This window comes from Zalophus californianus, chromosome 4, assembly GCF_009762305.2.
Source record: "Zalophus californianus isolate mZalCal1 chromosome 4, mZalCal1.pri.v2, whole genome shotgun sequence".
Taxonomy (NCBI): domain Eukaryota; kingdom Metazoa; phylum Chordata; class Mammalia; order Carnivora; family Otariidae; genus Zalophus; species Zalophus californianus.
Window position 1 is genome coordinate 183,322,900 of NC_045598.1, and position 288,358 is coordinate 183,611,257.

General features: G+C 47.5%; 1 protein-coding gene, 1 long non-coding RNA gene and 1 other non-coding gene across 8 annotated transcripts; 1 reads left to right on the forward strand and 2 right to left on the reverse strand.

Moving 5' to 3' along the window:
- Positions 1 to 26,599: 26,599 nt before the first annotated feature.
- Positions 26,600 to 223,427, reverse strand: ZFAT (zinc finger and AT-hook domain containing). Of its 5 annotated transcripts, none has more exons than XM_027611408.2 (16): positions 218,814 to 223,426; positions 191,411 to 191,587; positions 178,439 to 178,690; positions 154,008 to 154,196; positions 152,092 to 152,242; positions 145,654 to 147,104; positions 144,648 to 144,880; positions 123,027 to 123,114; positions 121,005 to 121,154; positions 119,076 to 119,249; positions 100,800 to 100,888; positions 70,982 to 71,120; positions 61,266 to 61,384; positions 51,438 to 51,564; positions 48,820 to 48,950; positions 26,600 to 27,534 (listed from the first exon to the last, which is right to left on the reverse strand). In XM_027611408.2, exons 1-16 carry the CDS (start codon positions 218,830 to 218,832, stop codon positions 27,295 to 27,297), a joined length of 3,729 nt encoding a protein of 1,242 aa, XP_027467209.1. In that variant the 5' UTR covers positions 218,833 to 223,426; the 3' UTR covers positions 26,600 to 27,294. The 5 variants fall into 5 exon arrangements, with proteins under 5 accessions (XP_027467209.1, XP_027467230.1, XP_027467241.1 ...); XM_027611419.2 differs by lacking the exon at positions 26,600 to 27,534 and adding an exon at positions 48,467 to 48,552 and having other exon boundaries at positions 218,814 to 223,427; XM_027611429.2 differs by lacking the exons at positions 191,411 to 191,587; positions 218,814 to 223,426 and adding an exon at positions 176,944 to 177,023 and having other exon boundaries at positions 178,439 to 178,673.
- LOC113932392 lies at positions 216,819 to 219,952 on the forward strand. Of its 2 annotated transcripts, XR_003523058.2 has the most exons (3): positions 216,819 to 217,689; positions 217,972 to 218,212; positions 218,317 to 219,952. It is a non-coding gene; the product is annotated as an uncharacterized LOC113932392 (long non-coding RNA). The 2 variants fall into 2 exon arrangements; XR_003523056.2 differs by lacking the exon at positions 216,819 to 217,689 and having other exon boundaries at positions 217,697 to 218,212.
- Positions 223,428 to 242,806: 19,379 nt separating the features above from the next.
- On the reverse strand, positions 242,807 to 242,940 carry LOC113917713. Its single transcript, XR_003518332.1, has one exon. It is a non-coding gene; the product is annotated as a small nucleolar RNA SNORA48 (small nucleolar RNA).
- Positions 242,941 to 288,358: the final 45,418 nt, after the last annotated feature.

Here is a 288,358-nt window from a genome sequence, read left to right on the forward strand (position 1 = left end):
ATTCTCATTTCAGGAGGCATTTAACTTGGCTAACTCAAACTTTGTCAACCCTCAGTAGCCAGCAATAAAATTTCTATCCATTGCTTTTCATTTCAGCTGGACTACTTGGAATTTACCTCCAAAATGCATAGTTGAAGACAGAAATTTAGGCAGAATCTATACATCAAATTAGGCTGTCCTCTCTTGTGTTCCTCTGTACAGATTTCTCTGCTCCCTTTAGAGATACAGTGGTTGTCCCAAACTCAGTTCTCCCAATCCCTCAACAAGTAAGACCTCAGGTATCTCTGTGAAATTTTGCCACACTAAAACTTGCTGCAGGTGCAAAACTATAAAAATGGGAAATCTAGTCAAGAGTGATTCTTTCTTCAGGTGTCAAATCCCCTTTCATTTCTGCCTGTTTTTGTCAGTCTCCAAGGCCTTCATATAATGTGTTTTTTTTTTTAATTTTATTTTTATTTCTCAACAGAGAGAGAGAGAGAACGCAAGCAGGGCGAGTGGGAGAAGCAGGCTTCCCGCCGAGCAGGGAGCCCAATGTGGGACTCGATCCCAGGACCCTGGGATCATGACCTGAGCCGAAGGCAGACGCTTAACAACTGAGCCACCCAGGCGCCCCATATAATGAGTTTTTTAAAGAAAACATTTTTCCACACTTTATAACTATTATCAGCAGGAGAGTTGGTTTGGTATAAATGAATCCACAATTACTGGAAGTGAGCTTTCAGCAACAGACACCTGTTACAATGAGTTAATAGAACCACACCTCTTCCTATCATGGCAGCTTAAATTCAAATAAGCTCCAAGTTTCAAAATTGGCAAAGGACCACTGGAGTCATCTAGTGTTTGCTTAAACCATGTGCTCAGTTGACGTTTGCTGAATTAAATTGAATGACAAATGTTGGAATCTCAGAGACTGACTTGTACAGCTGTAACATGGCTCTAATCAATGGCTCACTGACTGTTGTTAGGAAATGTCTGAAATAGTCATGGGAGCCAGCAGATCAAAGGACTTGGAAGAATGGAATGCTTTTACTTAGAACCAGGCTGGGAAATAACCTCCTGCCCAGAACAAGTTGCCACAATTCTAATGCCTTTAGAAAAGCTCTCAGTTCTAATGCCTTTGTGAAAGTTTGAGAAGTTCACAGACTTTAAGGGAAGGTTGGAAGAGGCAACAAGAGAACCCTGTAGTTTGGAGCCTCTGAAAACTAGAAGATATGGCCCCATGAGGAAAATCCCCCAGGGTGTATGGATATAAATATATGACCGCACAGTTTATCATCCGGAACAGGGCACTTGTGGGGTGAAGGGGGGACTCCAGTAATAATTATGCCAGAGCAGGGGGCCTGAAATGACACTACCAGGCAAACTGGTATGTATAAACCTTGGAAATTTTACTGCTGGCCCATGGGCATATGGGGACATGGTGTATCCTGATGCCCTACAAGCAACAGAAGCGTGGCCCATGCGGTCATTGCCCAGTCATCTTGTTCACCAAAGCACAGCTCTGTTCGATGGCCCTGAGGCAGGCTGGAACTTCAGCGCAGGGCAACTGGGGAAGGCGGGAGGCTGACACTGAATACGCTGGCCCCAGGAGCTGGATGGGTTTAAAACTGGCCCCTGAGGAGGAGCGCCTGGCTTGCTCAGTCAGAAGAGTATGTAGCTTTTTAACTTGGGGTCGTGAGTTCGAGCCCCATGTGGGGTGTAGAGGTTACTTAAAGAAGTAAAACTTTAAAAAAATGGCCGCTAATGATAGCCAGATAACCCATTTTCATGTCCAAGGAGCCTGGAAAATTTGGGCTTGAGTCACATAGAGGCTGGCATCCCAGGAAGACTGAGCATGGCCAGCAGCACCCCATGCTTTGGCGATTCTAGAATCCATGGCACTCTAACCCATTTCCTCCATTCATCCATTTGCTCAACAAACATTTATCGCACCGGGACACTGGGCTAGGGGCTGAGGATACAGTGGTAGTTTGAGGGCACCTCGGTTTATAGAGGCTTCAATGGCTAGCCAGGGGGTTAGTCCTCTCCTGAGATTGCGGAGGTTCAGTCTGGGGCTGAAGAGTGAGCAGAGAACCAGCAAACACACAGGAACTGCAGCAAAACCCAGCTTACAAAAAGCACGCACCCTGGGATGGAGCCGAGAGAGTAGAGCTGGTGTACCCATGGGCACCAGGCTCATTTCTGGCACACCCAAACCTGGGCTGAGGTGCCCCGAGGTCTCCCAGCCCCCACCCGCCACTGGGCCTGTGGAGGATAATCATCTGCCCGTCAGGTCAGGACTGACCAGGGGACGGAGGGCCTGAGCCTGCAGGCAGATGCCCAGCTGGGCTGGCGGAGCAGGGTCAGCGGCTACCTCTGCAAGGCTGGGGTCCTCAGGGGGCTGGGACATGTCTGTGGCTGAGGACGGGAAGAGAGGAGGGCGGAGACAGACCAATGGCAGCCACGCCTTCTCCATCCCACTCCCCTCAAGACAGAGCCAGCACTTTCTGGTTGAATCTGGCCTCAAGGATCCTCAATGACATGGTCGCAGCTGGTCTGATCCAGTCTCTGGAATCCGTGACTGACCTCCCTCATGTACAGAACCACGGGAAGGTCTTACCACAAAATGCTTTTATTCTAATGGCCAAAGGCAACTACTCAGTTCAGTGCATTTTGGCAAATATACGAAGGACCAAGGCACTGGGGATTCCAGGGAGGCAAGGGAGGCAAGGGGCGCCCTCACACACCTTCTCTGGGCCTATGTTTTCTTATAGTGGCCTGACAACCAGAAGAACCAGGCGGCACAATGGAGGGCATGCTTCATCCCCACTTGCTTGCTTGGCCAGCTCCTAGTGGGCTTCGGGTCTCCTCAGGGAGGCCCACCCTGACCTCTCGGGCTGACACAGGTGTTGCCCCTGCACTCCCATCTTCCCCGGAGCACTTGTCATATCTAATTTCATGTTTGTCTTCCTGATGAGGCCGTGAGCACCGCCAGGCCTGGCGCTGTGTCTGACCCATCCCTGGGCCCCACGCACAGTGAACAGTAGCACACAGTAGGTGCTCAATCAATGAAGGCTACACAAACAGTACCCCACGCTGGTGAGCAGAAGAGGGGGAAAGATGGCATTCTGATCACAGTGCTCCCAACCTTGGAAGGGGCAAGTGCATGCCTTATCATCCTCCGAGGTTGGCTGTCATCGTGGCATTTCCCAGACACACCCCCAGGACAACATGAAGAAGATAATTCCAAGTGGACAACTCCAAGGAGGCTTTCAAGAGCAGGCAGCACCTGATCTGGGCTTTAAAAGATGACTTGAATATTAGCAAGCAGACAGGTGGGGCTAGGCCACATGGCCCCGAGAGCCAAGACGGCATCTGAGAGGTAAGGAGAACTGGGGTAGGAGGCAGGGTCTAGGCCCAGAACGGAGCTCCCAGGATCCTTCCACCGGGTTCTGCCCCATTCGTCGTCCGGCTGGCCCAGCGCAAAAGCCAAGGCCACCATTTGGCTGGTAGGAGTGGATGCCGAGGCCCAGCTTGGATTTACAGTGACACACATTGATTTTGGCGCTTGGAGGGCGTCAGCTTACCCATAAATTAGATTTATCTGAAGGTGCTACAGAGATAAGTGGCTTTGCACATAAATACCTTTCCTTTTTTTACACTAAGAGTGCTAATGTGCTGAGGACCTTCTATGAGAGCGGTGTCAGGGAAGTCCTATAGGGTCCCTGGTCCAGCCCCGGGCAGGTGAGTGCAGGGGCCCAGGGAGGCCCGCAAGCTGCCCACAGGATCATTCCCCTCCCTGATCTGGACTTTACTGGAAAGAAGGCGGGCAGGGGGATGAACTGGAAGCTACTGGAACCGGCCCTAGGGAGGTATGGCTGGGCCTGCCCTGCCTCCACCTGTGTGGTGGCCATGGTTGGGTCAGTCCCCCTCTCTGGGCCTCAGGTTTCTCACTGCTAAACGAGGAGACTGTGTAGATGGTCTCCGAGGGCCTTGCACCCAGTGATGCCACATGATGCCACACAGATGTCAGGAAATGCCACGGGGTGCAGGAAGCTCTCTGGGTCCTGTAGGTTCCTGGGGTTCAGTCTGACCTCCTTCTCTCTGGGCAGCTGACTCCCAGCCAGTATACCCTACCTGGGGAGGGAGCTTCAGAGACCCGAGTTAGGATGCTCAGACCAATGCCGACTCTCATTTCATATTCTTCTCGAGTTTAGTTTCCACTTCACTGAGCTATTCTTAATATTCAAAAAGTTTTTCGTATTTTATGTATGTATCTTGATGAGTTTGGACACGCATACACCTGCAATACCATCACCACAGACAAGGTTATATCCATGGTCTCCAAAAGACTTCTTGTATTTCCGTGAGGTTTTATTGCTATTGTTCTATTTGTTCTGTTTTGCTTTTGTTTTTGTTTTGTGTTTTAAAGATTTTATTTATTTATTTATTTGAGAGAGTGAGCGTGCACACAAGCAGAGGGAGGGGCAGAGGCAGAGGGAGAAGCAGACTCCCCGCTGAGCAGAGAGCCCCACATGGGGTTCGATCCCAGGACTCTGGGATCATGACCTGAGCTGAAGGCAGATGCTTAAGTGACTGAGCCACCCAGGCGCCTTTGTTTTGCTTTTGTTTTGTGGTAAGGACACGTCACAAGAGATTGATATACCCCCTTAACAAATTTTTCAGCACACAACACCATGTTAACCATAGGTCCCACGTCGTGCAGCAGATCTCTAGAACTTACTCCTCCAGTCTAACTGGAACTTTACACCATTTGAACACTAACTGCCCCCAGGTGCTGGCAGCTACCATTGTTCCCTCAGCTTCCACAGGTTTGACTATTTCAGATACCTCCTGTAAGTGGAATCATGCTGTCTCCGTCTGTTCAAGCTGCTGTAACAAACTACCACAGACTGTGTAACTTCACAGGAACGCATTTCTCATAGTTCTGGAAGCTAGAAGTCCCAAATCAACAGATCCAAGATCCAAGATGGCTGCCTTCTCACCATGTCCTCACATGGTGGGAGGGGCCAGGGAGTCTTCTGGAGTCCTTCATAAGGATACAGATTCCTTGATGTGGGATGGGGCTCTATCCTCAAGAGCTAAGCACCTCCCAAAGGCCCCACCTCCAAATGCCATCACACTGGGGCCTAGGATTTCAAGATATAAATTTGGAGCAGGAGGGACACCAACACTCAGTCTATAGCACAGGAGGTCCCTGTCCTGTGACTGGTTTATTTCAATTAGCACAATGTCTTCCAGAGCCATCTATGTCACTGGAAATGGTAGGATTTCCTTCTTTTTTAAAGGTTAATAACATCCCATTATATATATACATATATCATATTTTTTTAATCCACATGTCTGTCAGTGGACATTGGGGTCGTTTCCAAATCTTGGCTCCTCTGAATCATGGCACAGTGAAGTGCCATGGGAGTATAGGTATTTCTTTTGGGTGATGACTTCAGTTTGAAATATATCATCCCCCTTAAAGTTTACATTCCCCTTCCAGGGCAGGTCTTTGTTTTTCCCCTTTCAGATGAGAATGAGATCCAGAACTATCAATGGCGTGTAACTTGGAGCGCTTACTACGTGCGAGGCACTTCCGGTCCAATCGCATCTGATCTTCACAGGAGCCCTGGGAGTTTGGCGAATTCTCTGCATTTTACAGATGAGGCAGGAAGCAGCAGAGTGGACGGTTGGTGCTACAGTGACAGGGATCTGTGTCGGCACAGGGCCTACCTGTTGGGCCTACGAATGAAGGCCACTGGAGTGCAGGCCTGTCTGGCTCCAGAACTCACGGTCCTCAGGGCTGGGCCAGGACCTGGAGCTGGAGCAGCATGGATGTGCACCTGAGTTCACGGTTACTGGGCTAAACTGGTCTCTTACCCTGCACCCTGGAAAATCTACCAAGGGAAAATCCCTACTGGAGAGGAAGATGAAGATAGAAGCTCATCCCTCTGGCCTTTCGAGGGTGTGAGGTCAAAGGACGGCTGGGAGATAGGGAGGTCAGACAGAGAGAGGCCAGAAAATGCAGTCCCCATTTTTCCCACCCACCTGGGGCCACAGATCATGAAGGGGGGATGTGAATGTCCAGAAAGGTATGGGTGACCCCCAGAACACTGAGACGACTGGCTGCCTCTCTGACCAAACCCAGGGGCACCCAACATGCCTCTAGAGGGAACTGGGGTGGGCTTGAACATAAGTCTAGAATATGCCAAGGCTCCTTTCCCCGCATTCCTGACTCTAGTCTGGGCCGTGTGTTTGCAATGGTGTTTCAGGAGCCAAGGGCCCTTGGGTGTGTTATGTAGTCTCTTCAGCTTCTACTTCATCAGCCTCAAAACAGAGAAGTGACTCTGAGTCCAGGACACTGGGGAGCATTCGAGATGTGGCATCTCTGAGATGTAAACTGAACTTAGCTCTGCAAGGTCCAGAAGACACCCCCCACTCAGCAGACGGAAACCTACAAGGAAGCAGGATTCCGAAACAAAGAGGTTGAGGGGAATGGAGGCCCACATGGAGGGACTTGCAGGTGCAAAGACCCAGGGGCCAGAAGGACGGACAACCTCAGCAACGGAACATCCTCCTCTCACGAGGGATCGGTACATGGAAGTCCAGAGGAAAGAGAGGTGTTTTGAGAAACTGAGCCTTCATATGGGGAACTCTTGGCTTCCAATCTTTCTTTGGCAGGAATGGCCCTGAAAGCTTGAGAATGTCCTGGAATGTTGCCTCCAGGACAGTCTACACCACTGCATGCACCTTCTTGTGTGTGGCCGTGCTGGAAAAAACTCTCCTCTCTCTCTCTTTTTTCCCTCCTTCCCTGACAATACATCAAGAGAGATTAAAGTTGGAAATTCACTTCCTGGCCCGGCGCCGGCGGCAGGGCCAGATGCCGTGTCCCAGGCTTTGGAACGCATCAGCCATGAGCAGCAGGACACCGAATTGCAGGCACATCAGACAGGGAGGGGCCGAAACCCTTCCTTCCAGCAGAGAGAATGGCTCAAAAAAAGAAGAGAATGAAAAAGGCTGGGGAGAGGGCCACCACTTACATCAGAGCTCCAAGAAGGCTGAGACCCCAGCGCACACTGTGCTCCTGGCCTCTTTGGAGAATAGGCAGGCGGGATGGCAGTCATCCCAGGGCCATTGCTACCCTCTGATCAAATGACACTTTCATCATCACAGCACAGAGCTGAGCAAGAGCCGAACGATGGCAAAATGATGCTCAGCTGTGTGTGTGTGTGTGTGTGTGTGTGTGTGTGTGTGTGTGTGTGTGTGTGTGACGGCAGGCCATCAGTAATTCATGTTGTAGCTAAATGACAAGGGAGCAGAGCATCCTCAGCTCCCTCCCCCAGCCCTCAGGACCTGCTCCCTGCTGCCGACCCCTCTGGGGGGCCGCCCGTCCCTCTCTCTGCCTGGGACCAGAAGCGCCAGCCTGCCGCGTCATGCAGCGCCTGACATGCCCGTGACAAATGCTGACATCCTCCATCAGCTTCCTTTCCACCCTCCCCAAATCAAATGGGCTACAATGTGGCCATTTATCCTTCCTGCCATTGTCCTCAGCCCTCAGGGGCTGCAAGCCAGCTGGACAAGTCCCCTGGGACATGGGCTTGAGTTCCCAGCAGCCCCCGCCCCCCTGTGGCTGCCCATCAGGTGCGAGCCAGGACCCGGACCCTGGAACTAGTTTTTGGAGATGTTCCAGATGCTTCTTAGAGGCACTGGGCAGGCCTGAAAGGGCGTGATGACAGTCGTATTTCACTCCCGCCCTCCTACCCCCTAACCCAACTTTGGTGCACTCTGTCCCTGCAACTGTCCCGTCGGAAGTTCCTTTTCCTTGGCTGGAAAGGATTTCAGGACATCGTGTGTCCCTGTCCTGTCTCATTCCGCGAAGTGGCCTGACACACTATCACAGTGGTGTCCACGCCATCCCCACGGAGAGGAGATGGAGATCGGACTAGGGCGCTCCCCGCCAGCTAGGGCATGGCTGCAGCCGCCAGGGAAGCCCCCTCCTGCCCCCACAGCCACCAAAGGGGGACCCGAACCTCAACACAGCCCACAGGGAATAAAATCCAGGGTGCGGGGCAGGGGTGGCAAGTGGGTGTTACTGAAGATGGCATGAGACATCGGGGTGACAGTGAACGTCACACGGCACACCACCTGACTGCATGCAATTATTTCGAAGCATCGCTGTCCTTTCCCCATTTGCCTCCCGATGGCTCATATTTTCATTCAGTAGCTATTTATGGAGCACCTACGATCCATCAGGCAGTGCATCAGGTGCTGGGGGTAGAACAGTGAGTGGAACCCGGCCCCTGGCCTCCTGAGCTTCCGTGCCTGTGTGTGTGTGTGTGTGTGTGTGTGTGTGTGTGTGTGTGTGTGTGTGTGTGTTGGGGGGTATATGACAATAGATGGTGTGGGTGTAGGGACAGGTACAGACGGCAGACACAGATCTAGATGTCGCCAACACTGCCTGATGCAGGAAAAGGTCAAAGCCGGGAATGTCGTGGAGGCTGTTGCCATTTGCTACAGGGTGGGCAGGGACACCCTGTAGCGAAGGCCTGAGAGAGGAAAGAGTAGGGCCTGTGGCTTTTGGGGCCAAGAATGCTCCAGAAGAAGGCTGGGCCAGTACGGTGCCCTGATGCAGGAGCACGCCACAGGAGGCTGGGAGGCTGGAGGAGGAGGGTGGCGGGAGATGAGGTCTGAGAGGTCATGGGCCAGGTGAGGCAGCACAGGGGCCGTGCTGCTCGGATGGGGAGGGAAGCACTGGGTGGTCTCGAGCAGGGGGCCCCCCGACCTGATGGTGTTGTCACATGCCCTTCTGGCTGCTGGGTGGAGAAGGACCGTAAGGGGAACAAGCAGGAAGAGGGAAGCTGGTCAGGGACTGGCAGAACATCTAGCCATAATGGTGCTTGGACCTGGCCGGTAGCTGCGAAGGTATGAAGGAGCCGGGCTCTGGAAGCTTCTACTGATGTGAGCAAAGGGTCTGCTGACGGGCTGAATGTGATGTGAATGAAGAACCCCTCCTCCCAGCAGAATCCACATGCCCCGGCTCGTCATCTGGAAGAACAGCACTGCCTGCCGACACACAGGACAAGCCCAGACATGGGCGCGTGTCGCTTCTGGTGTTCCTGAATATACTGTGCTGGCGGCCACGGCGTACAGGCACTGGGCCAGGCCCTCACATCCACCCTCAGCCAGTCCTCACACCTGGGCTGTGCGGAGGTCCCCAGCCCTGGTTCACAGATGGGGGCCTGGACAGCCTGCAGTGCCTCTGCCCCAGGGACTGCCCGGGAGCCGGGGGCAGGGGTGGGATTCGCATCACACCAACCGAGGCCAGAAAACTGCAGTTTTCCTCCTGGTCCCAGAACAGAAAGGCCACCCCGCCACTAGCTGCAAGCCTCCCTCAGCTCACCTGCTTCATGGACGCAAAGACACACCCTCTGCCCTTCAGTTCCCTCTACCCTCTGCCCTCAGCGGTAAGTCTCTGGAAAGGAGCAATTTCACGGGAAAGAGCTGCACACAGAACCATTTAGAGAACGTAACCCTGTCTTAGAAAATAAAATACGTTTATACTCACATAAATACATTGAAAATAAATCCACCAAAAGGCAAACAGTTCAATTCTTTAGAAGTTTGTATTTTCTTCTTTGCTCCTTCCTATGCTTTCCAGATTACCCACCATTTCTCGGAGGCACGATGGCACGAGCTTTACAAACGAGCTCTGGGGCTGAGCAGCCCAGATTCACTGCTGGCCCCACCAACTGCTCGGATCTGAGGCCTCATGTTCTCATCTATGAAATGGGGATTAAAATGATGCCGGCCTCCTCCCTTTGTGGGCGGTTATCAGGACCCAGGGGGGTCGTAGAGGTGAATTGCTTATCACATCCTGGCACATAGTTAGAGTTGAATGAGTGAGCCCATATTGCTTTTAAAATCACAGGGTGCAGAGCATTTTTAGAGGAAGATTTTAAAAATAATTAAAAAGCCAGGGTGGGGGCAGGAGAATTAAAACTTGTTCTAATCTTCAAAGCATGTGAGTCTGAGGCTTCTGGGTTGGGAACATTTCAAAGCTTCCTGGAATCTGTCTTCATTTGGTGCCCATGCACTGGGGAAAGATGATAAACAGGCCTGCAGCCAGAGTCAATTAACAAGCCATCGGATGCGGGGAGAGAGTCCTCAGGAAATAAGCAGCGTTCTCCCTTTCTCGGGTTGTGTGCATGATGGGGTAAGAGGGGTGTGTGTGTGGTGTGTGTCTTTGTGGTTTGTGGAATATAAGGTGTGTATCTGAGTGTTTATGTGTTTTCTCTGAGTGCTGTGTATGTGATGGTGGTGGGTGTGTGGTATATGTGGTATATGGTGTGTGTGGTGTGTGTGTGGCGGATGTGTGTATCTGTGGTGTGATGTGTGTGTGGTGTGTGTAGTGTGTATCTGTGGTGTGATGTGTATGTGTGGTGTGTGTGGTGTGTATCTGTGGTGTGATGTGTGTGTGTCTGGTGTATATAGTGTGTGTATATGTCTGTGGCATGGTGTGTGTGTGGTGGATGCGGTGTGTGACGTGTGTGTGGTGTGTGTGGTGTGTATCTGCGGTGTGATGTGTGTGTGTGGTGTGTGTGGTATGTGGTGTGTGTGTCTGTGGTATGGTGTGTGTGTGTGGTGGGTGCAGTGTGCATCTAGGTGTGATGTGTATCTGTGGTGTGTGTGCTATATGGTGTGTATGGTGTGCATGTGAAATGTGTGCTAAGCATGGGGGGTGCCCATGTATGGGGTGTATCTGTGTGTGGTGTATGTGTGTTTTGTGGGTTGCAGATGTGGGTCCCCGCGGCTGGCACAGCTAAAATGGCGGCACACAAACCTCTCTGGTTTCATCTTGGTCACTTAGCTGGTGCGTGGTGCCACATGTGAGCAGGGTGTGGGCGAGCCAGATGTGCAGAGGGCCCAGAGGTCAGGTCGCAGCCATGTGTCTACCAACGGACAGGCACGTCTAGAACGACTACCCTGGGGGCCCTTGGGACCACTGGGGAGACAAGAGCCGACCAGACGGCCCGCACTGACCAGGCCGGCCAGGGTCCTGCCCTTGTCCATGGGGTGGGCCCTGAACCACACTGTTCCCCATGGCCTCCACACCCCCGCCGCTCTGGGCCTCTGCTCTGTGTCAGAGAGGAGATGGAAGGAGGAGAGACTGGCAGTGTGAGAAGGACTCAGCCCACCCCTGCTGGCTCTGGGAAAGGCGAAGGGCTGTGGGAGGACCTGTGGCCGGCCCGTGGGAGCTGGGAACGTCCTGCAATGTACAGCGAGCACAGAAATGGGCGGGGCCCACAAGGACCTGAATTCTGCCAATAACCCAGTGAGCAGGAAATAGATTCTCCCCTCCAGGATCTAGAAGATTCCAGCATGGAGCCAGAACAGGGTCTCCAGAGGGAAGACAGCCTGCTGACACCTTCATCTTGCCCACAGAGACCTGGGTTGGACTTCCCATCTACAGAACCAGAAGACAATACATTCGTGTGGCGCAGGCCGCTGAGCTTGTAGCACTTTGTGATGGCTGCAATAAAAAGTTAACACAACTCCTTTGAGGATTCTGATCAGCTCAAGCACGTGCAACAACTGTCAAAGGGTAGAGAAGAGCCACCTGGAAGGGCTCCGGGGGACAAATTCCAGGGGTCCCATGAGGCCCTGCCTTGCGCACTGACTCAGGATGGAGCTGCCGACGGGGCTGTGAGCAGGAGGAAACAGAGACAGGCCCCCTGACTGCTTCAGCCCTAACTCAAGGGTGGCCCCGGGCAGACACACCTCCCTGGCCCGGTTCCTTGGGTGGGAGATTGCGGAGGCCCTTCCTGTCACCCACGGCGATTCCCCGAGTCAACCCCCGAACGAGCATCCACTCTTGGGACTGGGCCTGACTCCAGTGTTTCTTTGAGGAGAGAATACTGGGTCGGGTGCTTGCGGCTGCCTGGGTACCCTGCATCAGTACCTGGAAATCATCACTGGTCTGAGAACGGGTACAGAATGGACAGAACGAGCTGATTCAGTGCCGTCTCCCACTGACCCCCACAGGCGAGGTTCTGCCTATAGAGACCCAAGGCTCAGAGGGGAAAAACAGAGGGGCAACCCACTACCCATCAGTAGGGGAAATGGCGCCATAAACTCTAAGGAGATGTACCACGAAAGGCTATACACCAGCTTAAGAATGACACAGGTCCAAACGTGTGATGTCGAAAGTTCTCCAGTTTTCCAAGAAATGCGGATGGGAAAAAGCACACTGCAGAGCAATGCATGCAGAGTAACAACGTTCATATGTGAGAAAGAAGAAAGATGCAAATAAATGAATAAATAATAAAAATAAATACCATTCATTAAGCTCAAAAAAATTAAATTAAAAACAAAAAGAAGAAAGATGCAAATTTATGTATATATCTTGCATCCGTTCTTACATGCGACACATCTAGATATATAACGTCTGGGCGTAAGAATGCGTTGACAGGGGTCCGTTTTCCACAGAGCTGCCAACAGTCCTTTTAAAACATAAATGAAGTCATGCCATCCCTCATTCCCAGCAGGCCAGCTCCCCAGCTCACTGAGAACCGGACACAAAGCATGCTCCATGGCCGGCGAGGCTCTCTGTGCTCTCCCCAGCTACTCTCCAAACCCATACCTGCGGGCCTGTCCGCCTGGGGGTGTGCAGCCATGCGGCCTCCCGCTGCCCTGGCCTCAGAGCCACACCTGCTCTGCTCCCCCCAGCGCCGGTCCCCCCATCTCCTGCCCTTACTCCAGGCCGCATCCTGCAGAACCACCTCCCGGCAAGGGGCTCTGACCCCCACCGTGGCCACAATAACCCTTCTTCCCAGCGTGCTTCTCTGCCCTTACCAGACTTTATTTTCTAAAGAGCACTTGTCACCCCCTAATGTGTTTTAATCTCATTTGCATGCACGCCTACAGTCTCACTCCCACTACTAGAACGCACACTCTGAGTTTCGCACGATGCCATATTCCCAAGACTGAGAATAATGCCGGGCATGTGGTAGGTCGTCCATAAATATTAATTAAGCAGGTGAATGAATAATATACAGCAAACCACCTAGTAGTTGCCTCTTGGGAGGAGGCAAGGACTGTTCTAGAAGGTGGTCAAGGGGAACTCTAGCTTTACCTGTAAGGTCTAGATTCTCTACAGTGAGAATGCCCTTACAGATTGCTTGTGAAATTAAACATTAATGAACATTTGGGGAAAAGTCACAGAGACCCATCGTGTCCCCCTCTGGTAGCCCTGCCCTGTGGCTCCGCTGAAAGGCACATCCTCAGTCAGGGCTGAGGAAAGGCAGGGGCTGCTAGCAGGTCTTGGGAGATGAAGGGAAGGAAGGAGGGAGGCAAAGCCCACCCTACTGCTTCCTGATCCCTGGAGGGACACGGAGCCCCTCGGTCCCTGCTGATTTTCCTCCTTTCTTCCCTCCCAACGTGCCTTCCCTCATCTGACTTCTTTCTGGCCTCTTCAGGCACCTGTTGATTCCCTCCTTCCCTCTGCATCTCCTGGGCCATGCTCTCGCTGGCCTCCAGGCCATGGTAAATGCCGCGCCCTGCATCTGACTAAAGTGTGGACAACTTGAAGGATGGGGCTTCAGAATGCCCAGCAGCCCGAGAAAGCCCAACCTCGGTGTCCGCAGCAACACCTTTATCACTTGACATTGGCATTGCCCGCTGGTCTCCTGCTGTATCAGACGGGGAGACGCCCGGGGTGGGGGTGGATAGGGTCTCGTTCACCTCCGCACCTCCGGGACTCAGGGCGGAATGAGTAACACAGGGTCCATTAAAACAAAAGCGTGGATGGAATGTGCTAGACTCCACAAGAAAATGGTAAGTGGACTACTGCATCCACATCGTAGGGAAGCTGACAGAGTGTCTCACCCGCAGGAAGCAATCCCTGCACATCCAGAGGGGACATCGAGGTGCTCCGTGCTGAGCTTGGGCTGTCACAGACAGGGAAAAGGTGCCATGTGGGGCCAGAGTCAGGAAAGCCTTCCAGACAGACAGAGGTCCTGGGCGATGGGCAAAGATACAGGACCATGGGGGAACGCACTCCTGGTTTTAATGGAATCCCAGAACCTGGGTCCAAATGCACATTCTGCTCTGATGGGAGCTGGGGGTGGAGTGGGTCTGGGGAGGAAGGGACAGGGGACAGCAACAGAAAGCCTGTATTCAGGGAAGCCATTTCCCCAGCCTCTCCAAGAGGGGCAGCTGAAGCAAACTGAACCCCACTCTGGCTGAGGCAGAAAGCATTCATTGCTTTTACAAGCTCAAGAATGATTATCCAACCTAATTAGGATCGCCCCATCCCGGGGAACATCCATCCATTGTTGACACAGCAGTAGCAGGAAGGTGACTTGCAGTGAGGGGGGGACGGGGTGCGGTGCAGAATGGCTGCTGGGCAGAGTGCAAGCCCCCCACCAGAGGGTCTGCTAAAGGATCCTGGGGTCCCAGCCTCGGGGGCCCAAGTGGAGAGCGGGGAGCAGAGCAGCACTGTATTAATCCACAGCAAGCACCCTGGCCCCAGCATCACCCTCTGCTTTCAATCCCTCAATCCTCCTAATTCGCCAGCAATTTCATTAAAGGATCTGCCCCCTTATGATGATGTCTCATTTTCCTCAGAGCAGCTGATCTGACCAAGGTTGTTTCCCCATCAGGACAGAAAGGAGCCAACAGGATGATTCACACTCTCCACGCCCAGGCCCCTTACACAGAGCAAGAAATCAGGGCCCAGGGAGAAGAAGGGGTATCCTCAGGGTCACACAGGTATCGGTGGCAGGCTCAGATGGTGACACAGCCACCCCCTTCCATCTCCCATCAACTCCACGAAGGGCTATAATCTTCAACCAGTAACCCCAGTTCATTCCCCTTTAAAATGGTAGGAAATTTGTGAAAATTAAATTATGATTATAAAGGTGCTTGGTTGCTAGAACTCAAAACACAAATCCCTTTGCAGTTTCTGCAGACCCAGGCACCTAGGACAGGGGTCAGTAAACTATGGTCTCTGGCCCAGCACCTGTTTTTTTGTAAATAAAGTTTTACTGGAACACAACCATGCATATTGGTTTGCGAACTGTCTGTGGCTGCTTTCAGGTTATGACAGCAGAGCTGAATAGTTCCAACAGACCGTATGGCCCACAAGGCCTAAAATATCTGTCTGACTCTTTGCAAGAAACGTTTGCCAAGTCCCACAGAGCTGCAGAAGCCCATGATTCCATCAAGAATCCTCCAAGGGCCAGACAAACCAAAATACCATCCTAGAGCAAACAGAGTTAACAACGGCTATCAAATATTGAGTGTGCGCTCTGTGCCAAGGATACCAGACGACAAGTTTTAGAATTTTGCCATCCTTAATCCTTGCACTTAACCCTGCAGCTAGGTAATAATATCCCCACTTACAGAGGAGCTCGCTGAAGCTCAGGGGGGCTAAGGGACTTGCCCGAGACCACGGAGCCTCATTCCACGCCCCACCCCGATGTCAGGCCCATCCACACACAGCTGACACCTTCTTTCCCCAGGCGTGGGCCAGAGTGCCTGAGAGCTGGGTGTGACCTCAGAAGTCCTCCAGGCCCAACCCCCGGCCTTACTCTAGGGAAACTGAGGCCCAGACAACAAGAGAACTTGGACAGCATGTGACAAAGATGGGGAAGGGGTCCAAGGCCTCTGGCTCCCTACTCAAAGCTCCATCCATCCTACCAGGCTGAGCTCCGGTCACACACAGGACGGACTGAGAAGCACCAGACAGGTAACAGACCTACTCCATCTGCACAACGGCCATGGACACGAGTCTCATCATCCCCGTTTATCAGATAAAAGTAGCGGAGGCAGGGAACTAGAAGGCACGTGTCCCAGAGCCCACAGCTCGTAGAGCTGAGGCACCAACACAGGTGCCCGAGTCTGAGGTCTGTTGTCTCCCCCCTCCTCAGGCTGCAAGGTGAACCGGAGCCGTCCGAGAAGCAGAGAAGGGCCACTGATGTCTGCTCTCCAGGGCAGCCCACGAGTCCTCCACACCCACTGCCCACCCACCGGCACCCAGCCTGTGTCTGCGGCTGGGGTCGTCCAGGGGCCTCCTAGCTCCCCCTGCTGGCAAGTGACCACTACAGCGCCATTTCTCAGTTAACTGTAGTTAAAAACCTACTCTTTGGACCCATGCTGACTCGGCGGGCCCTGCACTTACAGGTGACAATGAGATTCCACAGGCTTCGGCACAACTGGGATGATGCACAGCACAAAGTGGTGCAGGAACGCTGCACAGGGCGGGGCTCTGGGGCCGGGCACGCATGGGCTCAAACCCCCGCCCGCCCAGCCGCCCCACCCCCTGCAACACTGTGTGTGCCTCCCAGAGCCATGAGCCACATCTGTGAAGTGGGTGGCCACAGGTTACCCGCGGGGATTAGGAGGTACCGCATGCAGGTCTGACGGGGCCAGCCCTCAGAAGACACTGGCTGTCCCTACCACCCTTCATCACAACACGCACAGCTCCCAGGACTCACAAGACTCGCCGTGAGGATCGACTTGACCCGCTCACCTCTTGTTTTGCTCATACAGGAGAACCAGAGGCATGTGGGGATCCCAGGAGGCTGCTGAGGAGGAGACCGTTACCCACCAAGGATCCCTGTGCCTTGGGCATGCTTGGGAACGGGGGTGTTCAGGGCTGTGCCCAGAGGTTCCTCACGAGGCCGACAAGGAGGAGCCGTGCGGTGCCCCGGCCAGCCCCGGCCAGCCCCGGCCAGCCTGGCCGGGCCCACCCTCGGCTCTCTGTCCCCCAGAAGTGTCTGCAAACATACCCAGACCACTCTCGGCCAGACGACCAGGGCTTTGGGAGCAACAACTTGTCATTGTCCCCAGAAATTCACATGCTTGGCCTCTGCTGAGTTGCACCTGTCACCCCCCCCCCACACACACACACCCCGTGGTCCTGCACAAAATCCTCACTGCCGGGAATCAGCCAAGCGCAGCCTACGTCCAGGCAGAGGGCCCTTCCCGATCCTTCTGAGCATCCTGCCTGAAAGGAAAACCAAACTCGGAGGAAAATGTTTCGGCACATGAGTCCACACTCATGGGCTTGATGTCAAAGACCCAGAGTCATCTCCAGTCCCCTCTGCGGGGGTCTCTGCGAGCCAACCCCAGCTGGGGCCTCCAGGCCGGTCTCTGCAAAGAGACCTGCGCACGAGACTCATTCCAGCTACTTTGTAACCAAGCAGGAGCCAAAGGCCTTCACTCATCTTTCAGGAATGACTCCTCCACAGACACACTTCCCACAACCCCACTTCCCCGCTCTCCTGGGTCCCTGTGGCTCACAGGGACGCCAGAGCCAAACACCCACACTTGCACCTCGCCTCCGTCTGGGCCCGTCCCACCCCCCTTCTCCCGGGGACAACACATGGCTCAGCCTAGCCTCTCTGGTCAAGTTCTTCCCCATTTCTTCACACACCCATCTCTCTGACGAGGCCTCCAGATGGCAAAGGCAAATCGGAGGGCCAGAGGCAGGGGACACCCACTGGTAAAGACAAACTTCTCTTCGGCAAAGAGGGAGGAGAAGTGGTCTAAGGGGGAGCAGCAAGGTGCTCCTCAATCCACAGAAGGCCCCACGGGAGGAGCCGCCGGGCAGGAGGCGCTGGACACACACAGCACAGGAACCCCCTCCCCCTGGGGAGGCCGGTCCCCTCAGCACGAGGGGCTCGGCCCTCTCATCCTTGACCTTCTACCGCACCTGGAGTCCGGGCCCCTTCCTGACAGCTCGGGATTCTGCCCAGTCTTGTGCCGAATTCTCCAGCCATCCCAAACCTTGGTCTCCCAAACACCCTGCAAGGGAGAAGCTCCGTCCTGCATGCTTTCTATCCGGCCCGTGGAAGGTTTTCCTAGCTGTTCAACAGACATCCCTGGACTACTACTTTTCTCACCTGCAGTCAGCGAGGGGGAGAGGTGGGAGAACGTTATATTGGCCTTGGCTGTGCGGGTGCAGCTCCCAGCCCTGCCCTGCTACACCTCACGGAGTCACACTGGCCAAGTCTAACCGCTCCGTCTTGAGCATTGCATCCTGAAAATGGAGGAGGTTAAATCTGATCAAAGGCTCTCTCAAATGGGGACTCGTGAGCCCCCCGCAACTGCACTGAGGCTGTGGGGGGGGAGTAGGTCTGTAGCTTTCATCAGAACCCCCGAAGTGCTCAGTGGCCCTACAAAGCGCCACTATGCTCAGGTGGTGTGCCCAGACTACTGGTTTCCAGCATTTGTACAATTGTAACTGTAACTGTAATTTGTAACGTAATTATATGGGTGACGTGTAATTACATATGCAACTGTCACTTGGCCCATTGTAAGCCTTTTAAAAAGGTATTGCCATCCCTTGAGATACTTTATTGCTGACATCTGATCTTTTTTGTTACCACAGAAGCTACCCGGAAGGAGGTGGGGCCCCCCGCAGCCTCTCTCTAGGACAGATGTTCACAGATATCTTCCGTTCCGGTAGACGTTTTGATCTTCAGTGTATGTGCCGCATACAAATAAAGGTGTCCTGAATCTTTTAATCTTATTGATGCATTTTTACAAATGTGTTTCCAAGGGATGGAGACTGATCTTGTTTTTTTTTTTTTAAATTGGCGGGGGGGGGGACGGCCGTGTCTTTCTGGAAGCTGGGTGCCCTCAAGTCCCTCCCTTGCTGACACCCGGCATTTGGTGGGAGGTCGGGTTTGTGCAAGTCTCACCTTTGTTCCTCCTGAGAGCAGAATAAACACGGCTGAACTGAACGGAACAGGGAGCGGTGAGTGTGCACACCGCGGCCTTTGCAACTTTCTGCCTTGAGTCTGGTGCCTTGTGTGCGTGGAAGGAACTGCAGCTGGACGTGATCACCCCCCCCCCAAACACACACACACACACACACATCTCTGGCACTGGACAGTTTGCATGGCGCTCAGCATAGAAACTCACCCTGTGCCCTGCGCTCAAACCACCCAATTTCAACCAGAGTTCCAGCACCACACTTCTTTAAGACAATTATTCTGGATTCATTGTCAAATGGTTCACGAATCTCCGTTCCTTTAAGGTCAGTTGTTGGAGCTTTATCAGTGCTTTGGTGGCGCCGTGCTGGCCTGATTCTTTGGGACCTTTGCGGCCTTCGGTCAGAGTGTGCGCATCTGGAGAAGACACCCTTCCAGGCTTCACGGCCTGGCCTCTCCTGCCTGGTGCCTGGAGCATGGGGCTGGGGTGCAGCTGGGGTGTGGGGCTGTGGCCTGGTCTGTGCTGAGGTCCCAGCCGCAGGCCTGTTACCAGGGGATGGGCAGCCATGGTTCCTGCAGGGTCCCTGGGCTGAGGAGACCCCGGTCGAGCAGGGCTGGAGCTGGTCCTGGTCAGGTCCACGGTTGGCGAGCCCGTTACCAGGGACACCGACTGGTGTGACTCCTCCCAGGTCCCTTGGCCGATGGCACTGATGGAAGAGCGCTGAAAAGGGGGGCTGGAGCTGAGTCCACAGGGCACGGCGCTGCGTTGTCTGCAGCTGGGGCCACACCACCGTCAGCGGGCCCACACAGAGCACTGACCTGCCCTTCCAAAGCAGGCCTTCCGGGTCTGGGACTCCACCCGGGTTCATAACCTCCTGCCTGGGTCCCAAGGCTCCCACAAAGGCACTCTGTCCACAGATGGCTACCAAGTCACTGTTGCTGTGCAGGGGGGAGGCTGAGGCCCTCTCACTCCACCATCTGCCGCCACCCCAGGAAATGGCTCGTGGGCCAGGATGGTGACATGTGCCTGTCCTCCAGCAGGGCGGTATGTGTCATTCTCATTTCGTACCCCCCCTACCCTGAGAGCTCACTACTAACCTCCCCGATGCAGAGATTTACCAAGGAAGGCCAGGCATGGGCACAAGGAAGAGATGAGGGAGCAAGCAGCTTTAGGTTTGCAAATATCCCAAGAAAAGATTAGTTTGCCACAAAGAAACATGACACTGCAGGACCTATTCCAAGGTCTTGGGTGGGGCCAGACCAGACTTCCAGCTCTGCGGTGTCCAGGCTAAGGGCTTCTTCCTTCCACTGGCCATCGGGGCTCCTGGCATGGGGGGCCCCGTGTCTGGATCACAGCGGAGAGAGGACTGAGCTGGCAGCAGTGTGGCAATGCCCACTGTCCCCTTGTTACTGAGGGCTGTCCCCCACCCAGGGCCCCCACGGTGGGAGGGGCTGGTTCTGCAGCAGTGTCTTCACACTGGCCCAGCCCCAGGCGTCTCTCCTGCCCACCTCTGACAAAAGGTCTGGATGGCGAGGTCCGTGGCAGCAAAGCATAGGCTGCTGTCAGGGGACCGAGTGAGCCGAGACGAGCCTTCCCCCGAAGTGCAGTGGGAACCTCTGGCCTCCTCAGGATGTACCCTCGGCAATGGAGCACGGCAGCTCCCCTGCCCCGTGCACTTGGAGGAGTTCCTTTCCTTCTCGGGGCCTCAGTTTGCTCATCTGTAAAATGAGGCTGCTTGACTGTCCCCCCTCCAGTCCCTTCAGCTTTGGAACCCTGGGCCTTGCATCCACGTGGCTCTCGCTGTCCCTCTTGAGCTCTGCAAACCAGGGAGTCTCCCCTGGACTCTCCGGGCCTCTTGGGGCCCCTCTGGCAAAAGTCCACCCTCCAGCTACCTGGCACCATGCATGCATATCAGTGCCACCAAAGCACTGATAAAGCTCCAACAACTGACCTTAAAGGGTTATAATGGAACACAGGTGAGGAGAGCCATTGTTAAGGGCAGCAGGAGTTGAGCCGGGCCGGACGCTTGTGTGTGCCAGGGAATGGGTGCACTCCGCCTCATGGAAGCCTCCCCACAGCTGGTTGAGGAGCATGCTACTACAATCTCCATGTCAGAGATGAAAGAACCAAGGGTCAACTTGGTTGGGGATGCCCCCACCGGTTCGCGGTGAACCCACGACTCCAACCCAGAATCCTGACCTCAGACACAGCTGAGGTTCAGTTGCTGCACACATATCCACACTTCCTCTTCACACGGTGCCAGCCAATAGGTTTACAGAGACCTGCCCCCAGACGCTACCATCACAGTCGACACACTGTGACCTGCAAGGGACAGAAACCAGGCGGCAACCTCGCTTCCCTCCAAGGCCTGCAGAACCTGTGCTTCAAGGCCAATCTCCATCCAGGTACCTGGGTAGGACGCATGTGACCTAAGCGCCCATCACAGGTGGCTTTACCACTGGCACCGACTGATGAGTTTCTCCTGATCCATCATGAGCCCCACGGGGGCGGCGCGGCTGCAGGGACATTGCTCTGTCACCCACAGGTCTGGTTCTGGGACAGTCCCAAGAGCCCTGCAGAAGAGCAGGGCCAGGGCCGAGCGCAGGGGGAGGCAGCAGACACCACGGGCGACTCTGGCCTGACACGCCCTTCTCCTGTCTACACAGACCTTCCTTCTCCCTTTTGTCTGCTTTGTGATAGTTAATACACCAAATCGTCACTGCCTTCTTAGCCTGTGGGAAGCGTAACAACTGTTAGCTACCACAAACCACCCAAGCCTTAAATTGCAGCAGGAACAGTGACAGTGATAGATTAGAATTTTTAAAATCAAACGCAAACGTGTCCCTGTCATGCTAAGAGAAGGGCCGAGCTGACTCGAAAATAATTTACTTAGAAAATTTTGTGATGCATGGTAAATTAAGTCCCCCTTCAGCATGCCTTTTTTTTTTTTCTTTCCTCCAGCAAAGTATTCGTCTACTTAATTGATTCCCAAAGACTTCCTGCTCTGACTTAAAACTATTACTGCGAGGGGAGATAGATGCGAGCCTGGGTCTCATCCAAGGACAAGATGGACAGTTCACTTCGAAATTTTACAAGGTGTGGGGGGGAGATGGATTCCTAATCAAACAGGCTTTTTTCTCCAGCCTTGAAACATGGAGCTGAAGAACAAGGGGAAAATCATCAGTGACAACAGCTAATGAATTTTAAATCCTTATTACAGGAAAAATTAATTTGCTAAATTGGCCCTGTAGATTCAGGTCACAGAATGAGTCACCATCTCCTCAAAAATGCGAGACTCAGAGCAGCTAAGGTGGCTCAGACTTGCTGCAGCCGGGCCACGCCCCCTCCCCAAGCACTGTCCCGAGGGGCCAGAGCCGTCTGTCCCTCCACCGCAGACACTCTGCTGAGCACATCACACACATCATCTCCATTCATCTCCCTACCTCTGGGGCTATTTTATACATTCCCAGAGGCACCCTCGTCCCCGTGACAAGGTGAGAACACCCATGCCTCCCGGGACTGTGCCAAGGATGGATGCAGACCTTGTCCCAGGAAGCTCTTGCCCCGCGACAATTCTCTATCCCCATTAGCGCAACTGGTGAGTAACATAACTTTCCAAAGTTACACAAGTTCTACGCAGCAGGGTTAGACCCAGGTGTGTCTTGCCTACGCTGACAGATGGAGGTGAGCCCATACCACAGAGGGAGACAGAGCCTGCCCGGATGCAGGTTGGCGTTAGGGCTACGGGCAGACAAGACTGGCTGCAGGGGCACTTGGGGGCTCTAGGGCCAGGGGTCTTCCACAGTCAGGCCAGCCCCGTGTGTCACAGGCCCCCCCTTGGCTGGTCCCTGTCTCAACTCCGTGTCTGACCTCAGGTGGCTCCTGGGGCTCCTGCTCACTCTTGATCTTGGCCCCCAGCGATACGGCTTCTGGGCTGTTGCTCTGTGGAGGGGACCTTGCTCTCTTGCCTCTAAATCTCCTCTTCCCTGTCCCCCAGAATTTTGACCTCGCCGCCCACACCGCGTCTTTGCTCTGCCTTTCTGGTATCAGGGCTTGAAGGTAAGGGGGAGGCAGCATGCCACTGGGAGTACAGAAAGTAGCTGAGGAAACAGGACACTCCCACTGGGTTCAAGTACCACACAGCACTTTCTGGCCTCAAATGTCACCCAAGGTGGGTTCCTTACCGAGCCTGTCTCCTCCGCTGTGAAAGGGAGAGAAGCCCTGGCACAGGGTTCTTCGGTTATGCGTGCTGGTCTTGCTTGAGCTCAAATTCTGGCTCTGCTACTTCCTGTGTGACCTTGAGCAAGTTTCTTTACCTCTCCGTGCTAATGTTCTCCATCAAGAAAACTCTTAATGTTAGCACCTTACTGGCCTCGCTGTGAAAATCGGTAAGAACATCCACACCCCCTGGCATGGAACAAGCAGTACAGAAGTACCAGGCGTCCCATCTTCTGAAGGCGGATGGCAAGACTGAGCGCAGAGATGCGTGGCAAGCTGCCTAGTGCGGTACCTGGCACGTGGTGGGTCCTTATCACACACAGTAAAGCAGGAAGGCAGGAGCTCACTGTCTCCCAGCCCAAGCTTTCACTGCTCTTGGCACAAAACACAATGTGGATCAAGAAGTATCCAAGTAAAACAGCCAGGGGAGAGTCATCGGAACCAACGAACGAATCGCTTGAGCACCCCACGTGGCTCAGAGAAGCAGACACCCCCAAGCTCAGCATTTGCTCCCTAGGAAAGGACTTTAGAGACCCAGCCCCCTGCCCTGCCCCACCAAACAGCCCCAGGGGTGTGTTACCCGCTCTCTGTGTTTGCCCTAATTCAGTGGGGGGTGGGGGGATGCAAAAATAAACCAAAGCCGCACAGCATTTGCCATGAGCAAAGGCTCCCCACGAACCGTGCAAGGGGCGCGCCAAGCACGGGATGATTTCATGACTCCTGTGGGGGAGACAGGCTGTAGATATAAAAGGATACCGTGAAGGCATTAAACAGCAGCACTCTTTCCTTCCTTCTCCCCACCCATCCTTTCCTCTTCCAGGCTGAGCGTGATCCCAGTTCCCACCATCAGGTGTCCCTGACCCCTGCCCTGGGGCCATCGCTCCCAGCCCCATGCCCCAGGTTCCCAAGGCTCCAGCTGCAACATGGACAAAAAGGCTGGAGGGCGAGTCCCCAAGTCAGACAGCCCACTTTTCACTCCTAGCCCCGCCCCTACTAGCTGACTTTGGGCAAGTTTCTTAACCTTCTGACCTCTGTCCTGATTGGTCAGGTGAGCATACACTAGGGCCCACCCAGAGATCCAGCATCAAGTGCAGGGCTAGGCTGGGCTGGTCTACACGGACCTCTGGTCTTTAGGACGTGCCATCTCCTGGGTGGGCCATGTTAGCTCAAGCCTTGGTCCTGCTGCCGCCACCCTGCCTGGCCCCGGGCTCATCAATGGTGGCAGCTGTGTCCTCCAGGCCCCCCCACTTGGCTGCAACCCCCACACCCGCTCTGCTCCTGCAGAGGTTTCCACATGGGCCACCAGCTCACTCCTCCACCCTCCGAACCAGTGGTGAGTTTCTGAGGCCCGGGACCCCGTGTCACTGGTGAGTTGTGTTCCCAGCTCACAGCCCAGTGCCTGGCCACTGGAGGCAGCCGATTGGCCTCTGCTGCCTCAGTGAATGAATGATGCACGCCAGGCACGGTGGCAGGCCCAGACAGCAGGGTTCAGCTGTCCTCAACTCAGCTCACGGGTGAGGACAAGAGATGGCTCTGTCCAGCTTCTGTTTATCATCTGCCACGGGGCTCTCCAGGACCCCACCATCAACAGCAGGAAGTAAATGTCTGCTCTGTTACTACTAGGTACAGTACATCGTGCTGGGCGCGTTGACACGTCATCACGGTAAATCCTTGAAACCGACCAGGCAAATGGGGCCAATAATTTACCCCATTTGGTAGAAGATGAAATGAGCCTCTTAAAGGTTAACCAACATCACAATGAGTCATAAATGTGGAATCTGAGTCAAACCAAAACCTGCCTCCCTGCCCAGGCACAAGGCCCTCACGACCTACATTTTGACACTAAAGCCACTTTTCCCTCAAAGTTATGTTGAGCAGCGCCCAAGGACTTCAGATGCCCAGCAGGAACCCAGCACACTCATGATGACCAGCCAGGGCAGGTATCTCTTCATGGGGGAGCTTCCCAACTAGAACAGGATTTTTTAATAATCAGAGTCACTAATGACACAAAGAAGTGGCCCATGCTGGACAGGCATCTCAGAAATAATTGGATCCAACTTTTGAGGCGATCAGCATGCAGGACTGGCCCAGCCCCTGACTCAGCCAGGTGGACAGCTGTGCGGGAGTGGAGAGCCCTGCTGAGTGTCTGGGTACCTGCTCCTTGGGATCCTGCGTCCCTATCAGTTCTGGTCAAAGGCCCCATGTCAGGTAGGGCAGGTTCCTCCCTCCAGCCTCACTCGGAGCCCTGAGCACATTCAGTCGAGTCTTTCCCTGCTGTATGTTCATGTCTCCTCTCTCCCTCTAGACTGTAGAAACTGCGGTCTGGTTCCCCCATGCCTAGGAATACAAATCATAATTGGTATTTACAGAGTATGGGCCAGGGCCTCTAATGCTTCCAAGGACTTTGCAAACTCAATCCTCTCCGTAATCTTAGCAGTTAGCAATTATTCTCATTTCAGAGATGAGTAAACTAAACTCAGCCAGGCATGGAAAAACATCAAGGTCACCCACATAAGAAGTGATGGATCTAAGCTTGAGCCCAGGTACTCTGCCTCTAATGTGGATGCTCAACCACCTCACCATAGCTCACCCCGATGCGTGGACATCGTCACCCTCTCTGAAGTACCACTCTGCCCTTCACACCCTGAGACTACTCAGGGCCACCAGCTCCCCATGGTTTACTGAATAAAAGCAATATGCAACTCTCATTCCTGGTTCGTCTAGGTTCCGGCTTCTGGTTGATCTTTCTGCCTTTCCCCTTGGAGCTACCCACCAGCCAAATGGGAGTGCCCAAGGCTCACTCTGCCTCCTCTATGCTATTCCACTCCATTACTCTTCTTTCCTTCTGTTACCCTTCCCTGTCCCTCCACCCCAGTCCTGCAAGTGCAAAACCCGTCTAGCTTATAAGGGCCTCATCACAGGTCTCCTCCACCCTGGAGCTTTCCCCAGCTCATCCCAAGTGGGGAGTGTCCGTCCTTCCTCTGAACTCCTTTCCTTGCCTAGGGCAAGAAGTCACTTTCATCCCTAACAGCAGCATCTTAACGCTTCCCCCAAGAGGTGCCTTCCAGCCCTGCTGCGGTGGGATGACTGGGCCCGAACAATGAGGGCCAAGTGCACGACTCCATCTGCTCTTCAACCAGAGCAATGCCACTTCCTGTCTGCACGTTTGCTCATACACACCTAAGACTTCATGTGAAGGGTTCTCAGAGGAAACAAACCTCAACCTCAGTGAATCGGATGGTGGGTGATGTCAAGAGCCCCAGGGCTGGGCAGGGCGCAGGAGGACTTGCCCTGATGCCCCTACCATGCTGTGCACAGGACAGAGGTTCAAAAAGGTATGGGATTTGCCATGGTGCCTGGACCGCCTCTCAAACAACAAAGCTTCTGTCAGCTGATTGGACCTCCCAAGGGCAAGGTAGAAAGCAGGGGCACACATGTCTCAGCTGCAACAAATCAAGTGTCAGGCCCCAGGAAATAAAAGGTAAGACCATTCACCTCCAACCACAGGCCACAAAGCAAATCCTAAAATGCTTTAGGGGGAGGAGGGGCATCATCATCTACATGTTAAGGCTTTGGATCTCGGATGGGGAGGCTCTGGGGGGGGCCAAACCCAAGATGTTGATTCAGAAAGGGGAAGAGTAAACCATCCAAGCTAACGGAGGAACCAGAGTACTCAGGCAGAGAATGTTTTTATTCTACCCACCACATCTCACAGAATGGGAGGTGAATAGTAAAAAGTGCATTTTTTTTTTTTTTAAAAAGCAAACGAATTCTAAGACATAAGCTAAGACCCCACCTGTCATGGGAGTGGGAGGGTCATCAATTGTGGTTACCGCACCCGGTAACAAGTGCCCTTGATTCGGGGGGGAGGAGTGGGGAGTAGAATCTTGTAGATAAAGCCAGGACCCCCTCCCGTCCACCCCCCAAGAGGTGATTCAAAACCATAAGGTCACTTTCTCTGTGCTGGCTGGCTCCCTTTCATCAGGCTGCAGAGCGGTCCCAGAGGAAGGTTCAGCACGTGGACGGGGTCAAGGAGTTGGGGGAGTGATTTGGGGCAGATGCTGATGGGGACTGGGTCCCTGTATGAATCTTGAAGCAAAGGGGCGATGCGGTATGGGCCATGTGGAAGGTGGATGCAAAATCTTTCTGGAAGCAGAGGATACAGAGTAAGGGGGGTATATGCGTTTGTGCTGGAGGTGGGGTCCTGTGTTGCTGGTGATGCCAATCGCCTTGCCCACCCAAGGTAGGACTAGGAGCCCCATGTGGCTGCCTGGGCAGGAATGGCAGAGGAGAGAGCCACGGAGAGCGCCATTCTGCAGAGAGCCTGGCGGGCCTGCCCCGTGGCGCCCACCTGACGTTGCGTGTCCTCTAGAGCTCCTGGGCCTGTGGCCCCATGGCCTGCTCCTCCATGGGCTGCATGGCCTCCTGCACGTAGACGATGAACTCCGAAGCCTCCCCGCCCTGAGTGTAGACAGTCACCGTCTCGATGCCCTCCACGTCGTCAGAGGACACCACCAGGTGGTGCTGCTCGGCCAGCTCTACGGAGGCCTGCTGGAGGGTCTCCTGGATCATGACTGTGTGGTTGGAGCTGGGCTCCTCGTCCGTTACCTGTGTGGGGGCAAGAGAAAGGTCACACAGGTCCTGCTTCTCAGTCCGGCTGTAACAACAGAATCACAACTACTGCATAGGGAGCATGTAGTACGTTCCAGGAGCTTGTCCCTAGGCACACAAATGCTCTAGGTTTGCTCTCATCCCTGGTTTACAGATGGAGAGAGTGAAGCTCAGAGCTGCAAAGCAACATGGCCACAGGCCCCAGGGGTGGCAAGTGGCAAAGCCCAAGTCGAAACCCAAAGTCCAAACTCTTCTCTTGACGCCAAGCTGCCTCCCGGAGAGGTGTGGGGGTTGCCAGGGTTGCCAGGGTTGCCAAGGGTGTGAGGGTCGGAAGGTAGCACAGGAGTGATTTACTGCAACCACGTGGAAGGTTAGGTGGGTGGCTCCTGGAAATTCACAGCTGGTCCATTTGGCGGTGAGAAAGGGGCTAGGTTTATCCTGGGTTTTCTGTCTTTCCACACACTGTGGGAGCTCAACTCCCTGTCTGAAGATCAGTCTCACTTTGGGAAAGAGTAGATGTCCCTGAAAGAATGATTTCCCCCAGCTGCCGTCGATCGACACCAAGGACTTAGCCATGGTGAGAGGTGGCCTGTTGGGGGGATCTGCCCCTGCCGTGCGGCTGGGCGGGACGGTCGGGGGAGGGGCATCTGTCCGTAGAGGGGACCTGACTTCTACAGGCAGGCTTTTCTCTGCAGCTCCAAGCAGGCAGATTCCAGACAAAGCCAATTTCAGCTGGTGCTGCTGCCCTGCACCCCTGACCCTGTGGGCTCTGGCCTGTTTTAAATAACTACCGTCTTTGATCTTCGTTAGAAAAATAATGGGTAAAGAACATGGGGAAGACTCTGAAAGAGTTGAGAGCCAGGAGCTGCAAAAGTAACGTAAGGGTTAAGAGTACAAGCCCAGGGAGGGGGTCTGGGATGGTTTGGGGAGGGAATGAGAGAGTTCTTAGGTGCGTGCAGCGATGTGAGAGAGGAGCCGAGGGACATGTGCTTTGTCCTGCACAGAGCAGGGCTCGAACCACAGTTCACCACTGTCTGCTGGGAGGCCAGACACCTACCCCGCAACCCTCAGTTTTCCCATTTGTAAAACAGGCACGAATGTGCACTCCGGAGGATGGCTGGGAAGGTAAAGGAGATTCTCTATGCAAAGTGAGTGCCTCATGACAGCACTGCCTTTTCCGTGCCTGTAGCATTCATTTAACAAGACTATCTTAATGCCCGCCAGCTGGAAGTTGCGGCACGTCCGTTACTTGTCAATCCAGCCACGCGGCCCAGCCTGTGTCATCATAAAAGGTCCCGGCAGACTAAGCTCCAGGCAGCAGGGGCCAGCGTGACCTGGCACCGCTCCTTCCCAGAGCCAGGCCGGACGCACATGCAAGCACTCAGATTTGCGGAGTGACGATCTGCTGGGTACCGGGTGCTGGAGCAGGTGCTGGGGCAGTGGCCCGCTGGAAAAGCCCCGTCCAGTGGGGCAGACACAGGAGCAGAGCGGCAGTGTTCCCATCCAGGGCTGGCGAGCCAGGGAAGGCCTCCGGAGGAGAAGTGGAGTGGGCTCCAGGCAGAGGGGACAGAAGGAGCAAGGCCCAGGACAGCCAGCAAAGGCCGGTATGCTCAGGTAGCCTCCGTGAGCTCCCGCCCACAACCCCTGACACTCTGATTCCTCTCCTCCCAGCTGGTGTCTGGCACGGGAAGGCCTCCTCCTCCCCGCCCATCTGTTGTCCCTAACAGCCATGACTTCACGCTCCCCAGGGGCATGGGGGGCCCAACTGGCTCGCAGGGGCCCCCCTCTGGCCCTGTGACTACCAGGGTGGGCTGTGTCAACAGGGGGATTGTATTTAATTGAGAGAGAAAAATGGAAAGGCACCTCTGGGGTGGACACCACGCAAAGCTATGGATTGGAAGGCACTTCTAATTTGGACTGAAAGAATTCACCAGAAGCCAGAGAGCTATCCTAAGTGGAAAGTATTAACACATTTAGCCTGATTTGTTTCTCCAGAATGAATCAGGACCTCTTTTTTTTTTTTTCTTCTTTTAGTGTTTGTTTCCATTTCATTTAAATGGGAAAATGTACTGTGAACCAAAACTTTGGAAGTAAATACCGATTTATTTCACACTGAAAGAGGGTGCCTGCCAGAAGGCCGGGGGTGGGGGGGAGGGACACAGACAACGAATGCGTTTCTCTTCTTGTCAGGAAATTCTGGACGAAGGAAAAGGTGCGGGCCGGGGTGATCTGTGCTGAGGCCCCAGGACCTCCCACGTGCAAAGCTAGCCTGCTGCACTTGAAGTAAATAGACACACATGCCCCTGGGCATGCGCGCTGATCGGCGGTCACTGCGGTCAGAGCCAAGGCTGAGCTAAGGAAGTAGTCACGACAGCAATTCCCACGGGCTGAAATTCCCGTCCCTCGGAACAACGCGAATACCGAGAGCCCCGTACTGACAAGGGCCGAGGGCAGGGCCACGGAGGAGGGCACCCTGCCTTTGGTGACCGGGGACTGCAGCCTCCTGTTTCCAGGACAGCTGAGTTCTCGGACACTGGCGGCGGGGAGGAGGGGGTCCAAGGTGACCCAGAGGGCTCTGGCCCACAAATGTGGGGAGGAAGACAGGCAGAAACCAAGACAGGCAGAAACCAAGACGAGGCCGCTGGACTTGAAGTAAGGGTAAACTGTGTGCTTCCTCTGTTGCATCAGAGCCCAGGGGCGGCTTTGAGGAGGGTGGTGGTATCTGCACGTGGCGGGAAAAAGCTTTGCAGGCAGAGGGCAGACAGTGAGCAAAGAGCAGGCATGTGGGCAGAGTTCTGTCTTCCCCCTTCCAGAAGGCCCTACGCCATCTCCCACTGCTGAGCCAGCCTCAGCTTTCCTGAGACACCCTCTCCCGACTTCCACAACCCTCCCCTGGGCTCTGTTCTGAGCCCTCTCGCAGATTCGAGGCTCCCCGTCCTCGACCTCTGCTCCGGACCCCTCTCTGCGTCGACACTCTGCTCCGGGCTGAGCCGGAGGCACCGAGCTGCAGGCCACAGGGCCATCTGCTCCTGGGGGCCCCCCCCCGGGGGCATCTGTCCAATGTGCCAAACTCAAAGGAGGGAGGGAGTGCTAGCCAGGAGCGGCGGGTGAAGTTCATGGTCAGGTCTGAAGAGCCCTGGTCACCAGCTGAGGGGCTGAGACTTCATTTTACAAAGGAAAACATGGACGGTTTTCAAAGAAGGGCCTGTCGAAACCCAAAGTCACTGGGTCCGTGGCACCCCGCCAATGGAAACTTGCCTAACGTGAGAGGTTAAAACTCACTGAGTGTTACACTTCTCTCACTACCCCTTTAAATATTTGTTTATTTGTCCGTATCACCTTTTCTAAGTACAAAATCTATTCAAAAATAATTCTCTTTCCTTTTTTCCCCCAATTTTCAGCTCCAGGGTTTTGTGCAACAGAATCACCATTCAATCCATCCACTGCTAATTATGAGAGCACAGTAAACCTCAGGGCTTAATTCAGCAGAGAGAGTAATGGAGACAAAGCTAAGTGCACCTTTTGCAGAAGTCCTGCAAGGAGTATCTTTCTCGGTGGGCACAAGCGTAACAAGGGCTGCGTGCCGCTGCTCAGTCACCTTACTTAGCCCCCAAAACAGAACAATGGCCAGCGTCCCCAAAGCCTGGCCGTCACCTGCTGTGGAGCAGCATTTACGTTTCCGTGAGCTTTCATGAGTGACTGACCCTGCCACCCCTCCAGCTGATACGGGGAAGAGAATGTTGCAGAAGGAGGGCTGATGGGGGTAGGGAGTGGGCATGCTCTACAGAAGGGGTTTGTGAGGCTCTGCAGAGGGAGCCCCTCCCCACCCTCACACACTCCACATTCCACATTCCTGCAAACCGTGGACCTTCCCCATCCCGGGGAGCCCAGCGTCCCCCCAGCCCCTTGCCGTTTACTGAACTCGTGCTGGCCAAACCTGCAGGGCGTCTCAGGCTGGGCATTTCTGAATGAAACCTTCGGTGGGCCAGTGACTCATCCAGGGTCAAAGAGCAGGAAAGCGTGGTCTGGGGGACCCCTCACCCACAGACCTTCCTCGGCTGGGGTGGTAGGACGGCGACGGGGGGGATCACACGCTGCAGGTCAACTGGGTTAATCATTACCTCACACAGTCCAGTCACTTTTACAGCCCCTGTGGAGCTCTCAGCCATTTCCTCCATTCAAAGTGGCCTCTCCGGTGGCTTCAACTAGTAGCTCAGGCTTAAAATTGTTCCCCACAGTAGAAATAATATGGCTTCACAATGTCATTATCCCCTGAGACGGGTACTCCACTTTCCCCAAATGCTGTATCTTACATATCTTCCAGCTAAATTATTAGCAGCAGAGATAGCTTAATAGAAAACCTTAACCCAGAGGACTGTACAAATTATTCACTGAATCAGGCTCTGAGTTCTGCAGCTCTGCCCACCTCAAGCACTCTTCTAGAATCTAGACCAGATGGCTGTCAGACCCAGGCACTCTGCTGGGCTCCATTTCTGCTGAGGAGTGGCTGCCTGCCGAGGCAAACGCTAACGGCGACTGGGTCGCATGGCACTCCAGGGGATGTTTCAGTTCAGAGCCAGGCGAGGGCCCTGGCCTTGTGCAGGTCCTGCTGCACCCGCGGGTCTGTGGCCCGGTGGAGGCGGCAGACGGGGCGCTCATCCTGGACACCGGGCGGGGCGGGCTCCTGAACACTGGGAGGCCAACTGCGGACACCTTCTCAGGTCCCTTCCACTGCAGGGATTCTCGGACTCCGTGGCGTGCTAAGAAGAGAGGGCTGCGCCTTCAATGGGCAGACTGACAGCATGGGACTCTGCCAGGAAGGAGCCTGCAATGCCAGGACCACCCCCTTCTTCTTGGTTCTCGGCCTGGCCTCCTGCATTCAACCCCGTGGGCACCACCTGTTTCCATGGCTTGACTCCCTCTTTAAAAAGAACACACCGACGGGTTCCTCTGCCTGAGTGTCCACATGCCTCAGACACACGCTCACAAGAAGGGCCTCGAGGGCAGAGACAGGAAGGACAGCTTCCTGCCCCAACACCCTGTCCTCAGGAACCCCAACGCTGGCCAGAAGTACACGGAGGGGGCTGTTTTGCCAAACAAGATGGCGCCCGGGAAAGCCAACCCCGGGACAACACTTCACTTCTGCGCACAACCTTCCACGAGTGGGCTCAAGCCCCACCACCCGTCCCCTCTGCTATACACCGCACCAACTACCCCCTCCCGGGGACATCGAAACAGCCCAGAGACATTCAAGGGCATCACAACATGACAAACAAAAGACCAATTACGGGAAGACAGAGCTGTGTCTCACGGCTGAATCCCACAGAGGTGGCGGTGAGCCAAGAGGGGAGGCTGTTGCTGGCGGGGTACTTCACACACCACATTCCCATGCGGCCCCTGGGTTACAATGAACCACTCGAGGGCGCCACGCCTCCCACCCAAGTCTTTCAAACAGCGCAGATAACCGCCTGGTGCCCGAGTCGGTCACAAGCTCGTGCCAGAGGGGCTCCGGTCCACAGGAGCTCCTCACAAGCTCCAGCACCTCAGTTTAACGAGAGTCCATGATGGGCGGGACTGCAAGAGGCCAGGTGTGGGAGACACGAAGACTCTAAAACAATAGCTGAGCTCCCACAAGGAGGCAAACTGGGGGTCTGCCACGTGTGTGTCTGCATTTGTACACAGGCAGGGTGTGTGTGATGTGAGTGTGGGCATGTGTGTGCATGTGTGCGAGGGGTGTGTACATATACACTTGTGCATATATGTGTGCGTGCATCCGTGGCCAGGTGTGTGTCTGTATACGTACATGAGTGTGAACAGATGTGTGTGGGTGTGCATATATCTGTGCATGTGCCTGTGTGCACGTGTATATGGGCAGGGTTGTGTGTGCATGTGTCTACGAGTGTGGGTTTGGGTGTGGAATGGCCATATATAGGTCCCTAAACTTGTGTCATGCTCCTTCTCTGTCCTTCCTGACACTTCCCATTACACTTCCTCAGTCTGCATCTTATGACACTACTTCCTTTCTTGTGTATCTGTCACTTCTCAGAATGACCTTAACAGGCGGGCCCTTCACAGTTTCCGGAGTCTTTCCAGAGCCCTTACCTCATTTAATTCTCATGCAGTGCTATGAAGAAGGCAGGGCAGGGACGACTGCAGCCCTATCTTTCGGTGAAGTGTTTCCCTCAGTACAGGAGACCCCACAGCTAGTAACAGATGATTCTGGAATGTGAAGCCAGGTAAGACCGTCCAAGGCCTACAGTCTTTCTAACTACCTCTGTCTACCATTTGGTGGCTTCTTGTGACCCTCAGTATGAAGCCCAGATCCCCAGGGTGGAGAGACAAGGCCCTTCCTGCCCTGACCCCTGCCTCTCCCCATTCCCCCACCCCACCCGCCCTGCCCATGCCCATCTTTGGTTCCTGAGCACACATGTGTCCTCTCCTGCCCTTGAACTTCTGCCCTTGCTGCTTCACTTGCCTGAAGACTCACCCCACCACCTTTCCCTGGAGAATCAGGTGTGTGCCCTATCATCTGGGGAGCCCCCAGGCACCCTGAGCTGACCCCCATCACATGAAGCCTGACCACACCTGACAGACAGGAAACAGTGAATCCCTGTTTCTTGGATGAATCACTGAGAAAATGAGTATAAAGTCTAAGAAATGTGCCACCCTTGCTCAAAAACCACCAAATACAGCAAAACTGAGATGGTGCCAGTCCCGGGAAAGAGTCACAGCAGGGACATGGGTGAGGCCCCTGAAGCCTGTGTCTCCAAGTGCACGACATCACCAAGGCCGTCGCTGCAGCCTCTATGCGCTAGGCCACGTTGCATGGCACTCAAGGGGATGTTTCAGTTCAGAGCCAGGCGAGGGCCCTTGCCTTGTGCGGGTCCTGCTGCACCCGCGGGTCTGTGGCCCGGTGGAGGCGGCAGATGGGGCGCTCAACCTGGACACCAGGCGGGGCGGGCTCCTGAACACTGGGAGGCCAACTGCGGACACCTTCTCAGGTCCCTTCCACTGCAGGGATTCTCGGACTCTGTGGCGTGCTAAGAAGAGAGGGCTGCACAGGAAAATCCAAATACAACCAAACGACGAGAATGATACAGAACACCGCAGTCGATTCTTTTATGTGAAACATTCCTCTGTGCATGTTTAAACTCCGAGGAAGAAGCCTCATTTTTCCCAGTAATTGAGGTTTCACTCACTGCTGAAATTGTAACCAGCAAGAGCTTCCTCTAGCCTTCCCAGAAGTGGGACCGGCAGACCCACCTCACAGGGTTAGCAGGCGAGGACGTCCACCCTAGGTTAGGTGTGGTGTTGTCTGTGTCAGAAACAAAGGGACGATGGTAAATACTGTCCCGAATTCATAGAAGGAAGTAGAGATATAAATGGATGTGGTGTGTAAGAAAGCACCGTAAATTTCCAACTCTAGAAATATGTATGTAGATACAGGACTAAAAGAAGGGTATTACGAGCAAGAAACTTGTGGCAACATCAAAAGATACTCACTGGCAGGGAGAAACCATTCCATGCATCAATGAAGATTTTAAAACCTTTCAAAAAGGACAAAATGCACAGCAAGGGAGGAAGGCCGTGATTCATCCTTCCTGGGGAGACAGCATAATGCCTCCCCTCCGCCCTATTTTTCTTTTGGTTATAAGTAGACAGTAGATGCTCTTTCTTTTCTGAAAACACTGATCCTAGAAACAGTCCAAAGCCCAGGTTGTAAAGACAGCTCGCGGCAGGCAGTCGCTGCATCCCCAAGTGCGTCCTGGCTCCCAGAGGCACTGCAGGGTCTGGGGGCCCACCCGCGGCAGCCCCATTCTGAGGCCCCAGGGCACAGGGAGCCCTCCTGCACAGACAGCCCTTGTCCACAGGTCGCGAGGGCCCGCCTGCAGGGGAGGGAAGGGCCCACTCCGTTCCCTGTGACGGGCGCCTGGAAACATTGGAAAGATGCCCCTACTGGCCCTGTGTCTATCACAGGACGAGGGCAAGGTCTGTGTGTTAGTCAATCCAACTGACCCCCCCAGACAGGGTTAGAGACAGATGTCAGGGCGGCAAAAATGGCTAGACATCCAATCTTTCTTGAATTTCTCAAAGGTCTAAGCACAGTTTGGTGTGGTCTCAACAATCAACTGAGACAAAAAGAATCCTTCTCTTGGAAAGTGGTAAATGGGGTGGACAACATGGTCTCTCTAAGCACATGGGAAAAGCGAGGGATGACGGGGCTGGTGCCTGAGGCAGGGCAGGTGGTCACGTGTGGTGCTCACAATGCCAGAAGGGGCCATCCCCTCCGGCGGTGGGTATCTGATGCCCTGACCCCACCACCCCAGGGTCCCTCTGTGTCCCCTTCCAGACCATGCCCACACAGCACCCGGCTTACAGCCAGCACTCAACACACACCTGAGCTGAATTATTCAGGAGATACTGTAAAGCTGAACTCAAACAGAACCAGAGCACATTCCCCATGACAGGGAAGGGGGAAGGCAGTAGCTTCTTATTGCCTACGAATATCTTTTGATATTTAGACAAGTTTACTGTCTAAATATGCTTCACTTCCTTGACCTTTAAGCACACATATATTGAACTTTTATTTAGTGCCAGGCACTGACGGGGGTGCTGTGCATCCCTGTCAGGCCCCTCACACAGGGGGACACGCTTCTCCTTACAAGCCTCACCCATCCACAGATGGCAACTCTCAGGGTCATTCTTCTCACCGAAATCCCTCTGCTGCACTTTGAGAGCACTTCCCTCAGCACGTCGCTCAGAACAGAAGCCCTCCACCCTCCCTGATTTTTCTCACCCTCACCCCAAGCAACCATCCTTGCAGGCCCTGGCCTTTCTCAATGCAGACCTGACAGGCTCGATAAGGATGTGGTGACATGACAAACCCCCGCCTTGCTCTGCCATCCCCAGGACCCCTCTCTGTGCTGGAAAGCACTTGGTTTCTTGCCTCAGCAGACGGACTCCCCCGATTCCACAATCTGTGGCCTCTAGCAGTTTCGCTGGCCTCTTACATAGTGACCTGAGCCTCCACAAGCCCAAGTAGACAAGGAAAGTGGGGCGGCGGCAGCCCGCTGTGCCCCTCCCGGGCACTCCACAGAGCCACAGCCCCCACCGAGGAAGACAGCGTTTCCACGTTCTGCTTAAGGAATGTTTACCACAACACATCATAAACCGTTCCAGTCCCTCGTCAGACTCATCTGGGTACGTTCATTAGTAGCAGAGGGGATCCAAGGGTGGAAACAGGACCTGTGCATCCGTCATCCTCTGAGCACTGAGGCAGCTTTGATATCCACACGCCCCTTTCTTCGACCTTTGTGCTTGTCTCTCTGAGTATGAAGGTGCGCCGGCCTCTACTCTCCCCGCAGCGTTGTCCTCCCTCTGCCTGCTCTCATGTCTGTGCCCCTTCTGGCTCAGAGCCCTCCCCAGCTCCCCTTTACTGGGGCAAGGGGCTGTTGGATGTCCTCAACCATTCCACACCAGCCCCGCCCTCCCCCCACCAGGGCCCCCTCTGGTGGAATGACTCAGAAGGTCTCAGCAGCAGGGGCGGAAAAGGGGTCAGACTGTTCCCAGCCACAACCATGTTAATCTACAAGAGGCAACGATCTGTTTACCTGCCTGGACCAAGTAACGAACACTCCTATGAAACCCTGGGACTCCCAATACCAAGCACAAGGCCTAAAGAGCTATGTTAGTACTTGTTCACCGGACAGAAACTTCCAGAAGCAGAAACAACTATGGCTGAATTCTACACGCACAGAAAGGGGATAAGGAGCTACGTCACTCCTAGGATGGGAGCTAAGGTTTACTGAACACTTCGTAAGACTTCATGCACATAATCACATGTAATCTGTACATTAGCCCCATGGAGTAGGTTCTAGTATTTTCCCATTTTACAGATAAGAAAACAGAAGTTCAAAGCGGAGAAGTGCTTTGTCCCAGATCACAGACCATTAAGTGACAGATGGGCGTTCACACCCACGCAGGCTGGCTCCCTTTTAGCCACGTGTTACCTTCCCAGCTTTGCCATGGGCTCGTTCCCCACCTACGGGACACGGCTGGGGGCTCATGAAGTGCGCGTGTCAGGAGACACCTGTGTGCTGCCCCTCCAGGGAGGCCTCAGTCTCAGAGGCCTGCACCTCCCGTGTCAGGGCACCTACAGCAGCTGCAGCCCACGACGCTGCTCAGCATAAGGCGTGTGGAAGGCACCCGAGCCCATCCGGCTCAGATGTCCGACATCAGATCCCCCGTTCACGATTCTGAGCACTCAGGAAGCCTCCAAACATGCCTCCAGGCCTCCACTCCGACCAGAGTAGGTAGTACACTGGGCCACACCTGGGCAGGGGCCAGAGCTCTCCTGTCCTCCAGCAGTGGAGAAACTGGGAGGTGGGGGGGGGGGGGTGCCCCACTCATTACTGTTCTTGGGGACTCTGTCACAGACCACATCCTCTGTGCCTGTACTCACGCCTTTGCCTTCTGCCATCAAATGGCGGTGCTCGGGTAGAGTGGGATTGTACTCCGACCAGAGTCCCGTACCGTGCGGTGTTGCTCGCCTGCCTGATACGAACTGCCCTTCACTTCTCATCTGCATTCAGTGACGGTGCTCATTTCCTATCACTGCCTAACCAATGACCACACAGGGAGTGGCTTAAGACACAAAGACACAAATCTTTCTGCTTCTAATCTCACGGAAGTCGGCCATCAAGTGAGGAAGTTCTGCTTTCAAGGGCTCAAGGGACTAGCTAAGGCCCACCTGGCTACTCATCCTAGCTCACGGTCAGTTGCACCATCTAACGACACAATCAGAGGAGTATGGCTCATCCTAGCCACAGGTTCCGGAGAATACCTGATGTGGACTTGAGAGGTCAGAAAGGGCTGAGGGTGTGGCTTTGCAGCTGACACTGAACAGTAGGAAGTGAGCCTGGCAGAGGCTGCTGATGAGCGTTCTGGGTAGAGGGTATGAAGGTGGGAAGAGAAGATTAGCAGACAGCCGGTGGGCAGGTGCATAATAATAAGCAAGGGGGTGGAGGGAGGGAGGAGGGCCAGGCCGCTATGGGGAGGCCACGGCGAAGGCCTAGTCCCAGTTTACCGGAGACTTCCAAAATTACTGGAGGTTTGTAAGTGAGGGATGCTGGAATCTGGCTGACACTCTGAACAGCTCCCTCTGTGTGCTATGTGGAAACTGGAACTTAGGGCAGCAGGAGTGGAGGGAAGGAGACCAGTGAAGAGAAGGTCTGTAAACCAGCGTGGGGAGAGCTTCTCAGATTCTGCCACGCACCCGAATCAAGGCGGACCAGGGACAGGGGCAACATGCGGTCTGACTTGCGAGGTCTGGGGTGGAGCCAGACCCTCTGTGTTTCTAACAAGCTCCCTGAAGCCAACACCCAGAGGTCCGGGGCCCACGCGTGGAGCAGCAGCTGCTTAGATGGAGGTGGCAGCCTTGGGACATGGGGACATGTGAGGCGTGTTGTGGGGGGAAGATGCCGCAGCAAGGGGAGGACGTGCTGATAATCACTTGTGGGGGTAACGCGGACCCCCAGGTTTCGGCCTGAGCACTGGAGTGCAGAGTGTGCACTCACAGGATGGGGAGGCTGACAGAGCTGGGGAGAGAGGGCTTTGAGGTCCCAAGTGCTTATTTTGGGGAACTCCACCGAGCAGGATGGAGGCCACTGTTCCAGTGGGAATGAAAAGCGGACCCAGCTGGCGGCAACACCGCCCTGGAACGCGCTCTAGGAAGGCCAGGACCACATCTCCTTCAGGTGGGGCCCCCAGCCCCGGCTGCCCCCGTATCAGGGCTCTCCAGCCCTGCCTTTGCCGCAAACCTGAGGCGGAGTGAGTGATCTCAGCTGGCCAGAGCAAGCGGCAGAGAGAGCAGGAGTCACGTAAAGCCCACCGGCCCGGCCCAGGCTGTGGATCAGGAACTGGGCACCGAGCAAACGGCAATCAACTCACCAGCACTGAAACTCAAACGAAGTGGGATTCTGCAAATAGCACCAACCAAGCTGTAGCTTCCTGGGGCCCAGTGGTAGGAAAATCAGGGCTTAGGGAAAGGAAGACAATAGAGAAGAAAAGTTCAACAGACTGACCTCTCCAGGCTAGCTAGAGACGCTCTATATGAACAAGAGGGCCGGAAGGAAACTGGGAAGTCTTTATCCACTATTTTTTCAGACAATTTCCCACATGGCCAGAGGTAGATCATGGCACTTATTTTTACTTTAAAATTTCACAAAGAAGTGGAATTTTCCATCACTATCAGGGGATAAAGGAGCTCAGCAAGTAATAAGAGATGGGGATGAGATTGCAATTTTTCCTATCATCCACCATAAATCAGAGCAGAAACTGAGGTCTCTGAAAGTTTTATTTCAAACAAAGAGTGAGGAAAGATTCAAATGGCTAATGGAACACTAAGGAAGGCTTACAAAGGACAAGAGTTGGCATTAAGTGACAAGGGAGAGTAACCCACTGCCAAGACCCTGAGTGGAATTGTTTGTCCCTGGATCTACACAGCGAAGGTCGCCATTCGGCAGCAGCAGAACAATGTTCCGTAAGGAATGTGAACTACAGAAGTATTAGAAGAGGCTACCTGGGTGCATAATTAGGAGCTTGATGTAAATAAAATTGGCAGGCCCCCAGGATGAAGTAAATCGTACCGCCAAGTTCTTTAGGCAAGAGACAAACCTCACTAACCAAAACGTGCTGTTGACAACTGGTTCTTATAGTAAGGGAGGTGATGAGGGGAAAAAAACACAAAGAAAGTAGTCAGTGTCACTTCATATTTCAATAAAGCTCAAAAGGACTGGGAATAAAAGATAAAAGATGTCTGGATTGGAGGCATCGATCAAGTGTCTAACAGAGTCTGGTGTTAGACCATCTGAGGGGTAGGAAGCAGAGTGGACACATATGCTCTTGGCCCCTGCAACCATGCAATGGACGTGACCACCTACAAACAACCCAGGACTCCCTCGCACCGGCCTTCCAAAGACATCGGAATCCCTCATGATCGTAATTCCCCTACAGAATGCGTAAGCACAGCATAGATGCGGCGTTCCCAACACACAATGAGGAATAACACAACTTACTCTCCGTTCTTTTAAAATTATATATACCTATTCCTGATCTTCTGGAAAGATACCTAACACGAACCACAACAATGGCAAAACCACCACGATGGGAAAGGAGAACCAACAAGACAACTGAAGACGCCAGGGTTTCACTGCGATGCCAAAGACGGAAACTCTATTATAACGTCTCACGCACTCCCGCAGACAATCTGAAGACAAACAGGTGCCAAAGGGGAAAGGAGAAGAGAGAGAAAGTGGGAGAGGCTCTCCTGTTATTCCTACCACATGGGCGGCGCTGAATTCAGGGAGAGGTCTGCTCACCGCAGGAGTTAAAAAGTGCCTCCCGTAGGAACAAGAAAAGTCCATTAACTCACCAGTTATTTGAACTTAAATGGACAACAAAACAGGAAGGGCTTCTCCTGGTCCCTTTTGTGGGAGAGGATAAGGGGAGAGATCTCAACTCAGTCCCACTTTGCGACAACGACAAGGCAGATGGCCCATATCTTCTGTGACCTTTCGAGGATTGCAAGAGTCTCCCGAGCCAATGCGATTCTGCAGTCAGGTCCCTTGCTGCGCAGTTCAATAATCAAATTAATAGAATGCAGTGACCGTTTTAAAAGAACATTGAAAACAGATTGTGAAGCCTCATATAAGTCACTTTCCAGATCCCCCTACCCCTAATCTTGCCACAAGTATTATGAAACGCTCAACATCTGCCCCCAGAGGAGGAGGCCAATTCTGGGCTCCCCTTCCAGCAGGGACATGGGGCGTGAGGCTTTTCCCTACCAGAGGCTGCACTGGAGAAGTGCCTTCCGCACAGCAGGTTCTCTCACCAGATGTCCTGGTGCACGTGGACGCACAAAAGGGCATCGGGAGACCAGATGACTCAGGGCCTTCGATTCAAAACAGGTCAGGCTGCACCTGCGCTTTCTTGCAAACAGGCGAGCGGTGTACGTGGCTGGCCGTAGCTACGGACTGCATTTCCTTGCAAAAATAATGAACTGCAAATGACAAGGAACAATTCTAGTGCTGGCTGGCAACCAACACATCTTACAGCAAGAACTGCTACCAAAACTGCCTTGCAGACGGAGCGCTGTGCACCGAGCCCATGGAGCGTCTGCATGTGCCTCTCCTCCCAACTGACACATCAGCTTCCCCTCCAGTGCCAACCACCACAGGGGACCTGCCCAGAGATGCCAAAGGGCATGGGGAAGCAGCTGGGAGAAGGGGGACTGCTTTGGGCAAATCTGGAATTTCTACTTTGGTTTGTTTGTTTCTTAAATCAGCGGTTATAGCATGTGGTCAGAACATTTGGGATTCTGACAAGATTATGGCAGCACAATTCTGCACCATGCCAAGCCAGGGGACTACGTAGGGCAAGTGGACAGGGGGCCTGCAAGGTCTGAGAACCATCTCCGATGCTCCTTTCAGCTGTTCCCTGCCCCCCTGCCACTGGGGCAGTGGCTGACAGCTTGGACACGTCCAGCACATCAACAGAAAATAATGAACAGAAAAGAGGCAACTCTAGGGTTGCAGAATACCAGGAATAAGGAGTGGGTGCACCCCCTACCACCCCAGCCCTGGAGCATGACTCCTGGGCTATAAGCAAGATGCTTGGTGCGGACAGAGATACCGTCCTGCCAACAGAGAACCGCTACCGGTGAAACAGCCATTGAACGGGAAGAGGTGCAGTAAGAACCATCTAGTTGCTCTTGACTTGGGGACTAAAGTGGAGTGTTGGTGCTCAGTACAGGACTCCTGGGGTCGGTGTGGTCCTGCCAGACTCTCTCAACCCTGGCCCCCTCAAGAACCTGCAGGATGGAGCTCACTCCAAAACCCTGAACTGAAATACCAACTGTGAGAGAAATACACATCTACCAAAATATGTATGCTTTCCAGAAGCAGCCAAATCTCCCTGAAATCTGTAAATCAAAGTCATGTCTATGACAACTGGTTATTTCAGTTACCCGGCATAAACAATGACCTTCCACTAACAAAGAAGCCATTGCTCTGAAATACACATGCACATGTGTGATGGTTAGTTTCATGCGTCAACATGACTGTGCCATGGGGTGCCCAGATACTGGGTCAAACATTATTGTGGGTGGTTTCTGTGAGGGTGTTTCTGGATGAAATTAACATTTAAATTAAAGGACTGAGTAAAACAGGCTGCACTTCCTAATGTGGGTGGGCCTCAACCAATCAGTCAAAGCCTGAATAGAACAAAAAGGCTGACTCTCCCTGAAGAAGGGATTTCCTCCTGCCTGCTTACCTTGGAGGTGGGACATTGGGTTGTTTTTTGTTTGTTTTCCCCCTGCCTTTGGACTCCAGTTACAATGTCAGCTCTTCCTGGGTTTTGAGTCTTCTGGCTTTCAGACTGGACCATCAGCTCTCCTGGTTCTCTGGCCTTCAGACTCAGAGGAACTACACTGTCAGCTCTTGGGTCTCCAACTTACAGATCACAGATCTCGGGACCTGTCAGCCTCCATAACTGGTGAGTCAATTCCTTATAATAAATCTCTGTATATGTGCATATGCACGCACGCGCGCACACACACACACCCCATTGGTTCTGTTTCTCTGGACGACACTAATACAACATGCTTTCTCATCAGGTCTCAGCAGAGTAGAAACGGTAACTGAGTCACAGAGAGGCGAGTGTGGCAGAGTGCATGCCACTGGACAGCCTCCCCTGGACTAACCCTATGACAGGTGGGCCCCTGTACACAGGAAATGCCCGAGCCAGTTCACACATGGCACATGGACTGAAAGGCTACTGATTTTCAAAAGCAAACGGATGAATGAATAATACACATCAACTCCACCTGCAGCTCAGGGATCTTCTCCCAGACAGATCCTCCCTCACTCCCAGAAGCTGATACCCCACAATGCAGCCAGCTCCCCCAACAGATGTTTAGGGGTCACCCTCCACAATAATAAAAAGAAGGGGGCAAGGTGACCCTGCTGGCCTGGTGGACCCAGGCTCCAGGGCTGTGCCCAGTGTCAACGACAGTCTCAGGGAAGACAAGCTGTTCTACTGGACATCCAATAGCAAGAACGCTCGGCACAGATTCTCTACTTGGGCTCTGTGACTAAATGGAAGAACCTGGAACTGTGATTTCTTAAAAATGCCAACCTGCCTTTAAGAGGGTAACATAGGTCAAGAAGCCCATAGCAAAAGGTCATCTGGCTCTTAGAAGTGACAGGAACCTGTGGACTGTCTGGACTCATCCTTTCTCCACTGGCCTTTGAGCAGTGGGAAGGGGCAGTGGAGGCAGAGACCAGGTGAAGGTGCCTTCTGGGCTGCGACACCCCTGTCACTGTTTGGTGGTTACAAAAGAGCCCCTCATTTAACTGACGTGGGGCCTCATGTGCCACCTCCCCCTGCCCCCAGTCACCCAGCACTGAGCACTAGCTCCTGCCCCCACCCAACTCCTAGCTACCCTCCAGGACTCCATTCAGGCACCACGGCGTCCATGAAGCCCTCCCTGCCCAACACGTGCCCCGATCCCAGACCCAGGTTCAAGTTGGGCAGCCCCCTGGTGCTCCCACGGCACCCCTGGGGCACTGGCCGACCTCCCCAAAGCCTACGTTACTCTCTGTTAGAGCTGCTTGTTTAAGGTCTTACCTGGTTCTGCTGGTTCTTTTTTCCCCTTTCCCCTCTAACACACCATGTTATTTATCATGTGCGTGTAGATTAGCTATCACCCTCACTTAGAGGAAGGTCAGCTCCTCAAGTATACCATTCATCTTTCTTGTTCACTGAGATACCCTGAGAGCCAAGAACAGCACCTGGCTGGTGAAGCAGCTCAGGGGGTATTTGTTGAATAACAGAGTAAATAATTTCCCTCGCCGGGCTACCTGCCTCTTGAGAGCAGGACCTGTCCTAACCCCAGAACCCAGTGTGACAAGCAGAATAATGGCCCCCACCCCAAAGACGTCCCTGGCCTAATCCCCAGATTTTGAGGACATTACCTTGCACGAGCAAGGGGACTCTGCAGATGTGACTAAGAAGCGTGAGATGGGGAGATTATCCCGGATCGTCCACGTGGGCATCGTGGAATTACGAGGACCCTTATGAGAGGGAGACCAGAGGGCCTGGCCAAGGGAAGGTGAAGCAGACACCAGAGCACTGGGGTGTGAGAAGAGCTCGCCCTGCCTTGCTGGCCCTGAAGGCGGAGGGAGGGGAATCCGGGTCAAGGGATGCCAGGGGCCTCTAGAAGCTGGAAAATTTGAGAAAGGAAACCTTTCCAGAAGGAATGCAGCTGTCGACACCTTGATTTTAGCTCCGTTTGAAATCGATTTTAGACTTCCGACCTCCAGAATTATTAGATAATAAATCTGTGTGGTTTTGAGCCAAGTCTGCGGGAATTTGTTGCAGTTGCCACAGAGGAGGAGCTAAGGCACCCAGGAGGGAGTACACAGGGAGTGAGGGGCGGTAAAAGTCTGCAAAGCGAATGCTGTGGACCAGTAAAGAAAATATTACTTTTCGTCTCGAAAATAAATTTTAATCCATAAGAACAGCAAAGAGGCATTTAAGCCATGAGCCAGGATGGGGGTGGTGGTTGTATTTATCTTTTCCTTTAAAATAATTAACTTTGACTCAGAGATGCTTATGGTTTTCCTGTGCTGGTAGGTCTTACACTTCATCTACTTACGGCAGTTTTCTTACTTAAAGATAAATTTCCTCTGCACAAAACCCTAAAACAAGATTTAACAAAAAGAAAAGAAAGAAACCAATTCATTTAATGAAAACTGCCTGGTCTTCACAAATGCACAATTAGTTGCATTCAAAGCTCTCGTGTGTTTCCATGGGCCCAGTTGGTGTGGGACCTAGAAGGACTTGTCTTTCCGAACACTTCAAAATGCTTAATCCCCATGAATCTGCCTCTAATGCTGACACTTGAGAAAAGTGACGTGACAGGAAATCATTGAGGACATGGTTCTGTGTCCAACTGAATATTTAAACGGCCTGAATTATGGGCTGAGTCTTTTCCATGTCTTGTTTAAAAATAAGAAGAAGGCAACATAAGAAACCATTTTTTTCTCAACTCTTTGCATCCAACACCCCAGCTTGCCCACAAGGCCTGCCATTAGTTTCATCCTGGAAACCGAAAACCCAAGAAGACTGGAAAATTAATCACTTCCAATTACCACTGATAAATTTTCATATAAAAAAAGATCCTTTTCAATTAACATTAATACATCAGGAAGAAATAAATTATGAACAGCGCATATAACTATTGTTTCACATGGGAAAGAAATCTTGAAATTTTTAAACTTCCAGAATCAATTCATACACCCCTAGAATTTATTTTTGGCCTTGTAGAAGTATGTATAAAACTGGAAAGTTTCAAAAGATCTCAAAATAGGCTATGCAGTAGTAATCTGAAAACCTTTTTTTCTGCAATATATACTATGTACTTTATGACAAGGTGTTCTTGCTTTTTTCTTTCCAGTACTGTCTTACAGGATAGAATTAGAGAATCCAAACAGGAAGCCCACAGCACACTCCATCCTACATAACATTTACTGAGCAACTAGTACATGTGCTATTCTGGGATGCAGCAGGACGAAATCCTCAGCACTAAGGTGCCCCCCACACAGTGAAGGAAGAGAAGCGTTCGATGCCAACAGATATGCTAGAGTTCACAAGGAAGTGGCTTAAGCATGCTCATTAAGCAGATATAATCCCTCTACTGAAAAATCCTAAACCAGAGTCTAATTAAAGAAAAAAAAATCAAAACTAATTTCTCTAATAAAAACAGTTGTCATGGGGCGCCTGGGTGGCTCCGTCGGTTAAGCATCTGCCTTCGGCTCAGGTCACGATCTCAAGGTCCTGAGATCTAGCCCTGCATCGGGCTCCCTGCTCGACGGGGAGTCTGCCTCTCCCTCTCCCTGCCCTCTCCTCTGCCTGCCGCTCCCCCATGCTTGTGCTCTCTCTCTCTAATAAATAAATCTTAAAACAAAAACAAACCAAAAAAAAACCCACTTTTCTTTAAATTTAAATGATGGGACAACCGAAATCAGAGGCATTCCTTCACACAATGCAACCCCTTCGCCAAAGGTGTGGGTATTTGCTGTCTACCTGCCCCCTGGTGCGTCCGTCCATCCCCTATCCATCAGGTACCAGCAGCCCTGGTGAGCCAGGTGCCGGGCCAGGCACACAGGATGATGACAAGGGCACATGCTCTTGGCCATCATTTCCAAATGCAGTTGCTCTGGACCGTGTTAGACACTGATGCTCCTCCTAGCCCTGTGTTTTCAATAAACCACAAGATTCTCTAAGGGGTCACACTGTTTCCTGCTACTGCAAGCACACTGTCCCTGTTTACACTGGTCAGACTGGATGCTTATCTGCCTCATCCTGTGTAGTGCTGTCAACCTAATGCCTTGAAGCACATCGAAGCTGTATCCTAAGCCGGCAACCTCATGTATCATTGCACTGTCTGTGAGGCTCAATAAATCATGTCCTTGAGCAGTGGCAAATCACAATTGCTGGCACCTTCCTGCAATTCTCAGAAGAATTTGGCAAGTATGAAATATGCAAAAATTCTCCTGACACCATCCTAACCAGACCAGACCCTTCCTGACGTGTCGGGTCCAGCTCAGGACTCGCCATGTCATGATGCAGAGGAGCCGTCTCAGAAGAGATTTAATGAGACAGTGTGAAGACCGCAGTCTAGTAAATACAAAGGAAAGCAGTGTACGAGTCTGTTCCCAACCAATGGGCAGCAGGCCACTGCAGACTGACACACCATGTCCCACTGTGGCACTGCTGTCCAGGTTCTTCTTGAGACAAACCACAGTAATGGAGCGTTGCTAGGACACGCGGTCCCAACATTCATCTAGACGTGCTGAGTCTTGTCTTCGGATCATGAAGTCCAGAGTTGAACCAGAATGTACTAATTCCCCAGAGAATTACTTAGCCTGGCTTTTAGGCTTTGCGTTGTGTTCTGGGCACACCTGGGGAGACAGTTGCAGAGACAGCTTGGGAAGCCTACTTCTGATTCATCAAAGGGACGCTGCCGGGGAGACAGCACTCAGGGGTCCCCATGTGAGAGCCACATTAAGAAATATCTCTCTTTGTTAATGCCAAAAAAACCTACTCCTTTCGTGAAGTTCACCATGCCACATTTCCCTGTTTACTGTTATAAAATTCGGTACCAAATGCACAGTCAATCCTGCATGCTTCTCTAAGACACACCTCTGCTCAAACATCAGCAATCTGCCCCCCAACAACCCGTTATAAAATATCCCCCAAGCACGCTCCGGGACCCATAGCCCTCTCCTTGCCTTACTGTCCTCCACTGCACCTGTTCACCATTTAACATCCTTTGTGCATCACCTGTTCATTTCTGTTTTACCTTTTTTCCCACTAGATAGTGACCACAGTGGTGGTTCTCTCCTGGAACCCCAGAAACACTGCCTGGCAGGAGTGGGCATTTACTAAGTACTTCCTGAATGACTGATTCCAAGAATGGGCAGCTGTAAAACTCTATGGTCTGCATTCCAGCTCTCTCCGTGAACTTGAACTTTGCCTGAGTCTGGCACGGTTACCATTGTTTTGCTTTTTTAAGTATTTGTGGAAGCCAGGCTAAAGCTTTTGTAAAATGAAGCAAGAGACAGTAGAGAGAGAGGTACAGACAGAGAAAAAGGATGATCTCATTACCAATCACACTGCATTTTAACAGCTGGTGAAGTCTCTGAGAATAGAAGGGGAGGAAATAAACCAAAGAGTTTATCAATTAAGTTGAGTAACCTTTATTCAAAAACTGATCATTTCCTTCCCATCGGCTCAGGCATCGACTGGGTGATGCTGCATATTTCACGAGGCCAGTCCACTGAGAAGCCCTCCCAGCTTCTCCGGCTGCTCCCACAGTTCCCACCCAAGGGCCGCTTTTCACGACAGAGGTGTCCAAGTGGGTCCACACCTGCTCATTTTCATACTGGGTTTCTTGGAAGGGATATGAATGAAAGATTTCCAGAATTTTAAAAAATGTATTGTACCTCTCCCCTAAAACATACCTCCGCCTATGGAGCTACTAAAGACACATTCCCATAATAATCGGAGGCAGAGGAAGAAAATGCATGAGCCTAAGCCAACCTCCTTCCCAATCCCACTTTAGGGAAATTCAGCCTTGACAACCTACAGGACAGGAGAGAGAGAACATGTGTGGCAGCGTGGAGAGAGGAAATTTAACAGGACAGGGAAGGCCCTTACCTGTTTCACAACAGTCACTGTCCCTGGAGCCATGGCAACCACGGAGGCCACAGCAGTGGCATCATGGGCCTCAGTGCCCAGCTCGATGATCTGCTGGAGGATGTTCACAGCCGTGGGGTCAAGACGGTCACCTTACAGGGAAGAAGCAAATGGGACACCAGTAAGCCCACCAGTGCTGGTGGGCACTGAGTGCAAAACCAGACCTTACTAGAGGCCACTGGGGAGCAGTACCCACTCCAGGGGAAGCACAGATTCTCTGCAATCGCTCAATTTCAACAGCAGAATAATTTGTATGGTGCTTTTTGGCTTGAAAGCACTTTCTATTAAAATATCTCAAAAGCCCAAATGATCCTGTGAGGAGATGACATTGTGATGATATTACCTCCATTTCAGAGACTGGTTACCTCTGCACAAAAAAGACAGGAGACTTACCTGGGGTCACTGGGTCAGTTACTGCACAAAACCAGAGCTCAGGCCCAGATGTTCTGAATCCAAGCTTGGTGACCCAAGACTGCCTCTCAGGACAGAACCCCTGAGAAGTACCAACTAACACACTAACCTGCAAAGTTAGTGTCCTGTGAGCATATGCCTGGTAGGTGGCCAATGAGAGTGTGCCCAATAAATTGCACAACTTACGGACAAAACATTGGAGGATGTCTCAATTATTAAAACCAGTGGGCTTTAAAATTCCAAACCAATTTAAGCGTGGGGTTCTATTTTAATCATCTCAAATGACTGGAGTCCATAGCATCAGGGCAGCTACTGAGTATACCCTGCTGGCTCTCACCATCTGCTTAACCAACTGTGACTCTCCCGAACATGGTGCTCTGACCCCGATCATTAATTCACTAAGAGAGAAACTACTGCATGATCTCTTTGTTAGCATAATATTACCAAGTCTCCGCCAATGTTTGCATCCTCCTGGACCAGCTTTCCGCGGGCCACATTCCAATGTGAGTCACTCAGGAAGAGCCAGAGAAGGGAAGCATGATGTGTTCTATGTAGCGGGTAGGATGTGGCATGAGACTAAGTACATGATGGTGTGAGTGACTTGCATATACTCAGAGTGTACCACCCTGGCATTGCCCTACAAAACACACACACACACACACACACACACTCTCCTCTCTCGCTCACTCTCTACGTAAGGGAGGTAGGTCAACTGTGCCTTGCAGCCAACCACCCTGAACATCCGAAGACTAAACAAAACATTGACCTTAAAAACTTACTGAGCTAAGTAAGGTTTAATTCCTCATACACTTACTCCCTCAGTGACCATTAATCAGGCCTGTCACCAGGAGCATGGCTCCCAGGGGGAATACAAAGATCTGCCTCCATCTAACACTCTCTCTCCTCCTCCTTCGGGACTCATGAGACAGATCTGTAAGCAAATTATTCCCGCACCAGGTTGGTCCCGTCTCAGGGGGCAATCAGGGGAACGCCACAGAAAAGTCAGGTGGGTCCCCAGCAGATGACATGTGATCTGAACACTGAAGGTACAGGTGCAGTGGCCAGAAAAAGTGTAGGGGAAGGAACAGATCGCGTCCCAGAGATCACACAAAGCAGTGCAGGTTTGGGGAAAAGGGAGCACCTGCTGAGTCTTCAGGGGACGGCAATCTCAGGGGTAGGGTGGAAAGGGATGATGTGCAGGGAGCCAGGACCCAGAGCTGGCGGACCTGGCTCGATGGGCTGCAAGGTCTGAGCCTTATCCCAAGAGCCAGGAAGAAACACGGGAGAGGCCTCAGAAAGAATGTGTGCGCGCTTGGTGGATGAAGGCATGGGGCTTAGCAGTCGCTGAAGCCACTGAACACGAAGGAAGCAAGCAGAGACTCAGCCAGGGCCTCAGCTCTGGGTGCCCCATTTAACAGCCTCAGCCGGGCCGCTCCCCTCCGCTGAACCTGCCGCTCCAACCAGCCACCACGGGGCAGCGCTGTCTCCCGAGTGCGCTCAAGCTCTGCAGCCCAATGAGCCCAGCCCTAAAATAATTCGCTCAAAGGACTGTTTTAGTCAGGTTGCTTATGACCTGGGCTTTAGGGCTTTAAGAACCCGGCAACACTGGCGATTTCCTACCTCCTGCCACTACCTGATACCTTCCTCTGAATGCAAATCAGGTTGTGGTCACACATTAACTTGGGCTCCATCCAAGTGCTGAAAAGGACTAAGAAAGCATAAGGCTGGAATCACAGCTGGGGTGACACAGTGGTCTGATTTTAAAATTGATCTAATATTTGAAAAGGATGACATGTGATGTAAAAATCCTGCTTTGGGGCTTTTCAGAAGACTGGGACGCGGGCAGTGCCGGGCTCGAGGCTCTGTAAGGCGGCCGTGGCAAGGCGAGCAGCCGTGCCCTCAGTCCGGCCCATGCCACCGCTGTCCGTGGAGCAGAAACAAGCCCCTCCCCCCACCCCCGGAAGAGAGGCCCACGGGGAAGCCAGGGATGGAGACAGACACCCAGACCACAGGATCAGCTCCAGCTCTGAGAGGAGCCCTTCCGGCAAAGCCCCTTCCACCCCTGTGGAAGCATTCACACATTCATTCATTCATTCAGCATGCCCACTAAAGAGCAGCTAGAAGGTTGCTGGAAAGTGTCCGAGGGGACAGAGCGTGTGCTCTCTCACCACTCTCCGAAGTGTATCTCAGGTCCTGGAGCGCAGCCACGGCTGCCTGCGTGCCCTGAACGTCCTCTTCAGTTTCTGTGATGTGCACGTACTGGGTGGAGGGCTCCTCGGGGGTCTCCGCCACTGGCTAAACAAAAACAGGATCATCTGAGTGATCTTCTGGAATACCACCTGTTACCCGCGAGTCCCAGGATAACGTATGGAGACAAAAACAAAGGCATACGCGCAAACCTCTGTGATACCTCATTTACCTGGTATCCCTGAGAAATCAGCTGCTCCAATAAAAACACACTTTCCTTTTTTCCATCACATGTCTTTTCCTGCTTTGTCGAAGATTATTTGACCACAGAGTTGAGGGTCCATATCTGGGTTCTCTGTTCTGTTCCATTGGTCTACATGTCTGTTTTTGTGCCAGTACCATGCTGTCTTGATGATCACAGCTTTGTAATACAGCTCGAAATCGGGCAATGTGATGCCCCCAGCTTTGTTTTTCTTTCTCAACATTTCCTTGGCGATTCGGGGTCTTTTCTGATTCCACACAAATTTTAGGATTGTTTGTTCCAGCATTTTGAAAAATGTCATTGGAATTTTGATCGGGATGGCATTGAAGGTACAGATTGCTTTGGGTAGCATAGACATTTTAACAATGTTTATTCTTCCGATCCATGAGCATGGAATGTTTTTCCATCTTTTTGTGTCTTCTTCAATTTCGTTCATGAGTGTTCTGTAGTCCCTAGAGTACAGATCCTTTACCTCTTTGGTTAGGTTTATTCTGAGGTATCTTATGGTTTTTCGTGCTATTGTAAATGGAATCGTTTCTCTAATTTCTCTTTCTACAGTTGCATTGTTAGTGTATAAGAAAGCAACTGATTTCTGTGCATTGATTTTGTATCCTGCCACATCACTGAATTGCTGTATGAGTTCTAGTAATTTGGGGGTGGAGTCTTTGGGTTTTCCACATAAAGTATCATGTCATCTGTGAAGAGAGAGCGTTTGACTTCTTCTTTGCCAATTTGAATACCTTTTATTTCTTTTTATTATCTGATTGCTGTTGCTAGGACTTCTAGTACTATGTTGACAATAGAGGCGAGAGTGGGCATCCTTGACATGTTCCTGATCTTAAGGGAAAGGCCCTCAGCTTTTCCCCACTGAGGATAATATTCGCTGTGGGTTTTTCATAGATGGGGATTTTATGAACTTGAGGAATGTTCCCTCTATCCCTATACTCTGAAGAGTTTTAATCAGGAAAGGATGCTGTATTTTGTCAAATACTTTTTCTGCATCCATTGAGAGGACCATATGGTTCTTCTCTCTCCTGTTATTAATGTGTTCTATCACACTGATTGATTTACGAATGTTGAACCACCCTTGCATCCCGGGGATAAATCCCACTTGGTCGTGGTGGATGAGCCTTTCAATAAACGGTGCTGAGAAAATTGGACAGCCACATGCAGAAGAATGAAACTCGACCATTCTCTAACACCATACACAAAGATAAACTCAAAGTGGATGAAAGACCTCAATGTGAGACAGGAATCCATCAAAATCCTAGAGGAGAACATAGGCAGTAACCTCTTTGACATCGACCACAGCAACTTCTTTCAAGATACATCTCCAAAAGCTACTAAAACAAAAGCAAAATGAGCTTTTGGGACTTCATCAAGATAAAAAGCTTCTGCACAGCAAAGGAAACAGTCAACAAAACAAAGAGGCAACCCACAGAATGGGAGAAGATATTTGCAAATGACACTACAGATAAAGGGCTGGTATCCAACATCTATAAAGAACTTCTCAAACTCAACACCCAAAAATCAAATAATCAAGTCAAAAAATGGGCAAAAGACATGAAAAGACACTTCTCTGAAGAAGACATACAAATGGCTAACAGACACATGAAAAAGTGTTCATCATCATCAGCCATCAGGGAAATGCAAATCAAAACCACACTGAGATACCACCTTACACCAGTTAGAATGGCAAAAATGGACAGGGAAAGAAACAACAAATGTTGGAGAGGTTGTGGAGAAAGGGGAACCCTCTTACACTGTTGGTGGGAAAGCAAGTTGGTACAGCCACTTTGGAAAACAGTGTGGAGGTGCCTCAAAAATTTAAAAAGAGAGCTACCCTATGACCCAGCAATTGCACTCCTGGGTATTTACCCCAAAGACACAGATGTAGTGAAAAGAAGGGCCATATGCACCCCAATGTTCATAGCAGCAATGGCCGCAATAGCCAAACTGTGGAAAGATCCGAGATGCCCTTCAACAGATGAATGGATAAAGAAGATGTGGTCCATATATACAATGAAATATTACTCAGCCATCAGAAAGGATGAATACCCAACTTTTATATCAACATGGATGGGACTGGAGAAGATATGCTAAGTGAAATAAGTGAAGCAGAGAAAGTCAATTATCATATGGTTTCACTTATTTATAAGTGGGAGAAGGAAGGGAAAAATGAAGGGGGGGAAATCAGAGGGAGAGATGAACCATGAGAGACTATGGAGTCTGAGAAACAAACAGAGGAGAGGGGGGAGGGGGGATGGGTTAGCCCGGTGATTGGTATTAAGAAGGGCACGTACTGCATGGAGCACTGGGTGTTATACGAAAACAATGGATCGTGGATCACCACATCAAAAACTAATGACGTATTGTACGGTGACTAACATAACATAGTAAAATTTTAAAAATTAAAAAAAACAAAAGCAAACAAAAAACCCACACTTTCCAAAATGGAAACTTCTCTTTGCAAACACCGAGACATTTTTAAAGCAGCTCTGGTAGAAAGCTTCCTGCCACACATTCTTGCCTTGGGGACCAGAGTGTGCTGTTCACAATTAGAGATCAGACACGCGCAGAGATTCTTGTGTGTGCTCTTCTGATGGCCGCTGTCTCCTCCCACCACTGCCTGGGCCGTCCTGACCTTCCCCGGCTCTGGGGCCTCGTGCCGTCAGGCCGCCAGAGAGAGGGCACGGCAGAGCTGCAGGTGGAAGGGAAGGGGACGGGCGACGGGGTCAAGTTTGCAGCACACGTCCTGGCACCAAGTAAGAGCCCAGTCCACCATGGCTATTCCAGCGATTCGTATTTTTATACGAAGGAGACAATAAACAACAGACCACGGGAAACATATCTGCAAAATCAGGTGTTGGGAGGGTAGGAGGGGCTGAAGCGACATTCATGGGTGCCGCAAACCTCAGGAGAGAAGAGGTGGGCCAGAACTCAGCATGTCACAGGAAATCGGCATGAATAATGCCCTCTTTCTGGAAGGGATGGGGAGGGCTGAGGAACCATAAGGCAGGAAACATGCACGTCACCAACAAAGAATAGGAAGGAGGACTTGACACAAAATTTACAGGTGCCTAAGTTACACTCTCTAAGTACTTATCGGTATTGGTCACAGTTCAAAATGCCAAGTTAATTCTTCTCTTACAGCCAAGGGGCCAAGTGCCTTTCAAGATTCCCAGCCTGACACATAGTAGACACCCAAGAAAAATGTGATGAATGCATAAATGAAAATCAACAACAACAACAACAACAAAAACCCTACTTCCTGTTAAGTACCATTAAGCTACAATTGCCCAACACTGACTGGGCCCAAGGAATGTCTTAGCCCATGAAAACCAGCTTCTTCCTTGCTTGGGGAACTCTGTGTAATGATCACACGTGGGAAGGATGGACTTTGCAAGGCATTCTGGGGAGCCAGACGACAGCCCAAACTGGTGGGTAGGCAGCTTGTCATCCCACAGGTAACCGACCCCTGAGCCCAGCTTCTCGGCTGCTCGAGTCTCTCATTTCTGGAGTCGAGTACACGGCTTCGTGTGAACTATTTTCACTGGGTTCAAAGCTCTCCTCCTTAACGTGTTGGGATCTGCAGGAAGCAAGGCCTTCAGAGCAGAGGGGCGCTACCACAAACACTTACAAAAGCACCAACTGACCGAGAAACATGAGGTATTAGGTCAAGAATTGGAATTCCAATGCCTGTTAATAGAGAGCAAATCCTTGCAGTATGAACTTGAAACATGAGGGACTATATGTTTTCCCTTAGACGAGGATGTGATGCTGATGATACCACCACCACCAATCATCATAGTTGCTGCCAAATACTGGGGGTCCTGGGGGCCTATCAGGAACTAGCTATGGACCTCAACAGTTTGATATCATGTCTCTTGGGTATTATTAGTCTCACTGTATGGATCAGAGGATGGAGAACACAGAGGTTAAATAATGGTTTCTAGTCAAACCATTTATACAGGATAGCACCAGGATTCAAAGTCTGTCAAGTTCCAATGCACATACTTCCTATATTTTCTTATAGAAAATTCCCAACACACACAACCACAAGGGGATGAACCCTCAGTGTACACATCACCCAACTTGAATAATTATCAATTCATGACCAGTCTTAGTTCCCCTCTGTCCCCACACACACTCCACGCCCTGCCCTTGGAATATTTTGAAGCAAATGCAGAAGTCATAGCATTTTATCTATAAATATTTTAGAAAGTATCTCTGAAAGATAAAACCCTTTCAAAACAAAAGCACAACACCACCGTCAAACATCGAACAGTAAGTCCTTAATGTGACCACACGCCAGGCCATGTCCTTGTGCCTCCAGTATCTTATTTCCCATAACTGACCCTTCAAATCAAATTTAAGTCACTGAATCCATGTATTAGAATGGACTGACATGTCTCATAAGACTTTTACTTATAGGTTCTGACTCCGACCCCCCAACCCCAAATTATAGTTCTGTTGGGGAAAGTGGGCTGTTTGTCTGCAGAGTTTCCAATAGTCTGAACTTTGCTGATGGCACCACTATGGAATCACTGAATGTCCACTGTGTTTCCTGCAAGTTGGTAGATGTAGAAGCTTAATCAGATACCGGTTCCCTTTTTGGCAAGAATGTTTCATGGGTTATATGGTGTACTTCTGACAGAAGACACGTGACGTCTGGGTGTCTTCATTATTTCTGTGATGTCAGCAGGTAAGGGATGACCACTGCAGGATCCGTGACACCATTAGGGGCTTGCAAACTGGCGATACTGTTGATCTTCATTTGTTAGCTGGAAAACGTCTATAAATAGAAGCTTCTCCTCACCGAACATTTGGTTATACTGAGGTATAGTTAGTTCAGAAAAGGTTAAAATAACTATTTGACTCTGGGTCTTTATTTACCAAAACAGAGTTGATGCCCTAATATCCTACAAAGGTGACTGAGTTTTCTCCCCAGTGTCAGTATAAACCCATGGACTGAAATACTCTTGATGTGTTTCACCGTACTTACTAAACACTAGCAACAGCCTCAGAGTTATGCTATCAGCCCCCCTCCCCCCCACCACCAACAGAATAACTGAAATCAGCACATGGTTTTGCAGTTCTATTTGCCCTTAGCTTATACCCCACTAGGAGGAGCAAACTCCCATCTTAAAGTCTGTGGAAACAGTCCCTCTGTGTAGCTAAGCCATCATTTTGATATACAGTTAGAATCATTTATTTCACTTTCCTCTCAATTTTTAGGGCTTGCATTTTTTTAAACTTCAATTTTTTTTTTTAGTATTATATGAAATACACCCATGGTTTCAGAGTCAAACCTGTACAACTGGATGTGCTGAGAGAAATCTGGCTTGTCTCTTTATCCGCTCCATCTTGGTGCGGCCTTACCACTCCACATAAAATGCCCCCCGTTTTTTATGACTATTTTATTTTGAAACATTTTTCGATTTACAGAAGAGTTGCAAAGATAAAACCGGGAGTTCCTACATACCCTTCACCCAACTTCCCCTCGGAACGGTAACATGTGACGCAACCGTGGTACGATTACCAAAGCCCAGAATTAACACTGGAACCATACTATTAACAACAGACTTTACCCAGATTTAACAGCTTACTCCCTAGTGTCCTTTTTCTGTTCCAGGACCCAGGGCTCAGTCACCAAGTTTCCATGGTGTCCTCCAACCATGGACAGCTCCTCAGGCTTTCCTGGTCTTTTGTGAGCATGACACTCTTGAGGAATCCTGGTCAGGTATCTGACCACACACATCGACACATCATTTGCATATGTCTGACGGTTTCTCATGAGTAGACGGAGGTTGAGGCTTTTTTGAAGAATACCACGAAGGAGCATGCCCTTGTCATCACGTCAGGTGGCACATGATGTCATTGTGACTTACTACTGGGGATGCTAACCTCTGGTCGCACAGTTAGCATGGGTCTGCCAGATGCCTCTACTGAATAGTTACTACTTTCCCTCTGTGATCTAGTGACTATCTGGGGGGAGAGATTTTGAGGCTATGCAAATGTTCTGTTTCTCCTTGCATTCTGTCTAATTTCAGCGCCCATTGATGGATTTGCCTGCAGCGATGATTACTACGGTGTCCTAATGTGAATTCTCTATTTCCCTCATTCCTCCCAAGCATATCCCTCAGAATTCTGTGCACAAGAACTGTTCCTTCCCCACCATTTGTTCATATTAGTATGGACTCAGTGATATTTATTTTATTCTTTAAGTTGTAGTACAACACTATTATTATTTTTTTAATTTTTTTAAAGATTTTATTTATTTATTTGAGAGAGAAAGAGCGCACAGGCAGCGGGGGGGGAGGGGGGCAGAGGGAGGAGAATCAGACTCCCTGCTGAACAGGGAGCCCTACTTAAGGCTCGAACCAGGACCCTGTGATCATGACTTGAGCCCAAGGCAGATGCTTAACCAACTGAGCCACCCAGGCGCCCTGATCATTGTTTAGTTATTTAAATTGTTCCGGCTCTGACCATTGGGAACTTTTTGGGTTGTCTCTTGTGTCCTTTCGACATGCCTCCATCTTTTGGGAGGTGGGGGGGGGGGGAGAAGCATGTTGTTACATTCTAGGACCACAAAACATCTAGGATCATCTTACATATTTGCTGCCACAGCTCTGGAATTAACCACTTTTCAAAGGACCCTGGTGGCTTTTATTGGAGACTCCTATTAGAAACCGAGATCTGGGGAGGTGTATTCACAGCCACTGAGTGTCACTGCTTCTGGGCTCTCAGCACAAAAGGCTAAGAAACAAATGTACATAGACTGTGTATAGGCACACATCTGGACTTAGCACGCAAGCAACCTATTCCTCTATCTAAACCTATAATACATAATAGGGCTGTGATAAATAGCGTGCTGCAGACACCTTTTCTCATTTTGTCAGCGTTACTTTAGGGTACTTTTCTAGTGGTGGGATTGTTTAGTTAATGGATAAAAAAGTGCACATGTAATTCTACTAGATGTTGCTAAATTCCCATTCATAGAGATAGTAACACTTTGCATTCCCACCCACAATGCATGCAAGTGCATTTTCCCCTCAGCCTCTCCAACAGAGAGGATGTCCAAATTCTGGATTCTAATAGGTAAGAAATTTCTCTCTCTCTCTGTTTCCATCAACACGTGCTATGTGTCAGGTTGATCATGTTTTCAGATATTCAAAGTCACCTGCATTTCTTTTTCTGTAAACCTTTCTTATCTCTTGCCCATTTTCCTACAGGGCTGTTGATCATTATTTTTACGAGACTTCTGTAACGTCAAGATACTCATCTTTTTTCTACTATATGACCACAAGTATTTTGTTGTCATTTATCTCTTGAGCTTTTTTATGAGTTCTTTTCCATAAGACTTTTTAAAATTTTTTCATGTAGTCAGTTGTTCTCAATCTTTCTCCTTAATGAATCTGGATTCTGAGTCATAGTTAGGCAAGCTCTCCATGCTCTGAATTTAGACATGAATTCATTCACTCCGGTTTTTCTTCTGGTATTCCTAAAATGTCACTGTTCTTACATTTAAATCTCTGATCTTTTCGCTCTTGCCTCTCTCTACATACACAAGCTATTCATTATTTTATGTTTATGTTTCAACCTGATGCTTATCATGCTAATACTTTTTCATTCCTTCTTTTGGATTTTCCAAAACTAGAATTCTGCCATCTTCAGATAGATACCTTATTTCTTCCCTTCCAATGCCTTTTTTTTTTTTTAAGATTTTATTTATTTATTGGACAGGGGGAGAAAGAGAGAGAGAGCACGTGCACAAGCAGGTGGAGAAGCAGAGGGAGAGGGAGAAGCAGGCTCCAACACCTAGCAGGGAGCCTGATGTGGTACTCGATCCCAGGGATCCAGGCCACGACCTGAGCTGAAGGCAGACGCTTAACCAACTGAGCCACCCAGTCGCCCTCTTCCTTTCCAATTCTTTTTTCTTTTACTTTGAAAGAGAGAGAGCATAAGCAGGGGAAGGGGGAGAAGTAGACTCCCCTCCTGAGCAGGGAGCCTCACACGGGGCTCGATCCCAGGACCCTGCAATCATGACCTGAGCTGAAGGTAGTCGCTTAACCAACTGCCTTCCCTTCCCTTCCAATTCTTAATGTCACTATTTACTCTGCCTTGTTGGACACATTGGCTGATACCTCCCAAGTGATGTTCAAGAGCAGAGCTCCTGGGGTACCCTCATCTTGTTCCTGATTCAAGGAGACACCCTCCAGTGTTCCCTCACCAAGTGAGATGCTAGCTAGAAAACTGCATGGATTTATTTTTCCATGTTACGGATATATTCACCCTGTTGTACTTTATTGACTGTTTTTAATCGGCAGACGCTTAAGTTTGTCAAGTGCCTTTTCTGAATGTGTGAAGATAATCATTTTTCTCCCTAGTTCTATTATGATGATGGATTATATTAAAATACTCCCTCCTATTGAACCATCCTTTCCTTGCATTCTGGAATCATGCTCACACTGTCGTGATGTATTATTTCTTTTTTATTTTAGAGAATTTTACTTTTTTATTTGAGAGGGAAAGAGAATGAGAGAGAGAGAGAGAGAGAGAGAGAGAGAGAGAGAGTATGAGAGTGGGAGGGTCAGAGAGAGAAGCAGACTCCCTGCTGAGCAGGGAGCCCGATGCGGGACTCGATCCCGGGACTAAGGATCATGACCTGAGCCGGAAGCAGTTGCTTAACCAACTGAGCCACTCAGGTGCCATGTATTATTTTTTTCATGTGTTCTTGGATTGTTTTCAAAGCCCTTACTCTTAATCACCGTATGCTGATGCTCCAGAAAATGCTTGGATAAGTGGTTCTCAGCTGGGGGTGATTTGGGCTCCCAGAGACATCGGTAATGTCACAACTGGGGATGCCACGGTATCAGGGGGGTGGGGGTAGAGGAGGTGGTGGGGTGGAGGTCAATGATGCTACTAAACATCCTAAAATGCACAGAATATCCCCTACAACAGGTTATCATATCAAAGATCATAATGTCAGGAGTGCTGAGTCTGGGAAACCCCACCTTACGTAAACTGCAATTAGTCCGTGGAGGTGACACTTGGTGCTTAGAAAGAGACAGCTACTGGCTTTGATCACACAGATGTGTCTCCAGCCAGGGGACTGGTTCTAACACCTGAGGGTAAAACAAAGATGGCAGGTGGGACACATGTTCAGCAGCAGGACAGTGGGGCCTAGAATCAGAAGATGGAGCCCTTCTCAGTTCTTTTGGTGAAGACTCACAGTATACTCCTTGCCTTGCATCCTTCCCTCAGAGGCAAGAGCTGATACTCTGGATTGGTGAATCACAGAAATGCAAAACACCAGTGAGAGACCAATACAGACATTCTCAATGCAACTCAGGGTAAGAATTCGCAGGCACAGCCCTGGTCTCACCCCTCCAACAGGAGACAGGCTTTGAAAAGATTTCCTAGTTTCCCGACCAGAAAACCCAATCTTCTGAGGAGCCACTGTCTGTGCCCAGCACCCGGGCCTGCTCGGTCTGTCATTTGCATCTGGAAATGTCAAGATCAATACCGTGCTTTAAAAAGTTACCTCCCACTTGGAATCTCCTTCGTTTTCCACCAACTTCAGGCCATGCTTGTTCTTCAGGTGTCTGTTGAACTCCCATTTGGTGCCGTAGACGAAGCTGCACACAGGACACTTCAAACCACCTGAAGGCACAGAGGAAAAAGGAGCGTTCACAGCACGGGAAAGTGCCACAGGGCCGCCTCCCATCCAAACACCCTCAAGTCCAGGGAACGTACGGTTCTGTCTGCAGCGCTTACCTCTAGTCCCAGCCTCCCTTCGCAATGAAGCAGAACAGTGACAGAAGAGGTGTTTTTCAGGACAGAGATTTTAAAGCTTAATGTTTTTCTTTTCATTTTTGAACAAGCGTTTGCAGAGAGTCTAATATATATAATATTTTAGGTGCCAGAGTGACAGAATTCCCGTGGCCATGTGAATATGTGGCCTAAAGGATTCTTTCACTTTTTTTCGTTTGAAAAAAGCAAATAACCGAAGGATAAGGCTGCTTTTCTCAATCATCTTTGTCCCCAAATACTAAGACCAAGAGCCAGATTCTCAGTCTCCTTCACATCAAAAGATGAGCCATTTCTGTAAATTCCCATTTGGATTTCCCAGTAAAGGACAAATTAAAAAGGTGGTCCCATCCTGAAATGTCATTATTTATCAAGCTGATTACATTTTACACATGTTCTGGGAGGTGTTTGGATATAAGAGCATGTAAAACTCTAGGGGGAAAAAAAAAAAAAAAACCTAAGAATCACACAAAAGATTATCTTTCTAAAATTCTACCAGGAGCAGCAACTAAATTAGTGACTGGGAAAAAACCACCTTAACAGGCTGTGAATTCAGAAGCAACTTCTAACCACTGGGGAAGGCGTCTGGGCAGCAGGCCTCCATATCCACACAGATGATTAGCAGGCCAGAGTCGGCTGCCACCATGAAGCCTCCACCCTGCGCTGGGTGGGAGCATGCGGGGGGCACAACTGGTCTCTCTACAACCACTGCTGTTCTATTCTCCACCCTGCACACAGATGGGGCTTCTGTGTGCAAACACAACTAGGGGCGTCTGGGTGGCTCAGTTGAGCCTCCAACTCTTGATTTCGGCTCAGGTCATGATCTCAGGGTCGTGGCACTGAGTCCCATGTCAGGCTCTGTGCTTGGCAGGAGTCTGCTTGAGATTCCCTGTCCCTCTGCCCCTCCCCCATCTCGCAAATAAATGAATAAATAAATAAAAACACAAGCTGAATCATCTCTCACAGGTGTAAAACCCTCCAATGGCTTTCCATCAGACCCAGAATAAAATCCCAGCTTCTTGCTGTGGCCGTGTGGCCTTACTGTCACCCTTGTGTGACCCTGGAGGGAGTAGAAGAATTCCGCCCTGATTATGAGGTTGTCCTGACCCAGGCACATTTCATGGGGATGCATAACACAATGTAAGCCTCTCCCAGATGCAAGTAGGATGTGAGTGACCTCCTCAATCAGTTCCGTGTCGGTGGGATCTGACAGTGCACGGCTCTGTAATCAGGGTTTCCTGTCTATCACCCAAGGGGCTGAGTGACTCCCCAAACAGTCATGAGCACAAAAGGAAGCCGACCCAGACGGCCAACAGTGCACCCCCTCGTACCATCAGCTCAAGGCTTTACCTCTCGCTATGCTGGGAGGCGCGGCAGAGCACAGCGGGTCCGACAGAGACAGGGGATGGAAGCAGCAGGAAGACCGGCCACACCAAATCATAAACTTCCAGAACATTCCACAGAGGAGGCAGCTCCAACAGATGCTTAGTTTCTGAAACTTACACACTCTGCACTCTTTTTTTAGGCCAAACCAAATGGGCTTGTTCTTTCCTGCCTAGATGATAATTAAACGTAGTTTTGAGCTTCCTTTGTTATCACTTATTAATCATCTAAAATGATGTATTTTCCTATGGTCATCTTTTAAAACTCTCCAAGGTGTGAGAACCTCTGCCTTTTCATTTGGTTCAACTGACATACCTCCTCCTATAAAGACTTAACAAGAGGCAGTGAACAAAAGCAACCTAAATGAAATTAAAGACTCCTTCTGCAGGACTTTTTAATGGAAACTAATTTAAGGAGAAAAACATCCTTACATTATGTTTAAATTAAAATTAATATAATGCCCCATATTAATTAAAACTTCAACCTCTGCCACATGGCCTTTAATTAAAGAACAACACATTGGAAATATGTAATCTAGACTAAATGCAGAACTATGCCACTTAATTGACATCAGAGCTGAGAGAAGTTAATTTCTAGTTCAATTCATTACACTCTTAGGCAATGCACAATAAAGGTCCTGGGAAGACTTGGTACATTCATTTGTGGCACTGATATAAAGTACACACCATAAAAACCACAAACCTCCAAATCACAATTTCCTCAGAAGGCATGACGAAGCAGGCAAAGGCACAGAACTTTTGGCGCAGTTTGAAAAATCGATCATGGCATCTTTTGCTCTTTTTGGAATGCAGTGTTCTGGAAGAGTTTTAGGCATTAAAATATCTTTGCTCCTTTGTGGTGGGTGACCTTACTGAAAATTCAGCTTCATTTCCAATAACATGACTCCTGGAGCGGCACAGAGCACTGGGTCTGGCAGTCAGATAACAGAATTTGGCACTTGCTCATGTGACCCAGAGGCCACTTCCTAAAACTCTAAGGGCTTTGTTTTCTCTAGGGGGAAATGTTAAAGCTCTTATCTTCAGAAAAAAAGGCACTCCAAGGGCACCTGGATGGCTCAGTTGGTTCAGCGTCTGCCTTGTCCTGGATTATGATCTCAGAGCCCCGCTCAGCGAGGAGCCTGCTTCTCCCTCTCTCTCTGCTACTCCCCCTGCTTGTGCTCTCGCTCTCTGAAATAAACAAATAAAATCTTAAAAAAAAAAAAAGGCACTCCAGTAGGCAGAATAATGGACACCCAAAGATATTCACATCAGGGAGAAAAGGGAACCCTTGTGCACCGTTGGTGGCAATGTAAATTGATGCAGCCACTGTGACAAACAGTATGAAGGTTCCTCAAAAAATTAAAAATACTACCATCATATGATACAGCCCTCCCACTGCCAGGTTTATCTCAGAAGGAAATGAAAACAGAATTTCAAAGCGACACCTGTACTCCCACGTTCACTGCAGTGTGATTCACAACAGCCAAGATATGGAAACAACCTCAGTGTTCACCAACAGATGAATGGATAAAGCAGTCAGGGTGTACACGTACGTACACGTACGTACACGTACACGTACACACACACACACACACACACACACACACACACACACACACACACACACACACACACACACACACACAGGAATATTAGTAAGTCATGAAAAGGAAAGAAATCCTGACATTTTTGACAACATGGACAGACCTAGAGGGCATTACGCTAAGTAGAGTAAGTCAGACAGAGAAGACAAAGACTGCATTGTATCACTTATATGGGAAATTAAAAAACAACAACAACAACAACAAAGTTGAACTCATAGAAACAGAGTAGAAAAGTGGTTGCCAGGAGCTGGGGGACAGGGGAAGTAGGGAGAGATTGGTAAAGAGTATACACTTGTACACTTGCAGTTATAAGATGAATAAGGTCTGACGGTCTAATGTGAAACACGGTGACGATCGTTGATAACTGAGGCTCATGAAGAGAGCAGAACTTAAAACGTTCTCAACAACAGTGAAAGGATTTTATTAGCTGACTAGAGGATGAGAATCCGAAATATCTTACTTACAGCTTTGTGAATGATACCCCAATAATGCTGGAAAAAAAAAAGGCAGTGGAGACCTGCCTGTAAATTGGACTGGGCTCTATTGAAAATGTAACCCCACATGAAACAGGTGTGGATCCTGGCCCCCAGGAGCTGACCATGTGAAATGGAATGTACATGGATAAACAACAAAGACAGTATGTGGGGTTTTTATTACGATGGAAAGTAAATAAACATAGAAAAATTAAAACAAAAGAAAAATATTCAGATCCTGATCCCTGCAACAGGGGAGTGTTACCTCGCATGGCAAGAAGAGACATGGAAGTTGTGATTCATCAAGGACCTTGAGATGGGGAGATTATTCTGGATTGTCCAGGCAGGACTAATATAATCACAAGGGTCCTTACAAAGAGGAGGCAGAAGATGGGTCACAGAGAAGCAATAGGAGGAAGGACTCACAGCCCCTGCTGGCCTTGAGGATGGGGGAAGGAAGGGGCTCCAGGCGAGGGCAGCCTCTGGAAGCTGGACAAGACAGGAGAACAGACTGCCTGTCCCCTGGAGACTCCAGAAGGAATACGGATTTGTTAGCAAACCTGACTTCAGCCTGTGAGACCTATCTTGGACATCTGACCTTCAGAACCGTAAGACAATGAATCTATGTGGTTTAAACCATCGCCAAGTCTCTGGTCATTTGTTATAGCTGCAGTAAGAGACTAATACAGGCACTCAACAGCAACCGGACCAAAGGAGCTCAATTATCAAAGGAAAGTGGATACAGAGCAATTTGATTATACAATATTAAGAAGTAAAATGTGGAATCAGCCTTTGTGAACATTCTCACTTCTTGTTGTCTCTTAATTCAGTGCCTGTCCTGGCACCCAGCCAGAGCTCGAGCTCAGAAGCAGGATTGTAATCTTAATCCTGTGCAAGCACTAGGTGGAGGGCCCTGGTCACATGGCATACTGTCAGAAAGTATCTGAAATTCTCTCAAACCCCAGCCCTGCTTCCCAGAAGACCTTCAAGAAAAACAGTGTAAGGGAAAACAGCAGAGGAAAAACGAAGTGCATTTTATTATTAGCCAGGCTGGTATCCCAAACCCCAGTGAGGACCACTAGGGAAACAAGAGTTTAAACAAGTCTCTGCCATTCCTCCTGGTCCCTTCACATGCTCCCCAAAATCGTGGCATCTGAGATCCTCTGGACAACCATAGGGAAGCGCTGAAAGAGAGGTCCCAGAGTTAGCCTTGGGTCAGACCAGCAACTAGACCTGGAGACAAAGAAATAAGAAAAAGTCAACAGCACCCCACGTGTCTGACCTTTCAACCCAGCATCATGTGACCACTAGCCAATGCGAACCGATCACTGTCCAGAACAGGACCATGCCACTTCCCCCTCTTCCTCCTCCTTAACAAGTGCACACTTGAGACAAACTTCAGGGGGCATCGGCCCAGCAGCAGTAAGAATCCAGACTCTGAATCCAGAGCTGGGTGTGGCTCTGCCACCTGCTCACTCTGTCTCCTGGGCTGATCATTTCCCCCTCGACTCTGTTTCCTCACTTTAAAACAGGAACAATGAGGGGCGCCTGGGTGGTGCAGTCGGCAAAGCGTCTGATTCTTGATTTCATCTCACGTCAGATCTCAGGGTCCTGAGATCAACCCTCACACTGGGGTCCTCTCTCAGTGGGGAGTCTGCTTGGGACTCTCTCTCCCCGTCGCCCTCTGACCCTCCCCCCATTTGCACACTCTCTCTCTAAAATAAATAAATAAATCAAAAAAAAAAAAACAGGAATGCTGATGCCAACCTCACAGGGCCTCTGTGAGAGCGGAAATTAACATATAACAACCAATAACACACATGATGACACTACAGCACTGGAAGCATCTGCCAGTAATATATGGAATCTGGGCCTTAATAAAAACAATTTTAAAATCCAAATGTCCCAGAATCAGACAACTGACTTTTGTGTTAGCTGATAGTTTCTGGCTGCTCTTACGCTATTTTCCCCAAACGTGGTGTGAAAAGCTAAGACATGGACAGACATCGAAGATGCGTACGTACACACAATTACGTTGTTCTCATATGGTAGTTCAAAGCAACGCAAACTTTTTTTTTTAATTTATTTATTTGAGGGAGAGGGCAAGAGAACACAAGCAGGGGGAGTGGAAGAGGGAGAAGCAGGCTCCCTGCTGAGTGCAGAGCCCAATGCGGGGCTCCATCCCAGGACCCAGGATCATGACCTGAGCGGAAAGCCGACTGAGCCACCCAGGTACCCCCAAAATAATGCAAAGATTTTAGCAGATGCTGCAAATGAAGCCTTCTCCCTGAGCCTGCTCCTCTCAGTGCTTCCTGTCCCAACCACTACCCCTGCCTCAATGACCCTCTAACAGCGGGGGCTGGGAGAAGGGTCAGCACCGAGGAGAAGCCTCGAATTCTCCTCCTGTGAGCAGCGCACCTGCTCTGTTACAGTCAGAAGATGGAGCCTTGGAGGAGCTTCCTAGCCTTCATCCCCAGCCCAGGCCACACCAGCGATAAATGCCACCATACCCGTGTCCAGTGCAATGCTGAACCAACTAGAGCCCAAGAGATACATGATGAAGAAAGAACGTGGGAATGAACAGGATTGTAAATTTGAGCCATTTATTAACTGCTACGTGTCGGGCACAGTCTGGGACCTTAGAGAATAGTATCTAATCCCTGTAGCTACTGCTGGGCAGGTATGAGACCCTCCTCTGCGAAGATGTGGAACGTCAATGTTCAGAGAAGTTAAGTCATCCCAGGGCCACAGTGGGATCAGACATCCCGGTTCCAAGTCCATCTGACCCCCCTCCCTGCGCTCATGCCAACAATCTGGAGTGACTTGCAGGACTTGCAGTGACTTGACGTCACTGGGAAACGAGCAGCCTGCTAAGTCCTAGCTCTATCCTGCTGTGAGCTCCAGGAGTGAGCTAATAATTTGTGAAGGTTAGCGCCAAAGTATCTTATGCCTCTCAACCTGTGATCTAGTGAACCAGCTCTTGAACTAGCTTAATCAGGCATATTTCAAGAGGAAAAATGGGCAGGCCCACTGCAGCAATACAACATGAAAATGTGTGTTTGTGTGGGAAAATGCCTCCAATCCATATTAATGAACAAGCGATGGGCTAAGAAAATGAGTAAGAGATTGTCTGACCTGCCTCTGAATGATCAGAAGTCCATCAAATAGAAGCAGGGAATAAAATATGTACCCAGCATTCGGGACAAGTCTAATTACCAGAAAACACCAGAGTTCTCAGAGAATTGGTGCCTCCTGAGGGGGCTCAGGGGACACATTGCTGGCATTGTCACCCCTGTGCCCTGAGGCCCAGAAGTGGGCTGGAGCTGGCTTCAACCAGCTCACAAGCTGGCTGTGCACACCTCTTCCCAGTTAGTGACATCACACTGGTAGCTTAAAATGGGCCACAGTAGAGATCCCTCCACCACAGAAATGGGCAAATGCTGTCAGTCAGGTTCCTGTCTCCCTGCCCCTGGGAGGTAAACATTTAGAGAATGCCACTGGTGGATGCCTGAGGAGCCACCATTCCAGAGGGCTTCTGAGGCCCACTGAAAATAACCCAGACTCCATGGCGAACACCATGCTACCTTCCCCCAAAAACCTACGAGGAACGGAAACATCTCGGCCTTTTAGGCCCCCTTCCCTACCTCCTGCACAGCACTGTGCACTGACATCCTTCCCAAATCCCTGAGCATTGTGGATAGGAGAACCTTTGTCCACAACCGATGGCTCTGCCTGTGTCCCAGCATGACATCACTTAATATGGCTGATGGACAAGGAGTCCCCATCATTTGGAGAAAAACTACATTTTGTTCAGGGTTTGTTATTATGTTATTCTAACACATATTCCTCTATATCAAAACAAGAAATTATAAAGTCCCATGAAGATATTTCCTGATGAGTAGAAGAGTAACACAAAACTGAGCGGGGGCAGAAATAACTTGAAACTAATCAAAAGAAAAGGAAGAATTCCAGTGGCTTCAGAGGACCCAGCATTCCAAACACAATAACTGCATCCATCCCACTTTGCCCTTCCATTCTCCTTCCTTCTCCCAGACAGGGAACAGTGTGAGCTTCGCGTCCTTGAGATTTCTAAGCTGCATTCATGCTCAACCAGCTACCTGATTTCAGAGACTAGCCTCCCACCACAACACAATGGTGCAACATCTCTTACAAGCTAAGAGACACGTAGCTGTTTCCTTCCTCGGTATGTCTCCTGAAGGGGGCACTGGAAATACACACACACACACACACACACGAAAGAAGACCAAAAACACCCCTGCGAAGATGAAAATTAAAACCCAGACCCTGTCAGGGAATGCCAACTGATGACCGTCTGAGGAAGCTAACTGAAAATGTAGGGCAGGCAACAGTCTGGCACTGCAAGGCAATGACGAAAGTCTGGAAGCAGAGAGCAGTGATAAGATCATCACTCAGAGCCCCACGCCTGTCCCAACAGCCACAGTAAGGGTCTGTCTGTCTCCTGCCAATCCACCCCGACAGTGTGAAGGAATGTTAAAAGGAATGTCTAGCCTGCTTCTCCAGCAATCTACGGTGACTCTAAGGCAATTCGTTTTCTCCTCTGTGATTCCTGGATGGGGGTCATCAAAAATGATGTAACGGCTCTAGAGATCTTAGATGTTTTCAGGAGGAGAAAAAAAAAAAGAATGAAAATGTACTGAGTGTCACTCAGGTGTTCTCTCCTTTGACCCTGTCCGCCATCACAAGAGGTGGCTGCTATCAGCTCCGTTTTTAGGTGAAGGCCCTGAGCCGGGGAGCCTGGGTTACTCGCCCGAAAGCGCAGCTAAGGGAGGAGGGCAGGGAGGTGAGCCAGGGCTCCCCCATGACACCAGCCCGGGCTCCAGCGCCAGCAAACAGTCCTTAAAATACAAGGCACACACGCCCCGTTACCCCAGATGAATGGCTCTAAAATTATCCTGAGTTTTTATGCTGTTATCTATTTCCATACATCAGCCCTGTCACCGAAAGTGCTGAAGGATTCAGTCAATTCATTTGTTTTATATTGAGATGCATTTCATGGCGATTCCAGCGAGCCTCGCCTCGCTCTGCACTGGGAAACTCAGAATGCCCGAAGCTGCTGCAGAGTTAGTGCCCCACACCCACGTTTACTGGGGGCAGATTTCTAAAACGGTCTGTGGTTTCAAAGAGTCACAGGACTCAGGAAGTAGTAAACGCTGCTGTACTGTATGTGGCTATCATTTTCTTAGTTGAATTAGTGAAGTGCGGGTATAAATACAACAGCACTTCTTTCTGCACATGAGCTAAACCTCCTCAAATGGGAATATGTGATCACTTACTGAAAAAGGCAACAAAAAAAAGTCTCTCATACTTTTCAAAAATAGTAGCAGTTTTCATCCATTCTCTTTTCTTTTCTTTTGAGAGCCAGAAGCGGGGGAGGGGCAGAGAGAGAATCCTAAGCAGGCTCCACCCTCAGTGCGGAGCCCGATGCAAGGCTCCATCTCAGGACCCCGAGATCATGACCTGAAATCAAGAGTCAGATGCCCAGCTAACTGAGCCATCCACCCAGGCACCCCTTATCCATTCTCTTTCATTTAAATGTTCTAAATGGTTTATCCTTTTCAGGATGAATAAGTAATCTGAGCACTCAATAAATATTTTTGGATCATCAAAAGAAGCTCACCTACAAATATGTTTACCATAGCATTATTTATAACTGCAATAAAGGAAAAATCTGGAAACCCTACAATGTCCAACAGGAGCATGGCTAAATAAATGAGGTCCTGACACTGCACAGAAGGCAATACTGAATGTTGTGGGGAGGGCAGTAAAAACTGGGTAAATTACGACTTTTCTTCATTTCAGACTTCCAGTAAGGCAATAAAGAATGCTGATCCACAGCCAGGGGGGTGGGGGAGGTAGAGCACAATGATGATGATGGAGAATGAACGAAACGCCCAGGGATCGGACTGAGCTATAAGATGCCCAGCTCCACCCAAGGGACACACTGCCTACCTTGCTGGATAAGCGCGTCGGCCGCCAACTCCCCGGTGCCCACGTTGGCGTACTCCTCATTGGGGTGCTTCCTGTTGTAGTGCCGCTTCAGAGAGCCGGATATGTTACAGGAGTAGTGGCAGTGGGCACAGCGGAAAGGCTGCAGGAACAAGGGGAACGGGTTAGGGAAGGGGAGCCCCAGGGACGATCGAGCTTCCAGGGAAGAAGAGGTGTAACTCGCCCCAATGTCTTTCTCCACTAGTCTCCCACCCCAGGGAGTCTGACATCCCAAAGCCTGTGATGAGCAGGCTGCCCCCTGGGGAAACATTCCGGGGGCGGGGGGGGGACATGCAACCTCAGGATGCTGAGTCCTGCCTCTGTGGGGACCATGCAAGGCGCCCCCAAAGCAGGCAGGGTCTCTGCTCAATTTAGATGCTTTCATTTCTTGTCTTACTTTGTCTGTTCCAGTTCTTGTTCAAGAAAAAAATAACAAAAAAAGCAATACAGTAATCTATCATTTTCCTTTTTGCTATTGTTCAAGTGAATGTCTTTCAAAGTAGCTTCCCTCACAATTAATTCCCCAATGTAATTGCTTCTTTAACTAAATCATTTCCTCCACCGCATTTACCTGCAAACACACGCATATACGTAAGTATCCGCCCACAGCTGTCCACCATTAGGGAAATCCATCTGGTCAATCTATTTCCAACCCCCTACCTGGGCAGGGCAAACACTTTCAAGATAAGGATGCAATGGGTCATGCAGCCCTGCTGCGACCCTGCATTGCTTTGCGGGGCTCAGAATGAGTGGTGGGGAGGAAAGGGGTGGCTGCTCGGGCCCCTTGGGGAACCCAGTGAGACCTGGCCATCGGATGAGTGACGGATGGACATCTGGATCACGGTCGTGTCCCACATCCTGACTCCCAATCAAGACAGCATCAGTAACCCTCTGAACCACGTGCTTTCCGACCGTCCAGCAGAGTGCTACATGAATCCCAAGTGTGCATTCGGGGCCCGTTTGGGAGCACGAGCAGCTCACTGGCCCACGGGGATGGGAGAGAAGGAGCAGTCCATGGCGGGGGATTTGAGTGGGACAATGAGAAATGCTGGCTTTCTCCAAGGTTCTGTCCTTGGGCCTGTTTGTTCTCCTGCTGTGGTTCCAATGATCATTTTGACAGCTTGATATATATCCAGTTGTGATCTCTCCCAAACCACAAATAGGAATTTTCAACCGTCTTCCAGGTATTTCTACAGGGATGCTCTGTAGGCCCCTCCAAATAAACATACACAATTTCAGACTCACTTTCTGCAAAATCAGCTCATCATCCAAAGGCAGAAACCTGATCATCATCCCATACTTTTCCTTTTACTATTCAACTAATTAATGAGTCTTGTCCAGGCTTTCTCAGAAGCCTCCTGAGAATTCACCCTGCTCCACCCCCGCACACAGAAAGGCGCCATCCTGGCCTATTAAGGAAATGCCATTACTCCCAGGGGGGCAATTCTGAGAAAGACACAAGGAAGTCAAAGCAGAGAGAAAGCCTGAAGCGTTCCCTAGGGACTCCACCGTCCACAAGGCCACTCTCTGGTCACGGGATGCTCTGCGCCACACAGCACGTGCTGCACTTGGCCCTGTGGCTCAGCCCACAAGGACTGATTAAACAAAAGGGACCTGGAACAAACGCAAAAATTAACCAGGCTCTCTCATCTGTCTACTGAGCAGAGAACAAGACGTCTAAAATGCCAGCATGTGATTATTTGCAAAGTTAAAATAGAAGCTATAACATTTTCAAGTGCTTTCATCTCCTAAATAGGCAAATATTATGAAATCATCTTTGGAACACTGGCATTTACACAGAAATCAAAAAGAACAATCGAAAACGCTCTAATACTACTGCTGATTGGTCAGTGCACCTAACAGGCAGGAAGGGGCAGCCACAGTGAGACCGGGTCCTACGGACCAAACTCCAGGCTCCGGAGACAATCCCACCCTTCTTGGGGCCACGCACATCAACTGCTTTGTCAGAGTTTCAACTCTTGTATTCCCAGGCCTTGCTCCTCAATAGAATTGCTAATGAGAAGAAAAACGGCCAAAACGTGAGCAGACAAAAAAAGGTACAGGTGAGCCCAGCTGTGACGGACTGACCACCAATTTCTACCCAAATCTTCAATTCTTAAAGCTGGAGACGACGCTTTCAAAGACTGACCAATCTTCGCTCCATGAGGACATTCTGTAGCCTCCGAGAGCCCATGACCATAGCCTTTGGTGGATGCGGGGAGGTCAGCAGCCCCCCAGATGCTCGCCAGCACCGAGGGTCGGAGCGACGCATTGCCCTGCCTCTTTCCCTCAGGGCCCTTCCGCGGCCTCAGGCCCACTGCAGCCTCTTGGTGAAATCCATCACCACTGAACTTCTGCGCGGGGTCTTCTCCCTGTAACTGTGGTCACTGAGCCGCATCTGGGCCCTTCAGACAAAACAAGGACCTGTGAGGAGGGGTTGCCTCGTTTCAGCAGGGAATTCTGCTGGGGCTGTCACAGGCCTGGGGACAGAGGTGGAAGAGAGTGCAGATGACAACTCTACACTGCTGGTCAGATGTAAAGTCTGACAGCACTATTAATACTGCAAGTCTTGAGATTTCATTTGTGAAGCATGTACTTACTGCCCACCTCCTGAGTCAGCAACTCTCTCACCCTGGGCATACAGCTCTCACCCTGGGCACACAGTGACGACAGAGAGGGAGAGGGAGAGATTTGTGATTTTCTGAACTGACACGAGTTTGGGGATGCAGATGTCAACTGCAGAGTGCGATGCTATCCGGGCAAACTAAATCAGAAAACTTGGTGTCTAAGTCAGACACTGGTAAATAGCAAATGATACTAGATCTTCAAAGGGAAGTTATTTATTGAGAGCTTTCAGGCCAGAATCTGCCCAAAAGTTAGGAGGAAGGTACAAGCACCTACAACAGTGGAGTTCGTGTGAAACAGAACATCTAAGTTTTTACTGTGGCCAAAAAGAAAGCCAATCACCCACAAGGCATGCCTGCTATTCAGTGTTACACTGAGGTTATTAAGAAATGCAATCAAACATAATACTTAGGACTGTTTTAGCTAACATACACTGAAAGCGACCACAGGCTAGGTCGCTCTCAGCGTTTTGCATGGAATAATTCCTATGAGTCTCACAAGCACCTACTACGGTAGGTATGATTACCCCACCGTAGGATAGATCCTAATCTTACACAGGAGGAAACTGTGGTGCAGAACGGTTAAGGAAGTCACCGGAAGTATCACAGTCTCCCAGCCTGACCAGTGGTCTGCACTGGATTTTGGGCCCCAGGCCCAGCCAGCAATAAAGAGATGATCTGATCTCCCATTTGCCGGTATTTCCTGAACAACTATCTGCCCTGGGAGCTCCATCAGGAGAGGCACGGTGTGGTATTCTTGGATTTCCCAAACATAAGGCTGCCCAGATCTAACCACCAGCTTCTAAAAACGAGAGGTGCCACAGCGGGCTGGGAGAAGGGTGGACAGTTTCTGGGCAGGGACCGCTGGGGGTGGAGAAGACACAGTAGATAGCCACCAGATCACAGTGGGACATGCCAGCAAGGTGGCTTCAGAAGACTTTTGTCTCCGCCGGGGTCTTCACACTTAGAATTACCACTCTGGAAGTTAATGGACGGTGGATTTGAAAGGAACAGACTGGAGGCAGGAACCAACTGTCTAGTTGTTGCAGGGGTGAAGACAAGAGAAGCAAATACATCTATAATACAGACCTATGGATTATAGATTATTTATCTTTATATAGACACATACGTATATTATGGATAAATAATACAGATATTTTTATAGGGCCTATAATGAGAGAGTGGAACAAAAAAGTAGAAAAGAAAGAGAGGCTTTAAGAGAGATGGGGGAGGTAAAACCAGCCAGACCCAGTGACTGAGGGGCAGTGTGGGCAGATGAAGGTGGGGCGCCCCCAGGATGACCCCCCAAGTCTCCAGTGAGGACGACACAGGAGGAAGGCATTGCTCCAGCTGTGGATAAGGAGAGAGGGGACAGTGTGAGTAGCGAACTCTGGACATCCAGAAGGGTGCTTCCAGAAAGAGAATGGAGAATGAGTCCTAACTCAGGAAAGTTCTGAGCTACAGATAGAGATCTGAGCACAGGCAGCTAACCGAGGCCCTAAGGTGGGACACCCACCAGGAAAGGATGTATAAAGTAAAGAGAGAAGCAGCATGAGAACAGCACCCTGGACTATGGGGGCCAGACAAGAGGATGAGCTCGTGAAAAAGGACAAGAAAGACTGACAGGAGGAATCAGGGGTGGGTGGAGTCACAGCATCTAGGGAATAATGTCCTTCATGGAGGGAGGGACGGCAGAGTCGAATGCACTAAGAAATCCCCTAGGGTAAGGCCTCACAAGGGTCTGTGGGACTGGGCTGTTAGGGAGTAGGCAATAGTGGCCATACTAAGAAGAATCCCAGTAACGTGCTAAGCACAATGGCCAGGTCAAGAAGAGAAGGCAAGGGGCAACAGCTGGGTTTTGGGTCATGTTTCAATGATGTTTCAAGAATTCTGCTCCAAGGTACACTGAAGATCATTAATTTGAGTTGAAAGAGAAAGTACAATTGAATTTACTGAGGCTGAAACTCAAAGTTCTCAGATTTACGTCACTTTTCACAATTGGAGGATTTACTGCTCTGGTTCTTCAAACAGGAAGGCTGCAAATAGAAGAGGACAGGCAGTCCTATCTCACTCGTGAGACTGGGCTCTGGGCCTCTAACTGCATGCAAGCAAGGCTCATCCAACTTCCCATCAGCATCAAAAGAAAGGTTTTGCAGCAGACGAGAAGCTGGTGATGAGGTGATGTCCAAGGTTGTGACACTGGTAACCAACTGCAAAGCACAGGATGGCTTTTTGGAGGCAGGGGAGGGTGCTCTGCTGGCTTCCATTCACAGTGAGCAGGAAGGCCTTCACCAGGCAAGACGGCGCTGTCACCTGGGGAACCAAGTACGGCATATGGGCATGCAGCGACAATGAAAAGCCCAGGGATCAAGATGTGAGCCTGGCCCTTGTGTTGGGCCCACCACTCTCTGGGGAGGATGGAAAAGGGTAATGGCCCGGAAGAAGGTTCTGGATGACTAGCAGGGTGAAACCTATGACCACAAGTCATGACTTCTTAACCTTAATTTAACAACCCAGTTGATGTAGAGACAGAGATAAAGACAACCTAAGGAAGAAGACAAACCACCAGTATAACTGGTATCTAAATGAATTTAGATTTGAAATTCAGGACAAATTATACAATTGTTACAACCTCTATTAAGTGGGCCAGCTGGTGCAGGAAAGTTTAGACCATGCTTGCTGGAAGCTGGGCTATCAGAATGTGGACAACTTTGCAGTGCAGAGATCTTCATGATGACACCATAGCATTTTACATTATGCACAGGTAGAAGCATGGCGTTGGAAGGCGTGAATGAACCAGGAGCTGGGAGTCGGGGATCCGGGTGTTGGGCACACCACTAACAGCTGGGACACCCCAACCTAATTCATCAAAACCCCTTGTTTTTGATTCCACATCTGTGAAATGGGAAAACAAACTTTCCCTGACTACCTGACAGGGTTTAAATGAGGTGCTGAGAAAGAGAGAGAGAGAGAGAGAGAGAGAGAGAAACAAATCTGCTTTGAGAAATAAAACACATCAGGCCTCATGACTGTTGACTTAATCAGTTTGTGCATTCACATTTGTTACTGTAATCCTCAGAAGCATCTCCTGCTGGGTGTCACCCCACTTCCCTCCTTCCCTCCTAGAGAAGCTTCCCTTTTTGTGCAGCCTGTCACCCTCCCAAGGAGCCTGGTCACAGAGGGATGCATCCGGTTGGCCTGAGGCTGGAGGCAGGTCCCCCACCACAAGCGTCTTGTAAATGTTGACTATTATTATCGCCGTGATCATTTTCAGAGTCAAAGGATATAGCATAAAATGATAGGAAAAAAATCAGAAAATTAACCATAAAAAGCAAACACTACCAACAAGAAAAAAAACAATCTCCCTAGGATTTACAAAGACTAATAAAATATGTTACACAGGCAAAAAGAAAAGCTGAAGAGACAGTTACATTTTTGCCTTCTGAGGCGGGAGTGCAAGGGGTGAGGGCACTGAAATCCCCCTGCTTCCCTCCTGGGGGCGGCACGACCAGGGACGCTGGGCCAAAAGCAGGCCAAAGGGAAGCTCCTCAAAAGTAGCAAACAGGCCATAAAACACAGCAGGGGCCAAACCACGGAAGGAAGAAGACAAGGTTTCAGAAAACTTCTGAGCATAAGGAGGGTCAGGGGGTAGCAGGGGCTCCTGACACGGGCCCTCGGCCAAGAGCGAAAACCACTGCAGTCCCCAAACACCGATCAAGACTGAGCGAGGACCAATGACAAACCAAAGCTTCTACTGGGACAGCTGGGTCCACCTCCTCACGGCACGAGGGGCACTGTCCACTAGCCACGTAGCCTCGGGCACAGACCTGAACTGCTGGCTTCCCGGTTTCCTCCTCAGAAATCGGGGCTGGTAAAAAACTGACGACACGCGATTACTGGGGAGGCCACGGAGGTCACACAGATGGTGAGCAAGTGTTCAAAAAGTCTGCTCTGTCCTCAGCACCATCATCATCACCACCACCACCACCACGTGGTAAAGCTACAGTATTAGAAATCACCACTCTGTAGGCTTTTCCCACCCAATATGCTCTCAGAAAAGAGCCCCAGAAAGCTAGGCTCACCCACCTGAATCCCCAGGCTCCCCGGGGTGCATGCATCCTTGACACTCTATGCAACATGTGGTCAGAGGTCACAGTCTGATGCTGTTGTTCCCATGAGGTCTCCCCTCTGCCTGCCCCGGAGCCCCTTATGGCTTTCGACTGGTTTGCTTTTTATGGCATTTATTATCTTCTAATAGAACATTCGATTTGCTTCTTGTGATTATGGTCTACTCCCTCCATGAGAATAAAGGCCAGGAGGGCGTAATTTCTTTTGTTGCTTTTCAGTTGTTTTGATCACTGTTAGTACAGCACCTAAAACAGCACCTGCAGGGAGGAAGCTCAGGACTACTTAAACTGAGCTGACCTGAGAACACTCCCTCCAGACCAGCGCTTTAAGGCAAAGCTGCCAGGTCCCGGATTCCTGCAGGCCTGGGAGAATTCGGAAGGAAAACTCAGAGAGTGAGCAGAGGGCATGACTAGGGTTACATATACGTCATTCACTTGTCTTCATATATTTCCATGTTTTCCAGCATTTCTAGAATAGAATGCATGTTTTAACTAATTAGAAACATGCAAATGTTAAGATTAAAAAAAAACAAAAAAAACTGGCCCCAGATCCTGAGCTTGACTTTTGCCCAAGAGCATCTCATGAGGAAGGAGAGTGCCTGCACAGGGGGCTCAGTGAGTGTCTGGGGCTCAAGGCCTGAGTCTGGAGACCTTGTCTCCTGCCAAATCCTGCAGCCACCGGGATGGCCAGATGGCCCACACTAGTCTCCCGGCCTCCTCGCTAACCCTTCTGTAGTCCCTTCCCGAGAAATATCATTTAAAGGTATACACCAGAGGGACCATGTCACATCTGTGCTCAAACTGCCCAACGGCTTTCTCCTGCACTTAAAACAGCCTATGCCACTTCCCTGCTGGGGCCTGTGACTTCTTTGACCATGGCCCTGTCCACGTACGGCCTGCATCACTAGGCTCCAACAGCACTGGGTCCCTCCTTGGTCTGCTCTGGGCAGAACACCCCACCAGCAGACCGTCTCAAGGCAGTACAGCCATAGATCAAACTCAAGTCCCTGGCGGGTCTCTTACCAGCACAAGTGTCTGCACCACTCCCCCCAGGGCCCTCCAGGCCACCTGAGAGCCTTGGGGGTAGGGGCAGACATGTGCAGAGCCACCGAGGACGTGGCACATGCTGTCCGGCTGCTCCTTCTTCTTAACAACACTTCCACCCTGCCCTCCTCTACTTGGCTAACCTCCAGGACAACTTTTGGGACCCAGGTGGGTCCCCCTATAGGTGTTTTATGGGCATCCATTTCTGCCCTCTATCATTGTCCTCCTTCTACCTGAGTGTCTTGGGGCAGGCTCTGTATCTTCTCAATAACCTTGAGAAAGAACCGACATCCTAATACTGCATGAACCAAAACAAGAGGGGATGTGGCTGTCTTAATGTGGGTCATACAACACGTGTGTGTGCAAACCAGACTTTCCTGAACAAGTGGGCTAATCCACTTGTATTCGGCACTGATCCACTCATTCTAAGCACAGCCTCAAATCCTAGATCCCCAAAGCATGAGTCATGGGATGACACAAAAGAATATACATCTCCTCCCAACTTAAAAACAACTCGTCCCCTTGCTCTGAAAGACAACACTGCTATGCTTTCACAGATTTCAGCCAAACTAATGAGGTCAACATTTTCTTTATTCCCAAGTTACCAAAAATGTCTATGCATTGTCCTGTAGGTCCTAAGAGGGGAAATGTTCACCAGACAAGCCCCTATTCCTTCTTCAGAAGTCTTAGCTCACAGGCTACTCCCCCTACCTTCTCCTCGGAAACCTTCCCTAAGTCCCAGGAACATGGGAGTTCTCCCTCTCCTCTGCGATGTCCCCCCGCTCAGCACCCGGTAAAATCCGTGGTGCTGCTCCTACTCCAATGTGACTGTTACCGGCACTTCCTCCTCCCCACAGGCTGCGGCCCTTTAAGAGCAGAACCCACACCAGACATGCTCATCTGCATGTCCTTGGAGCCAGTGCAGGGCCCGGCACAGTGGACACCCTACCACACTTGCGTAGCTAAATGAGAAAGAAAATCACCTTTCTCTTTGTTAGCGATTCATGTGAGGTTAGTCCAGCAAACCATCCCAACAACAGAAACTAAAAATCTGGGTAAGACTTTTTTTTCAGATGTTAAAGGACTTTTTTTTTTTTTTTAAAGATTTGTTTGAGGGAGAGAGAGAGAGAGAGTGCATGGGGAGAGGGGCAGAGGGAGAGATAATCTCAAGCAGACTCTGCGCTGAGAACAGAGCTCAACATGGGGCTCCATCTCAGGACCTTGAGATCACGACCATGAGATCACAACCGGAGCCAAAACCAAGAGTCAGATGCTTAAGCAACAATGCCACCCAGGCGCCCCTTAAACTTAAGAATCTTAAAAGGCATTATAAAGGGGGGTGCCTGGCTGGCTCAGTTGGAAGAGCATGTAACTCTTGATATCAGGGTTGTGAGTTCGAGTCCACGTTGGGTGTAGAGATTACATAAATAAAAACTTTTAAAAAAATAAATAAAAGAACTTATAAAGAGTGGGGAAAACCACAGTGCAAGTGATTGTATTCATAACATGTGACCAAAAAATACCCACACCCAAAATACAGCTGACCCTTTAATAATGTGGAAACAAGGTTCCAACCCCACACAGTTGAAAATCGACATACGACTTCTGACTTCCCAAAAGCTTAACCACTAGGTTAACTGTTGACTGGAAGGCTTACTGATAACATAAAGCTGAGTAACACATATTGTGTCTAAGTATTGTTCTTAGAATAAAGCAAGCTTGAGAAAAGAAAATGTTACTTAAAATCATAAGGAAAACACATTTGCAATACTGTATTTATTGAAAAAAAAATCTGCATGTAAGTAGACTATGCAGTTCAAATCCATGTTGTTCAAGAATCAACTATATATAGGGCGCCTGGGTGGCTCAGTTGGTTGAGCGACTGCCTTCGGCTCAGGTCATGATCCTGGAGTCCCGGGATCGAGTCCCGCATCGGGCTCCCTGCTCGGCGGGGAGTCTGCTTCTCCCTCTGACCCTCCCCCCATCTCATGTGCTTTCTCTCTCATTCTCTCTGTCTCTCAAATAAATAAATAAAATCTTTAAAAAAAAAAAAAAGAATCAACTATATATAAAGAATTTCTGAACACAAATAAGAACAAAACCACCCAACAGGAAAATGGAAAAGTATTTGGATGGTATATCAAAAAAAAAAAAAAAGAGAGAGAAAGAAAGGAATCCAAAGGACCAAAAAATATATGAAAAGGGCCTCTACCTCATTAACGATACGAAAACAAAACAAAACCACATACAGAAGGCAGTGCATGTGCACGGGGCTGGCGATTCTGAGTGCTCAAACCCGGGGTGTGGACCTGCTGCTGCTGGGGCAGCCTGGTGCGACCACTCTGGAACACAGCTGGGCATCGCCGCGTGCAGCTGAAGTGTGCGGGCCCCATGCCCCACAAGTCCTCTCTACGCGTGTTGACACCAGACACTCTCGAGGACAAACACACCCGGGCACACGTGGAGACGGCGCAGGGGAGCAGCGCTTGGGAGAGCAGCACCACACACAAGAGGCCAAGCGTCCACCTGCAGCGGAACAGTGGACAGTGCCAAGCTGGGGCCACACAGCAGGGGACCGCTCACACGGCGGAGCGCAACACCACAGAGGAGGGAGGGAGAGCTACAGGCAAGAACACTGAACGGTCTCGACAACATAATGTCCAGCGAAGAAGCCAAGTTCAAAACAAGATAAATTCCACATACAGATCCTTACACAGATACAGCATTAAGTTCAAAGGCACGCCATACTTCCTTACTTTGTTTACGGACGCATACACGGGTGGTAAAAGCACAGAGAAAATAGAAAGGTAACTGTCAGGAGAAGGCAGGCTAGTGGTCGCCTCTGGGAGACAGAAGGGGTGCACTCAGTGGAGGGCACTGACTACAGGCAACCGTCCCTTTCTGGCATGCACCATCCGTCACACCACACGTTCACGCGTGTGCGATACTCTGGATGTACGTTCCGTCTCACAGTAGGAAAAGTAAAAACAGAATGGATGATTAAATGGGTAACTCTGTGAAAAAAAAATAAACCCTCTTATGAAGAGGGTTTTCGATGATGACAGAAAACGTACGTAACGTGCCTAGAATGACACACAGCACCCAACAAGCGGGAGCCATGATTCATATTAATAATACTAAGGACGACACTCCCACCCTGACAGGGAAGGCGGTTTTCAGGTTTACCGTCTCTCATCTGTGAGAGAACAGTGACACTGGAACTGGGCCGCTGTTCTGACACATCCACCACGACCTAAACGTCCAGCGAGGAGACTGGTGGAATATCTTCTAGGAACCTGATGACAGGCCGGGAGGAAACACTAAGTGTAACTCTGGCACTGCCCACCTTAAATCAAGTGACACAGGGGAAGAGACAGTCTGGGATTATGCAAGAGCTTCCCTGGGGCTTTGGTGGCAGGACAACTAGGAGATCTACGGCAGCACTTACAAAGTGGAGAAAACTCGACAGGGCGATGGAGTTGCTTTCATTAATGACCGGAGTGGCCCTCGAGTCCCCACAATGCAAGCCAGCACGTCATCAGCCCGAGCAGTATGCAGCCGGGATCCCGGGACCCCAGCTACACCTAGGATGGATGAAGCATTCCATCCAATCAGGGCTTCTTCCAACGGAGGTCTTCCCTGGATTTTACTTCTGGAAAGCAACAGTCACACCCCCACCATTGGCTGTGGAGAGCTCTGTGGCCCAGAACCTTCCTCACAACCTTGAGTGGCAGGGCTTTCTGGAGCCAGAGCACCCTGGGCACGGTTCCTCGTTTTACTGCGAGGAGTCGTGACAACGTGAAAAAAGCAGCCTGCATGGAGATGCTCATCACACTGCTATCACTGTGTGTCTCCACACAGAAACTCGGGGCAAACTGCCTCATTCAAAGGAAAGGTGAGAGCGGTCCTTTTTGCCTGAACACTTGCATTTGAGGCTAACAATCTGGAGCAAGAGAAGAACCCAGGAGTGAGGAGGGGAACCAGAACCCACTGGGGATGAGGACCGGGATCCCTGGGTCTCCAGCACATGCCTCACAAGCACCTTGGGAGGACATACCACTTCTCCAAGATCGGGATGCAGAGGCCCTGGGAGGTTAAGTGGTTTGCTGCAGGACACAGACTCAGTCACCAGCAAAACCCAGGGTGCGAGCGAAGGTCCATCTGACCCCGAAGCGCATGCACCAGCCACTCTCCTGGGCGGAGGGCGCACTGCCCACAGGCCTGCTGCAGACAAGCCCCCCTGCAGGGCTGTCTCCCTGTCGATGAACTGGACAGACCATCTCTGCAACTCTTCTCTTCCATTTTCAGTTTTGCAAAAGGATTTGTTGCCAATCACAGGATCAACAAGATGGTGCTGTTTTCAGTCACACTCCCAGCACATACAAGCTCTGGTGGCACAAACCACTCACCTTTTCTTCCCCTGGCCTCCCCAAAATTCCTGCCTCAGGGACTGGGCTCTGGACAGCCTCCCATGTCAACAGCCCAGCTGCTGCTGCCTCCAAACCTCCGAGTTAACAACACCACTACTGAAGAGCCCTCGTGCCTGCATTTCCATAGATTTCCAGAGAACACACGAGAAAAAGATTAGCCACACTCCCTCTGACAGGAATCTCCAGAGAGATTTCTTGAACACAATACAAAAATGAAGCAAGGCTGTCTGCGCCCGACATTCGAAAACAATACACTTACAGATATTAAATCTGCTCTTTGCTAAAAGGACAACTCCTGACGGGCTGAAGGAGCCTGCACATCACGGGGGGCCTGACTCACAGCAGGGCATCTACAGCATCCTCTGCCCTGAGGACCATGCCTGGTTCCCCTGGGACTGAGCATCTCCCTTCTAAAGCAATGACATGTGTTTGGTCTCTCTTTAACCTCACTGCCCCTCGCTACTCGGAGAGAAGGAAAGCACTGTGGGCTCAAGGCCACCGAGTGAACTGAGGACAGAGCGAAGACCCAAGCTGGGCCGGCCCAGTAATGGAAGAGCTGTTGAACCCTGTGTCTTTGTGGCTACAACCCTTCGAAGGAGCTTGTAGTCCTGCCTTTACCTAGCTGTCTTTCATGATGCATCTGTTCCACTGAAGTTCTACAGAATTTACTCATTTACTCATCGGGTCACTCAACAAGTATTTATTAAGTGCTGCCTACACACTGGGAAGAGAACACAAACTAAAACACTGCGTCACAGCGCTTACATTACTGCATCACAAACAAGTCATATGTAACCCTGCCAGATCAAGCATCAGGGAGAAAAGCAAAGCACGTGAACCAAGCCCAGGAGGAGATGAGAGACTTGCCTCTGGGAGAAGAGCCGGGGCGGGGGGGGGCAGGAGGAGGTGTGAAGCCAGGCGCGGGGATGGCGTGCAGCACCATGTGTGCAACAGAGAGCAGTGGGGAGCGTGCGGAGGACAGGGAGCCTCGGGCCAGGCGGGGCAGCCACACGGAGCCACCTGAAGGATCTGAGCTGTAACTCTGAGGGTGCTCAGAAGCCACGGGAGGGACAGTTATTCACGGGGTTCACTGTACCATTTTTTTCTACTTTTGGATTATCTGATAACCAGTTTTTACCAAGTTGTTTCACAAAACCTAAGTGCTGGGAGGCACACTGGGGAAAGAAGAGGAGGGGGTTCTGTGGTCAAACACGTCTGAGGATCATGGCACGCTGTATCCCCTCCACATGACACCTACAGCATCCCAAGGAACTCATGTTACAAGGAGCACCCTCTGGAAAACTGCACTTATGCCGCCCTCCGCCCTCCACCCTGCAATGGGAATTGGTGTCCCCTCCCAGGCCAACCATGCGCTCCCCGAGCTCCGGCGCCATGGCCGACATCCTTCCTTCCCTGTCGGGTTGCCCGCTACAACCAACAGGAGTTCTGGGTACTACAAAACAAAACGTGCAAAAACAAAACTCGGGCCGGCTATTGCCTTCTACTCCCTACTCAGTGGTCAACGTGCTCATGAAAAACTTTCCACTCAGAGAAGTTTCATCACATGGACTCTCAGACCTGCCAAGTCCCCTTACCCACATGGTCAGCCAGCAAAGCCAGTGGCCCTTCTGGAACATTCTGGATGAGGACATGGGCTGGTAGACTGAAGTGCTGCCCACAGCCTGCTCAGAGAGTCATTTCCGCAGGGCCACGCGCAGGCCCCTCCCCCTGCAGCAAAAGAAACCCTGGGCAGGTCCCGTGCCAAAGACTGCACCTGCACCCCGAGACTGGGAAGTGAGCCACTCAGAAGGAAAAACATGCGTACTCAAAAAAAAAGGGACCAGGACTGTAAAGACTACAAGACACATGGCGAGGCTTATAAGGGAAATTCCTAAAGAGCATCTGCCTCTGGAATACTCACTCCGTCACCTCCTTCTCCAGCCCAAGCTCAGTAGTGAACACAAACCGCGTGTGGGGACTGCCCCCAGAGTGACATCCACACAAGAGCCTAATGACACATGGACAGTCTACAAGGGACAGGCCAGGGAGAAAAGAAACACTCAGGCAGAAGAGACACACACCAGAAACGAAAGGGATGCATCCTAAGGAGCACCAGGGGCAAGCAGGCTTCCACAGATGTATGTTGCTGATGGTCAACCTTTAAAGAGGTTTGTAGCAAAGATTTCAAAGCGATGCTATCGGTGTGAATGAGAATATCAACACCCCCCCTCCACCCGTCCCACCGGCGATACACAATCCAGGCCGACTAGGTACTCCACACTGTGGTCTGCAATCCGAACCTTCAGCCAAGGCCACCCTGCACCACCTGTGCAGGAGAGGAGTCTCGTGATTTGTTTCCAGCCCCATCTCTTCAGGATTTATAAGCCTGAGCGCACGAGGTTGGGACTTCGTTCCAGGCTCAGCCACGACAGGGACAAAACCAAGCCCGGGGTTAAGGAGCCAGAGAGAAGAAAGCCAGGTCTGCACATCAGTTGAGAAGCACAAAGCCGTCTCTGTTATAAAATAAGGCTGGAGATAAATTAAACAATTTAAAAGAATAAATGTTCTTAAAGATTTTATTTATTTGAGAAAGAGAGAGAGAGAGAGAGAGAGAGCACATGAGACAGGGGAGGGTCAGAGGGAGAAGCAGACTCCCTGCTGAGCAGGGAGCCCGATGCAGGACTCGATCCTGAGACTCCAGGATCATGACCTGAGCCGAAGGCAGTCGCTTAACCAACCGAGCCACCCAGGCGCCCCGAGAATAAATGTTTTTAAACCGTGGGGTACCACAAGTTCAAGAACGGCGCACGTGGAGGCAATTATCTCATCACAACAAATAACAGTAAATCAATCCACACTAATTGCTTTTCATGCCAGAGCTTGGAAGACTCTTCAGCGCTCTCCAATTATTGATTTGTTTGTAATCGCTTGTGCTGTCAAAATGCAGTATTTCCAAAGAATATACCGCTCACTATTAGACGGGATTTTAATTTAACATAGGACAATCCAATTTCCATTTTTTTCCAGAAGTACTTAAAAAATCTAAAATGCAAGGAAGCTGAAGACGAAATCACAGGTTTTTAGCAGACCCTTCAGCTCCAACAATTTAATGAATGGCTGATCACCTCCCACCCTTCCGTGGCCCTTCTTTCTCCTCAAACACACACACACACACACACACACACACACACACACACACACGAAGCAAAACACAAAAAAACAAAAAAAAGTGTAATCTCAGATTCTTCACTTTCATGCAAATTAAGAACTAAAAAGCAAACCAAACATCACCCACAGAAACCCTGTATTTCACTCCTTACCCTCTCTGCCCCGTGGTTCAATAATTTCCACTGAACTTGCGAAATGTTCCTCCTGCTAAGTTCATGCTCAGTCAGCTTAAGGATTTTGCTTGAGTTCTGACGGTGACACACGTTAACCACAGGCTTATATAACCAAAGCAGTGAGGGGGAAAAGGACAAGGGGGTAAAAATGTCCCTTGTTTGGGATGACAATGAGAAGGGCTAGAGTCCTGGATGGAGAGCAGCTTTGTCTACAAGAGACAAGGATCAAAATCCCAGCTCCGCCACTTATACTGATTGCATTACTCTTAAGTGTGTAACTTAGCTGGACGCAGGCCCCTGTTTCCACATCTGTGAAATGGGAATATTAATACCTACATTATAGAGGATTGTGAGGACAAAATAAAGTAACGTACATCAAATACTTGCTGTAATGCCCAACGCATGACTATTATAAAAGGGACCTGCCTTCTCTATTCTGGCTCGAGATATTTAACTAAACATTCAGCCTCCTGCTGGAAACTTCTGAGGGAAAGATGAAACCATCTCCTGGGTAACAGGGGAAGTTATAGTAGAAATAAAGCCATGATGCCCCACGCCGTGCCAGATGACTCAGCATTCTGAGCGACACTGAGAACTTCAGACTGAGGATGGATCTGGACTGTTTATAAATGTGTGGTTCTAAACATTCTGCCTGCTTGAGATCATTTCCCTACTTATACTCCCTTGCTCACAAAGTTTAGCCTGGAAACTGGGAGTCAATACTTACACAGCCACATCCTGGCTGACCTCATCCAAACACCACCTTTGGCCAAGTTAGCACCTAAGCCCCTTATGGACTCTGTGAGCCTAGCTGCCTGGTTTCTTCTGCACATATCACTTGTTTCTGCTTCACACGGACACACTAGGAACATCTTTGGGACCCATCGCATTATCGGGAATGCAACGAGGGAGGACACTAACTCCCTCTGATTTTTGGCTATCAGTCACCCAGAGAACTTTCCTGGTGCCATAGGTTTTCAAACCTATTAGGTTTTACATGATAGGATAATACTATATTAACCCAATTAAAACATGGCTTTTACAAAATGATGGAACTGGAATAATTAGCTGTTCCTCTGGGTTCTCACAGCATTTAGTACACAACTTTCTTGTAGCAGTACATATACTTGTTGCTGCTTTTTATGCACATAGGGCTCTTCCCAGACTCGTGAGCCTGACAGACAGATGCCTGGCTTTATCCTGACATCCCCTGCCCCTGGCAGAGTGCCTGGCACACAGTGGGTACACAGAAAAGGGGTATTAAAGGAATAAGTAAACATTTCAGGTTTTGCATCAAAAATTCAGATGCAATTTAGTACTCCTTATACCTACCCCTTCTCTTAAAATTCTGTATGTTAAATTGTGGTATGATACACTCCAGATGAAATACCTAGGAAAAGCTCATGAATGATAATGAAATCAACAACTGAAATCTTCCTTACTTCTCACTAGTTTTGTGAAAATACTTTAGTTATGCAAATTTTAATCTGACAATAAACAAGACATTCCTCAGGCTTCCTAATACAAATTTTTTAGGATTCAGCTGGTTTAGATACATATCAAATATAAATTAAATTTAATAGTGTCTTTTCAAGATGATGATCTGGCTGGGTCCTTCTTAAAAGAACATCCTCGTACACACCTAAAAGTTTTATGGCCACAAGAGAGAAGGCGAGTCCTCACCTTCAGAAAGCCAAGGCAGGGGAACGAGCATGACCATTTGTCAAACAACCTAGGCCTTGTTTCAGGAATGAAGACGTCTAAAGTAGAAGGAGGGTCAGCAGTAAGTCACACTGAATAGTTTCCAAAATGCACAGATTTTGAAAACTGATTTCAGACTTTTTTTTTTTTTTCAGACTTGGCAAATTCACAGACTAAATTTCTGACTTGCTTTAAAGAAGTCAGGAATCTCGTGGTGCACTTGGAGCCTCACACAGCAAAGACCCAAAGTGCAGGCTCCCTCCAGCACTGGGGCCGGTGACATGTCTCAGTGTAATGCAAACCTGGGTGAGAAGTAGCGCTGAGGGGAGAAGGACACAGGGAAGCGCGGGGCTGGCCCCCATGTTCAGGGTAGTCAGACTCTGTGATAGTGTGCACGGGTCCAGCAGCGCCGGGCAGCACCGTTCAGGAGAGACGAGCCCTCTGTCAGAAGAAGGCAAATGCATGAGAGACTCTACTCAGGAAAAGCACGTGGTAAAAGGTTCTGTGTTAAGTGATGTCTTTCTGTGTGGTCAAGCAGGGTGTACAGGAACATAACAAATCAGTGGAATTAGGTTACTATGACTCTGGGGGCAAACAGAACAGGCCACAGGCACCAAGAATCTTGAACAAAGGCATGACAGAGAAGATAATACCGTGCAGATATTACCCTGAGATGAAGAGAGAGGAAGAAACCGAAGGAGTCTGGGTGGAACGAACATCTGAGAACAATTATGTCGAGCCCTCCAGGAAGCACTTACTTACTGCTCCCAACCTGTAAGTGACGAGAGGTACTGCTTGATCACCGTGTTAGAGAGGTTAGGTGGCCCGCCCCAGGCCACACTAGTAGTAAGTGGCAAGACTGGATTCGAAGAGTCTGACCACAAAGCCATAACGCATGAAGTCAACATAGGAAGAGCTTGTGCCTCAAAGTAAGGGGCTTACACCAGAGCTGCATGCTGTTATTTCTTCCCGGCCCGACTCGTGAGTAATGCTGCGTGGAGAACACCCTCACCCGAGAGCTGGGGGAGCTCAGACTGACTTTGACTCCACTTAGATTACTCATGACAGCAGCTGTCTGCCACCTCAAGCCCCCTCCTCGCTCCTTACTTCCAGCCAAACTTCTGCCCGTCCAGAGCGGGTGGGCGAGGGAGTCAAGAGAACATTTACGGGCACCCACTTTGTGTAGGCATCGTGTTAGGCATTGTCAGAATCACATGGCGGGGCGTTTCCGCTTCCAGTGAGGGTGTAGAAAGTCACAAGGGACTGTTGCTCCCACACAAACATGACACATCTTTTTTAAAATCCACCAGGCTGCTAAGGACACAAAGAAACCGAAGTGAACGAAATTCTAGAAACGAGCAAACACTGCCCAGGAGAAAAGAGACCCGTGGCTGCACTCATCCCTGGCACTATGAGATGCGGAACTTCATCAGGTACAAGGGAGCAGGGCAAGGGGCTGGGGCAGGAGAGAAGATCCGCTCCAGCCCTCGGGGCCCTGGGTCTTCACTGCGCACAAGGTGGCAAGGACTCCTGGCCCAGAGCGAGCGAGGAAGAAGAAGAAATCCTCTGCCACAGAAACCTTCACCAAGTGCACAGGCTCTCCCGAGGCTGGACTGGGCAGAGAGGGGAGAGTGATTTCCCAAGAAGTGGAAAGCTGGAGAGAAACAGGATCGTGCCAACAACTTGAAAAGCAGGCAGCCAGCCTGCAAAGCTGATAGAGAGCCCACATGGTTTAGAAAGGCAGAAGCCACGCTGTGAAGCAGAAAGGGAATTCTGGAGTCTCACTGTGCTCAGATGCCCAGCCCTGCTGAAAGGAAAGTCCTGATCCTGTTCTCAAAACATCTGAAGACAGTGGAGAACCAACTCTGGAACTGCAACAGAGCCCAGATCCAGCTTGATTACAGATTAGATTCATTCATTCCTGGGCTGGTGGGAAGCCAAGGCCACCCCCAGGTTCAACAATTGGCTGGGAGGGCTCACAGGACTCAGGATACAGTCAAACTCACAGATATAATTCCTTATAGCATAAGAATGCAAAGCAAAACTCACAAAGGGAAGAGGCATGTGGGGTGAAGTCCAGGGGAAACCAGGCACAAGTCTCCAACAGCCCTCTCCCAGCAGAGGCCCACAGGGCAGCTTAATTCCCCAGCAAGAAGCTGTAACACATGTGAAATGGTACCAGCCTAGAAAGGTCACTGGAAGCTCAGTGCCAGGGTTTTACTGGAACTAATCACAAAGGCACTCTCTGCCTAGCACATATCAACATTCAAGTCTCCCAGAAGGAAGCAGATATTGGGCACATACCACACTGTCTGGACAGCTTAGGCACCGTCAACTCCTCTTATCAATGAGGGTTGTGGGAAGTCCTCTGATGTCCAAGGTCCCAGATGGCAGCCAAGGGCCAAGCTTGCAAGTACACCTTTGACAGGACACAGGCCTGCCTGTTAGCTATCTCTGGACAATCCCCCACCGGCCTGATACAGAAAGAGGCACTTACTTTCCCATGGCCAATTATTAGGTAGCTCAGTCTCTACTGTTCTTTCATACATAATATCTAGCATTCAGTTAAAAACTATGAGACATGCAAAGAAAGAAGAAAATGCGATCCTAAATCAGGAAAAAGTAAACAGAAACTGATGTACAGAAAGCTCAGATATTGAAATTATTAGATATAAACATTTAAATAGTGATGATAAATGTGTTAAAGGCTCTACTGAAAAACATGTGTAACCAGATGATAAATTTTAGCAGAATAAAAGCCATAAGAACCAAATGAAAATGCCAGAAAATAGGAAAAAAAAAAAAAACAGACATGAATAATTCACCTGAGTATCTAAATAGCAGATTTGATGTTAGGAGAAGGATAAGTAATCTTGAAAAAAGATCAGTAGAAGTCATATAAACTGAAACACAAAGAGAAAGAAGAATTAAAGAGAGAGAGAGAGATCATATGAATGCTGCGAGATACCAAACAGTTTAATATGACGTAGTATCATCTTGGAGGAAAAGGAGAAAACATATGGAAAAGAAGTAATATTCAAGAGATAGTGGCTGAGAAGAGACTGGTCCACAACTGACGAAAGGCATCAATCCACAAGACCCAAAAGCTCAGCAAACCCCAAGCATGGCAAACACGAGGAAGCCATACCTAAACTTAAGGATGTTAATATGATGAAAACCAAAGAAAGAGAGAAAAAGCTTAAAACCACACAGAGGAAAAAGGACCATTACACACAGGGAGAAATGGTAAGGATCAGAAATAACAAAGGACAAAACATAATAGAACAATATCGTTAGAGTGATGTCTTCCCAGAAATCCACAGTCATCAAAAGTAAAGTAAATTTACACAAAGTAAAGAATTTCCAAACAGACAAAAGCTGAGATAATTTAACCTCAGCAAACCAGCATATAACAAATGCGAGGAAGAAAATTTATTAGATGGAAGCCCAGGCCTACAAGGAAATAATAAAGAACACCAGAAAGCTTAAATACACAGGCGAATATAAAAAACATTTAAAAAATGTCATATATGTGTGTGTGTATATATATATACACATATGTAAATATTAAAAATGTCTTTTTTGTATATACAATACATGTAAATATGTTTTATAATTTAAAAAATTATATTTTGATATGTACTTAAATACTGACTGCATAAAGCAAAAAATAATAGAACAGTGTTGACTTCATAACAAATGGAAGCAATATATATGACTATAAGAGCACAAAGGGTAGAAGAGAAATAATATGAATTACAGCGTTTCATGGTTCTTAACACTGTTCATGAAAGAGTTTATCTGGAGCTAGCTAGAATGTGTTACAATACAGATGCATAATACAACGTGTACAGCAATCGCTAAAAAGAAAAAAAATTGAAAATAAATCAAGATGGTACTTTTCAAATGAGACATATCAAAATTACATTAAATGTAAATGGACTGGGCGCCTGGGTGGCTCAGTTGGTTAAGCAACTGCCTTCGGCTCAGGTCATGATCCTGGAGTCCCGGGATCGAGTCCCGCATTGGGCTCCCTGCTCAGCGGGGAGTCTGCTTCTCCCTCTGACTCTCCCCCCTCTCATGTGCTCTCTCTCTCTCATTCTCTCTCAAATAAATAAAATCTTTAAAAAAAATGTAAATGGCCTAAAAGCACTCCAATTGAAGGGCAGAACTGTCAGATGGGCTGTGTGCTCGCACGCGCGCACACACACACAAGCACAAACAAGATCCAGCTACATGCTATTTATAGGAACACACTTTATTTATTTTTTTTAAAGATTTATTTATTTGACAGAGAGAGACACAGCGAGAGAGGGAACACAAGCAGAGGGAGTGGGAGAGGGAGGAGCAGGCTTCCCACCTAACAGGGAGCCGATGTGGGACTCGATCCCAGGACCCTGGGACCATGACTTAAGCCAAAGGCAGATGCTTAATGACTGAGCCACCCAGGCACCCCTGGAACACACTTTAAATATAAAGACTCAGAACGTTTCCTTCAGAGTTCAAAACCTAGTGTGGTGGCTGGCAGATTATGGTCCATGGACCCCCTGCATCAGAACCACAGGAGAACGTAACCACAGGAGAATGGAGTCAAGGATGCCTGATGGCCTTTAGGCTCAAGGAAATCACGAAAGCATCTCCTGGGTTTGGGAACACATTATCTGCACATTTGTTAAGATCTCAAGGTGGCTCTGAAGTTGAGTTAAGAACTGATCTGGTGGGAAGAGTGGCCAGAGGCCAGAACTGCTCCCATTAACAAAAGAGCAAGCCTGAGATCCTCCCAGCACCTCCCACTTGGGGTGGCCAGCAAAGGGCTGATGGGCCAAGTCTGCTCCAAGCTATGAGGACATATTCCTTCTGGTCTCCTCCTTCAAATCAACCACTCCTTCTGAAAGTAGCTTTTGAAATAATGACATCATTGTTCCCATTTTCCAAATAAGGAGGCAGTGACCCAAAATGGCAAAGGATCAAAATCCCCAGATGTCACCTAGTTAGTAAGTAATGGCACCAAGATTTTGATCCTTATCTGCCCAAGTCCAAAACCAGAAATAACACCAACAAAAGCAAAATAACACCAACATCTAAAGACATATGTAGAAGAAATCCAGAGAGGGAGAAAAACCATATGAGACTTCTGACTCCGGGAAACAAACCAAGGGTTGCGGAAAGGGAGGTGGGTGGGGGGATGGGGTAATTGGGTGATGAGCATTAAGGAGGGCATACGATGTGATGAACACTGGGTGTTATATGCAACTAATGAATCGTTTAACATTATATCAAAAACTAATGATGTACTATATATTGGCTAACTGAACTTAAAAAAAGAAAGAAAGACATATGTAAAGAAAACATAATACCTAGAAAATATTTACAATGAGTGACTTGCAAACATAAATTTAGGCTCACTCAAAAGAAAATAAACCATGATCGGGCTGGTCGTTTTTTTGTTTTTTTTTTTCCTAGAGACTGGAGTCATTTTTAAAGATTGGGAAGGGCAAAAGAGTCAACATTTTTTGATCATCTACCACGTATCATACCCACTACTCATACAAACGGTATCGCTTTGAATATCTCCAACACCAGAGAAAGATATTATGATCAGCATTTTAAAGACAATAAAAATGTACAGAGAAGTTAAATTAAACAGACTACAAGTAGCACAGCCAGGATCTGAACCTGAGTCCACCTGGTTCTAAATTCTGTGTTTTTCTGCAAGATCTCAATGCTCTCAGAGATTGTCAAGTGCAAAACAGAATCCCAATGAACTTCAAAGAGCAATTTGTCACTGCTTTCCCGGGACTATGTCAGAGATGATGAACAAGTTTACATTCTGCTTTGACACAGGGTAGTTTCTAAAATATCATTTTTATTTATAGTTTTGCTTTTTACTTAAATTTACTAAACATGTAAAAACACTTAGTTCACCCAGTTCAAAACTTAACTGGGAAAGGTCTCACTCTAAGCCCTGGCTTCCTATCTACCCAGTCCCAACCCTCACTGCCCAACCATATGGTTTATTTATTTCGTGCATATGCTTCAAGAGGCTTTAAAGCAGACATAAATACAAATATATCTCTGCCCTTTCTTACCTCAAAGGCAGTGTACTTTCTTTTTCTAAATCTTGCTTTTTCCACTTCATTATAGATATCAAATACCCTTCCAAAGAAGTAAGTACTCTTTTTTTATAGCTGTACAGTGTTCTGGTGTTTGGATACCCCCTGGTTTATTTAAACCTTACTCTATCCACAAATATTTTCGTTGTTTCCAATGAATAACATTGCACAGTCCTTATTTCAGACATCAGCAAGTGCACCCGTAAGATCACATCTCACAAGAGGCAGGCTGAGGCAAACAGCATGTGCACCTGCAGGTGGGACAGGTTCTCCAACCTGCCCCCACCCAGGGCCTGGGAGCATTTACACTCCAAACGGCAAAGTATAAACAGCTCTCGCACAGCCTCACCAACAGACTGTGCTATCAAACTTGTGAATGTTTACTAATCAATAAGCAAAAAACGGTATTTCAATGTACCTTCCCCTTATTTTTTTTTTTTAATTATCAGGGAGGTGAGGCACCTTATCATATACTCAAGAGCTATTCCCTTCTCTGTGACCTGTTCTCTTTACCTACTTTTCAATTGGGATACCGGGAGCAGTTTATTTTTAATATGAGATAATCATTCATAAAAATAAGGCAAATGTTAAAAAACCAGTAGCATTAAGAATTCCAGCTGCTGAATCAGTATTTTCCTTCTTGACTTTGAAAACTACTACCTTAAAGTACCATTCTCTGGCTTTGGTATCTAACAAGTACACTGCGAGAAATCTAGACTAGTTTCCTAGAAGGAATGGGTGAATCAATCAGCATAGCAGACAAGCTAGGGAGGGAAGTCCAGTGACCCCAAATCAGCTAAAACAGTGGATCTGTGGAACCATTTCCCTCCTCCCCTCCACCTCCTCCATCTCTCTTGTCAGTACCTCCCACCCCAGTATCAATGACTCTCATGACAGGAAAGAAACTAGCACAACTCTGTTTTTCAGAAATCAGTAATTATCATCCAGTTTCACAAGCTGTATGAACCCAAGTGAAATGAGCATGTAACCCTCACACTTAGTATGAATGATACATACAGGGCTAGCAAAAACAAGCATCCTCTTTATAAGTATCCCTTTATATGAAAAGATAAAACTTTATTTAAAAATAAAGTCAGTCAAGACAAGAGATAAGCTGCAGACTGGGGAGAAAATATTTGCAAAGATGTATCAGATTAGGGACCGTTATCCAAAATACATAAATAACTCTTAAAACTCAACAATAAGTTGAGAAAATGAATAACCCAAGTAAAAAAAAAAAAAAAGAGCAAAAAGCCTGAACAGACACATCACTAAAGAAGATATACAGACGATGAGCAGGTACATGAAAGATGCTTCACAGCTTATGTCATCAGGGAAATACAAATTAAAGCAAGGATGAGTATCACCTCACCCCTATTAGAGTGACCCAAATCCAGAACACTGAAAACACCAAAGGCTGGTGAGGATGTGGAGCAATAGGAACTCTGATGCATTGCTAGTGGGGATGCAGAATGGTACAGACACTCTGGAAGACAGTGTGGCAGTTTCTTGCCGAACTAAACATACTCCATACGATCCGGCAATCACACTCCTTAAATAAAGGTCAGGAGTTGGGAACTTAGGTCAGGAGTTGGGAACTTAGGTCAGGACAAAAATCTGCACCCAGTGTTTAAGCAGCTTTATTCATAATTGCCAAAACTTTAGAAGAAACCAAGATGTCCTTCAGTAGGTGAATGGATAAATAAACTGTGGCACATCCAGGTAATGGAATATTATTCAGCACTAAAAAGAAATGCAAATGCACTATCAAGTCATGAAAAGACACGGAGGAGCCTTAAATGTGTATTACAAAGTGAAAGAAGCCAATCTGAAAAGGCTACATGCTGTATGATTCCAACTCTGGGACATTCTGGAAAAGGCGAAGATATGGAGACAGTAGGCGGATTAGTGGCTGCCAGGGGAGACGGGGGGTAGGGAGGGGTGAATGGGTGGAACACAGGACTTTCAAGGCAGTGAGACGGCTCTGCGTGATAACCGTAACAGTGGATACGTGTCATGATACATCTGTCAAAACCCACAGAAGGTAGAAAACCAACATGGAGCCCTACTGTGCTATGGCCTTGGATAGTACGACGTGTCAGTAGAGGCTGGACTGTGCCAAATGTACCGCTCTGGTGGGGATGCTGACCATGGGGAGGGTGTGAGTGGGAGGCAGGGCCAGACAGTATAGGGGAAGTGCCTGTACTTCCTTCTCAATTTCGCTGTGAATTGAAAACTACCTTCAAAATACTTTATTAATTTCAAAAAAAAAGGAGGTAAGACGTAAAATCCAACGAAGGCCCGTGGTTTAGTTAACAGCAGGATACCCAAGTCAATTTCCCAGTTTTGATAACACACTATGGTTAAAGAAGACACCGACCTTGAGGGAAGATGGGGAATAGGTACCTGGGAAATCTGCCGGACTCTATATCAGTTTAGAATTATTTTAAAATAAAAATGTTTTCAATGAAATAAAGCCACCATTTATTAACGTGTTAGGAGACCATCACTGAGTCACCCAGCCCCCTTAATTGAGAACAATCCTATCAACAGAGTTGTGGGGTCAAAGGAGCCCGATAGAGAGAAAACCATGTGAGGGGACTCCCGCCTGTGATCACATTGCCTCACTGAGTGGCGCGCCGGCGTTATTTATTCATGAGGAAGCAAAGAGCTGAACAGCCAGAGGGAGGGAACAAGCCCATTTGGTTTGGAGGCCCCTGGCTCCGCGGCAGCTCCTCTGTGCAAGAGTCTTCTCTGGCACTTGCTCAAGACTGACAGTGCTGGTCCCACCCGAGGGAATGCATTTTAATTACGGCTGCAAGAGGCGCATAGAGCACCTTCACTGCTTGTGAATTTTCCGGGGTTTGATGGGCTTCACCCCATGTTTTATAGTCCTTTCGATCTTAGGATGACTTGGAAATGCTTTTGGCATGAAGATGTTCCCAGAAAAAACTGGGAATGACCATAACTGTCCAATTATGAGGGGAATGGGTAATTAAACTACGATACTCATCCTAAAGCAGCCGTTAAAAGCAGTTTTACAGTAAGTATATGTTCATGAAATGGAAAAATGCCTGTGGAACGATGATTTAAAAATAAAAAAAAGGGCTATATTTATAATGCTCAAATCAGGCAGGCTCTCCAGCCCTGCCTTTGACTGGGAGGTTATTCTAACTCAACAGCAAAGTATTCTTGGCAAACCATCTGGCCACTCATTTAAGCTATGTTCTCTAATAGAGCTTTATCGGTGGTAAAACTGATGTCTGAATCTCCACCCAAAAATGCTCATTTACAGTATGACCTCAATTAGGTCTTAAAAAAAAATATCGTATCCAAAAATTCTGCAAAGAAAGGGAAGGAAAAGCACTTTCCAAATCTTATACAGTGAACACATATTAATTTTATTTTTTAAATAAATAAATAAAAACATGTAATTGTAAAAGGCAATACAAGAGTTTGCCCTTATTACAGTGTTTCCGGACACAAAGTATATACTGTAAATTATATATCTGCATCTAGGAAAGCCAACTGGTTTCCTCTTGCAAGCCAACTGCAATGGATTAGTAGTGTCTGCCTGATGGTTCTGAGGCTTCATGTAGGATTAGTAAAACGGAGAGGCTTGATTTCTTGGTAATATTTGCCACTGGTATGCAGAGGGAGCGTGGGAGCACGCATACCATGTATTTTCGGATTCTGATGAGAGTTTTCAACCACAGAGTAGATGTGAAAGGAAGAAAACAGAGGGGAATGCAGCGGGCAGAATAATGTCCCTGCAAAGATGTCCATGTCCTGGTATCTGGAAGCTCACACGGCAAAAAGAAGTTACAACTACAGGGGGAGTCGAAGTTGTTAACCATCTGACCTTAAGGTAAGGACATTCTCCTGGGCCATCCAAGTGGGCCCACAGGTGAAATCACAAGGGTCCTCCCAGGTGAAAGGCGGAAGGGAGGCAGAGGAGAGAGAGGTGGGGTGCTACGTTGCTGGCTCGGAAGACAGAGGGCTGGGGCCAAAAGCCAAGGAACGCAGGCAGCCTCCAGAAGCCAGAAACGACCAGGGGATGGATATTCTCCTAAAGCCTCCAGAAGGAATACAGCCCTGCCATCACCTTGCCTTTGGCTCCTTGAGACCCGCGCCAGAATTCTGAACTATTCAGTAATAACTTGTGCAGTTTCTAACTACAAGGTGGAGGTAGTAGAGCAGTAACAGAAAAGTGACAGACAGGGGCTCCTGGGTGGCTCAGTCGTTAAGCGTCTGCCTTCGGCTCAGGTCATGATCCCAGGGTCCTGGGATCAAGCCCCGCATCGGGCTCCCTGCTCGGCGAGAAGCCTGCTTCTCCCTCTCCCTGCTGCTTGTGTTCCCTCTCTCGTTGTGTCTCTCTCTGTCAAATAAATAAATAAAATCTTAAAAAAAAAAAAAAGAAGAAAAGTGACACAGAGAAAAGAGAACCATCATCACTGTCAAAACTTCGTTTTGCTTTGTCGGTCCCAGTCACTTGAGAAACCTTACTTACACTAACTCGTGCCATGAGAGCACCTGACCTGGAGGAGGTGAGAGGCCGGAGTCGGACTGAGTGGTTCCCAGCCCAGCCGCGGTACCGCTCCATCGGTAGGGCAGCCGCGGGAAGGCAGACGTGACCCCAGGGCCAGCTCTGCCCCGTAGCTCCCAAGGCCTCAGCAGCGAACGCAGCTATGTGACGGCAGGGTGGCACTTGAGCTCAAACCAACCCCAAATCCACTTCCTGTGCACACAAGCCAAAGATTCCACAAATCTGAGAGGGAGAACAGTGAGGATTGGGGGGCAGAGAGACTGTTGGGCTGTGTGTGGCTGCGGAAGGAAGACGTTTCCCGCTGAAAACCCAGGGATGAATGGGAAGTCTAGCTCCAGTTTGGGGACGGGGAGGACAATAAGGAACCTGCCAGTCCTCCTTTCTCATCTGTGAAGTGAGAGCTGCCTCAGCTCGCTGTTCCCTAGCACCCCACCTGCGCTAGTCTATGGAAGTCCAGGCTTCCCCAAAGAAACACACCTGTGGCTGTGCAACTCAAGACAAAGCTCTTCATTTTAAATCACGTACGAAACCTGCACGACACTCAAGAAGCTCCCCACAGACACACCGCCACTCCCACGAGGTGACACCCACCTGAGAAACACAGGTCCGCCGCAGCGACATTAAAGCCGAGACACAAGCAACAGGGGCGGCCCCCTCAGTTTTCCCCGTGAGCCCCTCTCTGCCCACAGGAGTAAGGAGGAGTACGGAGAAGACCCAGGCCTGGGACTCGGAGACAAAGTCCGTTCTGGGCCCTCCCCTTCCTGGATGTTTACAGCACACAAACCCTTAACCCTCTGAGCCACTTGGTTTCTTAACCAGCAGAGGTGAGATCCTGAGAAGTTCTCTCTCACTGGGCTGTTCTGAGCCTCAGGAGAGCTTGCCGATGGAGGAGTCCTCGAACCCTCCAAAGTGGTGGTAACACAGCTTGGTCAGTATTACAACAGTGACTGAAATCTGTAGATGTGGACACAGCAGACAAGCCTAATAGGGGACCGGGTACCTTCTCTGAGGTTCGCGTTCTTCATCGGTCAGAGAGGGATGATGGGCTCTACCGTGGGGGAGGGGAGAGCTGACGGGAGTGAAGCTCCTGGCACAGTACAGGCATGCAGTAGGTGCTCAATAAATGTAACCTGCAAGTGTGGCAGCCCACGGCCCCTCCCACCTTCTCCATTCTCCGGGATTCAGCGGTGGACATGACTTCAACAAACGTTTCTAGAGCACTGTGCTTTCCGTTTCCATGCATAGACGCAGCGGCAGCAGCAACTTTAAGGCTTGAGTTCCCAGCGCCGGGCAGAAGTTTTTGTCAAACAAATTCACTGGACCACAAGCCTTACTGTCGATAACTACAGCAGAAGCAGCGGCCAAGTGCATATTTAGCAACCACGTTCAGTAGATCTCAGTTACAGCTATGACGTGAATACGGACAGCCACCGCCTCCTGAGGCCTGACTATGTGCCGGGCACGGCAGTGGGCACCCCCTGGCCACCATCTCCAGTTCCCCGGCTGGGCATCGTCACACCTGTTGTACCAGGGGACTGACTTGAGGCCGTCAGGGTCTGAAAGCACACCCCCTTGTTCCTAGAGCTCACAGCCTCTCCTCTACAACCCTCCAGGTTTTTAGAGTAAGAACATGCCTTTTCTCTAGTTACGCAAGGTCCCTGGACCTGGCTTCCAAAGGATAGAGAAATCCCACCCTTCTGGCAGGAGAGCGCACGCCACGAAGTGAGCTACACCTCGGGCTCCATGCATCCTAGCTAAGGGGGCCCGGAAGTGAAGGGAACACCCCAAAATAATGACACCTTCATTTTGACAAACGATGCACTTCCAACGTGCCCCTGCCCGCTGAGTCCTCTCACCTTGAAGGAGGCATGCTGCTCCATGTGCCGCAGCAGCTGGGGCTTCTGAGCCGCCGTGTAGTCACACACCGTGCACTTAAACTGCTTCCCTGGAAGGAAGGGAGGATAAGGTGAGCATCATCAGGCTAACAGCTAACAGCTCCCACGGATGAATGCGGTGCCAGGCATAGAGCCAGGTGCGCGACGATCCCCTTGCCACGTGGGAGTCCAGAATCTCTGGGGGAACAGCCTATCCACGCCCAGATACCTGTTGACCACAGGTGGCAACAGAAGGGGTCTCGCCATGGAAGGAGAAGAACAGCCTGGGGAGGCTCCAGGAGCAACAACACTTGAGCGGGCACCTGAAGAAAGTCAGGGTGTGGCCAGCTGACTGGACGGAAGAGGAGCACAGAGGGGGAGCCCAGGGGTGGGGAGCATGAAAAGTAGGGACCCCAGGTACTCCAGAGACCGGAGCAGCTGGGGCTTCCTTCTGGGACCCAAAGCATGAGGTCTAGAGAGGGGCAGGCACTGGCCCTCGAGACGCTGCCAGAGCATGTCACCAAGAGCATCTTGCGGTCCCGAGAGCCAGGAGAAGGCAGAAGGCCACTCAGCGAGGCAGCAGGATCTGTGCTGGGAACGCCTAACCCTGGCAGGAGTGTGAAAGCCAGATGTTTCGGGGCTGCTAGAAGGGCACTGCACAGAAATGGAAAACACTGCTCTTTGAGAGGATGAATGCATCAGCAACATGCAAACATTCGTTAACGGGATGAACAGGCCCATCATTTATTTGTTAAAACAAATTAATGGACTTACAGGCGCGCTACAGTTTTTACCCCCCGGTGAGCACAAGTGAAACCACGACATGCAATAATACCAACGTGCAACCGAATAGAAATATGACCGGCTTCTGCTAGCGGTCAATTGGTCCCCAAGCAGTTTCCAAGGGTGCGGGCCTCTCAGGGAGCCAAGGGCACAGCCACTGCACATGGTACCACAGAAACACCGGCTCCTCCCAGGGGCCTGGCACATCTTTCCTTCACAGACAAGCTGGGTGAGAGAGTCGTCTCCCTCTTCAACCTACAGCCTCCCTTCCTATGAACTCTCAAAGCCAATGAAAACCGGCTGATGGCACCTGTCACTGGAAACCCGTTCTCACCAAGGGAAGCAGTGAACTCCATGAGGCCAAGCCGGTGGTGGATCTTAGTCTGCATTTTGCTGGACTCTGCTGCACGTGGCTCTGCTGATAGGCCAGTATCCTTAGCGTCCATGAGGCTTTCTCTCTCGTCCACACCTTTCATACACTGGCATTCCAACAATGCTCTGGCCCATGCTCCCATTCTTCTCCTTCTAAAAGCATCCTTGCATATAACCTTCCCCTGTGGACTTCCGTAAACCTTTAATGCCAAAATCTATACCTTCCCACCGTTACTTCTACATCCTCTACCCTTCCCTGATCTCAAGATCTGAGTATCCGACCATCTGCTGGGCTTCTGCCCAGCTGACCCAAATGTACTAATTGGGCCTTCCCATCTTCCCCATCAAATGGGTCCCACCTCCAGCCTTCCCAGTTCTTTGCCCACCCGATCATGAAGTCAGAGACTTGGCCGCCTTCCTCAGTATCTCCATGACCCCAACTGCACTCATCTCAGTTTTTCAGCACCTGATTTTACCTCCTAAATATTTCTCTATTTCTCTGTTTCAATACCTCCACAATGGTTTAAGTCCTCCTCATTTCTTTCCTGGACAAGAACAAAAGCCTGTAACCTGGCTTCCTTGCCTTCAGGTAACCCTCCCATCCATCTGCCATTCATCCATCCATCCATCCATCCCCCATCAACTAACCATTCATCTGCTCACCTGCCCACTCTGTCTCCCTTCCTGCCTCCTTCCCTCCGTCCATCATCCATCCATCCATGCGAATGCCCCATCCTCTATCCAGATGACCTGACACATAAACTCTCCCACAGATCTTTCTGCATACCCACCAAGGACTCCAACTGCAGAACAAAGTTGAAAAGTTCCAGAGCATGATACAGAGGCCTTGCAGAACCGAACTAACTCCCCACACCTGACCCTTCTCTGACTTCCAGTCTGCCTTTCACTCTGTACATTCGGCTCTGTAACACAGAAGTCTTTCAGTTCTGGCAGCATTCTGCTAAGCCTTTGCTAACATCTTCCATGCCTGGGGTGCACTGCCTCTCGGCATCTGGCCAGTCTTCACTATAACTCGCAACTCAAGTTGAACAACATCTCTGGCAACTGGGCTAAGAGTGAGCCCTCTGCGGCTCCCACAGACCCTTTCCACATGCTTCTGTCCATGCCTGACTCTGCAGCCTCGCCACTGCCTGCTCACAAGCCTGGGGCTGCCCTGGCTGCCCACAGGGACCACGTCTTATTCATCTCCACACCCCCAGCACCTGAGTGCATGGCTCACACCGAACGTATCCTGTGCATTTTACTGAACTGAACTGGGAAAGGAACAGAATGGAAATTATGCTTATCTTACATGAATAACACTTTCAACAGTAACAGCAAAAGGGAAATAATAGTATAAATATATTAATATAATTACACTATCATTCTAGATGAACAAACCCCAAATTCTAGATTCTACTAATTCTACAAGTCCAAAGCATGGAAAAACTTTTTTATGTGTAAGGCAGACACGTCATAATTAGAAACCAAGGAATACTTGTTCTTAAATATAGTATCATCTTTTTTCAAACACAGGGCCGCACATTTCTACATGTCTTGGAGATAACCTCAGCTCCCCACACTTCTCCACTGATTCCGACTGCATCCTCACTGTGCCAGGCAGCCTGAGCAAAATGGTGTTGGGTTCCCCACTGCCTTAGGAGGGGCAGGAAGGCTGACAGAGCCATTCACCAAGTTGATAAATATTTTTACTCATTACAAATACGCATCACTCAATGAGTAAAAGATGAAGAAGTGCTAAAAAGGTACTCTGAAATGGATAAACAGAATCACCTCAGTTGAGATCAAGAGTCAGCCTTTTATGGATTTACTCCCAGGGCTCTGCAAGAGACAAAAAAAGAACAGAGCTCCTAAAAGCACCACCCGCCCCCCCCCTCCCCCGCCCCGGCAAAAGCCTCAGAGTCCCGGCAATAAATATTACAAATGTTTCAGCAACCTGACAGCCCCATCAAACAGGCCTGGGAGAGCACTTGACATAATCTTTAGCTGCCTAATTAAAATAATGTAATGGAGAACCATGACTCATCATGAAAGAGCAATGCTTTGAGACTATCAGCTGATTTCTATCAAGACACTCCTGAGAACTGCAGGGAGAGTGGACAGAAAACATAGCATTTACCCGAGGCTAGAGTGCCCTCCAAGTTCTGGTCAATGCAACATCCAGTGTCTGTATCTGGATCACACCATAGCCCAGGAAAAGAAGGGAATGATTACAAAGAAAAAGGCGGTTTTGGTAAAAAGTGAATGCATTTTCCACACAACATATCTGGCTAGCTCTAGCTACCGAGCTACTGTCCAGGAGCAGCTGTGCTCCGACTTGATGTCCATGACCTCAGCCACGCACCCCCAAGCCTGGGGAGGCAGGCAGTGCTAACCCCTTACGGATGAGGAAGTAGGATCAAGAATCTGAGCAACTGGCGGGTTATGAAGTGGTCAGTGGCAGAGCCTGGATTTGGATCCCAAGTCCCTGTTCAGAGCCACATAACAATCCTTCAGCTAGTAAGGGTAGGACACCAATTCCCCAAAGGGAACAAAGAATTTATAACAGCAAGAGATGTATCCGTACCATAAAGGCCATCGCACAGGATGGTGGCCCATGAGAAAGGGGTGCCCAAGAAGGGCCACTGGCAGCGGAAGCGCATTCTTTCTGGCTCGGTCCAGCTCGTCCCGTGTGACCCTGGGCTCGCTCTTCTCTGCAACTTAGAGGCTTCATTAAAAGCATGTGGAGGTCACCCCTGTGTGCTCCACGGATGGACTCAGACAGTGGGTGGCAAGCACCTGAAAAGTAGCCCTGAAGAGATGAGGCTGAGGGCAGATGCAGGTGCCCCGGGAGGGGGCCCTTCCGCACCACGGTCACTCGGGACAGCTGTGGCGGTGCTCCCCCCAGTCCTATCTCTTGGACCTCCCTGGCGTTCTCTGGGACAATTCAGGGATGGGGCTAATTAAGCCAGCCTAAGATAATATACCTTAACCAGAAAAAATAAAAACAGAACAGGGGAAACTGATAAAGTACAAGTAATTATAGTTTCAAAGAGTCTACAAAAGGCCTTCCTCACCTTGCCCCCAAGCAACCTCTCTGGCTTCTCTCCACCGGAGCAAACTGTGACCCCTTGCAATGGCTGGCAAGACCCCCGAAGGTGGGCTCTCTGTTACTTCTCTAAGCTCAGGAACAACGCCCCTGCCCCCTGCACTCCACTCCGAGGACAGAGCACAATCCCCACCCCCAGACCTCTGTACCTACCATCACCAGGGCCTGGGACGCCCTTCCCAGATCCCCCCACCACCATCCCATTTATAACTATAGTCGCTTTTAGGGATTCATTTTCGGAACTCATCTTGTAACATTTTCGTGTTGAAACTGAATTGTCTCATATTCATATTTTCATTTTCCTATTTCAAGGTTCTCAATATGAAATATTTTCATACCTCAATTGTACTATGCCACATATTTTGATTTATCTTACATTTAGCTTCGTGACAGTGGGAGCTTTCGGGTTTTGTTCTGTTGTTCTTGCGTCGTCCCCTGTTGTATCCAAGAGGCTCATCGATTCATCTCTGGCTGGTCGGTCTGGCACCTCTGCTGGGTTGTGGGTACTTTGGGGACAGGGATGGTACATCTCTCATTCCATGTCCCTGTGTCTAACAGGGGGCGCATACTGGCTGCAGGGCAAGCGGCGAGTTACAGGAGAGCCCCAACAAGGTGACTGCCCAGCCACACTCCCTCTCTCCCCACAACAGCCGTCACAAGAGGAAATGGAACGAAAACAGGCCTCTGTGAGGAAGTGACAGTCAAGTGACTAAGATGGGAGGATGAGGAAGACCAAGCCACATGAAGAGGAAGAAGTAACCAAACGCACACACAAAGCCCTCAAGTCTCTGGAAGCTCCCATGGTACCATTATAAGAAAGGCTCCTTTTCTGCTCCAGCAACCTCAAATGAGCCTCTTGTCAAGTGCAACCGAAAGAGCCCCAACAAACAGCTGTTGAATCAATCAGTGAACACATGAGCAGAAGACACCAAGACCCCAGAAAGCAAACAGATAAAAACAGGACTTAAACAATTCACCGAGAGGATTAATTAATTTCATTCATCAAAAGAAGTCCACTGATAGCAAACACTTACATACAGCACTATGAACGAGCCAATGTTATAAATGCTTTATGCAGATTAACTCAGTCCATCCATTTAACCCTCGAATTTACCTGTTCAATTGTCAGTTATCAAATAACTGAGAACGACAGTAACATGTTAAGATCTGACACACATTAAACCAAGAAACTGACCATTTCTAATAATAGGAGGCACCAAACGTGAAAGAGCGAAGCTGGAACGCTTCCATATTTCTGGCTCAATTTTTTGAAAGCAGCAAGTTGGCCATGTAACCCATGATTAAAACCACCGAGGCAAAATAGCCATCCCGCTCCCGGAAATGTGTCCTAAGGAATTAACTCAAAGGAAGGAGAAATTCATATGCAAGAAAGGGCTCCTTGCGAGTTAGTTTTAATGAGGAGAAAGCAGAAAATAACAGACTGTCCAAAAATAAGGGACTGGTTATGCAGCTCATGGATCGCCCACCACCTTAGTGAGACACTACACAACCCCTAAATGTAATATTCATGGACTCTGCAGCAACAAACAATTACAATCATTAATTTTAAGGCTAGAAGAATGACATCTACGCTTTAACTACAACTATGTAATCAGTCCAGATGAAAATGAATAATGATTGAAAAGATTTTGTTTTTTTAAGTAGGCTCCATGCCCAGCATGGAGCCCAACACAGGGCTTGAACTCATGACCCTGAGTTCAAGACCTGAGCTGAGACTGAGAGTCAGACGCTTCATGGACTGAGCCACCCAGGCACCCCGAGAAAGAATTTTTAAAAGAATAATTTATGTTAGGTGACAGAATTGTGGGCACACTTCTAGAAAGGGATTAGATCTTTGTGACTCTTGTTTTAATGTTTTCTGTGCGACACAACAGCATTTTGGATAAATTAGCATCTGTCTCTGCAAGGCTGGGATGTTTCAGCCCACCTCCTATGAAATACAATTAACAAGACAGATCTTTAAACATGGAGCTATAAAATGGTATCAGTGGTTCCTGAACTTGACATTCGAGAGAGTTCACGGCCTTTTAAAGTGCTGCCCCAGCCTTGCCTAGCTGTACGCTGATTTGCAGTGCTCCCTTTGAGCAGGCATCTGTGCCCATCTTATTCACGAAGACAAGACAGTGGCCTAACTTGGTGAGTAATCGCAGAGGTGGTCATCTCTTATCTTTTGGGGCATGATTTACCTTTTGCCAACAGTCAGAAGTCATTCTGAGCCAAGTCCTGTCAGCGAGGGGGACAAAAGAGAGCGGAGCCCTACCACTTTCTGGAGAAACACTCTTGAGGAAAGACCTCCGAGCTGACTACAAAAACATTGCCACAGTGAAGAAGGGGAACTGCAGGGGCAGTCTTCCCAGCCACAAGCCACAGCATGTAGGATCTCCGTTACGTAGGATACTCTTATTTGACCCAGAGGCCCAGAAGGTCAGAATCATAACCACCTAGATGAACCTCACAAATAATGTTAAAGGGAAGAAGCCAGACCCAAAAGCGCATGTATTGTATGAATTGGTTTAAATGGAGTTCAAAGACAGGCAAGATCAAGTTACAGTGTTACAGGTCCAGGCAGCTGCAACCCTGAGGAGGAAAGGGGTGGCTGGTGGGGAGGGTGAGGCAGACTTCAAAGGGGCAGGCAGTGTCCTGTGTCTTATCCTGGGATGTAGTGACGTGGGTGAGCTGCCCTTGTGATAACCCAGTCGGCTGCATATTTCTGCGTGTATGATACTTTAATTTTAAAAAAAGTAAGGGGAAAAAAAAAAACCACCACGAGAACAAAACAGTCTACCTTCCCCAGAAGGGGCTCAGGAAGTGGTGCCGAATGAGTTCAAGAAAGAAAAGATGTGTCAGGCGGTTCAAAGAGAAAGTCTGAGAGTTGCAGCACAGCCTGTGGATTCCTTCGCTAATGCTGCAGGTGGTAAGGAAAAAGATACCATCAGCATTATCTGCCCCTGTGACTTTCAGTTCAGCATCCTTCTGAGAGCCAGGCTGGCTGCAGCTTTTCCACTGCAGACACTGCGGCTCATTCTGGAAGCACCACAATTTACCACCAGCTCCTAGTTCCCTCAAAAGGTGTGATCCCGTACAGCCCCCCTTCAAAGATGGGACAGTAGGGGGGAAAGGTCATCTCCACGACGTCTGTTCATCCCTCTGTCTTCCAGTTTTCCTTGGCAGGGGTCTGTTTCTCTGGTAACACGAGCTCTCCAGCCCACGCTCCACGGCTGACTGGCTGATGGACCAAAGCTGACCTCTGACCTGTGGAGCACTGGCTGGCCCTGGTGACAGGATGTTGCCTGAACACAAGTAGCACCAGACAGGAAAGGAGAGCCCTGGGTCTGGTGTCCAGCAATCCTGAGAAGTTCCCTTTACTCAGGTCTTACTCAGCCTGCCATGTTAGGATAGAGGAGGCAAGATTTGGAGGGAGGGAGGGAGCAGGAAGGACAGAACAGAAGTCCTTGTGACTCTGCCTTGAGCTGGATGAAGAGAGAGGTGCCCCCAACCCTGGGGGATGTGAGACTGCCCTTCCTGTTGAAGTTCTTTCTGCTCTGGAGGGAAGGATGAATGTGCAAGGAGGAGGGCGGGAGAGCCAATGAACGGCTGTCTTGCTGTGTACGCTGTGCCCCAGCAGGAGGCTATCCCAAGTAGAGGGGAGCAGTATTTACCCCACACATGCCGGCAGCTGTTGCGGGGGCTCCCTCCAGGATATACGTAGCCCCCAGCCTGGTGGCCAGCCCTTAGAAAACGCATGGTATCCTGGTGAGGACGTGCCCTGGTACTCTGTTGGTGGGAATGTAAAATGGTGCCACCACGATGCAAAACAATATGGAGGTTCCTCAAAAAATTAAAAATAGGTCTCCCATACCATCCACTATTTACTACCTAGCAATTCCACTACTGGGTATACCCAAAGAACGGATTTCAAAGAGCTATCTGCACTCCCAAGTTGATTACAGCCTTAGTCACAGTAGTCAAGACATGGAAACTAGCCAATGCTATCAGCGGATGAATGGACAATGAAGAAGTGGCATATATAAACCACGGAATATTATTATTCAGCCCCGAGAAAGGAGACTATCTTGCCATTTGCATCAACATGAATGGACCTTGAGGGCATTATGCTAAGTGAGGTAAGTCAGATAAAGAAAGCAAGTACTGTCTTCACTTCTCTGTGGAATCGAAAAATGTCAAACTTGACAAAAACAGAGTAAAACGGGGGTTACCAGGAGGTGGGGGGGGTAAAAACTGATGTTGCTGAAGGGCTCAAACTCACAAAGAGTAGTCAATAAGCCACAGTGAGCTAATGCACAGTAAAATGAATATAGACAATATTGTACTATAATGCAATGTGATAAATATTGTCACAATGGCAATATTTCATAATATAAATATGTAGCAAACCAATATACCGTACGCCTTAAATTTATTCAATGTTATATGTCAAATATATTCAATAAAATTAAAAAAACACTTAATCATAACCAAAATGTGATGTGATGGAGGTTAACTAACCTTACTGTGTTGATCATTTCACAATATATACACTCTACCAAATCACTATGTTGGACACCTTCAACTAATACAATGTTATGTCAATTACATCTCAATAAAACTAGAAAAACATACTTAAAAAAAAAAGAAAACGCACAGCACCTGTCAGCTTCCTTTGTGTCTCACTACACCCTCATCTGCTTGATGAGCTTCCCTGAGGAAGGTTCCAGCTGCTTACTTTAAATAGAGTTCTATATAAAACTAGGGAGAGGTGGAATGGTAGAAAAATCTCAAACCCTCCTGTGAAATAAAACCATGCCCTTTGTCTTCTGGCATCTGGAGTCCATCAGCACACAAAGGAAGACAGCGAGGGACCATTCCTTCTGACTCAAGGCACCTTGTTTGAAAACCTGTTAAATTAAATCACTTCTGCCAAATCAAATTTCCTATGTACCTCAAACTCGAAGAAGCACTAAAATACTTAAAGAAATTTGCATAAATCAGAACTATTACTAGTACTAATACCTAGAGGCATTAAGGTGAAAATATCTTATTATGACTGTTGATCCAGTCTTAACCGCAAAAGGTGATATTTTGCATAAGTAAATTTATCAGAACACTGACTTTACCTTTTCAACACTGATATTCTTTAAATATTAACTCTTGCACTGTGTCTTCCTAATGAGAGAATATCGGAGAGGAGAGAAATGGGACCTTTCCTAAATGACAGACGATGCAGATCCATCCTTACGCTATGTCCACAGTTGCTGAGAATATGAGAACACTGACCACAGAGGGAACAGGCACCTCTCACTTAATATGAACCCAAGTAATCTTCCCACAACCCCACTGTGGTAGGTAATGCCCTCCCCTGAGAGATATCCAAGTCCCAATCCCCAGAGCCTATTACCTTCCATGGCAAAAGGGATTTTGCAGATGTGACCAGGTTAAGGATCTTGAGATGGATTATCCTCTATCATCCAGGTGGGCTCAGTGAAATCATAAGAGTCCTTATGGAGACAGACAGGAGGGTCAGGGTCACGGAGGAGACATGATCATGGAAGCAGAGGCACAGCCAGGTCAGGAGGGCCTCGCTGCTGCCTTTGAACATGGAGGCAGGGGCTCATGAGCCAAAGGATACGGGCAGACTCTAGAAGCTAGAAAGGCTAGAAACAGATTCTCCCCTAGAGCCTCCAGGAGGAATGCAGTCGTGCTGACAACCTGCTTTTGGATCTCTGAGCTTTAGAGCTGTCACATCATAAATCTGTGTTGATTTAAGCCAGTAAACGTGTGGTCCTTTGTTACAGCGGCCATGGGAAACGAACGGGGAGGATGAAGCACGGGTTCAAGGTCACACAGGCAGGAAGTAGTTCCAACCTGGGGGTCTGCCCTGCTGCCTCTCCACATGGCCGGACACACCAGGGCGTGCTGCCGAAGGTAAGAAAACCTCCCCGAAGGAAGCGTAACACGTGTTGCAGCCGGTGGTTGGCGGAGCCCATCACCACAGCTCTCACATCTGCGGGGATGTGTACAATGGCAAATCAGGACAGAAATAGCTACGGCAGTAAAAATAAAGTTGAAGAAGCCTCTGTGCCTTAAGGGCTGAACTTCAGGCAACGGCAGACTTAAGAGACTGATGGTTCTCTGTAATGAGCACACCAGTTTTGATACAAGGAGGAATGCATCAGGCATGGGGAAGAAACAGACGGGGGCCAAAAGCCAGAGAAAAGAACAGAAAAGGGCGTGCACCCAACTGGATTGAGGTTACAGACGCTGGGCCAGGCATCTGCAACCTGCTGCTGAGACCCCTCTACCCTGGTGGGGTTTTAGGTCACCAACTTTCTTCAACAGTCAGATCTATACAGCAGTCTAAGCTAACTGTTCAGGAAGCTGTATGGTTCATTTTATCCCATGGGCTGTTATTTTTATGGTTTATAAAAACCTGAGAAGAAGAGTTTCAGGTGGACCCAGACAGGGTGCGCCCATGAAGTGACACGGACATCAGCCCGCCCTCTGCTGCCCATCACCCAGACACCTGCTGGTAAAGGTAAGCCATAGAAACCCACCGTGTCCATGCCCACCCCTGTCCCTTCACTTTGACCCCAGGGTGAGCTGGACAAAGGGTAAGAGGGTAAGGGTGCTGTGCAGAGACCAGGCTCACTGAAGCCTAGTACACGAACTTGGAAGGATCAACCAGCTGATTGCTTGGATACCATTTTCCATTGTTCAGCTTCCTGGTTCTAGAGTACATGTTTTTAGAAATAAAGGGGCTACTTTATCCTACAAGGACTCTGCTTATAGAGGAAGGAGGAGAAAAATAACTTCACACTTACATCTAGAATACTTCCATGTGTAGCCATGGGATCTCTTACTACAAACTGAAGGAGTGTGGGGAAAAATGGTACTTCCTCCACTCAGACCTAAGTTCCACACTCGACTCTCCACTTGTCTAATTATCATGCACACAAGAGTGCTTAAAGCTTGGAGAGAATTCCTCTTTTAAATTTTCCCAGAAAACTTCTTAACTCAAGTCTATGAGGGCAGGTTGGATGGGGCAGAGGGGAACCCAAAGGAATTAGCACCGAGCTTCGAAGAGCGTTTTATTTCATGACTAGGGGATTCTCATCGGATTACATAACAGAAAGGCACTGCACCATTTCACCTGCCCCATGTGCTGGGGGCGGCGGAATCCTGGGAAAGCCTCTACACCACACATGCGGAGGCCCTCTTTAAAATCGAAAAAGGGAAAATGTGCTACAGCATGACTTTTGCATGAAATTCTTTCATACTGCTGGCACACATGCAAAGGGTTTAATCAGGCCCTTTACAGGTCAATGTCTCTCTTTGTACATACTGACTGGCAAGCCTTTTTAACTGAAACCTCCACCCATCCTGACCTCTCCCTTCTGAGGCAAAGTAATGAGCCCCTCTGGGAAACAAACATGAATAAACAGGGACACATCACTTCAAGGAAGCCCATGAATGTGAAAAAAAATGGATTCGCAAGCAGGTAAAAGGGAGTGAGTACTCAGTTCCTTTTTACTTAATTGAGAGCAAGACGATTCATTTAAAAGTTCCTCTGCCGTATTTTAAAACATCCAATTCACAAGCATTTAATGTAATACAACTATGTGAGAGATGAGACGGGGAAAGTAATTGGCACTTTTTGAGTGCTTCTACATTCCAACTGCTGTCTGCAAGACACTTTACATTTTTTTCACTCATTCAACCAACGAACATTTATTGAGCACCTACTGTAAGCCAGGCATTGTTTTAGGTGCCAGGGATACAAGACAAAGCAAATGTAGTAGGTCAAGAGTCCCTGCTTGAGGAGTTTACAGTCAAGTGGAAAGTCATGAACAAGGAAATTAAAATGCACATTAGGGTCAGAGAAGGGCATGGACCCGGCAGATGTGAGCACACGAATGAGATGGATGCGTCTGGAAAGGGGACAGTCAGGGGAGAGCAGAGGGGAGGGTGGAGACAGAGGGGTGAGAGGGAGGCTCAGCCGGGCCGTCGCTCTGGCCGCTGTCTGGGAGCTGACGGGGGGGGCAAGGATTTGTCCAGCGGTGTGGACAAACGCCACCCCTCCAGGGTGCTGGGGAGGGAAAACTACGGGAGAACACACAGAAGGTGCTAACGGGCTTGGGCAGGGTGTGAACAGTCAAGAATGACCTGAGGTTTCTGACCCAAGCGACTGCCAAGGAGCGGCCACTGACAGACTCGGGTACAGGAGGGGTCAGCCAACTGTGGGCCCCCGGGCCAAATCCAGTCTGGTTCTGTAACAGCTGGGAGTTCAGAATGGTTTTTACATTTTTCAAGGTTTGTGAGAAGAAAACAAAACAAATTAAAAAAAAGACGATATGGCAGGAACCATATGTGGCACTCAAAATCTCAAATATTTACTATGTTTTTCCCCGAGTTTGGTGACCCTTGGCCTGCAGCAGGCGCAGGTCTGGGACAGATGAGCTGCTGAGTGTTGCCCAGGCTAAGTCTGAGGTGCCTTCTAGACGTGCAGGAGCAGATGCTGAGCGGGCAGTTGTACCCGCAGGGCTGGTGGAGCCTGGGGGAGAGGCCAGGGCTGGAGAAAGAAACTAGGAAGCCTTCCACATAACTAGTGTGTAAGCCTGGGGAGACTAGGGAGATGCCCCAGGGAACAAGCATAGAAGTGTGTGGACTTCCAAGAGCGGGAGGTCACAGTTAAGGCAGCCCCAGAAAAGGAGACCAAGAAGGAACAGCCAGAAGGGCAGGCGGAGCCCAGGTGAGCGGGGGGGGGGGGCACCTTCTGTCATTTGATCGTCCAGCCCATCGTCAGGCACAGGGCCATACTGATCCCCGTTTTACTGATAAGGAAACTGAGGTTCAGAAAAGTGACCTGACCAAGGCCACCCTATGAGGCAGTGGCAAGCAAGACTCAAAACTCAGGCCTCCGTAGCTCTGCCTACCCCACACAGCTTCTCTGTGGGACAAGCTGTTGAATCATTACCGATACAACGGATCCACTAAAACCCAAGTCGTTCCAGGCAGGTTTCAAAGCAATGTTTGCTTCTAAATAAAGAGCTAATTCTATGATTAGAGGCTGACAGCCTCAGCAAGGCAACCAAGTCCCCAGTACCAGCGTTTTTCCCTGAGGAACTCGAGGCACATGTGATGTCACATAGCTCTCAAGGGCATCCCTGGGGTGGGAGATGGTGTCCTCCCTTTGGTGGAGGGGAAGATATTTTTTTTGACTTGACCAAAGAGTCTCAAAGTTTATCCAAAGGAATAATAACTAAATGAGAAAACTAAGAGATGTCCATAAAAAATAAAAAAGGAATAACATATGTGTGCATAATCAAATTAGTTATAAAAATAACACCTAATAAAACAACGTACTAGAACAGATATTACTGAACAGACTAAAATCTCAGAACATGCCCAGCATCTTGAGAGACTGGCATTCCAAAATAAAATGAAAAGGACTGATTTCTCTATAAAGAAACTGAACTGAGTCAATTGAAAATTGTTTAAAAAAATAAAAAGATCCCTACCACATACCCCATACCAAAATAAATTTCAAGAATATTAATTTTAATAGATGTTATAAACTACAAAAGTAAAACTTGAAAAAAAATACAAAAGTTTCCCCTACCCTCCTACACTGTCGGTGGGAATGCAGGCTGATGCAGCCACTCTGGAAAACAGTATGGAGGTTCTTCTAAAAGTTGAAAATAGAAGTACCACACGATCCAGCAATTGCACTACTGGGTATTTACCCCAAAGATACAAATGTAGGGATCCGAAGGGGTACGTGCACCCCAATGTTTATAGCAGCAATGTCCACAATAGCCAAGCTGTGGAAAGAGCCAAGATGTCCATCGACAGATGAATGGATAAAGAAGAGGTGGTATGTATACACAATGGAATATTATGCAGCCATCAAAAGGAATGAGATCTTGCCATTTGCAATGTCGTGGATGGAACTGGAGGGTATTACGCTGAGCGAAATAAGTCAATCAGAGAAAGACATGTATCATATGACCTCACTGATATGAGGAATTCTTAATCTCAGGAAACAAACGGAGGGTTACTGGAGTGGTGGGGGGTGGGAGGGATTGAGTGATAGACATTGGAGAGGGTATGTGCTATGGTGAGCGCTGTGAAGTGTGCAAGACTGTTGAGTCACAGATCTATACCTCTGAAGCAAATAATACATTATATGGTTATAAAAAGAAGAAGATAGCAGAAGGGGAAGAATGAAGGGGGGGAAATCGGAAGGGGCGACGAACCATAAGAGACGATGGACTCTGAAAAACAAACTGAGGGTTCTAGAGGGGAGGGGGGAGGGGGATGGGTTAGCCTGGTGATGGGTATTAAAGAGGGCACGTACTGCATGGAGCACTGGGTGTTATGCACAAACAATGAATCATGGAACACTACATCAAGAACTAATGATGTGATGTATGGTGATTAACATAACATAATAAAAAGAAAAAAAGAAGTTTCCCTTAAGATGAGGGAGGTTCCTTTCAACACAGAGAAATCATGAAGAAAAAAAATAACAAAGGATAAGACTGATAAGTTTAAATATGCAAGGTTATTTAACTTCTGTATATAAAAAGATGTGGCAAATAAAATGAAAAAGCAAATATTAAGTTAGAGGGAAATATTTGCACAGTATGACAAACCACTGAGATACATACAAAAAGCTTTTAAGAATTATCAAAATAAAATATGACTGCTACCAAAAAAGTGGGTAGGAGATGCAACTAAGCTTTTTTTCCAAGCTTTTTAAAACTGAAAAGAAAAAGGAGGGCCGAGAGTTTGGTTACAGCTGCAAAGTAGATCATCCCTGGAGCTGGGACACCTAGCCTGTGATTGGTCACGCCACGTATCAAGCTGGCCTTTGAGAAAACATGAAACCATGGGAAATCCTTACCAGGAAGAGGGGGAAGAAGGGACCACCAGGTGAAGGGACCACCCTGCCCCTTAGCAAAGAGCATGGAGCTTAGACAGATCCAGGAGGTGGCAAGGTCTCTTGTCCTTACCCTGCCCCACCAAACTCAGGCCCACGTGGGGCAGAAAGGGGGCACAAAAGGCAGCAGGACCCCCATTCCGGTGCTCTTCTCACTGCACCTAACACGTGATGCCTTTCTTCCCAGACTGGTGAGTGTCTGGAAACAAGAGAAGACTTTACAAATACCTCAAACTCTCAAAAATGTCAGGAAAAAAAAAATTAAGAGAAACAATCCAAATTTCCTGTTTTGTTACAAAATATTTCATAATGCCTACAAGGCCTTTCCTCTTTGGGAAGGTTGTCTTACTGCTTTGAGGACACACCGTCGTTGCCCACCCAAGTTCCGTTCCCTGCTGAAGGGCTCAGGAAAGCAAGTGAAGTGACAGGTGGGAAGGGCTACGTGTGTCACTACAGACCCCGGCCCTCCCCTCCACATCCAACAGCGGTCGGTCCAGGGCCCCTGATTAGACATACACCCCATCTCCTCGAATCCTTTCAGGCCAGGACCCGGCCCCTGCCGGGCCCCAAGCGTGCCCTCCCAGACCCTGCCACCACAGCCCAGTGGACACCCCAGACCTCCTGAAGCTGACAACAGCTGCTTTTCATTAATGGTGCTGTATTATTTGGGATTTCAATGAATCATGTGCTTCCAAGTCAGGAAATATCAGTAAGGCTTATTGTTTGTGTAGGTACAGAATTCATGAATAATTACATGATTTAATGCTTTCATTACTCAGGGTAAGACTGCTTGATTGTCACTGCATTTTTAATTATTTTGCTTATGGATTTTCTTATTCTTATTCTTATTTCTTATAAGCACATTGCTTAGGTCTGAATAGTTACAGCTCTGGCCTTCGTTCAGCCTTAGGCAAGCCCTGGATCTTCAGTTCTAACGAAGCCTAGCTAAGCATGTGGCCTCTCCATAAGCCCCTCAAGCTCACCCAGATGCACACACAACAGGATGGATTCCCTAAGACATTCTTAAAATAAAGGTATGACCTAATGGCTATATCATCGTCTAAGTTCTAAAATCGAAAACAGCCTGTTGAAATCACTCGGATTTTTGTGGTAAACTCCAATTTTTGTATATAATTGTGCTAAAATAACAATATATTTATAAATATGGTTTATTAATCTCATTACATAGAATACTGACAAGACCTTGCCACAACTGGGGTTTTTAAAGGAAAATAAAAAATGCGAAAGGCCTTTTATGGTTTAGCTGCCTGTCCTTTTTTTTATTTAAATTCAATTAGCCACCATATAGTACATTAGTTTTTGATGTAGTGTTCAATGATACCCTAAGTTGTGTATAACACCCAGTGCTCGTTACATCACATGCCCTCCTTAATGCCCATCACCCAGTTAACCCATCCCCCCACCTCCATTTCCACAACCCTCAGTTTGTTTCCCACAGGCAAGAGTCTCTCATGGTTTGGTTCCCTCTCTGATTTCTTCCCATTCAGTTTTTCCTCCCTTCCCCTATGATCCTCTGCACTACTACATATATTCCACATACGCATGAAATCAAATGATAATTGACTTTCTCTGCTTGACTGATTTCACTTAGCATAATCCCCTCTAGTTCCATCCATTTCAATGCACATGGTGGGTGTTCATCCTTTCTGATGGCTGAGTAATAATATTCCATCGTATATATGTACCACATCTTCTTCATCCATTCGTCTTTTGAAGGGCATCTCGGCTCCTTCCACAGTTTGGCTACTGCAGACATTGCTGCTATGAACACTGGGGTGCAGGTGGCCCTTCTTTTCACTACATCTGTATCTTTGGGGTAAATACCCAGTAGTGCAATTCCCGGATCAGAGCTAGGTAGCTCTATTTTTAACTTCCTGAGCAACCTCCATACTGTTTCCCAGAGTGGCTACACCAGCTTGCATTCCCACCAACAGTGTAAGAGGGTTCCCCTTTCTCTGCATCCTCTCCAACATTTGTTCCTCCCTGTCTTATTACTTTTAGCCATTCTGACTAGTGTAAGGTGGTATCTCATGGTGGCTTTGATTTGTATTTCCCTGATGACTAGTGATGTGGAGCATTTTTTCATGTGTCTGTTGGCCATTTGTATGTATTCTTTGGAGAAGTGTCTATTCGTGTCTTCTGCCCATTTCTTGACTGGATTATTTGAGTGAAAAGTTCTTTACAGATCTTGGATACCTAGCTGCCTGTCTTCCTAAAACGATTCTGCTTTTCTTCCCTACATCCTGCCCCTCTCAGGGAGACTTTACTGGCCACTGTGAGCACTGCCTACCGCCTCCCCTGCCCTCACCGATTCACACCCTTCTCCGCAGGGCTGCTGAGCCCCCTTCTATCACAGCACCCACCTTCAGCACGGCCTGCAGGCTTCTCTTACTCCCCACCACTCCTTAGTGGCAGAAACTGCTCCTTACTGACCCTATACCCCAGGCATGGCTGGGACAATGGTAAGAACTCAACCAACGGTTCTTCAGAATGAATGAAATTAGAAATCCACTTAAGTGTACTTCATTAAGGTCAAATTTGCCCAAGTATTGTTTGTATTTTAAACTGAGCCCCTGAGGTGGCTTGGATGATAAGCATCCACTTGGAAACATCGGGTCAGGTGCGATCATGGCTGCCCCTCAAGGTCCTCAGGTTCAGGTGAGGATGGAGGGCTGAAGAGGACTGAAAACTTTCAGATCAAGGCCTCCTGAGGGTGTCTTATTCCCTGAAGCCACGTCCCCTCCACACCCACCCACCCATGCGCACACACACGTGCACGCACGCACACTACCCAGCACTGGGGGAGGTCAGGCAGGGCTCCAGTCCGGAACACGGGGCAAATGAGGAGGCAGGGGAGTTCTTTTTGCTCTCTTTCAGAATCGAAATTCTAAAAGACCCAGGTCTTTCTTGCCCACAGACACATCTGCCCTTTCTGCTGGTCTTGGGATGCCAGCCTCAAACCCCACTTTCAAGAGGGGAAAAAACTCACTATGCTATGGAGTCATTTACTTACCATCAGCAGTGTGAAGGAGCTTGTGACTTTTCAACGTCCCTTTCGATTTGAATTTCTTGCCACACATGTCACATAGGTGGGTTTTCTCAGTGCTATGACGATTCATATGAGCCTTGAGGTTACTCTTGCTGCGAGTTGCATACTCACACAAAGAACATTTGAAGGGTTTCACACCTACCAGAGGAGGGGGAAGGGGAATATATATATAAATAAATAAAATCACACAAACACACACCTATTTATATGGGTGTGCATATATGCGTGCATCCAAAGGATATATGTGCATATCCATGTCGAACAAAGCAGTGCCTACCCCCAGACTCGCCGCACACGGGCCTTGCATGCTCTCACCCATGCCGTTCCTCCCGACGGCCACGCCCTGTCCCCCTCATTCTGCCAGGGCCTCCCCCGTGCAGCTTTTTCTGGCTTGCCCAAGCCAATGCCCTCGGTGCCCTCTCAGCATCCTCACGTCCTGAACTCCCTGCTAGCCGTACTGCTGTAGTGCATTGGGAGTCATCCGTACCTGCCTCTCCCCACAGTCTGGGAACTCCTCGTGGGCACAGACCCCCAAGCAGTGTCTGCAGCACACAGTCATTATATTCAACTGAATGGAGATAAGCTGACCGAAATTAAAGTAAACAAGGACCTGTGCAGAAATCAATGGGATCATGCCCCCAGGATCAGATGGGAAAGCACTTTTTCATGAACTGAGCAAAGCCTTAGGACACGAGCTGTTGTTGGGCTAAACGTTTGGACTGTGGGGCATCCTGGCTGCTCCCCCTTCACTCGACAAACACCTCCTGAGGACCTACTCTGGAGCACACACTGAGGGGGCTCTGAAGCTGAGAAGCCACGGCCCCTGCAGCCGCCGTCTGGAGGGAGATGTAAAGCAATAAGGCCGTGACACCCAGTGCAACGCGCACAGGGAGAGGGATGATGTGCCCAACACTGAGCACGGGAGGACCTGGCACCCTGCACATCCAGCATTTCCAGCCCTTGTCTACAGGACTCAAGACTTTGCAGCTAAGGAAATCGAGGCTTCACCGAGGCTGCGGGGTGTGCCCAGGGCACAGAGGGCAGGTGCATGTGTCCGGGTAAACGAACAGTGCCTCCCAAACTTGGCTTTGAGCTCTGCTCCTTCTGCCCTTCTCTGGATCCCTACTCCACCATTTACTGAACTGTTCACCTCTCCCTTCCTGACGGTGCTTCCCCCAAGACCTGAGAACAGGTGTTTCTCTCCTCCCCCCTGAAAACACTCCATCCTTCGTATTCTCCAGGAACCCTCTGCCTGCAGCACTCCAGCTCCCTAACTCACAGGCAGGACCTCAGCAAATGTCCGGAAGGGCTCCCCCGGACGCTGGCTCTGAGCCTCATCCTCACAAGCGCTGCGTCCTTACAGCAGGAAGCCAAGTTGGTGGCCTGCTGTCTCCAACAACCTCCTGACCTCCAACTGCCCGACGTCCCAGAGCGTGTTCCCCGCACTTCCCTTCACAGGCAAGCACCCCTAAAGCACAGCTTATCTTCCTCCCTCTGCTCCATCTCCACGCAGCTCTCCCGCCTTCTGGATTCTTCCTCCACAATGCTGGACCACAGGCCTCTCTGCCGTCCTCTTCACCTTTGTTCACTTGTAACCCCAATACCTGCTGAGTGTCTACCACGCCAGCGCAGACGTCATGGGGATCTAGCTCACTGCGATTCCAGCAAAAGCTCTGAACAACCGCACACCTCTGTCACTGCAATGGCAACTGAACAGGGAGGGACTGAAATCACCGAGCTTAGCTGGCTCATGGATACGTTTCTCAGGAAGCCGAAGGACGTCTAACTGCCAGGCACACAACGAGATGGCTTCCTCCTAACGTACGTATGCCCACACGAAGCATGGAGGCACAAAACTAAAAGGGGGCTCTACCTTGAGAGAGGAATACTCACCTTCGTGAGCCCAAATATGACGCTGAAGGTCGGAGCCATTCTTCATGAAATAGAAATCACAGTACGGGCACTTCATGGCTCGCTTCCCAATCAGACCTTTCAGCTGAACCCTCCTCCCGAGAACCTCAGAAATGGTGCTCATGGACACCTCTAGAAGAAAAGCAGGGGGATCATCAGGCGCCAAAGAGGATCGGCTCCCGCGAGACGTACGTGAACCTCGTGACCGCGCCCCAGTGCCGTGGCCGGTCCCAGCGGTGCTCAGGTGACCGATCGAGATGTGCCCCCCCGCAGTCACGCAGTAGGACTTTTGCCTAAAAATTGAACCAGAGTCGAATCAAGGCTCAGATCTAAATATCCGTGAGCATAAAATGTGAGGGATGGAGAAACAAGACCAGGAAGCACCGTCAGACAAATGCAAGACACGAAATCACCTACAGGAAAAGTGGCCCAGTCCCTCCAAGAAACTGGTGTCACGGGAACAAAAGTGGGATGGGGTGAATCACAGAATATGAGGAACTCACGTCATGTAACGACTAGAAGCAAAATGCCTGGGTCTTGACTCAAAAGGGTCTTGTGTCGACTAAGGAAATTTTAAATGAGCTAATACTAGGCGGTAATAAAGAATCAGCATTAATTCTGTCTGTTTTAAGGGTGACCTAGTGTTTATGCTCCCAAAACACCATGATCAGCATCCCAAAGTTCTTTTATGGGGAAATTATGTATGTGCAGGACCTACTTTAAGATACTCTAGAACAAAGAGTCTGGAGGGTCAATACACAAAACAATGCACAGTCTGACAAAATGCACAGGAGTGTGGCAGCTGAGCTGCTGCAGATCCGTGGGGGCTCCTCATATTATCCTGTTTTGTATATATTTGAAGTTTAGACCAAAGACAAAGCACACCTCACATCTGTTCATGAGAAAGCGTGGCCAGTTTAAATGAGCACCCTCAGCTCACACTGGACACATGCTGACACGGCAGAACGAGGCCATCAGAGAATCCCATAACCCACGTGTTCCCACACAGATGGTCTTAAGGCTCCATCTGTGCCGAGATAAAACGTGAGTGTTGGTGAACTCTGTTATTTCTTTACTTTTCTCCAGTATCGTTTATAATCAGCGAGTCAGTGCCCTAGCACAGGAGCAGATACAAAATAAAGCAGATGCAAAAGGGACATGGACGCTGGGAAAGGTGCACCCGGCTTACACATTCCTCATTTATACCACGCACAGTGCTCTCGGGCCTGCCCAATGTGACACCGGGGACCTGAGGCTAGACCTTAACAATGGCAGCCCTTCCCCAAGGCTCTGGGCGGGGGGTAGAGGCAAACAGGAAAGTGCCAATGACCTGAACACAAGGGGTCAGTGCAGGAAGAGTGGGGTATGGGCGGGGTATGGGCGGGGTATGGGTGGGGTATGGGCGGGGCCCTCCCCCAGGCAGGGAGCCCCCAAATCCTCCCCAAGGATGGGACTCCAAGGAAGGACATAGAGAATACACCGGCAGTAGCAGCGTACAGGAAATGTGTCCCAGGTGGGGGAAACGGAGGTATGACAGGCATGAAGGCCCAGGTGGCTCATGCTTCACACCTCTGAGGGGCCAAAGAGACCCGTGTGGGGAGAACCGAGGAGACAGTCACTCCAACTCAGCAAGGCTCCTCGGCCTGGCAGCACACACCACTCACAGACCACCATGCTGGGCAACCAACTTTTCACGGGCCCCCGGGGAGTGGTGTCTAAGGACAGACCTGCCTGTGAGTGACCCACCCAAAGGTGTTCCAAGTGAACGTTAGAAGGGAGGAGGGGGATGGGAGTGTGTGGAGACACATCAGACCAGATGAAAGGATAAAATGAAGGCATGAACTCCCCAACGTTAAATAAAGGTAATCGTGCCCCTCAAGTTCACTCATCCTTTCATCCTCCTTTCTTCCCATTTTGTGCAGTTGACACATAATGCTGTGTTCTAACGTAAACACTTTTAAAGCCCTTTAAAATTAATCTCCTCTCCAAAATACATAACCTTACCAGGATGGTTGGTCTTGATATGCGACTTTATCAATCGGTCTTCGGAAAAAGACTTTTCACACACTGGACAAGAATAACTCCTTTTGTCCTGAACAGAAAGAGAGCATAATCAATGGGGTGTCTCATTTAAACCAGGGCTCCATGGAAAAGCCACCACCACCGCCACGGCCACCACCGCTACACCACAGTGCACCTCTGCAAACACGTGACATGCTACCTGCACCTGGCCCCACAGCCCGGAGAGCTCAGGAGTGCTGGGGAATGGTACCGGCTCCATTTCAGGAGGGAGGGACGGGGCTTACAGCTGACGGTCCGCTGGAGGTGGCCAGGCCAGCAGAGGGCAGGGCTCGGCCTCGAGGTCTACCACGCAGACCAGCGCTGCTCCACGGCCCAACGCGTATTATGTCCTCCAGTGCTCTCTGCGTGGTGTGTGGGGGTTTCATAAAAGTTATTTTACTGAGACTCACAACCACTTTCAATTGACAGGCATTATGATGCTCACATTACAGATTAAGAAACAAGGCCAAGGGTGATGAGCCCAAGTCTGAGAGGAAGAGTCAGCCTCTGAACCCGAGATGCCCACACCAGGCTGCTCCCACGACCCCCAAGGCCTGCGTCCCACTGAGGCCACAGGTAAGGGGTTCATTCCGCACTGCTCCTCGTTTCAATGATCCAGCTAACTGCCATGCTACATTCTCACCATGGCAGAGGCTCTTGTGAATGATCTAGCTATAGCTTTTGCTCATCTTTTCCTTCAGCTCACTGTAGCACTATTTCACATGCCAATTTTCCCCCCAAGGGTGGGTGTTATGGGTTAAACTGTGTCCCCTGCAAAATTCATATTGAAGTCCTAACCCCCAGGACTTTAGAATGAGACCTTATTTGGAAACAGGGTCATTGCAGATGCAATAGTTAAGATGAAGTCATGGGGCAAGGAGGCAAATCCAGTATGACTGGTGTCCTGGCTAAAAAAAAAAAAAAAAAAAAAAGGAAACTGGGATACAGATATGCACACAGGGGATGCCATGTGAAGAAGGAGGGAGAAATCCAGGTGACAAGTCTGCAAGCCAAGGAACAACAGAGATTGCTGGCAAAACACCAGGAGCTAGGAGAGAGGCGAAGAACAGACTCTCCCTCACAGCCCTCAGGAGGAAGTAACCGTGTAGACACCTTGATCTTGGAATCCTGGCCTCTGGAATTGAGACAATAAACATCACTGTTTATGCCACTCGGTGGGTCAGGGGCCCTGTGGGCTACTTCAGGGGGTGAGCAGACGAAGGGGAAGGGCTGCAGCGGGCCTCCACCTGAGCTACAGGTGCTTCAGACTGGAGGGGTGGGCAGAAAGCACAGAGCTCTGTGTGCGATTTGGTCCTGCCCGTCCTCAGCGTCCCCGACAGGGAAGACAACCAAATGAGGCAGCATTAGCAAGCTCACCAAGCACAGAAACACCCGCAAGCCCACAACGAGCTGCGGAGTGTGACCCGTGTTAACAAATTGCACGAGCCCACAAGCAACGCAGGCCCATGACTGCAAGGAAAGGTTTTGGGCCGTGAGTGTTCCAGAGGATGTTAACAGTCCCTGCTCACCTGGATATACAGGCGAACAAATTCCCACCATTTACTCAGCATCTACAAGGAGCTCAGTATCGCACTGAGTGCTCCCCATGTCATGGTAAATGAGTAAGTCACCCCAAAATGCAGTCTACTCACACCGTCACACCAATAAATAATGATAGCAACAACAGCAACCATTTAAGAACTTACTCATGCAGAGTGCTGCGCTCTACATACCACACCCTATGAGGCATTTGAGAAGCTGTCCAAGGTTCACACCACCCCCAGAGAGCAGAGGTGGGTGTCCAAACCAGACCTCTGTACTCCAGAGTTCCTGCTCCTATATAAAACAATGACTAGGAGTATGGACTCAGGGCTTTGAGTCCCTATGTTCAAATCCTGGTTTCACCACTTATTAGAGCTGGGGAACACTGGGCAAGTAACTTCACCTGTCAATACCCTGGTTTCTTCATATGTAAAATGGCAATAAAAACGGCCTCCTTGCTAGGAGGAAAAAGAAAATTAAAAACACATGAAGTGGACTTCCAATTTCCAGTCCAGCACATAAGAAGCTTGGAAGTCCATCCTAACAAGAAATGAAATGTTGGACAAACTGAAAAAATAACTCTTCTTAATCCATAAGAGACATGAGGCCACAGGGCAAACCACTGCCCCCCAAGCTGGAGAGAATGCAGAGAATCATAACTTCTTGGAGCACAAACTCACAGGCAGAAACCTCTCTATGAACCAGGACCAGAGCAGGGAAACTAGGACTGGAACTAACGAGCTGCCGGAAGCTCATTGTGGGTAACTTTTGTGAGTTTTGCCTCTAGGAGCTCAACCTTGTACTCACATGAGTATCAGAGAAAAACCCACACTTCCGCTTCCAGCAAGGAGAAGGGAAAAGGAACCATTTTGAAATATACCACAGTATTCTATTCCTCTTAACAAGGCCAGCCTCCAGGTAGGAATAAAGATGGCAGAGGAGTAGGGGACCCTATTTCAACTGGTCCCCGGAATTGAGCTGGATATCTACCAGACCACTCTGAGCACCCACAAAATCAGCCCTCAGATGTAAGAAGATCTGGATCTCTACCAACAGAATATCGCAGGCGGTTGGTTTCGAGGTACGAAGCAGGGAGCCGTGATTCTGCGGGCAGATATCAGAGGATAAACAGTAGCGGGAGGGAGCCTGGCCGTGGGGATCCTACCCCGCCGGTGAGCAACAGCCTCATGCGCTGGGGGCGGGGCACAGACTCGCAGACCGGTAGCAGCGGGGAAAGGATTTTAGGGCAGCCCCAGGGGCGGAAACCCTGAGCGGTGGGGTCGCACTGGCAAACTGGGAGCAGCTGGCAGTTTTAGAAGGACAAAGGGCAGAGACTTGCCCCGACCTGGAGGCAGGACTGGGGGCGCTGCAGAGGAGCACACAACCCAGGCTGCTGCAGTTTATAGCAGCACAGACAGAAATGGAGACAGTATGGCCTGGAGAGCTCACTGAAGAACAGACTGCAATCTCTCTGCTCTGAGACAGAGGGTTGGAAACGGTCTCCTCCGCTCTGACTCGCAGAAGACATGCGGAAAGCTGCCAGGGAAAGCCCCGAGAGAACAAAAGCCCCAAAAACACTGATTCCCACTGAGCCCATCCCCTGTCACAGGGGGGCAGGGCAACTCTGCCCAAACAGGGTTACCTGAGCAACAGCACAGCAGGCCCCTCCCCCAGAAGACAGGCTGGGAAAACAAGAGGCCAGCAACCCTAAGGTCCCTAGAAAACAGGTGCATCTTGCTTGGGTTGTGGTCAATAATTTGTACTCTATACATTCCCTCAACCACCCATCAACAGAATGACTAGGAGGAAGAACCCCCAAAATAGAAAAGACTCAGAGATTATGACTTATGCCACAGATTTACAAATGGATGATATATAACCAAGATGTCAGAGATGAATTTCAGGCTAGCAATTGTGAAGACAGTAGCTAGAATGGAGAAATCAATTAATGGCAACAAGGAGTCTCCAAGGGCAGAAATGAAAGCTGAATTGGCAGAACTTAAAAACGCTATCAATGAGATCCAATCCAATCTAGACAATCTAACAGCTAGGGTAATAACTGAGGCAGAAGAACGAATAAGCGACCTGGAAGACAATATAAGAGATAAAAAGGGAAAAGAGGAGGCCAGGGAAAAACAACTCAGAATCCATGAAAATAGAATCAGAGAAATAAGTGACACCACGAAGCAATCCAATGTCAGAATAATTGGAATCCCGGAGGGAGTGGAGTGAGAGAGAGGACTAGAAGATGTATTTGAGCAAATCGTAGCTGAGAAGTTCCCTAATCTGGGGAATGAAACAAACATTCGTGTCCTAGAGGCAGAGAGGACCCCTCCCAAGATCAAGGAAAACAGGCCAACACCCCGGCATGTAATCGAAAAACTCACAAATCTCAGAACCAAGGAAACCATCTTAAGGGCAGTTAGGGGGAAGAGATTCCTTACGTAGAGAGGGAGGAACATCAGAATCACATCAGACCTATCCACAGAGACCTGGCAAGCCAGAAAGGCCTGGCAAGACATATTCAGGGTACTAAACGAGAAGAACATGCAGTCGAGAATACTTTATCCAGCAAGGCTGTCATTTAGAATGGATGGAGAGATGCAGAGCTTCCAAAACCAGCAGAAACTGAAAGACTATGTGACCACTAAGCCGGGCCTGCAAGAAATATTAAGGGGGGTACTATAAAAGGAGAAACACCCCAAGAGTGATATACAACAGAAATTTACAGGGACAATCTATAAAAACAACGTCTTCACAGGCAACATGATGACAATTAATTCATATCTTTCAATAATCACTCTCAACGTGAATGGCCTAAATCCTCCCAAAACGGCACAGGGTTGCAGACTGGATAAAAAGACAGGACCCATCCATATGCCGCCTACAAGAGACTCATTTTGAACCTAAAGATACATCCAGACTGAAAGTGAAGGGATGGAGATCCATCTTCCATGCCAGCAGACCTCAAAAGAAAGCTGGGGTAGCAATTCTTATATTAGACAAATTAGATTGTAAACTAAAGTCTGTCGTTAGAGACACAAAAGGACACTGTATCATTCTTAAAGGGTCTATCAAACAGGAAGATCTAACAATTGTAAATATCTATGCCCCCAACATGAGAGCAGCCATCTACATAAGCCAACTGTTAACCAAAATAAAGAGTCATATTGATAACAATACGTTAATTGTAGGAGACCTCAATACTCCACTCTCAGCAATGGACAGATCATCTAAGCAGAAAATCAACAAGGAAACAAGAGCTTTGAATGATACACTGGACCAGATGAACCTCACAGATATTTACAGAACATTCCACCCTAAAACAACAGAATACTCATTCTTCTCGAGCGCACATGGAACTTTCTCCAGAATAGACCACATACTGGGTCACAAATCAGGTCTCAAACGATACCAAAAGACTGAGATTATTTCCTGCCTATTCTCAGACACAATGCTTTAAAACTGGAACTCAATCACAAGAAAAAATTTGGCAGAAATTCAAACACTTGGAAGTTAAAGATCACTCTGCTCAAGAATGTTTGGGTCAACCAGGAAATCAAAGAAGAACTTAAACAATTCATGGAAATCAGTGAGAATGAAAACACATCGGTCCAAAATCTATGGGATACTGCAAAGGTGGTCTTAAGAGGGAAATACATAGCCAACCAAGCCTCACTCAAAAAAATAGAAAAATCCCCAATTCACCAACTAACTCTACACCTTAAAGAACTAGAGAAAAAGCAACAAATGATGCCTAAGCCACACATTAGAAGAGAAATAATTAAAATTAGAGCAGAAATCAATGAATTAGAAACCAGAAACACAGTAGATCAGATCAACGAAACTAGAAGCTGGTTCTTTGAAAGAATTAATAAGATCGATAAACCACTGGCCAGACTTATCCAAAAGAAAAGAGAAAGGACCCAAATTAATTAAATTATGAAAGAAAGGGGAGAGATCATGACTAACACCAAGGAAATAGAAACAATTATTAGAAATTATTATCAACAACTATATGCCAATAAACTGAGCAATCTGGATGAAATGGATGCCCTCCTAGAAACCTATAAGCTGCCAAGACTGAAACAGGAAGAAACTGACAACCTGAATAGGCCAATGACCACTAACGAGATTGAAGCAGTGATCAAAAACGTCCCAAAAAACAAGAGCCCGGGGCCTGATGGATTCCCTGGGGAATTCTACCAAACATTCAAGGAAGAAATAATACCTATAATACTGAAGCTGTTTCAAAAAATATAAACAAAAGGAAAACTTCCAAACTCATTCTATGAGGCCAGCATTACCTTAATCCCCAAACCAGGCAAAGACCCCAACAAAAAGGAGAATTTCAGACCGATATCCCTGATGAATATGGATTCCAAAATCCTCAACAAAATCCTAGCTAATAGGATCCAACAATACATTAAAAGGATCATCCACCACGACCAAGTGGGACTGATTCCCGGGATGCAAGAGTGGTTCAACATTCGCAAACCAATCAATATGATAGAACACATTAATAAGAGGAGAGAGAAGAACCATATGGTCCTCTCAATGGATGCAGAAAAAGCATTGGACAAAATACAACATCCTTTCCTGATTAAAACTCTTCAGAGTATAGGGATAGAGGGAACATTCCTCAAGTTCATAAAATCCCCATCTATGAAAAACCCACAGCAAACATCATCCTCAATGGGGAAAAAGCTGAAAGCCTTTCCCTTAAGATCAGGAACACATCAAGATGCCCACTCTCGCCACTACTGTTCAACATAGTACTAGAAGTCCTAGCAACAGCAATCAGACAACAAAAAGAAATAAAAGGTATTCAAACTGGCAAAGAAGAAGTCAAATGCTCTCTCTTCACAGATGACATGATACTTTATGTGGAAAACCCAAAGACTCCACCCCCAAATTACTAGAACTCATACAGCAATTCAGTGATGTGGCAGGATACAAAATCAATGCACAGAAATCAGTTGCTTTCTTATACACTAACAACGCAACTGTAGAAAGAAAAATTAGGGAAACAATTCCATTTGCAATAGCACCAAAAACCGTAAGATACCTCGGAATAAACCTAACCAAAGAGGTAAAGGATCTGTATTCTAGGGACTACAGAACACTCGTGAACGAAATTGAAGAAGACACAAAAAGATGGAAAAACATTCCATGCTCATGGATCGGAAGAATAGACATTGTTAAAATGTCTATGCTACCCAGAGCAATCTATACCTTCAATGCCATCCCAATCAAAATTCCAATGACATTTTTCAAAATGCTGGAACAAACAATCCTAAAATTTGTATGGAATCAGAAAACACCCCAAATCGCCAAGGAAAATTTGAAAAAGAAAAACAAAGCTGGGGGCATCACTTCGCCCCATTTCGAGCTGTATTACAAAGCTGTGATCACCAAGACAGCATGGTACTGGCACAAAAACAGACATATAGACCAATGGAACAGAACAGAGAACCCAGATATGGACCCTCAACTCTATGGTCAAATAATCTTTGACAAAGCAGGAAAAAGCATGCAATGGAAAAAAGACAGTCTCTTCAATAAATGGTGCTGGGAAAATTGGACAAAATGAAACTCGACCATTTTCCAACACCATACACAAAGATAAACTCAAAATGGATGAAAGAGTTCAATGTGAGACAGGAATCCATCAAAATCCTAAAGGAGAACATAGGCAGTAACCTCTTTGACATTGGCTACAGCAACTTCTTTCAAGATACATCTCCAAAAGCTAGTGAAACAAAAGCAAAAATGAACTTTTGGGACTTCATCAAGATAAAAAGCTTCTGCACAGCAAAGGAAACAGTTAACAAAACAAAGAGGTAACCCACAGAATGGGAGAAGATATTTGCAAATGACACTACAGATAAAGGGCTGGTATCCAACATCTATAAAGAACTTCTCAAACTCAACACCCAAAAAACAAATAATCAAGTCAAAAAATGGGCAAAAGACATGAAAAGACACTTCTCTGAAGAAGACATACAAATGGCTAACAGACACATGAAAAAGTGTTTATCATCATTAGCCATCAGGGTAATGCAAATCAAAACCACACACTGAGATACCACCTTACACCAGTTAGAATGGCAAAAATGGACAGGGCAAGAAACAAATGTTAGAGAGGTTGTGGAGAAAGGGGAACCCTCTTACACAGTTGGTGGGAAAGCAAGTTGGTACAGCCACTTTGGAAAACAGTGTGGAGGTGCCTCAAAAATTTAAAAAGAGAGCTACCCTATGACCCAGCAATTGCACTCCTGGGTATTTACCCCAAAGACACAGATGTAGTGAAAAGAAGGGCCATATGCACCCCAATGTTCATAGCAGCAATGGCCGCAATAGCCAAACTGTGGAAAGAGCCGAGATGCCCTTCAACAGACGAATGGATAAAGAAGATGTGGTCCATATATACACTGGAATATTACTCAGCCATCAGAAAGGATGAATACCCAACTTTCACATCCACATGGATGGGACTGGAGGAGATGATGCTAAGTGAAATAAGTCAAGCAGAGAAAGTCAATTATCATATGGTTTCACTTATTTGTGGAACATAAGGAATAGCAGGGAGGACATTAGGAGAAAGAAGGGAAAAATGAAGGGGGGGGATCAGAGGGAGAGATGAACCATGAAAGACTATGGACTCTGAGAAACAAACAGGGTTTTAGAGGGGAGGGGGGAGGGGGGACTGGTTAGCCAGGTGATAGGTATTGAGGAGGGCACGTACTGCATGGAGCACTGGGTGTTATAAGAAAACAATGGATCGTGGATCACCGTATCAAAAACTAATGATGTGGGGTGCCTGGGTGGCTCAGATGGTTAAGCCTCTGCCTTCGGTTTGGGTCATGATCCCAGGGTCCTGGGATCGAGCCCCACATCGGGCTCCTGGCTCAGCGGGGAGCCTGCTTCTCCCTCAGCCTCTCTCCCTGCTCATGCTCTCTCTCTCTCTCTCTCTCTGCATCTCTGTGTCTCAAATGAATAATAAATAAAATCTTTAAAAAAAAAAAACTAATGATGTATTGTATGGTGACTAACATAACATAATAAAATTTAAATAAGTAAATGAAAATAAAATATAAACAAGGCCAGCCTCCAGGGGAAACCAATTAACCACTGCCTAACCTGCTGGGGTATTATCAGAGACAAAGCTACCTGGGGGAAGGGAAATGCCCACCTCCAGCCTCCTACTACATCCTTCCATGTGTGAGAAAGGATGTACCCAAACCCAGACCACTTTAGCCAGCCTTTCCCACCTAAGGGAGCTGGAAAAAAAAACAGGAAACACCGGAGAAGTTCATGTCCATGGTCAGAGGCTCACCGAGAGACTGAGATCTAATCCTAGGATTATAAAAGGATCCCCCTCCCCCAAACCTTACCAATACGTTAATAAAGGCCTATTACAGTTCCTTGTACCCAGTACATCCTGTCCAGCTATGAAGGAAGAAAAAAATTACAAGACACACTAAAAGGCAAGACACACAGTTTGAAGAGACAGAGCAAGCATCAGAACCAGACTCAGATTTGACAAGGATGCTGGGATTATCAGACTGAACATTTAAAACAACTCTGATGCACCATGTTCAGAGCTCTGCTGGATGAAGCAGATAGCAGGCAAGAGACATTGCCCACAATGAAAGCAGAGACATGAAAATTTTCAGAAAGAACCAACAAAGAAATGCTAGAGATCAAAACCACTGCAACAGAAGTGAAGAATGCCTGATGGGAGTAGTAAGAGACTGGCCACAGCTGAGGAAAGAATTTCTGAGCTTAGGGATATCTCCAAAGAAGACTCTAAAACTGAAAAGCAGGCAGGAAAGAAGACTGATGGAAACAGAAGAGACCATCCAAGGACTGTGGAACGACAGAAGGAACATGCATGTGGTGAGAATATGAGAAGAAGAAGAAAGAGATAAAGGAACTGAAGAAATATTTGAAACGATAATGATTGAGAATTTCCCTAATAGGGTATCAAATGCTGAAACAGATCCAAAAAGCTCAGAGAACACCAAATAGGAATAATACCAAATAAACTACACCTATCAGGTTCAAACTACAGTAAACCAAAGTTAAAGAAAAACGACTGAATGCAAGCAGGGTTGGCGGGGAGGACACCTCACTTCTAGAGGAGCAAAGATAAGGATTATACCCAACTTCTCAGAAACCACGCAAGCAGGAAGAGAACAGAGTGAAACATTACAGGGCTGAGAGCGAGCACCAAGCAGGAAGAGAACAGAGTGAAACATTACAGGGCTGAGAGCGAGCTCCAAGCAAGAAGAGAACAGACTGAAACATTACAGGGCTGAGAGCGAGCACCAAGCAGGAAGAGAACAGAGTGAAACATTACAGGGCTGAGAGCGAGCACCAAGCAGGAAGAGAACAGAGTGAAACATTACAGGGCTGAGAGCGAGCACCAAGCAGGAAGAGAACAGAGTGAAACATTACAGGGCTGAGAGCGAGCACCAAGCAGGAAGAGAACAGAGTGAAACATTACAGGGCTGAGAGCGAGCACCAAGCAGGAAGAGAACAGAGTGAAACATTACAGGGCTGAGAGCGAGCACCAAGCAGGAAGAGAACAGAGTGAAACATTACAGGGCTGAGAGCGAGCACCAAGCAGGAAGAGAACAGAGTGAAACATTACAGGGCTGAGAGCGAGCACCAAGCAGGAAGAGAACAGAGTGAAACATTACAGGGCTGAGAGCGAGCACCAAGCAGGAAGAGAACAGAGTGAAACATTACAGGGCTGAGAGCGAGCACCAAGCAGGAAGAGAACAGAGTGAAACATTACAGGGCTGAGAGCGAGCACCAAGCAAGAAGAGAACAGAGTGAAACATTACAGGGCTGAGAGAGAGCACCAACCCAGAATTCTGTGCCCTGCAAAAGTATCCTTCAAAATAAAGGAGAAATAAAGACTTTCTCAGACAAACAAAAATTGAAGGAATTTGTTACCACTAAGACCTGTCTTACAAGAAATACCAAAACAAGATAAAGTCAGAAACTTGATCTGCATAAAGAAAGAGCACTGGAAAAGGAAGAAGTGACGGTAAAATAAAAACTTTTATTTATCTTAATCTTAATTGCTCTAACAGAAAGTTTGTTCGAAATAATCACAGCAACAATGTATTCAATAATATATGCTATCTATATACATACGCTTATATAAAAGTGAAATAAATATCAACAATGACACAAGGGGTACAAGGAAGGAATAAGGATCATTTTATTACAAGGTACTTAAACTATCCATAAAGTGGAACGGTGCTATTTGAAAATCAACTTGGATTATATATAAATGTATACCACAAGTTCTATGGTAACCACCAGAAAAAGTTAAAAAAAAAAAAAAGTGTAAGTGATATACTGAGAAAGGAGAGAAAATGAAATCATATAAAGTGCTCAATTACAGCTACAAATGAGGGGCGCCTGGGTGGCTCAGTCAGTTAGGTGTCTGTCTTTGGCTCAGGTCAAGGTCTCAGGGTCCTGGGATCAAGCCCCTTGTTGGACTCCCTGCTCAGCGGGGAGTGTGCTTGTCCTTCTGACCCTCCCCTGCTCGTGCTGTCTCAGAAAAATAAAATCTTTAAAAAATAAATAAATAAAACTACAAAAGACACAAAAGAAAAAGATTGGAACACAAAGGAACAGAGAACAAGGGCAACAAATAGAAAATACCAACAAATATGATCAATATTAATTCAACTATATCAATAATCTGACTACCAGTGATCTAAATGTACCAATTAAGAGACAGAGATTGCCAGGCTGGATCAAGAAACAAGATTCAACTATACGTTGGCTGTAAGAAAACCCCTTTAAATTTAAAGACACATGCAGATTAAAAGGAAATTATACCAGGCTAACACTAATCAAAAGAGAGCGGAAGTAGCTTTATTAATTTCAGACAGAACAGACTTCAAGGATAATTATCATTTATAAAAAGGAACACAACATAATGTTGAAGAGGTCACTCTCCAAGAAGACATAATAATCCTTAACATGTATGCATCTAACAACAGAATCACAAAGCATGAGGTAAAAACTGGTAGAATGGCAAGGAGAAAAAGATGAATCCGCTACTTTAGTTGGAGATTTCAACGCCCCTCTATCAGAAATGGACAGATCCAGCAGGCAGAAAATCAGTGAGGACACAGCTGAATTCAACAACACCATCAATCAACCGGGTATAATTGACATCTGTAGACTACTTCATTCAACAACAGCGGAATACACATTCTTCTCAAGGTCACATAGAACATTTGCCAAAAGAGACCACGTTCTGGGCCATAAAACAGCCCTCAACAAATTGGAAAGAAGTGAAATCATACAGAGTCTGCTCACAGACCCCAATGGATTAAACTAGGAATCAATAACAGAAAGATAGCTGGACTATCTCAAAATATGTACCAATTAAACAATATATTTTTAAAAACACAAGTTGAAGAAATTTCAAGAAAATTTTTTTTAATTTTAAACTAAATAAAAATGAAAACACAAGTTATCAAAATCTATGAAAAGAAACAAAAGCTGTATTTAGAGGAAAATTTATATAACATTGAATGTATAATATGAGAAAAGAAGACAGACCTAAAATCAACCATCTAAGCTTCTGCCTTAGGAAGGCAGAAAAAGATAAGTAAATTAAATCCAGATTAAGCAGAAAAAAAAATTGAAATTAGAGCAGAAACCAAATAAATTAAAAACAGGAAATCACAAATACCATATGATTTCACTCATATGTGAAATTTCAGAAACAGATGAACATAGGGGAGGGGGGTAAAAAAGAGAGAAGGAGGCAAACCATAGGAGACAATTAACTATAGAGGACAAACTAAGGTTGCTAGAGGGAGGTGTGGGGGGGATGGGCTAGATGGGTGAAGGGTATTAAGGAAGGCACTTGTTGTGATGAGCACTGTGATGAGCATATGTAAGTGATGAATCACTAAATCCTACTCCTGAAACCAGTATTATACTATATGTTAACTAACTAGAATTTAAATAAAAACTTGAGAATACATACATACAGGAAATCAACAGAGAAAAATCAACAAAACCAAAACATAACGCTTTGAAAAGATCAATAAAATTAAGCCTCTAACCAGGCTAACTAGGCAAAAGAGACGCCACAAGTTACTAATATAAGAAATGAAAAGGGGGACTTACTACTGAAAAGGGGGACATACCACAGATCCCCCTGAACATTAAAAAGATAGTAAAGGAATATTATGAATAAGTCTATGGCCACAAATCTGACAACCTATATGAAACAGACAAATTCTTTAAAAGACACAATCTGCCAAAACTCACAAAGAAATAATCATAATGATCCTATCTCTATTAAAGAAATGGCATCAAAAATTAATACGGTTCCAAAACAAGGGGTGCCTGGGTGGCTCAGTCGGTTGAGCATGTGACTCTTGGTTTCAACTCAGGTCATGAACTCAGGGTCGTCAGATCAAGCCCTGCATCAGGCTCCACGCTTAGTGAGGAGTCTGCTTAAGATTCTCTCTCTCCCTCTCCCTCTGCCTCTCCCCTCGCTCATATGCACTCTCTCAAAATAAATAAATCTTTAAAAAAAAAATAATAATCTTTTAAAACAAAAAGTACCAAGCCCAGATGTGTTCACCAGTGAATTCTACCAAACATGTAATTATACCAATTCTCTACAATCTCTTTTAGAAAACAGAAGCAGAAGAATTAAACTTCCTAACTCATTCTACAAAGGCCAGCATCACCCTAATACCAAAAGCAGACAGACATTACAAGAAAAGTAAATTACAGGCCAATATCTCTCATGAACAGAGATGCAAAAATCCTCAGCAAAACATTAGCACATCGAACCCAACAATGTGTAAAAAGAACTATACACCACAACCAAATGGGATTTATCCCTGGTAGCCAAGGCTGATTCAACATTCTAAAATCAAATAATAAATCCATCACACCAGTAGGATAGGAAATAAAAATCACATGCTCACATCAATAGAAACATTAAGAATCTGGTAAAATCCAACATCCATTCATGATACACAATCTCAGTAAACTAGGAAGAGGTGAGAACTTCCCCAACTTGATAAAGATTATCTATAAAACACTTACAGCTAACACCATACTTAATGATAGAAACTAAAAGTTTTCCCACTAAGATTAGAAATAAATTAAGGACCTGTTTACTAAGTGAAAGAAGCCTACGTGAAAAGGCTCCAGACTATATGATTCCAACTCTATGACATTCTGGAAAAAGCAGAACCATGCAGACAGCGAAAGGATCCACAGTGGCCAGAATGTGGGGGAAAGAAAGGGATGAACAGCTGGATCGAGGAGGATTTTAGGGCAGTGAAACTCATCTGCACGATGCGATAATGATGGATGCATGTCATTATACATTTGTCCACACCCACAGAACGTACACCACCAAGAGTGACCCCGAATGTAAACTCTGGACTCTGGGTGTTACTCGTAAGTGTCCATTCATGGACTGTGACAAAGGTACCACTGTGGTGTGAGATGTCAGCTGTGCCTGTTTGGGGACAATGAAATCTCTGGACTTTCTGGTCAGTCTGCAGTGAACCTAAAACTGTTCTAAAAAATAAAATTTATTAAGAGACAGCACACATAAAGTGCTCAGAATGGAGCCTGGCCTCTAGTGAGCGCTCAATAAATTTGAGAGATGTCGCTGATGTGGCTGTGGCCTTAATGCAACTCGGCCTCGGCTAAAAGACCTTCTTGTGGAATCTCCAAGCGGGGATCTGAGTGAGCACCCTCCAAATCCCTTTGTGGATTAGTTGCTGCTGTTGCAGGACAGCTCGAGAGAGGGTGTTCCCTGGAGCACACTTCGGAGAACGGTACTTAGTATTCAAAAACAAAAGCAACACCTAACAAAAGTCCCTCTGGACCATCAGTCTGGCTGCATGTCCCACCAAACATCTGGGTTCCAAGCAATGCCTGCCAAGCTCAGGTGTCCAAGGGGTCCAGGCAGCTCCCGTGACACTGTCCTGAGCTTCGTGCCCAGCCAATGCCGCAGACTTCTACCCAGGCTGCGCTGTGGGTTCAGGCCTTCTTAGGTGTTCCCGTCACTGTCCTCCTCTGCCCTTGACCCTTCCAGGTCACCCCATCACTCCCTGAGTCTGCACACAGGCACTCGTGCTCACAGGCCATGTCTGAAAGATGCCCTGGGCCTGGCGGGCATCCTGGAGGAGGACGTCACCACCCCCGCCTGCCCCCAATGCCCTCATCAGCAGAGATGATGGAGGCGTTCAGCAGGGCTTTGAAAGAGTTTACAGTCCTCTCCCGAGTCCTTGCTATTTGTTGTTTTTTTTTTTTTTCTTTTAATCGCTGATAGTCTGAAAGCAATTTATCTTAGAGCTTATCTGGTCCCCTCATTTCTTGATGCCTTTGAAGACTGTCAGAAGGACACAGGCAGCAGGACACAGGCGGCAGGAGGAGGGGGACTCTTAGGACTCATTTATTTTTTTCCAAGCCTCAGTTCTGTACCAGAGATGAAAACCCAAACTGACACAGCAAACTTAAAACGAGCTTCTGTTAAAAGAGCTCCTGGCAGAGACAGAGCACAAGAGGCCTGCACAGTAATGACAGCCAAGGAGCCCAGCCCTTGGAGTTTGTTTGTGCCAGTGGAGATGGCCTTCAAAGCAACAAAGGACCCTTTGAAATAAGAAAGGCATCAGCAGGAGTCTGTAGCCACAGTGTGGGGTGTGGGGTGTGGGCATTGCCCCAGGGCTCAGGCTCAGGCCCCCCGCTTCACCCCTGGGTGGACTCCACCTTGGTCTATAGCTCTAGGGCAGGTGCCTTGGCCCCCAAAGCAACTGGGCAGTTCTCAGGCCTGAAACTAGCAGTGGGTGGAGAATATCAAGCCTGCCCCCGGCCCCCAAGTGTATTAACTACCAGGTAAGTACTACTCCTATAAAATATGTGATGTCAAGTTTAAAAAATGGTGGGAGATTCGACTCTGAACAATCTCTCAGGAATAAAAGCATGGTGATGGTGTCCACTGTCCTCCGTGGACTCACTCATTCATTCCTCAGACCTTCCAAAGGCCCCTGTTATGTGCCAGGCATTGCACTGAGGACAGAGTTATGAGACACTGGCCCTGCCTCCAGGGGCCCATCAGCTAGTGAGAGCCACCACCACACAGAGGCAGAAAAGGTGACACTGAAATCGTGACTGATTTGAACTAGAAAAAAAGCCTGGCCCCCTCCCCGCCCCCCCAAAAAAAGAAAGAATAAAAGAAAGAAAGAATAAACAAAAAAAACCCAAACATGTTCCATTTGCGATTTCGACTCAAGGATCCCGCTTTCCATTGAAAGCAGTTGTTTTGCCAAGTGAGCCCCTTCAATCCTAGACCCCCGCCTTGCTCACAGGAAGCTGCATTTTAGACGCAGGAAGCTCTGGGAGCCCGAGGTCTCCGGCACTGTGGATACGCGCCCAGACGGGGCCACACAGAAACAAACTGGTCTGTGACCACGGAGCAAAAAAAAAAGATGAATCCGTTGATTTCCAGAAAGATATTGGAGGTAGCTCCCTCTACTTTCTCTGTGCTTTGCTGGCAACACGTTACTCTACTTCCTCCAAGTATGAGTAAGATGTTTTAAATGTGTGTACCCTTGTGGCCAAAAACAGAGCAGACATTTTTCAAAGGCAGGGACCAAAAGCTAATCTGAAATGTGTGTTGAGAGACCATCCCGCCCTGGACAGACGGATACTCCTCCGCACCCCGCTACTACCACTCCCCCACCGCCCCCCGCCACTACTAAGAAGAAGGACGAGCTGACTCAGACAGGCCACTCCCCTGTGCACCTGGACCTGTGCTGAGTCCCTCACAAACACTATCTCACTAAATTCCCACAACAACCCGGAGGTGCTTCACAGACCAGGTAATCAGAGAAGTTAGGAAGTGAAGCCAGACCCATAGGTGGTCGAGTTAGCAGGTAACACCAAAACGTGCCCTCTCCCCAGGGCGGGCGTGTGACTGCTACACGTGCCCTCAGATCAGATGGTCTTCTTAGAAAGAGCACAAGCTAGAGATGAACGGAAAAGACTGACATATTGTGAGCATCCACCATATGCTCCATTTCCTACCATTTCAAATGTACCTATCAGGAGGGACCTAAGGGGCAGATTCCCAGGTCCCCCTCAAATTACAGTGGAGGCATGAGCCCAGCAACCTCTCACCCCCATGCGATTCTGATTCAGGAAGTCATGAATTACATCAGCTGGGTCAGTAACATAAGCTTATTTAGAGGGAACCACAGGACGTCACCCATTTGACATTGCCATCTGGGACACACAAGCACACTCACTGATATATAAACATATTGAAACATGGAAACGGGAGCACCTGGGTGGCCCAGTCAGTTAAGCATCTGACTCTTGGTTTTGGCTCAGGTCATGATCTCCGGGTCATGAGATCGAGCCCCATACTGGGCTCTGTCAGAGTGTGGAGTTTGCTTGAGAGTCTCTCTCGCCCCCCCCCAACCTCTGCCTCTCCTCCCACCAAGCCTGCGCGTGTGTTCTCTCTCTCTCTCTAAAATAAGTAAATCTTGAAACATGGAAACAAAGGTCTCAGAAAACAATACTTAACCTCGGGTAGAGGTGCCTAATGCTAGTAATTTCTATTTTATTCCATGGCATTTCATTTTTTAAGAGATACTTACTAGTTGTGACCCACTAAACTGTTTCACAACTAAACTGTTTCATGGACCATGACGTGTGGACCACAAAAACTGATCTGGGTGTTCCACACATTTTCTAATTTACATGCCATGACCTTGAGAGGCCAGAGATGGTACCTAATTTTCATGTTACAAATGAGAAAGCGGAGGCTCAGCAAATGCCCAAGATCACGGAGGTGGACATGGGGTCTGAACTACAGCCCACCAGAGCCCAAAGCCCCTGGCATTACACACATTCTTTGAGTCTCCCCTGCACAAACTCTGCATAGTGCTGTCAAAAGGGGGCTTGCTCCGGCAACATCATTAACTACCACTCGTGACTGGCTCTCCACATTTCCTTGATGCTAATACAGCCTTGACTATATGTCACACCACCTAGTTCTTCAGGAAAGGGAGGATGTGGTGGGAGAGACCACATTAAATGTACTCACGCCTTCTGATCACTTAGCGCATCATTAGCAAAGACATGGTTAAGAGTCACAGAAATAGGAAACTCAGCCAAATTATCCCAGGGTCCTACTGCAACTAGAATGGACCTGGATGGAGGCCCATTTGGGGTGGTGCAGGGGTTCAATTTAAAAATTTCCTTAGTTTTGTACTGCATGGGAATTGGGCTGGATCAAATGCCAAAGTCCAGCCAGACTTTTAACACACCTGACCCATCTCTCCGGGGCACACCCAAGCCCCAGGATGATGTGAGGTCACAACAGCACCACTCACCCAAGCCAGGTAGACCCTTCTCTGACCAGAGTCCTCTGTTCGGCACCTTTACATCATGAAGCTCATTCGCGTTATCTCATGGGACCCTCACCACGACTCTAAGAAAGCAGGGTATATACTCACTCTGCCATTATTTATAAATTGCATGATCCCCTTTATACAAAATCTCCAGCCAGGCCAACCCATGGAACTAGAAAGCAGATCAGCAGCTGTCTAGGGCTTGGAGAAGGGGAAAGTAAGCAATGCTAGCTAGCGGAAGATCTCCCCACCAGGTCAACATTTCCCTGGTAACTTCAGGCTACATTCCAGAAATAATTTACAGGCTCAAAAGACAAATGTTGTCTAAACTCCAAATATTAGAACCTGTTTTCATAAATGATGCTATCTAACTATGCTGGCAAATGAAGTCTGTGTGCTTCATGGAAACGTTTTCAATATCCTAGTATAAACACAAAAGGCTTCCCCTCAGTGTGTGCTGCCTACTCTGCTGGGAGCTCCCCCCTTGCCGCTCCCTTGGCCAAATCCTACTCATCAAGCTCCAGGCAGCCCTCCTTTACCTTTACCTTGACCACTCCGGGGTGGTGTGGGAGGGGAAGGGCACTTTGTGTTGGCCTCACTTGGCTTCCCTCATTGCTATAACTGTCCTCTTATTTATCGCCCCCCACTCCCCGAAACAGAGCATCCTGAAGGCAGACGGGGGTCGTACTCATGTCTGAAATCCCAATGCCTGGCTCGCAGAGGATGGCGCCTCTAGCCTGCGTCAGCGAGCTTCAGGTCACCAGGAGCCCATTCACCTTTAAAAGCGCCTCAAATGGAAGAACTGCAAACATCAGGGAGGGGAAGCACACTTTAACAACTTCTAAGAAAACGTGTTGATGAGAATCAGGATAACTCCCCGTGTTTACAAAATCAACAGAGTCATGCTCCCTTATTCCCGCTCTTCTCTCACGGGAATTCTCAGGGACATTCCATTATCGTAGCATGAGCTACAGCACAGAAAGCACCCACGCAGCCCCTGCTCTCATGGGACAAAGTCGACCTCCAGCACGTTCCCTCCAACGGTGTGCAAGTGTCCAAGAGACCTGCCAGAGGGGCGTGGCTGACATTCACGACCGTCTGCCCTAACCAAAGTGTGACCAGGGATGAGCTACCAAATGACTGTGCAGAAGGCTCCTGATCTGCCCTGCGGAGGAAATACTCCCACCTCTTGGAGGTGGCACGAGAATTATGAAAAGGGGGCCCGGACCACAGGATGAGAACCGACACCGTCACCCCCCCTTTCCCCTATACACCTTCTCACGTGTCAACACTGCAGACACAGCCTCTCTGAAGGAAGATTCACAACCACAGAAAGTTGAAAAGAGAAGCTTCTTGAAATGCTGGTTTATCAAGGGGCGCCTGGGTGGCTCAGTCGTTAAGCATCTGCCTTCAGCTCAAGTCATGGTCCCAGGGTCCTGGGATCAAGCCCCACACTGGGGTCCCTGCTCCACAGGAAGCCTGCTTCTCCCTCTCCCATTCCCCCTGCTTGTGTTCCTCCTCTCACTGTGTCTCTATCAAATAAATAAATAAAACCTTTAAAATAAATTAAATAAGTAAATAAATAAATAAATAAATGCTGGTTTATCAAGATAAATGAAAGCATACGAAATTGGGGCTTAAGATCTTAGGACGTGTCCCCAACAGGCCCTGCTGACCATGAGGACAGGGATGTGGCCAGGAGGCTGAGCACCAGCATCCAGAGGCAAGAAAATGCCTGGGCTGGACCTGAGTCCCTCTGACACACGTGACAGATGAGGAAAATGGGTGTGGGGAAAAACAGTCCCACACACTGAAGGGCTCTTACAACTTCCTCTTCTGTGTCAGCCTTCAGCCTCTGTTTCAAAGTCTCTCGATGCAGAGCAACCAGTCCCCAAATGATAAGTAGAATAAATATTAGTAATTATAATAGTCAGTGGCATATGTGCTTACTCAACGTCAGGCTTCCTTCTGAGACATTTACGTATATTCTCTCACCTCACCCTCCCGAGGATCGGTAACCTGAGGCACAGGGCAGTTACATGACTCATCTTGAAGTCAGATGCATGCCAACTGGGGGAGCCAGAGCTAAAACCCACAGTCTGGTCCCTGGTCTTAACTGCTACACCCCAAGGCTGCCCCCAGCACCCTGTCCCCATGTTGGCCGCCCTCCCTCTTGACCTCATATGCATTTCTAGCAAAGTTACCATAATGATTTCTGCCACCCCAGTTTCCCCCACCCTGAGACAGTACCGGAAGCACGACCAATCTAACAGCAATTCTATAAGGAAACAGGAAGAGCCTGCCTTCGTGCCCTACTCAGAAAGAGAAACAGGCGCTAAGAGGTCCCAGGTGAGAGACAGTAGTGAGCACACGGTTGACAACACAATCACTGAGCCAGGTTCTTGCCAGAACATTCCATCTTATCCTCCCAGGAACCCAGGAGAGCTATATACAGAAACAAACATACATTGTGTCTACAAGCATGCATCAAACATGTGTATGCAAATGTGTGTACACGTGTGTATAATACATATATACGTAAATACATAAGTGCATATATACGTAGACATACATGTGTGTATGTGTAGAAGATGGATATATACTTTTTAATACATATTACATACAGAAGGCTGCCAAGTCTCAGAAAGGACAAGCGATTTGCCCCAATAGCCACGATATGTACGTGTGCTGGAGTACACCCAATAGTACGAGTGCTGGAGACAGTATCGGCAGGGATCTAACCCCAAAGCACAGGCCCTGACCCACCCCACTGCACCTACAACACCCGACTTCACCCGGAGTGACAAAGTGCCACAGCGCGAATGATTTCCACACCAGAACACAGTGGAAGCACACCAAGTTTCCGAAGCCTCCTTCTGTGCTGGAGGAATGCCATTAAAGCAGAACCACACCTGGGACCGGGGCGGGGCGGGGAGGGGGGAACCTCCTTTATAACCTGCAGAAGGCTCAAATCATGCTCGGGTGTCAGCCCCTTGAGTGATGTGAGAATTTGCAAAAATAAACAGTCATTCATATGCTACATCATCTTCCACCAAAGAATTAAACCAAGTTTTACCATTATGAACATTAACAGCTCCTTGGATTAAATTATCTTTTTTTTTTTAAATAAAAATGCTTCACAATCTCTCGCAAAGAGTTAACAACCAACCCCACAAGAGGACGGCAGTGGTCATCACTGTTTAACGCGTTCTCCCCGTGAATCCAACACTGCCTACTGCTTCCCAGGCACTACTGAACTGAGCTCTTATTACTAGTACCTCTGTTATTAATAACTCTTTATAACGTCATTTAAGAAATCCTTGCTTTGTTTCTACTCCGCAGATCTTCGGTAGTTTTTCTCTGACGCTGAAAAATCTGCACAGAGAGGAAATTTGTTCAACCGAATCATTCTGCGACATCTGAGACTCTCCCTGCGAAAGGAATCCTGGGGTGAAGCGTTCTGGGAAGCAAGGAGCCTGCTCACATGCTAAGCCCCCAGGAAGCAGGACAGCACCACACGCACCAAGGCTAGAAAGCGGTGAGCACCTGGGGTGGACGGCACGGCCGCGGGCTTGCTACTTACCAGCTCCGTGTGAACTTTCAGATGCGCCTGCAGCTTATATTTATCTGGAGTGTTGTAGTCACAGCCATCGGTGGGGCACTTCAGCAAGATGTTACTGTGTTTCTGAACGACATGGCGCTTAAGGCAGTTTTTGGTGATGGAGGAATAATGGCACTGGGAGCAATGGTACAGGTGTTCCCGCGTGTGGGTGCGCACGTGCATGTCAAAGTGCACCTGGTACCAAAAAAGTTTGCCTAAAAAAACATCGTCACATGAGAACAAGGAAATTTCTTTTATACTGAATTTGATTTTCCCGTTATGACTTGTCTTTTTACTATTCTACTTAGCTCCCTCTCCAGCCTGTCCAGGTCACCCTTCACACCTTCCTCACTTCTGTCTGCAAATTACCATTCAGGCGGGAGGTTGTAGACCTTAAGGGTGCTGCTATGTCTGCATGATGTCAGAGGTGGGAGGAAGGAAACAGTGTTTGCTGAGGACCAAGGACAGCGCCAAAGATGGCTGTGCACATGCGTAAGCCAGAGTCTCTACTCTACTACCAGGGCCAGAGCCACGCCTCCTACGGCCAGGGCCTCCAGCTCTCCGGGAGACTCAGAGACCAGGCCTGCACTGTGAGCCAAAAGGGCTCTATTTGGGGCTCCCTACAGAGAGCTGCGCTGACAAGGCCACAACTTCAGCTACACTTCACACCTGTCGTGTGCCAGGAGAACAATTCTCCTTCGTTCCCGTTCTGGCAGAGGGCATGGGGTAAACCGCTGCATGCACCGGACCACGCCGGTGCGGCCAACTGTCCAGTGTCCCTGGCTGCCTCCACAAAGACTCCACATGCTAAAGGGCAGCACCTGTTGCTATCTACAGATGATGAAGGGTAGCTCATTTAGAAGCGGTTCTTTGCAAAGAGATATGAGCTCGAATCAAACACGAGGGGAACCCAAAGCAAGCTGGGGATGGGCGGGGCTGCCGGGAACAGAGCTCAACCGGCTACTTGCCCAGCTCTGCCTCTCCTTACCACAGTATTCACACTCCAGGTCCCCGTACACCTTCCGGATCCTCTCACACAAACCGGTGTTCATCCGTCTCTTCTGTAAACCATCCAGGATCTTCATGAACGCGCTGATGCCTGCCCGGTGCTCAGAGGCAGGCATGCAAGAGTCAGGCTGGGGCAGGGCCAGGTCCCCTCCACCCGCTATCAGAGCAGGGTCTGAGGCCTCACCTGGGTTTGACCTGAGACACTTACTAGGGTCTGGTCCCTCAGGTGGGGGGGCAGCCACTTCCTGCCCCACCCCCGGGGGGCTCTCGGCACCCTGCGTGTCCTGGTTTGCTTCTGTGCTTCTGGCCTCAGACAGCAGTGGTGTGACTTCTTGGCCCTGAGTCTGGGAGGAGGCTCTGTGTGGGGCATCCAAGGTCTCCTCAGGAGCAGCATGAGCCTCAGCAGAGGAGGTATCGTTCTTCAACAAAAACCCATCGGAAACCACCGAGTGCGAATGAAGGTCCGCAGAGTCCACAGCAGCTTCCAGCTCACAGGGTGGCAGGGAAGCGCTTTCGGCCTGGGGGGTGGCTAAGTGCACAGGTGAGGCAGGCTCTTCCACAGAGACCTCCAGCTCCTTCCGTCCCTCCTCAGGCTGAGCATCTCCGGAGCAGGCCGCCTCCTTGGGCGCATTCACCCCCTGGAACACAAACTCTTCTTCTGCCAGCTGCAGCTGGCCCCCCAAGGCTTCCTGCTGGATGTCTCCGCCAGGCTCCAGGAGGCAGAAGCTCTGGTTGATGGAGCTGGTGAAGACCCCAGTCTCCTGCACAGCCCCGTGCGCCTCGCGGATGTGGGCGCGCAGCCTGATGGAGCTGACGAACTTCTTGAGGCATATGGCACAGACGTACACGAAGGGGTGCTTCCTGACGTGCAGCTCCAGCGCCTGGTACTTGGTGGCCCCGTGGCCACAGAGCTCGCAGGCAAAGGGCCACTTATCCCCATGCACCAGCATGTGGCGGTCACGGTCCAGCTCGTTCTTGAACTTGCGCTCGCAGATGTGGCAATCGTAAAGCAGCTGCCGCTTGCCCTCCCTGGTCATGAGGCAGAGCTCCTCCAGGGCCTCCTTGACCTTCTTGTCCTGGGGGTCGTGCACATCTCGGATGTGCTTGATGAGGTTCTTGACGTCTGAGTACTTCTTCTTGCAGAAGCGGCAGTGCTGCTTGATCTTCTTGTGCACGCGCTCGATGTGCACCTTGAGGTGGCCCTTGCTCAGGCAGGTGAAAGAGCAGTAGTCGCAGGCGAACTTTTCGCCGGTGTGCTTCCGCAGGTGCACATTGAGGTTGGCCTTGATGGCACTGGCGTAGCTGCACTGGGGGCACTTGTAGGGCTTCTCATTGGTGTGGATCCTCAGGTGGGCCTGCAGCGAGTGCTTGAACTTGAAGACTTTGTTGCAGTACTCACAAGTGAAGATCTTGAGCTGGGTGGGCCCTAGCCTAGAAACAGACGACAGCACCATTACCGTGGGAGACGCTGCACCTCCCTAAGGACCTTGGATTCCTTCTTAGGAACCCAACACCAAAGGCTCACAGTCAACTAAATGGCCTGGCGCAGGACCGCGGGGCCAAGTATGGGTCCCTGCTCTTCAGGGGCTCCCAGTGTGGGGGACAGCAGACAGGTCAGCACCTGGTTGCATGCCAGGGTGGCCAGTGTGGACAGGAACACGTGCGGGGTCAAAGAGAAAGAGACATCCAACCTGCACTGGGCAGTTGGGCAACGCTGAAGAGATGTCTGAGTTGAGGCTTGCAGAACAAGATGAGGGAGGCAAGAGGAGAGAGGGAAGAGGGATGCGTCATTCACAACGTACACAATGACCAGCTGTGCCCCAAAGCTGACCTGGATGTGTTCTGGCTACATGACCAGTCATCACGGAATGAACTCCGACAGCTCCGTCAGACCAGATGCAATCTGCTTGGTCTGTTCCACAGCTGCAGCAATGCACACTTGCCCGCCCGTTCAAAGAGCTGTCGGGGGGAGCCCTCTGCCCTTTGCGGCCACTCATCAGTGAAAGTCCCGCCCAGGGCAAGTGAACTGGCCTATCTGACTGGGCACCTGGCCGTCATGAGCAGAGCTCCGTGCCTGCCCTTCTGGCGACAAAGGGTCTGCTGGAGAGCATAGGTGAGGGGGGCAAGTGCTCAGCTAGGAGGGCCTGCATGGGCCTGGCCAGCAGCAGTCAAGGACTGGGTCAAGGGCGGGCAGTGGAGGCAGTCAGGTGCCTAGGAACGGGAAGCTGCGTGTTGATGTGCATCATGCTATGTCCCCCGAAACTCCATCAGTAGCTGAGCTGATGCTCCAGGCCCCATCGCCCCCCTCCTCCACCACAGCTAGTTCAGCGCTCACACGGAGAAAAGGGGACTGCTGTTTAACTGCGGGCCGTTAACCTCATAAACCACTTATCAATGACTTTCATCTAAGAATACCTGCCAGTGTATTTCAGGCACTGTGTCAGATTTTGTGTATGTGATGGAGAATAAAAGCATGGTCTGCCTCATGGATCCTTTCTCTTTCAATATGGCAACGTGTATGAGATGGTTGTAACAGCTAATACTGAGTAGGTGGTACGCCAAGCCCTACTGGTACACCCATTGTAAGGATGACAAAACAGTCTCTGCCCCAGGTTATACAATGAGTAAGTGGTGAAGCCAGGACGGGACCCGAAGCGGACTGAGCATCTAGAGCCTGCACACTGCTCCTCTTCCTCTATAACCCCTGCAAACACCACGCCCACCACTCCCCTCCCCAGTGTGACCTCACGCACTGAGAAGGCCCCCTGTATGGGGCTTCCAGTGCCCTGGAACAGCCCTGCCTTGTTTCTGGAATCAGTGAATGATGGTCACCAAAGTACTGCAGCAAGCAGCAGGGACAGGAATCGGCAGATGAGCCAGACAAGCAGGTGAGGCTTCCTCTCCTCCACAGTTGCTCCCTCCTGGACGTATGTCCAGGTTGTCCATGAAGATCCTCAGAAACATTGATCATCACTTAGTGCTGTTAATCAGACACCATTAAGCTGTATCCACCATAACTGCAAAGTCTATATTTATGGAACTATCCATACAACTAGATTTGATCAACACAGGTTGCCTTGTCTTTAAATAAAAAAATATTTAAATCTATTGTAGTTCATAAACACCAGAGGGTACCATTCACATAATGTAATTAAAATATTCAAATCTGAAAGTCAGTATTACGCCTGCATGCTAAACCCAAGGCTAATTTCAGGAAACTAATTTGGATCTTTTTCATATGACAAAGAAACCCAGAAGGTGATATAGATTTTACACCGGAGAAAGAAACCCTGGATTCAGAATGTTAATTAAATAAACAAATCACAGTATTTTCTCCTCTAATGCAACATCTAAATGGTCTTAGGAGAATCTTTTGCTCTGATTTTTTTTGGTATCATTACACAAATACCTGATAAAAGCCCTCAGTGCTCTGTTTCCCGCCAAGGATAATGAATCTGATGAAGATGCTAGGCAGCCGACATCTGACTCTCAAGCGCAAGCCTTGCTCGCTACCACCGTGAACTGACGCACAGAGCTGCAACGTCCACATGACTGCGTTACATCAGCTCACTCCAGATGTTCCCCAGGCAGGGAGAGAGCCACTCTTGCCACTGCATTTTAGAAAGTGATCATGCAGAGCTTAAAAAGGTCAGACCCCTTGATGTGCTTATTCCACGTCTGGGAATCCACTGAGAGAAAGCATACAAAATGGGAACAAAGGTGTTCACCGCACAACTTCTCACAGCATTAAGAGTGGAAAGCTGCTGAAAGGTCCCAGCATAAGGAACTAGTTTGTTTGCACGTTTATTTTTTTCCTTCTTTCATTCAAAAAAGTACTCCAAGCCCTGGGGACACAATAGAGACAAAAATAAATATAACTCGTGCTCTCTTGGAGCCCACTTTCTGGAGGAAGGAATAGGCCAGACTAATAAACATAGAGATGAGCAGGTAAGGAGCACAGCCTCCCTGCGGTGACGGGAAAAGACAGGATGATGCTCTCTGAGCCCAGATCAGGGCAGATTGATCAGTCTAGGGGGCACACTGTCCTGAGCACTGGACATTTGAGCAGATAGCTAAGGATGAATAGGAGTTAAGCAAGCCAGGGACAGGGGAGGCATCCAGAATGAGGAAGAGGCACCTGCAAGGAGACAGCAAGGAAGTACAAGTGCCCAGAGGGCTAGAGCACCTGCTAGAGCCCAGAGACCATGGGCAGCCAATGGGGAGACAAGGCTGGAGAAGTGGCAGCCCCAGGAGGCCCCACAGGCCAAGTTCTCCTAACAGTGTGAGGCCTTGAAGAGTACAATCACACGGGCATTTTACCAGATCTCACTGGCTACAGTGTGAAGAGCTGAGCAGATTACAGAGGATCCTCATCACAATGTAACACGTCACTACAGAAGAATTTGTGAATAATCTGAGTAACGGAGGAAAATAAGCACAATGTGATTAGGTATTAAAAGCAAGAGACAAAATTGCATTATAAAATATAAACTCAATTTTATAAAATATATGGGCTGAAAAAAGGCTGGAAGGAGATACATTAAAAACATTAACAGTGACTATATTATGGTAGTGAGATTACAAATGACGCTTGTTCTTACAGTTTTCTGCACTTCCAAAATTTTCCACAGAATGAGTCTGTGTCCTATTTGTGTGAGACCCTACCTGATATGTTGATGTAACCTAGAAGTTTGTATCTATATTTTGCAAAGCAAAATCATCATGCAAAAAAAGTCTCTTTCTTATTCTGTAATTTGTACTATAAAATATTAACAGAATACATGACAATTGGAATACAGCCTAAATGTTCTGTTTAGATATTGTGTCCATTTGCCTGTTAACTAGATAACCAGTTAGCTGAACCCATCCCCAGCAGACCTTGAAATAGTGTACAGATAGTTGGCTAAGGTCTACAAATCAACTTGGGACCAGAATGATCTTCAAATTTAATTCCATGACAGTTTTGCCAAAGGAATGAGTATTTTTATAATTTCATCAATAAATTCAGCTGCTCATAGCTGCAAGCATACAGGATTGAGGCTACAAATTAATGAAGCATCCCACATGACATCATGTTCATATATTTTGTCATTTATTCTCACCACTAAAAGAAGTCACAGTATACTAGAGATAATCTTACGGCCAGTATAACGGAGGCTCAAAGGCAAACCCACTTGTGCCAAATACAATAGAGTAAAAGCTTCATCCTGACGACAGCCGTGCCGATCCTGTTCTCTCTCCTGCCCAGTGCCTGGCACATAACAGCCTTTTAATCTGTTGAGCTGAGCCCCAGTAGAAGAATCTAGAGCCAAGCCAGGTCTGTTTGGCACTAAAAGCTATACTCTCTTCAAGAACAGCTCATTTCCCCTCTACCAGAAACAGGTGAAACCCACTGGCAACTGACATTTTCATTGTCTTTCCTCTCAGCTGGGAAAATGTTTGCAGAGCTCAGATGATCAGTTTGCTAAGCCACCTGAACAGGTACCGATCACAGCTCAGAAGGAGACCCCGGAGAGGGTGTGGAAAACGTACCTACTCGTTCACTACAGGGCTGTCAACTGACCCGATGTGTTTGGAGGGCAGTTCTCAATGTCGATTACAGTTTTAAATTCTCATATCCTTCGAGACAGCAATTTCAACTCTAGCAATTTATGCCACAGGAAGTCGTGAAGAAGTATGGAAAGACGAAGGTAGCAGAACCTTGAGGGCAGCATTGTCCATCGAGCAAAAACTGACCACAGAAACTATACTGCACCCATTCAATAGCAAACACTTGTTAAAAAATATGTACTGAAAAAGATTTTCAACGTGTGGTAAGTTAAAAAAAATTGGTAACAGAGCATTTGCTATTTTGTATTAGAAAAAAAATAACAAAATTAAAGGGCTATATTTTAGTATATCATGAAAAAATTATGGTGGCATATGACCAAACTGTCAATAGTAGTTACCTCTAGAAGAACTATGGGTTACTTTAACCCTACATCATCTGGAGTGCTGGAACTTTCTACAAGATGCTTGTGTTACTTTTAAAAAGTGGGGGCGGGGAATTTTTTTTCTCATCATAATATGTGCAGTTTTAAAAATCAGCAAATTTACTAAGGCCTTGTTTATTCCTCTTTATATCAAGTTGAACATACATTTGCCTTAAGTAAAATGCTCCACCTTCATCCAGCCAATTGGTGCTCAGTTCCAAAAGCGTGTGGATCTGCCATGCATTTCATAGAAGCAATGCGGGCTCGGTCAACACACAAGGACCGTAACGGAGGGTCTGACTCCTAGGTTAAATCAAGAAACCAATGTTGTCCACAACTCAATCTGCAAACAGAGTCCTGATAAGGTAATGCGCTGGTCCTCTGGCCTGCTACGGCCATCACGGGAGTCCAGCCCTGGCTGGAGGCGCACGGGACAGACACCTTACCTGCTGGACTTCATGGGTTGCTCATATGGTGTCTGCTGAATGGCATACTCCTGGTACCCTCTCCGAGGCGCCAGGTCGGCCAGGGTGGCCTCTGGGTTGGCAGTGCCTGTCTCTGGGGGCCCGGCCTCCACCGGAACGATCCTCGTAGCACCTGAGATGGGTACAAGGCACCGCACATTAAAGAGGCACCACGAGAGGCTCTGACCCCACCCCACACAGGAGCACAGCCTTGCAAAGTGTGTGTCTTCACTGTACGGCACCCTTGCAAGGTATTGGTTTTCCTGCAGTTCACACACTTAACTTGTGTGTGTGTGTGTGTGTGTGTGTGTGTTTGCAGAGGGGAAAGGGCAAGTTTTCTAGGAATCTAGCAAAACATCCTTCTGGGCCTCCTGAGTGGCACATTTGTTGAGTGTCCGACTCTTGGTTTTGGCTCAGGTCATGATCTCAGAGTCATGAGATCAAGCCCCACGTCAGGCTCCCTGCTCAGTGCAGAATCTGCTTGAGATTAGCGCTCCCTCTCTCTCTGCCCCTCCTGCTCTCTCTCTAAAATAAATAAATAACATCCTTCTGAGGTAATTTTCACTTGATCTATTAAAAAAACAAGGAAGACAGGGACATCCATACACATATGTTCACCTCCCAGGTTTCCTGTAGGACCACTTGTGTCCCACTCTGAGTAAATGGAAAATTGCATCATGAGATTATGGAGTGGTGGCATCAGCTGTAAACAGGAATCCAATCTGCCAAGGGTCTAGTCGCACATACGACATGACCTTACCACCAGTGGGCCTGTTTCCACCCTAGCAAATGAAAGGTGTGGAGTGGAAAAACACAAAGGTCTCTTTGCTTATGCACTTCTAGGATGCGAAATGATCAAAGACTTGTATAGCAGTGAACATGAGCACACACACGTGCAAAGAAAAGGCTCCAATCTACCCCATTTCTAGAATAGCAGAGCAATCAATTACACGTTTACCCCCACTTATGGAAAGCTCAAAGAACTACCAGCAATTTTAAGGAAGTTACCATGGGAACCTCCAGAGATGCGGAGAACAGGAACAGGAGCCGCTCCCTCTCCGAGGTTTTGCTTCCCGGGCCGATACTGCTCTGAAGTAGGGGGCAGACAAAGCAACTTTCCAGAAAGTTCTAGCCATATGTTTTTACGTGCCTTATTTCCTACCGATCATCCTACTCTGTACTGAGGGATAAAGAGGCACTTATCTGGCATTTTCACTTTAAATAAGAAGCGACTATTACCATTGAAAAGAGGTGCTTCAAAGGCTGTAGCTACTCTTAAAATCCTACACAATTTTTAAATATTATTTGACAACTATCACCCCAAGTGGATAGGAAAATAACCATCATACTACTTTGGAACCTGCTATCATAAACTGCTTTTTGTCTAAAGTATCCCTTCCCAAAAGACCTTTTTTAAAAAAGGTAGTATAATATCTCCACTCTATTTTATGTGAAAAAAAAGGGAGACCGAAATTTACAGTATTATAAACTATGTGATGAGCCTACGAAAAATGGGCGGAGGGACCATGACAGCACGGGTTCTGGGGAGCAGGCGCATCCATCTGGTCTGAGCAGGTCTCTCCCACAGCGGCCCCAACACTGAGGGCAGTAAGGGGAGGGCACCCCCGGGCCAGGGGCTGGGCCAGGGAGGCAGAGGAAAGAAACGTGCTGATCGGGCCTCCGGCAGCAAGAGCAGGCCCCCAGCACCTCTCGTCTACATGCTATCCACGACAGTCCGGAAGGAACAGGCCCGCCACGGTGCCGTGGGAATGGGCAACCAGAGGGAGACCCCGTCAGTGAGCCAGCTGCCCAGGACCACAGGGTCCAAGCTGTCGGGCTGCCCAGTACAGACTCGCCAAAAGATGTGTGTTTTGCCCCTTCCTGCTTGCTGTGGTCACCTGGAATCGCTTCATGGGCCGTTAAAACCACACTGATGATGGGTTTCTTCACTCCAGAAATCTGCCCGGCCTCCTTTCCTGACGGGATCTTCTGGACTTTCTCTGTCCTCTGTGTCCGCGGCCTCCTTGGGGTCTTTTCTCGATCATCTTCCTTGTACTTCCTTTCCAGTTCAAGGTCAGATTCATCACCTAAAGAGCAAATAATACCTAGATTTATAAAATAACCTTTTAGATCAGTGACAGAACTGGAGAGTGCACATAACCTTTTAATGGGACAGTAAAAGAAATATTTATGTGTGATATATACACGCTGGTCCTCCCTGCTATGCGGGCCTCTCGCTCTCTTCAGGCACTGTCTTTGGTTCTCCGGGCTCTCATCTGATTCAGTAAATACTCCCCGCACCGCTGCCACGGGCCAGCATCCAGGCACCGGGGATCCAGTGTTGACAGAGCAGGCATAACTCTTCACTTTGTTCTCACAAAGCCTACCAGACTTCAGAGTTACTACAGAAGATATGGTCTCCAAGATTTACAGCCTAGGGAGAATCATTCAAGCTGCCACTACCAGCTACCTTCTGTGGTGGATATAAAGGCCCATAAGGAACAGACGCAGACCCTCTCCTCAAAAGCCCTGCAGTCTGGTGGGAGAGACGGGCAAGGACAGTCAGCTGTGCGCCAACTGAAATGAGGAGCGATGGAAGAATCCAAAACCATTAGCTCTGCATGCTCTGTAGCTACAGCTTCATGGAGACTCAGGGAGGTAGAAATAAAACCACTGGAGGGAGTAAAAGCTAGGTCCTAGAGGGCCTTGAGGCCCATGAGAGTCTGGGGCCCTCCGTCCCGGAGTGCAGTGCTCACGGAGACCAGGCTCATAGCGTGAGTGGGCGAAGCCACCAAGTGGGGCTCCGGCGACAGAGCACAGGCCCCAGAGCCAGTCAGGGCCACCCTGTCAGGGCCGAGGACAAAGTCACCAGATCTCTTGATTATTCAAAGGGAGACAGGAAATCCACTTTTCACATGAAATCTGGTTTTTCAAGGTTGACACTAATCTAAAAAATCTTAAAACAACGGGAGAGCCAAGCACAACATGTCTGAGGTTGCTCTTGACCCACAGCACCCCCTTGCCGCCGTGGAAGGCACGGCGAGCTGCTGGAGCATTTTATGTGGGAGAAGGGCTACCCTATATCCATGCTTCGAACCCGTGCCACCACTGGGGAGGATGAAGTGAATGGGTTCAAGAGACATTTCAACACACGAAAGAAGGGCTGTGTCAGCCACAGAAGGAGCAGCTAACTTCACACGGCTAGACTCGGCAGTAGCCTGAGGGCTAAGAAACACTCCAATACCAAAGTGAAGAATAAAAGTGCAAGCGATCTCTTGAATGCAGCCTGTTCCATATTCCGAAGGAAATACAGGGGAGGAAGGGGAAAGGGGCTTTCTGTCTTTTCTGTGGAATCACAACCACAAACCTGAAATAACTTGCCCAAAAATCACCTCTTCAGAACGTCATGACAAGCAGAGGGAACCATTCCACACAGCCTGTTAGCAGAGATGAACACAGGGTGGGGGCTTGGTTGCAGGACACGCACACGGGTGGTCGGACAGCGGGGGTTCAGAAAGCACTGGCAAGGGGCGGCGGGGCGGGGGGGTGGGGCACGTAGGTGAAGTTAGAACCGCACAGCAATAAGGCAGAAGCTAGAGAAGACTGGAGAAACCAAAGAGAGACTGCCTGGGGCAACTCGGTAAGTCTGTGCTTACCACCATTCAGGTCTGCCCGCAGCCAGACCTCAATGTACCAACATTTTCCTGGAGGAACAAGATAAAATGGAGAAGCACAAATTCTCGGGGAGGCCTGCTGGTGGGAGGAAGGCTCTCACAAGATGAGGCTAGGAAAACACGTGGCTAATGGGGCAGAGTGATCAAAATATCCACTAACGTTCCGTGTCCTACAGATGACATCTTTTGGTGCTTGTCCCCATAATCCAGGTGGTGCCTGGAACATGTGTAGACCTGGTGGAAACAGTCTTAGGGAATTTAATTGCCTGGAAAGGGTCCTTAGTCACATAATTCGTGTGAGCACAAAACACGTTAACGTTGAATTTCAGTAGAAAAATCAGCAGATGAGAGCATGAATCAGACGGACTGTGCATTACTACTCTCCAAGGCCAAAGGGGAAAGTCAAGGACTATCACACAGGTCCATCCTTTGAGGATCATTACAAGTCCTGCAGAGCTAAAGAACAGGGCAAAACAAGGGACCTGAAAAATTGCCGCCAGTGCTCATGTTCTGTGAGGTTGGATTTGCACCATGCCTAATGGGAATTTTTTCTATCACTCCGTAGTGGCTATATTAAACACATCTCAAAAAGTCTACAAATCGCCTGAGTCACAGTTCTTTATGGGGCCTACATATTGCATGATCCGCGTGCATGAGCAACTACAGTAGAATATACTGGATGCCATGAAGAGGCAGAAACAACATATCGAGAGATTTTTTTTGCTTTTAAAATGATGCTCCAGTTTATAAAAGAACTCACCTGGGGATACAATTCAATATGTGGGTGACACAGCAAGAAATAGGTATGTTCATATTAAAAAAAAAAGCCCCCAGAAACAAAAACCAGCACCCTCAGAATTTGAGCTTGCCATGAGCTGAACCTGGGTTAACAACATGAATCAACTAAAAAACGAGAAGCATCCACACAGTGGTAGCCTGCATCATCAGGAGGGATCTTGTGATCTTGACTCTGCTTTAGGCATCATATGTTAGGAAGGCGCTGCGGAGCAGGCCACATGAGGATGGCGGATGGGAGTAGAAAAACGTTTGGAAGAGCCTGAGTTGGGCCAGGGTGGAGAAGAGGAGATTGGGTAAGAATCTCACCTCTCTGCCAGCAGTGCTCGAGCTTTGGCCACCAGACCCACCGCCGGTGCCCGTGCCGCCTCAAGGGTGGCGCCCCTCCAGCTGCAGGGACAGAGAACGCTGCCCCAGCCCCAGCCCTACCCCTCCCCCAGCCCAGCAGCTGGGGCTACAGGACCTCAGCGCAGGCGAATGGGGTCCAGTTGAAGGCGGCCAGTGGGCTTCTGGGAGCAGTTTTCCTCCCTAAGAAGAAAGAAACGCCCCTCTTCTTCAACGGGACATTACCATGTCCACTGCTCAGAACTGAGACAAACACGCAGAAACTACAAGAGATCAAGCGAAAGACGAGTCAGTGCTTTGAGGGTCTTGAAGGCAAGTATGGACCCTGGGATCTTGATGGCAGCTGTGCCACTAAGCCCACCCGGGAACCACTGGTCCTCAGAGACCTTGTTACCCAAAGGAACGGCCATCCTCATGCTCAAACTCATCTGCAGTTGGCACCTCTGCTAAAAGTTATCTTGACTAACATGCTCTCCAAACCCTTCTCCATCCTGACCCAAGAGTAAATTGTTTCAAAATTCAAACATGCCCCGTCCCTGCCCCCTTTAAAGCTCTTCAATGGCTTCTCTCCCATTTCCATTAGGAGAAAGTACTAGATAAAGCCCTCTGGGATTTGCCATAAATCCTCTCTCCCAGGACCCCTGAACTGTCAAAGCCACATCTCCCACACACATGCCCACCAGTACTCATCAGCTCACCCCTTGGGACTAGAACAACACTGGATGACAAGCTGACCAAACACCCAGGATTGTTTAGTCTCTGGACCTTGCACACAACACCCTCACCCCACACACCCTGCCTGTCCAAAAGACAGAGGCACACAGATTTACACACGCACACTCATGCACCAACGTATCACCATATCAATGGTTGGACTTCCCACATTGCTTTGCAATTTTCTATTCAGACGCCTCACTGTGCTGTGATCTCCTGGAGGGTGGGTCCATGTCTTCGTGTTATTTTACAAGCCTAGCACAGGCCTGGAGCAGAGAAAGGGTCTGCCCTAGGTGACAAGACCTACTCTGCTGTGCTCAGAAAAGCCCAGCTGGAACCAACGGGTACAAGTCACAACAGGTTTCAGCCAGAGAAATTTCCAGCAGTCAGAGCTGTCCAAGGAGGAAAGGGTAGCTTTTAGTGATGCATTTCCAAGAAAGTTTCGGATCCCGTTTGTGATGCTATGGGAAAGACTGCACCACCAGGGAAGTCAGACGAGGCAACCTTTGCGTCTGTGAACTCTAGGCTGACTCACAGGGAGATGGAGCTTGCACTGGAGGAGCATGGCCCTGGAAAGAAGGGGGCAGGGAGAAAAGAGGACAGAGGAATGAGCAATAGGGGACAGTAAAAGAAAACTCTTGAGTAAGGCAGTGGGCAAGAGAACACTGTGCACCTCCCTCCCTTCTGGATGGGCATGAGAGTCCAGTTTGTGCTTTGTATGGGTTCTGAGCCCCCCACAGCAATGCCAGTGGGGCTCTGGTTGTGTCTCCCGGGCCCATGCCCGACTCTGGCAGCAGCTCCAGAAGATGGCTCACACTTACCTTGTCCTCCAGCATCCCACCTCAGCGCACACGGTGCCCTTCGGGGTTCCTGCTGAGCCCAGAAGTGAAGACAGCTCAATATGATGGGGGATAAGCCTCAACCAATGAAGGATGGGAGCCAGCACATGACCGCTCTGGGCTCCTGACTTGGGTGGACAATTCTGAAGACCATTCTGAAGCTTCAAGATCCTGGAAGAGCTGAACCTCTGCTGACTGCAGCAGTGAGCCCAATAACAAACCCTCGGCTCTCCTCCCTCCCTGTCTCACCTCCCCACTCCCTCACTCCTGCCTCCTGGGATTACCATCCCCATAAACTGTCCATAGCCACGGCTACCTCCAGGGGGAACAGATGCTAAGACACTCTCCACTGAAGACTGCCCCAAATACACATTCTTCCCTCAATTCTCCGTGGCCTCATGCAACGTGGAGCCACAGCCCACTCAGCTATGTTCCATTCTCAGAGCTTCCGAAGTCTCCATGCCAAGTTTTCCCACTGATTCAGGCACCACATGGCGAGCACTGACCTCAGCAGCCTTGGAAACGATTCTTGGAGATGGTGTGACATGGTCCCTTCAGCAATGGAGCACCATGCACAGAACCAAGTTCCCACGGGAAACCAGCATGTGCGTGCAGGGAGTAGCAAATCATTCCAGGTAAAACACCAAGCATGAGAGGCGCGAGCCAAGAGGGCGAAGAAAGACAGGCAGACAGGGCCCACCGTGACCCTCGATGCCACCAGACACTCTGGGCTACAAACGCAGGTGTCTATGCGGAGAAATCACGCATCGTCTATGGCACTCCTGCGAGCCAAGCTCCTTCCAGCCCCGGGCCCGGCTCACAGCTGGCACTACTACCGATTTTTCATGCCCAGACACAGCTCAAGCACAAAGTAGGTGTTCAACACTTGTCCTTGGAAAGAAGGGAGAATGGAGGGAAAGGGAGAAGAACTGCTGAACAAAAGCCTTGCTGGTCCTTTTGTGCTCCCTCCCATGTGGACACCTGGCCGGCTTTGCTTGTGCCTGGGTTTCCCTGCATCCTCACTGGACCCATGTCTGTACTCTTCAAAGATGTCTTTTCTCTACTGAAAGGCCTCGTGGGCTCAGCCCGGAGGTCCTGCTGGTGCATGCTTTCCCCAGGGCTGCTAATTCCACCAGCCCGCACGGCAGTCTTCCGGACGCTCTGTTGATATTCGCCAGCTTCCTCTGAGTTACTGACTTTTTAAACTTTACACCTCATCCCAGCTAATGCCTCCATTCCTCCTGGTTTCTTTTTCCTTCCAAAATCCAACAGCTCCACGATGGGTGCCGGTGTGTGTCCTGCACATGGCTGGTAGGGAGCCTCGCAGCAAAGGGCCCGCAAGAGGACACAGGACAGAGGCGGTGGGGGCATCCTGAGCCTCAAAATCAGGGGGCCCAAGGCTGGACTCCACTCGACCACTTCCAGTGGGACTTTGGAAAACTGCTTAACCTCCATAAAATCCCTCAGAAAAAAAAAACAAAATGACGACACAGGCCACCAAGGATGGCTTTGAGGACGAAATGACAGGGTTCACATGCCAGTCCCAACACACGTTAAACACCCTGCCCTGGAAACACCTGAGACACTGCATCGCGCCCTCCAGACTACTCTCATCCACCTGCCTTTACAGTCCACCCTGACGGCACGGTCTGAGTCTGCTCGCCTGCTGGAACAGATCGCCACAGACTGGGGGGCTTACCAACAACAGAAGTCTATTCCTCAGGGCTCTGGAGGCTGCAAGCCTGGGATCAAGGCAGACTGGGTGCCAGGTGAGAGCCAGCTTCCTGGTTCTTGGTGCCTTGTGTGTCCTCACGTGGAGGAAGGGGTGAGGGGGCTCCTGGGGCCTCTTTGATGAGGACATTAACCCCATTCATGAGGGCTCTGCCCTCAAGACCCAAGCATCTCCCAAACTCCCCACCTTCCGATATCATCATCTTTGGGGATTAGGATTTCAGCATAGGAATTTGGGCCGGGGGACACAAACATTCAGACCCCAGCAGGCTCATGTAGAAGAAATAAAGTCGGTAGCCAGAGGCAATCTTGGGGCACAAGCTTCCCCACCCCTGCCCCTCGGCATCTGTTGGTTCATCCTTCTACACCTCCCTCTCAGAGCAGATTCTGTCCAGAGCAAGAGCTCGGCTCTCTGTGGAGAGCAATGTGAAGGAGCCCCTCACCCGCACATTCTTGCAACGAACAAAGCCCTCCTCCTCTGTTGAGAGTACTTGAATCCCTCCCAGAATATCCTGATTTGGGTTTGGCTTTGTTTTTAAGATTTTTAACACCCCTGCCATGCAAACTGAACAAATACATAACATGACTTTCTCCGCTAGCATTAGCAACAGTTAAAATTTAAAATGTCTTGGGCAATGACACAGCAGCACACGAAGAACAGCAACAGCAAAAATGTCTGGGGGCCACCGTAGAGTCAGTGATCCTAAAGATCAAGGGGCAGATGGGTGGTAGGGAGTCACTTCAGACAGCTGCCAGTCACCAGGCTGTTACCACCCCACCAACTCAAAGGCAAGCTGTCTACATGGGCAACCAGTCTGGGAACACAGACCCCTCACTATTACCCACAGACGGCTTCACAGTGACCTGCTGAGAAACGGTCTGGCCTGGACACACGTGAGAACCCTCTGAGCTCTGATTTATTAAGTTGGCTTGAAAAAGTAAATTGTAGACAGTCTCAACCGTGACTGCCATGCGTAAATCCATTGCCAGGAGCCTTCCAGGAAGCACAAGGTGAAGGGCATTTTGCAGACAGCCACTCTCCGCCACTCTTCACCTCGGGCAAAGGTGACAACAGAAAGGAGGCACGGCATTAGGCACATCTGAGCATGTCCCTGCCTCTTCCCCAGGCTGCCTGCAGCTCGTCTCCCTCCATTCCAGTCTCCTCCCCCATGCTTCTGGATGTGACGTGGCCATGCTACAGCATGGGGGGGTCTGGTTTCCAGTCCATGGAGGTAATAATCAGCACTGACCTCCTAAGGAACCTACCCTGTGAAGTCCCAGCCCTCCGCCCACGTTTGCCACCCAAACTCTCCCAGGACTGTCCGTCCTTCAGGCACGCTCGCTCCAGACCCAACACTACTGGAACCCAAGGCCAATTAAACGACCAGGCTCTGCGGACACGTTCACTTTTATTTTCAGGACTCTACCTGATTGTGACTCAGAAGGGCCAAGGCAAATGTGGGTCTGACTTCAAAGCCTGTCTCTTCAGTTTGTCTGCCTGCTTGCCAGTTACCCTCTCCTCACTCTGGTTAAGTATTCATGTCAAGCACTGCTCTTCTAAAACAATTTCTATCTGTGATAACAAGTTTCAACAATAATTTTCTACCACTTAATAAAACATTCTCTTTGTAAACTGTCTCACTCTCCTCCTATTTCCAGATCTTCTCAGTGTCCATCCTTCTTAAACCAAACATCATTTCTGCACAAAAGAAATAAATATTTCCTTGGAATTATCAAAGGACTACAGGATGTATTTGTGCTTTACTAGTCACAGTTCATTCAACAGACCCTTTGGGAGTGCCAGGCACCGTCCTAGGCATTGAGGACACTGTGCGTACGAAATAGAGAAAGATCCCTGCCTCCTGGAATTTACACGCTAGCAGGGACATTCAGTTATCTTTAAACCATGATAAATAGGTAAATTACATAGTATGTTAGAAGGTAATCGGGCACTTAGCAGCTGGGCAGGTCCAAATGTTCAGTGTGGCGTCTAGCACTCTAGTTCTGATCTAACAAACACCATGCACACAACCATTTCCTACTGATGAGGACAGTCACTGTGATGTGGCTTATTTATTTACTTGTTGGCTTGGTCGTGTCTGTTCCCCCTGTGATGTGAGTGCACTGAAGCACGGCAGGATTTAGCCCATTTTGCAGGACGCCTAGTCACGCAATAGAGTGGAGAGCCGGCAGGGCCTCACACTTCACCAAGCAGGAAAGTCGGCCATTCGTTAAACAGAGAACGAGTGAAGGCCCCTTGGTTTCCTGGCCCTGTGCCAGGCTCTGGGGACCCAGAGAAGAGCCAGGCCCATCCCTGCCCCCAGAGAGCTCCGAAGCTCACCCACGAACCACCACCCCACCCCTTAGCATTCTACACATGCCACCCCACTTCGGTCCTCGGGTCCTTATGAAGCTGCTCTGTTCCGCAGCCCGTCATAAAAATCAGACTCAGTGAGGGAGAGAGGCGACAGAACCAAGAGACCCTCCCCCCAGCAGATGGCAGACCCAACATCACACCTGAGTCCATCTGTGTCAGAGCGAGGGCTTCCGGCTGCCCTCTCCTGCCTCTGGTGGGTGCAGGAAGAGAAGTTTACACCGAGTACATGGACAGGAACCAACTGAACAGCCGGGCTCCATGGCGGAGCCTCGTGTCGTCCTAAGTGGCCGAGAAGACAGATGGGCCTCACCAGTGGGCTGAGAAGTGATCTGCATGCCCATCCCTCTGCGCTGTCCTTGGGGAAAGGTGTTGGGTGACAGGTGCTCATGTACCTCGGCACCCAAACACTGCCCCTAAACAACCTCTTTCCTCCTAGTCCACCTCCCTCTGACGGGCGCCGGGCCCATCTGTGCAGAAGGCTGAGGGGCGACAGGCTGGTATTACTCAGTGTACCCTCAGTCGAGCCCCCGGAGGCAGCAAGAGGCCATTTGCTCCTAATCACATCCTGCGCCCCCCACCCACCTGCCACACTAAGCCCCTGGTGCAACAGATTGCCAGGCCAGCCCCCTGCACCCTGGGCTGAGCATTTAAAATCCCACCGTGGCTGGATGGTGGCATGCCCGGTGCTCTGCAGCCATGCTCCCTGCTAGGAAGAGGCAATTCTTGGAAAGTGAAGAAAACTAGAGTTTGGGTTCTGTTCACACAGGGAAAGACTGATATCTTCCCTGCACCAAGATGGACTAAGGCCTCTGGCAATACACAAGGCGAGCTAAAGGTAGCTGTTGGGTGACGGCAGGATGCTGACACCAGGCTGACGCCGATGGGTACTTTGGGATAATTTACTCACCCTTGTTTCAGAGAATACCCAGTTGACCCCCTGGGCCAACAGAGGGTGCCTGATGAGGAGTGGCCGGCAAGCCAGCATCTTTTAATGAATAGCATCGTGTGGAAAACAAAGCCACTGATGGGGGGGTGGGGGAAGGGAGTGCCCGGATCACCCCTCAAGGCTACTACATGCTCTTTTTAAGGGGAACCATCGTCCAAATATCCTGTTTTGTATATGGGTGTTAATTACACAATTAATTCTAAGGAAGTATTTTGTCTTCAAATTGTACAAGAAGTCTAAAATATCTCCACTGAGCTCTAGAAAAGGCTCTTGATCCAACAGAAAACAGGATGTAATTTCAGTGAGATGGACAGCTGATATCTGCCAGAGGTGCTTGAAAGCCAGCCTGGACCGGATGCCATCAAACCCCAGTGGGTCTCGAAGGCCCGCCCCCAGGGAGGCCCGCCCGCCAGGCCATAGGAAGGAAGGGCAGCATCAATCCCATCAGCAGCACTGGGGTTCCCACGGAAGCACCTGACAGCGGTCTCAGTCTGTCTGGCATTTTTCCTCTGGTCAACAATCACGAGAGACAGAGAACCTACGCTGCCATAATAATAGCACCTGCTCGGGCACCTGGGTGGCTCAGATGGTTAAGCGTCTGCCTTCAGCTCAGGTCATGATCCCAGGGTCCTGGGATCGAGTCCCACATCGGGCTCCCTGCTCCTCGGGAGCCTGCTTCTCCCTCTGCCTCTCTCTCTCTCTCTGTCTCTCATGAATAAATAAATAAAATCTTTAAAAAAAAAATAATAATAGCACCTGCTCTTCTGCGCGGTACTTTACAGTTGGCAAAGCACAGTCCTGAGCGTTAACTAGCACCTGCAACTCCACTATCATGTGTACCATGTGCCTCCCTTACCAATCTTTCCATGTTTCACTTTGTGCTCCCAGGCTCTAATAAATGTGCTCCCTCAGCGGAGGGGCCCTTGTCCACCCACTTCACACTATGTTGCATCACTGAACCCCAGCGTGACCCTCACTGCATTAGGACGGTGCTTCTCCAGTGTTTGTAGTCGCAGGATGCTTTTCAAGTGAGTTATTTAAGCAATTTCAATATAAACAATTGATAAAGGGCATGACTTCTCTGGTTAAAGCGGGAGGGGTCCCCTCGCCACCTCCCACACCACCCCCCCACCCATCCATCCTGAGCTGCAAGCACCTCTGAAGGACCCCAAAAACAACTTGAACACTAGTGGATGAGGCTGCACGAGGAGGGGCTGGGTCAAATACCACTCCAACTACAGTCGTTGCTCTGAGTGGCCACAGCAGAGGGCAGGGTGTGTGAGCTACAATCTGCCTTTCAGCAGGATCGGTGGGGAACTCTCTAAATGTAGGGTCTGCATGTGCAAAGCGCAAAGCGAGTCACTGCGAGGTTCGAGCAAGGGAAAGGTGGCACGGCAAAGCACGCACAGTCGTCCCTCAGGACCTGTGTGCGGCCATGGAGCTGATGCCCACCTCGGGTCTGGGGCTGGGCTTCCCGTTCCTCATGCTTCCGTCCACCGCGTGCCTCACCCAGCCCCCCGCCTGTGCACTCTGCTGACTCACTGCCATTCTGGGAACTACCACTTTTAATTTCTTGACATCTGTGAATATTGTTCTTCAAGCCCAGCACATTAACGTAATTCTTTGTATTTCATTTCCTTTCAAAGAGACGGTGTTTAAAAGAGCAATGGCACAGCACAAAGTGGAATGCGGACGTAATGCGGAAGCAGATGCTCACAGGCGCGTGTGCACGCCACAGTGCTGAGACCCCCCCCCCCCCCCCCCCCCCGCCAACACATCTACAACCGGGCCTGGTGCCCACATATGCAGGGAGGCGCTCTGACTACAAACCAGGGGCAGGCTCGCTTCCGGAGCAGAGACCAAACATTTGTTCCATTCTAAGGATAATGAGCGAAAATCCAGAGCCCTCAGTGTTCTAGCAAATTCCCTCAAGGACCCCCCCTCTCCCCGCATCCTTCCTCCAGCTGCCTGTGAGGCTCCCACAGGAGCTCCACTGCCCTCAGGCTTCCCCCTGGGTTTGGCCACTGGAGGCAGCAGCAGGAGATGGGGCGGGGGGCGCTCCATCCCCAGGCTCCTTCCCTGCTGCCTCATCTGAGTTGCTTCATCCCCTGCCACAGGCTGGCCCTTGGAGCTCTGGAGACCACTCTCCCCACTGCCCCTATACCCAGGGTGTTAACACCACCTCGCGACCCCATTGTCCACAGTGTCCCACAGGACCACAACCTTTAATAAAGCATCCCTCTCCTAAGCCCTCAAGGTGCCAATTCAAGCATGCCATCTGCTTCCTGCCCACACCCACGATCCTTTCAGTCCTCCTAGATGGCTCCTCTTTCCAAACCCCATCTCACCGGCAGGTAGCACGAGCCACACTCCCAAGCCCCAAGACCAGTGGCCTCTACCCCAGCTTCCTCTCCTGTCACCTCCCTGCCTGACTTACCATCGCTGCCTGTCCCCCTCCCCCTTACAGGCCGCCTCCCCAGCCCTCAGGATGCTCAGCAGCAGGGTCCTCGGGAACCTCCACCCACTGGATGCCCCATCCACTCGCGCCCTCATCTGCAGATGGCCCCAAGGCTAGCGCTCCGGTCCAGTCCTCTTGCCGGCTCCACAGCCTGATAGATAATATCCCTTTGCACACCCAGAGTCCACCAAACTCCACACACGACCAGAAGTACAAGTCCTCTCTTCCCCAAACCTGCTTCCCCCTTGGGTTCTCCAGATTGACAGGGCCCATCCTCCACCCTAGCACCCAAGCCAAAACCAAGACCACCTCCCACCCGCTCTCTCCGGCTTCCCACCCACTCCAAGCTCTGCCCAGGCCCTGGCAATCACACTTCCACCAGAGCTCTAGAATAGGTCCACTTCTCTTCACTCCCAAGGCCACTGCTGAATTCAGATACCGCAGACGCTCAACAGGACCACTGCCCCAGCCCCCCCGCACCATGTCCCACTGACCACATGTGGCTGGGGGGGTGCTCCTCTGAGCCTTGAGGAACGCTGATGCCTCGGCCAGGCCTGGCACTCCCCTCTCCATCCCCTCTCCCCCCACCTCACCTCCACCTCCACCCCTACTCCTCGGAAGAAGAGGCCCACGTGGCCTTCCAAGCTCAGCCCGAGCCCTCCCTGACCACCACCCTGCCCTCCCAGGCTGCTTCCACAGCAACTTCTCTGAGCTCCCTTCAGACCCTGTTGTGACCTATACAGGTGCTCCTCGCGCTTACCTCAAAGTGCTAGTATCATGTTCTGCCCACATCACGAAACTCTGAGCAACTTTGCTACACGAACCGGTTTACCTGCCATCACATCGCCAACAACAACCATGTGCCCGGTACACAGACAGCACCTACTCACTCAGCGCTTCTCATGAATCATGAATGACCCACAGCAGAGGTTCAAAAAGATACCCATTTTTCTCAGCCCCTAACCATATACACCACACACACACCCTTAACTCTGCTGAGCTTCTCTGACCTTACAAAGAAAACTTAAGCCCCTCTGATACAAGATCTCCTTGTTCCTTGCTCACCACCCGCCCCCGCCCCAGAGGGGTTCCTTTGGGAGGGACACTGTTCCATTTTCCAACTCCACACGTCTAGCAGTGGGATCCGTGTCTGCGTTTGTTATCTTTGAGTTCCCCACAGGACTTCACAGAGTCCCCTACAGAGAGTAACACTCAAACCAGGCAGGTTGACTTGGCAAAGGGCAGGTGAAGAGTTAAGTGTACATGCAATCATACCTTTGAAGAAATTAGCTCATATGCACTCATTCATAATTAACACTGCACTAATATTCTCAAGTACCTATTCTAAACTGCCCAAGAACTAATTAAATCTCACAACACCCTAGAGAGTAAAGTGTTATCAGCCACATTAATAAAAAGCTCAGAACAGTTGTCAAAAAAGACTGATAAGGGATTATATTCTGGGACTCCGGCCCCAATTCACTCCACACTGCTAAGACAGCAGTTTCTGGAACTTATTAGGCCACGATCACTCCATCGGACCTGCTGAATACGCATCTCTCCCACTTTTGCTCATACCCTCAGGCTTTCTCACAGATTCCCGGCTGTATGGCTCTGAAGGAAAGCCAGGCAAGCACCTGCTTCCAGCAGTGCCCCACGAGGGACAGCCATGAAAAGACACACAGGATGGGCACGAGGCCTTTGTCTTCCACGTGACCCCTGTTCTCGCTACACGACCACGCCTGCAGTCTTGAGTTGGGAAGGAAATGCCTCTCTCACCTCCTCTCCACACACACAAATGCCATCATCCTTACACATGGAGCTCAGACCCCCTCCTCAAGAAGCCCTCCAGGATGTACCCTACAGACACGCGGTCCTCTCCTGCCCCTCCGCACGGGTTTGGCCCTTCTGCCATCGTCCATTATCTATTCGCCTCCCTGTTCCCCTTTTCAGACACTCAGCTGCTCAAGGGAAGAGACTCATCTTACTCAACTCTGATCCCCAAAGTCTGGCTTGGCGCCCAACAACAGCATAAGCCCAGGAATCAGGAGGAAAAAAGAGAAGAGAATCTGCCTGCTGTGGGGAATCTCAGCCCTCGGCTTCAGCCGGCCTCCGTGGCAGCTCACAAGCACCAGGCACAGCAGTTAAGTCCGGCTTTAAAAGCTTTGGGCCGTGGGCCATGGGCCACCCATCCCAGTACTTCTTAGCAATCAGGGGTTTTCAAGGGAGAGAGAGTACTCCTTTTCAAATGGGGCCCCAAGGCATGGCAGCTCCCTGTCTTGGGAAAAAGCATTCATTAGAGTGAAAGCCCACGGTGCCACAGCCTCCATCACACCCTATCAAGGTCCTCCATGCCAGTACTCAGCAGGCAGCCCACTGAACTGCACACAGCAAGATGCTCTGGAAGAAGAGACTTCCCCAACACAGTCCCAGACAGCCCGCACGGCCCTCGCTGCCCTCCAAGATGCTGAACAAGGAAAGTCCTCATTCAGAAGTCCTGCCATACAGTCCTGCTGAGGTGGGATCTTGTCAGTCCCCACCCCCAAACCCCCCCCCCACCACCGCTACAGAAAAAGGCTCTGAGTGCCCCTGGTTACCCGAGAAACACAGCAAGTGAGGAGCAAGAGATCGGGGTGCACAGTGCCAGCTCTACTTCTGACTTCTGTGTCTCACACCAGGATACTTCATCCCCAACAGGACTGGAGGTTTTAATTCAGGGGACTCTGGGCCAGGGCAGGGGGGCGAGTAGGAGGCCCAGCATCCCAGAAGACAGCCAGGGCTTGAGCTCAGAAATCTAAGGGATTCGGGTAATGGCCAGCTGGCCTGGGAAAACTTCCTTCCCGTGGCAGAGCCTCTTTCACTTCATCTGTAGTGAGATGGCAGTCCCAGCCAGGCATCTGGCGGGAGGACCAGAAGAGACACTCTGAGCCCTGGCAGCAGCTGCTGCAGCTGGGCGCACACCAAGAGGACGCATCAGCCTCACCGTGGCATCCAGCTGGGGACAGTGAGCGCCATGGTCCTGCTGACCTGGGTCTAGGATTCCTCAGACCCATGGATGTTCTGGACGAGCCTGCCTCTGGAAATTCTGCGAGCGCATAAACAGACAACTACAAAACTTAGCAGCCTGATTCATACTCACCTCTAGCTCCTCACGGGCTCCCAGCTATCGGGCCCACACTTTCTTCCCTCCCTAAGGAACTCTGATCACATATCCTGTTATAATCTATCTGAACTTCAAGTATCAGAAGCCAGTGGAGTAATGAAGGTCACGCACAGGTATTTTCACTGGGCATACATTTACCAGCTGCCTCCATGGGTAGGCTGGCCCTGAAGAGAACAGGCTGGCTGGGCTGGCTCAGGGTGTGCAGGGGGCTCTCTAAGAAGAGAAAGCTGCCTGCACCAAAGGAGTCAGGAGACAAGTGGGCACAAGCATGCAGAGCAGTGGCCCAGATAGCAGTCCAGTCTCAGGGTAGGGGCAGGCAGGCCACAGGAGGATGCTCAATAGGAAAGCGACAGGTTACCTTTGCATTCGACACCGCTCTGTGAAGAGGGGGCCTAGGGGGCCAGTTGAGAAGCGGAGCGACCACTCCCAGGGCTGTGGCTAAAAGTGCCTGGGAGTGATGAGAAAGCTGGACGTGGGGCAGGGAGGAAGGTCAGTGAGGAGACCAGGCGCCCCAGAAGGACGCAGGGGGCAAAAAGCCAGCAGGGCTTGGTGACCATTCGTTTAGTCTGGGGTGAGATCAAAGTTGGAATTAAAGGTGACTCAGGTTTCTGTCTCCGATGACTGAGAAACACCAGCAAGTGAGAAGTAACTTTCATAGGCAACCATCTAATATGGGCGGGAAAAAAGGGGACGAAATCCAAAATGTAAAGAACAGAGTCCGGAAATGACCATGAGCAGCTCTGGATGGTCAGTCAGCAACATGTACAGGGACGTCAGCCATGTCATCTGCCCCATACCACAGAGAAATGCATGGGGAAGTTAGAAAAACTAACCTTCATTTGCCGCCTGTTAAGACTCTGTGTAGCCCTAGTTTCTGCTCTAGAGGATTCGTGCATTTACTGCACTTTCTGTGTGCCACCAGGCACTGTTCTAAACACTGGAAACAGAAAAGAGAAATGAGATACCCACACAAAGTGCCTTACACACTCTGTGCCAAATCCATAAAGGAGCAGAGTCTGGCTCTAGATTTTGCCAAAGAAAGGAGAGATATGAGTGATTCTGTGCCATGTGCAGGGCACCAGGCCCTGGGGATCCTGCCTGCTGAGCTATCAGCATATGGGGAGACAGAAACACAGACTGACGCTCTTAACAGGGGAAGACACGCATGGCATGGGGTGAGCAGCCTGCGCTGCTGGGAGGCAGAGGCCAAGAACAAGGACGCACACACCAAGCCAGCCTGCAAAAGGAATGAGGCCAGGAGCTGCAGGTGAGTGGGAATCTGCTGGCACCCGAGAGGGCCCCAGGGCTCAGGGGCTGTGGATGAGTGTGGCTATTCAGAGGACCGAAGGAAACAGGTCTTTCCAGGCAAAGGGAACAACGTACCAGAGAGAAAGAGCACAGAGTCCTGGGTCCTGCGGAAGTTTGTCATGGAGACGCAGGTGGGCAACAGAGGCGGTGGGGGGGGGGGGGAGCTGTCAGGTTTATACATAAACGACCTAGCAGGTTTGGGAGGAGCTCCGACTGTCTGTGAACAGGGGCAGGCGTGCCGGCCTGTTTCCGAGGGAGGGATGGGACCAGTCTGCACTCTGGAGAGATGGCTCCAATGGCAGGGAGAGCCAGAGTGCACACACCCAGGGCATGCGTAAAACAATCCACTGCTATCTGGGAAGAAAACAGAATTCCTCTTTGCCTTTCTGACCGCATCCTTGTGAATTTTATATTTTATGTACGTTTTACAATGCCTATAATAACATATTCTTACAGCAAATGTGTATTTGAGCCAAAATGCCTGAGCTCCCATCGCAGGCCCACCACTTCCTGTAACACTGGACAGGATGCTTGTCTCAGTTTCCTAATCTGCAAAATGGGGACAAAACCAGTAACTACCTCATGGGCTTTTTATGAAGAAGAAATAAATTAGTATTTGTAAGATACACAGAATAGTGGTAGGCCTACAATAAGGACGCTGTAAGATGGTTTTTAAATTTTAAAAATGCAACTTATTAGTAACTAAATGACTATGTATCAGGGACGTGTTTGCAAATCACTGGTATACAGAGAGCATGGGTCGGAGCAGAAGGGCAGACCAGAGCTGTCACAAGAAGAGATGACAGGGTCTGACCCATATGAAAGGGAGCTGGCGTGGAGAAAAAGTCAACTGGCCATGGTAAGTAACCAATATGACAGGTGAGGGATAGGACACATGGATGGTGGGGCTGGTCACCAAGTTGGAATGGCGGGGGCGTTTACAAGGAGCTAGACAATGAGCAAGCACCGAACATGCTGCATAGCTTATGCTGCCTATGGGTACGCAGTACCCAAACTGATCGCAAGCTCAGCAGAGGGTCTGGCCAAGGAGGACGTCTGCAGGTCACAGAGCACAGCTGGGGGTGGCTCCAAGGAAGTGGACAGGAGCCAGGCAGCCGTCACTAGTGGCCATCAGCAGACATCTCCAGTTCTCCCCCACCCTGGCACACGGCAGGGTTGCACTTTCTAGCCCCCTGAAGTCAGTGGGGCCGTGACATCAGCTCTGGCCAGTGGAATACATGGGTGGAAATGACGGGGTCACTTCGAGGCTGATGGGAAACCATCCAGGGCTGTCCTCCCTTCTTGCACACTGACCAGCCACCGTCATGGTGGTGGCTGCTCTGTCTGGGACCCCGAGTGAGCATAACCTCCGAGGACCTGCAGTGGGTGTGCAGTCCGAGGGAGAACTCGAGCCTGGTTGTGTTAGGGCCACCGCCATGAGGGAGAGGCTTGCTCTAAGGACGTGACCTGGCCTACACTGACTGACAGACTCAGGGACAGTGACGTGATGAGCAGAAGAACAGAAGCTCACAAAGAGGGGAGGGGCAGCTGGAGAGGGAGGAGGGAGTTAGGAGCGTGAGGAGGGAGTTAGGAGCGCGAGGTGTCTCAGGGAGGGGACATGAACGTGCCAGGACACGTGCCTACACTCCCCCGCAGGCTGGAGGCCGAGTATGCATGGGCACCACTGCGCTGCATGACCTCCAGGCTTCCACCCACTTGACTGGTCTGGTAAACAGTGAAACTGAGGTTTATAGACAGCAAAAGCAAACAGTCATCCCTCATTACACAGCTCTCCACGGAGAAAGGTGTCCTATTCAGAGACTGATACTGCCTTTCCTTCACACCTGCAAATTTTCAAACACACCTCACCCCAAACCGTTTTCAATCATAGCAGCTCTTACCAAATCAGCTGTTTTGCTAACACAAATACAGAAGGCACTTGAAATATTGTTGTAAAAAAAACTCCATGAAGATCATAGGTGCATCTTAGGTAAGATCTTAGAATAAATGCCTTGTCTTCTTTAGGACAGATTCAACAAGAATAAGAGCCAATTTTTGCAACTCTCCTTGCCAAAATTGACCCCAGAAACAAGCTTGGGAAGGTTCAGAAGTCACTTTTATAAAGTTGACATATTGGTTTCTATAGGCTACAAACTGTTTTTTCAGAAACACCAGCTGTTCCACATAATGGCACAAAAAAATCTCTTTTCCTGGTTTCTTTTACTATTCAAATGCAGAATAAAATAAATAAATGTTGAACACATATCAAAAGTATTATTTTAACTTGCCAGGGTTCAGCTAGGGAAAGGCTTATGTTGTTTCCTTTTAATTGTTTTAACAAGCTAGAGAGTCAAGGTCAATTGTTTGAAATGTCACTAAACTGCTCTTTACCGCCCATGTATTAAAACAATTATGCAAGAATTTTCCAAATTGTAATGTCGTGCTTGGCAAACTGGGAAGCGTGGAGCAATTGCAGAGACAGCGGCCACAAGGCAACTGGGCATAAGGTCATCTCTGCATATTTTAGAGGCTTCCATGGGGCCCAGAAAGGGAAAAACGCCCAGAGTTTCTACCTTTCCATTGCTGTTAAAGTCCTTTGAAGGTCATTCAAATCAATGGGCTATGCGGCCATTTCCTCTACAGCTTATTACTGGAGGCAGCTGATAATCCTATTAGCAAGGGCTGCTCCTGTCTGCCACTGCAGGAGACACCGCCTAACGAGCTACGGAGTAGAAAATAAACATCGGAACTACGCAAGGTGGGACCTTCGTTTCTTATAAGGTTAGCAAAAAAGCTGACAGAAGTACACGGGAACGCATAAAATCTACATCCATGAGGTGGAAATGACACTGGTCTGAAGGCACAGCGCAGCTGGCCACAGGGCGGGAGGCAGGTGTGGGGCTGCACGCACCCCAACCCTCAATCAGGTGAGACTCTGGATTATCCAGACTCTGGATAATCATCACCTCTGGACTTCAACTTCCTTGACTATAAAACTATGAAAGTGAGTCTGAAAAGGGGGCTTTCTGAGCAAATCTTAAAAGGTCACATACCATGTGGTTCAATGGATACAAGATTTTTGAAGTGACCAAATAGAACAGATCTCTGGTTGCCAGGGGTGGGGGGGGTGGTGATTCTGCAGCAGGAGCACGTGTCCCCCGCGTGATGTGACACGGAGCTGCACACATGCGTGTCACCATCCGTGTCGGTTCTGATGTCGTGCTGCACAGCTACATACGATGCACCCCTTGGGGGCAACAGGGGTGAGGGCCCCAGACTTCTCTACACAATCCTCTCGACTTCCTGTGAATCTGTAATTATTTTCAAAATATAAAGTTTTACTTTTTAAAGGGTTTTTCTTAAAACTTTGAGCCATACCCTTATTATTTTCTCTGTGGGCCCTAGGACTTGAAATAATTTATCTCCCAAATTGCATTTATTAAGATAATTCCTTTGCCCATGTTTACTGACAGAACTATCTTACTTTATGACTCTCACAAAACCATGATTTCCGGATGGATCAAAGGCATAGGTAATAAATGAAACCATACAAATCAGAGAGGAATAGATAGAAGCATGTATTTTATTATTTGGGGGCATAGCTAAGTGTTCTCAGCTATGATGAAAAGGGCAAGAAATCTAAAAGGAACGTTCGACAGGAGTGACAGGACAGATTCTTAAAACTCAGTGAAGTGCAAAAGGAAACAAAGTAAGGCTACAAATGAAATGAAAAGACAAATGATAAACTGTGGAAAATACTTTCTGCACATAACGATGACCCAAAGGTGTAGTAAGTAAAGAGCACAGGCTAACACCCCAAATTACACACAAAACACAAATCCCCAGTAATTCTGTAACCAGAGGGTCTACTCGTGACCACACAGATGCCAATTCAAATAATTAAAAGAAATCGTTGGCAGAAGGGCCTGGCAGAGCTGAGGACTGACAGAGCGCAAGATGAAGAGGACCAGAGCGGGTAGGAGCTGGTGTCGGGGAAGTAACCGACAGATGCTGTCTGCAGGGTAGCTTGGCAACGTGCGGGCGTGTCAAAATGTAATATATGCTCTTATTAGCCCAGCAATTACGTGACTAGGTATTTACCGAAGATAATAATAGCATGAGGGTAAATATAATAAAATTAAAATGCATGCTTAAGACCAGTCACCTGAGAGGTGGTTTGTGTTTTGTTTTTTTTTTTTTTTTAAATCAGGGACAAAAATTAAAAGCAATCGTGAATGTCAATCGACTGGACACTGATGAAGGAAAATGCACAGCCCATGCATATGGTGAAATGCAGGGTGGCCTTTAAAAATGACAATAATCTACATTTACTGATTGTTTGGGGTCAGGAAGCAGAGCACAGCTGAACTGTGGCAGGTTCAGAACCCAGCCCTGCTGCTTACAGGCTGTGTGATCTCAGCAAGCTCCTGAACCTCTCTGTGCCTCAGTTTCCTCTTCTGTAAAGTGGGAAAACACCAGTGCCTACTTCTTAGAGCTACATAGCTACATACAGCACTCAGTCACTACTGCTGTGACTTAAATGAGCTAACAGCTGTAAGATGGTGATATCCAGAAAGTGCTATGGAACAGCTTGTTAAATAAAAAATACTGACATGAAAACTTTATCGGCCACATTAGTGAGTGAAACAAGATCACAGAACATGATGCATGACCCCATTTCTAAAAAACGTACACGTACATAGAACCGAGCAGGATCTTTCTTCTTTCTTATACAGTGTAAGAGCCGATACACCTCGTCAGTGAGATTCTGGATTATTGTTACTTCTTAGTATTTTCTGTAACATCTCAGGTATTAAAAAAGAAAAAAATGTCAATATCCAATAGGCACTCTCAGACACTTTTGGAATCTGAATTGGCTTGAGCTTTCGGGGTGGGGGAAATTTGGTAATATGTAATATACTTTCTGACCCAGGGGTTATACTTCTGGGAGTTACTCCTACGAAAATAACAGTGAAAGTCTACAAATACACATATACGTGGGTATGTATACACATACACACACACACACACACACACACACACACACGTGCATACAGAAGCATTTATTAAAGCAATACTCACAGCAGCAAAAGACTGGAAATAACTTAAATTTCATCAATTGCAAACAGTAAGACACAGAAAAATGCCATAGAGCTCCATGGAAAGATCCTTTTGTTGAGGGTCTTGAATGCCCAGGAGCAGACTTTGTACTTTACTCTGAAGGGGAGACACTGAAAAACTTTGCTTCAGGAAGAAAACCCTGAGGGCAGTGCAGAACATCCATAGATCTGCGTGAACGTCTCAGGCTGCATCCAAGTTAGATCCAGGTCTGACCTCTGGAGGAAGAAGCAGAGGGAATGTTTTGCAAAGGAGATCCCTGATTTCCAACCGTAATGTAAAAAAGCCCAGGAGTCTCCCACAAGGAGTCTGATGGGATAAATCATGTGAAGGCACAAAAACAAAACAGATACGCAAGAAGACAGCACTGAATGAGCACAGAGATTCGGATTCTCAGGACTCAGGCAGGTACACATGGAGAGGCTCTGAAGGCTACAGCTGGTGCCTCTTATTAAAATGCAACCACCATGGGGAATGCAAACTGGTGCAGCCGCTCTGGAAAACAGCACAGAGGTTCCTCAAAAAGTTAAAAAATAGAACTACCCTATGATCCAGTAATCACACTGCTGGGTATTTACTCAAAAAATACAAAAACACTAATTCAAAGGGATACATGCAAGCCCTATGTTTACAGCAGCATTATTTACAATAGCCAAACTATGGAATCAACCCAATCGTCCATGGACAGAGGACCGGATAAAGAAGGTGTGGTCTATGTATACAATGGAATATTACTCAGCCATCAAAAAGAACAAACTCTTGCCATTTGCAATGACATGGATGGAGCTAGAGAGTAATCTCCTAAATGAAGTAAGTCTGAGAAAGACAAGCACCATATGATTTCACTCATATGTGGAACTTAAGACACAAAACAAAGGGGAAAAAAGAGAAAAAACAAACAGAAGCAGACCCTTAACTCTAGAGAACACAGTGATGGTGACCAGAGGGGAGGTGGGTGGGGGGTAGGGGAACTAGGTGATGGGGAGGAAGGAGGGCACTTGTGATGAGCACCGGGTGATGGATGGATTTGCTGAGTCACTATACTGCACATCTGAACCCGATATCACACCGTTAACTATACTGGGATTAAAGTAAAAAACTTAATAAACAAAATGCAACCACCATTAACTATCTGCGTGAGAAGAAGAGAGCAGGGGGTGTGCCTGGCGTAGGGGGCAACTCTGCACTCCAGGGCCAATGGCTGACACATCCACCAGAAATTAGCACTTCAGGGGCAGGGAGGTATGTCCTCGTCCTTCTTCCCTCAACCATCTCACTTTTAAAAGTACCTTAATTTGCCAAAAGGGCATCGGGCTCTGAGGCCACGGCACTCCCTACCTACGTGTCTCACACAGCAATGACTCACGCTCTGCCATGGGACAGCTGCCTTCTCGCTGACTTCTCTCGTCTGAATGCTCGTCCACGATGCGCATTCGCCCATGCAGCCTAGAAAGGGTTCACGGAGTCACCTTGAGAGCAGTTCTTCAAAGGAAAGAACAACATTTCATATTTTCTACAGTTTGCACAGATGTTGGCAATGAGCCTTGGCCACCAACCTAGATGTCTGGTAAGTATCAGGTGATGAGTTGCTCAATTATCCCCCCAGTCTGTGCGAGGATTTTGCACACCAATGGTCTTGCTTCACCGCTGGGAGGTATTTATAGTAAAGAACTTGACAATGGAGGTTCAAAGGCTAGGTCCCCTTGCTAACTGAAGGACGCTGGACTAATGACCTGACTTCCCAGGGTCTAACTTTCCTTATCTATAAAACCCGAAGGAGGACAACAGTACTGTTTCCGTAACACTGCGAGGAAAGTGACAGCTAACATTCATTTGTTGAGCGCTTTTCATATGCAGGTGCTGTTCTGAGCACTTTGTAAGTCCTGCCTTATTTAGTCCTCAAAGCAACCAGATGAGATAGTGCTGGGTTTTATTCCCATTTTACAGATGAGGAAACGGAGGCAGAAGGAAGCTGGTAAGGGCTGGAGCAGCTGCAATTCAAACCCAGGAAGCCATATCCCAAAGCCTGTGTTTTAACCAAATGGTCTCCCACGTGACGTCCTGAGCCCAGCACAAAGCACAGTAAGAACTTCAACCGTCGGGCCGTCTGAGCACTTCACAAGTGGCACAAGAACCAGACGACAGCAGAGCCCACAGCAGAGGCCCTCCCCTCTCCAGGACAGTGGTGCTACTTTATTACCCCGAGAAGGTCGCCCAGGAGACGCGCTCTGCCACGGTGACGTCACTCCCCGCTCACCTGTGCACCCCCTTCAGCCTCTTTTAGAAGTGGCTGCAGAGCTGAAGCCAAGCCAGAAACATATGTGGAAGAAGCACCAATATTCCATTTGCTTCCAGAATGCCCGCCACAACCTAGCCCTCGGCCTCCGCTGGCTCATCAAGGTCCCTCACGGGGGCGTTGAGCATCCTAATGTCCGCACTTGTGCTCACACAGCCCTGTCCGCCCACAGAGACGTCCTCCCTCCACTAATCCCAGGGCCACCCAAACCGCGACACCAGGTCCCCTCCTGACTCCCCATCGCCAAGGGCTTATTCCCTGCTCACATACTGTGCTGTCCAACCCTCCCGTCCCCCCCAGAACATAAGCTCATGTCTCACCCTCTCTGCAAACCCCAGAGCCCCATAGCGGCACCCCCGTGACTCACACTCCGTGGGCACCACCTACCACACGACACCTTCAATTCAGAGGTGACTTACGGTCAAAACGAGGAACTTTTCCAGAGAGGTGAGACTTGGTGTAACAACGCTCTCTTTCCACGTAGTTAACTGACCCAGCAAAGCCTGCCGTCGGTACTTACGTGTCTTCCTAGGAAACAGACGCGCTCGGCCCTCAGGCATCATACCTGCTTCCCCCTCCTCCTCGTCCAAATTCAGCACGATGATGCAGATGTGCTTCCTCAGCTGGCGTGGGTTGGAGAACTTTCGACAGCACTTGCTGCATTCCAAGCTGCTGGGAGCCAGGCCGCTGCCCTCAAGGGCCGGTGGGCTGTCCTCGCTCGGACCCACGGCACTTTCTACCAGCAGCTCCTCCTCGGTGCTGGGCTTCTTTGTGGAGCCCTTGGGCCTGCCTCTCTTCCTCTTCATGACCGAAAACTCTACCGAGGAAACAAGAGGGCACAAGGTAGTTACACGCAGCAACAGTGGCGGGCACGCACCCAACTTCCAAATGTGCGAGTGTGTTCAGTTTCACGTTTTATGAAAAACAGAAAGTCTGAAGCAGTTGCGGAAATTAACAGCTACAGGCAGTATCTTTAGTGCTCGTGTTGCTGCATCTACATGCTACCATGTTACCAATTTCCTAATATTCTGATTTAAAAATACCCGTATGATGAGAACCTTTGCACATCTTCTCTCATAAAATGGGGATGATTCTAAACTGTGACCGGCAGCCCCCCGGTTCACAAATCAGACTCCTAGTGAACCACTGACTCCACTTACACCCCGTTCTCAGAACGTGCTTAAGGACTGCTTCACAAAAGATTCGCAAAGGCTGCTTAGCTTTTCATGCTCTTAATGAGCTACACAACTACTCAGATTATTTCATGGCATCATAATTATTACAGCCAAATTGTTCTGATAAAACAGAGAAAAAATAATTACAATCTAAGTCTACCAATTACAGGACTAAAGACAGTAGCAGTATTTTTCGAGTTTCCTAGCGACCTAGTGAGTTCAACGGCATGCTCAGAGCTGCTCTAAAGCAAGTTTCCAATCATTTTTCAACTTGTATTTCTTCTTAATTAGCACTCATTTTAAAGCATTCATCTCCAGAATGAAGGTGGGAATTAAGATGGGTGAGCAGGGTCAGGGAGCATCGTGCTGTTGGGTGTGTGTGTGAAGGTGGAGTGGCGTGGTCTCAGACGATGGGACCTGACAGGTACCCCGAGACATCGCAAGCGGGAAGCCAGCACCACCTGGCTGATACCCCAGTGTGAGTGGCCTGTCTGCTGAGGTACAGCACTTCAGCAGTCCTCCAAATCTGAGCAGCAGAGGAGAAGAAGGGGTCTTGGGTTCCAGCACTATCCTGGGAAAATGGTCACGTACAGAAAGATGATGTCTTCGGGGCTCCTCCCTGCTCTAAGGCTACTGGTCCGCACAGAAAAGCATCACGCACGCTGCCCACTGCTACTCCCATGAGGACCCTTTCAGTAGATTGCTGTGCTCCCAAACCAGACAGGGAGACCAGAGGAGAGAGGAAGGCAGGAAGGTTCTGGAGCAGAGTCTGAAGGGAAAGAGTGGCATGACAATGTGCGGTCTGGACAAAGGAGCCTGCTTTGACGCGGGGTCCCCAAGAACTCAGGGAGATCATGCACCAGAATGGGGGAAGAGGTAGGGGGATTGCAGGGGCAGAGCTTCTGCAGAGGTGCAGGGCCAAGGGGGGTTGGTCAACAATGACCAAGAGAGCCAAACCGGAGCCCTCCTGGGCCAGGGCAGCCAGCACAGTGCACAGTGACTGCCTTCCCGCTCTGTCGAGGCGCGTGCTGGAGGTGGGGGGGTGGGGGAACAGGGGAGGGAAAAGTACTTAGCAACAGGAAGGCAGAAGAGACCAGATGAGACAAACAAGGGCACGAGACGCTTGGATCCCGCTGCCTGCACCGGATTTTACAGGGGAGAACAACAGCTGTGTAAACCCAAGAGCCAGCCGACAGCTATGGGAGGTTGGGGCGGGTGGCAAGGAGAGGAACGCACAGTGAGGACAAGCGGCTGACCTCACAGTCACTGAGACTTCTCTCCTGTTAGTCTGCATAACAGCATGTACTTGTGCAAATTACCGAAGCAGCAATGAGGAGCAGAGGAGCAGGATCAGTGGCGAGGCCCTCAGATACCTGACACACGTCACGTCAGCTAAGCTGCAGAAACAGGTTATGGAAGTCCGTGGCCCAGGCCCAACCTCCGAGAAGGCCTCTGCATCCTGCTGGGCAGATCAGCCTTCCTCCTCTGAAAGGCTCCAAGGATGCAGGTGTGGTGAAGGAGGAACCTTACCCAGAGCGGTCTGGCCTCTGCCCTCAGCTACTGGGGGTGACCTCTAGGGCCCCAGAAGGTCCTGCCTGATAGGAGTGCCTGTTTGCGCGGGGGCTGGGGCCACCGACAGTCTAACAACGTGATTTATGACGGGGCTCTCTGACAAGTCAGAGCAGTTCTGACCTCTGGAGGAACCAGAGAACAGAGGTATTCATCTGAACCCACGGGAGCGAGGGACTGAAGACCAGGCACGTGGGCAGTGTGTCATTGAGCTGGACACCGAAGGCTGAGGTGAGCATCCCTGATTGGGAATACTTGAGTCCTGTCACATAATATAGCAGGAAGAAGGCAAGAGCATCCAGAACTCCACGGGGGGAGAAAGATGACCAAAAGCTCCACGTCTAGAACCCTCCCAATCCCAGACTTGACCCATGCATCTCTCCCTGTGGCTGGTTCTGACCTCTCCACTTTTTGTATAAAATGGTAATCGTTAAGTATAGTGCTTTTCTGAGTTCTGTGAATCATTCTAGCAAATTACAGAACTGGAGGGAGTCCTTGGGGTCCTCCAAATTTGCAGCTAGCTGGTTCGAGTAAGGGTGGCCCCGGGGACTCCCAAGCTTGTGGGTGGGGTCAGCAGTCTTGTGGGCAACTGTGCCCCTAACCTGGGGTTCAGCACACACAGGACACCTAGCGTTCTCTCCTCGGAGACGTGCCAGAGGGTGTGAGACTCTGCCGCCGTGCGTCTCTCTCCCCGCAGACGGGGGACACCCTGCAGGCAGAGCCCTAGCCCCGACTCTCTGTTACACCCAGCACCTAACCTGGTATCCTGCACAGCGGGCACCAATAAATCTGGGTAGGTTAAACCAGCGAGCCGTGCACAATCTGGCTGTCAAGGAAGAAACACAAAATCAGCCCTGAAAGCTTTGGAAATCCTCTAATACGACGGTGACAAAACTAATCTTACATCTTGCTACATCCATAATGCAGATGCTCAAGACCAATTAGTTAGCGAAAAATGAAATATTCATAAATGAACTTGGAATAATTTAAAAGCGTGGAAAACGAGTTGCTGCCGTCAACTACAAACACAAACATTTCACAGAACTGCTGAGGACTCTGGAACTGGGCAAGGGAAATCTTGTAACCTCTCAATCAAAACCCTGGAATGGGCTTGCCTTCCATTCCCCTTCCTCCTCCGTGAATTCCCTGGTTCCGTCTGTCTGGGAACTCTGATTTGTCCTAAAGACATCTGCCGACTAAACCCCCTCTCCGTTCTTTGCCACCACCCAGATCCCTACACATGGCCCCCAGACCACAGCCTCCTGCTCTGGTCCTCCTTGTCTCACTACCTCGCTCTAGAACATTCCATCGTTCACAACACTCAGACCCGGCTGTCTAGGTCCTTCCTCACATGGCTCAACATGCACACGCACGCACAGCTGTGCTCTCTCTCAAGTGCTCAGCAATGTTCCAGACCTCCCTAAATTCGCACAAATAATCCCAGTCTTTTTATGTACCTGTACTGCTCCGCCCCCGTCTGTGCCCACCTCCTGCACCCCAGTCAGACCCCAGGCCCCATTCAAACCCTCAGGTCCTCCTCCACGAGGCGGACCCAGCTGGTCTTGCGTTGACAGTGTGAGGCACGCGTGCTGTGCACACCGATGACACAGCCTCAGGCTGTGTGCTTCCCTCTTTCCCCACCTGTTACACATCCTGAGGGTGAATTCCCAGAGCCCAAGGATGGCAAACAGAGCTGGAGATGCAGGAGACATTTAATAAGTAAATACACATGGTCTGATGGCAGAAAAAGCAGCCATTTCCTGCGTCCACAGTTTCCAAAAGGAAGAGAGAGGCGAGCCACCACGCAACCTATCAGCCCTGTCCCGATGCCATAGTTTGAGGACGACTTCCTCACAGTCAAGAGAATCGTCCTTGCAGATCCAAGGCCAAAACTGGCAAGGGACACAAAGAATCAGCCAAAGGTTTTTTAATTCAATCAAAAGACAACATGAGCACCATGAAAAAAATAGCTCCACGTGACTAAAACTCTAGTAACGTAAGCCCTTTATTTGTACATCCCTCAAGGATGCAAGGCCCTTTCCCAGTTCTTATCTCATTTTATCCCCATAAAAACCTTCACAGATGGATGCTGCAAATGTTAATTTCCTCAAAAGGAAAAGAAATAAGGGACTCGAAGGTTCAAAGGGCTTGGCATGTTTTCCAGAATCTACTGCTGAGCTCACAGAGCCAGGATCCGGGTTTCTCTCTCCCCTGCCCGGCTCTTCCCGCTGGGTCATGCGGCCCTCAGGTCGGCTCTGGACATGTGGAAAGAGCCAGCGCCGCAGTGCAGAGAACACCAGCGGCAAGACCAGAAGACCAGACGTCCCGAGTTAAATCCCCCCCAAGCTGCCGTCTCTCGTATGAAAAATAAACACAAAACTGTCTGTTTTATAGTCCCCTATAAATAAAAGCCATCCATTAAAATGCTGAGCATAGTACTTAGAAGGTGATCAATAAATGGCAACTGCTTATTATTATGGCCATCCTCATTAAAACTGTGACTTGGACAATTTCCCTGAAGCAACTATTACCTTCCCACTCGGCCGGCTGCCACACCATGTGATTCCTGACTGCACACCTGCTCTTGTTCCCTATAGCACTCTTCCCTTGATTTCTTCATCTTGAAGTTTCTCACACACCAAGAAAGCCAACACGGATTTAGGGGCATCCACATTTCATGATGCTGGAGACCAGGGATAAAGCCAGCATCCTCACTCTGCAGCTCAATCCAGTCACACCAACTCAAGAATTTAGGCAAATCCCAAAACTCTACCCCTGCTGGGCCTGACAGGCACTCTCCCTGACATTTACTTCCAACAAGCCCAGGAAGCCATGGGAAGACAATGAATTATTCATCAGAAACGAGGGAGAGTGAGCCTTTGAGGTTTATGGGGAATGCAGCAGCCCCTCCACAGGACAGACGGCAGCTGGCCCTGTAACACGGGGCATCAGGGAGGCCGAAGGCACCCACGCCTGCTCCCCGTGGAGGTACCAGTAACAAGGTGGAAATGTCCCGCAAACAACAGCAACAGTGAGGAAGTAGCGAGCACGTACAGTGCAAGCGCCCCGCGAAGCCCTTCATGGGCACTTCCCCATCGAAGCTCGGCCCGAAGCATCAGTATTACGCCCACTGTATGGAAGAAGACGCTGAGGTTGGAGAAGATTAATCAAGTGGCCCCAAGACAAAGAAAACATAAGTGGCAGAGCTAGGCTTTGAACCCACCATTTGCCTCGGAGCCGGTGAACTTCACATTTCTGTCCATTCAGTTAATTTCAGAGCACAGAAATAATACAATAATACGATTTGACCTCTCCTCTACACTCTGCAGGAAAATGACAACAGTGTCACCGAGCTACAAGCCTCAGTGTGATCGACTCTTGACCCAGGCAACAGATGGATGAAACAGAAGCAGGAGGCTACAAAGTACATGGTGTGCGTACCACATACTAAGGCATCATGTATCAACATGTATTTATCTCATCACCTTTTCCAAAAAAAAAAAGGCCGGCATCTTACGTCCCTTTGCAGATGACAAAATCCATTTGCCGATGTCACCAGCAGGGCCTCCACAGGTGTGGTGCAGGCGGAGCCCTTCTCGAGGCACTACGGACGGCAGGTGGGGGCCGATACCTGGGCCATGCTCCACGAGCCAGGCTGAGCACTGGGCACCAGCTGCATCCAACCTGACCATGTTTTCTGCTCGTTCGCCCAGAAAGAAAGCCTGTTACTAATTCACCAGCCCAGAATGGGGGCACCTCTTTGTAACCCGCACAAAAGCACCCTGTGTGTCAGCCCCAGCCGTGGCATTCATAGGACAGCTCCAGGCCTGGAATAGGAGTCTCCCTCAGTCCGGGATGGGTGCTCTTTAGCCCTACGCTGCTGCCGGAGCAGAATAGAGACCCAGGTTTCAGTGGTTTCTGGAACACTGAGTACAGCAATGCCTGGTACACTCAGAATGACCCTGGCCGTGGTAGATGTCCAGGAGAGACAACACAGAGATTTAAATTTAGACGCCAACTTCCACCCTCAGACTAGACTCTGTGACCCCCTCTTTAGCGGCCAATCCTTGACCCCAGAGAAGTGCTTTCTCTGCTGCCCTGCATCACTGCCTCTGCCTACTGGCCGCCCAGCAGCCAAGAGGTGGAGCCATCAGGAAGAATGCCCCATGTGCCCTGCGCTGTCAGCACCTAGCAGAGCGCCTGAGCATCTGACAGGTGCATGGTGACTGAATAAAGAAGTGGGGTGCGAGGGAAGGCAGAGATAAAAGGAGAAGAGTTCCTATGGAAGGTCTGAAAGGGAAAGAAGATAGAAGACCAAACAAGGCTCTCCACGGACCCCCGTGAATTACAGCTCCAGCAGGCCACCCATCCCAGCCGCCATCGGGATGAACGAATATGTGCATGCACCCTCACACACCACTCACACCCAAACACACACCCACGCACATTCTCAGACACAACCACACACTCACACACACATTTTTTTCTTGGACCACAGCCAGAGATCTGATGGGGAAGAGAGGAGAAAATGAAAGGTTCTTAGGCAGACTGCTTCCTACATGAGCAAAACAGATTAAAAGGCTATAAAATAAACCAAAGGATTTAGGAACCTGCATGTTATAAAGGGAGACCAAAATAATCAATCAGTTACTACTCAGTTAAAGGTTTAATTAAATCATTTCAAGTATCTCTCAACTTAAAATGAACTGTGAAGGTTAAACCTGAATAGAAATCATTAGAGAGAAACTAAGCTTCTGGAAGCCTCAAATTTTACGGACTCACACAGAGAGAAAAAGGAGGACTTGGAGTTCTTAATGAAAGACTTTTGAAGAAATGTTCTCGTATTAAGAGTCTGAGTTTAATTAAAGTCTTAAATATTTTTAAAAATTAAACTGTACAGGCAACTAATCTTCCAGTATACACACACACACAAAGAGAGGAAATGTGTTCAAGAAAAATTTAAGTCAAAAATAAATTAGTTAATAAAGGAAAATAATTTTTAAAGCAGCTTCGTAGTAAGAATCTGATTACACCCAGAGCAGTACAAGAGCAGGCAAATGCTGTCAGAGCAGCTGGGTGCAAATCCCACTGTCCCACCTACTAACTAGGTAACTGTGAGCAGGTGGTGGTAAGGCCTCCACAGTCTCTGAGCCACATATTCCTCAATTATAAAATCTGGGCAGCACCAAGGAAACGGAAGACACGGACAGCAGTATAAACCAGCAAAACCTAATACTTATCTATGAGCATGTACCACCACCAACAGCAGACTACAAATTCTTCTCAACTGCACGTGGAACATTCTCCGAGACAAACCACATGTTAGGCCATAAATCAAGTCTCAATAAACATGTTAAGGGCTCAAACACATACATACAAAGTATGTGGGCTGAAATTAGAAATAAACAACTTCTACAAGTGAGTAACAAAATAAAAAAAAAACCCAATTAAGAAATGGGCAGAAGACATGAACAGACATTTTCCCAAAGACGACATGCAGATGGCCAACAGACACATGAAAAGATGCTCAACATCACTCGTCATCAGGGAAATGCAAACCAAAACTACAGCGAGATACCACCTCATACCTGTCAGAATGGCTATTATTAAAAAGATAGGAAATAGCAAGCGTTGGCAAGGATGTGAAGAAAGGGGAACCCTCTTACACTGCTGGCAAGAATGCAAGCTGGTGCAGCCCCTCTGGAGAACAGTATGGAGGCTTCTCAAACAATTAAAACAATTAAAAATAGAACTACCCTACAATCCAGAAATTCTACTTCTAGGCATTGAAGAAAACAAAAACACTAATTTGAAAAAATATACGCACATCTTTGTTCATTGCAGCATTATTTACAATAGCCAAGATACAAAAGCAGCCTGTGTGTCCCCCGACAGATGAATGGGAAAAAAAGATGTGTTTTGTATGTGTGTGTACACACACACACACACACACACACACACACACACACACACACACACACTGGAATATTTCTGAACCATAAAAAATAATGAAATCTTGCCATTTGCGACAGCAGATAAACCTAGGGAGTATTATGCTAAGTAAAATAAGTGTGAAAGAGAAAGATAAATACCATATGATTTCACTTACATATGGAATCTAAAAAAAACAAAAACAAAACAGAAACCGACTCATTGTTACAAAGGACAAACTGGTGGTTGCCAGAGGGAGAGGGATGGGGGATGGGTGAAATACATGAAGGGGATTAAGAGGTATAAAGTTCCAGTTATAAAATAACTAAGTCATGGGGATGAAAAGTACAGCAATGAAGGGGCGCCTGGGTGGCTCAGTCGGTTAAGCATCTGCCTTCAGCTTGGGTCATGATCCCAGGATGGGATCAAGCCCCACATGGGGCTCCCTGCTCAGTGGGGAGTCTACTTCTCCCTCTCCCTCTGACCCTTCCCCTGCTCCTGCTCTTGCTCCTGCTCTAATGAATAAATTTTAAAAATCTTTAAAAAAAGAAAAAAGTACAGCATAGGAAAGATAATCGATAATATTGTAATAACTTCAGTGGCAGATGGTGACTAGGGCCACTGTGGTGATCATCTCATAATGTATAAGAATATCGAATCACTACTTTATATACCTTGACACTAATGTAATCATGTATGCCAATCAAAATTTAATTTTAGAAAAGAAATAACAGAAAGAAATTCGTGAAACTCAAAAATTCATGGAAATTAAATGGCGCTCCGAAATAACGAATAGGTCAAAGAGGATATCATCAGGGAAATTAGGAAATAATGTTGAGATGATCAAAAGGAAAACACGACATACAAACATTTGTGGGATTCAGTGAGAGCAGGTTCACAAAGCTGTAAATGCCTGTGTGAGACATAGAAAGATCTCCAATCAGTAGCCTATTCTTCCAACCCAAGAAACCAGAGAAAACAGAAGCAAACCAAATGCACAGCAAGCAGAAGGACAAAAAGTAAAAATTAAACAGAAAAACAAAAGATAAAAATCAAAAAACTGTCAAACTTTTAGCTAAACTCACCAAGAAAAAAGAGGTAAGAATCAAATAGCTAAAATCAAGAATGAAAGATGGAACATTACTGCTCATCTTACAAAAAAAATTTTTTTTTTAATTCTCAGGGATACTATGAACAAGTAATTATATGCCAACAAATCAGAGAACTTTGATGAAATGGAAAATTTCTACATACCACTGAAAGGAATTCAAGAAGCAACAGAAAATATTCATGTACCTGTTGCAAGCAAAGAAACTGAATCGGTAATCCAGAAACTTCCCACCCAAAGCCCAGAACTAAAGGGCTTCACCAGTGAATTCTATCTAACGTTTAAGAAGAAATAACACCAACACTTCAAAGATCTTCCAAAAAACAGAGGAGGAAGGGACACGTCCCAACTCATTCTGGGAGGCCATTATTACCCTGATTCTAAAACCAAAGACATCAGAGAAATGACCCTACATAAGATCTCTGAATACAAACTCAAATTTCTTCATCAATGTCCTAGGCAAACCAGCTCCAGCAGCACAAGAAAAAGGATTATGCAATATGACCAAGTGGAATGTATCCCAGGAACGTAAGTAAGAGTGGTTCAGGGTATGAAAATCCATCCACATAAATCACCGTATTCATGCAATGAGGGGGAGAAAGAACACACGGTCACCCCCACTGAGGATGGACCACGGCTGCAGGGGGGACGGGCCTGGTGGGCTGGCTGTTCAGGAGACGAAGAGAAGGGTGGGTCTCAAGGAAGAGGCGGCCCCGATGGCCTCCTGAGCTGGCAGCCCTACCTTTCACTAACATCAGTAACAAGGGCAAGGGTGGAAGTCAGCATACGCGTATCAGAAACCACTGATGCACAGGATTTCAGGAGGAGATCTACCTGTTCTCTTATCATTTGCTCATTATTTATAATGAAATGAAAAATTCAAATTATTTCATCTCATTCACATTTCATTTTAGTTGGAAGAAAAATCTTAATAAGCAAAGCTGAATAAAAACAAAATTAAAACTTTGTAACCACCTTTCTCAAAGTTCTCAACCCATTAATTCATGTGACTTCTATCTGCCATATGAATTTTACAAGAGATTATCCCCTCTTCTGAGTTTATAGATGCTCAACCCCAGAGGCAACAGTCAAAGTTTCTGACCAAAGCTCTTGTTCCATCTGTCCATGCAGCCACACTCTTTGGAAGGCCGATGTATCTTAACCACTCAGCTATGGAATGTGGACGTCATCGGGAGTCCTCCAGGGAGGTCTGGATGGATGAGCCTTACTCACCCCCCCAGACTGGGTGGCAGAGGGCGAGGTGGCTGAACTGTGAGGGCCCTGGCATTAGGCAGATTCTTTTTTTTTTCCAGCTTTACTAAGGCATGACTGACAAACCAAAATTCTATATAGTTTATACAATATACTTTTTTAAGGTATACAAGATGATTTAAATATACATGTACACTGTGAAATGCTCACCACAGTCAACAATAGCAACCATTTTTTTCTTTTGGTGAGAACACTTACGATCTACTCTGTCAGCAACTTCAAGTATATAATACAGTATTGTTAACTAGAAGCCCCACATTAGATCCCCAGAACTTATTCAGCTCAAAGTTTGTACCTCTTGACTACTATCTCCCCATTCCCCCGACTCCCTGGCAACCACCGTTCTACTCTTTGGTTCTATGAATTCAGTTATTTTAGATTCTACATATATGTGAGATCATACAATATTTGTCTTTCTGTGTCTAGCTTATTTCACTTAGGATAATGTCTTCCAGATTCGCCCATGTTGCAAATGGCAGGATTTCCTCCTTTGGCATGGTTGAATAATACTCCTGTGTGTGTGTGTGTGTGTGTGTGTGAGAGAGAGAGAGAGAGAGAGAGAGAGAGAGAGACTTTCTGTATCCATTCTGTATCCATTTATCGGCTGACACTTAGGTTATCTATTGTGAATAAAGTTGGAAAGAACATGGGGGTATGGATATCTCTCCACGATATTGATCTCATTTCCTTTGGATATATTTCCAGAAATGAGATTGCTGGATCATGATATTATTTGATAGATTATCAAAGATAATTCTATCTCTACTTTTTTGAGGAACCTCCATCCTGTTTTCCACAGTGGCTGTACCAGTTTACATTCCTGCCAACAGGAATTGGGAACAGGTCCCTTTTCTCTACATCCTCGCCAGCACTTATTATGTCGTCTTCCTAAGGACACAGCCATTCCCAACAGGTGCGAGGTGAGAGCTCACTGCAGTTTTGACTTGCATTTCCCTGATGGTTAGTGACACTGAGCATCTTGTCATGCACCTGTTGGTTATCTGTATGCCTTCTTTGGGAAAACGTCTGTTCAGGTCTTTTGCCCATTTTTAATCAGCCAACTGGTAGATTCTTAACACCCAATTGACCTCCCTCCCCCGCTCCTTTTCCCCAAAGCAAAGAGACTCAAATGTGCACTACTGGTTTGAGATGTGATTACGTGTCACTTCCCACCTCAGACTTGCTTTCTCAAAGCGGGGAGAGGACAGATCCATTCATGAGGCCCATGACAGGGCTGAAATGCCGTGGACCCACCACACCAGGCTGCTAGTGAGGAAGACACGAATACTCCTGCTTCTCCTCATTCGCCACCACTGGTTTCAAGTGCTGGGTTTTCTTGGTTTCATCTCACGCGACCAACAGTAACCAGTGGAACTTCTCAACAACTTAATCCTCTGTCAGGTGTATTTCTCTGGGCTCCCTGGGAATGGCCAGAGGGACTCATTAACCAAAACATTTTTTGCCTGGAGTCTCTCCTTGTTAACAATGTCAGACAGATGATCAATAAGCCAGCCTGGTTAGAAATGCCAGTCTGAATATTCCCAGGAAAGAGCAATCGGTTATCAGTGTGGCTAATGAATGCTGTGATGGAACACTATCCTTCTGCACAGGAGACTGGCTGTTGTCCCTCATCATACAAAAATAGTTTTCTGGGGGCTTTTTTAAACTGCTGTTTGCTCTACTACATATTTTCTTTGTCTGTGGGGACCTAATTACAGTGCCTCGATGGTTTCTCTAAGCCAGCTGCCTGCCGCATCAGATGCCATTCAGTGGGAGATGTCTGGACACTGCACACAAGATGGATCTCACTCCACACACTGGCTGCAAACACAAAGGATTCTGTGCGAATCAAAGCTTCGCCACTGAAATCCTTTTTCCAGGTTTACACGCTCGGTTCAGAAATGCTGTGTCTCAGGTTGTATATTCTTACACATTAATCACCTATGTTATAATAGCTTCCCTTTATTGTCTTCTGTGCGGGCGTCATCCGGCACCACAGGTATATCCCCTGGCTTCATCCCCAGCGCCCACCTGTGACAGGCATATTTATCTTAATTTGTCAGATAAGCTCAGGGAGGCTCAGAGAAGTCATGTCGTTTGCTTCAGGTAATGCAGCCCGCAGGTCCTAGGGCCGGGTTAAACCCGCACTCATCTGACAAGCTCATGCTTTCTGCACTGTGGGAGGCATCACCTTGTCTCATGCGCTCCTTCCTTCCTCCATTCGTTCATTCCTCCTTCTACAGCCAGGCGCTGGAGAAGCACCCACAGAGGCCAGGCTCGGTGAATTCAAAAACACACTCTTATTTGAGCAGACCTATATCATTGGACAAGTACTAACTGTGGGAAATGTGAATGTTCTCAGTTTCTGTGCCCACCAAACAGAAACCCAGCATCAAAGTACATGCGAGCAAATCACCACTACTGTCACCAATGGGCACATCCGTGGCCATGGCCCCCTCACCCGGTACCCCAGGCCCCTTACCATCTCCGCTTTTGCTTGGGTTGGTGGGCTCAGGAGTACTCAGAGGTCTGAGGGGAATGATGATTTCATCAACATTAACCCCTTCTTCTGTGTGCTTCTCAGAAACATGGGACAGCAGCTCCGACTGGCTAGGTGAGAAAAGGTTACAACATTTGCACATGAAGATGGCCGTGTTTTCTGTAAGAAAAAAAAAAAGCAAACGATGTTATTTCATCTTAACGAAAACAACAATTGCTTCCAATTGCCAAAGAAAAATACCGAAGGCTGCCCTTTTGAGCCATGGCCAGTCTCCGACACACTGTGTCCCTCTCGTGGACACCTCCAGGCCAGGCAGCTCCCTTTTAACTTCAGGTGGCCCCAGTTGCCAGAAAATTCTTTCTTCAGAACTTCAAAACCTCAGTCCTTCCAGATAGTGTCTATTTTGGGAAACCCCCACCCCAAACCGTTACCCAAATCTACCCAACAGCCCAGATTCCAGCACTGACATGGCAAGGTAAAATAAACAAGTAGGAAACTGCAAAACCAAAATCCAACCTTCAAATGCATGAACCTCAATGACAGCAATTAAGTGCTCTAGCTAGGCTCTCTCAAATTAGGTACAAGGGAAAATTGATCAAAACAGCATTTCTCAAGAGCCAAGACACCTTTCGCTGGCTGGCACAGGGACTAAAAACAAGAAGAATGGGAATCTGTTGATTTTTTTTAAGCCACTTAATTCCTATTTGAAAGCATTACCACCGTTCACAAGTATTTACTAATAGTCCATTATTTTCATCCCATTATACTAGGCAGGAAGATGTAATGGGAAAAGGCTCCTTTCTGAGTCTAAGATAATTGTAGGTACATAGAGGAATATTAAATTTAGGATCAAAAAACTAATTAAAAGCTAGATCTTTTTTTAACAGTGCAAAGAAGAACTGGTATGATGGAAAAGACAGTGGCTTTAAAGCCAGACGAACCCAGATTACATTCCCAACCCCGTCCCTAAATGCTGTAAAGTGGGGTGATCTTCGAGAAATAGTAATAACCTCTCAGTTGCTGGAATGCACTAGGAGAGGCAGCGAACCTGCCTACTCAGCAGTGGGAACGCTGTAAACCACAGCCCTGACTCTGTCCAGCTCTCCACCTACCATGTGCCCTCACCCACCTCACCTACGCCGCTGGACAGCTAAAAATCTACACCCACACTGCCTGCTTCCCCTCACCCTCATCAGCCTCACGGGGACTCCTGACGCTGCCTGGCAGTCATACAAGGTCTCCGGGCCACCTGCTCTCTGTGGAGGCTGGACAGATATATGGCAATCCTAGATGATCTCTAGGCCATCTGCTCTCCGTTGACGATGAACAAATGTTTCGTACCGCTCCACTCCCATCTCGCATCCTCACACTGGGCTGCTGACCTATGCCACATGAAGCCGCCAGAAGACAACTTCCATGAGCTTCCACCACCACGCCTGCCCACGCACCTCCATCCTCCCCCACCCACCCAGCCTTGCCCCTGTTGGTATGAGGGTTGACACCAGCAATGGCACAGAAAGTGCATGTGTTGGCGGGGGGGGAATCTATGGGAGCTGGCCACCCCACTGCAGGCCACACTTTTATCACCAACATTATTTAGTACCGGTGGCTCAGGGAGATGAAAAAAACAAAAAAGCAGGCCAACATTTAAATGTTGTTACTGCTTTAAAATTCTCTGAAGACAACGCACCCCTAGTGCCTGCACCTGGGAGGACCACACCCACAACCCGCCCTGGAAGGCCACTTGATACGTGTGGCCGGTGGGCACTGAACCCCAACCCCTCCCACACAGTGACAGTGTTCCAGAAACTTCTGCTTCTTTCTCCAGACCACCAATTCTTCCTCTCTGCCACCGCTACATGCTTATTTTTCCCAGCTTAAGACAAAAATCTTTCTTGCTCTCCACTGCCCTGCTCTCCCCCACCCCATTTTTCTCCTCCTCTTTGAAGCAAGACTCCCCTACCAGAAGAGGAGACCTGAAAGAAAGGCAGTGGGCCAACCTGACATGGCCACAGTGAGGACAGAACCCTGCAAGGCACCGAGGCTGCAGGAACAGATCTCCCTCTGGATCCAAAGGAAGGGTTCCTCCATGAACAAGCAGGTGGAGTAATGACCTAAGAGAATTCTTCCCTACCAAACAACACAGGAAATAGAAATTTAACGAAGCAGAACATTGCTTCATCAATGAAAATCTCTCATGAATACTGTCAATCGATATTTTATTTTTTTCCAAGAAATGCTTTATTCCTAAGGAACCCAAAAGCCTTCCCAAACAGGAAGAGACCACAGTAACACTTCTTTTCTTTATACGAGGCCATGTTGTTTTCAACGTGCTTCCTTTCCTGCTGACTCTACCACGATCCTACGATTTAGGCAAAAAAGGGTTTGCAAAGCCCCTTCTACAGGCAAGGACACTGAGCCTGAGAGAGGAGAGCAGCTTGCCGGAGTCATGGTGGGCAGGAAACAGAGAGCAGACTCTTTGCCACCTGCTTCTGACATGAGCTGAGTGTGGCCACACACCTTGAGTGGGAGTTCCTTCAAGTTAGGCTAAAATACTCACTGTGGGCCAATAGCGTCTGAAATGACAATCATCCCCGAGAGCATAATCCCAGCATCATCCATCAATTTCTTTCGTGCTCATTCCAGCCGAGTACTGAGCAGTGGCCATGGGTGGGCCCCTCGGAGGCCCCACGGCACAGGGACAGTTCCAGCATGCGGCCCGCCACGGAGGGTGACACAGACATGGCACACACCAACTGCATCATATGGTTTCTATGAAGCCACTTCCCAACAGACCTCTACGTGGTACTGATTTTGGTGACGCTCTCAGAAGAAAGGGAATCCTATGACATTTAGCAGAGCATAATTTTGGGGGGCCTCAGAGTATATTGTGAGTGGCTGAGTCGACAGGCACACCAGGCCCCATATGGAGACCAGATAAATAAAACGACTTCTGCATCTACGCAGGACAAAGTGTGGGAGGCTACTGTCAGTCTGCTACCTGACTATTCCACACCATGGGACAGCCAGGGTGGCACCTGGCCCTGGCCCACGTGCTTCCCAAGGCCTGCAGCGCGTCTGCTCTGTTAGAGAGGTGGAGACTAGACCCAGAGCTTCCAGGGGCAGCCGGGGAGATAAGGACGCGTGACCCAGGAGGACCACCACGTCACTGTGGGTGTGGGCAGAGACGAGCCTGCAGGACCCGGGCAGCTGAGAGGCTGGCCTCCCCTCGGCCCTGCGGCCAGGGAAGCACAGAGTCAGGGTGGAACGCAGCTTCACCGGACCCAGGCCCCGGTGCCACATGGCCCTTCCCAGGAACACAGCCCCGCAACCGCCAACAGGAGCACACAACTAGCCCCCTGAGCTGCACCAGTGGCTGGGCTCTGTTTTGCCACCAACCATGCAGTCTTGTATTACTTTTTTTTTTTTCAGATTTTATTTTTAAGTAATCTCTACACCCAATGGGGGGTTCGAACTTACAACCCTGAGACCAAGAGTCACAACGCTCTACCGACTGAGCCAGCCAGTCGCCCCGATGCAAGCTTGTATGGTTAAGAGCAGCTGGTTCTGGAAGCCCAGACAGAATACAAAGTGTTCCCTCTGGAACATAATCTGTGACTGTCCCCCCAGCCTCCGACCGGGAGGGAAACCGTGCACTCTTTGGAGATGCTCATAAAGCAGGGTATAAACAGCAAAATGCCAAAACATGCAAAGAAAGTGTCCAATCAGGCTGCATCCCCCAAAATATTAAGAATTGTTATTCCACCAAAATAACAACAAAGGAGCTCTTTTCATTTTTATAGGAGACTAATATGGAAAAATGTATCTTATACCCTGAAATATAATCATAATTATGTTGTCAGCTAATTTTGATAAAGATGCTATAATTTGGATGCATTTTTAGGTCCAATTACTGTGCACTCATCCTCAACAAAAGGATTCAAAGAGAAAACCACATGTTCAATACAAGGAAAATCACAGAAGTCTGGAGTTTGAGTGTTCCATTTCGATGAAATACTTGCCAGTTTTCAACCAGCTACTCTGTACTATTAAGAAATCTTAAAATAACTGCACAAACAAGTCCTCATTTCTGAACTCTGACTTGCAGACAGTCCTGGCCAGGAAGAGCCACATCCTGTCCGTGACCTCTGACTTGTACCTGTTTACCCCCGCCCTGCCTGGGGACCCAGGGATGAGCGAGCCTCTGACCCCACTGCCTGAAGGAGGTCATGAAGGGGCTCGTAGGTCTGGGGAGGTTGGTCAGGCCCCTTTGCCGCTGGGGAGGGTCACTGGGAGCGAACAGATCCCACCCCCTCCTCTGGCCACAGGCAATACACGTGTCAGCTTAAGGTGGCCTGCTCCTGAGGGACACCGCCCCCAAAATCTTCAGGTCCTTGAGTAAAGAGGCAAAGAGCGTCAACTCAGCCTTGAGTGGAGGCCACATACTCCAGCCAGCTCACAGGACGGCCCGGCCCTGCATATAATGAAGGGCGGCCTTTCCTTTCTGCTGTTCTAAGTTCACCTCCTCTGGGAGGCCAAGGTCGGATGGCCACAGCAAGATAGGATTCAGGCATTCCGGGTCTCCTGGTCCTATAGCAGAGCTTCTTATGATTGTCATTATCCATGACAGAAGTTACAGTATGAACACGTGCTCGTTGTAAAACACCTAAGTAATACAAAACCCCACAGAATAGAGACAGCTCCCTTATCATCCCCTTTAGAACAATGGCATCACTGAGCAGTTCGGTGTGTATCCTTCCAGACCTTTTGCCGTGCATCCCAGGGAGACAGGGAGACAGAGAAACCTCGTGCGCGCCCAACCTTTCTCTCCCCTCAGGGGCCCTAGTGCCCTGGCCCCTCCACGCCGCCTCCACCTCCCCTGGGATCCTGCTCCCAGCACTGAGCTCAGCATAAGAGCTGCCCTACAAGAGCCGAAGCCCATGGACCACACTGCGGCCCACCCCCCAACCCTGCTGTCCTTTGCGGAACCGGAAGCCAGGACTTCCACCCGACCCCAAGGTTAACGAAACACCCTTCCCCCTCCGCCTGGGCCGGTGTCAGGACTTTCTGCACCTCCTTACCACTGCGCACTGCAGGCTACGAGGGAGCAGGATGGAGGCGCCCCGCCTTCCCAGTCAGGGCTGGTATCACAGGGGTCCCGTGGGGAGCCTGCACCCCTACCCTGCCCAGCAGTACTGGGGCGCACCTTCTGCCGGGCGTCCGCAGAGGCCGAGAAGGGAGCCTGGACTTCTACCCTCCCTGGTGGTGACAAGGCCATTCCCCACTTCTCCACCAGGGCAGTGTCAGAGGAGTCTGCTAAAACAGAAGATTTAAGTAAGATCCAGACTCTCATTAACACCGAAGAGGCCCAGGATTCGATCAAAAACCATTCCTCATAATTTTTCAAGAATCAGGAAAATCTCAAGTTGAATGAAAAGAAACAGTCATGACACCCACACTAGATGATACAGATATCAGAATTATCTGACAAAGACCTTAAGGCAGCCATCACAAAAACAATTTAATGAGCAAGTATGAACAGGCTTGTAACAAATGCAAAAGCAGAATGTCTTCAGCAAAGTAAGGGAAAAATATAAGGAAAAAACAAATGGAAATTTGAGAACAGAAATACAAATACAATCACAAAAACTCAACGGATGGGCTCAAAACAGAATGGAAAAGACAGAGGAAAGAATCGGTGACCTTGAGGATGGAACGAACAAGAAAAAGCACACAATCTGAACAGCAGGGAAAACAGACTGGAAAAAAAAAAATGAACAGGGTCTCAGGGACATGTGGGACTATGACAAAAGATCTAACGTGTGTGTGGTCAGTGTCCCAGGACGGGAGAAAGACAGCGGAGCTGGAAAAGTATTCAAAGAAATAATGGCTGAAAACTTCCCAAATCTGGCAAAAGACACAATTCTCGAAGGTCAGCAAACCCCCAACAGGACGAACCCAAAGAGAACTGTGCCAAGGCCCGTTATCATCAAACGTCTGAAAACTAGACCCAAAAGCAAGCCGGGGACACAAGCTGCTGTGTGAGAAGCGATTCGAGTGCCATCGGATTTCCCATCAGATGCGATGGGGGCCACAAGGAAGTGGCATGTTGTTCAAGGGCAGTAAGGAAGCAACTGCCCCCCTAGATCTCTACATCCAGCACAAACAGCCTCCAGAAATAAAGGGGGGACCTAGACATTCCCAGAGCAAGGAAAACTAAAAAAAAACTTGTTGCCCAGCAGACTTAACCTCAAAGAACAGCTAAAGGAAGTTCTCTAAATAGAAAGGAAATGAAACAATGAGTCCTGGGACATCAAAAAGGGAAAAAGTACAAAGAAAAATGTAAAACTATGGGTAAATACATCAGATTTTCCCTTTCCTTTTAGTTTTCTAAATTATTTTTGACAGTTGAAGCAAAAAGAGTAAGTCTGTCTGATGTGGTTCTCAATGTCTGCGGAAGAAATGTTTACAACAATTGTGTCATGAATGGAGGCTAAAGAGGGTGGAAAGGGTAACATTTCTACTCCTCACTCAAACTGGCAAAACGTCCACAAACAGTTCTGCATCTTGACCACGGGGGCGGCTACACGCCTCCACACACACGATAAAAATGGACTAGAACTAGGCACGCACGTCCTACGTACCACATCGATCTCTTGCTTTGGATATTGCACAACAGTTACATGAGATGTAACCACTGGGTTGAGATGATGAAAAAGTTCTGGAGATGCATGGTGCTGATGGCTGCCCAACACAGTAAATGTGCTTAATGCCACTAAAAAATGGTCAAAATGGTAAATTTCATGATACGTGTGTTTTACAAAAACAAAAACAAAAACAAAAACCAAACAAATAAAAACAAATGTAACCACTGGAGTAAATCAGGTAAAGGGTACATGAGACCTCTCTGTACTTCCTGTGAGTTAATTCAAATACAAAATTAAAAAAAAAAAAAATCTGTGGCAAATAAAACATACCAATGGCTACCAGTGTGGATCCTCTGGAAAGGACACTGAATTTGAGAAGCAGCACGTATCCTATTTGGTGAATCCATGACCCCATCCAATCCCAAACACCCTACGAGGAATGCAGGAACAGAGGGCTCAGAAGGCTGGAGTGAGGCAGCTCCAGGGGTAGCTAGGGGTCGGTCCTGGTCCCCATGCCCACCACCACCGGGGGGCGGTGGGCTGATGAGGGCTCTGAAGGGCTGGCACCCCAAGTCTCTGTCAAGTGCCTCCCACACCACGTGCACTCAGTCACCTGCAGCCAGAGCCCCGCCCGGCCCAGCGCCATCCATCTTCCCCTAAGTGATGCTGCTGCTGGGGACACAGTAGGCACTCAATAAATGTTAGATGAATTGAGTGATTACAAAAACGCTGAAACATTTATCAATACCCACAAGAAGACAACATGCTACATTACTACACTATTGGATTACTCTGTTTAAAAGCTTGAGTTTAAAAAACTCTCCTCCTCCCTCTCCTTGATTAGTATAAATCACCCTCCCTGCTTTGTAACTATCTTTTACTTGGATTGATTAACGTTAAAGAAAGAGAGTCCAACAGCCAAAAGCTCAGATCCCATTAAATTAATCTATCTTATGAAAAGACTAGGGTGGCAAATTCTTTCAGAGTTAAATATTTTTGTTTTCTTGTTTTTCACTTGCCCTTAAGTTATTAAATTCATAAGAGCTGGCAGCTTCCCAACGGGAGTGGAAATATTTTAACAACATAAAGCCAGACTGTTGTCATAGCCAATGTAATGAAAAAAGTCTCATTGTGCAGCTCAGTACAACTTAAAATACCTTTTGCTTTCATCTTCAGGAAAAGAGGCTTGGGTTAGGCCAAAACATTACTTTCCATTTAGTTTATCGTTCCGAGCCTTCAACCAGCTGTGGATATGCTATATACATCATCACCATCATCACCACAATTACTGAGAACTTGCTGTAACCAAAGCACAGGGAATTCGAAGGCGAAGAAGTAGAAGAGCAGGAAGCTCCAAACAATTACACCCTCACCATGAGCGGGCACCACGCCAGGCTCATGCTGGGCGCACTGGATCTTCACAGCAATCTAAGAAACAGGTTTTATTACTGTATTTCCTCAAATCTAAGACATCTATTTTAAGAAGCACTGACATTTTACATACCATTCAAAAAGATAAAAATGCTGCCAAATAAACTAAGACACACTGGTTTCTCATCACAGAGATTGTAGGATACCTCCTGACTTCAGAGACGCTACAGCGTGAGCCTCTGAATCGGCGAGGCTGGGTAACACTTCCAGATTCCCACGAGGGCACAGCTGGGTCCCAGGGCTGGGGAGGGTGGGCGTGAACCGGGGAAGCCTGACCCCCAACGCCTGCTCTGTCCCGGAAGGCCCACTTCCCCTCCCGGCACCCCCAACGCACACTGCGGCTGGGGGCCCCACTTTCAGGCTTACTTCAATGACAGCACTTGAAACCCTGCTTTCCAGAAAAAGCAGACAGACGTTTCCTGAGGACCAGGCACTTGTCACGCTCCATCACATTTAATCCTGACAAGCAGGGCTGTGGCTAATGTATAAGATACCTCCTCGAGAAACGGGGAAATGCACCCCTTCCTCAAGACACTAGCTCCCCCTGTCAGAAACTGGTCACAATATCCTGATTTTCTTGGAATAAGATACTTTACTACCACTTGCAGAAAACTGTCACATCTATGAAGTGAATGAGTCCCCTTAGATGTGGTGCCCTGGTGCAGTGTGCAACCTGCACAGCTGTACAAAGTGGCCCTGCTATGTAAGTCAGCCACGAAAATATTATCATCCCATGTTACAGATGAGGATGCTATAACTGGTACAAGACGATCAAATTCGGGCCTACGTGGTTCCAAAGCTACCTGGTCAGCGCACAAGACACTCACAAATTGGGAAGAAACACAGGGTGTACATGCATGCGTGTGGTTGTGTGTGTATACAAGAACGTACCTACCACATGCCACAGGAGAGCACAGGGAAAACGCAGAAATCCCATGGCTGAGGCAACTGGGGAAGACTGCTCAGGAGAGGGAAGGGGACCTGGTCCAGGAGATGGTGGGACAGCTGGAGGCCAAAGGAAGCTTCCACAAAAAAGGAGCAGAGGTTGGCCAGCCAGGGGGGGCAGAACCCAACCCTTGAAATACCTTGAGAGTAAAGAGGGGAAGAACAAATTCAAGGCAGGGGGGCACACTGGCACGCCTCCGGGAGGTGGGCAGCCACCCCTCGTCCTCCGAAAACCCACCACAGAAGGCTGCCACACAAATCAAGTCTGCGGCTTCGATGGGTCCTGAGGGCTTCCAAGTTGGACCTCTGGAGAAAAGGTTTTCCATCTGGGTTACTGGGGCCTGCTGTGGGCCTGCAGGGGAAAGCCAGGGAGCCAGGGCTGAGGAAACGGAGTGCAGGCTCCAGACTCTTTTCCTCACCATCCAGCCCCAGCAACAACCCAGCAACAGGAACTGGCTCTGGGCGGGCAGATTATGAAGGCCAGGTCTTTTTACTTCACAGACTCAGAGTTCTTCAGATCTTCCACAGTCGTGATTACATGTGTAATCCAAGAAAGAAAGGAGATGTTAACCCCTCCCCCCAAACTGGTATTAGAAATAAAGGGAGAGTAAGTAACAAAATAAGATCTCCCCTTGGGGAAGGAAGACATTGACCCCAGGCAGCCTGTGCCAAACACCGGCTGGAAGAAGAAGGGAGGCAACAGCTGCCGACATTAAGCCGGAGACACGAATTCTGGACACAGGACAAAACGTTTCCCATGTCTGATGGTATTTTGGTGTTTCTCTCGGAGGTGATTAGACATTTGACTAGGGTGGACAAGGGTGGCTGGGGACATTATGCCTTACGCCTCTCTGCCATTCTCTAATGGAATGTTAGCTTGACAACTAAAAGAGCATAGTATTCAGGGGCGCCTGGGTGGCTCAGTTGGTTAAGTGTCCAACTCAGGTCCTGATCTCACCACCGTGGGATCCAGCCCCACATTGGGGTCTGTGCTCAGTGCTGAGTCTGCTTGAGAGTCTCTCTTTCCCTCTGACCCTCCCCAGGGCTCCCGTGTAAACTCTCTCTCTAAAATAAATAAATCAATAAAATCTTAAAAAAAAAAAAAGTACACAGTATTCAGATGACCAAAGAAAGAAGAACGGGGGGGGGGGGGGGGGGGAGGGAATTGGTTTAACCAGTAGAGCAAGACAGAGTTAGACTGGGAATCGATAAAGAAAAGGCATTCCTGACACAAGAGTTATGTCCAGCACAATGAAACGCCTGGGGGGTGGGGGTAGCCGAGGCTTGAAGTGCCAGATTCCAGAACTACAAATGGGTGGGCCAGGTGCACAGAGGGCCCGGGATCAGGGGAGGCCAGACAAGAAAAGGCACCGGAGCTCCCAGAGCTGGATGTTCTAGGAAATTCCCATGTGTCAGCCACGGGAAGGGGAGGCATCAAGACCTCATGGCCTGAAGTGGCAGCTGCAACCTCCCCTGCCCTCCCCAGCAGCAGAACAGTATGATACCACCTCCTTCGCTCACACAGACCTTTATGTCTGTGATGGCACTTGATCCTCCCCGTTGACAGAAGGAGCTAAGTGCCACCCCAACCACCACCACCACCACCATCGTCATCCCCAGTTTATGGAGGAGAAAGCTAGGGCTCAGAGAAGTTAGCCAGTTGCCAAGGAGCCAAGCCAGATAAATCACAAAGTCAAAACTTGACCAAGACCTTGCAATGGGCCACCCGCCTGGTGGCCAACACTGTGCTGGGACAGACGTGTTTACTTCCTGTGACAGGACATCAGGTCACTGCAAGGAACACAAGCCCGGGTCCCCAGCTCACAGCCCACATCACAGTTAGAGACCTTTCCAACGATTAATTACAACTAAGAAGAGGAGCTACACCAAAAGGGGGACTTCACTCTGTGTGTGTGTTATAATTTACTACTGTAATTCATTCCAGGGAGCAATAAGCTGGGAAATGAGAGCGCCAGACGTGGGTGCTACCCCCTCCCTGGGACCACACACGTAATAAGATGCCCACTGCACGGCCTGGCAACAGGTCTAGAACGAGGGAAAAGAGAACCACCACATACAGGGCAAAGAGATTTTTTTAGCAAAAAAACAAAAACAACAACAAAAAAAGGAAAACAAAAACATGGGTTGTTACCAACAGGCAGGAAATGAGCGGGCGCCACACACGTGCTGGCAGCACCCTCTGGTGGTCGATCAGGGCACTGCAGCCTCCGTTCCCATGGAAGAAACGGACCACAGTGAAAATGTGGCTAACATTTACTGATCCCTAATTCTGGCAGGCACCACAGTTTGACCGTCACCCACTTAACCTTCACATTAATCCAGTGGGGGAGGGACTGCTATCCCCACTTTATTTTTTTTTAATATTTTATTTATTTGAGAGGGAGAGAGAGCACAGGAGCGCAAGAGCAGGGGGCGGGAGAAGCAGACTCCCCGCTGAGCAGGGAGCCCGATGCTCCACCAAGTACAAAAGCGAAATGATTCCTCTCGTACTGTCTACCAGGATAGGGCTACCTACCCTTGGGCAGGGTGCTGGGTTCGAGGGCTTCTCAGGTATGGCGTGGCTCTGTTTGGATCCACAAGGAATTCTGTCTGTGAACGTTCGTGGAGCTGTTTCTCTATACACGCTCTTCTACATGTATGCTATACGTCAATTTAAAAAATGGAAACAGCAAATTTTAAAGGAAAAAAATGTAAGGAAAAAAAGTAGATTAATGACACATGAGGTGAGAGTGAGGGCAGCCATGAAGGCCAGACCTAGACGTGAACCCACCTCTGCCCAAGTAGCTGTGTCCCTGACTCCTGTGGGTGCTTGGTCTCATGTGCTTGTTTCCTCATCTGCTATACAAGCCCAGCTCAGGGACCAACACCTCAAAGGCACAGTCCAACAAACGGTGGGAAGGGCATCAACCTGGGCCAGGAGTCAGGGCCTGGGGACACCAACCCCTAACTGCCTCCCATCTCCAATATGGCAGATTCTGTGTAAGTGTCTGAATCTCTATCGGTCCAAAACAGAAGTGGCCTTCAAATGGTTCAATGTGAAACCTGGTCTTCAAGCCTCACCTAGAGGTTAATGTGTAGAGAGACAGAGCCTCCTGGGCCCAAGTAAGGGGGTGGAGACAGCCCCACCCAACACCCACCTCCACTATGGCCTGAGGCCCGACATGCACCTGCCCTCCTGCCCCTCCCATCTCCAAGGTGCCCTCCCAGCTCCAAGGATCGGTGGGCTGAAGCTCCAATAAGTGCACACCTGAATTTGTGGTATTATGCATCTCATAAAATGCTGATGAACATACCAGCTTCTCTAACTCACAAAGTTAACGTTTTTATTAAATGGGAGGGAGAAATCCCATGGGTGTTCCTTTGCTGAAACTGGATTAACAAAATAAAATGAGAAATGCTCAGGATCAGCTATAATTAACGCTGGGCCAACAGTTGCATTATAATTTTATGCGTACACATTTCTTCCATGTTGAAACTTGGCATAATTTTTTTAAGCTATTTTTAAGCACTCTCCGAGTGTGAGCCTCGGGAAACAGAGTATACTCGCATTTAACATAATCCTAAGTGAAGAGCTGGGCCCCTTTCTTGGGAAAGCACCACAAATTATGTGAACAGGAACCAGCCCCATCACCCACTTCTCTAGCTCTCCACCCCAGCAGATCTGTGCGAAGATCTGAGGATGTGGGGAGCCTCCTGTGCAAAGGACCGAGGTGGCTCCGAAACTCCCACAAAATGCCTCCAAGGTGACCGCGTCTCTGGGATCATTTCCACGTTAAACACAAAGTGAGCGAAATCTTGCACCGTTTTATAGGACATTTAAGGGAGACAGCAATGCCATGGCCGCCGGCACCAGGCCTCTGACTTCCCAGTGTTTGTTTTTTTTTGTTGTGCTGCTTGATTTTGATTCCTTTGTGTGTCTGACAAGCCTTTTATCTCACTTCTGAAGGGAAAGAAAGGGCTGCAGGTCCCAAACTCTGGGTTCAAACCCTGCCCACACCACAGCTTCAGAGTGACTGGGGCAACCTTTCCTTCCCAAACCTGCAGGTGCTCAGCGAGAAGAGGAGACCATCGAAGCTGCCTGCTGACAATATGGGGAGGGGGGAGGTGATCATGGGGTGAACAGTGGGAAAAGGACTTTGCAGACAGCTAAACATGGCGTAAATGCAGAATAGAACTGACTCTCTGAAATCCAGGGCAGTTGGGCTGGTTGGCTAAAGCTACCGACCATGTGCCTGGTTGCTTCCCTCCCACCACTGGTCCTATCTGCTAAAGAAGCCAGTACGGGCCTACATACATACACACACGCAGGCACACACACAGATGCACCTGTGTGCATAACACGTACATGCAGGTACACGTTAGATGCATGACACACACGTGCTATGCATGCATGTGTGCACAGACACGTGTTATACACACACATGCTTCCCTTAGGAAAAGAAAAGATGGAGGCGACTCAGAAGTTCTCTGAGGGATGGACATAAACCATCCAGCATGAATGAAGACAACGAGTAGAACCCAAGGCTCTGAGAAGAGAAAGCCACCACAAGGAAGGGGGGAAGAAGGTGGGCAAACAAGGGAAGGAAGGAGAGAGGCCAGGACTCACACTTCCGGAGTCTGAGACAGGCTGGCACTTGGCGGGGGACGGGGGGGTGGGGGCACCTGGGCAGCAGGAGCTGGGGATGCAGATCCCGTAAGAGGAGTGCAGACCCAGCAGTGGAGAGACAACTTGGGGGGGTCCCCCAGCCTCCTCCCTCTCCAGCAGGAGCTCAGATTCTACCCACAGTGTCTTCCCTGCTGCACCCCAAGCCCACAGGGGAAGGAAGAGCCAGAGCCCCAGGGATCGGGAGATGCCGCCGGGTCCCTGTAGCCATTGTTTAATGACCAGGACTGTTTTCTGATTAGACCTGTCCAGCCCTTGTTTCCTCACTCTACTTCCCAGGTTATTTTAAAGATGAACTGTTTCTTCTAGCATCGCCCGAAGTGCACTGCCTGACACCCGTTAGTGAAGATGCCACCTGCCCGGTCCCCATTTCATGTGCAGCCTACTCAGACCCCACCCCTGGTAACCTGGGCAAAAGGGCAAAAATAAAGCCCTTAGAAAGGCTGACTCTGGCTCACCCCTTCTCCTGCCTGGGCAAGGCTTCAATTCAATGCACGCGTGACGTATACTTGCCCAGATAAAGCAGGGGTGCGAGGGCCAGGAGGAGAGAAAAGCACAGAGCAGCATTTCCGGGGCTGTTCCTGCTCAAGGAGAAGCTCTGGAGGGACTGCCACTCAGCCACCAGCACTCAAGAGACCCCCTCCAAGCATCTGCTGTCCTACAGAAACAGGAGCACTGGCATGATTTCAAATTCTCTAACAGCCACATTAAAACAAAAAGAAACAAGTAAAATCAATTTTAACAACATGTCTTCTGTAATCCAGGTTATCCAAAATACTACCATTTCACTTATAATCCATTTGTAAAAGATTGATGAGAAATTTCATTTTTTTTTTCTTTTTGTATCAAGTCTTCAAAATCCGGTGTATGGTTTCCACTTACAGCATACCAAAGTTTGCACTAGACACAAATCCAGTATTCACTTTGTTTCCAAAACCCCAGGCAACTTTTCCACTGCAGATCAGAGAAACGTTGGCATGCGGACCCCACTCCCCCACATCCAGCAGGACTGGAGAGGGCCTCTACCACCCCAACGTCTTTGGGACCCACCAAGTTAGGAAAACCAACACAGGAATTAGGAAATTTAGACCATGTCGACAAGAGTCCCTGTCCACACTGTTATGAGAGAGGCAGAGGACAAAGTAATGTTTTAATTTATTACTGTCACGGGCTTAGAAGCCACCTGTCTGCTCCAGGCTCCTGAGGTCATAATCAAAAGAGACCAAATAAAATAAAAGCCTGGGCAGGAACGGAAGGCAGATATGGGAAACATGCAAATTCAACTTCAAATTGTAAATGTCCGCTCTACTTATTATGAAAGCCTGAGACAGGTCTCAGTGATAAAGTAGTCTGAACTTGAAAACTAATTCGAGGAGAAAGAACTACCCTGTAATATCCAGATGTGTCGAAGTTTTTCTCAAATTCCAGAACAGAGCTTTAAATTAAGCAGGAAGAGCCAGGGGGAAAGGAATTCTCCAAACCCCACCGGCCACCCACCCCAGCCTACCAGAATGATCTGGCCCACTCTTCCTAGTAACTAAGATGTGAAGTAAGTATTGGGTATATTCTCCAAATGCCTGGGGTATTAGGGAAAGAAGTAATTTTTAACCTATGTTCATCAGCTTCATAATACAACATTTAGTAACTGCCTAGTATGTGTCACACATTACGCTGGGCACATTTAGAAATGAGTAAGATACAGACCCTCCCACTTTGTTCATGAGAATAATTTAAAGTGACTGTGGTTTTATTTGTGGTCTAATTTCATACTCTTGCCTTGGAAAGGACAGAGAGGTGCCTAAATCCGGCCTCCTGGCCAGTGTCCAGATGGGACGGACAGCCCTATCAGACCCTTGCCTTCAGTGTCTGAACAGCTACCATTTATGTCTACCCAGCTGGGAACTTTAGAAGGTCAGGCAACTGCCCTTTCTCCCTGCCCTGGCTTCAGCTAGTGCAGCCTCAGGGTGACCCTGGCAAGGCCAGCCCCTCGGCCTTATCTGAACAGGCCATCCAGGGGCCCCAGGGGTCTTCTCCCTTGCAAGCCCGGCAGCCTAGTCCTTCAGCCACACCTAATGGGTCCCCAAGCTTGGCTACGGCCAGGCCAGTCCTGGCGCGCAGGGCGCGTATCTCCTAAACCACCTGCCGCAGGTCTATACACACACATGTCCCCTAGGGGGCGATAAAGGGCAAAGGAGAACTCCGGCCTCCAGGAGCTAGTTCAGATCCACAAGCTTGAAATTCTACAAAGTGGGTAGGGCTGGCAGGTGCCTGCAGTCTGGTTAGCAGACTTGTTTTAGATCGGGAACCTTTCTTCAAGTCTCAGCTCCAACCTCACTTTCTCAGACAGCCCTTTCTTAAACCCCCTTCAGTATAACTGAGGTCTTGGTTACTCTGTCTTGCCCTCCCTGTATTCACTTTAGCAGTAATTACCACCACATGTAATCGTGTATTTAATGGTGTGTTTGTTTAACCTCTGTCTCCCCTAATAGACTGTATGCTCTAAAAACATCAATTTCATTTCATTCACGATACAGTTAAAAGCTTAAAAAGATCAATGCTGCAGGCTAATAAAGATATTTACCTATAAACAGAGAAATGCTGCCGAATTCCTTTGTTGTGAGGACGAGAGCATTTCCAGAGTGTTCACTCTGAGGCCCTGAGGATGTTACCCAAGTCACTCCTCATTCTCACTTCCTGGCAAAACAAGTCAAGACCTCCTGCTGGGGAGACACCCGATGAGCTCTGGGAGCTCTGGGTGCGGGCCACCGGCCAGTCCCCCGCAGGGAGAAAGCTCTTCACTGCTCTGGTTCTCCAACTCTGCAAAATGGGACTAAACACAGCATTCGGAACAGTGGTTTGAAGAGAAAGCAGACCCAGACAAAGGGCCTGAAAGTGAGATGCTCCGTGAGAGAGAAGAGGGTCCAGATGTGCGCAGGGCACCCACCCCCCGCAAGGGGACGTCCTACTTCAACCGCACAGCTTCTAGGGGAGTTCTGCTCCTTCCTGGACACTTACACCCTGTGTACACAAACAGTGACACTCTGCGCTCCCTGCGTCCACGTCCCCACAAAAAAAGAAGCAAAAGTCAGTCCTTTCACTGAAATACAAAAAATACACTCAACCCAAACATTCAAGCACTTAAAGTAGAAAAATAGTAAATAAGCATTTATGGGGATAATCCCTAAAGTGAAATACAAAAAGAAACAAATGAACAGAACTGGACTTTAACTGAGCAACATAGGGGCTCCTGAGTGGCTCAGTCGGTTAAACGTCTGCCTTCGGCTCAGGTCATGATCTCAGGGTCCTGGGATCGAGCCCCAGGTCAGACTCTGCTCCGTGGGGAGTCTGCTTTTCCTTCTCACTCTCCCTCTGCCTACTGCCCCCCCCCCCCGCTTGTGCGCGCGCGCGCTCTCTCTCTCTCTCTCTCTCTCTGTATGAAATAAGTAAAATCTTTAAATAAAAAAAAGAAAAATGACCAACATAACTGCACTGAAATGGGAGGGAAGGGCAGGGGAGGGTAAACCAGGTCACTTTGGAAGCTGGTGTTTGCACCCCCCTCGGCCCCCGTTAAAAGAGACACAGAGATCTGATTAAATACTGAACTCGAGTTAGTGGGTCTCTTTCCCAGAGACACAGGTTAGCAATTTGGAAACTATTTTTAGTAGATCCTAGGACTGAGCAAATAAGTAACTTGCTGTGGGTACTGGGAGGCAGTCTCTCTGGGTCAGAGAAGGGAGTTACAGATACGGAAAGGGAAGGGTGGAGTAGATGCCGGTGCCTTTGGAATTGGAAAGATCTGCAGATATGGACGTGGGTCGGCCACATCTGAACTTTCTACGCGTCTGCGTGGTAGATGCGCACACGTGCCCATTTCCCCGCTGTGCTTAAGGAGAAACAGTGACACTCCAGCCATCATGGCTCACCTAGTCCCACATCTCCATCTCTCAATACCATGCTCCACTTGAACCCGTTCTCCTCTAGAAACAGCCGATTCCAGAGCTGGAGAGGGAATACCTTGTTGTACAGAGACCAGGGAAGTTGTCAGAGAACAAGGGGGCACGTCAAAGAGGCTTCGATTAGCCAAATATGGGGAAATTGGGACATCAAATTAAATAATATAAAGGATCCCAAACCAATGAATAAAGAATTCATGAGTCCAGTTTTATAAAAAACGGGACACTCTCACTCACACAGAAAAACAACTAATAAATGCACAAGAAATGATGGCATTCAAGACACATTATCTGGCAACCCTCAGTGCTAACGGGGTCTGGCAAGAGTCATCAGTGGAGGCTAAAACGAGGGGTGGAGAAAGTCTGAGCAATGAAGAGGAGCGGGCCAGGGACACGGTCCCAAAATATCTCACTGTGAGACAATTTCCAAGGAGAAAAACAGTAACTGTCCCTCGAGAGAAGCTGACCCCCTCCAACGTGCAGGGCCGTGGGTCGGCGCCACGTCTGTGGTGCTCGCACCCACACTGCAGGATCCAAATGGGATCAACGATGAAACTCCGCGCAAGGCCCAAGGGAGGGACGCTCTACAAAATAACGGGTCCATACTCTTCAAAACTCAGTGTCATGGAACACAAAGACACAGGAACCGCTCCCTGTTCAAAGGGTAAAGGGACACAATGACCGAACGCAGTGCTTGAGCCATGATTTCCGTCTGCTTTATATGAAATTGTTGGAACTGGTGAAACTGGATTTCAGCTAGTGAAATCTGAATAGCGCTACATCGACGTTCCTGTCTCACTTTGACCCTCGTAAGGTGATGATGTGGGAGAATGTCCTTGTTTAGAGCACACAAACACTGGAAATATTTAGGAGCAAGTCAAAGGGCATTATGTCTGCAACTCGGCTGCCAGGGCTTTGAAGAGAAGGGAGGGGGCAGGGGAAGGGCAGGGGACACGTCCTGGGATGTCCTCAGTCCAGCAACTCACCAATGACCCGGAACATGACCAGTCTTGACCCACAGGACCCTCATTGTCACACCCTGCCTCTCAGCGGCTCAGACCACACACGGGCACAGTTTAGGAACCACAGAGATAAGGCAGGCACCGGGCACCAGGGCTGGTCAGGAACATCCGCAGGGAATTGCCCCACTGATGGCAGCAGTGCAAGAAAAAGCAGAGAAAGAGGGAAAGATGGAGGGCAACCCCACTCCGGGCCAACAGCAATCTCTGGCAGGCAACACGTCAGGTTAAGAGCACAACTATGGACGCTTCTAGACTCTGCCAGAAAAGCAGGAAGATCCAGAGTAGGAGGGTGCGGTTCCACCCCCCAAAAGAGCGAGGCAGTGCAGTACCTCTCACGGTGCGTGGGACTGTAGGAGGGGGAGCTCTCGGCCAAGGTGATTTTCAGGTCCTGCCATTGCAGGGCCAAGGCAGCGGCCGGGCAGCAAGCAGAGGGCCCAGGGATGACGGGCACTGGCGGGTGGGGGCCAGCAGCACAGCCTGGGGGTCTCCAGAAGCGACTCGGAATCTCTCCCCAGCCACCTGGGGACCCTGTACTCAGCTCAGCCTGCTCTTGGTCAGTGAGCCCTCAGGGGCCCCCTGAAGGCACCCACTTGAGCAGCAGCTTCAGAGTCCACCTGTTAGAAAATAAACTCACAGACGTTTAGCTCCCATGTTACAGAAATGGAAACAGGCTCCAAGGAGCCCTGTCACATGGTGGGGCCGAAATTCCAAGCTAGGTCTCTGAGACTCCACAGTCTGTGCCATCCTCCAGTGCCTACATTTCCAGGGCACCCCCAGGGGCTGGGCAGGGGGACGGGGGCCCCAGATTCAGTCAGCGGACAGGCAGGGCCAGCGAAGGCTGTCCCGGCTCAGCTCTCAGGCCCGGCCCTGGATATAGAAGGCAGGAGGCTGTGGAGGGTCAGTGAGGGACTCTGGGCGCACGGAGGCTGCTCACCCTGCGGGGCTCCTTTGTGCCTCCCTCCCTGCCTTTACCCCTGCTCTGCCCTCTGCCCTCCCGCCACCCTGGTCAGGGCTCCGATGTCACCCTAAGGCTTTGAGGAGGCCCTCCCTCAACCCCAGGCAGCAGCAACCTTGACGCCGTCCCCCTCACTCTACTCTGTACAATCTGTAGCACTGCCTGCCCCCCACACACACTGCACAACTCCGTGAGTTGATGCACAAGCGTGTGGTCGTGGAACCATCCCCACAACTGACAACACACAACAGAATTCCCCCCCCCCCCCAAGCCTGCAGTCCATGCCCCTCCCTGATGGCTCCTGGAACTGAGGACTGTTTTCTGGTCCTGTCAGTCTGCCTTTTCTAGAGGTTCTGAAAACTGGAATCAGTCTTTTGTTTTCAATTGTATTACAATAAACAATTTACCAACTTAGCCATTTTTAAGTGTACAGTTCAGGGGCATTAAGCACATTCTCACTGCTGTGCAGCCACCCCTGCCATCCGTCTCCAGAACTTTTCCTCTTCCCCAACTGAGCCCCATTCCCATGAAAGAATCACTCCCCAGTCCGACCTCCTCCGAGCCCCCAGCAAACACCCTCTACAGCGTCTCCACCGAACTGGCTGCTCCTTCGTCCCTCACGTAAGTGCAATCACACTGTCGGCATCTACCTTCCTGTGCCTGCCTTATTTCACTTAGCACAAGGTGCTCAAAGTTCATCCAAGTCCCAGAACACGTCAGAACTTTTTAAGAAGGAATAACATCTGTGGTACAAAGGCACATTTTGTTCAGCCATTCATCTGTCAATGGACATCTTTATGCTACTGCAAATAATGCTGTATGAACACGGCATACGAATACCTCTGAGTCCTTGAGTTCAATTACTTTGGGTGTTACACAGAACCAGAACTGCTGGATCATATAAAAATTCTAGTTTTCATTTTCTGAGGAACCTCCATACAGTCTCCATAATGACTGCCACTTAGATTCCCGCCAACAGCGCACAAGGGTTCTAACTTCTCCACACGTTCGCAGTAGGTAGTCTTTTGTGCCTGGCTTCTTTCACTTAACATGGTTTGGTTTGGTTTTGGCGTTTTAGGATTTTATTATTAGGTAATCTCAATGCCCAGCGCGGGGCTCAAACCTACAACGCCCAAGATCAAGAGTCACACGCTCTACAGACTGAGCCAGCCAGGCGCCCCTCACTTAACATGTTTCTCAGAAGAATCCATGTTGTTGCCTCACTGGCAGTTCATTCAATTTTATTGATGAGCCATATTCCATTGTGTGGCTGTACCACAACATGTTTAGCAATTCATCCGTTGATGAGCATTTGGGGTGACTCCAATTTAGGGCTACCACAAATGGAGCTGTTATGAACACATGCATACAGGTCTTCACGTGGACACACGTTTCATTTATCTTGGGTAATTACGTAGGAGTGGGACTGCTGAGTTAGATGGTAAGTATGTGTTTGACATTGTAAGAAACCTCCCAGTGATTTCCAAAGCGGCTGCGCCATCCTGCCTCCCTCCCCAACCTCCACCTGTGAGTGCTCTAGGTGCTCCACACTCTTACCCGCCTTGGATGTCGTCAGTCTTTGTAGTTTCTGCCACTCTAGCAGCTGTGGAATACATCTTGTCGTGGCTTTAAGTTACAACTCCCCAGTGATAATGATGGTGAGCATCTTTTCCCATGCATCCTGCCCACTTGTATCAGCTCCTCTGCAAAACCTCTCTCAAACCTTTTGCTCATTCTTTAATTGATTTCATCTTCTCTGTGGCTGTGAGAACGGGACTCTCGGGGCCCCCGCAAGTCCCACTTCTGGGGGCACCATTCCTGGAGTACGGCGTGAGCAGTCAGTTGAAGGTTCAGGCCTCAGCCAGGGCCTCGCGCACGCAGCAGGACCAGATACGTGTCGGCAGTAGCAGGAAGACGCTGCTTTTATCTCTGGTGACCCAGATCTCCCCCAGCCGCCAGGCCTCAGCAGCAGACCCAGGCCTTTCCCTACAGCCTGGTCCAGGCCCAGGTTCTGGAACCAGGCAAGGTCCTAACTGAGGGCCCATAAGGAGCCTCTCTAAGGGCTCACAGGCCCAATGTGTGCTGGGCTGCTGCTGCCAACACTGAATGACCACGGAGCTCCCTGTCACCACACCTGACCTCTGCTTCTTTGTTTGCAAAGCAGAGATGATATGGCCACTTCACAGGGCTTTTGCGCAGAATAACAGATGTGAAGCACCTGACTGAGCAGGTCTGCAGACATGACAGTTATTATTAGTACCAGACCCTAGCTTACTCCCCCAGCAACTGCATGCTTTCGTAGAGGTCAGGCCTCTATTTCATGTTTTATTGTGTATTATTACAAAATCCCTCTGATTATGCATTTAATTCTCAAAGACACTACTGAAACGTACAAGATGGTCAGGGGAAGAAGGTGAGGCTTCAGAGACAGAAGGAAAAGACAGATGGTAGAAGAAAGGAAAGGAACCTGCCATGTACCAGGTGTGTTCCCAAGCCTCCTCTCCTGGCCCTTTACAACAGGAGCCCTATTTATACACAGGGCAACAGGGGCGCCATGACTCGCCAAGGTCCCACAGCCCTGAGACAGCAGGACCAGGGCTTCCACGGCTTTTTCCATTCTAGGGCCCCCAATCCCTGCACGACCTGAGCCCGGTTCCCCGCCTGTGGCCCAGGGGCAGGGATGTTGGGGCAGGGCTCACGCCGCTCAGGACAGATTCCTGGAGCCCCTAGAAGCTCCCAACCACAGGGTTCCCATCCCCACACCCCGCCCCCCTGTGTGGCTGCCCAGTGTTTCTAGACTTATTTGTTGGAAGAGACTTTCCTTTCTGCACTGAATTACCTTGGACCTTTTGTTGAAAACTATGTGTGGGTCCAACTCTGAGCTTCCTGGTCTATTCCACTGATCCCTACTTCACACCATACACAACCTAATTTGAGAGAGATGGTAGACCCCAACCTAAAAGCAAGAAGTACAAAGCTTTAAAAATAAATATATAAACACACTTAGGAGAATATCGTTGTGACCTTAAAGTAGGAGAACATTTCTTAGAAGAGGATACAAAAAACACTACCTATAAAAGCAAAAATAATGGTAAATCAGACTTTATTAAAATTATAAACTTCTGAACAAAAGATAAAATTAAGAAAACTAATAAGTGAGCAGAGACTGGGAAAAAATATTCACAACACATGACAAAGGACTCATATTCAGACTATATATACAGAACTCCTACAAGCCAACAATTACAAAGACAAGCAACCCAACGTTTAAAATAGGCAAAAAATTTAAATCCACATTTCTCCAAAGATGATATACAAATGGCTGATAAAGTCCAAGAAAAGGTACTCAGGATCGCTGGTCATCAAAGAAATGCAAATTAAATGAGATGCTCCCTGCATTCCCTCTAGACTAAATCAAAAGGAAAAACAGTGACAAGGCCAGATGTGGGTGAGCATGTGCAGCAAGTGGAATTCTCCTACGCGGCTGATAGAGGTGCAAAACACTACTATTCCAGGAAGCTATCTGGAAGTTTCTTAAAAAGTTGGGGTGCCTGTGGAGCTCAGTCACTTGAGCGTCTGGCTTTTGATTTCAGCTCAGGTCATGACTTCAGCGTGGTGAGATGGAGCCCCTCCTCAGGCTCAGAGTGAAGCCTGCTTAGGATTCTTTCTCCCTCTCCCTGGCCCTCCCCATCCCCCTCCCAGGCTTGTGCAAAAGTGCGCGTGCTCTCTCACGCTTAAAAAAAAGTTAAATACACTTCTGTCCTACAACCCAGCCATTCCACTACCCAAACGCAATGCAAATATAGGTCTACAAAAAACCCTGTACAAGAATGGTCATGGCATCTTTCTTCACAATAACCAAAACCTGCAAATAAGCTCAGGTGTTTTATCATATAAACATCCATACAATGGAATGCTATTAGAAAATAAAAGAAACACAACCCTGGATCTCAGAACCTCTATGCTGAGTGAAAGAAACCAGACACCAAAGAATTCTATGATGTTCTACGAAAAGCAGGTGTCTGTGGTGACATTACTCAGACCAGTGGTTGCTTGGGGTGAGAGGCAGGAATTGGGTGGGAGGCGGCAAGAAAGAACTTTCCGGAGTGAGGATAAAGTTCTACACTGCCAGGGTGTGGTAACACGGGTGGTAAAACTGTACATTCATGGTCTGTGCATTTCACTGTATCTATCATTACACCTCAAAGAAATTGTCTTCACGCAGCTGCCAGCTGCTGAGGCAAACTGGCAGGCCCTATTACCCTCTCGTTGTTCAAAGTTTTCATAAGAAAGTCCCAACAGCTTTCTGCTGTTCGAGAGACCATCCCCACAGACCTCTAGCATCCCCACCCCTGCCTCCGGCCCTAGCACTCACCCAGGTCACACAAAACACAGCTGTGGGTGGCTCACACCTGGGCCTCAGAACCACAGACCCCTCTGCAGTGTACCTCTGCTCACTCTGCAAGTTCCAGTTCAGGCACCTCCTCCTTCAGGAAGGCCCTCCTTGAGTCCCCTGGCCTGAATTCTTGGGGCTCACTCCCATCAGAGCACTGGGCACTTTCTCCTAAGGGAATGGGTTTTCCACTGCTAGGACAGTGCCATGGCCTTAGGAGGAAAGAGTGTGTCAGATTGGACCTTCCATTCCCAGCTCTTGGCACAAACATCTGGGTGAACCCAGGAATCAGCTTGGCAGTGGAAAAAAAAAAAAAAAGGAAAAGAAAAGGTCCTGAGGGGCAGAGAAGTGGTGGTGGCCCCTGAAGGAAAGATCTGGTGGCAAAAAGGCAGAGTATTGACACAGAGAAGGAAGCCAGGAAGGGCCCCACAAGGAGCCGTGGCAATGTCTTACAAGGCCCTCCAGGACGCCAGGAAGCCCAAGACCCCCAGTTCCAGAATGCTGCTCCCAAAGCCTCCTGCTCCCCGTTTCCAGGTGCCAAGGCTGAATGGGTCCTGGCAGCCCCCGAGGGCCCCAGCAAAGCCAGGGGCTGCTCTGAAGCCAGGTACCCCACCCTGCCCATCCTGTGTCAGCCCAGACCCAGTTTGGGGGCACAAAGGCACCAGCTTCCAGACTTCAATACATTGCAGTTCCATTTGTTACACGATTTAAAAGAACAAAGAAAAGTCTGTTACCAGATTTAAAATCCTTTTTATATTAATATGCCAAGCATAATCTTTTTATAAGCAAACTCAATTACCTATATATTTTCTGTTTCTTGACAAAAAAGAGAGGCAACTTCAAATCTGTAATAAATGTTTAATATGTCTATTTCTTTCACTCCCGGATTCTTTTTTCTTTAAAAAATTAAAGTCTACCGCACCTTTCCAACCACAAGTGTTTCCAAGTTGCAAGTTGATGACAACGCGCTAGGCTTTACGACGGAGAGATCAGGTCTGGGTCGGGAAGGGATAAATACCAGCGCCACCAGGCCCTGAGCAGGGAACAGGATTAGGTTTCCTTTTGCAGGCGGAGGGAAGGCACAGGGGTTCCAAGAGTTGCAAGATTTCCCTCAGGACAGGAATCTGGTGATTGGCAGATCTCTGGACCCAGAGCACGCGTTCTCTCCACCCTCCCAATTGTTCCAGCCCTTAAAGTTGACACCTGCCCTTGAGAAATTTCAAAGACAGTGAAATTTTAACAGAATAAACAGCTGAGAACAAAGAGAAAACTTCACTCCAGGCTCAGTCCCTTCTACAGAATTAAATCGGCCCAGCTTGATGGGGAGGTTTTCAGAGGCAGCATGCTTGAAACTATCTTTAAAAGGAAATGTAATGAAGGAGAGTCTTTTCAATATACCTAATTCTTGACTGCCCTTGCCCTAGGCAGAAATTTAATTCTACTTAAGGACAACTATCTTTAAGAAGTTGTTATGCAAATTATAAGGCAAGGGGAGAAAAGGAACAGAAACCATTTTCCCAGGTAAACGAGAAAGGCTGAGAAGGCTGAGAATTACCCGGTGGTAACTGATCTCTAATTTACTGCGATGACCATCGCAGTCAGCTAACCACCTAACACCCGGGCCCTACAGACCCTATGCAACTCCACCCTATCACGTATTACACTGCTTCCCCTAAATCAACCTAACAACCAAGCAAAACAGGCAACTCCTTTCAGAAATGAGCTGATCACGAGTTGACAATAATACATTTAAAAAACCTGATCTCGCGTTAATTCCAGCTGGAAATTGAAACTACAACAAATGCCCAGGTTTCTTTTCTAAAACTGTTAACCCCCAAAGAGGCGAGGTAGGCAGTTTGTTCTGTGTATCAGCAGTAGTGGAGTTACTTGGGAGGGGGAAGGCAGCAAATCAGGCAAGTCATTATCTTAAGAAAGCATGCGGGCGTAGTTCAGGGGTCCTGACCCACAGCTGTGGCTCTGGGTCCGCTCTGCCACGCACTCCACACACGCCAGGGTCGGACCCAACAGCGGGATGAGGGCTCCTGACCGCTGCCTGGCATGGAGAGAGGGGTGCCATGCACGGCTCTGGCCGGAGAGTGAGTGGCATCCCACGGCCAGCACACAAAAGCTCCGGGTGTCTTCTTCAGCCTTCCGCCGGGGACACTCACTGCAGCCGCTTCAACACGAAACGCTAGGCTCAGAAGATGAAGCTGAAAGAACAGCTGTGGAGGGTAAGCCCCTAGCCCCTAAGTCTGTCATTTCTGAAAGGTCACTGGGCTCTGCAAGGAACCCAGACTGGAAGAGGCAGGAGACCTGTTCACTCATTCTTCCACTCCCCAAGGGCATACTGAGCACTTACTGGGGGCCGAGCACTGATAGGGGGATGGAAGCAGAGCCAGGCAAGCCAAGTCTGGATTTCATCCCAAATTGGAGGAAGCTGGTTCTTAAAGCCTCTGCTCTGTCATTTTAAAACTGTATGAAGTTGACCTCTCTGAAGCTTTGTCCCTCATTAGTAAACGACACACAAATTGGCACTGGTGGGAGAACTGAGAAGCAAAACAGCCTGAGGCCAGTGCCAGCGAGTGGACGATGCTGTTAACCACAGGAGGAACGCCAAGCTCAAGGTTAAGGGTCTCGGACCAGGTGTTAGGTGGAAAGTCCAATACCTACTGCGGCAGTCAGCAGAGAAGCCGGTTCGGCGGCGAAACCAGAGACGGCTGCCTGGAGGAGGTGATCTGAGCTTAACTTTAAAGGGTAAGGAACCGGGCGGCAGGTAGAGGGTAAACGACAGGCCATCACAGCAGGTTACAGTCACCAGCAGCAACGGTATTCCCTGGCGTTTATGGCTCCCTCTACAGGACAAAAAGCTGTCCTCCAGCAGCTCAGTCGAACCCTGTCCCTACGTGAGTCTAAAGGAGCTACCCTTTTCACAGAAGAGGAAACTGAGGCCGGGCAAAAAGGCGGCCCCAGCCAGGGACCGCAGGTCAGAGCTGGCAGGCCGGGGATTCGAACCTCCCGCCGGCCAGGACGCCGGCGCTCCGTCGCAGGCGCGCGGCCGGCCCCATCCGTCGCCCTGGAGACAGCCCCGCGCGCGCGCAGTTTCCCCTCGCTCACTCGGGCTCTCATTCTCGTGACTTTTTTTTAAATAAAACCCCGAGGCGGCGGGATACCACCAACGACTGAACGTGCCGTCGAAGGACGCCGCTACGTCCGCTCTCCGCCCTGGGCCGCGGATCCCTCCGCCGCCCGGCGGCCCGCGCGCTTCTTCTCGACTCCAAACTCGAAACGGGTTCCCGCGCGCCGCGCCGCACCCCACCCCCACCTCATCCCCACCCCAACCCCCAGCCCGGCTCACCTGCCGCCCGCGTCTCCATGGCAACGCCCCCACCGCGGAGGAAAAAAAAGCCTCGGGCTCTTCCGGGCTCCCTCCCGCGCCGACCGCGAAGGCGAGGCGCCCCGCTGATGCTTCGCTTTTTATTTTTATTTTTTTAAGAAAAGAGCCGGCGAGGTTATGGCGAATCTGCGGCATTCAACATGGCGGATGGAGTCTTCGCCCTCCTCTTCACGGGGCGCTGACGCCGGCGTAGCGTACGTCAGCCTCGGATGACCCTCCCCCAGCGCCGAGCGCGTCTATGCTGGGCGGTCTAGTGCGCATGTTCCGGTCCGGCGGCCGCGCTTTGCGTCCCGCTCCGCGGGTTCCAGCGCTCCGCTTTTTGAGCCACTCCTGGGACGGTGCTAACGAGAGGCCTGGAATCCGGATCGCAGGATTGGGAGTCTTCCCATTTTTGCCGGGAGCCAGCAGATCTACCTGCCTGCGCGTCCTTGGACTCACCTGACGTGGAGCCACTGGGCTAGACGTGCAAGAATTCTGGGTTCGTGTCCCAGTTCTGCCCTTTACTAACTAATTTGGGGCAGCGATTTAACTTTACTTGGGCTCAGTTTACTAATTTGTCAGTCGGGGTGATTACAGCCTGCCTCCCTTTCGAGGGTTGCTGTGTTTCCCCGAAGCGGGATGCTCTCCGCTGGGGGCATCCGGCTCGATGTAGTCCGGTTCGTACAGCCAGAATTCAGCAGCCTGGAGCCATGTGGAGAAAGCGCCTTCCGTCCTGACTGTCCTGCAGAAAGTCTCAGATGCGTGTGAGCACGCCTCTAGAACGCTCGCTCATTTTCCTGAGTCTGGCGCACAGCCTTCTTTCTGCAGGCAGCCTGTCTGCTTTAGATGTCATGACCTTGTTTCCAGTTTTTGTTGTGAAGGGGATCCGCTCTGCCACTTCCTTTAGATCTCAGTTCTAGTGACCTCTCCAAGGGGGCCCTCCCGCACCACCGCATCCAAAGTAACCCTCCTAAGTACCTTTCTGTTTTCTGCACCGTTATCTGTTAGCGCCTGACCTGAATTTATCTCCATCTGTCTTGGTCACCCCTTTGGCCCCAGAAACTAGAAATGAGCCTGACAGTTACGTATTGAATAAATTAATGAGTTTTGTGTTGCTTGTATTTTTAAGGCTATCTTTTGTTTATAACAAATGATGTTTTTCATTTTTGGTAGTATAGTTTTCTTTTTAAACACAACTGCTTTACATTTTTAAGAATTAGTCAACTTTCAAGAAAAGGGTACATATGCAGAGACAAGGGGAAAAATGTAAAAGGGAACCTCGGGTGAGATATCTGGAAAACACTGATTTATTTTTATGGTTCCCCGGAAAAGCTTATCTTTGCCTGTTGCAAGTCTTTTTTTCTGGAACAACCTCCACTCTTGCTACTCAATTCGAGATAGTCTTTGGACAGCCCTGACACTCATGCCCGTGTGTTCCCTTGGCTCTGGCTCCTATTTACCTTGCCCCATTCCCCACTAAGTTGCATTTATGTGTTTACACAGCCCCCTGCCCACGAGCTGGCCCAGGAGCACAGAAACCACATAGGTCTTTCTCGTGCTGGTTTCCCAGGTCCTACTGCGCAGTAGTAGTACTAAATGAACCCATTCGTTCCCATCATCACCTGTGTTTCAGTAGTAAAATGCCCACAGACATTGAGCTTTAGGATGACATCAAATTTCTCAGGAAACTTGTGTCTTGCTCCTTAATCCTGTTCTTGGGGGATAAAGAGTCATTATAAGACCCCAAATTTGGGCAGTCCACTAGAGACATGTTCAGAGAAATCTCCTTAACCTCTTGTTTCATTTCATCGGCATGACAACTAGGAGGTTAAGTTGGACAGATACTATTATTGTTCTTTTCTAGATGAGAAAAGGAATGTTCAGAGAGGTGATGTGGCTTTTTGAGATGACACAGCCAGCCAGTGAAGACCCAGGTGTGGAACGGGTCTCTCCACGCCCAGTGTTCTTCGCATTTTACCACATCACCATCAGAGACTTGTCCAAACGACCCACCATGCCTCCCACAGAGCCAAGTCCAAGGTAATCATAGGGTTCCTGCCACACACCCACCACATTCTACATCACAAACAGATGGCTAGGTGGAGCCCATCACAGATTTCATTTGGAAATGAACTGCCCAAAAAGCTGCATTGATGAGCTTTTCCGTTTAGAACTATAAATATTTATAATAATCACTATTTTGCTGTGAATCGATTTCCATCAGGAAATTAGAGTTGTTCTGGTTGCTTACAATATTGGTTTTGTGCTGGGTTGCTTTCTTGCAGCAGCAATAAATGTTAGCTATTGATTAGCAGATGGATTGCTACTGGATGTTATAACCAAAGTGAATTTTGGAAATGAAGCAATTTAAAATTTGCCTCAGAATATTAACAAAGTCGAATTAAAAAAAAAAACAACTGTGGATTATGGGTGATGGTCCTGAGTTAATTATTTGGACAGCTACAATTTTCTATATTATTCCCATGGCATTTTCTTCCTCCTCTATACAAAGAAAATTCACTGAACACTTATCGTTACTGAAAACCGGCCTGGCCACAGGCATATGGAAACAGAGAGTCCCTTTCTATGGGACCAGATTTGCAAATGGAGAGACAAATACACCCCTGGCTCATCCATCACTCTGCTGAGTGCTTTGCATATTTTCAATCAGCAAACATCTTTATTCTTTTCATTTGCCAGTAATACCTCAAAATGCCTTCCAATTAATGAAGAAATACTGGTAAAATTAAATATAAATTGCTCAGAATTATATAATTAATGGCTTCCTACTTCCACAATGGTTCCCAGAGAAGATCAAGCTTCCCAGCTGGCCCTTTGGTGGCAATCAGCCCCTCGAGGCTAGCACATGAAAGAATTTATGTCGATAGGTTTACCAACATGAAATGGCTGCTAGTTATATAATAAATATCCTATGTAATTGAATATATTTGTGTCAATAATTTTTATAATTATATCTCATAGCTGCATGACAAATCGGCATTTACACGAAAAGAATATATACACGATTTTATAAGACACTTTCATGGAAGCAGGTTTTGATAAAGGATATACACAGGTGACCTCAAAATAATGGGCCTCGAGGCACACGGCAATGATAAAATCAGAGGTAGGGATAATCACAGGCTGAGTGAAGTGTTAAAAACCTACATAGGCACACCATAGAGAAAAATCCATTTAAAACTGTATAAAAGAAAAGGGGATAGTAATATTAGAACGATATGAGCAGTCTCACTGAACAAAATTAGGACCTCAGGAGCGACGTCTTTTCTGAATTCTGTTTTTTCCGTGGCCATTGAGGGCCATCACGTCTGCATGGACCCTGAGCCCCCAAATATCGATCTCAATAGTATTTTTCATTAGTGGTAGCCAGGGTTCCTTCAAAGTAGCTGAGTCTGTGTTTGGGAACGGGGAAATTGGAACGGCCTGAAACATCTTGCTAACGCCAGAAAAGCAGAAAACTGCAAAAGTGCTGGGCTATTGCTGGAAGGCAGCAGTTAGCTGAGAACAGGGGGTCCCTCCCCCCAGGCTGTGATAGCTTGTACATCACAAAGAATAGCTAGGTCTCTGGTTTTTGATCTCCGGGAACAAGGTGAGTCTACGAAAGGCAGGAGACTTTCACGATAAAAAAGGAAAAGTTGTTATGTGTAATTACAAAGCATACTGTAATTCAGAGAAAGGGTAAAAATGGAATATTTTAGTAAGTGAATTAGGTGTATATGGGGATCTGTTCCTACTTGACGTTCCTCTACATCTGCTTATGAAGTGGTCTATCTGTACAAGTTGAGAAGAGTAGGTAAGTTTATTACAAGTAAGTCAACATTTTCCAGAAAGAGTAGAAACTACCCAAACCAGGAAGGGCTGGTCCAGACCAGCGGTCTCATAAATAACCAGGTAAAAGAGGGTTCAGAAATGGTGTGGCAAGTTAATGGATTAGCCAAATGTCCTAGGAGGATTGCCAACAGATTCAGCGGCTACCCGGCCCTGCCAATTACAATGAAATGCTAATGATGCGTAATGAAGTTCGTCGTAAACAGACAGGACGTGAAGTATCTGAGACTTACTGTACATGGAGACTTACCGTACAAGAACTTGCTTGTAAGTCCTGTTGACATGGCAGTTGAACCCGATATGACAGAGGGTGCCCCAACCAGCGAATGCCTACTGCCAGTTGAGCCACCTTGAAGGATTCTGCGGTCCAGCTAAGAATCCAAGAGTCAATGACCCCGAAGCTGTGATTTCAATGTACCCGGGGAGGAGATAATCTCTCCCTTTTGGGTCTGATATTGCAATCCTGGAAAAGTACAAAAACAAGTTTTATAGCGAGAACAAAGAAATTGGTCAAATCAATAGTTACGATTTTTACAAATAGGATCTGGGTGCAGTAAAAACGTTTGGGGTTTTTGGGTGTTTGAAGCATTCAAGAGATGCTCTTACATGTATAGTTATATTGAAATGGGGTAATTTGACTAAGTGTGTAAATGGTGAAGGAAATATGATTTGTAAGGTTTTAAGTTTTTATCAGTGGTGTTTGAATAGTTTACAAAAAAGTTAATGGATTTGTAAGTATAATAAACATTCTTTAAACCAACTGCAAGCAGTAGTAACTGGGCCGTGTGAAAGAAGGGCCGTGTGTGGCCTTGGATCCCAGCAACAAGAAGGAAAAACAGCATTGCCAGAGCCCAGCAGAGTGCCAGGCTCATCACTGGGGCCCAGTAAACAGTTATGCAGTGAAGGGAGGGGGTGGGGGAGGGGGTGAACCCAGGAGGTGAGGAAAAGGAACAATGCATAATTACACACTGATTTAATGGTTGTTGCGTGGATGGCACTGTTAGATGTTTAGAATAGGAAAAAAAAAAAGGGATTTTGAAAAAGCACAGGCATCTGGGCATCTGTGACTAGAGAGCTGATTCATCCAAACATGTTTCAAAGAATAAGGCTGATATATCAGCTCAGATAAGGGGTGTGCTCTAAGATACACCACTGAGTGAAAAGCAGGGTTCAGGACAGTGCATGGTGCGTGCTACCGTTTGGGGAACACTTTTTATTGGCTATGCATGAACGCGATTATACATGCATTAGAGAGTCTCTACAAATACAGAAAAGGAACTGGAGGCGGCAGACAGCTTTGAGCACGTCTGCGCCTAGGGATCTGGGCTCACAGGGAGATAGAGTTTCCACTGAACGTTCTTCTGAAACAGCTGAACGTTTGTCCACGCGCCTAGAATGCCTTTCCAGAGAAGAGGAGGAGGGAAGGAGGGAGGGGACTGGAAGGCCCAGCTCGGAGTTCTATGAGGTCCTCGTTCTATGACGCAGAAGCTGTGGGACTTTAGACAAGTCGCTTATGTGCATTGTGCTTTCCTTCTCGGGGTAGCAAGGTGTTGATCCCATGTCGGGGGGAATTGTGAGAGACGAACGAGGCAGCAGTTCAGAAGCTCGGTGGGCACTGTGGTGGCTGTGCTGGGTCACGTTGCTTCAGTCCACCTGGGGACCAAAGACACGGCGACACAGGGCCAGGAGAGGACAGAAGAGCACACAGATAGAGTGTCAGGAGGTCTGCATTCTGGTCCGGGCATTGCCACCCACCCACTGTGGGACTTAAAGTCTGGATTTCAGTCCCCTCGTCTGTTAAATGACAGCGGTGGTGGAGCAGGGAGTAACGAGATGGCTTCTCAGGTCCACGTCAACAACAACGATGAAAGAGCATAATATTGTTTTGAATCTTCTCATAAATGATGCATGAAAACCCCCCGGAGAAGGTCGCGATACGCAACCAGCACTTAAATGTGCAGAAAGTGTGTACAAGGTTGCTACAGTGTGTGCAGGGTCTGGTCTCAGGGGCAGAGGAGAGGAGGAACTTGTAGAAAGGAACAGCAGGGGCTAAGCCGACAGGCCCTGGAGCCACACAATATGCCAGGTTTTAGTTGTTCTCGTAAAGGCCAGCAGAAAGGAAAGGTGTCTGTGGGAAGTCCTACAACAGTGGCCCCCAATAACCCATGCCTCCCTGACATCACATGCGTGGGTAACCCCCTCCCACACTGACTGTGGCATTGACTTTGTGACGTGCTTTGACCAAGGGGACACACACAGAGGCTTGACCAGCCCTTTCACACTGGGTATTTCCCTCCTGGGACGCTCCTCCAGAAGCCAGCCACCATGCTGTAGGGAAGCTCAAGCTAGAATGCCCAATGACAAGGCCCCATGGCAAGGGACTCCAGAGGATAAGAGACTCTCCTGGTCATTCAGGGTCCAGCCACTCCCCAGCCAATGCAGCCATGTGAGGGACATCGGCTACTCAATGGGGCACCGAAGAACCACCAGCCGGACCCACTCAACCCATGAAATGGAGAGAAATTGGAGGTTTTTGTTGGGCAGCAATAGGGAACAGGCACGAGATATCACCCAACTTTGCCTTGCAAGAAGATCGAACTTCAGTTTCAAGGGTTTGAGATCTCCTGCTTCAGTTTGGGGGAAGATAGCTTTAAAGCTTGCTCCCCGGAAGCAAAAGGGGAATGAGATCAACAGACCTCCGTGTGGGCTCTAAGCTGTTTCACTAAAAGGGACTTACTGAAGAAGAAAGGAGAAACTTGGCGAGGCCTTCAGGGTGGTTGGAATTTGGATCAAAGAAGGTCAGTAGGCAGCTCTGAAAGCGGCAGGAGCAGAAAGCACCAAGAAGGACAAGCCGGGGAGGGGCTGACCACAGAGGGGAGTCATGCCAGGAACGTTCGAGGTGGCAGGAAGCAGGCATTCCCGAAGAACCCCAGAGTCAAATATTCCATGCAGCTCTTAGTTCTGCTGGCCTGGGCAACTCTCAGACCACATCCATCACTTGAGGCTGTTAACCTTAAAAGTAAAACATTTTAACGGCAAAAATGGGTTTATTCCAGATGAGCAGACAACTGCAGCTCGGGATGAGCAAGTTAGGGCAAAAACACAGGCAAGGCCCACAAACAAAGGAGAGGAATGTTATTGTATGGGGAAGAAGGAGGAAGTTGGAAGGGGTTGTGTTGAAGGAAAGGCCACTGGAGAAAGACAGGAGGAGTTCAGGGCCGCTGAGGGGGTTCCCACGGCCACACTGCAGGCGTGGCCCAGCTCCTCTGGGGGACAACGCGCATCTTTTCCGTTAGGCCTGTAATTGACTCCCTCCTGTAATTGAGATTGAAGGCTGTGGCTCCCCTCTCCAGTGCCCCAAGTCCCCCTGCGTGGGCCTTCTCTTCATACCTTTCCCTAGGTCCAGAAAATATGATCACCAGGCAGAGCTGCTGTGGAGGTAAATCTCCTTGCAGCTGCCAAAACGGGGAAATGAAACCAAACAAATGATTGTCACCACATGGGCCCGATTTTCTTGAGTTTTCCATGCCCTTCATGTTCATCATCTCACAGCCTTCCCCACCATCCTATAGGGCAGTGAGACAACAGTGAACAGAGGGATGAAGGACTTTCCCAGTGTCACCTCGGGACCGGAGGCAGGGCCTCACGAAGAGCCCAGGCCTTTCTGTGTGGCCCTTCGACCACCCCCTTCCGCTTCTGAAGACTTGTCCAGGGAATAAGGGCCCTGTAGCATACGGTGCGGAGAGCCCTTCTTTCATGTGAGTCCCCAGGGAATGTACAGAGAGGCACGCAGGGCGGGACCAGCAGCCCTGGGGTGTGTGCTTAGCCAGAAGAGTGGTGTGAGCTGCGCTGGGGGAGAAAGCCTAATTAGGAAAAGGTCATGGCCCCAGCTGCCTGGCCCAGATCTTTGCTGTGAGATGCCACATTCCACTCGCTCTGCTGGCCTTTGCTTGGCCGCAGGGCATTCCACATGTCCCCGCGGTTTCCCTGAGCATCCACTGGGCCTGCTGCTGAGTCTCACGGCCCCACCAGAAGTGGCTGGCTGCTTTCTAATGATGGCGGACTCAAGGTCAATGCCAACATGGTGCCTGCCAGCCTTCTGCCTCACTTCAGTCACTGATGCTGGAGAGACAGGAGGCAGGAGGCTCCCGTTTTAATAAAATTCTCTAAAATTCTCATATGTACCTTTTCAGCCCAAACCCAAAGCTCACAGGCTGGTGGAAGGCCCCAGAGTGGAGGGATGGAAGTTCTAGTCCACTCAGTGTTTGCAGTACAAGTAACGGCTTCATGCCGAACCGGACACGCTTCGCCTCACCTAACATGTCACCATTTCTTAAAGATGCCGGGTCTTTTTCCAACTCTCAGCCATTGTACAGGTCTAGAATACTTTCCCCACGTTTCTCCACCTGTCAGACTCCTTTACATCCTTCAAAACCCTAACCAAATGCCCCCTGCTCTGTGAAGGCGTCCTTACTCCCCAGGCAGAGTCAGTGACTCAACCAGTCCTTTTCCCTGACTCCTATGTGCTGCGCCACACCTGTGAATGCACCTGTCTTCCCTGTTGAACAGGGAGCTGCAGGACCTGACTCACCTCTGTCCACCTGCCCCGCCCCCCCAGGAGATGATCTGAGCACACATGGCTAACTCAGTTGGTAGCAAACTGACAATTTAGCATAAGGGAATGAAAGAACTGTCAGGATGTTTGCTGAGTAACACTTGGGAGGAATTCATTAAGAAAAAAAGGTCAGATCATTCGTTCATTCCTAAAGCATTGACAGGGTGCCTACCAAGTACCAGAAGTGTTCTCTAGAGACCACAAATGTGGTCACAGCATCAGTTCCCCGGAATTTCATAACCCAATAGAGGGAATGATGCATTAGAAGAGAAGCGTAGTAGGTGTGTCGTGCAGAAGAGAGAAGGGCTTGGGACTAAAAGCAAGGAGGACACGGCCCAGCCTGAAGGCTCAGAGAAGACGCCTCCACTAGAAGGCATAACTCAAGGGGAGTGGGGGCGTTCGGTAGGGAGACTGCTCCAGACAGAAGGAACAGCCAGGGACAAGGTGCAGGAAGGAAGAAACAGCAAGCTGGACACAGGACGCCTGGTGGTGACGGGAGGCAAGAAGAGAAGGAAGCAGAGGTTACCCTATTACATTCAGAGGTAACTCTCCTTGGCCCCTATTATTCAGGTGGCTGTTTTGGGTTGTCCCTCCATAGCCCCAGGCAAAGGCGAAAGATGACTCATGCACAAGCTCTCACCGGGCCATCCCCCTTGTGAGGGGCGGCTTACATTGTTGAGACAGGTGCCGGGATCCTGAGATGGAGCCCAGCTGGCTGGCCCAAAAGGCAAACAGGAGAAGAGCATGATGTCACCTTGTCCCCTCTGGATGACTGACACAAGCTGAGAGCCGCCTCTCACCTTACAGATGAGGAAGATTCCGAGAAAAGGAATGGTAAGATGGCTCAGCAAGAGAAGCAGGAATCGGGGGCCTGGGGACACGGAGCTGCAAGGACACTCTCCCTGACCTTATGGCACTTACAACCCTTCATGGGCTCAATTGTGTCCCCCCAAAATTCATACATTGCAGCCCTAACCCCCAAGTATGTCAGGATGTGACTGTATTTGGAGACAGGACCTTTAGGAGCTAATTAAGTAAAATGAAGTTGTACGGGTGGGTCCTAATCCATTACGACTGGTGTCTTTGAAATGAGACCAAGACCCAGACATCCACAGAGGGGAGACCAGGTGAAGCGACAGGGAGGAGAGAGAAAGCACCATCTACAAGCTGGGGAGAGCAGCCCCAGAATGAAACCAACCGCGACAACACCTTGATCTTCGACTTCCACCTCCAGAACTGAGAAGAAATGAGTTCCTGTGGTTTCGGCCACTCAGTCTGTGCTACTTTGTCATGGCAGCCCCAGCAGACTCAGACACCACCCTCGAGAAGCCAGGCATGAAAACTGCTCAGTAGCTCCTGGAGTAACGGGGATTCTGGCCGAGCTAAATGGTGCTCTGCAAGCACCTTAACAGAGCAGGAGACCAGAATAAATGCCCAGACCTTACTCTCCTCCCACACACACACACACACACAAGGCTGTGTGTCCCCTTGGCTGACCCTCACGTGAAGTCTCCCCTTGATTGCCCCTTCACTGTACTGGGGGGAGGCCTGGGTCATGGGAGCCTCTGGGATGGTCACCTCCCTGACCTCACGCACAAGGAACAGCTCAACAAATGCATCTTTCAACCTGTAATAGCAGATAGACGACCAAAACTCCTCATTGGAGCACATTTATAGAGTTCCTGCGGTAACTGGCTCAGAGAGAGATGCAGACGGAAAACTGAGAACCTTGAAAGAAAAGCAGCCGTGAGCACCTCAAATATTGCCAATTGGTACAAAACAAAGTCTGACATAAGAGAGGTGGCCGGTTAGCTTTTCCAACATGTGGCATCAAGCCAGCCAAGAAGATGTGCCACGGGGTTGCTCACCAACTCATTTACAACCCGACTTTGTTCACTTCCAAGTCTTAGGAATCAGGGGGTCACATCTACTGGGCATCACATGATGAGTAGAATCTCATGTCACTTTCCATGAATAGGCTCAGGCTGCATCTTCGTAGGTGCTCCTGAGGGAGGACAAGGGATGCAACCTTTGGGCTGTGCTCTTGTTCACCATCTTTGACTACCCCCCTCCCCCACCCACTAGGAGAGACAGCAGCTGCTCTCCAGATTCCTGGGCATGCATCTTGCCAGGCAGGGGAGATGCGGTGAGCTCCAAGCCTAGTCGAGGCATAGCAGAAGGCAGGACAACAGAACGAGGGGTATGCAAGGTGCCATTTGTCAGTAGGTACAGCGTGCACACTGGCCAACCAGACAGAATGCCCCCACTGGCTGAGGTCCTGGGCCATCTTGGCGGGGGTGTGGGGAATACAGCACAGAGCTTCAGGGGACCGCTATCTCCTAAACCACTAAGTATGGAAATATATGGTGCTTTTAAGAACCACTGTGACCACCAGTGTGCAGGGCTGGAAGGGCAGCCCTGCTGGTAGGTTTAGCAACTTAGTCCCGGTTAGTCTGGAACCTCCCTGGTTTTTGCCTGGCACATCCCATGCCCCCTGAGTCCTGACCCTTGTGCTACTATGAATTACCTGGAAATCTTTGAAGGAAAGCTGTCTCTGCCAAGGGTTGGTGGTCATTCCTTCTGCTGCTGAGAGCGCCCTGCATGGAGGGGGTCAGAGGAGAGTCGGATCAGCAGGCACTCTGAGGGGGTTTGCCCCATGCCCCCCCATGCACATCATCCTCCCTTAGCTGGCTGAAGTCTGCACGGTTCCAGTACCCTCGGAGATTCTGGGGAACAGGGCCTGCCCCCCCTCTGCACTAGCACTGTCCTCAAACGCTGTTCCAAAGTAGCCCCCAGGTCCCTCCAGGTAGCACCATCCTCCCCTGCTTGCAAAAACTGTCACCTCTGTTCTGTGCTGCAGCTTAGCTACTTTTTTCTCACCCTTCGGGCCCCCTAGTTGGAAGCCTCCTTTTCAGAGACAGCTCCCCAGCCAGGCACAGGTGAGGCGAGGTGTCCTCCCTGAGTGTTTCCTGGGCACGCACTGCTATTGCGTGTTTAATGCCTCGCTCCCCGGGAACCGGAAGTTCCCTGAGGGCACAAGCTCAAGTGCCTGGCAAAGAGCGGATGTTCTAGAAATGCTGAAAGAAGGACAAGACTAGACAGGAGACAAGGAGCACAGTGCTAACAGGATGGAGCCCTTTCTGATACGATTCGGGGTTATGAATGGCTGTCATTTCAGCCTTTGCCTCAGTTCTCTGTGTAAACGTGAAGCTCTGCCTTCAGCTCTCCACCGTGAGCCTAGGCAGGTGGGGGAAGGAGCAGAGACTAAGGACTCGGTATCGCCCATATGGCTGTTGATTGTCCATTAATTCACTCCACACTCCTTCCCTTTGGGACCGGGGGTGTGCCAGGCACTGCGGGGACACAATGATGCATGAGACAGATGAGAGTCTTCTCTCTTGGTGTTTGGAGTGGTACCCGCTAAACAAGCAGGAGATCGTTTCAGTTAGGGAGTGACATAAAGAAAAGAAAATAAAGGGTAATGTTTTCAAAACCGTGTGTGTGTGTGTGTGTTTGGGGAGGGGGGAATGACTGGGCTGTTTGGGGTGAATGGTCAGGAAAGGTCTCCCCAAGGAGGTGACAGTTGACCTGAAACCTGAATGATGAGAAGAAACCAGCCTGGCAGATACCTGAGGGAAAAGGGATCCAGGCAGAGGGAATAGCCAGTGCAAAGGTCCTGAGGTCAGAAGAAAGCTGGTGTGTTTAAGCAGAAGAAAGAAAGGCAACAGGACAGGTTTTTTCTGAGGCAGGACCCTGCTGCTCCTCTGTTCCCTGCCCGCACCCCCCCCCCCCTCGCCGGCTTCCCCTTCCTCTGACCATCCCAAGACCCTTCCTCCCCGCTTCTCAGTGATGTCTTCCTTTGGGTCTCCTAAAGACTCTGAGATTTAAAACCAAATGAAAACATACTGCCAACAAAAATGCTTATGAAAGTGCCACTCACTTTAGAATTTATAAAAACACAAGTCAAGCCAGTCCCATGACTTCAAAATAAATGGGATTTTTTTGAGAAGTAGCACGACCAGAAACTGAAGCTATCTATCTATGTCAGGGGTCAGCAATCTTTCTGTAAAGAGCCAGATAGTTACTATTTTGGGCTTTGCAGGCCATGGGGTTTGTGCCACAGCCACCGCCCTCTGCAGGTCATGGGAGCAGCCATGGGAGTACCTAAAGGAACAAGCAAGACCACATTCCAGAAAAATTCTATTGGCAAAAACACGCAACAGGGGGATTCGGCTCCTGACCCCTGATCTACTTCATGATGATAAATACCATTAATCAAAACACATTGTTGTTTTAGCTCTAACTGTGGGCCAGGCAATCAGGATACTTTCTGGGTGCTTCTGTCTCGTGGTACGAAGCAGACATGCTGCACCAGGTACAGCAATGAGGAATGAACCCGGAGCACCTGACATGTACCACATCTGTGTCTACAACTAGGGGTACAATTCTATGAAATCTGATATTTCAGTATTAAAATGTTTTTTACTTACACGATATTTTCCCTGGGCCAAGCCTAAGCCAGTTTGGTCTTTCGCAACTTCCTGGTTCTCTTCAGTAGATCTGGGCAGCCTCCCAAACTGTAGGTAGGAAGGCAAAGGTCTGCCAGGTGGCATGTCCCGTGAACGCAAGTCTCAAATGAAACTGTGCAAAGCATTTGTGAGCACGGTGCAAACCTATAGAAGCAAGCAGACACAGAAGCAGGCATGCAAACTCTTCCTGAAATTCCGTGAGGTCCCCACTCCATGGTCCCTTAGACTCTCTGCAAGGGCCACGTGAAGCAGACACCAATAATGGAGCAACAAGGTTTAGCCAACACTCTCCGTGGACTGAAAGCGGAAACCACCCCCCGACCCCGGTCCTAAGGCAAAAGAGATTCTCATCCAGGGCAGTACCATGGAGAGGGTGTGGATGCTGGGCTCAGTGGGCTTCTATTCCCCATCCGTGCCCAGCAGGTACACCTGCACAGGACACCTACCCAGACCGAGGTCTAGAACCACTCTTACGAAGGAGCCAACGATCTAATTAAAGGTTTCTGTAGCTTATAGCAGCACTTCTGATATCTGCATTCCTAAGCAAGTCCTTCCAATGTTAAAGTTTGAGTCTAAAGATCTACCTGCACACACACCTATTACAGTGTTTATACTGAAATATTTTTAGGTAATTATACATATCACATACTTCTCTTTTATTGAATTTGTGACTCTTAAAAATTCATCCCATTTTTCCAGTTACTGATTTTTGGATTTTATTAAATTGGAGGTAAAATTAGATATATGACTTTTAGTTTCAATTTTGAAATTGTGGAATCCATGAATTTTTATGTGTGAATAGTCATATTTAAAAGTTTAAGATAATCCTTAAACATTCTTCATAGGAGAACTGTATTACAAGAAAAGAAAACATATCTCTGCCATGTAAGAGCTCCACTTCAGCTAATACCTTCGTAAGGAACGATGACCTAAAATTTACAGACAGTTGCAAACACAAATGCGGGAGATGAACTGACCTCAAGCAGTCTTTCTATCCCAACAAAATCAGGACATGAGCTTAACTAGAATGTAGGGCATATGAAAAATGAGGAACAGAAGGAAGTTTGCCATGTTTCAAAGCATGTTTGCATGAAAATGCAATGTACATTGAACAGTTTGGGGGGATCGGGTCCCAAACCAGTGAGCAGATGACTGATTTTTACCAAATGGAATGGTCAAGACAATAACCCCGATTTGTGGAACTGGATGTGTGTATAGCACTCTGGAACAGTTGCCAAAGGACAACTGACCCAGTTAGTCTTTGCTGCACACAAACAGCCCAACACTCCGTGACTTCAAGTAACAGCCATTTATTATGAGAGCCTGATGCCTGGGGGTGGCTGGGGGAGGGGGGCAGACTGGAGGGGACACTCTGCTCCTGCAAGCGCAGGGTGGGTGGGGACTCCACTCTGGGCTGAGCCTGGCTGGGACACTTTAGGCGAGGGAGCTCTGTTTCATGTGGCTTTCATCCACCCACAGGAACTGTGAGTTAGCCTAGGTATGTCCCTGTCATGCGGATGGCAGAAGCTGAAAAGGGCAAGTAGAAACATAAGTGCTTTTTCCAGTCTATCCTTCCATCTCATTGACCAAGGCAAGTCACAAGGCCAAATTCATCAGAGTCCACAGATAGGGGCACATACTCTGCTTTTTGGTGAGAGAAGATAAAGTCACAGAACAAAGGGTGAAGGAGTGGGACCGATGACGCAATCGACTGCTCATACCGTCATGAACCCAGAGTAAAGCACTAAGTGTGCCCCAAGAATTTGCTTTCTAAATCACTGACCAAGTCCATGCTTGGCTGAGAAGAAAAGAGAGAAGATTCTCCCACTCCAGGTTTGCTATAAAAAGGTGATATCCTTTCTACTCCGGGCTTCGATGTAAGATGGATCTGAGTTTGGGTTGGATTCTGCCATTTGTTGGCTGTGTGACCCTGGGCAAGTGGCACTTACTCCCTGGTGTGCCCCTTCCCCTGGTGACAGCATCCTGCTTCTTCTCAGGGAACTTCCTTCCCCTTGGAGTGGTTTTTTAAATATCACGATTATCAGGGGCGCCTGGGTGGCTCAGTCAGTTAAGCGTCTGCCTTGGGCTCAGGTCATGATCCTGGAGTCCCAGGATGGAGTCCCGCATCGGGTGCCTAGCTCAGCAGGGAGTCTGCTTCTCCCTCTGACCTTCCTCCCTCTTGTGCGCTCTCTCTCTCTAATAAATAAAATCTTCAAAAAATAAAAACAAACAAATAAATAAATAAATATCATGATTATCGACATTATAATGGGCATTCGTGAGCTCTGTGACCCCGGGGCACTCATTTCTGGGCCCCTCGGTATAAGTGAAGGAGAGTTAGAGTCGATAGCTCACCGTTCCAACACCAGGGTTAGCGGAGCTGCCGCACCTCCAAATCTGACCTGCAAGTGAAGGTCTTCCTTGCAAACATGAAGCCCTTTTACGAGGCTTAGAGTGGCCTCCTGATAAAGAGCACACCTCTGAGTCTAGACCGCCCGAGTCTGTGATCCTGGCCCCACTCTCACAAGCGGGGGGCCCGGGCAGGTTCTGAGACCTTCTGTGTCTCAGTTTCCCCATTTGCCAAGCAAGGGTGGTGTTCTCTGCTGCACAGGCTTCTCGTGAGGCTTAAATAAACACGCGATACTAGGTTTTCTTCTAAAATATTCAAAGCAGTGCTCCTATTAGTCTCTGGGAGACTTGACATCTCGCAAACCTAATTCGGATTTTTCTGTTCTCCACCCTGCCTTCACATCGTGACAGCGTTTGGGTCCGTTGAATTAGGCTGGTCTCTGCACAGTGGACATTTTAGAGAGACTGGCCATCCAGATCTGCTGACCTGAACTTTGGTCCTTATACTCTACTGACACTTAGGTCAGAGAGAAAGCAGAACGAGAAGTGTGGCCTGGGAGTTATTTGCTGCAAATGAAGTAAATCTTGAGAATGTCGAGGGGCAAACCTGCACTCCCCAGCCCCTCTCGGAGCGATGCCCTGGTCCCGTTCCCTCAGTGACTGGGCACAGACGGCATCACTCCTCCCTTCCCCCAGCCACCCTCCAGCCTCGGGTGATGTTCATCAGTGTCGACAGTTCCCACGACTCTTGTCTTTTTCAAATGCATTTGGCACAGTTACAACCTCCCGTGAACGCTACGGGGTCTCCCAGGCACACAATCCGCTTCCCCTTCCTGCTTCCTGCCAGAGCTGTTTGCAGCAGGGCAGACTCCCATCACTTTAGCCATCCTGAACTCCTTCTGCAGCACCTGGGAGATCCTTGGCACTCAGTAACTATTCACTGGAAGAAGCAGAAATTAAAGGACTAGGTGTTTCCATTCTCTACTGTGAACAAATAAATGTTTATGGGAACATTTGGATGACCAGAGCCCTGATTTGTGGTATGCGTGGGCATCTCTGCTGGAGTTCCCAAGATAACACTTAACACAGAATATTTGTTCGTCAATAATGTCAGTATTAGTCAATAAAGTCAATAATGACTTTAAAAGTCTTTTATTCTGCCCCCCCCCCCATTTTACAGAGGGGGAAACTGAAGCCCAGAGAAGCTAAGCCTGTCCATCAGGCAAGCAGGATGAAGGGGGCATGAAGATCCATATTTCCTAGCAACTATTTTTTTAGGATTTTATTTATTTATTTGAGAGAGAGAGATCACGAGCAGGGGGGAGAGGTAGAGGGAGAAGCAGACACCCCCTGAGCAGGGATCCCTATGCGGGGCTCGATCCCAGGACCCTGAGATCATGACCTGAGCTGAAGGCAGACCGACTGAGCCACCCAGGCGCCCCTTTCCTAGCAACTTTAAAGAAGCTGGAAATAGTTTTCCTTTTCTGAAGAGGAGTGCATTAAGTGAGGCACACGAGTGTTGCTTTTTAAACATCTGAAGGATGACTATATGAAGAAGAGCTCCTTAAGAGAACAAAAGTGCCCAAAGATGAAAGGGGTGCCCCTAGATGCAGTGAGTGCTGTGTCGCTGGAGGTGTCCAAGCGCAAACTGAGAAAGAACTTAGAGAGAGGAGAGAAGCATCAACACAGGGGCGGGAAAAATGGCTAAAATGATAAAGACAGGAGAAAAAAAACAGTGTTGAGAAGATAGGGAGCAACTGGAACTCTCGGACGCTGCCTGTGGAAGAGGTAATGGTACGGCCCCATTGGAAAACCAGTGGGCAGTTTCCAATAAGGTTGACCTTATATCTACCCTATGATCTAACAAATTCATTCCTAGAAATAGACTCCACAGAGAGGCACACACTTCACCAAAAGACATACATGAGATGTTCATAGCAGATTATTCATAATAACCCCTATTTCTTCTCTGGGTCCTGAGTGCATAGTATGTTCAGTTTTCAATAATTCATCAAGGCTCACGGTTGTGATATATGTGCTTTCCGAGTGTATATTAAAAAAGATTTTCAATTTAAAAAAAGGTTTGCAATAAAAAGTTTACACATAAACAGGAGGAAGGCAGCTGTTGGTTTGTGAGTCTCTGATTTAGAACTAGCCCCTGGTTACAAAGTTAGATAACAGAACTGGGGTGGAAACCCAGGTCCCCAGCTCGAGTGAGGAAAAGGAATTGATACTTAGTGATCGCTTTCTGTGTGCAAGACACACACAACATTCAATCCTCAGAATAATTCTCAGAGAAGGAATTACTGTGTTCATTTCTGCAGCTGAGAAAATGGGGGCCCACAGAGGGAATGAATTTAACTAGGATCAGACAGCTAGTCAGCAGTAACAAAAGTGTCATGTGGGCCCAGGCCTGTCTGATTCTGACCCCATGTTCTTAAGCTGCTCCACAGGCTTTAAATGCAAACATGGTTCTTCTTATACGAGCATTGCATGAGTGTAAAAATAAACGATAAGCCCCATGCTAAGAAATATTATCCTGTTATCACTGGCTTCGGCTGTCGGCAGCCAAGGCTGCTAAATCTTATTAGGGGATGGCCGTGCTGGCTGTTTCTGGGCGTGGGCACAGCCAGGAGGACACAGACCTGGCCTCTTAGGGCTTTTTCTCTGAAAAAGTGTGTGTCCTACATCAGCCCCTTTCTTACGGAAGGTCAGCCGCCTGTCACCCACCGGTAGCAACCCATAAATGTTGATAAGCGAGCGTCACGTGCCAGACGGTGTGACAGAGAGCTGGAGGACAGCGTGGCGGGCCCAGTGAGAGGGTGGGCTTAGGGCCAGAAGGGCACAAGATGGGGGCAGCTAACCCAGGAGGGTGACGGCTCGGAGTTGAAACTGAGCTGACTCTTGAGGAGCAAGGGGGCACTTGACCTCGAGGCAGGATATGCTGGCAGAGGGCATGGCGCGGGCCCGGGTGGGAAAGACCACGGCATGCTGGAGTGCGGGCACGCGGCCACTGCTGGACAGAGACCATTTGCAACTGCGAAAGAGGGAGCCCCGCAGCCGCTTAGTCTGAGGACTCTTGGGGGTGGAGGCGGGAAGGGAACCCTAACCCTCTTACTGGATCAGCATAGCCCGTGCTGCCTCCACTCGTGTCTGCTCTGTCCTCAGGTTTGTCCACAGCTCCCTGTCGGGGCGCGTGAGCCACACCTGCCATTTGTCCCCTGCTGGAGTGCGCTGGTAGTCCCATGGGTACGATGTCTGCTTGTCACCTGCCCCTCCTCCACGATTTATTAGGGTAGGCTGTCCAACTTGTGCTCTTCACACATCCACTTCATCCTCATCTTCCAGGGGCAGGGCTGGGAAGACTTTAGAGCAAGAGTTGTTTCCAGATCCATGGCTTGGGGGGATGGAGGGACATTGCAAAATTATACACAGCGTTTTGTCAGTATGGGCATGTCTCCTGGGGAAAGGCTCCCAAGCTTTCATCAGAGCAGGTAAGGTTAAGGCCCAGTCCCATGTTCCAGAAGGACCTTGAAGTCCCAGGAAGCCTTACAATCAGGCTGAGGAGTAGGGGTCAAGGCTCTGCTGACCTCAGACATCAGAACTGAGGTTCATTAGGAGGTGGGGGTGACAGTTAAGGGCAGGGCCACAGGACCCGTTCTTAAAATGGGAACATTGTAGGAAGGGAGAGAAAGGATGCAGGGTGAGAAGAATTTCAGATGACCACCTTCCAGCCAGCTACCGCTGGTGGCCTTGCTGCTCTATTCTTCCCACTGCTGACCAGTCCTTTCTTCGTGAGCTACAAACCAACCATTGTGATCACTGTCCATGTGCAAAAGTAGACACCTTCGCATAGCAGGTGGACCATTTTGGAGGACCATAAACACACGTTTCAGGGTACACCCTGCATCCTCTGTTTCTCTGATAACTCAGTTTCGACAGAGTCCACCTCTGCTGGACCAACTTGGCTGCGTGTGGGATTAAGTGATTATCTAGGAATGCTCCCTTTGCCCTGGAACCCTCCGCCTCAAGCCATTCTGCCCTCCCCGGCCGCCATCCTGAGGTTTTCATTAAGATTTCAGGGTTTGCTGTTAAAACTTTTTTTAAAAAATCTAATAACATAGGGACACACTCTTCAGACTTAAGCCTGGGCTCTGTGCTCAGTCACTGGGGAGAAGCAAAGGTAGAGAGATACCAAAAAGCTGCCAGAGGACCCCCTCCATAGACCCAGTGGGTTTGCAACCTGTAAATATCTATTAGATTCCTCTCACCTTTTCATCACCTCACCTTGCCCACATTGGTCAAAAGTATTAAGCTTCTACAGACTGGGAGTCAAGGTGTGGTAGATCCATGGGCCTGTGCATGCCGTCAAGTCGGGGTAGCAAGCCTGGGAGGAATGGAGAAGAACACTGCAGGCACCTGTCATCGGATGGGAAGAAACAAGATTTGGAATTGGGAGATCTGAGTCTGCCACTCGTTAGCTACGTCACCTCGAGCAGGTCACGGGCCCTCTCCGAGCCTTTGTTCCTTTCTTTCTTTCTTTTCTTTCTTCTTTCCTTTTAAAAGATTTTATTTATTTATCTGACAGAGAGAGACGCAGCGAGAGCAAGAACACAAGCAGGGGGAGTGGGAGAGGGAGAAGCAGGCTCCCCGCCGAGCAGGGAGCCCGATGCGGGGCTGGATCCCAGGAGCCTGGGACCATGACCTGAGCCCAAGGCAGACGCTTAACGCCTGAGCCAGCCAGGAGCCCCCTAGTCTTGGTTTCTAGATCTGTGAAATGAGGGAAAGAGCAATCCCATGCGGGGGGGGTGTTGTGAGGGTCAGAGTCATGCATCCTTCACTCCTGGGTGCCCAGAATACAGCCTACAGTGAAGTATGGAGATTGAGGGTACAGCTTCTCTCCTAAGAGGGCTCACAGTCTAGGAAATAAGCAATTATAAAACAGTTTGATGGGCAGAGAGCACAGGTAGATGCGGCCTAAGGGGGCTGCAGACTCCCTGCCCATGTGGCACGGCCCTGGCCTTGTCCCGCTGTGCCCACAGGGCTACCTACCCTCCCTCGCCTGGGGGCTTCCCCTGCCCCCTGGACCCCACTCTGCCTGGCAGGTGGGAGGATTCACCTCCCCAGTAGCCCTCAACCCAGGAAATGAATGACAGAGGTGTGTTCACACAGAGCTTCCTCGAGCCCCGGCTGGGGAACTCCCAGGGGTGCATCCTGCCTATTCCTCGGAATTCCCCTGCCAGACAAGGCCAGTTGCCCACGGAGTGACTTGCATAGGCTCCCCCCACACACACCCCATTGACTCCTTCTCTTCCTTATTTCACTTCTCCGCTCCCTAACCAACACTTCCCAGGATTATTCCCCAATAAACTCCTAGTGCTCAAATCCTGGTCTGGACACCCGCTTCTAGGCAAACCCGCTGTAAGATGGTAGGCACCCAGGCTCCCCAAGGGAGAGCCCAGAGACGGAGTCTCTGGGAAGAAGAGGTGCTGAACTGAGCTCTGAGCCCCTGAAGGCACACACGCCTGGCCAATCCTAAGTGCTGGGCGTGTGTGTGTGTGAGAAGTCAGGGTCAGTGTCATAATCATAAGGGGAAATGGACCACAGCATGGTCTTAAACCAGAGCCTGTCCAGGAGCAATTTGTTACTGGTCTAAAGACGGAAATGATGGTAAGCATTAGTCTACCACAGACCAGAAATCAAACCAAACCAGCAAACTTTTCCTTTAGATAGTCTGAAGTACACGTTTAGAATACCTCATTCGCTTCTTACTCACATCTTTTCTGTTTGCTGTGTCCCCAGTGTTTTCCAGGGCAGGTCAACCTAGAGAAAACACAAAGTGCAAGGGCCCGCTCACATGGCATCGGCCTCAGGCCTCCGGGACCGTGGGCTGCCCAGGCTTCTGGAAGCACCTCCGCCAGCCCCCAGCTTTGCTCCTGCACTGCCCCTCAGGAGGGCCTGGGGGGCCACCTCTGCCTGGCCGACTCATCCGCCTTGGCACAGCCGACCCACGAGCACCAGGAAGCCAATTAGTAGAATGGTGTCCAGAAGACTGAGCGCCAAATAACATCAGATGAAAGGGGCTGTGGTATTTTATCTATCAGCGCCAATGTGTCAGCAAAATGTTGAGCATATTTCTAGGAATAGGCTGGAACATCATTAAACTTGACGTGCAACCTCTCTCCATACCACCACTCCCTCCACCCTCTCTCCAACAGCCAACATAACCCGGGCCCTGACACGTAGTGGGTGCTCAAGAAAAGTTTTAAGTGTATGCATGAAAAATATATTAGGATTTACGTGTTGAACCCACCTACACTGGCTCTTTCCCATCAGAATTCAAATCCCAGTTTCCACCCCCCAAAAATCACAACCCCCCACTTGTCTTCCTCCTCCTCCCCATCTTGCTCCTGTACCTCATTGACAAAGTTCTTGAAAGAAGGACCCACTACCCTTACTTAGTATTGCCCTTATCCCTCAAATCGCCCGGCTCTGGCTCCCATCCCAATCTGCCTCCGGAGCTGCTCTGACCAGCGTTTACAACAGCCTTCTGGTCCTGAGCTCGCATCAACCCGTCTCAGGTCTGTATCGTACTCGCCTTCTCCACCCTGTTCCGTCCCTACTGACACTCCCTATCCCCTCCACTGTTCCTCTCCGCTCTCACGACGTCCCCTCAGTGGGCTTTGCCAGTCTCCCCTGTTCTGGCTGTTTCTTCAATGTAGGTTTTCCAGGATTCTTTCCCACGTCTTCTGTTCTCACTGTGCACACTCTTCCTGGGTGATGGAAACATTTGTCACAGATTTGATTACCATCTATATGCCGATGGCTCCAAAAGCCATATCCCAGTCTGGAATGCTGTTTTTAACTCTAGACCCAGAAGTTTCTAGGTCTAGACTAGTAGGCAGGGTATCTGGGTCTAGAGCTAAGAGCCTGCATCTCCTCCTTGACCTCAGCATGATGATGATGCTAACAGAATCCACTTGACTGGCTTCTACTAGGCAGGCACGTGAGGAAGCACGCCAGCCAAAATTTAGATAGCCTCTCCTCTCTGGGCAAAGAGGGACGTTGGGGTTTTAACTGCAATGTGACAGAAAATGAAGGCTATCAAGAGACCTTGGGAGGGATGGGCCGAAAGTGTTTCTTGCTCCTATATTAGTTTTCTGTGGCCGCAGAACATATGACCACGAAGTTGGTGACTTTGACCAACACAACTCTGTTATCTCGCACTTTTTGTGGATCAGAAGTCTGGGCGTGGGTTACCTGGGTCCTCTGCCAGGGTCTCACCAGGCTGTAATCAAGGTGCCAGGGGGGCGGGGCTCCCACCTGAGGCTCCAGGTGATTCTGGTCATTGGCAGAATTCTCTTCCTTGTGAGCTGGGGACTTAGAGTCTTTTTTAACTACACTGATGTCAAGATCCTCTCAATCCTGAACTTGTGTTGCTGAACTTCTTTATCTACTGGTTTTCATCGGGTTTCATTCCTCCTGCGGTACATGTTTACATCCTTTCACGAGTGAGTCGGCACTGTAATGTGTGAGCTCTTCTTCCAGTTCTGGGTCATCTGTAGAGTTGATAAGCACACTTTCTTCCTCTTCACCCAGATATTAATGAAGTGTTTAAGGGACAGGCTGAAGAATTGAGGTTTTTGAGGTTGACATGACAATTTCAGTAATCTGACTGTTTTTAAAAACTTACTCACTTAATTGAACTAGCACCTGTGCCTCGTGAAAACTGAGATATGGGATGTCTGTTGACATCCTCTTTATCCAGAACCTAGTCATTCTCTTAAAAATGGAAATGAGATTAATAAGAAATAATCTCTCCTTAGAAAAACCATGCTGATTCTTAGCCATTACTAAGGATCACAAACCGTCTGCTAAATTCATAGCCTAGTGTTTTTTGGGGATTGATGCTATTATAATTGTTCCTGGAATATACACCTTCTTCCCCTTCCTGAAAATCTTTAGAATGTTTGGGAACCTCGTTTAAGTATCCTTTCTGAAGTCTCCTTTATGTAAATAATTGACTTATATGAATATTCTTCCTAACAGATTTTCTAAAAAAAATTAACTTTTCCAAAACGGCAAATCAGCGAGGTCCTAACCAAGTTCCCAGCCACTATTATTTATAACTCACATGCCTCCAGAAGATAGCTAAATATACCAAGCTTGTGAAATACACTCTGGAACTGGAAACTGTGAAGAACAAAGGCAGGTAAATCGTGACCTTGGGGTCAGCAGTGATGGAAACGAGGCCACTTGTTTTTCTTTGTTCTTATTTTGAAGCAATCTTCTCCTCACTTTTTCCGAATCCCTGGGATATCAGGGTCCTACTTCCATTTTTATTCTGATAAATGCATCATTATAGTAAGATCTGAGTAGCCCAAAGGAGATGTAAATAAATTGGAAGCCTCTCTGGTCTCTGGTGCTGGGTGAAAGCCCTTTGGGATTTGGTCTTGATGAAGTCCAGAATTAATGAAATGTAAATTACAGGAATCAAAGCTTATTACTGATAATAAATGTGTATAGAATGTTTGGATAGTTAGATCTGTCCATTTCATTACAATATCAAATATTCATTGCATCTTAGAATTAGCTGGGGTTTAGGGTAGTGGGTTTTTTTTTTTTTTTTAAATCCATGTGTCCCGGGCATGAACCAGGCACAGGCACAGCCCAAAAGCTAAGCTGGAATAAACAAGGAGTTGCTTTGTCCCTGGCTGATATGAGGCAGGCACTACCACCAGATGCCACTCTACCCAGGTCAGGGACTTTGGGTAGTTTTTTTTTTTTTTAAGCGTTTTTTTTTTTTAATTTAAAATATAAGGCTTTTTAAAAAATAGAGAGCATTTTTAAATTTAAAATAGAAAGTCTTTTTTTTAAATAGAAAGCATTTTTAATTTAAAATATATTATGGAGACAAGTTTAACAAAAGGCTGTAAAGTGAACACCTACTCAATCATGCCCTGGGCCAAGAAACAGACTACTAACAGTCCCTCGGGAGCCTCCTCAATATTCTTTACGGGTAGCAATCCCTCCCTGCTCTCAAGAGTGACCACTTCACTTTTATAGCTTTTCTTTGTAGGTTTGTTGCCTGTGGATGCATCCCTACTTTTTACCTATTTCTAAACTGAAAATGGAGCGCCGCTATATTATTGTGACTTGCTATTTTTTGCTCAACACTGCAAGACTCATCACATTGTTGGATACATCTAAAATATTCCTTTCCTTGGTGCCTGTGCACTACACAGGGAACATTTAGTTTTCTTCTGGTTCTTCGTTATTATGAAAAGCACTGCTAAGGACATTCTCTTCTACTTAGTGCGCGTAATTATGCACATCTGGAGGGAACCTGGAATATTCCACTTTCCTAGATGATGCAATGTTGTTTTTCCAAAGCAGGTGTACTGACTCGCGTTCTTGTTATCAGGAGTGTAAGTTTCTGAAGTTTCTGAAGCTCCACATCATAGCCAGCACTTAGTACTGTTAGTCTTTTTCATTTTACCACTCACATTGGTGTTGATTCCATCTCATTGTGATTTTAATCTGTGTTCCCTTGATTAACAATTAGGTTGAGTTTACTGACCATTTGGGTATCTATCCCTCAGAGGTCCATGTTCACATCTTTGTGCATTTTTTCCCCTCTCAGGTTGTCTGCCCTTTCTCAATTACTTTTTTAGATTCCTTATATGTTCTGGGTACTAGCCCCCTTTTTAAAAAAATGCCACATATGTGAGGGAAAAATGAAACAAGACGAAACCAGAGAGGGAGACAAACCATAAGAGACTCTTAATCTCAGGAAACAAAGAGGGTTGCTGGAGTGGAGGGGGGTGGCTGGGTGATGGACATTGGGGAGGGTATGTGTTGTGGTGAGTGCAGTGTATTGTGTTAAGACTGATGGAAAAGAGACCTGTCCCCCTGAAACATATAACACATTATATGTTAATAATAAAAATAAATAAATTCTCCATCAGGCAAAAAAATGCCATTTTGTTATGAATATGTTCTCACACTCTGTGGTTTATATTTTAATTCTTTTTTATCTTTTGATGAACGGGACTTAAAATTTTTAGTATGACTCAATTTATCTCTTTTCCTTTATGCTTACTGTTTTTTCTTCCTTATTTAAGATATTTACTCCAAGGTTATTAAGACGTTTTCTTAGGGGCGCCTGGCTGGTTCAGTCGGTGGAGTGTGCAACTCTTGATTTCGGGGTTGTGAGTTCAAACCCCATGTTGGGTGTAGAGATGACTAAAAATAAAATCTTTAAAAAAATATATTTCTTTTCCCATGGTATCTTCTGAAAGCTCAGTATTTGGCATTTCATATTAGTTTTTTAAGCCACCTGAAGCTGATTTTACATACAGTGTGAGAAAGGGGTATAATCTCAGTTTTTTCCAATATGGAGATCTTACCATCGCCCTTCACCTTGAACACTGTTCTTTATCTGCTGCCGCCTCTGCCACAAGCAAGTCCATGCCTGTGGGGTCCATTTTTAAGTTCTCTCTCCTCTTTCACTGGTTGATTTTTTATCTTTGCATAAATGCCACACCATCTTGTTCACCAAAATACCGCAATATCTTGATATTTGATAAAAAAAAATCCTCTTATGTCTTTCTTTTTCTTCGAACACAGATTGTCAAATTCTACAAAATAAACATACTGAGATTTTGACTGGGATTGCACTGAACCTATAGCTCAGTTTGGGAGGAACTGACATTTTGAAACTAGTGATTTTTCCAATCCAAGAACATGGCATAGGGCCCTTCCAATGTTCTTCAGTATTCCTCAGGAAGCTTTAAAGCTTTACTTTTGGAATATCCATGCACATCTTTCATAGATCGATGCTTAAAGGAATTGATGCTTTTAAGATCATACTATAATTCATGTCTTTTAACATTCTATTTTTAACTGTTTTGTGCTAACAGAGAGAAATACAATTTTTATGTATTTTTTTGTTTCAGTAGTAGTTTAAAACTCTAGGATTTTTAAAAAAGATTTTATTTATTTATTTGACTGGGAGGAAGAGAGAGAGCACAATCAGGGGGAGCAGCAGGTAGAGGGAAAAGCAGGCTCCTCACTGAGCAGGGAGCCCGACGTGGGGCTCGATCCCAGGACCCTGAGATCATGACCTGAACTGAAGGCAGACGCTTAACCGACTGAGCCACCCAGGCGCCCCAAGACTCTAGGATTTTTTATGTATACGTAATAGCATCTGAGAAAAAGGACAATTTTTTTTTCTTCCAGTCTATGTGCCTTTTATGTCTTTGTCCTCCTTATTGCCCTGGCTAGGACCTTCGGTACAATGTTGACTATAAGTGCAGACTCCTCCTTCTTTCAAAGGTAACCTTTTTATGTTTTACCATTTAGCATAAGGTTTGCTGCCGATTTTGTGTTGATTTATTTTATCCAATGAAGCCTGGAAAACCTAAAATCCTTAGAAGAGGCCTGGGCATAGTTTGGAGCTCCTTTCTGGAAACAACAACTGGGGTAGTTAGTCCCATCAGCTCACTCGGACTCCTTCTAGAGTAAGCTGCACTCATTCAAAGCCTGTACTTATGCAGGTCTTCTAGCTGGGGCCCCTGCTTCCAGTTTGGTCCCCCCCACATGGCTGTGAGAACACACTCTAACATGTTAATCGGATCATGTCACTCCTTTCTAGAAACCTTCCAAATCCCAGGCTCATTGGTCGAATGTCAAACTCCTGAATCTGACCAAGAAGGCTCTTCATGCTCTGGTCCCTACCACCTCTGAAGTCTTTCCAACCAGTGACTTCCCGTCCAGGGCACCCTCCCGCTTGAGTCATCTTGAACCACTTAGAGTTTCCCAAGTGTCCCTGTTGACCTTTATTTCCTACAAAATTGGCATATTTATAGGGCTGTCATGAGAAGTCAATAAAATCGGATTTAGAACTAGAATGAAATCCAGATGACCTATTTATTATCTATTAATGTTATAAATGCTATGATTGATGGATCCTGAATGTATCAGTCGGGTTGGGCTGTTATAACAAAATACCATAGCTTGGGTGGCTTAAACACAGAATTGTTTTTCTCATAGTTCTAGAGGTTGGGAAGTCTAAGATCAAGGTCCTGGCCAATTCAGTTCCGGGTGAGGGCCTTCTTCCTGGCTCGCAAATGGCATCTTTTTGCTGTGTCCTCACAGGGCACGGAAAGAGAGAGGGAGAAAGAGAGAGAAGGAGGGAGGGAGGGAGGGAGAGAGGAAGGAAGGAAGGGAGGAGAAGGAGGGAGAAAGAAAGCTCTTTTCTTATAAGGACACTAATCCCATCATAAGGACCCAGCCCTCATGACCTCACCAAAACGTAATCACATCCCAATGGCCCACCTCCATCACACAGGGGGTAAGGGTTTCAGATAGGAATTTGGGGGGACACAATTCAGCCCACAGCACCGAGCAAAGTGGGTAATGATTTATTATGGCTATCCAGCCATTTGTCCAGCATTCTGCTGCCATTTAGCACCCATGAGAGCAGGCGTTTCATGTTCAAATCAAGATATCCTGCACATAAAACACTAATATCTACACTTCATTTGGGTGGAAGTGAGGGGGATGGACAGTTGGGGAGTGTTGAGAAATGATGGGAGAGATAGACAGTTCATGGAAGGGTCCTGTATTACAGAAATGTATGGGTTTTATCCTCTGAATGAGTAAGATCATGAGAAAACAGAATCAGTGAGACATTCACACGCAGTTGGTTATTAGCTTTAAGGGCTATAAAAATGCTCATCCTAATGATCCCATTTGGGGAATTTATCCCAAGAAAATAACCCAAGAGATAGAGAGAGGGATATATGCACAAAGATATTTATTCCATTATTTACAATAATAAAACCTGGGAGAAACCCATAGAGGAACACTTAAGTAGTTATTAAATAAATGCTTGTTGAATGAACCAACAAATACTTCCTGAATTTAAAGCAGCAATTAAAACAGTGAAGTCCAGGTTAATAGCATGGAAAAATCACTGAAGTAGGCAAAATAAACAAAATATAAAATTATAACTACACAACACTTCAACTCTATAAATACAGTGACAAAAGATGGACCCAACTAGAAGCAAAGGCAGAGAAAGACGACAACAGACCACTTGTTAGGTTCGTGCAATTATGTGCCACTGACATACCATATTTACAAAAGACACTGCCGTTTTACAAACAAAAAACAACCAGGAAAAGGTAATCTGGCTCGCTGCCCTCACAGCCTCACAAAGTAGCTTTTGTTTGCAGCCAGCCTGAAAAAAACACTTGGCTTTCAGGGACAGTGAATGGATGAAATATTTGGGGTCAATACGGTGGAAAGAAGTATTTGTTTTACAGGGAAGCATGGGGCAGTGGTAACTGGGGGGGAGGAGGGTGAAGGAGGAAGAGGGTTTGGTGTGTTCGATGAACTACACGCTTGGGGTCAAAGCATCCACCCTCTCCAAAGCAGGATGAGAAAGAGGGCCCTCATGTTAAGAAGCCAAAGGGAACCTGAACAGTACGATGCTGGCTGAGCAGACCTGTGCTTATGCTCACTGGAAACAAATAGTGGAAAGAAAGAGAACCAGGTACTTGGCAATAGTTATGCCATTACTGGATTTTGCCATTATAGTTCACCTGGTAATAGGTCTCCTCAAGGTGGAGTTGTCAGAGCTCAGAGCTAGATGAGGAGACAAGGGCTCAAGGGGGTGAGGTGACTCGGCCGAGGTATACCGGTGGTGTTCAGCACTGCAAGAGAAACTCGGGCTTCAGAGTCATGTGCACCGAGTCTCCACCTCCAGAACTACCACTTTCTAGCCATGTCTCAATCATGCATTTCCTCAAGCAACAATTCTGAGAGGGTGTGCCCCTGAGTGAGTCATCCAGTCTTGCCCAGCCCCCATCTTCTTACCTCACCTCTACAATGAGGCGAAGGCCTCTGAGGGGTCACGTGTGGGTTTTGCTGCTCAGTGTGTACTTCACCTTCCTCATAACCGTGCCCTCCTCGAGAACCAGCCGTCCCCAGCAATCAGTCCCCGCGCTCTGCGTAGGCCCTAGGTCCTCGAGCACACCAGGTTCTCCCGGATGTGGGCTCTGGGTCAGGGAGGTAGTGTGACCCATGAGGGGTGCAGAGGGGTGAGGTTTGGGTAAGAATGGAGGACGAAGTGAAGCAGATCCTCCCCCCCAACGGATCTGAAGCTGAGAAGGAACGGCGGGAGCTGCCGCCATCTTGGCCGGCACATTCACACCGAGAGCCAAGCCAGTGCAGTGGGAGGGCCAGCTGTGAGATGGGAAACGGAGAAACTGGGCCTTGGAGACACCCTGTAAGCCCCAAATCAAGTCGTTCTTGAAGCCAGCCCTTCCTGTTGATTGTTGAGCCAAGACATTCCTTGTGTTTGTGTTTTTGTTTGGCTTAAGTTAGAGTTCTATTTCGCTTAAGATAGTTTGACTTGGATCTTCTTTCACTTGCTACCCAGAGTGTCCTAACAGAACAGCCTCTCTTGTGGAGAGAATGTGGACACATTCTCAGGAGTCTGTGTCCCAGGACCACTTCCAGCACCGGCCACCGCAGATGGAGATCTGCACACAGACCCAGAGGTGGAGAGTTGCATGTCAAAAGTTGGCTGCGGCACGTGTTCAGGAGATTCCTGTAAGGAAGGAGGGGTGGCAGGAGCCGTGGAGGGAGAAGCTGCACCTGACACTGAGTAGCTGGTTTAAAGAATGTTGGATTCACTGTCCTCTCTTTCTCCCGCCCAGACATTCCATCTCTTCCTTCTTCCCTCTTTCCTTTCCTCACCAAGTTTCCTCCTTCCTTGAGGGCCCTATCCCTGCAAGTTCTCTTTGGCTTGAAGCACAGGGACAAGGAATTCTCCCGTCCTCCTTGTAAAACTCTGACACAAGCCTCAAGGAGATATGCTCTAGAACTCACCATCCCTGGGTTGTGCACTTCTTTGACGTCGGACCATACGAACAGGGACCCCTCACAATTTGTACAGTTTATCATGGGCTCTCACATCCAGGTTTTCATTTGGTTCAAGTTTAGCTGCATGCCATGTGACAGGGCAAGGTGTTCTTATCATTGTCCCCATTCCTCAAAGGAGGAATCAGTTCCCAGGTTCACAGAAGGGAAATAAGTTCAACAGAGTAAGTACAGGAAGCAGGACACAAACACAGGTCCCAGGGTGAAACCCACCGTCCTTCCACTTTCCAGCCATTTCCTTCTTTAAAGTAACATGTTCATGTGCGTGGATCCTGTGGTGCTCCTCAGGGCCTAGGCACCAGATGCTGGACACACTGGTGTTGACTTTGACAGCCATGTCCCTCACTGGGAACTGTTCTCAGGAGCACGGACTGCCCCACCCAAGGTTATATGCCATGGCCACTGGCCACCTGGCTTCCATTCGGAACAAGTGGAAGGCCACTTGAGCTTCTTGCAGCCCCAGAGCTCCCTGCAGAATCCTGCCATCTGCCAGGTTTAAGAGGGTCCTTCTAAGGGGTCAGTCACTGTGCAAGTTCACCGTGGGCCATAGAAGCCATAGATCCTTCAGTGGGTCTGAAGGTGCTTAAAGCCATCTACGGCAGGCAGGGGTGCGGTGGGGATGCCTTTGGGTTGGTGGAGGCCTCAGTCACAGCCGCATCGGAGGGAGGGCAGCTTCTCCCTCCACGGCTCCTGCCATCCCTCCTTCCTTACAGGAATCTCCTGAACACGTGCCGCAGCCAACTTTTGACATGCAACTCTCCATCTCTGGGTCTGTGTGCAGATCTCCATCTGCGGTGGCTGGTGCTGGAAGTGGTCCTGGGACACAGACTCTAAAACCTGATGTTCGAGTTGGAGCACTCGCTGGCTGGCTGGCGATAAGGACCCCTTTACGGGAGGTGGCGGGAGTCCTGCCAGCCCCTGGCATGTTGTGCTGGTGCGATTGTGCAAATGGCCACTGGCGGTGAACTGGGATGGGGTACCACGCTCCTGCCGGAACACACTTCTAGAGAAGCAGACGGAGAATGGGAATTGGAAAGACAGTGGGGTCAGTGGCCGTTGCAGAGCATCACTGATCTGACTAACAGAGACAATAGGCTCAGGATGAAACAAGACGTAGGGCCCTGTTCTGGGGGGTGACTTGTCCCAGACACGCCATGGCTACTGCCTGATTTTGCTGGTTTCCCTCTTGACTAGGACAGCAGTCCTGAGGTTCTGGAGCCAGCAGCCCCCCTGACAACTCCAGGCAGCCCTCGTGGCTTTGGGTTATGGTCCCCAGAAGCTCAACCAGATCTGTTTCTTCAGCTCTTCCAAAGCTTCTGCAACCAAATGCTGGGCAATTGCAACCTAAGTCTGTATGATTTCAAAGCCCGTGTTCTCTCCTCAACAGGAGGACCAAGGTCCCATTACCTAAAATGAGCTAAATCAAGGGAAGAACAAGCAGTTGGACGGAGCTGGAGGGAGAAATGAGTTCAGCGTAAGGCACAGGGACCCCGAGGAACCTAGTAGAACAGCCAATGGACTCACCCAGCAGAAATCTGAAGGGGAGGGGCTTGTTCTTACTACAGAGACTGGGGCCAGGAGTGTAGATTCTGAATTCTGCCCTGGAAGTGATGATTTCCTTGAGTAAAATGCATTCTTGTCACTCTCTATACCCTTACTATGCCTTATTATATTTTTACATCGTAAAAAAAATATTATATATTTACATTACTCATTCAATGAATGATTGATTGATTGATTGATTGACATGTTTATTTCTCTAGCAACTTGAATTAAGTTTACTAGTACATCAACTCCACAAGTGTAGGGATTTTGATATACTCACTGTTATATCCTTGGGCCTAGAACAGTGACTGGCACATAGAAGTTGCCTGTATAATTATCTGTTGAATGAGTGCATAAACGTATGAATGAATGATCTTTGCAACAGCCACGTGAGCCACATGAGGTATTACCCCCTTTTACGACCGAGGAAAGAGGAGCTTGGGAATGTCCAGCAGCTTTTCTTGGCTTTATAGCTAGTTAATGGCCCTAGAGGTTTCTAGGCTATCTTATTCTAGTAAACCACACCTGGTCTAAAAACTAGGAAAGAGCGCTCCTTGTCCCGGCTACAGGGAAAATTTCTGTGTGCTTAGGCAAATTAGGAAACTTGCATTTTCTAGGCCTTGCTTTTCTAATCATGTGAATAAATGCAGCAAAGGGTTTTCTTCAACGTCCAAGGTTCTTACTAGCTTCACCTTTACTTACATATAAAATAATTCACACTTATAAGTTAATCATAATTGTACATGTGCTTCCTGCCTCGGAACAAAGAATGCAGGCGAGTGTAACCGAGAGGGGGATGCACAGCTCAGTGGTCTCACTTGCCAGCAAAGTGCAGAGCAAGGTCCCAGGTGACTCCTGAATTTGCTAGGCAGCTGCTGTCGCTGTCCTTGCAGGTTCTCTCCTCTTGGGCAAAACACTTGGCTTCTCTAAATTTCCAATCTTTTTTCTGTGTGTGTGTGTGTGTGTGTGTGTGTGTGTGTGTGTGTGTGTGTGTGATTAAGTGCGATACTATACGTAAGACGGAGTTGAAATTGCTTGTTTCCCTGCAGTTGTTATAATGCATACTGTCAATGTACAAACGGGCCATGATGGTTTTTTTTTTTTTTTTTTGGCCATGATGGTTTTAAGCTTTGATGACTTCTATGTGTAGCTCCTATACTACAAATCTTGCTTAACTATAGAAATATCCTAAACACAGGATCCGTGTATTTTTTCCTGGAAAATTATTTAAACATACAACCTTGCACAGTTCATTAAAGGCAATAGGCAAGAAGAATACACCCTTGAAATACAGCTCATAAAATCAGCAGAGATTTTGCTGGCCAGGGATGAGAAAAGAGACCAAATGGCAAGTACCACGTTAGATGCTTACAGATATCCCATTCCACTTAGTGCTCAATAAATATTGTTGACACAGGGAACCCTTTCCCTCCATGGGCAGCCGTTCAAATATACTTGATGTGTACTTTTTAATTTGTATGTTCTTGAAAAAAAAAGTCTACTGTTTCGTATGCATTGAAGTGAATAGCATTGTGCTAGAAATCTCTTTCTGCTATTACTTCTTATCACCAAGCGTCATGCTTATAAGATCCATCCATGTTCCAGGCTAGACGCCTAGCTGCTGCTTCAAACACTGTGCTGGAGTATCCATCACCTTTTACTTCTCTGGTGATGCACCTGTCAGAGGGACCCGGGAACCCTCAGGCCCTGCTGGTGGGAAGGTAAGTTGATATGGCCCTTCTGGAAAACTGGTGTGGAGGTATATTTGGTCACATTCCAGTCCTACATCCTGTGATGTGGATACATATCATGGAGAAATCTGCTCATTGCAGTGTTGCTGGTGAAATCCCAGAGCTGGAGACGGCCAGTTGTGTGCCGGAAACTGGTATGTACAGTTTACGATGGCCAAGTGTTAAATTTCAGGAATGTGGTGAGGTGGTTTCCACATTCGGCCATTATTAAAATCAAATTATAGTATCTTAATATGTCCTATGTAAGGATATTTGTATCAAAAACAAAAGTAATACACAACAAATTATAGATATTAATATATTACATATAAAGATGTTTGTATTAAAAACACAAGTAATAGATACTTAAAGCTCAGCACTTCCTAATTATTTCACTGTGTTTTACTATTATGCAGGCCCCGGAGGTCACCAACATCTCTGACCCCTGCCTGGTGGGAATGCTCTATAATGGTGCGCTCCTTTTGCTCATTGCCCCCCCACTCTGTGACCACGGATGTGACATTGGCAGCTTGAAATAGGCCATGGTGGGAAGAATTGCACCGTGCACATCAGCAAACACTGCAAACCAGGGCTGTTGTTGGTTTGTGCTTTTTTTTTTTCCTCTGAGAGCCAGTTGTTAAACATTGACCCGTTCACTGGAGGCTGGTATTAACTTTCTTTTACAAATGAGGAATATGAAGCTCAGACAGGTTATAAAACTCACCCCAAATCATACAACGTTCAAGTAGCAGAAACTGGGTTCAAACCCAGGTCTGTCTCAGACCTTGTACTCGATGAAAATTAGAAGTGAGTTGGATCACACAGCCTATAACATTCTCCTTCCCCTACCAACACCAGTGCACTCATGCTTTTTGTTAAAAAAAAAAAAAAAATGTTGGCTGCCAGCACCTGGGTACAGTGTGAAACCGAGACAGGCACAGTTTTCAGAAACATCTGCTTACCGAATGAGCTTCATTAACCGCTCTTAAAAGCCACGTCCTGAAACACCGTGCGTCTGGGAACGAGATGAGCTATGATTTCGGGAGGCCACGCAGGCTGATCAGGGAACAGGATGGCTGAGATACGTCAGCTGCTCTTTGACTTCCCAACACCGGCTTACAGATAATGCTCTGTGGCCCACTGAAGGTCTTGACCTTGTCTCTGACCGTGTCACAAACCTTGGTGTGTATTTACTTCTCTGTCACTATGTATCTATGTTATTTCCTAAATATGTCTTGGACAGTGAGTTGAAATCCAGCCACATTTTCTTATCAAAAATCTATTTCCTCGCTCATTCAGTCATTCAGCTAATCACTGATGAACATTGATAAAACTCCTGTTATGTATGGGACACAGGAGAAACAAGGTTGCATAAAACAGGTCCCTGACTTCCAGAAGCCAAGAGGGCAGCAAGAGGAACATACATTTTAAACATGTATTCTGACTGAGGCCCACAGTAAAGGCAGGTGCAAAGGCCCTGGGGATGTCTTAGTCCATTTGGGCCACGTAACAAAATACCACCAACTGCTGATAAACCCTGAAAATTCACTTTTCCCAGTTCTGGAGGCTGCAAAGTCCAAGATCCCGGTGTCAGCATGGCCGGGCCCATGAAGGCGTGCTTCTGGGTTTTAGACTACTGACCTCTTGCTGTGACCTCGCGTGATAAAGGGGCAGCCCCAGGAATTCACGTTGCCCTACTGAAGCCCCAACTGCTTACCCAGAGTTTCTGCATTAGAATTGCTCTTGACCTGTTTTTCCCCAAGACCAATGAGCAGATATTTTCCTTAAAATACTATTCAGGTGGTCCGCCTATCCCAAACAAAATAACAATTTACTCAAAGCCATATTCTAATACTTTTGTAATTCTGCAATGTCACATTCCTTTCCTTCTTCTCTTCTTTCCTTTTAACTATCACTCACCAAGCTTTCACAAACCTTAGAACAGAGTTTCTCCTAGGGCACGCTATTAAAATAACATATTTAAGTGTTCTAAACAAGATTATAACTTCTAAGAGTGTTTACACTTATCCAATTTTATTCTAATTAAATAATTTATGTGAAGTGTCTGATACAGTGACTAGCAGAGAGGTTACCGTGAATAGTAATTTCTTCATTTGCTCTTATAACCATATAAAGTCATCTGGATGGGTGCTGTTCATCAGATTTGGCAGATGAACGAGCTGAAATACAAAGAGGTTGTCTTTTCTCAGCTGGTCCTTAAGGTCCACTCCAACATGAGGTCTCCCGGTTCATGTTCGTGCAAATTTACCAAAGCCTGCAATTCTCTGGGTGTATACAATCTCTCTTCCTAAGAAGGAGCTGGATTGTCCAGCTTGGGCTGAGCTTGGCCTGACTCTGTTGCTCTGGCCAGAGTAAGGGAGGCAGAGGCCAATCTTAGGACAAACATCATCTCATCCTCTCTCCATCCTCTGGGAGGGTGAGGGAGAGCACTGCTTCTCCAGCTGTTCAGAGGAATCTGTGTTCAAGCTTCTCAGGTTTGTCCATCCAAATATCCCTATCCCGTGTCTCAAGGTCTCCTGTTTCCTTATCTGGGCCCTGACACGACATGGGAGATTGAGCCATATTCCTTCTCCTCGGTAACTCTGCCGCTCTCACAACGAAGCCCCAAGACTGAATTTCAGCAGCCTCGGCTGGCTGTAGGAAGAAGGCCGGGTTCTCCATGCTGCGAACAAGGGCTCTGGCTTTCACAGCATTTCTTGAGGTTGATAGTGGGCTCACCGAGCTGGCCATTTTCTCTTCCTTTTACAAGACTTCTCCAGACCAGTAACCAAACTCAGCTAGTTCTATGTTCCTGGTAATTAACACGGAGCACATATTTTTCATGTCACCACTAGCGCATAAGCCAAAGCTTCATTGTCCACCTTCATCCTTCCTCTCCCCCTTGGTGAATACCTCAGTAACTGCAATGCTGTGGTATGCCGGGCTTAACACGACTCCACTTACCAACATTCAGGGGACCCCAATCACTGTCTGACTGATCCAATACCAGCATCCATCTGGAAAGTGTCTGCAGGGTACCAAGTGTCTCAGCTTGGGTCCCTCAGTAGCAGGGTTGAGAGAAGTACTGGCATGAAGAATTCATTTTGGGATATGATCCCAAGGAAAAAGAACAGGGATGGGGAAGAGTAAAACAGGGAAGGGGGTCGATCCAGTTCAAGGGCACTTTATTCAGCTGACCACTGATGAGAGGAATTGGGGTGTTGTTTTGCCGGGACTCTCTGAGGCAGCATGCAGAATCAGCCACGTGAGGGTGGATGTGGTGGATAGTTTTCTACTGGCGCTCATCCCTAGTAGGTAAGGGCTGCCCATAGGATTGTAATATGTTAAAATCTCTGTGATTGTATATTTATATATTTCTCCATGTAGATATATCAATTTTTGCTTCATGTGTTTTGAGGTCATATTATTGGTAAATACAAATCTAGAATTGGTATAGTCTGCTGGTGATTTGGACTCTGTGTCATTATAAAGTGACCTTCTTTATTCTTTGTAATGCCTTTTGCCTTAAATTCTATTTTAGGTGATAATACCTTGATATAACTTAATTCTGTTATTTTACTTTCAAACTATCGGTATTTGTGTATTTGTGTATTTTCAATGTATCTCTTGTAAATAGCTTACACTTCAATTAAAAAAATAAAATCCAGTTTCACAATCCCTGTTTTGTAACTGGAGCCTGATTACATTTACATTTGAGATTAATGATATATTTAGATTTAAATCCACTCTTATAAAGCATGTTTCCTCTAACAATGTAACTGTAGAAAGAGAAATTAGGCAATCAATTCCATTTACAATAGCACCAAAAACCTTAAGATACCTTGGAATAAACCTAACCAAAGAGGTAAAGGATCTATACTCTAGAAACTACAGAATACTTATGAAGGAAATTGAAGGTGTGAGACACAAAAAGATGGAAAAACATTCCATGCTCATGAATCGGAAGAATAAACATTGTTAAAATGTCTATGCTGCCCAGAGCAATCTATACTTTCAACGCCATCCCAATCAAAATACCAATGGCATTTTTCAAATTGCCAGAGCGAACAATCCCAAAATTTGTATGGAACCAGAAAAGACATCGAATCGCCAAGGAAATGTTGAAAAAGAGAAACAAAGCTGGGGGCGTCATGTTGCTTGATTTCAAGCTATATTACAAAGCTGTGATCACCAAGACAGCATGGTATTGGCACAAAACAGACACACAGATCAATGGAACAGAATAGAGAGCCCAGATATAGATCCTTAACTCGATGATCAACTAATCTTCGACAAAGCAGGAAAAAATATCCAATGGAAAAAAAGACAGTCTCTTCAATAAATTGTGCTGGGAAAATTGGACAGCTATATACAGAAGAATGAAACTTGACCATTCTCTTACACCATACACAAAGATAAACTCTAAATGGTTGAAAGACCTCAAGGTGAGACAGGAATGCATCAAAATCCTAGAGGAGAACATAGGCAGTAACCTTTTTGACATTGGCCACAGCAACTTCAAAACACGTCTCCAAAGGCAAGGGAAACAAAAGCAAAAATGAACTTTTGGGACTTCATCAAGATAAAAAGCTTCTGCACAGCAAAGGAAATAGTCAACAAAACAAAGAGGCAACCCACAGAATGGGAGAAGATACTTGCAAATGACTCTACAGATAGAGGGCTGGTGTCCAAGATCTTTAAAGAACTTCTCAAACTCAACACCCAGAAAACAAATAATCAAGTCAAAAAGTGGGCAGAAGATATGAAAAGACACTTCTTTGAAGAAGACATACAAATAGCTAACAGACACATGAAAAAATGTTCATCATCATTAGCCATCAGGGAAATTCAAATCAAAACCACATTGAGATACCACCTTACACCAGTCAGAATGGCAAAATGGACAGGGAAAGAAACAACAAATGTTGGAGAGGTTGTGGAGAAAGGGGAACCCTCTTACACTGTTGGTGGGAATGCAAGTTGGTACAGCCACTTTGGAAAACAGTATGGAAGTCCCTCAAGAAGTTAAAAATAGAGCTACCCTATGACCTAGGATTGCACTACTGGGTATTTACCCCAAAGACACAGGTGTAGTGAAAAGAAGGGCCATATGCACCCCAATGTTCGTAGCAGCAATGTCTGCAATAGCCAAACTGTGGAAAGAGCTGAGAGGCCCTTCAACAGATGAATGGGTAAAGAAGATGTGGTCCCTATAGACAATGGAATATTACTCAGCCATCAGAAAGGATGAATACCCAACTTTTACATCCACATGGATGGGACTGGAGGAGATGATGCTAAGTGAAATAAGTCAAGCAGAGAAAGTCAATTATCGTATGGTTTCACTTATTTGTGGAACATAAGGAATAGCACAGAAGACATTAGGAGAAGGAAGGGAAAAATGAAGGGGCGAAATCAGAGGGAGAGATGAACCATGAAAGTCTATGGACTCTGGGAATCAAACTGAGGGTGTTAGGAGGGGAGGGGGGTAGGGGGATGGTTTAGCCCGGTGATGGGTATTAAAGAGGGCACGTTCTGCATGGAGCACTGGGTGTTATATGAAAACAATGAATCATGGAACACTGCATCAAAAACTAATGAAGTACTGTAGGGTGATTAATATAATAAAAAATTTATTTAAAAAGATAAATAAATAAAGCGTGTTTTCCTCTTTATCTTACCTATGTTCCACCACCCTCTAGACTTTTGTTTTTTCGATTACTCCATTTGGGCTCTTTAGAAGTAATACAATCTTTATCCTTTTCGTGGTCGTGTGAAGTCAAACATGCATTGTTGACTTAACCAGAGTCTAATGTGAATTGATACCTTTACTCTCTTCTCAGTGCATAGACCTTAGGACACTTTTAACTTCATTTGCTTTCTTCCTGATTTATATTCCAGCGTTGTAGTATTTTAGCTCTCTCTAAATATTTTTATTTATTTTTTTTTTAAAGATTTTATTTATTTTTCAGAGAGAGAGAGAGAGCAGGCACAAGCAGGGGGCAGGGAGAGAGAGAAGCAGGCTCACTGCTGAGTAAGGAGCCTGATGTGGGACTGACTCCATCCCAGGACCCTGGGGTCATGACCTGAGCTGAAGGCAAGACGCTTAACCAACTGAGCCACCCAGGTGTCCCTCTCTCTAAATATTTTTAATTCCATGTGATATTTATCAGTTTCTCTGTTCTTCATTCATTCATCACTAACCTTCCATCAGTTTGGGGATTATCATTAGAATTTCCTGTGTGCAGGCTTACCTGTGATAAATTCTCTGATTTTACCATCAGAAAATGTCTTTATTTCTCCTTCACTCTTGAAAGGTATTTTTGTTAAGTGTTGAATGCTACTTTGGCAATTAATTTCCTTTAGTCCTTGTCCACTGTCTTTTGGCTTCTCTTACTGTTATTGAGATATCTATTTCTCACTTTGTTAAAGGTAAGTCCTCCCTTTGGTCTGCCTTTAAGATTTTTCTCATTGTTTTTTGTTTTCTACAGTTTCACTATGTTGTCGATTTCTTTTTGTTTCACCTGCTTGACATTTGTATGGTCTCTTGTATCTGTGGACTAATGTCTTTCACCACTTCCAGAAAATTCTCAACTATTACCTTATATGAAATGTAGTCCACCTGATTCTTCTCTCCTCTCCTTCTGGGACTCTGATTAAACCTGTAATAGGTCTTCTCATGGTATCTTTGAGACTCTCACTATCTTTTCTGTTTGCTCCCCACCTCCTCTTTCTTTGTCTTCACATTCATTCTGTAATTTCTTCTCATCTATCCTGTCATTCACTAACTCTCTTTACTCACTAACTGCCTAATCTGCTGTTAAATCAAATGATTTCCAGAATTCTATTTAGAACATAGTTCACTTGTTTTTCAGTGTTTGATAATACTAATATATGATAATGCTAATATATGTCCCTGTGGGTCCCTTTTGTTGTTTCTCACTCATGCTGTCTTGTTGCCTTAGGGCCTGGTTATTTGGGATTGTGTGCTGCATACTGTAATTGAAAATTTATTTTTAGAAATAATTTGATACATAAGACGATTTTCTAAAAGGATTTTATTTATTTATTTGATAGAGAGCACAAGCAGGGGGAGCATAGGGAGAGGGAGAAGCAGACTCCCCACGGAGCAGGGAGCCCAATGCAGGGCTCAATCCCAGGACCCCAGGATCATGACCTGAGCTGAAGGCAGATGCTTAACAGACTGAGCCACCCAGGCGCCCCCATAAGAGGATTTTTATTTGCTTCTTGTAGACATCACGGAGTGCTTACAAATTTCAAGATTTTCTATGCTCTTGGCCACTCATCAGACATGAAGCCTGGTTAAATAGATCGACGACTGGCCTATTTCTAGTTTCCTCTCATTCTTAGGATATAAACCTTTTGGGTCCCAGACCAAAGTGGGGAGTTTACAAGATGATACCCACCTTCGTAAGTCCTGAACATTGGCTCTGTACTTGTAGCCCCAGAACGCCAAGAATAGTAGCTGTGACTTTCAGCTCCCTCTTTAGCTTGGCAAATACCCTAAGACAAAAGCATTTATGAATATTGAGCTTATCGTTCTAAGTTTGCACCTTTTCCCAGATCATGGCTGGCAATTCCTTACTATCTTATTGGTTCTTTTTCAAAAATTTTTTTTTCTTTCTTTTTCTTTTTTTTTTTTTTTTTGCTGCAAAAAGGTGGTTTTATTAAAGCATAGAGACAGGACCTGTATGCAGAAAGAGCTGCTGTCCTGGCTTGCGAGGACCAACTCCTTTTTCAATTTAAAACATCATTTTGGTCCAGGTTTTTTGCTTGTCTTTTCTAGGAAGACTGGTCTAAATCAATGAGTCTTCCATTACTAAAAGGAGAAAAATCCCTCTATTACTGTTATTTCTTCCCAGAGCACTTAATGGTTAAAATTATTGAATAGGGGTGCCTGGGAGGCGCAGTCGGTTGAGTGTCCATCCAACTCTTGGTTTCAGCTCAGGTCATGACCTCCCAGCCGTGGGATCAAGCCCTGCATTGGGTTCCATTCTCAGCGAGGAGTCCGCTTGAGTTTCTCTCTCTCTCCCTCTGCCCTTCCCCACTGCTCTCTCTCTAAAATAAATAAGTCTTTAAAAATAAAATAAACTGAATAAAGAACTGTTCTCTATACCAAAAAAAGTATAATTACTACACATCAAAGTCTGCATGTTCAACATTGAGGGCAGCAACAGGAAGTGAAAGGATCAATGGCCTGGAAGAAAAGAGATGCTAGATTTTAGACTCACCTTGTTCTGCCATCTTTATCATTATAAGATAGCAAAAGCTATGACCTGAATAAAGCATTTGGTTAAAAAGCATTTTCCAATCAAAATAGCAATCTGAAGATCTTTAAACCTACCCCTCATAGTCTTGTTAACACTACCCCCTTCTCTGCTGTGGACAGATCACCGTTCTTGATCTTATATAAATGTGTTTCTAGCTCTTTCTCAGATCGCTACTCTGTAGCGAATACAAACACGAGTTCCTCTGGCCATGTATCATCTGACTTAATATGCTCAACAACATTGTGGGATTATAATACTCCTTATACAGATAAGGAAAGTCAGGCTTTAAGAAGCAGACTTCCCCTGGGATCTTTCAAATCCCAGTATTCTTCCCATTCTGTCACCTTACTTACTCACTTTGGGAAAATCATTTTAAGGCCAGCCCTCCTCCTTCAGTTTAATTTTCTTAAAGTAAAATGAGAAGATGAGACAACACAACCATTACAGCTCCCTCTTCTATTCTGACATCTTCTGGAAAAGTTTGCCCTGTTCGGCTGATGGACTTTTGTAGCAGTTATGTAAGAAGTCACAGGGAGAAAAGTGGGCTGGAAGCTCTCTTTTAGTGGGTGGAATTCTAAGCCTTCTCTCGCTGCTGTACTGAGGACCACCCTCATATCATTTGGAATAAATACTGATGTTCTAACCATTTGCATGTGTTCTTCTACACCCATTTGTGGAATGTTTTGACATTTTTCAACAGAGTGGTATCTGCATATCCAGATAATTACAGTGGGATATGGAGAGGCTTGTGAGTACCTAATAAATTTCATCCCTTGGAAGGATAAGCTTTTCTTAAGAAAAGAAGCAAGTGGAGCTCTGGAGAGTGAAATCTTCCCTAGCCCTAGAGAAAAACCACACGTGTTCTCACTTGAGGATATAAGGGAGAGTATCTGGAATCAGGAATTCTGGATTTAGTTAAAATTCCTCTGCTGTTAATTAGATATGTGCATTTGGGTAAGTCACAAATCTATTTAGAGTTTTAATTTTCTCTGTTGTAAAATGAGGATGAAAAGAGGTGTTGCAAACTCTTCGTAAACTCTGAAATTACTATTCAAATGTAAATTATCATCTTTTTATAACATCAATCTGGGCACTGAACAGAATAGTGAAGGGGGGGAGCCAGGGATAGAGGTTTGCTCATCTTCTCCAAAGGAGAAAGAATGAAAAAATAAGAGGGGAGGACATGAACACTTTAGGGGCACTTCCCTTTATGTCCTACCTTTACTTCCGATAACAAGGTTTCTTACTGCATGGTCATTGGAACACAATGAAAAAGTGGAAAAAAATAGAGACGTAAGTCAGATGGACCTGGTCCAACCCCTCTCTGAGCCACATGCAGCGTGGGTGGGACACCGGGCTAACCTTGCCAAGACTGTATCTTTATTTATAAAGTGGGGGTGGCTTTTTAGGTTAATTGAAAAGATTTCCTGAGACACCACGTGAAAAAGTGCCCGACAGGGTTTTGCACATGGTAGATGCTCAATAAATGCAAATATCATCCTCTCTTTTATCCAGGAGAATTGTTGCATTTATGAATTTAATTTTGCTAACCATTTATTGAGAGTTCACTGAGACCCATCAATGGAGTTACATACGGAAAAGAAGAACTTAAGTAGAAAACCTCCATAGAACTTCTTGCTCTGCAATAATTACCTGAGAGAAGTAATGTGCCAACAAGGCTATGAGGAAAGGAAGCTTAGATATTATCTAAAAGTGATTTTGAAAACTGTGCTATGCAATAGAATTATATTAAGTAACATAGCTACCAATTCATTCCATTCCATGTTTTATTGACTCTCATCATCTTGCAGCACTTAAATGTAAAATACTCTTCCTTTCAAAGATATGGTTTGCTGTTTAAAAAAAAAAAAAGCAAACAAAACAAAGTATCACTGGCCTTCTTCCTGGCAGCTTTTAAATTACCCCCATTTAACCCCAGAACAAGTCCGAGAGCGGTTCCTTTAGCTGAAATTTCCGCTTAAATGTTTCTATAGCTTCCCAGTTGATTTGTCATTTGCAAGCCTTTAAAAAATTAATTATTAAAACCATTTCCATTAGTGTTTTGTTTGGCCTTTGTGCAACCATTTTTCTTTTGCTGTTTAACAAGTGAAAACCCACCCGCATTAGCTATAAATACACAGCACCAGACACGGAAGCAGGCGCATGACTCATGCTGGACTGTTCCCTAGGGTTAACCTAGTGATGGCTGCATTCTGGGAAGTGGTGTCAGGTCCACTCTTAAACCTACAGGCAAATTCCAAACCAGGCAGCCATGTGAAGAGAATTCTCTTGTCAGTTCCTCTACTTTCCTTTTTGGTTCAAGGTTTTGGTTCAAAGTATTCATTAACTTGGTCTATTGGTAAATTCTTTCTTCTCTATCCACCCAGTAGGTATTATTTTTATTATCAATCACATGCCTAACACTGAAGGCAGAATATCAAATGTGTTACTGCTCTCAAAAAGAACACAACTGCAGTGTGGGAGAATTGGACACATAAATTATTATGTTGTAATAACTTTTATGACAGAGGAGTAAAATGAAGGATCTGGAAGCACAGACAAGGGTCTTAGGGAAGATTTCTAGGGAAAGATCTTATGAAAGATAATTAAATGCCATTGAAATAAAGGGTCAGGAGGATGGGGGGACTTCCCCAACAGAAGAACAGCTTATGCAAAGGCCCAAGGTTACAGAATAGGATCCTCTGGAGAAGTAAACGTGGTTACGAACGGCTGATCTGGAGAGATTGTTGAGGCTAGTGGCCAAAGATGAGAGTAAAGAAGGTGGGCTTCCATCATGGCCTTCAAACTGTGCCCTTCACATGCTATCAGGGGCAACTGGGCAAACAGCTTAGCAGGTGGGCTCACGTGTGCCTTATATGTTGGGCTTTGGTGAAAGAGTTCTTTTTTAAAAATATTTTATGTATCTTATTTGAGAGAGAGACAGAGAAAGCACCAGCAGGGGCAGGGGCACAAGGAGAGGGAGAGAGACAAGCAGACTCCCCACTGAGTGACAAGCCTAGATCATGACCTGAGCTGAAGTCAGACGCTTAACTGACTGAGCCGCACAGGTGACCCAAAAGAGTTCCTTTTATTTTTTTATTTCATTTAAAAAAAAAAGATTTTATTTATTTATTTGACAGAGAGAGAGTGAGAGAGAAAGCACGAACAAGGGGAGTGGCAGAGAGAGGGAAAACCAGGCTCCCCACTGAGCAGAGAGAGCCCAATACTAGGCTCGATCCAAGGACCCTCGGGTCACGACCTGAGCCAAAGGCAGATGCTTAACTGACTGAGCCCCCCAGGCGCCCCTGAGTTTAGGCCATGAAAAAACCTGTGTACTGTTTAACAATACAGACTATAAGAAACCACATCTGAGTAAACTTGCTGGTGGGTAATGGGTTAAAATGCTGCACAACACTGCTGTACAGGTAAACACAGGGACACACTGAGGTACAGGAATGTACGTATGTATTTAAATATTTTATTCATTTATTTGTTAGAGAGAGCACAAGCAGGGGGAGCGGCAGGCAGAGGGAGGGGAGAAGCAGACTCCCCGCTAAGCAGGGAGCCCAAAGCAGGACTCGACCCCAGGACCCTGGGATCAGGACCCGAGCCGAAGGCAGATGCTTAACGACTGAGCCACCCAGGCATCCCTAGGAATGTATTTATTTGGTAGCTCACATACCCTCCTGACTCTGGTGACCAGCAGGGAATGGGCAGGTAGGGGGAAATTTATAATTTTATCTTGTTATGAAAAATATGAAAATTAAACACACTATAGTACCTTATATATAAATAAGGTTTCCCTTGGCTCTGTTACCACTTTTATTTGTAAAGTCTAGCTACAAGGACATGGTTTAGTTCTCTTTAAAAGTCATTGCCAGTAGAAATGAAAAATATATGTAAATATCTATTCTGTAAGTATTTTAGAGCTAGGGGAAAAAAGCTTTTAAAACCATATTCGAGCACGTTATGATAAACTCCCTATTATAATCTTTGCAGTAGTATTGATGTCAATATGCTGCTTGAAACTTATCTACACTAATCTTTTTCAAAGTTATTTTCATATCAATGATTTTATATCCACAACCCAAAAGGTTTGGTGGTCACTGAGGCTCAATATATTCTTGAAAATGCATGTATCAGTGAATGGTGTTCAGGGACAAGGTCTTCTTAATTCGACCCCAGTGTCTCAAAACCCCAACCTCTGTCTACCCTACCTCAATGCCTACTTTAAAAATCAGGTGCCAGGGATGCCTGGGTGGCTCAGTCGTTAAGCATCTGCCTTCGGCTCAGGTCGTGATCCCAGAGTCCTGGGATCGAGTCCCGCATGGGGCTCCCTGCTCCGTGGGGAGTCTGCTTCTCCCTCTCCCACTGCCCCTGCTTGTGTTCCCTCTCTTGCTGTCTTTCTCTCTCTGTGTCAATTAAATAAATAAATAAAATCTTAAAAAAAAAATCAGGTGCCATCCACCTGAAAATGTCCAAATAGTTCTCTGACATGGTGTGTTTATAGAATTGTAAATGTGACATCATAGCCTTTATCCTGACCTTGGGGTTGGGTCTCGTTCTTGAGTTCTGGAAAAGAGTCGAATCTTCCATCATTTCCAGGTTTCGTCTTCCATCCTCCATGCTGTGTCAATAAGTCCTCCATTCCCCCACCCCTATTTCTTGTTCTGGGACCAAATGCCTGCCAGAGGCAGCACGGCCGGAGTGTGTTCTCATCTCCAAGACACACATCATTGGGCTCAACAAGGTAGGGACCCCAAGAAATGGTAACCAGCTATCACTTCCCCTGGCTGACAGTGTTCATTTTTCTTCACCCACCAAATTCTAGCTGTCCTTCAAGAAGGTGTCCTTCAAGAAGCTGGCCTCCTTCAAGAAGCCTCCCCTACCTACTGCACCACACTAGTGTCTCCTTCCACTACCTGCTATCAACAATTTACCAGGCTATTTAACACTCAGCTCCTAGCTTTCTTGTATTGCTAGTTGTTTTGTGTGGCGTGGGCATTCAAGCCAGAAATGATGGGTTCAAATGCTAGTTCTGAGCCTACTGGATTTTAAGTTATTTAACTTCTCTGAGCTTCAGTTTCCATATGAAAAATAGGGGTAATACTTGTCAGGCAAATGTGAGGACACTTAATATAACTGCTTAGCTTCCCTCCACCTAACACATAGTAGGTGCTCGATAAATGTTGAACTGAAAAAAAGGGCAGGAACTAGGTCTTATTCTTCTCCCATCTCTCATATAACCTAGTTTGGGCTACAGAGAAAAAGCTGGATGAATGTTACTTTTCCTTATTTAGCTGACACAGCTCACCTCTGGTCTCAGAAAACCAAAGAGGGTATGTGTTTTTTCCTTCACAATGATAATTAGCCGAGTGTTATCACAAGGTGATAGTAATACTTTTTATAAGACTCATTTACACAGCATTTAAACGTTTATAAAGGGTCTCTCTCTCTCTCTTTTTATGTTTATTATCTCATTTGATTCTCCCAATAACTCCCAGAGTGTATGTAGGAAAGGTGTCATTAAATTTTATATATCAGAAATCTGAGTTCTGTGTGTTTAACGTTAGTGGTACCACTTTTACCCTAATTTACAATTTATAAAGCATTTCATTTATATTTATTTATTTATGAGAGCGAGAAAGAGCACAAACAGGGCGAGTAGCAGACAGAGGGAGAAGCAGGCTCCCCACTGAGCAGGGAGCCCCCATGGGGCTCACTCCCAGGACCCTGGGATCATGACCTGAGCCAAAGGCAGTCACCCCACCCAGCCACCCAGGTGCCCGCTACAAAGCATTTTAATAAAAATCACTTTCTTATTTGATTACTAAAATCTAAAAGTACTTAAATTTTAATACCCCTAAAATCTTTTAGATACCAATGGGACACTAACCTTGGCATGATCTCTATGCTACAAAGAGCACAGATTTTTTTTTTAAAAACAAAATACAAATTAAGTATATGGCCTGCACTATAAGGCTACAGTAGATTTAGTGGCCCCCAGCCTACAGGAAATTAACCCTGAGAAGGCAATGTTCTACTATTTGTAAAAGAGCTAGTTGTTTGAATTCTCAGGAAGTTTCTCTTTCTTCCTTACTTGGCTAATCTCTCAATGTTCTTCAGTTTATAGATTCACAAAATTGAAAGAGAACCTGAGAGGTCTCTAGAATGTCTAGCATACCCCTATGTATTTAAAGAGTCACCTTTCAAGTTTCCACAGTTGAGAACAACTAGCCCTGCCAGCGCTAACACACTTCCTAGGGAACTGCCTCTTTAAGGAAACAAAAGTTGAGCGTGACCTTGGGCAATTCACCTATCAAGGCCAGTTTCTTAACTTAGGCCTTGAGGAATTTGTTTGAAGCAGCTGAAGTCTTTAGCACAATCGTTCTATAATTCTAAGCTAAACTGACTTAGGGAAATAAATTTAAAAAATAGTAAAACAAAACATTTTCACTTGTTTTATGAGGTCTGAGTCCCCCCCAACCCCCGAACCTCTTTTTAAGAATGAAAATACCTTCCATTCATTTTTCTCCCCCAGAGCTTGCCACTGCCTGAAGTTTGTGGATATCCCCGCTATGGGATTTGTATGGTTTTCATATACATTTACTTGTAACAGTAGCCTCAGTTACATAAATACCATGATATTGTATTATTTTTTTGTTCTTTTTTCACTTAAAACAATTGGAGATTTTTTTTATATTGCTATTCACCCATTTTAACTGTACGATTTCAATGTATGAAAATAACATAGATTATTTATTTGCTACATTTGCGCATGTGTTGGCAAAAGTTTTCTGTCACGGGCCAGATAGGCTTCATGGAACACATTATGGTTTCTGTTGCATATTCTTTCTTTTTTAGAAAAATAATCCTTTAAACCTGTTGTGTTGGGGTCCCCAAGACCACCATCTAGTCCAATGACTCATAGAACTCAGAAAAGTGTTTATGCTGACAGTTATAATTTAGAATAGCAAAAAGAGGGTTTAAAGCCAGCATATAAAAGGCCCATAAGAAAGAGGCCAGGAGATCAGGGGCAAGCTTCTAGCTGTCCTAAGAGAAGTTGCATGGACAGAATTTAGTTCTTCCATATACGATGTGGGACAACATGGATGGCATATTGCCAACCAGGGAAACTCACTCGAGACTTCATGTCCAGGGTTTTTACTGGGAGTCAGTTTCACAGGCATATAGCCCTCACATGGCTGACCTTACTCAGTTTCCCGCTCCTCCAGAGATCAAACTGATACTGCATGGTACAGTGTCCCCACCATAAATCCCATAAACCCTTGTTAGCATAAACTATCTGGCGTGGCTCAAGATCTCGAGTAAACACAGGCACTCACTCATATGATGAGGGATATTCCAAAAGCTTAGAGGTTATTTCCCAGGAGCTGGTCAAGGGCCAGACTTATCTATGGAATGTGCATGATTTGAATAGGCCAGACCTGCTAAGTCAAAACTTCATTGCACATGTGTCAACACCATTCTTCGTTCACGGGCCATGGACTGGATTTGACTGGAGACTCTAGGCTAAGGATGTGTAAGTTACTTTCTTTTTTCCTCAATTCAAACACTGCTGTGGGAAACCACCTCATACATGCTTTATGGTATACACACACGATATATTATGGGAACAATGACATAGGTACCTTACCTTCCTTCAGAAATAAAAGTGAACTGGGGCGCCTGGGTGGCTCAGTCGTTAAGTGTCTGCCTTCGGCTCAGGTCATGATCCCAGGGTCCTGGGATTGAGCCCCGCATCGGGCTCCCTGCTCCACGGGAAGCCTGCTTCTCCCTCACCCGCTCCCCCTGCTTGTGTTCCCTCTCTCGCTATGTCTCTCTGTCAAATAAATAAATAAAATCTTAAAAAAAAGAAAGAAAGAAAAGTAAACTTGGAAATATGTAAAACACATGACTCTCTTTAAAATAAAATCAATCTATACTGTTAATCACTAGGTGTTAAAAAGTATTCATTTAGATGCAGAACTATAAAATCTCAGCCTTTCTTAGTAAGAAAACTGAATTTACAATCTAGTTAACTAAATATAAAATCTGTGTCAGATACTATATTAAAGCAAACTTCTCAAGAAATATTAAATTTGAGTATCATATGTTGAGTATCAATATTAAATATCAAGTACCATAAGCAGCAAATTGCTGTTGTGTTTTGCTAATACATATACAGAGAAAGGAATTTTATCAAATTGCTTTATTTCACATTTTCTCGTAATCTGAACTGTAACCTTCATGTGAATGAATGTCATGGTTATGAAATGTTTTAGATAATTGTGGGAAGTCAAAACAAGACCAACGTAGGAGACTATGGTAGTTCACAAACTGTACTTACTGTTGATGTCTTCAAATGTAGATGAATTTAAAACAAAATACTGGACTTTGTTCTATCTAGAGCCAATACTTTGTCTTACGATAAAAACATGTATGCGATTTTCCAGTTTGGGGAAAAAGCAATTCAATCTTCTATCTCCCAGCTACAAATGTCTATAATAAGCTTCCAGCGTTCAACAATTTTTAAACCTAAGTATGATGCAGAACTTTTTGTAAAAAGACTTATATGTGGCTGTTGTTATAAGCAATGTGTGATTTCATCTTTACTAAAGTGATAAAAAGTATAAGTTGAAAAAAAAGTGTAAGCTGTTTTCTCAAGATCTGTGCCAATCTTTGGTATTATGTGACGGGTATGAAATGGCAACTAATTGCGCTGATTTGCATCTCCTTGACTACTTAAGAGACCGAAAACATATTTTTGTGTTAACTGACTCTTTGGCCCTCTTTCGTATAGTTTTTCCCCCCATTAACACTTTATGTAATCCAAACACTTCCTTTGTTGCTCACTGGTAGACACACAGTGCAAGTCCCCAGCAACTCTATGGCTTTTTTCATATTTAGTGTCTTTGGTCATACTTAACTAGCTAAATTTACTTATTTATTTATTTATTTATTTATTTATTTAAAAGATTTTATTTATTTATTTGAGAGAGAGAGAGAATGAGAGATAGAGAGCACGAGAGGGAAGAGGGTCAGAGGGAGAAGCAGACTCCTTGCCGAGCAGGGAGCCCGATGTGGGACTCGATCCCGGGACTCCAGGATCATGACCTGAGCCGAAGGCAGTCGCTTAACCAACTGAGCCACCCAGGCGCCCTTAACTAGCTAAATTTAATAGTCAGATGCATTGATCTTTCCCTTTATGGTTCCCTTTTTAGTGTCACATTCAACCTCTTCCTTACACTGGGTCATACTTTCCTATATGTCCTTCTAAAACATTTTTAGGTGGTTTCTGATCCGCCAAGTTTGTTTTTGCACGTGGTGTGAGAAAGAAATGTAATTTGGTTTTTCCCACGTGGACATGCAATTGACCTCATATTTATTGAGAAGTCCTTTGTGTCCCCATTTTCTGACATCTGGAATACTCAATACCTGGCTTCTGGACTTTTATTCTGTACCACAGATCTCTGCAACTGTGCTTGGGCCCCTGGGGCTCTTCTACCACGACAGCTCCCTAAGTTCTGCTGTCTTTCTTGTACGACAGGTGCTCCTCCCTCTTGTTCTTCCTTTTGAAAAACTGTCTTGGCTCTTTGTCTTCCCATATTAATTTGTTAGGCTTATTGAGTTCTATGAAATATTTTGTTGAAAATTTCACTGGAACTTCAGGGAATTTAAAGAGAGCTGATGCTTTTAATATATTGCCTTTTCCCATCCTCATCAGGGGATATTGCTGCATTTATTCCAGTCTGCTTTAGTAAAATTCTTGCACATCTTTTACTGGGTGTATGGTTAGGTACCTTATAGTTTTTAATGTGAATGAGACTCTCTCTTAAATATTACTTTCAAGTAGACTTTTGAGTAGAAAGGGGCACCACTGATTGTTGCATATTTGGTTTTATATCCAAATACCCTTAAATCTCATATTAGTCATAATACTTCATCATTTCCCTCGGACTTTCAAAAAAAACCCCAATGATCTTGCCCACTAATAATAACTGTTTCTTACTTCCCAATGCTTAGTCTATTTCTCGTCTTATTGCACTGGCCAACATCCCAGTGCACTGTGGAACAGGTCTGCAACAGCCCTCCTTGTCCTATTGCTGACTTTAAAGGAACATCTCTAAAATTGTATCATTACACTGTGATGTTAACCATGGGTCTTTAGTACGTTTTCACTGATCACACTGGGGAAGTTTCTGTCTATTCGTAATCTATCAAGGGGATGTTTTATTCAGTTTTTAAAATCATGAATGAGTGTTGCATTTTGTTGATTTTTTTTATCCCTGCATTCATTGAGATGATAACATGTCTTTTCCTTTTCATCTATTAATAATGTGGCATATTACACGAAGAGATTTTCCAGTGTTAAACCAATCTCTCATTTTGTCAATAAACTTTACTTTGTCATAATGAATTAATTTAATTGGTGAATTTGAAATGTTAACATTTAGGCTAAATCAGCCATGTTCATAAAAGAGACTGGCCTATATCCTTTTTTCCCCTCACATATCCCATTTAACTTTAGTATCAAAGTGGTGTTTTCCCACTTTTTTTATTCTTTAGAACAGTATTTACAAAGATTGTTTCATGACGGTTTAATAGGCCACAATATAAACCATCTAGATCTGCTGGATCACTTGGAAATTTCAAAAAACAGACTCAGATTTATTCAATGACATTTTATATATACATACACACTGATCTACATTTAAAAATATCTAAAATTTTAAATTTGTCCATATAAATTCACAATGGCTTTCTCATTAAAAAAGACCTTACCTATACCCTTACTAATATTTTTTTCCTGATATCATGTTGTTTTTATTGAAAAAAATAGGATAGTGATAACCTCTATCACCACAGATTAGCTTAAATTTTCTTCCCTTTATGCTTCTATGTCCTTTAAATTGTTGCCTGCCTCAAATCATATATTCTCCTATGGTTCATTATTTCTCTTTCATATTTAGACTATTTTCCATATGGAATTTTTTTTCTGTCTGATGTAAACAGAGGTCTCTTTTTTCCATATGGAGATCAGACCCTAGATTATTTATTGAAAAGACCATCCCTTTGTCCATTGCAATGGTGTCCCGTGGTCATAAATCAGATGACTTATATATGTGGATTCGTGCTTAAACTTTTTATTGTTACATTGGTCTGTTTGTCTATCCTTATGCCAACCAACGTAACAGTCTTAATTATAACTACAGTTTTGGTTAAAGTTGTGCAGTTTTATTGTGGTTCAGGGTTACCTTGGATAGCCTTGGTCCTTTGCATTTCTGTCAGCTTGTTAACTTCTTCCCATACTGCTGGGACTGTGATAGTATCACACTGAAGTTAGGTAACAATTTACAAAATTGCCTTCCAAGCCATCAAAATGTGTATCTATACATTTATTTAGATCCTTTAAGAGTTCTCAGTATGATTTTTCAAAAATTTATTTCTAGGTATTTGATATTTCATGCTAGTGTACATGGTATCATCTTAACAATTTCAATGTTTCTGACACTTAGAAATGCAATTGATTTTTGTATATTGATTGTACCCAGCGACCTTGATAAATTCCTTAATTTAAATATTTTAGAGTCCTTTGAATTTCCTATGCATACATCCAGTTCTCTACAGTGTTTTCTCCTTTCAATCTTTCTGTTAGGCCTTCTTTCTTTTTTAAAAGATTTTATTTGAGAGAACCAGCAAGCACTTGAGAGAGCATGAGCAGGGGGAGGGGCAGACAGAGAAGCAGACTCCCCAGTGAGCAGGGAGCCCAACACGGGGCTTGATACCAAGAAGGGCTGGATCCCAGGACCCTGAGATCATGACCTGAGCCGAAGGCAGATGCTTAACCCAGGTGCCCGTTAGGCCTTATTTCACTGGCTAGCATCTCAAATTTAAACAGTGGTGGTTTTTCTTACTAGACTTAAAAAAAACGAACTTTTTGCTTTGTTGACTTTATCTTATGTTATTTCATTGACTTTGTCTATTATTTCCATGTTCTTTTTCTAGCTTCTTGAGATTAGGAGTTTAAGTCATTCATTTTCAGCTTTACTTTTCTTCTAATATACATATTTAAGGCTATAAATTTCCCTGCACACACTGCTTTAGCTGTAACTCACAAGTGTTGGTATCTTTATTATGATTCACCTCAAAATATTTTGAAATTTGATTTATTCTTTGACAAAAGGACTGTTTGGAAATCTATTACATAATTTCCAAGCAGTTGGGGGTCTCTTTAGTCATCTTTTAGTTACTGGTTTCTAGCTTAATTCCACTTAAATCCACAGGATGTTGGATGAAGGCTTTTGATCTTTAGAAATTTGGTGAGGTTTTATGACTCAGCATAAGGTCAAGTTTGGTCAATGATTCACATTTACTTGAAGGAAATGTGAATTATGTCTTTTTTGAGCAAGTGCTCAGTAGATATAAACTAACTGCAGTTTAGTGATTATATCATCCAGATCATCCACATTCTTTTTTTTTTTTTTTTTGGTCTGAGCACTCTATTAGCTATCACAGAAACTGTAAAAGTTTCCAACTACAGTTAGGGATTTATTTCTCTCCTGTCGTTGTATATTTTAAATTTGTTTTAGGCACATATACACATAGGATTATTTGGTTGGTTGGTAAATTAATTCATCATTATAGAATGTCCTTCTTTATCTCTAGTGCTGCCTCTTGCCTTACATCGTTTTGCTTGATAAAACTATAGTCATAGTATTCTCATTTGGTTATTTAATTTATCTTTCCCTGTGTATTTACCTCCAACTTTTCTGTGACCTTATAATGGTGTCTTTTGTAAGAAGTATGTAGGAGGGTAATCTTGATTCAGCTGATAGCTTTTCAACTTTAACTCCAGTAATCAATCACTTAAGGTGTTGGGGGTTTATGTTTTGCAATTTTAAAAATTTGACCCACCTGTTTCATGTTTCCTTTTCTATTTCTGCCTTTAGTATTTTCCCCTCTATGACACTGTTACACACTCTACTATTGTGTTTAACTCCGAGACTATACCATGCATCCTTGACTTTAATGACAGTATTAATTTTACCACTTACCCAATGCTAGAACCTGAGAGAACTCCATGTACCCTTCTTGTGCCTTATTATATGATGCATTTTAATTCCACAGGTATTTTAAACCCCACACTTTTACAGTTAATAATTATGTTTGGAAACATATTTACTATTTCCACTGCTCTTCATTTATTCCTGCATTTCTGGATTTCATCTGGGGTCATTTTGCTTCTACCTAAAAAATACCCTTTAACATTTCAGTGCCTGCCTACTGGTGACAAATTCTTATTTTTCCCTGAGAAGTCTTTATTTTGCCATCACATTTGAAGTGTATCTTGCCCATGACCCTTCTTTCTTGTTATCTGGAATGTGAGCCATCTTTTGATGAGAACAGAAGCCACATGCTAAAGACGGTGGGTCACAAAGAACAGAAAAAGCCTGTGGCCCCACTGATTTTGTGGTGTTACTGAACACTTGGACAGCCTACCTTGACAGCCTACTCGACCGTTTAAGCACAACTGTTATTTGGTTCTCTTACCAGAAGGCAGGTGTCATTCCTGATACAATGCCTTTGATCAATTCTGGAAACTTCTTAGCCATGTATCTCTTTCAATATAGCTGTTACGGTACCTGCAACTTATACTGAAATAGTCCAGCATATGTGGCACATGTGTGTTACTTACGTAAAGTCATCACTTGGGTCTTGCTAACATTTTGATCAAGACAGTATAGCTCAGGATGGTCAGCTCATACCCTCATCAGAGAATTCATATTCAAGAGGAAACTTTTCTTGGTACTGTTGTCTGTGTCTTGAAGAACACATAAGGCTTTGCTGATTTACACACTAAATGTTGACATTTTTATTGATGAAACTTGTGGTCTGTTAACTAGAATGAAGCACTTCAAAAACTGGTTCTGATGTTGAAATTAAAGGTTTTCAAGATTATATGGATTGGCTTGTTGTACACACCACCCTTGCAAGTAGAGATCAAAGAACCCAGCTTGGCCTGCAGCCCTTAGCCTTTGGGATAATGTCCTAATCCCCTAAAAGATCCTCTGTCCAGCCATGAACACAGTTTTGTTAAGGGTAACAGGATTCTGCTTCCTGAAGGAATTTTTTTTAAAGATTTTATTTATGTTTATTTGAGACAGAGAGAGCACAAGCAGTGGGAGGAGCAAAGGGAGAGGAAAAAGTGGGTTCCCTGCTGAGCATGGAGCCCGATGTGGGGCTCGATCCCAGGACCCTGGGATCATGACCTGAGCCGAAGGCAGACGCTTAACCAACTGAGCCACCCAGCGCCCCTGAAGGAATTTTTTAGGCAAGGTTGTAGTCAGAGCATCTCAAAGGGCCAAATGGGCTACAAGAACTGTTTTCTTGCTTAGTACCTGTACTTGTGACAGAAGTTGGTGTGAAACTCTTTTCATTACAATCTGGCTGTTGAGTGATTTGATGGGAGGAGTGGGGGTGGGGTTTTTTGGGGGGGGGCGTTCAGTGCATAACATCGATCTACCAAGAGTTGTACACAATTACATTAGCTAGGGTCAGTTCATAATTGCCTCACCCCACCCCCATTCTATTTTTGACCTTCTTAAACTCCTGAACTCCGTATGTACAACTGGATCTTCCATTATCCAATTAATTCCAATTAATCTTTAATTTTTTTCCATCTCTTTTGTGCTGTATTCTAGCTTATTCCTTCTGTTGTTTCAAAAACTGTCTTCAAGTGTGTCTGATATATATACATTAGTAAATTTTTTCTGGTTGATATTAGAATAGAGAACGCAAGAGGGGAGAAACTTCTGTCTTGTTCACTGCTTTGCTACCAACACCTTATTTTGCTGACACATTAAAGAGATGCTCACAGTAATTTTTAAGCTAAGCATGGATAACATGAGAGCAAGACTGATGGATATTTTAGCTCTTCCTCCTGGAACTCTTCCTCCCCCTTCACCTCGTCTTAGGCTCTGTTGCTCCCTGGGCTGCTAGGTGGAGTTATGCTTCCCCCTTCCTGAGGCTGCAGCACCTGGGGTCTTGACTCTGTGCAGAGGTCTCAGTCCCAGCCTCCCTGAGTTTTGTCAGGTCATGTCTCTTTTGCTGTCCAAGTACCACAGTCCACTGGTGAGGCTAATAGCCAAGATGATAACCCTCCCGGTCTGAGTAGCTTTTAGCTCCCAAGTTTACTACTCTGGCTGTTTTCTCTTCATTTCTGGCAGTTGAGATTTCCTTTCTTTTCTGTTGCAGTCAGCTATGTGTATTTGTTACGTTTTACTTGACATCTCTGAGTTTGGAGCTATTGAATGGTGGTGGGGGGAAGACTGATGTTTAGTTCAGTCTGCCATGACACCAAGATTCCTGGAAACTACTCTGCGTGAGAGGGGAAAAACATAAAACACCAACTTGTTTAAGGCTACTGCTTTGGAGTTTTCTGTTCACTGTAGTCAAATTAAGCCACTAACTGATACACACTGAAAAGCAGAGCAAATGAAGAAAACACAAACTGAGAGTTGGAAGAAAATATTTAGTACAAATATGTACACGTATGAAAGTAGAAAGAATGGAGAGAGAAGAAATTGCAAGTGGGGGACTTTGTGGGGTTCCTTTGAAACACAGTAACTGGGAAATAATTTGGATAAAACTCTCATAGGCAGTGAAGGTTCATATTCCATAACCACTGGACTGAAAGATACCCACTAATCAACCAATTTTATTTGTATTAGTAGTATTGAGACTAATTCTCCCTACACTTCCAGCTTTTATAAAGGAAATGAAATCAATAAAGACCTATATGGCTCTAATGTTTTCAGTGTGTGTCTCAAGTTATCAATGATTAACTGTGGCAAGTACGATGAAGCAGACACCTGCCTTCTTGTGTTGAGAAAATATTAACCTTTAATTATGGGACTCAATTCTTGGCTATACCTTTACCATTTGATCTTTGTTTGCTCTTCCCTACATCAGCATGATGTCAGTAAAACGTCACCATTTAACATTTTAGTTCTGTTTTTCAAATCTATCCAAGGGTACAATTTAAACAATATTTCTCAAGAAAACAATCATATTTTTGATATAATAGGTAGTTTTTTCTCAAATTTAAAGGGTATAGTATCAATTGAAACTAACTCCAAGACAGAAAATCTCTGTTGGCTCTAGTTCTGCTCTACCATTCCAAGGAGACTGGGCTCAGGGTCTACCTTTCATCTCCCTGCTCCTACAGAAAGTTTCCCCACCAAACCTCCCCCTTCCCCAAGCCTCCATCCCCCCACTAAGTCCCAGAACTATTTGACTGTCTTCCATTAAGCAAGCACAGTGCTAGTACTATGTAAGTATTTTCTCATGTTCACCATCCTAACAACTTCAGAAGAGTTGTACTCTGGTCTACCCTGAGCACTATCTCCAACCCCTCCTATCCTGTAGTCTTTTCCTACTGTTACAACATGTAATATGAAGTAGACATGTCCACTTTGTAGAGAGAAAATAATGTGACCACTTTCAGATGGCAAAAAATAGCAGTGCTGTAACATGAACCCAGGGCTGATTCAAGATCAATACTCTTTTCTACTGCCATTATGATGCCCATATACAATTTCTGATCATAGTACTTTAATTCATCTTTAGCGGACAGTCTTCTCCACCCAGTTATTTTCTTATTTTATTTTCTTATTATAAGGAAAACACTGTGAGGAAGTAAAAAATCCTTTGGAATGCAAGGGCAATTAAAAGTTAAAAAAAAATCTGTTAAAAATAAGGGGGGGGGGGAGGGTTGAGACCACGAACGGGATTTTTTGACATTTCTACTTGTCACTTTTGCTCCAGATTATCGTCCATTAAGTGGGGAAGGGATTCTATTTAAAAACAAGAATAAAATTTTATTCTTTCAACAAAATTTATCATGTCAGACACTGAACTTATACAGATGGATAAACCTATCTATGTCCTCAAGGGGCTCATAATCTAAAAGAAGAAGACACGTACATAAATTAGAAATAAATTTAGTGCCACAAACACTATTAAATTAGAATTGAGTACAAGACACATTTATGGCACCAAGACAAGACTGATTTTACCTAAGAGGTCCAAGATCTAGATCCTGTTAAGACTTGACACCTGGACTGAGTTTTGAAGAAAGATATTTCCTGAGTGCTTAAGATGTGCACATAGTGTGCTAAATGGTTTATCTGGGTTATCTAATTCAATCCTCATTACAATTTCGGAGATAGGTAACTCCAGTTTACAGGTGAGTCCAGGTGGTTTAACCTGGAACTCACTCTGCTACATTTTGTGCTCTACTGATAGAAACACAAAGTAAAACAGATCAATGGATGCAGTCACATTGGTAAAGGGACTTATAAGACTATAATGTTCTCATTTACATACCAGGAATATGAAGTTGGAATGCTTCAGGAATTAGCCAAAGGTCACATAGTGTACAGATATATTCTTCATTCTCTCAAGGGGCTGGCTGGTGTATGATCACTTATTCCTGAAAATTTCTTCTATTCCTGCTTTCCCTTTAGCTCCTTCAAACACTCCATGGCACTGAGAGCTGTCTCAAATCACTTGCCAGGGGGTGAAGTCCTTAAATGAGTACAGCACAAGCACACGACTGTATTTAAAATGAGATATTTACTATAAATATCAGTGTTTCCTAAGCAATGATCTGAAAAGACTGAGAAACAAGTAAAACAGGTTTACCAACTTTTATGAACACTGCTTCTTACACACTCAACTTACTCTACATAGAAATAAATAAAAAGCACGGATTCAAATCCCAGGATATGCAACACGACTTTAGAAAAGGCTTGTGCTCTGGTCAATCCAGAGCATGGACCATCTCCAACTCTTACCATTAACATATCTGTGTATGGCACAGCCACACTGAGTTTGCCTAGCACTATGATTAGTCTTTTTTCTAATGCTGGTGCCTTTGTAAGTCTTCTACCTGCCTTGTTTGAGATGCCTGAGATTATGTCCAATCATTTTTTATATATAACCGAACAGTACAAAATATTTATCTTGTTCAGTTTGAAGCAAAAAATCTGACTGCTTGTGTGAAAATAGTTTGAATGACTTCCTTTGGTTAATAAAGACCATCATTTTCATTGTACATGCAGTTTTAATAAAAACATACTTTGTGTGAAAGGTTCAAGGTGGATGACTATTTAGGACCCGCTAAGATTCTAATGTAGGTAACAGTGCTCAAGGCTAAGTGTGCAAATATAATCTCGTCTTCTGGTTTAGGTTTAACATACAAATAGAGAGAATGGTTATGAAATTTTCTTGGTATCACTGCGTTTATTTCTCATCTTAAAGTGAAGGCACATTATAAATCCTATTAATTCCAGAACCATAACAACATGAAAATTGACAGGAACCAAAAAAATATCAGCAAACTTATCAATAAGTACAGAAATGAACATTTATTTGACAGCACAACATACATTGGTTCTGAAAGGGTATGAAAGTCAGAATCATACGTTAATCACACACTTCTAAACAATTAACAGATGTTCCCTTCTAGACTGCCTCCATATTTGAGGGCAGACCTGGTCCATGTACTTATTGTCTTCATCTCCACAAATGACTCAGAACCACATCCTGAATATGAGCCACTGCACCACATCTTGCACTCAGGAATGTCCATCACTTTTTCTGCTCTGTGATTACAAGCAACCTAACTTTTCTGAGTCTCCATTTTCTCAACTGTAAAATGCACTATTAACAGTTACCCTGAAGGGCTGCTGCAAGGCTGAGATGAGAGCATATATGAAAGTATCTAGATGAGCATCAGTACAATTGGTGTTTCACATACACTGTGGTATTTATGAATACTCAGTAATAATGAAAGACATATTTGAATTCAGTGACAAATTCAGAACACCCAGGTTTGTTTGTGCAAAAACAAAGAATCGATAGACTTTCTTTTTACTATGTTTTGTAATTTAAAAAATTAGTCTGAAAAAATGTCTAAAAGAGATCTTTAAGTAACTATAAAATTTGAAATGATGAGAAAGTATGTGGTCTGTTTCTCCAAGTTTTTTTCTTCTTTCTCAGTATATAAAATACCAGTGTCATAGAATCAATGGGATTTCTTAGCTTTGATGAAATCTAATTTTAAAAGATTAAGAAGTAATATATTTAGGATAATTTATGTATAATACTGAAGGTGGAAAGGGCCTTCCTAAAGACAGACAACAAAACCCAGAAGCCACAAAATATTACACAACACTTTTAAATGAAGTTAAAAAAAAAAAACATGACGGATAAGGAGGAAATATTTGCAACACATAGAACATAGAAAGAAAAAAATGTCCAAAGTATATAGAGTGTCTAGAAAGCACTAAGAATAAATTAGCAAATCAACAGAAATATGGACAAAGGGTGTAAATATGCGATCCAAAGACAGACAGAAAGAAGGGGGGGGGAGGAAAGGAGAGAGAAAGAGGGAAGCCAATAAAGATATGAAAATATGTTAACTTCCCCTTTAGACAAAGGAATGCAAATAGGAGGTACTGCGCTCCAACTCTGATCAGCAAAACTGATTGATGGCCCTCTAGCAAGGATGTGAGAAGACAGGCATTCTCTTGTACTGCTAATGAAAAGTATGAACTGGCACAGACTCTTTGAGATTAATTTAGCAGGATCTCTAAGTATTTTAAATAGACATCTTCCTTGACACAGCAATTATACCTTTACAAGTTGTCCTGTACAAACAGTTACACTAGGCATCAAAATATTGGCATTTTGCAGAACTGTCTATCATAGTGAAATATTAGAGCAACCTATGGGTGGGTCTACCAATGGGGAAGTAAACATGTTATGGCACATTTATATATGGAACTAAAAATTAGTGATGCAAAGATATGAAAAGTTCTCTAAAAGGCATGAAAAAGTACACACTATATATAGTATGATTCCATGATGTTAGAAATCCCACCCATGCCAGTAGGATGTATGTGTGTGAAAACACGAAAGGAATTTGGAAGGATGCGCACTGCTCATAATTTAGAGTGTAACAGAAAAGATGATGTGCCATGTAAGACAGCAAAGGGGTACCTGCACATTTTACTCTAAATATTCCAGAATCAATGGCCAAACATTTAGAAAGTTATCTGAAAACAAAAAATTTGACAATACCCAGTCCCCAAACTCTAATTTTCATTCATACTGATAACTTCACTTAAAAGTGATGCCATATTCTGGTGACTATGGAATCTTTCTGTGCTACTGACTACATGCTGACAATACTTTTAAGCAAATGACTGTTAAATATAAACTGAGTACCCAAAACAAAAAATTTCGTATGTAAGCTACAGACTAAGGGAAACTTAGAAGGTCCAAATGAAGGCAAATGTATACCTTTAGGGGGGACCTTTTATACTTTTTCAAAAAAACCCTAGAAGATTCCCCTACCCTGCCCCCTGGGGAATTTGGACTCTTAAATTGTGCATGGAGAACAAGCAGCAAAAGGAACTTTCTCAGACTGCTTTTAAAAAACAAAACCAACAGCTCAAACCCTGTCTTTAAATATTTTTATGCAGTAGGACAAATACTGAACATAGCTTAATAGTCTTTAAAGAATCACTTTGAAATAAGCAAGGAAAAGGTCAGAACTTTTAAGCCAGTTATAATTACGTCTGGTTATAGTCCCAAGACAGTTAAGTAGTTGAACAGGTTCTACAGCTAAGATTGGATTCATGGAACACTTTTACTTAGCCTCATAGGAATAACATGTATTAAATTTAAAAATACCCTTGGGACTGGTTCTTTTCCATAAAATTAAAGGAAGTTAAGGCTGATATAAAAAAGTAATCCTAATTTATACACATATAAAAATCCTAAATGTGAAACTGCTGCTGGTTTCATAATACACTGGCAGTTTTATGAAGAATTAAAAGTTATTAAAAAAAACCCTACGTGTCATTTTAATCCAGAATTTGATACTAGCAAACTTTAGCTTAAAAAAATATCTCAATATGCTTTAACAATAAAGAAATTATATAGTTGCTTATTATAATTTTGCAGAAGACTTTGCACTGAATAACACTCTGACCTTTATCAAAAAGTAGAATCACTGTTTAAAAAAACAGAAATAGGGCGCCTGGGTGGCTCAGATGGTTAAGTGTCTGCCTTCGGCTCAGGTCATGATCGAGGGTCCTGGGATCGAGTCCCGCGTTGGGCTCCCTGCTCCTTGGGAGCCTGCTTCTCCCTCTGCCTCTCTTTCTCTCTTTCATGAATAAATAAAATCTTTAAAAAAATAAAAAAAAAATAAATAAATAAATAATAAAAAACAGAAATAAACCGAACTAAAGGAAAGCTCTCATGTATCACAGATTCTACATTTTAACTGACTTTTTTTGATTACTGAAGTCAATAGGAGACATTGGTTTGGAACCCTACATTTCTACTATAGGGAATCAATGAGATAAGAAAAGGTATAATGGAAGAAAAGTTGAATAATTTATGCCAAAGCTTAGCAAATAATTATGTGATGTATCAAATCTTCACACTTGACAGAAAATAGTTCAAGTTTAAATACTTATTTATTTACTTACTTACTTACAGAACGAGCATGTGCTCAAGCAAGCAAACCGGAGGGGCAGAGGGAGAAGGAGAAAGAATCTTAAGCAGGCTCCACGCCCAGAAAGGGCTCGATCCCACAACCCTGAGATGATGACCTGAGCCAAGATCAAGAATCAGACGCTTAACCAACTGAGCCACTCAGGTGCTCTGAAAATAGCTCAATTTCAGATCATATCCATCCAAATTTATCAAAGACATCCAACTTTATATTATATTCTCTACCAATCAATTAATAAATGGCAACTGGTAAATAAGGGGAGAAATGGGGACATTTTAACATTTATTCAGATTTTGTAACATGTAATACTTATAAGTACATGTTCATCAGAAAAAAAATTATTTTACATTTCCAATAAATATATGTTGCTTAAAGAAATCAAAGCATGTGTTTTCCTGTAAGGGTGGCGGACAGCTCAGAATAACTTGGAACGTTTCACTGTATTAATTGAAACAAGATAAATACTCAAATCTTAGCTATCTTGAACGTAGAGCTTCTTCTAGTGACAGAGTGGGGCACAGCTGACAGCCCCTATGAGCAAAGGCCCTGTTGTACCCTCAGGAAGATATGTGATATACACATATAGACACATGACCATTAAACAAAAGAAAAAAACCAGTGAATTAAAAAACAGCCTAAACCACAAGATACACTAAATATTTTTTTTAAAATCTGAGAATATAAATGAAAAAGTCTATTATTTTATTCACTGAGGTTCAAAGGTGAATTGATGGGGAACTCCCAAACACACCTACTTTGAAAATTACATTTTATAAAATTACCTTTAGATTAGATAATGCTTCCATAATGCATTGCAAGGTTCTTCTTGAAGTATTATAAAATAATTTAAGCATTTGACAAGTTTCAGCACTCACTGAAATATGTTTTGCATCCAAGTACATAATAGAACAGGTCTCAGTAACAGATAATGAAAAATTACCCTATTTTATTGAACAAATAAAATATAATTAGACAAACAGCACTCACCTTTTCAAGAACAAGTCTCCATGCTTTAATGTCACATTTTTACTTAATTGTGAATTTCTCATAACAGGCAGACATCTTCCACAGGAGAAGCATCAAAGGTGAATTCTAATTCAGGATTCAGGCATAGACAAGGGTTTACAGATGCTGGCCAAACTGCTAGAATAACGTGTACTTCTTAAGCAATTTTGGTTTTGTGGTTGTTGTTTATTTTGTTTTTTTAACTCACCAAAAAATGAAGTTACTGGAAGTGAAAAACAGTGCTACAGAAAATTTTAAGTAGAGTATTTTCAATAGAAGCATGAAACGTGAAAGGATCATTTAAGCCAACCAAAACATAGTTAGAACTAATTATTAGGTATTAGCTTATCTTTAAATTATTTGAAATGTACAGCACAATTATACTCTGGGAAAAAATAACAGATAACAAACATGTTTTTAAAATAATAATAGCTACCATTTATCAAGAGCTTAGTTAAGTATTATTTTACTGATATTAACTCATTCAGCCTCGTAACAATCCCATTAGGCAGGTACTGTCTTAGTTAAGCATACAGAGGCAACTGAGGCACAGGGAGAGTCTTAACTCCCCCACAGTAACACAGTTGGTCAGTGGCAGTCCCAGAATAGGAGTGCAACAAGCTGGCCTTCAAAACTCTTGCCACTAAATCAGTGTTGTCAAAGACGCAAACCCATTTCTATTAAACCAGAAAGGTGGTGTCATCTTTACTGCTAAAATAAAAACGAGTTATGTCTAATTAGACATAACAGCAATTACTGATTGAACACCTAAAATGTACTACATACTATGATCAGGCATTGTAACTAGTATTAATAACAGCCAACATCTTAGCAATTACTGAGCGCTTAATGTGACAGGCACTGTCCTAACGAGCCACTTTACATCCGTCATCTAGATCAATCCTTACAACAGTCCTGTGGAGTGCATGCCATACCTATTTTGCAGATGAGAAAAGCACTGAGGTGTGAAACAGTGCCCTTCCCTCCTCCAAATCACATAGCAAATTCACTGGTAGAGCCCAGATGGCTACAGATAGATGTCTGACGTCAAAGCCCATGTTTCTTAAAGCACACCGCAATGCCTACAGATCTGACCCCAACTACCATGTGAGGACATTTTTTTTTTTTGTCCTAATACCTAGAGTCTTATCTCATGTTCGAGATATAATAACATAAAATAAAAGGCTAGGACAGTAATTTAAATTTAAATAATTACATTAAAAAAATCAAGCCTCTGTGTACTATTACTGCCAAATCCTATATCGTTGTTAATGGTTGATATTCCAAGTCAGCTGAAGTAAACATCCACCTCCCAGCCAATCCATGTCTTACAGCTGAGTGTAGGATGTTTACATGAACTGCAACTTGGTTTTAAAGCAGGACTTACAAAACCCTTTATTGTGTTTATACTGGTCTTTTACCTGAACAGTCAAATTTATATTAAAGTACGTATGATGACTTACTTTTTTAAGAAGATAATTTTGTAGAATCTGTTGAAAAAAGAATTGGTACAGTGATCCACAGAAATGAGGCAAGAATCGGGAGGTATTTTGAGATCAAGTTTAGAATCCAAAGGAAAAGGCAGAAGTGATATTCTTTTCACTGAAATAATTTATGGCAATATATGCAGACATCCTGTAAATGTTCCAGATCTAAATGTGGCTGATTTTACAGCCTCTCATCTTCCTATACCCCTCTCTTCAAAACAAGTGAACTTGCATTTATAGGAACCCATTTAGTGGCCAGTATGATGCCTTAATCACCCATTCTTCCTCATTAAGAAGATTCCCATTTGGGGTAAAAGACAAAAATGAATAAAACAACTCTGAGGAGCTCAAAGCTTAGCTGTAGTCTTTCTTGTCCTCATTTTTCATTTCTCTTCCCCTCCCCTGTGCCTCTCTGCATCTCCCCCACATTCATAATTCAGACAATTTCACTGCAGGAACATCTTTCCCACATTCTCAGCTCTCTTTCTACCTTGCACCATGCTAAGTGTTGTTAAGTTGCCCCACAGAAATCCCTTTTCCTCTCCCTGCATTCCTCTGATTAAACTAATATTACCACAAGTGCCTCTACTAAGCATTAGAAGTGGCCTTATCAATACACTTGCATCAAAGAAGAGGAAATCCTCAAATTTGGAAGTAAAATTAAATATAAGAACAACTGCTGGCAAACTAAAAATCTTTGGAATTTTACAGGCATCCGAGGACCTTCCAGAACCTCCTAAGTCTCCACCTGGCCTGGCCTCTTGTGACCTTTGTGCTACTTTTCATGGAGTATCAGGTCTCAAGGTTCCACACACACACACACAGACACACATACACACCCTTTATTTTTTCTAAGAGTACTGTTTTTGTTTCAACTACTCTTACTGCACCAAAATTTTTCTTCTGCTTTTCTTTGCAAATATATTCATATAGTGTTTTTTGGGCGAGCCAATTAATACGATACTTTCTAGGGAGGAAAAATGGGTCTCAGGTTTCTAACAAACCTTTTTAAAATCAAATTTTGGGATTACAACATGTTTTTAAGTTGGGGATTTAATTTTTTTTTTTTAAATTCAGTTGTTAAATTGGCAACTTCCAAAAAGGGAAAAGAATGTAAGATGAGCCCCATGGTTCTGAAAACATGGACCCAGAACAGAGGCATCAGTAGCACCTCGGAATTTAGGGGGAAAATGCACATTCTTAAGCCCCACCCCAGACCTCCTGAGTCAGAAACTCTTGCAGGGCCCAGCAATCTGTGCTTCAATTAATAAATTCTCTGAGTAATTCTGATACACACTAGTATTTGAAAACCAGTAGACTAATTATTTCACCAAATATGTTAGAAAGTCAAAGCAAAGACAGCAGTGAACGTCAAATTATTTGGAAGTTTGTAATATGCTACAGATAAGAAAAAGCCAACATCGAAACATGTATCATATGTCCACACATAATTAACCGAACTTGGGAAACCATGATAGAGACTATTTGAAACAGCAAAATTTTAAAAAATAATTAAGCTCAGACTGATACTCAAACTTAAAAAAAAAAAAGTCCTGAATACATGCAACAGGTAGAAGCACATTCACTCAATGAATGAAGTTTTAATCAGAGGAGTGCAAGGGAGCTGGAGTCCGGAGGTGCTACAGGCAATGAGGAAGCCATGTCGGGAATGCAAGTTTACCATACTACTTCTGGGTCACCCCAAGCCTCTGACTTGAGGTGGAAGGGACTCAGGTATTAAGACCAATGAGGATCCATCCAACAATGTGATATTAACCAAGAATATCTGTACACAATAACATCTAACTGGAAATGAACTTGACACAGTTCGGTAGTTCTTTGCTTAAGAAAATAATCCCTAACTAATCTCAAAATATTTATTAAGGAAAAACACCTTGTCATTTTCAGAATGGTGTTCAGTAACTTAAAATGATTTACTTTTGATACTAATTTTATAAAAAGAATCTTAGTTTCTGAGCTTTCTAAGACCTGTCAATAAAGACCAAACACTTCTCCCTAAAAACTAAATCAAAAGCTAGGGAAACAAGTTGTTACAGGTTTACTGGAAAATATTAACAATCTAACATTTTAAGGCATTTGTTCTAAATAATCAATTGCTAAATTTGCAGGCCAGTGGGAGTTTGTGGTTCTTCAAAATTGTTAAAACAGGAGGAAGTCATCTGCAAAGGATTAAAAGGCTGTACTCAAGTACACTGAAGCAAGGGCATCCAGAATTAAAGTTGACATGGTCTCCGATCCACCTCATCAGGGCAGAACAATATAGAACAAATGTTACGTAACACCGATTGTACCATTAATCCTGCAGCATCAAGGGATAACTGGGCTAGCTGGGCAGAGTATAACAACTCTGCCCTTCTTTTAGCTTGGATTTGGGCTATCATTTTGAAAAACCTTTCACATTCAACTGTGCAAATTATTAAACTAAGCAGTTTCTATCCATTTTACTGAATTTTAAAGCAATAACAAACTTTTTGATAGGAAATAAACAATGTCACCTGGTTTAACAAAATAATCCTATTACCAGAGAACTCCTGCCTTTTCGAGGGAGCACTTCTAGGGCTCTCAGAGATGGCTCTATCCAATTGCAGCTATCTGGAACCTAAAGCTCCCAGTGTGATAAAACAGAGAGTCACGGAATATGCAATAAATCTGCTTCATTAAGAGTTCAGTAGGGATGCCTGATGCATCTAATTGTCAAGCTTGAAAATTATACTTACAAGTTGCCAAGCTACTTGCATCTGAAGCAATGAACTATCCTCCCTCCCTCCACTCCTGACCAAGTAAGTCTTGTAAACCACCACTCTAACAAAGGAGCCTTTAAAAATAAATGCTGTAGCATGGATACATCTGGAATAGCCACATTATGACCCAAACTGTCATTTGCTCATCTGGATTAAAAATAAAAGGAAAGAGCAGATAGTGCTGCAATAACATAAAATTGTTATTAGAATAATCTGACACATACACGTTTATGCAGGAACACAGAACTATATAAATTATAGATGGAATGTCCCTGCCCTCACAAAGCTTGTCATGCAATCAAAAATATATGTATTTGAAATTAGGTTAGCAAGAACTTTATCTTTTGGTTTAATTATGTACTGAACCTAACACAGTATGATGTTTAGCAGTTTAACAATAATAAATCATAAAAATACCAATGCTTTATTGAAGAGAAAATTTTCAACAAATGTTTCCCAGTGTCTAATAGACAAATAAAAATAAGAAAACAAATTTTAAAACTCAGAAAAGAAGCTGCTATAAAATTACACACGATCAATTAGTCCACATTGAATGCCCTCTGAGAAAAGCCCCGTATTATTCAGCTCTGTGGGGAAGCCCAAAAAATAGATAACAGTACACCTGCTCACAGGGCATCCATACTCTAATGAGGAAAAGGCAAGTGGTAACCTGAATATACCTGGGAAGACACACTTACTGAAGGAAGACAAGCACAACCACTGGGAAACACTGCACAGCTCGATGGTCTGCAGCCATGCATGTTTCAGAGAGGGGAGCTGTGATGTCACTTGGGGTGAGGTGTGCAGGAAATTAGGGG

Bases quoted from the DNA above. Each gene is read 5' to 3' on its own strand.
- ZFAT (XM_027611408.2), bottom strand. The intron at 178,691-191,410 runs GTAAGGGGCCTG...TTTCCTCGGTAG, and splicing joins CCCAAGCAAAAGCGGAGATG to AGTTTTCGGTCATGAAGAGG. The intron at 100,889-119,075 runs GTAAGTAAATGA...CCTTCCTTCCAG, and splicing joins GCTCCTTCACACTGCTGATG to GGAAGCAGTTTAAGTGCACG.